Source organism: Lepisma saccharinum, chromosome 1, assembly GCF_977018435.1.
Source record: "Lepisma saccharinum chromosome 1, izLepSacc3.1, whole genome shotgun sequence".
In the NCBI taxonomy this organism is placed as follows: Eukaryota; Metazoa; Arthropoda; class Insecta; order Zygentoma; family Lepismatidae; genus Lepisma; species Lepisma saccharinum.
This window is the reverse complement of record NC_139229.1, coordinates 217970993-218233310: the sequence shown is the minus strand read 5'-3', so window position 1 is coordinate 218233310 and position 262318 is coordinate 217970993. Positions and strand designations below refer to the sequence as shown.

The window sequence follows — 262318 nt, the reverse complement described above, 5'->3', positions numbered from 1 at the left end:
TTTTTTGCTTTTTCTGCCAAACGGGTGCCACGAAAAGTATTTCACCAAGTCACAGCTTTATACTTTGTTGTTGTTCGTGTGGCAAGGGGAAAATAATTATTGAAAGGACTATGTGTGTGGCATAATTTTGACTTTAAAACGTATTTTTCTTTATTGCATTCTTACGTCACCAGAAGATCAAACATTATTGTTCTGTGAAAGAAAAATCACAGAATTTAAGTTCGAGACTTTGGGTTACATCTATAAGTGAATTTTAATGTTTTCTGTCCTTCATTTTTTACTTCCCTCGTTTCACCCCCGACCACACACAAACACTGACAGACTGGTTGCACGCTCGATTTTATATCAGTAATTTCTGGATGGGAGGAGAAGGTATTATTACTATAAATATTCGAAATTTATTTTAAATCGACCGAAATGATAGTCATTTTGTGTTTACTTGAAAAACAGGTTTAAATGTCCTCTTGTTTGAGAAATAAATAATTAAATTTTAAAAATGATAGAATTTTGAGTTTTACAGTCTTACTTGGTTTGTATTCTCTGATGAGATTTTGTTTACAACTTTTAGTATTATGAGACAAGAAAGCAAGAAAGCAGACCATATTCATGAGATGTAGCAAAATTTAACACATATATAGTAACTAAATGCTCACAATAGAAATTTCCGTATGCATGCACAAGACTGTAATTGGAGGTTTCACCTCTATTGAGGGAATTACACCAACCTATCGGTGTTGAAAATTATGCATTTATTGCTAAAAAGTTTGATCTCATCTCAAATGTGTACTTTAAAAAAAAAAACAGTGGTGTGTGCTGCTGTCTGCCACAGAGTTAAGCACATTGGATAATCTTTATTTCTTAACTCCTTTTTAAATACCTAGGTAGAATAAGGGAAAGAGACTTGGTTTGATTGATTGATTTGTTTTATTTTACTTCGCTTTTTGTGCCACTTTTGGCTAATTTCCGAAAATGGGGATGTGTGATGATATGATGAAATTGATGAATGGACACTCACAAACATCCATGCCCAGGCCAGGATTTCGAACCCAGGACCCCTGGCGTCATAGTGTGATGTGCCGAAAAAGACTTGGGACTGCCCAATCAGAAAACTAAAATTTTTACACAATGACGGAAATGCTTAAATAATATTTTGTTTTCATGATGTGGTCACAATTTAGCTGTCACTAATTTCAAAATGCGACTGCAATTTTGAGTTTGGCGCTTATCTGTTTGCCATATTTGGTGAGTATTTAATTCAGACCATTAAAACCATGATATAAATTTGCATACCTTCTTGCCACCTTTCTATGCAGCAACAGAGGCTATTCTACTTTTTTATTATTGAACTATGTTTTTTATGTTTCATGAATTTATTTAGAGAATCAATTTTATACTTCTATAGCTTAATCGTGCCTACAAACATTATAGAAGCAAAGGCCTCCTCGATGGCATAGTGGTAAAGTCGTCACCTTGCAATCGGTTGGTCCGGGTTTCGATACCCGATGAAGGTATGCAGTGGTTCGGTTTCACCTCAAACTGTATTCCTAGCCCCGATTAGACTATCTTTGCATGAGTGGGCTTAAAACAAAAGTCAAGCTCATGATGGAACAACTATAAAATAATATCAGTCTAGATCTGTATTGAAGGGTCTAACTTTGTAATATGTAATCTCTCCAACAGTGAAGTGTGACATGTCGGCAGATTTGCAAGACATTATTTCAGTAACAACACAATAAAGAAAAATACGTTCTAAACTCAAAATTATGTCACACACGTAGTCCTTTCAATAATTATTTTCTCCTTGCCACACGAGCAACAACAAAGTATAAAGCTGTGACTGTGAAATACTTTCCGTGGCACCCGTTTGGCAGAAAATAAAAAAAAACTTTCACCACACGGGAAATCGAATCTAGGATTTCAGCTTACGAAGCTGGCGTTTTACCATCATTGACACAAGCCGCAGTGCGAATAGCATGCTATTAGAGTGATTTTTCCTGAATATTGCACTGTTACCTGTCCGGTTGCAAAATTTCAATGTCCCTTCTCTCTAATTACATTACTTAGAAAGCAAAACACTTCATGGTATAGTGTCTCTAAGCTGTGCACACATTGCTCACAGACTGTAAGTTAATGTTGTGTGTGTGTATTAATGAAGACAATCAAAGACGTGCTTCTGTGCAAGTTTAGTGTTTCCAACCCCTATTAATCTTCATACTCTAGCATCTGTCAACATAGTAGATTCTGATATGTGGTGATGAATGTTATAAGTCAATTGCAGATACATAGTTATATTTTTAAACTAACTATTATACGAAGACTAATGATTTTTCAGGAAAATATGAAGACAATCATCCAGCCTGTACTGATTTTGGGAGATTTATTATCCTACTTCCGTGTTCAAATTACAAGCTAGAAAAGCAGTTTGCATACGTAAGAGAAAGTAACGAAAGTGATTCTGAAGTCACGTCATTCGGTCAGTGATAGATATTCTTAATGCCTTGGTTTGTTTATATTTTCCTGTCCGCATCTTGAACGTCAATTTGATTTATTTCTTTGTTAGTGTCGCTTTTCTTCCACATTTAGTTAATCACGACGAAGAAGATAAATGATGATATGGGAAAATTGATGAAGGGACACTTGCAAAGAACACCCACACGTAGGTCGGAATTCAAACCCGGGTCCTCTTGGTGAACGTCGAAATTGCTGTTACGTTAAGCTAAGGAAAGAGGTAATGGAACCACCATCAACTGCCCTCTACTTTCATATGAATATGAGTATTTCCCAAGCGAAGGGATGGAAGCAGTTTTTTTATATATATATATATGGGATACTGAGTATCTCGAACATATTTTCCTGAATTTTTTCCCCACATTCTTTATAAAAATCTGTGTAACAACAACCAAGATAAAATTTTTCAGGTGATGATGTACGTACATGTTTGTACTTCTTTTATTCACTTGTTATATATTGACACCAGAGCCAGCCCTACCTATGTGGGTGCGGGGCCTAGGACCTAACATGCATGGAGCCTATAAGGAAATTTTCAGATTAATTTTAAAAATCCGAGATCAAACTTTTTTCACGGAATAATCTACTAACATGTTGGTGCAAATATTATCACTTTAACTCCCTAAAATCATACATACACCCATCAAAATTGAAATTTCTTGATAAACTCTTGCTTATTCTGAAAGTCTATTCCGTAAATAATTAACAGTCATATATTACATATTTTGTGTAACTTAAAAGTAGTATGATTTATGATTTCCATTTTTACTTTCAACTGCCTTTATTGAACTTTTCTTGTCTTCTTTGATGCAAAATTTTCAATGAGCTCGTCTAGAGACGAGGAAATTCTCTTCTCAATGATAGTATTATACACTAAAATTTACAAAAACAGGTTAAAACTATAAAATCAAAACCTCCTGCCAAACATGCTGTCATAAGCTGATGATCCCATGTGAGTATAATGGCAAAGGGTAAGGACATATTTTTTGAATGGGAACAAGTTTTATCAAACTCTCTACCTCCATTCCAACCCGCAAAAACATTTACCTTGAAAGATAAACTTGACGTGGCATGGTAGTGACACATGCCTAAAATTGCCTGAATAAGGAGGTGGTTGTACCTCCAAAACGTAGCAGTTTCAAAGAAGGAGAGTCACAATATCGTAAGTAGTAACCTTTTATTTGATATTTTTATTGTGTTTTCATAATAGAAATATTTTTTAATATTTGTCAACTCTGAGTAATTCGCGCAAAACATATTATGAATAACTCTCACTACAGGGCCAGTAGGCACCACATTCAATGAACCTATACTCACTGTAGGGCCCCAGGTCCGATACAGACTGCGCTTCCTATCTCACCTTGCCTACCCATAATGCATGCCACTGGCAAATTAAGCTTTTTGGTTTGGGGTGATGCCCACTTAGTGGCGTACTTGTGATTTCATTTTGGGAAGTAGGTCTTTTGGGGTAGGCAAATTTGTATGTTATCAGTCAGCAACCTGAACTATTACCTTGCGGTTCTAAGTATGTACCTTAGAATATTGGTTCTAAATCTAACCTAGGTCATTAAATCTTATGATAACATTTAGATACAGTATATTTACATTCTAAGAAAGTCAAACTCGTACTCAAAAAGAGCTATCCAAGTAATAACACCGAAAACTTGAACAAATTTCTATTGCCAGGTTCAAACTTAATGTCCATTTAACCTACCTACAAGTTTCTTGTGAAAAAATTTGGTGAGGTTGATCAGTTTCAGAATGTGTCCTTTAACCCATAAGGCTGCAAACTTTTCGGAAGAGAAATCTTTGGTGACGACCATTAATAGACACGAATGATTTTTCAGTTGTGTTTGTTCTGTAGTTGAAAAATGGTATACTGTATGCTTTCAATTCCATTTTCGTTGAGGGGGATAAAAACATCCCTGACAGGGATAAAAATAATTTTCTTTTGCAGGGGATAAAATGTTTCATAAGGGGGGGTGTCTGCCAAGCACATCCCAGACATGCTCAATGGGATTTAAGTCCAATAAGCATGCTAGCCACTCCACATGCTTGAGGATGAGCATTATCGTTCATGAAAAGGAAATGGCCACTAATTGTACCTGTGCATGGCATGACAAGAGGTCTTGAGGATCTTTCCCCGAAATCTATGGGCTATCAAACTGCCATTTTGGATGACATGGAGGTCCGTCATCCACACCATCAGTCCAACACCACCAAATTAGGATATTTCTTGCACAAAATCAGGATTAATGCATGTTCCACGTTCCTTCTTGATTAGGATACATCGATTGTCTGGCTGGAAACTGGAAACTGAACCGCGACTCATCAGAGTGCAGCATCCGACTGCATTCAGTGTGCCTCCAATTTCGATGTTCCTCAATCCTCAGCCCAGTTTTTATGGAGTGTATGGTGTGTTGTGCTGTTATTGGAACACATACCACGTGCATAGAGGCCATCTTCACGAAAGTGATTACAATTACACCTTGTGTCCTGTTGCTATGAGAAGGGCACATTGCAGTTCCATTGCATTCTGTCATCTGCTCTGATGGGTTGATAACAAGAGGCCTGATGACGACGTTTCAGTTTCATCTAGTAAGGGAAGTGTTCCTATGAATCTGGAGAAAGAACCACACTCCACGTGTGATGTTCCCGAAATGTCTAGTTTGTCTACACTTCACTTGCTTAATTCCAACCAAAATACATTCTTGCAAATTGACTTCTCATCAAATCAAGCCACGGAACAAGATCCTGCAAAATATGCTGGTACAAAACTACCTGCCAAGCAAATACATTTTGTACTGCAATTAGAAGAGATGAACAGTTATGACTAGGGAGCTGAAGTTGATGACCTAAAAAAATATAGGTATATGACCTTTAGAATGTCCTAAAAAATGGGAAAAAATTAAGTAAAAATGCAAAAAATGACCATTAAATTTGTTAGTTTCAGGTTAAAAATTGAAATGAAAAGGAAATTAAACAAAATGCAATCTTGTTGTTTTTTTTAAAAAAAAAAGTACACCAAATGATGCCATATGCACATTCAATCAAAATATGCAACGAGGATGCAACGAGGATGTATACATGGAATGAATTGGTGTAAAATGCATTAATTTCCTGCATCTGTGCTTGTAAATTGCAATCTTGCGAGATCTATATAGGACAATGTTCACCTTGGTGAAAAGACTCAAGAATATTACCAAAATGAAAGAAGTGATAAAATATGACGAAACAATACACCGAATATAGCGAAAAATGACGGGAAAATGCCAAAAATCGGGGAAAATAACCTGAAACCTGAAAATTAGCAAAAAATGCAAAGAAATGCACTTTCATCAACTGCCGCTCCCTAGTTAAGACAATTGAATATTTTTTATTTCCCTGCAGTAAATGAAAGAATTTTTCTATGAAAGTGGTGTTCTTTAATCCTGCCTGACGAAAGTAAACAAAAATGTTTAAGGCTAACTTGCAAAAGCAAATACTGTACTTTTTTCCTACATTGTCTGTTGTTTGCTTTGCCTGCAGAGAAGTCAGTGTGGTCAACGAGTGTTCATAATGGTTGGCAAACAGGAAATGCTCTCAGTTGTATAACATCATGAAAAATCACCAGGCCACATTAACAGTCAAATTGCAAAACTACATTGGCGTTCCAATCAATGAATTGACAGGTTATTAGTAATTGTTAATAATCAGCTGATAAAACAATAACTATGAAGTTCTTAAAGTAGTAATTGATTTCATGATGGATACGGTAAACATGGTTTAAAATTACTAACTTGAAATTTTGAAATTTTCGCGTATCACAATTTAATGGTTATATCCTATTAATTTCGAAGACTCTCTGTCTCTGAACGGAGATCCAGACGCTGTACCCTTAGTGAATGAAGACAGAGTTTTTTTTTAAATTAATAGGATATAACAATTAAATTGTTCAACGTGACAATTTGAAATTTCAATATTTCACGTTAGTAATTGATTGTTCTCTATATCTATGTACCTAGATGATTGCTTTCGGAAAATAGAACTCTGTCGATGGTAAACTGATAAATTTATTTAGAACATTTGCAAATCCTAATTGAGATGCTCGTGTATATTTAGAAGAAAATGAAAAAGCAAGACAGACAAAAGTCAAGATCGAATATTAGCAAGAAAGAAGCTACTGCAGTGCTCATACGCTATGTGGAAGGTGATAATATGAGAAGAGAGAAACCAGAAGAACCCCTCATGTGGAGGTAGAAGGAGTTCCAATCTCAAATTAAAGTTACACACATTTTTTGAGGAAATTGATATCGATGTAAACTACATGGTTGGACAAAGTATGGATGGTGCTGGGAATATGCATGGTAATTAGAATGGTCTTAAAATGCTTATCGAAAGGGATTACAAGTCAGCATTATATGTTTGTTGCTTGTAGTGGAAAGTCCATTGAATGTTGTAAACACATGAGACTTGTTCGGAATTCTAGAACATTTCTATGTCTTTATGTCTGGTCGCAGGTGTCATCGTATGTACATTGAAGTTCAAACAGGAAAAAGACCACGTCTCAAAAGAGTTCAGGCAACGAGGTAGATCAGCAAAGAACAAGCCATTGGAATGCTAATCATCTGCTTCAGTGACGCTAGAAAATTTAGCTGATGAAGAAGATATGGATGAACTCCAGTCCGAAGGCCAGCAAAGTTTCTGTTAAATCACCTTTACGATTACACTGTGTTAGCAACTATTGAAATTGCCTATGCCAGTTTTCAGGTTTTGGAGTGTATAACAAAATACATGCACGGTGTAATTGTAGATTATGGCATTGTTTCTGGACTTATCTGTGATGTCATGAGAAAACTGAACGAAATGAGATCTGATGAAGGGTAAGAAAATATGAAATTGAGCATTGAAAAATTTTCTATTTCCTTGGGAAATGACTGAATGAAGTAATAATGTGTTCCAAGAAAGATGAGGTTTTTTGATGAATCTGGAGTAGATGAATGCATCATTGATCGTCTGCATAGTATAAAGTTGGAAATCTTCTTCAAAGACTTAGATTCTATACTTATCCAACTGGAAGACAGATTCCCTGATTACACGCTTAAACTTTGCTTGCAAATTTCCAAAAATAGACTTCGTTCTTCGGTGAATGATTTGTGGTTGTCAAAAATATGTTAGTGTTGAGTTATAAACTTGGCATTACTATGCCCTTGGAGAAAGATAAAATTATTGATGACTTTGATAAAACATCTCATGCGAGAATGAAATTACTTTCAAAACAGTAGAGGAGAGATTTTGTTTGCCGTCATTATGGAGGGCTTTCGTTGTACTATGAAGTTCCTAATCTGAAGAAATTTTGGAACAACAACTGCGAAAAAACTACTAATATTATCCATGCCCTTAAATCTATTTTGAAGTACAAGTAACAACTATGTCCAAACAAGTCTTAAATACTGCTGTTCTAAAATAAGTCTGGATTCACAGTTAATTGAAATGATGTATTACACGTCAAACTATTTTACTCCCCAATTGTGACTCGATTCTCCACATTTTAGCTAGCAATTTAACCCACGTCAATGTTTTCTTAAAATTCTATCTATTCTGATAACCAAACTGAAGCACTTTTAAGGAGGTAATTATTGAAGAACCACAAACAGGCCAGTTGAATAAAGAAAAGACACGGGCAGCTTAAGGAGTTGGCAAACTGGGCAATTGAATGCCCAGGTTGTCCTGGTTTTCTACCAGATTTCTCCACCTTCATTAGCGCCAAACCTTTTAATTTTGATTTCATAAGTGTGGCTAATTTTATCTTTTTTGTTTGAGTTTATTTTTAAATCAAATTTTTGCACAGAAAGCCTAATAAGGACTGGACCTACAGTTTGAGGTGGGAACTGAACCGGGTGCATAGCTATTTGTTTTAAATAGAATTGAATTTATTGTTGGCAAATTTTTAATTGAAGTTACTTCTGCAAAACATAAGTAGGCTATATTGTAAATCGTGTAGCTATTTAACCTAAGAGATCACTGTTATTTGAACATCATTAGGTAGATATTAAATAAACACATACCTACAACATAACTTGTTCTTTAAAAGTAACACTCAACGTATTTTAAAAATAATGCTATTTTTTCTCATCATTAATATTGTAAATATATAACATGGTCATTTTTTTTTATTGGAGAAAGGTAGAAAGTAGGAGGACCAGAGTAGAAAGCTGTGGGATGGGGTAAGGTGGAAAGTAAGTCTACGGAGGGCACCAAAAATCCACCTTGCCTGGGTGGAAATTTTGCCTTGAGCCACCTCTGATCTAGAGCTCTAATCCTGGAAAGTGAGAATGTTGAGCTGATGGTGGTGTAAGAATCCATGTGGTTTGCAACTACCGGCATTAAAATCAATCTCTACTTTTGACCTAAAAACCTTGTTTACCTGCTTTTGCACACCATTCCATGCTCTATTGAATGGGGTATTTGTAAGTTTACCAATAAAACTTCTGTCGTACCTGAGAGCCTTTTTATTAGTTCTTGGAATAAAGTATTCATGTGGTGAAAGGTTCAGAAAATTTCTAATTTGGACTTAGGATGATTAAGACATACTTTGGCCAAAAATTGCATAATTGTTTCTAAAATTTTGGTATTTTTCACACAGTGAAGTCAATATTTTAAATCAAAAATGTACATACAAATATTTAAAATGAAAAATTATTTATTCACAAGATTTTGGATTGTAAATTTGATGTAAACACAAAATTCTCAGAATCAATTTATACACATCAATGTTTTCTCTATCAAATCTTAACTTCTAGTATTAATAAATAGTCAGATGTAGTGCACAGATTCTTACCATCACTTAAAAATTTCCACCCAACTGAACAAAGTAACACATTCTGCTGTTGTTGGCTCTTCTCCATCTTTTGTCTTCTATCACATGGCTTTTGTCACCACTTGGAACCTTGTTCTCAAACATCCACCGGTAGTAGCAGCTTCAGTGGCCAAATACCACTCCACCTGAAAATATAGACAATTAATTAGTACTTGAAAAAATGTCCTCTGGTTATAATTTATAGAACTAACAACAGTTCCTTTAACATGAAAGGGTAATAAATCTCAAGGTATGTAAACAGGTGACTGCAATGACTGTTCCATTAAAAGAAACTGCATATTGTGAAATTTAAATACCTGATATTTTTATATGCATCTCAAATAATGATATTGTGATTGAGGCAAATTAAGAGCAGGGGCATAATATGAAATATAATGTATACAGAGTGGTTAGCACAATGTGCTACAAAGCCAGGGGTCCCAGGCTCAAATCCTGACCCAGGCATGGGTGTATTTTTTGTCAGTACCCTATCAATTTCATCATCATAATGACTTCTCGTCATCGGAATTAGCCAAAAGTGGTAGAGAAATTACGCTAAATAATAAATCAACTCAAATTTTTTTAAAAAACTTCAATTTACATTGGGTGCTGTTTGCTACCATAGAAACAAGTTACTTTTCCTAATGCCTTGATAGTACTTAGTTTCGGCACTATAACTGCTTAAAACTCAACAAATAATAGCATTAACCTAAATTCCAGGCATGCAGTAAGGTTGCCGCAAGTGTCCACTGTTAACAGAGAAGACCTGAAAATAACTTTACTCAGCAAAAGCCAGAAGAGTAATGATGCCTTCAAGGTTCAAAGAAATCACAAGGTTTGGCAAAGTTTGTATCAAACCCAGTTTGTGCTCAGGCAGTCTAATGTAGCCACGGTGGCTCAGTTGGTAACGCGTCCGACTACCATGCTAAAGATCCTGAGTTTGAGCACCGGCCGGTTCAAAGCTGGGAACTTTTCTAATGTTGGAAGCGACCCGACCGCCCACCCAGCATCAAATGACATGGGTACCATCAGGGATGTGATGCTGATAACATCACCCCCACTCACAACCGGATCAAGAAAGTGTGGGGTGTTACCCCCACACCCCTTATACGCCTTCATGGCGTGGTGTTAAGCACAGTGGAGCATTTTACCTTTTTTAATTTTTTTTTACCAGTCTAATCAGGATAGGAACTTGAGTTTGAAGCGGAACCTGAAACACTGCAATGTAATAAAACATTAAAATGCTGACCAAGGCAAACTTTTATAGTATAAAAAATATACATAAAAACATAATGTTTCCACAGGGTCTTCTTCAGACGAATATTCACAATAAATGTATTCACACATTTTTTTTTTTTGTTTATTAACATGGAAACAAGGCTTAACAGTGTTACCACTGCAATGTGTACCTACCAGGAATCGAAGGGTAAGAAGACTGTAAATGTAAATCCAATAAATAACTTTATTTCACTAAGAGGTTTCATCCCATATGATGGGACACAGGCCTGTAGCCAGGCAGGGTCCAGGGAGAAGATATTATTTTGTTCACAACTTGGTGAAAGATAATTCACAGAACTTGAACAGCAACTGTTACATTCGTTCATCTTGTTTATGAGCTGAAGTCTAAGTAGCTACAAGTATTCAGATCATTTAGACTTTGTAAGTTCTTTCATAGGGGAGCTTCTTTATATGTACCTTCACTGTCCCTATTGCGACCTTCCATTTAGACAGAAATCTGTGACTGTCATCATGTAAATTCCTTTCTCATCATCAGCATCAAAGGTCAACAGCTCCCAAGTATTGGGAATGAAGGGCAGTTTCATTGCTTCGGCCAAGGGTAGAATGTACTGTGATTGAATATTGTTCATTTTTTGTGTGATATATATATCTGTATCATCTAAAGTAGTATGGAGTGTGTAAGGGGTGATTTCAGTATCAGTCAATTAACATTTCAAGAGATGTTTTAAAAGATGCAGAAGAATGTAGTATTTGTATGATATTTATAAATTTTATATAACTTAATGCCCCCCCCCCCCACAATTTAGCTTCATATAATGCAGTTCATTTTTTAAAAAATTGACTTGGTTTACAAAGCCGCCCCTGATAACCCATGAGCCCCCCTGGAGATCAATTCTAGCTACGGGCCTGATGGGACATACACCAATAGCTAATGTACCCTTACATTAATATCAATTGCTTTATTTAATATAAAGCGACACTCACAATTCACAGGACTTTGTGGTTGCTGAAGGTGTTTGAGGAACAAGGTAGTAGATGAATTTGTTTTTAAGTCCACTTTACGCACAGAAAGTCTGATTGAGACTGGACCTACAGTTTAAAGTAGGATCCGAACCACTGTGCCATGTGCCTCCACCAGGTATCGAAACTGGGACCAAGGCAACAAACAAGGTAGTAGACATATTATGTTTGTTCATCTATTTTTATCACCATCTGTCATTTATTTTGTGATGATTTAATATTAAATTCAAGATTTCAGGTAAATATGAGACTACACATATACAGTTGAACATTTTTATGATGAACAGTACAGAAACTGCATTTTTCCACTGAATTTTTCTGAAACTCTCGTATTTTGTTTAAATTAATACTACATTTGTAGTCTTAGTCTTCGTTTCTCAGTGGAGGCACATTACACAGGCTTCGGATTACACTTTAAACTCTGGGCCTGTCCTGATTAGCCTATCAGAGTTCAAACACTTTTCCAAACATTTTCTTCGAATGTCAGAAATGTCAGTATTCTTCTAGCTCTTTTATCCATGTTAACAATATGACAACCCTGCTCAAGCCCCTGGGTGTTTGGCCAATGTCGTTTTTGTTGCCCTGTCACTCATATGAATCTGTGTACAGCCAGATGCTCATGTGCACAAGGGTATAAGGTTTGGTACAAGAAGTATTGGATTTTTTATTATTTTACGTCACTTCTACTTCTTTAAGATAATTGCAACAACCAGGAAGGATGATTATTTGATAAACAGATATATGAAGACTCACATAGAACATAAATGTCCAGGTCACAAACACACACCAGACAGTGATGAAGAAAAAAGTTAATATTTGGCAGAATATAAAGCCAGAAATAAGTCAAAATTAAGATAAATTTTATGAATATTTCTTTTTTTCTTCAGGCAACTGAACAGCATATAATCAATGTTCCACTGTACCTGATTCGAATTAAATGAATCACACTGAGCATGTATTAATACATATTTGATCATTTTGAAAAAAAAATGTTGAAAGCATGTGTCGGAGAACAAATGGCAAACGTATAGAAAGCACCACGAATGAAAAGTTAAAATACAGTCCCTTAAACTTAAGAACAAAACAATATCAAATGCTACTAGAAACACAAATGAAGGAATCCCACCCAAAATACTGAGAAAGATGGGAGTAAAATTTAAAAGTTGTGTCAACTATCCATCCTCTTCATGTGTCCATACCATGTCATCTGTGCCTGATTTATCCTGTCCTGAAGCTTCACCACATCCATTGTCTGTCAGATCTCCTCATTCCCTATTCTACCCCTTCTAGTCTTCCCCAATATACTCCTTAAAAATTTCATCTCCACTGCCTGCATCTTTCTTTTGTCTCTCTGTCATTGTCCAAGTCTCTGCTTCATGCATAATTGTTGGCATGTAGTATGTGTTATATATTGTCTCCTTGTGTCTCATAGGTATATCCCTGTTCCATATCAATCTTCGAACACTTCGATAAAATCCAATATGCATTTGTCCTCTTCTGTTTACCTCCTTGTCTATTCTTCCACATCTCTTAATTATGCTTCCTGGATATTTGAAACTCTCCACTACCCTCAACTCTTCCAGGTCAACCTTTATTCTTGGTACATTTCTGGCTCTGGTTCTTGTTATTAGCACCTCACTCTTTTCTACACTGAATTTCATTCCTGCTCTTCTGATTTCCTCATTCCAACTAACAAGCTCTCTCTCTCTGTACTTCTTCTTCACTGTTTCCCCATATCACTAAGTCATCAACAAACAAAATCTCTCCTCTATTCATTCTCGCATGAGATGTTTTATCAAAGTCATCAATAATTTTATCTTTCTCCAAGGACATAGTAATGCCAAGTTTATAACTCAACACTAACATATTTTTGACAACCACAAATCATTCACCGAAGAACGAAGTCTATTTTTGGAAATTTGCAGGCAAAGTTTAAGCGTGTAATCAGGGAATCTGTCTTCCAGTTGGATAAGTATAGAATCTAAGTCTTTGAAGAAGATTTCCAACTTTATACTATGCAGAGGATCGATGATACATTCATCTACTCCAGATTCATCAAAAAACCTCATCTTTCTTGGAACACATTTATTACTTCATTCAGTCATTCCCAAGGAAGTAGAAAATTTTTCAATGCTCAATTTCATATTTTCTTACCCTTCATCAGATCTCATTTCGTTCAGTTTTCTCATGACATCACAGATAAGTCCAGAAACAATGCCATAATCTACAATTACACCGTGCATGTATTTTGTTATACACTCCAAAACCTGAAAACTGGCATAAGCAATTTCAATAGTTGCTAACACAGTGTAATCATAAAGGTGATTTAACAGAAACTTTGCTGGCCTTCGGATTGGAGTTCATCCATATCTTCTTCATCAGCTAAATTTTCTAGCGTCACTGAAGCAGATGATTAGCATTCCAATGGCTTGTTCTTTGCTGATCTACCTCGTTGCCTGAACTCTTTTGAGACGTGGTCTTTTTCCTGTTTGAACTTCAATGTACATACGATGACACCTGCGACCAGACATAAAGACATAGAAATGTTCTAGAATTCCGAACAAGTCTCATGTGTTTACAACATTCAATGGACTTTCCACTACAAGCAACAAACATATAATGCTGACTTGTAATCCCTTTCGATAAGCATTTTAAGACCATTCTAATTACCATGCATATTCCCAGCACCATCCATACTTTGTCCAACCATGTAGTTTACATCGATATCAATTTCCTCAAAAAATGTGTGTAACTTTAATTTGAGATTGGAACTCCTTCTACCTCCACATGAGGGGTTCTTCTGGTTTCTCTCTTCTCATATTATCACCTTCCACATAGCGTATGAGCACTGCAGTAGCTTCTTTCTTGCTAATATTCGATCTTGACTTTTGTCTGTCTTGCTTTTTCATTTTCTTCTAAATATACACGAGCATCTCAATTAGGATTTGCAAATGTTCTAAATAAATTTATCAGTTTACCATCGACAGAGTTCTATTTTCTGAAAGCAATCATCTAGGTACATAGATATAGAGAACAATCAATTACTAACGTGAAATTTTGAAATTTCAAATTGTCACGTTGAACAATTTAATTGTTATATCCTATTAATTTTGAAAAAAAACTCTGTCTTCATTCACTAAGGGTACAGCATCTGGATCTCCGCTCAAAGACAGAGAGTCTTCGAAATTAATAGGTTATAACCATTAAATTGTGCAACGCGGAAATTTGAAATTTCAAGTTAGTAATTTTAAACCATGTTTACCGCATCCATCATGAAATCAATTACTACTTTAAGAACTTCATAGTTATTGTTTTATCAGCTGATTATTAACAATTACTAATAACCTGTCAATTCATTGATTGGAACACCAATGTAGTTTTGCAATTTGACTGTTAATGTGGCCTGGTGATTTTTCATGATGTTATACAACTGAGAGCATTTCCTGTTTGCCAACCATTATGAACACTCGTTGACCACACTGACTTCTCTGCAGGCAAAGCAAACAACAGACAATGTAGGAAAAAAGTACAGTATTTGCTTTTGCAAGTTAGCCTTAAACATTTTTGTTTACTTTCGTCAGGCAGGGTCTTCTTTTTTCTGACATCTTGGGACACGATGTCCATTAAATATACACAATATTACACTTCATCTAGAACCCAAAGAAGGTAATTTGAAAGTGCATTTATTTTTGTATTTTTTTTTCTAATTTTCAGGTTTTAGGTCATTTTCCCCAATTTTTGGCATTATCCCGTCATTTTTTGCTATATTCGGTGTATTGTTTTGTCATATTTTATCACTTCTTTCATTTTGGTAATATTCTTGAGTCTTTTCACCAAGGTGAACATTGTCCTATATAGATCTCGCAAGATTGCAATTTACAAGCACAGATGCGAGAAATTAATACATTTTACACCAATTCATTCCATGTATACAACTTTTTCATTAAATTGGTTAAAAATTATTCAGTTGTTTCCACTGGAAATCCTCGTTGCATATTTTGATTGAATGTGCATGTGGTATCTTTTGGTGCCCTTTTTTTTAAAGAAAAAAAAACAAACAAGATTGCATTTTGTTTAATTTCCTTTTCATTTCAATTTTTAACCTGAAACTAACAAATTTAATGGTCATTTTTTGCATTTTTACTTAATTTTTTCCCATTTTTTAGGACATTCTATAGGTCATATACCTATATTTTTTTAGGTCATCAACTTCAGCTCCCTAGTCATAACTGTTCATCTCTTCTAATTGCAGTACAAAATGTATTTGCTTGGCAGGTAGTCTTGTACCAGCATATTTTGCAGGATCTTGTTCCATGGCTTGATTTGATGAGAAGTCAATTTGCAAGAATGTATTTTGGTTGGAATTAAGCAAGTGAAGTGTAGACAAACTAGACATTTCGGGAACATCACACGTGGAGTGTGGTTCTTTCTCCAGATTCATAGGAACACTTCCCTTACTAGATGAAACTGAAACGTCGTCATCAGGCCTCTTGTTATCAACCCATCAGAGCAGATGACAGAATGCAATGGAACTGCAATGTGCCCTTCTCATAGCAACAGGACACAAGGTGTAATTTCAAAGCATGTGCAATCACTTTCGTGAAGATGGCCTCTATGCACGTGGTATGTTTTCCAATAACAGCACAACACACCATACACTCCATAAAAACTGGGCTGAGGATTGAGGAACATCGAAATTGGAGGCACACTGAATGCAGTCGGATGCTGCACTCTGATGAGTCGCGGTTCAGTTTCCAGTTTCCAGCCAGACAATCGATGTATCCTAATCAAGAAGGAACGTAAAACATGCATTAATCCTGATTTTGTGCAAGAAATATCCTAATTTGGTGGTGTTCGACTGATGGTGTGGATGGCGGATCTCCATGTCATCCAAAATGGCAGTTTGATAGCCCATAGATTTCGGGGAAAGATCCTCAAGACATCTTGTCATGCCATGCGCATGTACAATTGGTGGCCATTTCCTTTTCATGAACGATAATGCTCATCCTCAAGCATGTGGAGTGGCTAGCATGCTTATTGGACTTAAATCCCATTGAGCATGTCTGGGATGTGCTTGGCAGACACCCCCCCCTTATGAAACATTTTATCCTCTGCAAAAGAAAATTATTTTTATCCCTGTCAGGGATGTTTTTATCCCCCTCAATGAAAATGGAATTGAAAGCATACAGTATACCATTTTTCAACTACAGAACAAACACAACTGAAAAATCATTCTTGTCTATTAATGGTCGTCACCAAAGATTTCTCTTCCGAAAAGTATGCAGCCTTATGGGTTAAAGGACACATTCTGAAACTGATCAACCTCACCAAATTTTTTCACAAGAAACTTGTAGGTAGGTTAAATGGACATTAAGTTTGAACCTGGCAATAGAAATTTGTTCAAGTTTTCGGTGTTATTACTTGGATAGCTCTTTTTGAGTACGAGTTTGACTTTCTTAGAATGTAAATATACTGTATCTAAATGTTATCATAAGATTTAATGACCTAGGTTAGATTTAGAACCAATATTCTAAGGTACATACTTAGAACCGCAAGGTAATAGTTCAGGTTGCTGACTGATAACATACAAATTTGCCTACCCCAAAAGACCTACTTCCCAAAATGAAATCACAAGTACGCCACTAAGTGGGCATCACCCCAAACCAAAAAGCTTAATTTACCAGTGGCATGCATTATGGGTAGGCAAGGTGAGATAGGAAGCGCAGTCTGTATCGGACCTGGGGCCCTACAGTGAGTATAGGTTCATTGAATGTGGTGCCTACTGGCCCTGTAGTGAGAGTTATTCATAATATGTTTTGCGCGAATTACTCAGAGTTGACAAATATTAAAAAATATTTCTATTATGAAAACACAATAAAAATATCAAATAAAAGGTTACTACTTACGATATTGTGACTCTCCTTCTTTGAAACTGCTACGTTTTGGAGGTACAACCACCTCCTTATTCAGGCAATTTTAGGCATGTGTCACTACCATGCCATGTCAAGTTTATCTTTCAAGGAAAAGGTTTTTGCGGGTTGGAATGGAGGTAGAGAGTTTGATAAAACTTGTTCTGATATCAGACATTTTTTTTGTCTTGTTTAATGCTTTGATAAAGATCATATACTTGGAGGGAGGGAAATCGACAGAAAACATTTTACAAACACGCCAGTCATTGAATTATTTCACCACCAAACCTAGTAAATACCCTGTAAAACCTAAAAAAAATATAAAAACCTAAAAAAAGTTTTAATTTAGGCACATAAACCTAAAATAGGTTATTTTAGGCACTATGAAACTTTGTCAGTGGTTTCGTTTTTAAATGAAACGTTGATGTAACTTGTTATTTCTTATTTATCTGCAAAGGAAAAAAATAGGTTAAAAACCTAAAATCCGAGGTCTAGTGATGACATACATATATATTTTTGGTACAGGTAGATGTTAGTTTAAAGCCTCACAACACCGTCAACATCTCTACCATCTGTGAGGGCCTCTTTTTTTCAGTTGGAAGAGGGATGCAAGGCCATTTGTACCTTACAGCCTTGCACCATATTTGCACTTGCAGAAATACTCTGTATGCATGCTGCTGAGCAGAGCCTCTTGTTGGTTGGGCAAATATGGTTGGGCAACCAGCTGACACCTGAGGCCTGGGGATGGAAATGAGGCGTGGATGGAACCCTCGAACCTATCATGACCAATGACCCTGCAGCTCCTGACTCAATCATGAAAACCATATTTTGCAAATGTACAGCTGGTTGTGGGGTACGATGCGGATGTCGTAAGGCTGGGGTAACATGCACTTCAGTCTGTGGCAATTGTGATGGAAGCTGCACGAATATCCCTCCACCAGAAGAAGAGGAGTTCAATGAAGATGTAGCCGAAGACCCAGACCAATGAGTTTCCACAAAAACAATTTGATTTTACTTAATGTTTAATATAAATATGGTGCTCGGTAATTGTCATAATTTCATTCAAATACACATTTTCTGTAAATTTACTTACGAAATGCCAATAAAGCCTTTTTTTAAAAAATGCCCATGTTTTGTCTAACCTACAACTTTGAAAGTATCCCTCCTACAAGAAAAATGAATAGGACCTTTTTTGTAGGAAATTTTGTCTACTTCAATTTTGTATGTGGATAAATTTTCCGTAGGGTTCATAGTTACGGAGATATAAGCAAAAAACGAGGAAAAGTCACCGTTAAACAGCTCCCCCACACCCTGCTCGCCCCCAACCCTCCCAAGACTTTTAGTATGTTGTACTGTAGGTGCCAACGAACAACCATACCAATTTTCAAAACTCTTGGATTTTTTTCCCTCGATATGTCTAATTTGACTAGGCTATTAAAATACAATTTTAAACCTATGTATTACTTTTTTTTAGGAGGACTGGGGGGGTCTACATCCAATGTTTTAAAACAACATCTGCAGTAAGATATGCGAGATATTTACAATTGCTAGACACCTTAGGTATTCATCTAGCATTTTTGGTCAACATGTTTGAAGATGGTGGACGACAAATCTATTCCTCTAATCTTGTGTAAAATTAAAATTTTGCTCATATTATTGTACACCGCATTTCTGTAAATTAAGAAGCGAAACTGTCAGCAGATTTGTGGTATTATTAGAATTGTCATTTTCCTTCAATCTGCATAATATAGTGAGGTGTATAGGAGAGATGAGAAGTCGAAATGGGGGCAACACATCCATTTTGTGAACACACTATCTGCAGCAAATTTAAGATTGGAAGCAGAAAAGCGCATATTGACTAGATACTTTGGATAATTGATCTGCTATTCACAGGTAGTGCAAATCCTGATGATATTTTCAAATCTTTAGTTCAACCAGAGGCGAAGATATAGTACAAGCAATGCAAGCACTGCTTGCATAATTCGAATATAATTTAATGTACTTAATGTTCTAACCGTATTTAGTTTCCATCGCACTCGATTTCGCGAAAAAATGTGGCAAGCACCAGCCTCAATGCTTGCAGCCGTTCTGCGGGAAAATAAGGCCTCCGAAGGAGTCACATGCCAAAGCGTGAAATTCTGGTGGAACCTGTCCACAAAGCTTCTACAAAAAGCTGTGCTTTCCGAGCTTGCGTGATTCCCGAAAATAGCCGAGTTCAACCGAAAGCAGAAGGATTCATCTATGGGTACGTTGCCAGCAAAAACTAGTAACAAATATTTGTCTTCATGAACACGTAAACAAGATCGCAAATATAATAATAATTGTTAGTCATAAAATAACTAAAAGAAGTTATTATCACTGTTCTAAATTCCATATATATCATATTATATTACAAATTATTTTAGATTTCGCGAAATGTAAAACGCGTAAAAAAAGTTGACATTGGGAGTTGGGGCAGTGGAATTTCTGCACCCCCGTGAAGAGTTTTCTCAGGGAGGGAGGGAAGATTGGACGGACCTTGGTCCTGCACCCTGCTTCCTGGTCGGTCCAGCTCAAATTACGCCAGAAGTGTTGACCGCTACCAGTGTTTGCAACTGCCAAATTATTTACGCAGTAATTCAAGTGAGCTCTTTCACAAATTTTACAATCAATAAATTGACTGCTTTTGAATAAAACTTGGGGTGAAAATAAAGCTATCTGAGAAAGAACTATCTACTGATATTTGTACATGGCATAGAAGTAAATCGTATACATTCTGCATATTATGAGCACAAGAATATGTTTTAATGATTGATTGATTGATTTGTTGTTTTAAGTCCACTTTATGCACAGTAAGGCTAATCGGGACTGGACCTACAGTTTAAAATGGTATCTGAAACACTTGTGCCTCCACCGGGTATCGAACCCGGCAGCGGCGTATACTCTGGGTCATCTAGGTAATCGCAGATGACCCGGCTGTATTTCTTTTTTTTAATATATATATATATATATATATATATATATATATATATATACATTTCCTCGCAATATTCTTCCAAACCAATTTCGATGCATACATTTCCTTGCTTCCAGCGCGCGAATACTTCCAATCGTTTGCCACCGAATGTCCGGGAACCTTTCTCCAGCCGGTGGAATGACTTCAGGGAATCTCACCCTGACGTCATTCCTCCCGCTTTCCTTACAACCCTTGGCGAGGAGGGAGGAGAAAGGAAAGAGGGGGAGGAAACACTGCTTTTCAGGCGCGGTGATTCCGTGCCCAGGGTAAGCTCCTTCTTGTGAGAGTCCACCGGTCGCACTCTCAACCTTGAGAGCCTTTACCGTTCCCTCCGCTCAACTAGGGAAAACATACCCGGTAGAGTGCGAAGAACAGGAAAACTGAATAACATGGGCAAACCAATTCTACGCTAATTTTCACTTTACATTTGCTTCTGTCTTGCTGATTTCTGTTACTTGAACATAAATTTATCAAAAGGGAAAAGCTTAAATATTGAAGATGAAGCAAACTGAATTAAAATTCAAGGCTTAAGCAATTAAAGCACCTATTTGCTGACTCCCCCCATCCTTGTATTTACAAAAATAGTGATTGTTTCTCCTCTCTAATCTTCAAAAGCAGCGAGAATACTTATCTCACGGAACTGAATATTTTTTTAAAGGGAAACCCCCCTCCCCGAAATCCTACAAATATCTAATTTAAAAAGTGTATAGTGGTAATTCATTTTACTTCATTAGCAGGATTAAACACTTTGCTTAATACGTTCTAATAATCTGAGATTCATCTTCAGGACTTCTAACCCCACTGTTTCAAATTTATGTGGCGGCTGATAATAAGGGATGATCCTCATTCCGAATTAAAATTCTGACTCTGACCTGCAATGATTCGAACTTTTAAAAACCTGTCAATTCGAGCTCGGAAAGGGATTTTTTTTTATTATTCATAGGGAATTTCATTCTGAGCCAGGAACACAACAACAGAAGTTTGGCGCGTGAAACTGAATGCGTGTAGTCGTTGGCTTCGTGCTGTGCTTCGTGTTTATTATTTATTTAGGTGTTAGTGTTTGTCGTGATAGTGCTGTGTTAAAGGGTAATGGATGTGATACAAGATTTGCTGGTGAAACCTTTTGGAACAAGATCTTTTCAGGAGAAGTTGCAAATTGTTAATACAGGTAGGCCAGTGTCATCGGTTGAACTTATTTCTACACACAAAGACAAAATCGGGAATATGTGAGGCATTTTCGCAAGCAAATTATGACAAAACACCATGGTTGACAGGAAGTATAAGTGTTAATAAGCTTTGCATTTTTGTTCGCCGTGCTTACTTTTCGGGGCTGAAAAGAATGTATGGACGCGTGACTGTAATCTTTGCAACACTTGTGCCAAACATGAAAAATCCAAAAGTCACATAACTTCCTTTGTTAAGCTGCAATCTTTCGCCCAGACACGTATTGACGTGCAACTGGACAAACAGCGTGCTTTGGATGTAGTACAGCACAAGTAATCGGGTCCTGGAGTAAGTTGAATTTTGCACTTAAATTAATATTGCGGGTTTTTATTTCACTAGTGCACGTCTTTCATTTTTATATTTCACAGGCTGTTTTTTTATAGCTTTATAATACTGTCTTGTTTTATTATTTGAAATTCTACGCGTATAGTAAACTGCAATAACGAGAATTAATTGATTGTGATCGTAGCAATAAGACAAACATTCCGACACAATATTCCTAAATCCAATATGGAGCGTGACATAAATTGCACGGAAACTTTTGGAGTTTGAGGATCAAAAGGTCGGAGATTACCCACTCGTTAGAACCAGCATACGCCACTGGAACCCGGAACCCCTTGATTACAAGGCGACGACACTACCACTGCACCATCGGGGAGGCCTGAATATGTTTTAAGTTCTATTATTATGATGCAAGTGGTGTTTCCAGGGTCTTTTTACGGTCCCCATTTTGTCATCTTTTCCTTCCTTTGACGTTTTTTCTTAGATATACTGGGCCAAAAGGGGGTTATGTCTACCATCCACCCCCCCCCCCTTCACCCCGGGCACACCATTGAATGACACTTTATTACTTAAATATTAATGTACATACTCATTCTGCTGAAATGATTCTGATTCCTCCGCGTAATTTTTATCTCCAAACTGATATATCTTTCCTTTATGACGGATAAAATTAAGGAAATAGGTTGGTATCACTTTCTGTTGTTTCAGAGATTTTCAAAGTGATCTTGTGTGGATGCTTGCATTTGCAGTTGTGGAAAAGTGCGTGGGATAGTGTGAGTGTTTGTTGCTTCGTGTTTTGTGCTGTGAATTTATCAGAATGAACGCGTATTTAGGAACGGTTGATGTGAAGTGCGGGTGTATTATTGAGCAATTGAAAATTGCTTCGTTTAGCTCGAGAGAGATAAGTGTTAAAATGAAAATCGTGGAAGGGGGTCGACCAACACCAAGAGTTTGAAATTTATTGTGGTGAGTACATCGTCTATGCATGTGTTTCTTTGCTTTGAAATGAATTTTTTATTGTTTGTGTTTAACTTTTTATTTAGTGTTTAAGTTACTCCAATGCGGTTTTTAGGGTGCCCAAAAATACTAAATTACATCATGCAGCATAAAATAAACAAATGATTCCCATTTTTTTTTATCTAAATCGGTTTGGTCACCGTTTGACCATATTAAATAATAATGAACAAATAAAGGTACTAATAAGTAAGTAAGAAATTCCGTCTCCCTTTAGTCGTATGCGGAAAGTTCGCATATGCAAAACGTTTAATATCATATGAATAACGTTACCTGGATTTTTTTAAAAAAGTAAATGTGACGTTTGCGGATCATATGGTTTATTTTTAGTACAGTCACTTTATTACGATATTTTGACAAATCCAGCGACTGGGTAAATGAGGCTATAAACCTTGAATCTTTCCCCTCGGCATGTCGTTGTACTACATGTTTTGTTGTACTGAAACATTGCTTGCCTCCTTCGTAAGACTACGCTTCGCTACTGAGTTCAACTATATTTATGGAGCATAAGAAAATAAAACTAACAGTAATTTTAGAGCATTATTTGCATAATGCATTATTTGTATAGTTTATTAGAAGTGGGAGCAAAGTCGTAAACGTTTTGAGTTTTAAGGCACCAAATGAGCTAAAAGTTTTTAATAAGAACTTTTTCATAAAATGCATGACACTGGAGGAATAAAAGGTCAAAGAAGGTAAAGTCAATAACTTTGAAACCATGATAGCTGCAGCAATAATAAAATGTTTAAGTCGTGAATCCAAAAAGGTTTGTTTTGAGTCATGTAAATACTAAATACTTTCGATTGATGATTTGGTATTGCATCGACTAATATTGGCCAAAGCATTTCAAGATGGTGGTGTGAAATATTGATTTTTCGTACATTTCAAATTCTGATATTTTCAAATCTATCTAACCCACATTTTCAGATGTTGAGACGTGTGTCTTAAGTGGAATTTTAGGGAACTTAAGTGTGAGTTTGGTCATGAAAGCTTTCATGTTGGTGGGCGAAGGGTCAAAATAGAGCTGGAAATCACGAAAGTTTTGACAACACCAATTAAAAGGTCTTAAAATGAGACCTTTTGATTTTAAATTTCATGGCAGCCTAACTCTTTGAAAGGCTTATCTGGAAATTAGTAAGGCTATTAAGTATGGGTGAACTTATGACCTACCGTAAGACAAATATAAACAAACTTGAGGCTCTTGACGTTAGTGTCAGGGGCATATCCAGAAATAAAATTTGGAGGGGGTCCAACCAGGGGTGCCCTTCCCCAAGGTCAATGGCACCCCCCTCCCCCAATTATGCCAATAGCCCCATAAAGTATTTAATTATGACAGCGTGTCTACTACTATGCTATTACTGACAAGCTTTACTGAACACTTCACTTGATTTCTAATTTATCTAGATGCTGGAGAGATTTTTTTGGCAGGAGAATTTCAAATGATGACAAAACATGAATATTGAAAAATCTGTTTGTCAGATTAGCTACTTATTGAGTCTTCGGCAGAAGGAATGAAAACATTCCTGTGGAAATATTCCTCTACAATAGTACGAGGGGATGGTTATCTCGTTTGTTTCAAAATTGAATGTCTGTTGACACCTTTCAGAAGCAGTTTGCAATATTAGAGTTTAATTTGCAATATAAACTCTTCATCTGAAATCTCCAGAAGTATCTGAAACTGTTCTGTGACATCTCATGCATAAGAGCAGAGGTTAAATCATAATGAGGGCTCTCTAAATACTTTGACAACTGCATAGTAAAACTGAAAAGCATTTCACAGATAAATAGTGTAATTAAAGAAGTCACCTTTTCAACTGCGGCTAGAAGATCACTTGCTTGTGATGATTCACTCGGACAGCTCCACATAACTATTAAGGTTAAAGAAATTTAACAAAAACGCAAATTTAATCATGTTATTCTAGAAATTGTGTTTTGCACACTGACAATTTTTCTTTTTTCTTTACTGTTTGGTACATAATGCAATACATTGTTTTTAGTACTTCACCATTACATGTATTATTATAAAATACAAAACACAAACTTCACCTACTGTACCAAAACAGTTTCTCATGGTGGAGTTAGACATGGCTGTAGCCAGGGCTAAATTTATGCCAAATGACTAATGACTGCCACATGGCACACACATTCCTTTTGGGTACTGTTGTTGTATTTGTCAATGCATGCCTTTAAATCTGCCACTCCTATTACTTGCACCATCGTAACCCTGGCCTATAATTTTTTTCATGTTTGTGACACTCTTCAAGAAGAATTGAAGTCAGATTTTCAGCTGATATCACTACCCAGCAGGACCGTAGCCAGAATTTTAATTCTTTAGGGGGTCATCCCTTATCAGAAGCTGCCATCTAAAGTTGAAAAACTGTAGGGTAAAAGCCCTGAAGATGAATTTCTCAGTACGTTACAACTTGTTATACAATAAGTCTAATTCTTCTAAGGAAGTAAAATTAATTAGCATTATACACTATTTAATTCAAATATTTGCAGGATTTCTGGGGCTTCATCCACCCAAGCCCCCTGGCTACGTTTCTGCTGTGTGAAACTTTAGTGGATGTTATTGTCAGAATTGACAAACAGTGCACACAGAGATTTTTTTCCATATCTGCTACATCAGTGTCTCATCAGGAAATATGCTGAATATTTTCAACAAGATGAAAGAAATTGGGGGGGTCTGGACAGAGTGGGCAGAAATGCAATCCCATTCCTCTCACATGTTCATTAGTGGAGTCATCTCGCATCACTACTTACTTGCACAGAGACTTGTTTTCGTTTGCCTGCTCCAGAGATACCTGGGACAGAGTGTAGTTGATGCATGGCAAAGACGTATGTAGTTCCTAAATCTACTTATCTCTGCAATATGCTTTAATTTTTTTGCTAAATTATCTCGCAACAATGCACATAAAATAACACATTTACTGTAAGGAAATTAAGCTTGTATTACTTGAAATATTATATGTACATTTGAAAAGATAATACTGCGTTACCAATAATTTGACAATAACCTGATAAAAATAAGAATGTCACCTAATAAATAACAGTCTGCATGCATAGAATACAACATATACATATTCATATTTTATATATGTATATAAAATATACATATGCAATATAATATTAATTTACAATTGTATTTTTTAACTGATAATTTGTATTTGTTTCATGAAGATGAATATATACCACATGTATTCAAAATTCTGATGCATATTTCAACTATATTAAGGGAATATATTAGAGATATTTAAATGAAATTCTGAAATTTGCATTTCATTATCATAAAATGAAATTCCCACAAATGAAAGTAAAAGGAGTAATTTACAAATATTTAAGGATATTCAGTTTCTTTTGATTAGTCTGACTGCTACAAATGAGACCTGAAAGCTATTCTCGGGTTGAGGGATCTGAAAATATAATTTTCATCCGGGCAAGGATGATTTTTGCTACCCCACACTCTGCTTCACCCTGCCACCCATGTTTCTACTCTGGTCCTCCTACTTTCCACCTTCATCCAATAAGAAATATGACCATGTTATATATTTACGATTTTAATGACAAAGAAAGTAATAGCCTTAATTTTAAAATTCTTTAAGTGTTACTGTTAAAGAACATGTTTATTGTAGCCATGTGTTTATTTAATACCTGCATAATGAATTCAAAATTATTATTATTTGGGCCTCCCCAACGGCATGGTGGTAACATTGCCTTGTATTAAAGGGGTCCTGGGTTGATACTTTGTTGGGGCACAATTGATTGGGATCCCACTTTAAAACTGTAGGTCCAGTCCCGATTAGCCTCTGGTGGGAGTGAAGCCGGCATTTGGCTGGTAGGCACTGCCCCTCACTGGCTGTTATACCAGGGGATATTTATTAATTATTTATTATTTTAATTGTCATAACATACAAAAGCAGCTATATATTTTATACACAATACTAAAAAATACATATAACAAGTAATTCCCCACATCCACAGCACATGGAGTTGGTAATGACATCTTAAATAACACCACATAAAAGCACTAATTACTTAGCTATAATACATTTCCGTGAGCTAAAAATAATGGGGAACATTCATATCAAACACAATTTTCATAAATCATACATTTTTTTTTACTATCTTACAGTTAAACAACTGAAATGATTACGAGGGCTGCTGGAAAAGTTTCTGCAATCAATATGAAAAAGGACATGTGAAATTCTGGGAATGGCTTTATTGTTTTCAAAGTATTCACCCTTAAGATCGATACACTTTTGCATATGCTCAAACCAATTTTGAAAGCATTTTTTCCACTCTGAAGCTGATACCTCAGACACCGCTGTTCGGAATGCATCAACAGCTGCTTCAGGTGACACAAATCGCTCACCATGCATCTTATTTTTCATGTGTGGTAACAAAAATAAGTCATTAGGTGATAAAGCAGGTGAGTACGGACAGTGAGTCATTAATTCGACATTTTTACTGGACAAAAAATCAAAAGTTTGGTGTGCTGAGTGGGAACAGATAGAGAGTTCAGCTTCCGTAGTGGGAGGTGGCACCATGAGGATCGTTTACCTTCATGCTTGGTTGGAAATACTCGGCGTCAGACAGCAGAGGGTGGGACGACGAGTGTAGATGAAGTAAACAAACATCCAGTCACGATGAAAGTTTTTCTTGGGCATGTTGATTTTGGAAGAAGAAAGTGTTCTTATTATGTTGTTATAGATAATTTAAATAGCTAAAGAGGGTGATAAGTAGATGATAACTTGGACCACAATCCTTCAAGTATGACCGCTGTGGGATCATTTCATGGCACTGGTATAAGTCTGTTCCAGTTTCCTACATTGTCTAATTTGGGGGTGAAGCAGAGAGAGATGAGTCTGTCTTTGGCTGTTAACAAGAATCATCAGTTGCCAGAAATCTTCACCACTGTCCCAGCTGTGGCTTTGAAGATGACCGATGTGTCTGTTCCAAAGCATTCAAATGATTCACAACCGAAGGTGAGACAACTAGAAGTTGCGAAATTGGAGGAAAGCAATTGGCTCCAGTATGCTTGCAAACTTCTGAAAAAAGATGTACTTGAAAAAGCTGATACTGTTTCCTGGTCAGCTTTTCACGCTTCCAAGAATGTATCAGAAGATCATGAAACAAGCCTTAGTCAGATGTTGCCCCTTTTCTATGAGAAGGCAGCTACGGCCTCCATGATGAACCATGGGATGAATGTCGTGCGTTGGGCTAAAGAATATGTAAACTCTGGACAGATACCCGTTTTGGCAGTTGATGCACCATTGTATGCCCTAGCCAAGTTCACACAGTGGAAGTGGCCTCATACTCATGGAGAGGAAACGTTCATAGTAATGATGGGTGGCTTGCATATTGAGATGGCGATGTGGAAAACGTTCGGTGACTACTTGGAGGGATCAGGATGGACTTGCGCATTGGCTGAAGCTGGTATTGCTTCATCAGGCACAACAGACTCTTTCCTTTCGGCCTCACATGTGACTAGAACAAAACATTCTCACCAAGTGACAGCATTGGCTTTGGAAAAACTGCAGGAGGATGCTTTCTTACTCACTGAAGGACCACACAATGATGAAACCAAGGTTTCATGGAGAAAAGCAATGGTAGAAAAGAGTCCTACATTCCAGTACTGGGACACGATTCTTAACATGGAGCTCCTGGGCATCATTTTCATCAGATCCCAGCGTGAGGGGAATTTTAATCTGTATGTGGAAAGCCTCAAGGCCCTGGCACCTTGGTTCATCGCTCTCGACCATCAGAATTATGCACGATGGATCCAAATACACATCCGAGATTTGGAGAATCTTCCACTTTCCATTCTTGAGGAGTTTGATCATCAGGGTCACTGGTAATCCACAAAACCAAGAACCGATTCTCAAGTATACCAATCGACCAAGCACACGAGCAAATTAATAAGGTCGTCAAGGGTTCAGGAGGTGCTGTTGGTCTGACCGAAAATCCTTCAGCCTTCATAAAATGGATGGTCTCAGGGCCTGAACAAGTTAGGTTATTGAAGGAGTTTCAAGATAACTACATCCCTAATCAAGACAAAAGTTATCATCATCATAAAGAGGGATTTGCCCAGTGACATTCACTGAGGAGTAGCTAGTCTAGCAGAGATAGATCAATCAATCTCACATCTCGAATTATATTCAAATCACAATATTTATTGTCTTGTTAAAGCCACAGTTCATAGGCAACACTTTCTTTTCCATGCGCTTCTCGTCCATCGGTGTGATCCGCGGGCAAAGCTGGCTGGATACCCTAGCTCGCTCTTCCACCGCCTGACCAGTTTCCAGGTAGAAACGGCCGGCCTAAGGAAAAGGGAGATTTCTACCTCCCTTGCCCCCTCGTCCCCTGCTGCAATGGTTGAAAGCCCATGCTTTCAGGTCCCCCAGTCTATCTCCTATAGGACAGATAGGGGATTGGTTTCTCATAGATTTTTTTGTAAATCCTCTAAAGAACTCAGCTCAGGGTAAAATTTTTTGCAGTACTTATGTTCTCTGTATTTACACAACCTTTTACATGTTGTACAATATGTATGTATAATATGGGATGTAGTTTTATTATTTATGAAATGGGAACGTGTTATGTGCAGACAATGATGTTATGCTTTCTTTCTTTTTTCTTTTTCAAATATGGAATATATAATGATTAAATTACAAATATCTGCTCAGGCTCTCTCTCACTCTGGTTTTAGTAGTGTTTTATTTAAATATACAGGGTGACAATTAATTAATGACCACATTTATATTGTAAGTTTTGTGGTACTAATTTGGTATTTCTTTTTCGTTTCAGGTGAATATAAAGATCGACCTTTGCAAAATTTAGTGGTGTAACATGGAAAGGTGGAGTGCACAACAGCAAGCAGCAATAGTGGAATTTTATTTCGCTTGCAATTACTCGGTGATCACTGCTCAAAGAAAGTTCCGTGCAAGGTTTGGCAGGCATGCGTGTTCTTCGAGAAAATCAATTCTGCGATATGTTGCATCCCATAGAAACAGAGGCAGTGTAACTGATGCTAAACGTACTGGTAGGCGGAGATCTGTGCGCAATGAAGAAACAATTAAAAGGGTGAGAGTTGCAATCACAAACAGCCCAAAGAAATCTGCAAGAAGGTTGTCACAAGAAGTTGGTGTCAATAGAGAAACAATGCACAAAATCCTTAAAACGATTTGCGCTTGTTTCCGTACAAACTTCAGGTATCCCATCAGTTGAAACCGACTGATTTTCAACTGTGTTCAAACTTTGCAACACAATGATTGGACTTAACACTAATCCAAATTTTGGAGAGAGGGTCATAATGACCGATGAAGCTCATTTTTACTTATCCGGTTATGTGAATAAGCAGAATGTGAGAATATGGACTGGAGAAAACCATAATGAAATCCATGAACGCCCTACACAGAGTGTAGACGTTACTGTATGGTGTGCATTATCGAGATCATGGATAATAGGCCCATATTTGTTTTGGCAACGCAAATGGTATTACTGCACCTGTTAACGGTGACCGTTACAGACAAATGTTAAGAGCATTTTTTTTTTTTCCTGCGTCAAAACCCCAATTATGAGGACATATTTTTTCAACAAGACGGTGCAACAAGCCACACTAGTCGTGAAACAATTCAATTATTGCAACATAAATTTCCCAATCATGTGATTTCGAGGTTTGGTGACTTTGAATGACCTCCTCGTTCCCCAGACTTAACTGCTCCAGATTTTTTTTATATGGGGGTACTTAAAGTCTGAAGTCTATGCCACGAAACCAAACAACTTGCTGGACTTGAAAAGAGCCATAATTAATGAAATTGACGATATCAAATGAAACAATTTCAAAAGTTATGGATCATGTGTTTGTTCGTATTCAGGAATGCATACGATTCAATGTACCTCAAGTCTGTTACTTTCAAAAAATGAGCAGTGTTTGTTATTTTCCTCTAATTTCATATATCATACTACTTACTCCTTTACTTTTGTCCCTGCAAGTTTAACACATAAAATTATACTCAAAATAAATGTGGTCATTAATTAATTGTCACGCTGTACTAATCACTTGGCCTCTAACAGTCATAAATACGGATGTATTTATTTGGGCAAGAGAGTGCACGTTCATATTGTTGTTGGTTTGGAAAATTTAACTCACTTTTCTGCCACATTTGGTTATCGTGTAAATGAGGATGAATGATGATATGATTAAATTGATGAAGGGACCTCATATGAACAATCCAGGCCAGGATTCGAACCCGTGATGAGTGCGCATTCTTGTCCTATATGTTGCAGTGAATAATGAAATAATTTGGAATGAAAAATGTATCTATGAACTCAAAAAGTCAAATGAATATCATTGAAGAAACTACAAAAAAGAGTGTTGTGTTTTGTTACCTGTTTTGTTTCTGTGCACAAAGTGTACTTAAACCACCAAATCAACCAACCGTGGGGGAGTGGTTATCACAGCATGCTACGTCACCACGAGTTCAGGGTTCGAATCCCGACCTGGGCATGGGTGTTCTTTGTGTTTGTCTCTTCATTAATGTTATCGCATCATCTTCGTAATTAACCAAATGTGACAAAAAAGCGATGCTAAGTAACAAAAATGAAATCAAATCATTGATTGATTGCTCGATTTGGTTTATTTTACTTCGCTTTTCCGCCACTTTTGGTACGATAAAATTGATGAAGGGACACACACAAAGAATACCCATGGCCAAGCTGAAATTCGAACCCAGGATCTCTGGCTTAGAGTCAAATCAAATCATTTTTTATTTTCGAATGTGGGTGGGGGTTACGTGTAATTTTTTTAGTACTCATTCATCATTTTGCAATCTTTTCCTCTTATTGACATTCTTCTCTTTTTTATGAATACTGGGCCCTAAAGGGGAGAGGGGTTTGACACACACCAGCCCCCCCTTCCCCCTTGAGCACGCCACTGACTGCTACCCCAAGTGTCGACGTCATCGCACGTCACTGGATTTGCCACACAGAAAACATTTAAGGAACACTCATTGAGTCTATATACAGTCATAAAAGACTTTGGAAATCCCTTTATGGATGACAATGATGAGTTATTGACGCTTGACACACGAAATGTTTTAGATGAAAGTGTAGTAAATACGGTGCAGACAGTTAAGAGTGTAGGCCAGGATCAGTGATTGTACTCGCTCCATTCATGAACTAATAAAAAAAATGCACTTCCTTTATTCAGAACACCTATACAAAATTTAAAGACAATACATATGAGAAACATATCATTACTTAAGACTGATGTTTCTCTGTTTTCTCAACTGTACATAGTGATGCAGCATAGGGAGAGTGACATGACTACATTCTTCAGCCATGAGAATCATAATTTTCCCCCTCCACTATCTGACGATGGAAGTCTGTGCTTCGGAAAGAAGTCAGATCTTATGAACATTCTGACCAAGGATTCCCCAAATGATCCTCTTGATTATGTTGATGTGAAACTTCTCGATGGAGCCGCTGTTGTGCATTTCCTCCCCCCAACTACCAACGTTGTCACATTTGATGATTATGCTGATCACGTATTCATTCCACACATCAATAAATAATTAGAAAGCTGCAAACAAGTTGATGTAGTGTGGGACATATACATTCCGACAAGACTCAAAGAAGCCACTAGAGAAAAGCGAGGTAAAGGTGTTAGGAGAAAGTGTGAAGGAAGGAACAAGCTCCCAATTAAGTGGACCGATTTCTTAAAAGACCCCACCAACAAACAGGAACTTTTTGCATTCCTTTCAAACAAATTGGCAAATGTTGAATGTGCCGAAAGCAAGGTACTAGGGGCGTTCAATATACAAGTTTCCCTGTGCTATAAAATATTGTATAAAGCAATGACATTAAAAAGAAGCACATGGTTGACAAGCGCCATCCTTCGTCTACAAGGAACAACAATCAATTCGTTATCAGACGTGAAGGTGCATGCGCTCAATGGCAAAAAGTAAATGCTTGTTCGGAAAACGCGGGCTTGCGTCATATGGAGTTCAGAAGCATGGATGGTGTACGCGTGTTGTGACAGGGGATGAGACATTTGTCCATCATTACACTCCCGAATTCAAGAGAACATCCATGGAGTGGAAGCACAAACAGTCTCCTTGAAGAAGAAGTTCAAGATGGATGGATCAGCTGGGAAGGTGCTTCTGACAGTTTTCTGTTATGCTAAGGGCATTCTGCTTATGGACTTTTTGGAACGAGGAAGAACAATTAATGCTGACCGTTATTGTCAAACATTGGATAAACTGAAAAACGCAATTTGATATAAGCGACCAGGTCTCCTGTCAGCTGGTGTCATTCTTCTTGACGATAATGCTCGCCACTCTCATCAGTGCAAACACAACACAAAATTGAAGAATTGGGGGTGGGAACAGCTGCCCAACCCTCCATACAGCCCCAATTTAGCACCGAGTGATTTCCATCTTTTTCCGGTGTTAAAGTCTGAATTGCAAGGTTACCGTTTCGAAACAGATGAAGAAGTGAAGCGGAATGTGAGAATAGTGCTCAATAACTAGAGCCCTGATTTTCTTGCAAAGGGTATGGACAAATTGGTGCAACGGTGGGACAAATGCCTGAATCTCAATGGGGATTATGTGGAGAAGTGAGGAAGGATCCTCCTACACATGTATGTATAGTTTTCTAATGTACCTTAAAAATATTTTTTTTTACAGCATACGGAAACTTATATATTGAACGACCCACGTAATTGTCGTCACATGTAATGCCGAAGTTATTCTCCGAGGAACTGATAGGTCCATGCCATCATGTGATCATGAGGAAGCGGACACCAGACTGATTATCCACTTACAGGATGCACCTTTGAATGGCTGTAGTAACTGTATGATGCGTACCGTTGACACGGACGTAGTGGTGATCCTCATTGGCAAGTTCCATCACCTGATGACCTTGTGTGCAGATTTGAAGATTTGTGTTGCTTTTGGCATAGGCAAAACTTTTAAACATTTACTTATATTGACATTAATGCTATCTACGAGAAGCTGGATGTAGAGAAATCCTTGGCACTCCCTGTATTCCACAGTTTCATTGGATGTGATACCACATCATCATTTTTTGGACGAGGTAAGAAATCTGCATGGGAGGCATGGAATTGTTATCCTTTACCTACATGGCACTCCACCCTTACACAGAACTTGATATTGATGATGAAAATTTTAAACTACTAGAACGCTTCACCGTGATATTGTATGATAAGAACTGTGATTTAGACAATGTGAATGAAGCCAGGAAGGAGCAGTTTTGTCAGAAGAGTAAGTCAATGGAGAAACTTCCACCAACGAAGGACGCACTACTCCAACACTCCAAGCGGGCTGTATATCAGGCAGGAGTATGGTGTACCAGTGAGCACAGTCAACAGCATGCTCCTAATCCGGAAGGCTGGGGCTGGACTCAGAAAGTAGACAGTGCATGATGGGTTCCTGTATGGAACACATTACCTATTGCTTCAAAGCCATGTACTGAATTGGTTAAATGTAATTGTAAGAGTCAAAGAGGGTGCACTGGTAGGTGTGCTTGCAAAACTGCTCGTTGGAATTGTACTGAACTGTGCAAATGTCAATGTTTGAATACGACATAAGCAATTCATATAACGGCAATCCTTCATATAATTCAACATCTTTCATATACGATTTCATAATACGATTTATTGTATTTTAATTGTATAATTATGTATTTTATGTCATTTTTCATGTATTATTTGAATTGGTTAATGGTTTGTAAACGGTAGCATATCATTAGTAATATGTGTAGTGAATACCGCATTGAAACTTCTTTCATACGATTGTATAAATTTGTTAATTTTCCAAACTGTTAATCGGTGAATAGTTTGTAATTGGTACATATATTAGTGAATAAATATATAGTCTGATACATTTAAAAATTGTGTAGTTGTATTCCCTGACCCCAAATATGTATACTTAGACACCAAGTTTGTGGTCCTAAGTGATTCAGAATCCGAGATATTGATAATATACCTATATTTCAAAATGGTCGCTATAAAATCCAAGATGGCTGACAGGAGTTGGTTCCTATCAAAAATTGAAAGCTAAGCACCTAAGTAGTACCTGAAAAAAATTTGGTGCTTTTGTCTGGTGTGTCCACATCTTCATGATAAGCTGCCCTACTATATCGTTACTCATCCCCATCTTCGTAATTAGCCAAAAAGTGGCATAAAAGCGAAGTAAAATAAAGCACATGTAAATTTTAAAAAGGAGCCTCATTCAAGCAAAATATTACCTTTGTTTCAATGTTGGTTCATTCATTCACGGAACAGTAAACAAGCATCTTCAACAAAGCCTTCGTTGCTGCCAATGTGTGTAACAATAAGCCTTCCCCCCCCCCCCTTCCCAGTCGGCTGCTTTAATCCAGTGCTCAGCCCTTCAACAAAAGCCTGGCAGTGGTTTCGCACAGTGGTATCCTCCCACGCTTTATTCAAAGTGTGTCTCGTGTTGACCCATGTCTCGTCCAAATAATAAATATGTTATTTTTTTTTTTCGCGGCGGTACCTTTTTATAGCACGGAGATACTTATGTCGCCAAAACAATATCTTCCCTCTCCAGCAACACAGACGATCGTTTCCTCCTTACTAAACTCAAAACCCAAATCATTCAACACCCGCCACACAGTTCAAGCGCTCATTGGCGGTAAATCACCCTCACTTCTTATTGCCTGTGCCAGTTTTTTTGAGGTTGGAAGTTCATTGCGAAGGTAAAACTCGTGTACTTTCTGGTGAATAAGTCGCTTGGAGAAATCATCCAACACCACCATTCTTGAACGATTTCCTTTAGCAAGGGGCCTCTTCTTGCCTGGTGTTTCCATATTACCCGTTTCAAAAAAACACTCTTCGCCGCGTAAATGGAACGTTCACTGACACCTGTCAACACCGACGTCATGCTCATCACATAACGTCCTGTCTTATCCGGATATTGTTGCGTTAAGGATGAATATACATTTAAAACAACTTGTTTAGCTTGACTTTGGAGAGCTTTCCCTCTTGAATGCTGCCTAAAATAACATTCGGGCAAAACCGCACGCTCAACAGGAGACCTCGATTCAGCCATTCTCGTTGCTGTGCAGCTCGATTAGCAATGAATCACGATAAATGTAGGGTTAAAATAGTACGGTCTGCAACACTGGTGTCATACGGATTGGTGATTCCACGCATACTGCAACCGTCTTCAAGTCCACCTCGACTCGCTCTTGAGTTAAGTATTCATTCACTGCTACCGACAGCCTAGTTGGCGATCTGCGGTACCAAGTTCATCTGCTCAGTGATTGCAACCGATCAGGTACATATCTGCTAATGTATATATTATTTTGTCTACATATTACAAATGTATTAACTGTTTCCTTGCAAGTATGCAGTTATGTCGGAATAGAACCAGTCTCAACGGAACTATATTCTGCGCACACGTTTGGATCTACATGTGTGAAAAGTTGCTGCAAAGTTGACCTGACACGCAGCTTAGTGATGCTAGAAGAATCATGTATGTCAATGTAAAGAGTATATATTTACACTACATGTAACAGCATTTTATGTAAATTTAATCTTACTGGATATAGGGAAGGGAGATATGAAAGCCATAACACCTTATGCTGAATTATATCCTGTTCCAACTATCTCTGGAGCAGGCAAATGAGAACAAGTCTTTGTGCAAGTAGTGACACGAGATGCCTGCACTAAAGAACAGTGAGAGGAACGGGATTGTGCAATAGAGGAGGGGGAGGCGACAGGAGTTACCTACTTTCCCTGCTTCACTCTTTGCACACCCGATTTCCCTCCTCCTCTGGCACTATACGTGGCCCTGCTCCACAGTTAGCTGGGACAGGGTATATTATCTTTGGATAACTTTTCCCTGCTCAGTCTTTGAAAAGTAAGGTTTTAAAAATAACTGAGTCACAGTAAGTAAATACGGAGAAACTAGTACTCACTTTTTCCACGAAACTTCTTTTTTTTTTTTTCCATAGTTGTATTAATTTCAGTGGTGACTGCCACCATCCTCATTGGAACTTGTTGCGCTGTTGCTTGGCATGTTTCTATTGTGAGTACCAGTTTCTCCGTATTTATCTGCTACTGTGTCTCTCATTTCACAAATATGAATCACAGTTACTGATAATTTTAAAAGTATCTGCATATTAATTTTATCGTTATTTTATTCTAGATAATTTGCAACTCATAGAATGCATGCTCCCTGGCTGTTTTTCCTGCCATCTAAAATTATAATAAATATAATTAAATTGTAACAAATCTCATGTGTTTAAATATGAAAATAGAAGCAAGAAATTCAAAGTAAATCCATATTCTTGTAAAAATGGCATCATGCAAAACATTTTCTCATAACAAATGTATGTATTTGTGTGTGTTGTTTGCTTGTGTTCATTTTATTTGTTATTTTTTTTTACTGTTGAAACAAAAAATTAAGTACTGTATAAAGGTAACTCTTAACTTTGTTACTCATTGCCTGAAGTATTCGAGTACCAGTTACTCATCATAACAAGTAATACAGTTGCCATTGTTCAATAAAAAGTAACTGGTCCTTGTAACTGCACTGCAAGTTACTTTCAAGTACTGCCACTGCCTTATATAAATTGAATTCTGTTAACAGTTTTAAATTCCAAACACACATGAATGAAAGGTCAGTGGAAACCAACATTTTTGCTAATATTTTGACTTTTTTTTCGGAAAGATATGGGGAAAGGTAAATCAAATAAAAAATAACACGTGTACAATTCAATCACACTAATAATTTTATTCTCCAATATGGCTCAGTCATGGAACTCTGATATGACAGAGTGTGTGTGATGTCAAGAGAGAAGGAACGCTACCATATCCCTTTTTTGAACTCTCAATATGAAAGTAATTTTTGCTTTTTCCTGCCCTCTTGTTACCACTAATATTAACAAAATAAGTTAACCAACACAGTTGAAGGGGGCAAAAAAAAAAAAAGGATGAACAATGTGATTGAGATGATGAGCGGGAAATGGCTCGAATGAAGGGACTATGTACACAAGCAAAGAACAAATAAACATCTGCCTTAAGCAACAATAAATAATGCAAAGCTTGAAGAACACACACTCTATACTAAACACTATCTAAAAATAAATATATCTGTGTATTTTTTGTGAGTTTTTCACATGAGGTACAAGCATACACTTAGGACAATAAAACTAACAATATTATAAGTATCACTCTCAAAAACAACGTGTGAAGGCACGAAGCTCTTTTCTTTCTTATCTTTAAATGTCAATGAATTCAGTTTTTATGTATAAATTTGAAACATTTAAAATATCAACTGAACAGAATACGATAAAAGAGGCTTTTTTCATACTTTTTGTTTTCTTTTAAACACTCAGGTTGTGTATAAGTTGTGATGGTTCCATAAAATACTTCTAAAATGAGATCATCTTCTCTGTCACGCTGTAGGAACGCCATGCACCTCTCAGAGTTTGGGTGGCACAGCTGTACATGGTACATACACAATTTCTTCCCTCGTCTCATGTCATGACGCACCACTAGAAAATTGTCCTGGTCTTGTCACGTCACTTATGAGTTCTTTTGAATATATAAATGTTTAACTTCCGCTATTTTTACGTGTTTTTTTTTGTGAGGGAGAAAAAACTCTATATAATATCACAACAACATGGAAAGGAATCATGCCTGAGATATTGTCCTGTTAATGAAAATGGTAATATACAATAAACCTTTTAAAAATATAGCTCTCTCTCTTTCTGTGTACACTACATACATTTGATACAGTTTTTTGTTTTTTATTCTCCATGGCTTTTCGGTGGGCTGGCGTCCTATTTTATTTTACCCACTGTGGCTGTCGCATTCTATATTCTTGTTTTGTTTTTGTAAAATGAATAAATTCAACAATAATCACAACAGAGCAACATTAACAACACGACAACAAAGTGCTACATCACAGATTGACCAGTGAGCACAATTTTGAATATACTTCTATAGTCTTCCTTTCCCCCCAAACGCAAGTTCAAAAAGTTTTAGTTCTTTTGAGTCTAAGTACACTCAATCACATGTGGTTGGGATGTCTCAATGACAGAAGGTCTTGGCTCAGGCTCACAGGGTATGTTTGCTGTTGCTGCTGGTAAACATGCAGACGAAGGATCAAACGAGTCCCGAGAATCCGTATCCCGCAGCTCTCTCTCCATGTTACCTGTTCAAGAAAAATGGAGGAACAATTTATAAATACAATAAGAACAGTTTGACACTGTGCAAAAATTCATATGTATATTTGCAGTTAATATTGGTAAGGTATATAATAAAAATGCAGTAACACCTTCCAATTTTGTCAAATTGCCCAGAATATGCAGTTTGAAGCCATACAGGCAAGATTGCATCGTGAGGCAAGATGAGAACATTAAAATAGTTTGTGTAAGATAAAGCTCACATAAAACATGAGAAATTGGCCCATTTTCTGCGAAGATGGTATGAAAAAAATTCTTAATGGACAAACCAACAAAAGCTGCCTGTGTTTGAACAACTTGTTCCCTCTTATAAACTCAGAATGAGCTTAGGCACGTAAATAAAAATAAAACAAATCCTGCTACATTAATATGTACAATACTTCATCATGATGGTGGGAATGAAGAGTTGTATTAATTTCCTGTGAACCTTGCATGAGAATGATACTTAAAAAAACATTTAATTCATAAAGCTGAATAGATTTCATTGCAATAAAAATGTTTATATCATGTGCATTCTTTATTGGTTTCCTTCGATTCTTACTGATGTGCAATTAGAGAAGAAAAACGAGAAATAAAAAGGCGATTGAGAGATAGCAAGAGAGAGAACATTTCTTTTTCAAAGATATGGGATTGTGTATGCCAATGAACATATATTGTATTACCATTTATCAGCGCTGAAGTGGAAATTGTCAGGTGAGATGTTTGCTTGAGCCTCGCAGCTCCTATAATGTTCTAACAATGAGGCAGCTGGGGGTTACCATGGCTCCTGCATCACCCTCTCTTTAAGCATTGAATTTATGCAAATGAGACTATTCTTAATTTTCGTAATTATATGAAATTACCAAAAAAAATCTATTTTGCATGTGACAGTACAAAACATGGGAATTTTGAGTGATATATTTAATAACTGTTAATCATAAAATTTCAGGAAGTGTCAATGCCAACCATTATCATCAAAGGCCAGTTCCATCTCTTTACTTTGTGTATTCATGGTGGTGCACATAGCCTTCAGCATGTTAGTGCTCATGTGTGTACATATCTACCAGTAAGTACAATATACAATAGATATAAATATAATTTATTATGGTTTAATAAATTTTAAAAGCAGTGGTCTTAATAAACAACAAATAAAGCAACAAGAAGCACTTGTAATGCAAGCCATTCAATCAACTACCATTTTTATCATGTACATCTCAAATCAGTTATCAATACATTGCACTCATGTATTTAATCCATTTTTCAAATCATGTGACCCCCTGAACAATAAAAATTGAAAATGACTCCCAAAAATCATAGAACAATGTACTTATACACAATGTTTCAGAGAGAAGTTGGTTCAATTTGTCTTCAAGTTGTATTGAAGTTTTCTGCAATCAGTATTCTGTCAACAGAGATCAACATACAATTCAAATAAGATTTTCCAGCGAAAAATGCAGGCTTGACAAGGACTCGAACCTGGGTCTCTGGTGCCATAGTATACGTAACACATGTTCTGTGTGTTCAATGAATTCAAGTAATGTTTGTTTACATTAATGACTTTTTATTGATGTGAACATATATAAGAACTATCAGAATTTTTCAATTAGCACTGTTCTGGGTGTACTGCAATAATTCCCTAGCAAAGATTTACACTTTCAATGAAAGATTTTTTTGTTTTCCGAGGAATTGTTTGTATTTTTTTTTCCTAAACAGAACAATTTTTATGAACAAATAGAATCAGACAATTCAACACGAACTTACAGACATGTCATGCCTGTGATACAAGATGTGAACTGCATAAAAATGGTAATGCTATAAAAAGATTTTTTAAAGGATCACTGGAAAACATTGTAGATGATGGAAAATTTATAGACAAGCGGAGAGTAAGCATGAGATCTTGCTAGCCAAATATTAGGATCTATGATCACAAAAGGTATCTTCCATGAAGCATATCTACAAGGGTCGTTCAAGGTTGACCGGGATTTTCGTACGTAAAAAATCGATGAATAGCCGGATCATGACGAAACGTGCGGGTGACGTAATGTATTCCTTCGCGAGTAACTAGCGCCCGGCATGACGTATTTCGCGCATGCGCAGCAGTTGCAGCGAACATGGCGGCAAGCAGTGTGTGTGTGGCTGTGAAGCAGCGGTGTGTAATGAAATTTCTCGTGAAGGAGAAAGTGAAACCAGCTGAGATTTTCAGACGATTGCAAGCACAGTATGGTGAACAAACGATGTCACGGACAAGAGTGTACGAATGGTGTGAGCAGTTTCGCGAAGGACGGGAGCTGGTGACAAATGAAGCGCATGGACACATTCGCCCGACTGCAGTCACACCAGTGAATATCGTACGTGTTGAGCAAATGATTCTTGAGAACCAGCGAGTAACAGTGCGGGATATTGCTGCCGAGGTGAATATCAGTGTCGGGAGTGTTGAGACAATCATTCACGACCACTTACGCTTCCGCAAAATCTGTGCAAGGTGGGTTCCCCGCCAGCTGACATTCGATCAGAAGTGGACACACAGGACGGTCTGTGAACAGCTTCTGAATCGGTTTCGAGCAGAAGGTTGCTATCCATCATCACGTGTGATGAAACATGGTTGCACAATTCAACCCCAGAGACCAAAAGGCGCAGCATGGAGTGGCGGCATAAAGGTTCCCCGCCACCCAAGAAAAGCAAAATGCAGCCGTCCGCTGGAAAGATCATGGCAAGTATCTTCTGGGACATGAAGGGCGTTATCCATGTAGATTTTCTGGACAAAGGGAGCACGATTAATGCCCAGTATTACTCCACATTGTTGAGTGGTGCTGTACAAAAGTCCATTCGCAAGAAGAGACCTGGGATGTTGTCTGGAAATGTCATTCTTCTCCATGACAATGTCCGCCCTCACACGGCCAATGTGACAACAACAACTCTGGCCGACATGCGCTGGGAAGTTCTGCCCCATCCCCCCTACAGTCCGGATTTAGCCCCCAGTGATTATAATTTGTTTGCACCCCTTAAAGACCATCTGGGAGGGAAGAAATTCACGACAGACGAAGCACTGCGGAGCGATGTCCTCCAGTGGCTACGACAACAACCAAGTTCTTTCTACGCCAAAGGAATTCGGGAGCTGCCAGAACGATGGCAACGGTGCCTCGGTGCGCACGGAGAATACTTTGAAAAACTGACATAGTTTGGTGTTTCTTCTGCTACCTATTTCCTCTGCAGAAATAAAAGTCCCGTTCAACCTTGAACGACCCTTGTATCTACCAGTTCTTTTATCCTGTTCCTAACTGATTTTACGACACCATTCTTGGCTGGTGAAATGCTTGTTCATTATTTGCTATGAATAAATTATTTTTGAACTGCTAACCAATATGCAATGGAACTGAGACCATATAAGCAAGAAAAATTTGAAGTGAAAAATAAGATGAGTGTAGTAACAAATAAACTGGAATCACACAAGTGCTACCATCAAAAGCAACTTTTTGCACTATAAGATTTGAAACACAGGAACATATTACAAAAGAAGGAAAAAAGCATGAACACACAACATTGATGAAACTATGACAATCACACTCAAAATAAAAGAAAAATCACAACATCTAGGCTGATTCTTTTCCAGAAAAAAAATTACCTGATGGCATCAGGAAATATTTCCTATCCTTGAGCATTTGTCTTTGGAAAAGTAGACATCCTGAAACAATTTTGGACATATAACAAAGGTGTCTTTCAAAACTTGCACAGAATGTATTTCTATAACTTTTTTAAACACTTTCCAGTCGGGAATCGGATGTGATGCGAGCAGAATAAAACACCCATTCCGGTCGCCAATCGGCTAGGATATGATCGCCGTATTTCCATTGCGTTTAAATTTATTTGCCCGAACCTTATGCGATTATTGTTGCACACACTTGGAGATAGTTCTGTTTTTCGCCAGCAGAGAGATTCTTATGCTGGTTGGGTAAAGGCTACCATTATTTTGTTGTATTTTTTGATAACGTGCACAGTGCGTGTTTATAATGATTTTTCAAAAATACAAAAAAATACATAATTTTTTCAATAAATATTGCAATGTGTAAATTGTAAAAATGTAACATCTAATTGAATTATTAGAACAGAATCTAAGCTTTCATTTGATATATAATACATTGTGATACCATTAATAGTGTATTTTTAGGATTTTTTAAAAAATGCCCTAAAACATCCATCCACAGGTAAAAGACGCGTGAAAACCGTCAGACCAGAAAGTGTTAAACAACAAATTTCTTCTTTCTTTAGTCTTGCAGTTATTTGTTTCTCAAAGAAAAATCTTATTAATTATCTATATTAGAATTTTGAAGAAGAATTTTTTTGTATGATATATTTTGTTGTTTAATGCTTTTTCATTCTTTTAAAGGAATGTCAATAAACTATTTGGTCATACAAAATATTGAAATGAATAAAACATTTTACGATTTGGTCATCTCTCTGCACTTTTCCTTACATGAATAGAAGGTTCAGTTGGTTATGTGGAAGTGACTTTAACCCTGTATGCGAGACAGAATTCTCTCATATTTTAACTTGATTATGAAAATTTGCATTTTTCAATTGTGTAATAATATCAAGCTTAGATTTCATATTATTTATATCAGATCCTAATCACATTCATATTAACATGACTTAATATGTATGTTAAATGCCTCATCTTCTGTGTTGAGCATGAATGACTGGAGTCGGATGCATTAAAAACGTACATTGCAATATAGTGCAGCCAAAGTTAAAATACTACCAATAGATAGATAGTAGTGATCTATACTAATTGCACAAATAAGATTCAAATTTATGAAATACATGGAACTAACAGGTTTTTACTATGCATTAATGTAAATTCCAGTGCCTTATTTCAACTTCCAGCAATGTTCCAACAGTAGTTACATTTTCTCATAGTTTCCTCCATTTGCCAACTTAGCTTTTTCCAACAGCTCGCTATGTGTTGGCATGCCACATAGAGTACAAATCTCTCCCTTATTCTTATTAAATAAAATACACTGTATTCGTCGTAAGGTAATGAAAATTTGAAACTCACCATTTATTCTACTGCATAAGATGTTCTGTCTCTCATCATAATCTGAGAAAAGGATAGAAATATTAAAACAATTGAACTGACATTTATTTCTGCAAACAAGTAATATCTGAAGTATTTGTAAAATAGTCCTTTTATTCCTTTCCATACCATTGTTGTATTCCATGGTATTCAATTCATGAAAGATTTTAATGTCACTTTGGACATTAAGTAATATAGAAATCAGTCCAAGTTTCAGATTCGGGAAGGAGATTAGCTGTCATAATTATCTACTGTGATTATTCAGTGTGGTATTTTAAAAATAATCCAGTGGGGGAAAAATTCCTGTTGACTTCTTATAAAGTATCAGTCAATATATGTCTTTATTGCCATGTGGCCTCTCCCTCAAAGGGGGATGCAAGCATCCAGAAAGATAAAGTTGCTACTTCTCCCCTACAAATATCACGTTTATTCTATTTGATAATTTGTCTTAATCTTGAAACAAACAGGTTCATTGCTTGAAGAAAGTAAGATGTTGAACCCCATTAGAACAACTTAGGGAAATGTTAAAATTAATCATTATTAACTTACCAACACTAATGTCAGGACCTGGGTAGTCGTAGTGGCCTGGTGGTGACCCTGCTAGTGCAAGCTCCTCCTCTATATTGTTTGGCTTACAACTTGTAGTTTTCCAGTGTGTCCTGTAACAGATAGCAACATGGTATGAAATTACACCATGAAGGGTGATGATGAAAATAACAATACTTGCAATATTCTTCATAATCGACACTATTTTCTATTTTTAAGATTTAATAATATTATGTCTACAGCTTGCAACGTTGAAACAAGAGAAGTAAGTTACTATTATTTTCTGCAATAAAAATGCAATTGTATTTTGCTTCTTTTGCATTGTAAAAGGCTGTTCTCAATTCTTTTCTAGCCACCTTCATTAAGTAATTTCCATTCATTTTCAATATTTCAAAGCATTTATGAAACCAAGTGCCTGCATAAATAAAAGGTGCAATATAGTTTTGCAATTATTTATAAAGTGAAGTATCCTCACTTGGTAGATGCAACAACTGAACATATTGCATAGCGTGCCAAAATTTAACATGAAATCATTTAGTAATAACTTCAAAGTTAATTTGACTAATGAACCTGATTTATCAAATTTTGCCACATGATTTTGATGTAGATTTGTCTTTTGCAAACCCTTATTGGATTTTATACTTGAGAATGAAGTGACATGATACAACTGGTTATTGTTCGTTCAGAGTCAACTTTATACCCAGGCTATAAACCTGCTATAAACCACTTTATGGTATCTAAACCACTGGTGCAATGTGGCCCACCAGGAATCGAACCTGGGACCCCTTGATTACAAGGTTATGGAAGCAACAACCATGCTATCAGAAAGGTGTTCAAATATATTGCCTTTTGTGCTGCTAAACATACACGAACATGTGTACGTGTGGGTGCATGCTTAACTGTGCAGCATGAATAATTGCAGAAATCACGTAGTAATACCTGAGTCCACTGGCACTAATGTACTTCTTGTTGCAACCCTGACACGTGTACGGCCTTTCATTGGTGTGAAGTCTCTTATGAAGCTTCAGGTGAACGAACTGAGTAAACTTAGCAGGGCAGAGGTCGCAGGCGTATGGCTTTTGACCCGAATGCAACCTTAGGTGAGTCTTCAGGTTGGAAGTGCTGCTGAACCTTTTCTTGCAGATGTCGCACTGATGAGGCTTCTCTCCTAAGAAACAAACTCACACCATTGTGAATTATAATTATAGAAAAAGGACTAGATTATATTTAAAAGATTAATTAATGGAAAGCAAAGACATCAAGTTACGTCCAGAAAAAAAAATACTGGTTACAGCTACACAGAATAGCCAAGAAATATTAACCTAGGGCCACAAGCCCATGTCCAACACCAATTAAATAATATCATACTGTGTTTACATGACCTTAAATACTAATATATGTTCTTGGAGAACATTTTGTCTCACCATAACATTTGTCGTAATGGAAATATAGAAACACATAGAAGATACTTGAATGGTGCTGTGTTTTAATTTGTTCTAACCCACTTACATAGTATGTAAACTGACACTCCATATGAGTTCTCCCTCCCCAGAAATAGGTGTTATTGCACACTTCATTTCATTCTAATATAACATGTGTTATCTTCCACATTATGTAAAAAGATAATGATTGTGATGTTACACCAAAAAAGTATATTCTCTGTATTTTATTAACGTTACAAATATCATACTGATATATTAATCACATATTATGAAGTAAATATACCATGTTTTGCGAGTTTTCAGAAAAAAATTGAATGCAGGACCTAAAGTTTGAGTTAATTGAATGAAGAACTTCCTTTTTGCAGGGGAAGAAAGACAAAGAAACTACTTCTGTCCCATCATTTTTTTTGGGGTGAGCATCTGTGTGTTTGTGTAGGATAGATGAAGGAAATTCCTGTGTATAGAAGTTAAAGTGAAACTTTTTTAAAATCATAAATTGCACCCAAGGGCATACATATCAGGATTCAATAGATTTTCAAGGATGTCTTAGAACAAAAGCAATTCACCTCAAACATTCAATTATAGAATATCATCTGATAAATGTCAGGAAGCATGAAAGATTTGTACAGATACAAACTGATGAGTCATATTTTTTCATCACTTTATAGCTAGAAAAGTTGGATACGAAAAAAGATGATAGGAAATGAAGAATCAATAACAAAAGCAGGCTAAAAAGAAGACAAAACTCAAATAACACATTTTGATCAACAGGAATTATGTAGTTGTTATGTATCTATGGTTGTAAACTTTTATGACCTAATATTTCAACCAATTAAAACAAAATATTCTTAAGGAAAAAAATCATTTGCTTCAATAATTAATGCACTTGCAAATTTAAAAATATTAATGGGACAGGATTCAAAAGATGGCACCATAAAATTTGGAATTCCCAGAAGAGAAATAAGAAAACCAGTTCTAGCACCAAAGAGAGAGACAGGTATAGAAGCAACGAGTCACTCTTTGAATGGTGCACTTCCTTGTTATTTAAAAACTTTAGGTCTTCTCCAGGGTAAGAGGAAATTGCAATTAAAAGGTATGTCATTACTATCACATTCGATATACTCTTGTATGTACTATATTAAATAACTATTGCAATATGCTGAACATATCACAAGTACCTGAAATTAAAGAAATAATGCTTTATATTAGAATGTATATATTTACAATATAATTTTATGGTTTCAAAATGATATAATGATAAAATGTAAACTACACTTTTCCACATACAGTAATACACATGAAATACTATTCATCTAATCACACCGACAAACTTTATAATATACTGTTCAATTTAAATTTAAATTTTCTCACTACATTACACAACTTATGTAAGTATATTTTATTTTTGCTGTTTACGTTTTTCATGTAGTGGATGAAAATATTTTTGCTGGATGTGGTGTAAGGAGTTTTTTATTGTCACATTATGTAAGTGTGTTTGATCTTGTCATTACCAAAAAACTTGTGATCTAATTTAATCTGTTTGCTTATTTAGAAATGTACTATGTTAGTCATGTTGTTTTGTAGCAATTTCCAAAAGTCTATTTGCCATCAGATTGCAAATGGATATCAATGCAATTAAGTCATATTTAACACCAGTTATGAACACTTGCTTTACTTATGGTTATTTTTTTTTTTAAATTTCTACTGTAAATGCAGTTCAGAATTTTGTGTGTAAATTCTGCGAAACAATAGTGCCAACTTCAAATACTTTTGTAGGGAAAGACTAACATAAACAATATTTTATGTGTAACAGCTACTACTCTTGAGGATTTTTGTTGGGCAGAAAGTGTCTTGCCCTCCTGAAGCCAGTGCCTATGCTCTCAAAACTAATATTGAAGTTTATAAGAGGTTAATAAAATATTGATAAGTCAAACGAGAGCTATTCCATGCCAAAATTAGATAATTCAATGAAATTATGATAATGTGGATATAAATAAAATATATAAAATCTGGAAAAATTCTAATTTTTGGACTGAAACATAACTATCTCTGGAAATTATTTTATTTTACAATTTGCATGAATCGTATTTTCATACGTGGTATGCTACGAACAATCTAAATATTACCAAGTATGCCTCTCTGTAACACTCCTAAGAACTTTCCAAATAAATAATGTTTGAATTATTTCAAGACCAATTTTACAAAAATGCACTATATCCATCACCACTTAAATACATATCATAAAAATAACAAAACAAGTTAATAGTTTCATAATGCATAGTGCTTCTATACACAATAAAACATAAAAACTATGTGGTTTTATCTCTGATAAAGTAAATATTCTAGGCAAATACAATGGCAATTATACTTTATAACTTTGAAGCTAGGCATTGTATTTTTTTTGTCACATCAGTAACATATGTTTCAATTGTTCTGCATCTATAGATGCAAACATACCAATAAATTTGAACTAATGATCTAAGTTGCAACCATGATTTATGTATAATCATATTTTCATTTCTGACTAGCTTGCATAAAATGATTGCATTTATGATAAAACCACACAATTTTTGTGAAGGAATTGTTTTCCTACAAGAAAATTGAAATTCTAATATTTAATATTAGGACAGAAATTTTATCCAATTCTTGATGATGACAAATTATTTTTTAAAAAACAATATCTTACATATTTTGCAATTTTACTGTACATGTTTGTTTTTTAGAATTTAGAATATTATTTTCTCTTGCCAATTATTGGAATGTGGATGTGGAAAAAATACAATAAAATATTTTTCTTTTCATCAAATTTTGATTGAAATTAATTCTCAGAATTAATTATTGCATTTTTCATGTATTCACACGTTATCAAGTAAAATACAGGATCATCATAAAAATTAAATGTGCAAAAAGCAAGGGTATATAATCCTAGTTGCACACATAATAAAGTTTGGGTGAAGACTCACAGATTATTTCAAAATATGTTAGTGTAAAAGAGAGCTTAAGGATATCTGACATAAAGACAAACAAGTTTTTTTGGATTCTAACCTTTCATCATCAATGAACAACATAACATGCCTGGTAAAAAAAAAGCCTGCTGAATAAACAGCATATACAAAAACAACTCACCTGTATGGACTAGATGGTGTTTCTGGAGATGAGCCAGTTGCGTAAAGCTTTTCGTACAGACATTGCACTTGAAGGGACGCTCACCAGAATGTGTTCGAAGGTGAACCTTTAAGTTCGAAAGCTGGCCAAATGTCTTGTAACACACATTGCACTCGTAATGCATCTTGCCATCTTTCTTCTTGAGCGGATAGGGCAGTGAACGATAACCTCTTGCCTGGCTGTTGGGACTGAGGGGGTTTGGTGAGAGCGAATCGGGTGGGGACGGCCTTTGCGGCAATGGATGCACATGAAATGTAGAATGTGGAGGAAGGGCATGACCATTTTGAAGTCCGATTGGTGGAGCCCTGTCATGATTAGGTGGCGGTGTGTACGTTAGAGCTTGTCCATTATGCGGAGCGACACCGTTTTGTAGTCCATGATATGAATACATGTTAAACTGTGGTGTGAATATTTGCGGAATCCCGTTCACGTAAACCAACTCTCCGTTTGATGTCGGTGGAGGGTTGTAAGGTGCAGGAGGAGGGGGGGTTGATGGTGTTGAGGGAGGTTTGTGTATGGGAGGGGCAGGAGGAGCCGTAGGAGTGGCTGGGGTAGTGTTGGAACTCGAGTCAGGGCTATGGACCGTCACTTCCGAAGCAGACACGTAACGATGAGACTTCTTGTAGGAATAAGCCATCTCCGTCGGCGATGGCGGACACTCCAAATGAGGACCATTGCTGGAGATGCTAATCGCTGACTGATTGGAATCAGACTCCTTTTCCATGCGGCGGAGCAGGATGTTTTCCAAAATACTTGGAGGGCTTCCTTGTTCCTCATAGTACTTATTGTAACCGTTTGTTTGTTCTGAGTTCTCTTCACAGAAGGATGGTTTTGAATACATCTTAAACACTTGGGGTTCCACTACAGCTGGTGGAGAAGTTCTCTCCGTTTCCTTTTCTTGGTCAGCTTTGATTTTGTAGTGATACAGGGCTTTGGAAATTTTAATTTTCACTTTCCTGTATTCATTCTTTGAATCCAGCTCTTCTTCTTGCTTGACTGGAGGCTTCTTGCTGTGAGTGTAGAAAAGATAAATACATTAAATAAGTTTACAAGAATTAATATATTATGACATACATAAAAGAAAACTCCTACATCTTCACTTCCCCCCTTCATGTCGTCGTGGCATACTGTAATGCACTGGGGACAATTTTATTCCTTTTTTTTATTTCTATAGTAATTCAAATGCAAATTTGTACCATTTGAAGAATGCATTTAGAATGTATTCAATAATTGCAAAATAAAGTCAAAGTATATCATGAGCAAGTACGTAGCACTGCTTTCATAAGATGTATGAATGATAAAAACTTATCTGACATGTTGAAAAGTTTAAAAGTTACATGTTTACACATGAAATGCAAGTTTTTCTGAATAATATTTTGCCTCCAATTTTAAGAAAATTATATTTGTTTTAAATGGTAAAATGGATTACAAGTTTAAAAAAATACCACAATTATCAATACATTAGAAGATGACTACAAGGAGGTTTTCTTCCAGACAATAAATTATCCAAATGTAATTGCACATACCTGAAATCAAGTACATAATTGTTATCACTGTCAGAATCACTGCTATCTTCAGGAGGGGTGAAAGCATCATCGTGGTAGCCGTTGCTATGGTATCCTTCATCTGATCTGACAGATCCATCTGTTGGCGTGAGTTGGTTCCCACGGGCATCGTATGGCTCCTTACTTGGAGACACGCTTGGTGATGCCATCTTCTCCTGAAGATCATTAGGTATTTCCACTGCCTGTTGTTGAACTTGTTGCCCTACAACACATAAACAAAAAATGTAAAAAAAAAAAAAAAAATACACAATTGGGCCATTCCATATTAAAGTGCCTCTGAATCTCAATTTTTAAAATTGAATGCAATGCTGAAACTTTATCCTATCTTGTGAGTGAACAACCTAAAATTGTAATTTGCATAAAAATCCAAGTGTTATACATAATTAAGTTAGAAGGTAAAGGTATTTTACATATTGTTCGTTTATTTTAATTTTTTGATTTACTTCTGTTTTGTATTGTGTCCCACCCGTGACACCAAAAAACAATTAATTTCTCCTTTAACTGTTATATTTCCCCCTCAATTCCACCAGAATATTCAAAAATTTATTACCTTCTCTCTTTGTCTTAAATTATTTATTTTTAATCATTTGAAAATACACAGAAATTAAAATAAATTTCATATTAAGTAAAGAGGCAGTGTTTCGTCTGCCCCACCCATGACACAAAACTGTTCAGTTATAGCTACAAATTTGGGAAAGTATTTTAAGAGTAGTTATGTTTAATCAGCAGTGTTAAGTTTCATATTTCATTGCACACAAACTGTAAGTAGCTGATAGTAGAATAGTTACTTTAATAATAAAAATGTAGTCCACGTGTCCCATCTGTGACAATGGAATGAACGCCCCATTTATTTTTGAAATAGTGGAATTAATAAAACAAAAGTACATATTTTTAGATACATGAAGTTTCAGTTATAGCACACATACTTAACAAGGATCATCTTGAAGCTGTAAGTGGAAGTATCCAATATAGCCATCAGAATGTTGAGATGTACATTACCGCAATCATAAAATATATAAAAACTTACGGATCCTTTGCAGCATAAGTTCTCCAGTCAGAGGATAATTGAGCCGTTCTGCAAATTCCCGACAATACCAGACCAGAAGCTCTTGGTTTGGTAGGATGGGCCTTATTGTGTAGAAATAAATATTCATCTGAAACAAAAAGTAATACAGCTTCAGTGATTTGAAATGGTCCAAAACAAACACTGGCACAACAAAATAAACGTGAGAAAGTACAAAAAACTGATTCATTTTTTTAACACTAAATAAAGTTACAATTCAAAAACTATCAGACGTTTATTTACCTTGTACTGGCAGGCAATCAGGTTTTGAGACTCTGAAGAATATGCTGGATTAACATATCTCATCCAGTTGGATTTTGATACATCATAGCCGTCGATGTAATAATACAATTCGTTGTCCTTGTATATCTAGAGAAAGAAAAGGAACACATTAATTTCCCTGTAATTAATTTTTTACTGTTAATGGTCATACAATAATGATATGAAAATTAGTGAACTGAAACAATCTCATCTTTCTATAAATTTGGCAAACATTTTCAAGCACAAAGTGTGAACTTGAGTTGAGTCTACAATTACTATGAATTGTATGACAATGTAAGCAAATGAGAGGTTAGTTTATAAATTTTAATTATTTAAAAGAATGAATGGGAAAATGTTATATTGAAAGAAACTTCATAGTTAACAAACCTAGTTTATCTAATAGAAAGAGTTCAGAAAGTCATGCAAACATGTTCTGAGGATATGATTAAATCACTTGTAAGTGTTGAATGTAGATGAACTTAGTGATTTCTCTTTAGCAATATTTTTAATTTCCCTTTCATTTGAACTTCTTTCTGTTATCTTAGGTTACATAATAATAAAATCTTTGCTCTAAGTATGTAGTTATTTATATACTAAAATCAACAAAATATTACAGCAACAACAAAGATTTGCAGACTTGGGAAATTTCTTGTACTAAGTATTTATCATGACACAGTTAATAGCATATAAAAATTCCGACATAATCAAGTAATTTTTTGTTACATGTTCTGAAAAATTTGTTTGTTTTTAATAATATACTAGTTAAGAAGGAAAATACAACACTACAGATGGATAAAAACTAGATAATATTACTCTAATGCCTAGCAAAAAAATAGCATTCAAAATGTAAGAAGTACTACAGAACTTTTTGAAATAAGCAACATCAAATATCAGCTTCTAAATCTCAGAAAAAATTGATATGTTATGATCTAATTACTAAACTAATCTAATGAAATGATACACAAGAAAAACTAGCAATTCTCTGATGAACACACAAGCATTTATACAAAAATTAGTCACAGTAGCACATTTCACAATACAACTTGTTATAGCATGCAAAACACCAGAAAGGAATGTCTTTTTCTACAAAAGAAAACAGACACACAAGAGCATCTAATAATTTCACTATGTACAAGCAAACAAACATATGGGTAGGGTCATAAAAATATTCACAAATTACAAGCAGATTAAGATGATGCCGAAAGCATACCTTTGGAGAAGCATCTGGCTCTTGCTTCACCTGCACCTATTTGTTGCATGAAAAAGAAAGAAGTGAAAGTAACAGCACAGAAGGTATCTTGTTAAAAAAAAAAGTTTGTGGAGGAAAGAAAAAGATATTGTGTAAAATGTGTTCAGTGAAGAAGATGTATAATTTGAAGAACTTAAATGTAAAATCACTAAAAACAAGTGTTTTTGCATTAAACTGTACAAATATTTACAAATTTCACATCCTTTAAGTGTCTGAAATGTTAAGAATGCAGACAATATGCTGCATACACCTTATTACATGCAACTTTTACAAGCAAAACATCGTTGGAAATATCAAATGTTTACTCTTGTGGTAGAGAGCATCAAATTACATAGCTTACCTTATTCGCATTTAATAAGAAAGTAAAATATGAATATTAATTTTGCTTTCCACTTAATACCAACATTTTATATTCATTTTGTATTTTTGTCAGATGTCCATTATACTGTGATTCAGGAAGATTTTGGAACTTAAAACTATGTTAGATATAGTAGTTTACTGGTTAGTAGATGAGGAAATATGGCCAAATTTTGTTAGAAAGGATTAATTCAGATCTTCTCCAATATAGTCATAATGTGCAACTGCCTGTGTACCAAACAGAAAAATTTTGTATCATACAAAAACATTTATATTGATATGTAGAACAAGAACGGGTAATATTATTTTGTATTTCATATGATATCATGGTGCAATTTGATAGAAATATAATGTACATTACAATTCTGAACCTCATTTTGTACAGAAAGGAGGATTACCATTTCTGAAACAAGAACTGATAGTTTGTCAACGTAGTGATTTTTTGCTTATCCTACATGTGTACATACTGATACCATTGATATAATCTACCTCGATAAAATATTGATAATATGTTACTGCCAATGATCGATTTTATTATTTCTTTTTTTTTTTCTTTCCACCGAATTTAACAAGTTCAATTAAACATTTAGTTTAGCAATTCTGGTGTAGGAATATTCACAAATTTAACAAATTGCTGGAAATACTCTCTTTACTTACCCTCCAGAAATATTTTCTGTTTGCTGTTTTGGGCACAGCATCTTTGGCGTATATTTCTCCAACCAGGGGTCCAAATCTAGTTCCTCTGGGGATATAACCAGTGCTCCATACTCCTAGCACCTGTTACAAGACAAAGAATTTAAATGAACACCTAATGAATACACATCATTACTCTTCAAGTTCAATACAATACAGTGTAAATGAAGTAATGAACTAAAAAAATGTTGTTTTTTACCTGATGGATGTGCATATATGAATGTACGAGTGTGAGGATGAATTAAGAATAAATTGCTTGTGGTATACAGGCACCTTTTTTTTCTTCATATTTCTCAAGAAGAACCACCCTGAAACCAAATTTAACTGTCCCAATCTTCGTCAAGTAATATTCAGTGAGTGTGTGTGTGTGTAATACTTGTTAATTTTTCTCAACTTTGACACGAGAACATTATGTCTTAAGAATTATTCCTAAAACATGTTTTAATGCATTGATTTTCATTTAAGTGTATAAGGTTTTCATACACTGATCTTTATGAAGTAATTTCATGTGTTCTTTTCCATTTTGGGCTGTATAAAAACTCACCAAGGGCGAGGGGAGAAACCATTCATAACTTTATTGGAATGGGAATCGGGGGTAGAGCACATTGGATTTTAACAGGCCTGAGTTTATGTATGTCGATGACTGGAGATAGCAACATATGCAATTCCAGTTATAACTTTTAGTTAAAAATATGTCGGATGGTTAGTTATATTTTTACTACATTTCAAATGTATATTTTTTATTTCATTTTGTGACCTTTCCAAAGCATTTCTCCCTCAGAGGAGACTCAGCCCCGTAACTTTCAACACGCCCCCCCCCCCACCCCCACCCCTGGATTTTGAAGCTGATGGGTTGTTGCGTAACATATATGGGTTAAGTTTGTTTCTCTAAGAAGCCCATTTTACTAGCGAGTTATTTTACCACCAATTTATTTTCTGTTATACAAAGGCCAATTCTCTTTGGTCAATTTTTTACTACAAATATAGGGTAAATTCTCCCACATTGGAAACAATGTTGACTTTCCCGTAAGAGAAGCTCTGTTTAGTACCTGGACCATATGCAACCCTGATAACACTGCTGAAGAGAACGCAGCATACTATTAGGGGGCAGTGGCGATACGACGTGTGTGTGAAATTAGTTTCAGATTTTGTTGCAGAATGTTCGAAAAGTTCATTGAAGCAGGAACCTAAAATACTATATCGGCTCGTAAAATTGTGTGCCCAATGGTCTTATACTAAGGTCCTGACACCCCCTGGGTAAAACTTTAATAGCAAGACACGAAATGGACTTCAGGCTTCACACATTGTCGTTGATTGATATGGTTTGATCAACGCTACGCTCTGGTTCTCTCCTTCCTACAGTTATGAGGAAATGCCCATCTGATGTGAGGCTGGATCGCCCTCAGAGCAGCTTGACCCAAGAGTGTTGTACGCAAATATGTAGGATTTGCACATTCAGAAATACATGCCTTACTGTCGGCCTCCGTGGCGGAGTGCTTAGCATAGCGGGCTACGACACCAGGGGTCCTGGATTCGAATCCCGCCATGGTCATGGGTGTTCTTTGTGTCAATCAATTTCATCATATCATTACTCATCCTCATCTTCGAGATTAGCCGAAAGTGGCAGAAAAGCGAAGTAAAATAAATTAAATCAATCAAAACATTTCGTACTGGCCCATTCAACTGTGCGGCGATTTAGGATAATGGCCAAACCCCTAAATCATTAGAGAATGAAAAGTCTGTGAGAAAGTTTAGGCAAGTCCGCCACTGTCCTCAAGTACGATAAATACAATTTGCTTCTACGCCAGTTAGGAGGGAAAGGCATTGAGGGTGTAGCGCAATATTAATCGGCTACTTGTCAATATCTTACACGTGCGACCCCCTTCCGAGAATGGAGAGAAAGAGGGGAAATCGATAAAAGTTTCACTCAAGGCCGAACCTATGAACTGCTCCAGAAAAAGAGTTCTTTCACTTTTCATTTTTATTTATGCTTGCAAGGTCGCGTAATCTGCCTGAAAATCAATAACTAAACGTTGTTGAGTAAGTACCTCCCTTCCATGGCCTACCCAACATGCGATCGGTTGCACGTGGCGTAATTTCATATTCTCTATCATGTTATGACAGCCTTGGAGCGAGAACGGTGCGCGTGGCCATAAAGAGTATGGAAAACATTAATTTCGACGGTACTGATACGCTGTTGGCAAGAAGAAAAAAGAAATAGGATACGATGCGAACAATGTCGGACAACAATACTTATTCGGAGATTAGAATCAAGCTGGCAAAGCGCGCTGTGGACGTCTTACTGCACAGATGCAAGGCATGATCCAATAGACAAGCACACAAAGAGGCCGGGGGGGGATAAATTAGTGAAAGAGAAGTTCATATAGTTCAACATTCTTCCATGGATAGGCAATGCCCTAACATAATGACTTACAAATCCAAGTTATATGTAAACTAACCTCTGTGTCAGATTTTGAATATTGTTTTTATCCAAAAATACCTTCGTTGTGTAGTATATATATATATATATATATATATATATATATATATATATATATATATGCCATGTATGATTTTACAAATCATGTAAACATATTAAATCGTCTCATTTTCCTTAGACTAAGTTTTATTGTACACGCATTTTTACTATATAGGGCATCAAACATGTGTTAATAATGTACTAAATGAAATATTGTACGGCTTAATTGTAACCCTATTAAGATAAATAATAGTAATAATATACGGTAAGTTTGATTTGTTAGATCTTTTTACATAACACAATATTCCCAATGGTCGAAATTTAGATAAATGGAGTAAACTATGAATGTAAAATCAATCTTACCAATCTTAAATTGCCAGTTTTTTAAATACTGACTACAAATATTTCGTACGATTTCCAATGTTGCCATTGTGTAGGCAACTGGAGAGAAAAACATGGCGACAAGACATTCTAACGGATGTCTCAACGGTACTTTCAGCTCGGACAGGAAAAAGCAACCCGATCACCGATGGATTTCTTGCGTCAGCAAAACACTTCACAGTTCAAATCAGGCCAGCAACGTTGACACAAATTACTACCACGCAACCCTTTCTCCTTCACTTCCAATTTTCGTCTCTTCCTCGCATTGTGTTGACCGCCCGGCCAACACCGTTAGCTGGAAGCGCGTTTCGAATCATTAAATCAGCTAATTAGACGAAGACGTCCGAAAAAACGTAGCATCGGCCGTCGCGGTGTTATTGTTGCGAGAGACGCCATCTGCATACAGGGGAGGTCAGGCGAAGGAAGTGCTGACCTTTCCCTCTCCAAGGTCCGTCGCCATTGTGACAATGAACTTGCCGAGGGAAACGGCCGTTCGAAAGGACGGAAGTTGTTCTGTAAGTGAAAGTTACGTCTGATGCGGTAGTTCACCGACATCAGTTTCGCTCTTCCGTTCAACTTGCTCAATCTGCTTTAAGATTCCGTCGTAAATTGATGCTTCCCTGTGCCAGCCATCTCCACACGGCCTAATTTATTACGAGTCCATCCCCTACCCACTCCAGCATGAGAATTCTGAACAAATTCCTGCCTAGAACCACATCCATTGATCCACATCACCCCAACACTCTGTTCACCCACACAAAAATTTGCAGCCACGCATTTAAAATTTAACACAAATGCCTAATATTAGTTCTAAATTGACATTTTCACTATACAAAATGTCATTACAACTCTCTCTCTCCCCTAAAAATGTCACTTTCTGGCGGAGTGGTTAGCACATAGCACTACGACACCAGGAGTGCCGGTTTGGATCCCGGTCTTGGCATGAGTGTTTGTGAGTGTCCATTCATCAATTTCATCAATTTCATCATATCATCACTCATCTACATCTTCGCGATTTGTCAAAAGTGGCAGAAAAGGGAAGTAAAATAAACCAAATCAATCATTCAAAGTTCCAGGTTCGAGTCCCGCTCTATGAATGAGTGTCTATTCATCAATTCCATTCAATCGTCATCGCCATGATGAACATAATACTTACAATGACAGAGAAATAGCGGGTCCAATTGCTTTCCACTATTTGCTTATGTCTTATTATCAATATTTCCTCGGGCGAATTTGAGTCAATGGAGACCCCCATCTTCCCCCTAGATACACTACTGGTCAGAGGAACTTTCTTTGTAACATTTCGAAGGTTTCTGCCATCAGAATGTGTCCGTGGTGCTAAATTTGAAAGAGCTTCTAGGAAGTGTATCGATCTTTCTATTTTCGCCCACACAATGAAAAAGATACCTTGGGGTTTGCATTAGAGATTAAGCGGGAGTGTATTTGCAACCACCTGGAATCGCATCACGTTCCAATTCATTACAAGGCTATTGTGCATTAAAGCTAATAACACAGGCGACGTGATTTGGAGCAATGGATTACGAATTTATTGGCACATGCAGAAGGACAGAATATAGTATACGGAAGAAAGACATCAGAAGACAACCAAAGAAAATGAAGTGGAACGCGAAGCAATGAAATATTGACAGCGTGTACCTTCTTTCGTTTTCGAGACCCTGAAGAAAAAAGGGGGAGGCGGGGCAGTGTTTTGACGTAAAACTCTAAGTCCACGAAATGACTCGGCCACTTCGATTGCAATAAAAAGTGAAGTTTCCACCAGCTCCTGGAAGCTCGCGTGACACTGCCATTCGCTTTGGATGGCTCTAGTTAGCCAACTCCGATGTTGCAGCGACGGAACCCTTCGTCGTCATCCATCGACCATTTCGCCACGATATATCAAGGGGAGAAAATTTCCATGCGAGATGAAAAACTAACAGTGGCTCTGGGTGCCACAGAGGTGAGAGACCAAGTGCAACCATGTTCTGATCTGAAGCTGATGATTTTATATCGTTTGTCCACTAATAGTGTGGAATCTTGACTTCCAGTATGATATCTCGGTCTCTGTATCACCTAAACTTGTGTGTATGCGTTTACTGAGGTCTATTTTATGCACCCAGGCACTGAAGGGTATGTTGATTGGGTGATTGATTTGGTTTATTTTATGTCGCTTTGGTCAATTTTGGCTAATCGCAACGATGAAAATGAATTTGATGACATGATGAAATTGTTGAAGAACTGTTACAGAGAATTTGAAAATAAAATCCTTAGGAAAATATTTGGATCTAAACGAAATGAGGAGACAAAGTGAGTGGAGAAAGTTACATAATTTAGAACTACACAATTTGTATTCCTGTCCAGATATTACTAGAATAATTAAATCAAGAAGACTTAGGTGGGCCGGCCATGTGGCACGAATGTGAGAGGAAGGAAGAGTTTACACGATTCTTGTTTGGAAACCTGATGGTAAGAGACCTGTAGGAAGGCCAAGACGAAGATGGAGGGATAACGTTGAAATGGACCTAAAGGAAATGGGTAAGGATGGAAAGGAATGGAATGATCTTGCCCAGGATAGGGACAGATGGAAGGCTTGTGTTGCTGCAGCCATAAACCTTCGGGTTTAAGAAGGGTAGAGAGTTAGTTACAGAGAACAACAATGCCCAGGCCGGGATTTGAACCCTGGATCCCTGGAGTCGTACCGCAGTGTGATAAGAACTTCACCACAGAGGTCGGCTAATTGCTACATGCAGAGCATAATAATAATAATAATAATAATAATAATAATAATAATAATAATAATAATAATAATATAAACGATACTTACATCGCTGAGAGCTTGCGAGGGTTTAAGCACCAGATTCCTGGGAAGAGAAGCCTCCGCCCTGTCTTGGCAGTTGGGCTCCGCGGGAAGGTCGGGAACGATGTACACCACATGCTGCTCGAACTCTTCTTCCCGGATCTCCATCAGGTCCCACGGACCGTCCTCCATTTCTTCCTGAAAGAGAAACGAACGATATGAAGTTATGCTTCTTCCGTAAGGAGCAACATGGTACCAGCATTACACCCAAGGCAACAGCCTGCATAATCGTCTAACATAGGAACATTAAAGATATGTTCAGGTAGGAATAAATGAATGGGAAAAAAGATGCAAACGGATCCTGCTCGTATCTGAAACAATATTTTGAAAATAATTAGTTTCTTATAAAATTTGTGTTTTATAAAAAATACCCTACAACCCTTAAACTATATAAAATAATCTTCAGTTGGATTTGCTAAAACACTTCCAATTATGCACGTAAATCGGAAAAGGGAGTGAAAACTTACTGAATAAATTTCTACATCTCTGGATTAATTGCGGCGATGAGAATGAACTGAAAAAACAGATAATGGGAGAAAACGACTGGTAAACGAAAATGTGAAACTTACAAAGGGACCAAAATTATTCTCTTAAGTCTTGTATTGTTATATCTCTAGGTTGAAACGAATCTTTTAACTGTAACTTCGTAAAGTCACAATTCCACCGATAGAAACTCAAAACTTGGTGGGCACACTGATACAGCGGGTTGCAATCTCTCAGGAAAATACCCGGAAGCAGGTGGCTAACGCGCTGGTATGTTTTTTTTCTTTCCTTTTTCACCTGGTGAGAAACGTTTTCGTACGCAAGCGTGAAAAGTTCTTGCAAATTGTTTCGTCCATCATGCAAGTCAACGCAAGGTTAGGAGCGTTGCGAAACTCTCTTTTGCAAGTCTGCACAACTCAAACCACCTCTCGATGCAACAATCCAGCTTACGTAACTCGGGATACTCAAACATTCAGCCAGTGATTACACTTTCGAAGTTTTAAGTGTCTTCTATACTTCAGTTTCATTATGTTTCACTTAGTTTCCAACTATGTTGATTTCCACTTACATGGAAAATTACAATTCAAATCTTATGGTGGATTCTGTTACTATCAGTATTTAACATAACACAAAAGAAACACACAATGTTATTGTTCGTTTGATGTTTCTCATACATAAGCATTGATTCATTACATTTCTCTCTCCACTGCGTAGGAATTTAGCATAATTTTTAAACCCATTCAGGTCAATATTTCGGCCATTAGAGGCGAAAGCACCTGGAGGATCTTGCTGACCCGTTGACCTAGTCATCTACTGAAAAAGGGGATGTTTTAAGTCCACTTTATGCTCAGATAGGCTAACCGGGACCACAGTTTAAAATGGAATTCGGATAACTGTGTAATGTACACGCACCGGATATCGAATTTATCCATTGATTACAAGGCTACTACGCTAGATATTACCCTATCGGGGGTACAACATTGAACAGTGGTTCGGATACTACTTTAAACTGTAATTCCCGTACCGATTAGCTTATCTGATCAAAAGCAACAAAACGAACAAAAAAACGTACAGTCGTTGTAGAAATGGTTTATCCCTATATTCTACTCAGCAGAAATGAAAGAGCAAACAATTATATATACATTTCCTAGATTCTTCTGCAGCTCTTGGACAATTTTACTTTCTAAAACTTCATCTGGCATATTTAATATAGGTCCTTGTTCAAAGAATCTATCCTTAAAAACTTCAGTTCTCTTGAAGATACGCTATTATTTTTTTAATAACTTATATTGCCTTTAACGTTGTTGTGTTTGGTGGAAAAAGATGAACCAATAAATCCGGATAGATTTACTTTACGATTGCTACCGCTTTTGAAGGAAACAGAAATAATAAAGCTTCACTTTGGAATCGCGCTGTTTTGCAAAGTCACACGCACAGCTTTCTGTCATTCAAAGAGGCTATGCCAGATTTGCCTTACAGGGAAAAGTTTCCGCACAAGGACTCCTCTCTCCAAAGTTCAGATAGTAAATCCTCTTCCAGATAGATCGATAGGGACGGCGGACGTGTCGTGGCCTCTTCACTATTTCTGGAACACCGAAACAGCGTTTTTGTGAATATCGGATAGGGTTGGGGGCGAACGGGGGTGGAGTGGGGTAGGATGATGGATCACCTTGAAATAATAGACCTTGATTCGTGACCGAGCAATTTCCTTTTCGAAAAACCATCTCGTGCTGCCAGATTGGAAGAAACTTTGCCTTCTGAAACCTCATGATCGCCAACACAGACATGTTTTCTTTTCTATCCCGACATTATATAACAGGATATTCAAAGAAGACACGATATCGTCCATGCTTCTGGTTACGCAGCAAGAATACGAATAATAAAAATATATTTGCATAACCCTTGAGCTAGGTGGAGGTATTTTCATTGTTTCCAAACTTTCTGTATGGGTGTGTTCTAATGCGGTTCATGGGTGAAGAATACTGAAATTGATATTTGTCAATATTACTAATCACTATTATTTGTCCAGGAGAGCACAACCCGTTTCCATTTGGATAGAAAGTCGCTGATCAGAAAAGATGATAGAATGCACTCTTATTGCAATACAATTTGTATTCTCTCAGAATTGATTTGACAAAGTCTGTTTTCGATTCACTTTACGCGCAACTCTACTGTGTAATACGAACCACTGAAATGTGTTCCCAATGTAAATCTATCTCTAACGTCGACTAGAATTTTAACTTTCTAGCACTTGTGGTTTGATTTTGATTTGATTTTGTGTTTTAAGTCCACTTTATGCACAGTAAGGCTAATCGGGACTGAACCTACAGTTTTAAGTGTGCCTCAACCGGGTATCGAACCCGGGATCCCTTGATTACAAGGCGACGACGTTACCACTACGCCATCGGGGAGGCCCTAGCACTTGTGGTTCCAGAGTTAATTTAATCCGAACGGACAGGCGGGTTCTTTACTTTTCGTCTTAATCGCTCTGAATCACCGATATCTCCTTGGTGTTTTTGTCAGAGCGGCAGGGACTCCATCTGGCGGATTGCACGGGAAGCATTCTCCCAAGGTCGTCCAGCATCCGAAAGGAACATCGCAAGATGATACCGTTCCTCCTCTTCCGCTCGCTCTATTTGCACGGCACTTCCGCGTGTCGCCTGCGTCACTTTCGAACTGCAACGCCACGTGAGCCAGGATGCCAGGAAGTTCTCGCCGTGCCTATTTGCGTACGACGCACATGCCGCCACGTCCGACACTTGGCCAGCCAAAGCTCCCCCCCCCCTGCCCCATCCCCCCCTTCCGTCTTCCCCAGTAAACTGTGGACGCTTTCTTTCGACAGATTTTTCTAGGAGGAAACAACGCAGAATCGAAATCGATTACTGAGACTAAACACAATTTCGTTCCCATCTGAGTCTGCAATTGTGCCAAAGTTTCTTTCAGGCCCAACTGATGCACCTGGAAGAAAAACTGGTGTCGCATCTGTGGTTTAAAGCGGGATCCGAACAACTGTATCCCGGGACCAATTAGTTACAAGTGAGCAACTTATATGTTTCGACCACCAGGGGTGCCCATCTCCCCAAGGCCAAAGGCGCAATCTCCCCCATAATTACGTCATGCGTCCCTCCCAAATTATAATATTCGTGCACTCAAACCATATAGTAATCCCCACAAAGTAAAGCTCAGGACGATAATATAATATGGTTCCTCTTTCAAAGAACTCACCCCCCCCCCGTTTTCTTGGGATAAATATAATTATTTTAGTAACCCATAATAATTACTGGATTTTATCTGCAGTGCAAATTTAACTTGTTAAAGTAAAAATTTTATGTGACGTGAAGTTAGAAATACGGATTCGATATATTTTTGTTCCAAATTATGCACCTGCTTTAAATTAAGCAGTATACCAACACTAAGCATTAAATAATGAATATCGAGACTATCGCTTATGTCTTGTAATGCACCTCCTATAGTATAAAACTTCGCATTCACCTCAGCAAAGCGCCAAAGAAACACGCATTCTGGCAACACATTATTGCGAACGAAGCGAGCAAGAAAATTTTTATATCCATCTCTTTGCAGGCTTTCAAGAATATTAATTTAATGGGGTGTCAATACTTTCTTAGGATCCCAAGATAATTAATTAGTCTTTTCCAGCTTCTCTTTTGGCACCGTTTGGGGTCTAAACGTTGTTAAATACAGCCTTCAAAATTTAATGTTCGAACTCTCTCTCCACTACAGAAATTCATTCACAACCTAAGATTTAACACTTTATCAAAAGCTTCCTATCTCCCCCTTTAAATTTAATACTCAATCCTACCACCATAATTTCCAAGCCAATTTTAGACTTAGCTACTGTTGATATTGAAGAGTGGATATTGCCTCCTCCAAAAAATTAATTCTCAGTCTCCACACAAGAATTTCGCAACAGTTTAAGACAATAGTAATACCCAAGAATTGGATACCCCCTCAATTTAATGCTCAATACCCTCTGTAACTAAAATACCCACCTTAATCTAAGACCTAGAGTTGGATACTGTCCACCCCAACGTTTAATTCGGAATCACCCCCAGAACACACGTGTAAAATAAGACCTAATATTTTGGAGGTGGATATTCCCCCCCTCCCCATTTGATAACACCCTTACACACTTTATTTTCTTCATCTAATGGATTAAATGTGGTGCATTTAAGGAGTAAAATTTTTACATATATTTTGGAAAAGTATATGAATGTTGAATTTTATATTATTTGAAGGGAAAAAAATCCCCCCAAAAAATTTCGATGGCGCGCCATAATGCCCCCCCTCCTTATGGGCACCCCTGTCGACCACAGTTCATGGACAAACAGACCATACCTTTTTTGACCTACTCGCTTTATTCACTGACACCCCTTCCTGTTCTCCCACTCACACTGAGAATCCTTGAATACATGGGATGCGGTGGATAGAAGCGAAGATGGCCCACAGGTATGGCGGACTTTGGGAACCGCGGAAATCAAACTCCAGACGTTAGTTTAGATAATGGTAGGCGAATTACCCACCGCTATTTTCATTACTTTTTTATTCTGTGTTGTTTTAAGGAATGAAACTACGTTTGTTCGAAGCGGGCATTGCCCTCGGCTTATTCATAGCATTATTTCAATTCATTATCATCACACTGTTGTTACTGTGTGTGGTGTGTGACTGCAATTACAACACCACACACGGTACGGTATGATACAGACCGAATGAAAATGGTGATGGACAATTCGTCTACTGTTTCTTTTGCTGTTGGGTGTATGGACATAAGATATCACTGTCCCTTATGGTGTGATTCGACATGGATTTGATTCCTGGAGAGAAGACTTCACAGCGAAGCATACTTGAACATGAAGAAACAGCAAGTCTCGGTCTTGAAGTCAAGAATAACCGGCGCCGAGAATCGACACGTTAACCAATCAACACCCGGCACGTATTGTCACTCATAACAAGTCATGAAATCTAGTTTCAGTTGTCGTTGCTTACAAAAAAAAATTAAAAAATTATAAAATCGAACATTTAATTAGCACCTGGCAACACTGCGCGGAACTGACCCTTCGCACTTCCGAGAATATTGTATTACGGGTGGCCTAACACAAGGCAGTGCCCTGCGTTTTGTTGCAGGTTCCCCTTTAACCAACGCCGCACGAAGCAATATGTAACAAACATGCGAGCTTGGAAGGACGAAGTCTTCTAATCAGATACTCGCCCTGCTGGCGCCAAGCGTGTGAAGGCAAAACAAATGAACTCGGGGGGAGGTAGTTATATCACCACACACGGTACAGTATGATTTGAAGTCTGTCAGACATAGAGTACACGGCAGATATTGATTTAAATATTATGCGTGCATATAAGTTGTGGTTGTGCAGAATTCAAAAATTGCCAAAAGTAAGGTGATTAGGAGCTTATTGGACCTAAATAAATTAATACTAGGAGACGGACCAACCCTATCGGTACCTTTTCGTTAGTTTACTGGTGGTCAGCAGTCCAGGTCCACTCCATTCTTCTTTTTTCCTATCCTATTCACTTAAACTCAACACTGTTACGGTGTTGGGTCAACACCAAAAAGTAGAATTTCCATTAAGCTTTATTGCATTTTTCTTACTTTACGTCCCTTCTGACGTATGCTCAAGGTCCCGGGTTCGATCCTCGGGAACTTTTCTAACGATGGAAGCGGCCCCGGCGCCCACCCAGCGTCGAATAACATGGGTACCTGGGGGAAACCCTGGGGGGTAAAGGCGGTCAGGGGCGTGATGCTGATCACATCACCCCCACTCACGACCGGATCAAGAAAGTGTGGGGCGTTACCCCCACACCCCCTATACACGCCTTCATGGCGTGGTGCTATGCACAGGGGAACACTTTACCTTTTTTTTACGTCCCTTTTCTACTACTTTTGGCATATCGCGACGATCCGGATGGAAGTGATGAAGATACACTCACAGGGATACCCATGGCATGCAAGGACTCAAACCTAGGACCCTGTACACGAATCCATCTCTCTACGTGTTCACGATCTCCGAGACGACCACTCAAAACCGTGGGACCATTACGTCACGTCACGTCCAAAGTGTAAATGAAGAAACCAGAACGATAGTAAATATTAAAGCATTGTGTTCATACGTTCTCCGCTGTGGGCTTCAACGGGAGTTCGCTATGCGGTGGAGTCCGCCTACGCGAAGGAGCTGCCCTGCGTAACACCCACAGCCCGGTCAAGAGTCCAGTCGCTGCAGCTTGCGTTAGCAGATTACACAGGAACGCTTACACCAGCATTGTATGGGTCTACTCGATAGCGTAGTGGCTAATGTTATTGCGGTGTAATCAAGGGAATCTACTTCAAACAGTAACCCGATTAGCGTATCTGAGCATCAGCTAGACTTGAAACACATTTTTTTTTTTTTTGCCAAATTTTATCTAGAAGCGCTTCTAACAATTTGCGAAGCACGGCCAAAAGAATGTAACGACAGCATTAAAAGATCAAAATCTCATTACCTGACTCCGTTTCTTGGCAGGAGATCACATTAACAGTGATGCGATTTATCTGGCTTTGGGAGCGGAGAAAATGTTACTCTTGTTTCGATACAGACAATCAGTGCCAATCACCACAGACTCAAACTCGGTTCGGTTGGACTAAGCATAGACTTCTTTTTTTTTTCCTCCTTTCTCGAAAATGTTTCTCGCGATACTGATATTTCAGCTCCTCGTTGAGCGTTCTAGATAAGTGTCAGTGTTTTCTAGGTTTGTGATTGCACGAAGCTAGTACAAACACTTTGCAGACAACAGCAGCAGCCGTACTAAGCTTCTCTCGAATGGCATAGAAGCAATTCTAAGCTGTTTCAATTTTCAGAATTTTTATTTCCGGCGTTGTTCTTCGAAACGACAGATATTTTCGGAAAAGTGTTTACTGAGACAGGCCTAAGGTTGACGGCCGCTAAAACTTCGACCTGCACTAGCAAAGTCGTTTTCGAAACACCGCTACAAAATTCTCAAAAGTATCTGTTTTTGAAGTATTTGTAGAGAATTCAAGTGAATCTTTGCGTGTTTAAATTTCGCTGATGTCTAAATATATGTTGTAGAAAATACGTTTAGGGTACCAAGAAACTATAACAGACGACTAGACAACAGCCAAGCCAAACAACACGAAGATTCACTTCAATCCTCTAGAAGAAATTGCAAACAGATACAATTTCAGAATTTGAATAACCAAAACGATTTCTCGAAAGAAGAAGAATGTCGCAGGCGTCTGTTTGGAGATCCCCAACCGTCATACAGATATGAAGGGAGAAAGTAATTATGAACTGTGCCTCTGTCTAGCGAGTGCTGCCTTATTCCGCGCGAACATCTCTCGGTCGGCAGGTGCCACGGTTGAGAGGGAGCAACTTGACCAAAATCTGAGCGTGCTTTGGTGCACTGTGAAAGCAATCGCCACGCGACACAGAAAGCAACACAATTGAATGGTGCAAACATTTCAGTGATTGCTAAGCAAGGAGGGAAAGTGCTCTGACGTCAAGTAAGGCAAAGCTGCAAGCAATCTTTTTGTTTGCCCACAAGGGACAGGAAAGATAAGACTTACTGAAAGAACTGGCATCGTGACCCGTCGACTCGAAGAGACACACTGCCGCACCGGAATGACTTCAAACAGTGAGAGTCGAGAGGATCGCGTGACAACCTTTCCCGAGCGGCTTCGATCGGTACATAGCGAATGAAAACGTCGTCCTTACCAAGACCTACGCAACTACAAATCCATTGCTCCGTTCCCCACAGGGACGCTTCGAACGCGGAAACATTACGAACTTCCAGGACGAAACATTATTCCCGACATTATAGTCTGTGAGGGGTGGAGGGAGGAGAAGTACGAGTCTTGGCACGTTTTGATTAATCCCGTAGCTCCTCCCTCCAAACTCACTGTATCTGTTGTTCTTTTTTGTTCCAAAGCGGTAAAGCTTCGGATGACCTCGCTTCAGCGAGTCTCGGAATAACACGCAGGGTTGCAATCTCGCAGCACTGAGCAGTACCCAATTCCTTGGACGTGTTTTTTGCTCAATGATCCTCCACCATTACGTACATTACGTACATTACAATACATCTGCATTTTGTTTAATGTTTATTGCCTTGGTTTTTGAATTCTTAGGCTGTAATAGGTGACCTTCTGCGAAGGAACTCTCACGTTGCACAGTCCGGTAATTGCAAGCTAACGAGGCTCTGACGTCTAGGCCCATAGCTAGTATATACTCTGTGAATTTTGTGTTCTATGTCCAAGTGCATACTAGTGATCGTCCCTTCATCCGTCTCATATAACCACAACTCATCTTCATCGTCGCGATTAGCGTAAAATAAGCTAAATACAAATTTTCCAATTGTAGTTCAAACTTATCTCTTTTTAATTCTGATTTCAATTTTTGGAACGTGAATAAACCTACCTCATTTTGGAATACATTGAAAATATACTTCGGACTCGGTAACACCGTAAAAACGGAAGCAGCATAAAACAGCACTGTTCTATCTAGCACAACAGTTGAGATCTGCAATTCTCCAGCGTGTTGCCAGTTCTCAACTCTACTAATGTTTGCGAGACAGATCTGCGTTTTGCTTAAAGTCAAAACAGGTTTACCCCTCGAAAATTAATGACAAGGCGAGTTATGAGCGATAACACAGTTTAATCACAAATATATTATGCGACAATTGACACTAAGCGGAAAGACTGAGACATGTCTCGCTTGCCCTTCGAAAAAAAAGAGACCCAATTCCTTAAAATTCGACTCGCAATATTTTCCTCTCGATCCAATCGAGAATAAGATTGTTTCATCGCAAAGCTTGCGTCACGGCTGGCGGCGGGTGACAACCAAGATCATGTTCTAGCGTCACTAAAACTCCGATCTTGGTGGATAGCTCCAGGGTTAGCAACACTGCAAGCGGAGATCGATCAGTGGCTTCAAGGTCGCTTCCTGCGCGGAGACAAACTGCGTCACAGCAAGAGCCAGAGTAGGGTAGGTCAAGGTGATACGGACGCGGCAACCGAAGAAGTATTGAGGTTCAAGGATTGATTCCGAAATGCGGATCTTCGGAGCCTTAGGAAGTGGATGGAGATTACTTTTAATCTCGAGAGTTGTGTGATGTTCCCGAACAGCGACAGGCGTTACGAATGTTCAATTTGGCATTTGAAAGAAAAAAAATCAGTACGGTGAGCATGCAGAGCCGGGGACCGTCCCGAAAATTTGTCAAATTATACTGCGCTACAATGCAATTTTTACAGTAACAAAAGTAAATTTTGGAACGCTGAATTCAAAAATGACATTGTTGTTGGGGGGGAGCTGAAACAACCCGTAAACGGTGCACCGTCTGGCCTATACGTAGGTAATGGCAATACAATAAAATTTAACGTTATTGCCCTAAATTGCTTATAATTGGATTACATAACATGTTAATCACATTTTTCATTCTTACTCGATAAGATGTTTTTTTTAAGAGATTCTTGCGAATTTCACTATATATTGAAGATAGTCTGTGAACAACATCGCGAAAGGCGTAAATTTTCTGATATGCGAGTTTTATGTGTTCCATAATATTTTTGCAGAAGTATGAAGCATTTTATGAATACAGTAGTCACAATTGATATGCATACGGACAAAGACAAGGAATGTTGTCATTTCAGTAATATTTTACGTAACAATCTTCCCGCGCACTTGTTCGAAGGTTGAAAAAAAATCTTGACTACACCCCTGCGGTGGTGGTGGTGATGGGGAGGGAATGATACCGTGAGTTTTTTGTGATTTCATGACCCCCCTCTCTCTCCCTCTCTCTCTCTCTCACACACACACCACAGAGAGAGAGAGAGAGAGAGAGAGAGATTTATATCGAGATACGATTACATACAGTGGCGCACAAAATTTTTATATGATATGATATTTATTGATATTGATACAAGCCCCTCGGCTGTGCGTATCCTACAATATTGTTACATAACTCCGCCTTAAACATACACCCCAATTATCATATATTTAGAAACATTTAGAAAAATAATATATATATGTGTGTATATGTATAAAAGGCAATGTGGTCCTCTTCTAACATTTGAGATTGTTCATTATCACTACCTTCACAACACTGCACTAAACGCCCGGCCTATGTTTGATCCACTGCTGTTCCTTACCCTTCACTTTCGCTGACTCCTTGCAGCATTTTCCTGCGCTTCCTCCAAACTGCATTTAAATATGAGCCCAGGGCTTTGATGTTTGCATTCGTTACATTACCCCTCTCCTACCTAGATACAGCCTGGATTGTCTGCTCAATGCTGTCCCTTGCACTGACCCCCCATTTGCGTTGTCTGAGGGGTGCCGACCAAACACGCTCATACAGGATGTGAGTCCTCGTCTACTCTTCGCCGCATAACGTGCAGATGACACGACCGTCCGGCCCCTTGAGTTTGTATTGCCTCCGCCCCCCTAGCAGGAACCAGGCGAATCCACTTATTTGCTGGTACGTACACGTATCAATGTATCGTGTTCTCCCCCCCCCCCATTCCACCCACACCCCTGGCGGTTGTGCGGCGGCGAGCGTTACCTTCTCCCCACATTCTGGCATGATGTCTTGCCTGCTACTGTCCACCAACCTCTCCCTTATAATTTGCAACATCCCAGTTTCGCACCTCCCGCCCCTCACATCTTCTCACAGTTCCCCCAGACCCATTCTGTAGAGGTCGTCTCTAATCCTTCTTGCCCAGTGGCGTGCGAACCCTTCCTCAATCTGAACTCACCGTTCTTTCAGTGAGTCTCCAGTCTCTTGTTCCAGCTTCACCCAGTACTTGAAGCATCTCATCTTCGCTTCGACATCCTCCCCGTGTTTGCCCTTATCCCTCAGAACGCCACACGTGCTTGCACTCGTGCAGGTTCCCAATATTTGTTTTAAAAACCGCGCTTGTATCTGATTTGCTACTCGCCCCCCTACCCTCCCCCATAATTCCGCGCCGTAAAATAGGGTTGCTTTCACCGTTGCTTCATAAATTTGCTCCAGCGATCTCACACTGACTCCAGGGACTTTCCGTTGCAGTCGCTCTACCTTGCCCAGCGCATAACAAGCTTTTCCCCTTCTTCTCTCAACGTGCTTTGTCCACTCCCCTGCCATACTCAAGGTGAAACGTTTGACCCTTTCAAGCTCCGAGTTCCCATACGCCCACCGCTCCTTTGCCGCGAAGACATAACCTTTCTTAAATACCATTATTTTAGTTTTTCTTGTGTTTACCTTCAACTTCCATGTTGTGCAATATTGTTTCAGTCTGTCCAATCCCCGCTGTAACCCCTCTACTTCGTTTGATATTAAAACGAGATCATCCGCATAGAGCAGCATTGGTATCGGTGTGCCAAATATCTCCCGGTGTTGGCACCTTCTTTTCCCACGTAGCTAGCAACGTCATTAATAAAAAGGATTACTAAGATTGATCTGCCGTCAGAATTCATTATGACTTCCTTAAAGCTAGGTCGTTACCAATTTTATGATACTTTTCGTATTATGTACAACAAAACACGCGGCCGGTCAACGTCACGCTCTGAGAAGCCAGAGGCCACAGGTTCGATCCATCTGTTCGGCATTCATCCTCATCGTCCCAATTAAATTAAGAGGTAGAAAAGCGACATAAAATAACCAAAAGAGAAAAGGGACTAAAGAAGAACATATTTGGGTTAGTCTGTTCCGTTCTTATTCCCTTTTAAGACGTGTCTCACTCGATACTTTTATACACTTATCACACTTAATATTCGCACCCTTTCAATAAATCTAGAACTTCTGGAGTAGTTTGTAGTTCTCCTCCAGAGAAATTTTGGGGTGTAAGGGGTGACCTTCCACATAGTACACCCAAATGTCAACCTCACTTCCACGTTAGTGCACCCTGGACTGAAGACTAACGAGGCTCTGGCGACTGGCCCCATGGCCAGTATAATTTTGTTTGTATTGTGATGTTCTTTTGTCCTTATGTGTGCTGGGTGCCCGTTTACAGCCTCAGCTTTTAACAGAAGTCAGAACATTTTAAATTTTTTAGTTATGCAACGTTAGAGTTGTTCTTTAAAATGATAAGGGGCTGGCCCCCGTATCATGTGACGGGAGCAAAATAGCCTAAGTGCTGACGCTCCCAAAATTTTAATTTCAACTCAACTCAACTCCAGAGAAATTTTAAAACCCGAAGAATGGATACAAGTACTCAGGGGGGAAAGGGGTTTCTTCATCTCTCCTATTTGCACCCTTCCTTCCTTCTTTCCGAAAGTGTATTTCCGGCGGAAGAAACGCACATTGTGCTCAGGAAAATATTTAACTGCCATCATTCCTAGCATTAAAAAGATCTACCCTGTGCATTACACCGCACCATGAAGACACACACAGTAGAGTGTGGAGATAGATTGATTTATTGATTTAGTGTTTTAAGTCCACTTTATGCACAGTAAGGCTAATCGGGACTGGACCTACAGTTTAAAGTGGGATCCGAACCACTTACGCCTCCACTGGGTATCGAACCCGGGACCCCTTGATTACAAGGTGACGACGCTACCACTGCGCCATCGGGGAGGCCAAGTGTGGAGGTAGAGTCCTACACATTCTCAACGGATATGATGTTATGAGCACCATGCTCCAGCAGCCTTTACCCTTCTGGCTTCCCTAGGCAACCCACTAGTGAGAAGCTTGTTGAACCCCAGAGCCGCTTATGCAGGGAAATTATCGGAAAAGTTCTCAGCAGAGATAACTTATCTCGGAAATCGAACCCGAGTCTTTCGCGTGACAGACACCTGCAGACCGGCCTACCGCGTTACGGCGAGAAGCAGAGTGGGGTAGGTCAAGGTGATGCGGTTCAAGGACTGGTTGGAAGCGAGGTTGTAAAAACCTTTACATGAATTTTGCATTTTAAAAAAAGGAAATTTAGGAAAATTCATGTTTGACAGTAAGAATCAATCAATTCGTCCAGTATATTCTAATGAAAAATTTGCTAATAAATGGGAAATAAATGCAGCTTGTGCTGCCACCACACGCCCAAATTGCGCAACAGTGCAAAGCAAGCAAACGTGGGATAATTCGCCATCGGCCTCTGTCTGGTGGCGTTGGGTATTGACATATCGACGAACAAGACATCATGCAACTCCAACTCGTGTCTCGCTATGCCCCTTCCCCTCCCTTCCATGGACATGCTCACGTTTATCAACATGCACAGAAATAAAATATACATGAAAGTGCAAGCTTTGTGCTGCTCATGCCAGTTCTTTTCAATTCTAGTGTGTTATTTGAAGATATTTTAAAAGCATGTTAACGACAATGCATGAACAAAGAGAAAGATTGGCACAAATATTTTAGCACACGGTAGAAAACTTGTACAGAGGTCTAGAATTTGCAAACTAGTTAAAAAGATGTGCAAAATTAACCAATAATATTGTTATTATTCCCATTTACTTAAGAAAACGGAACACAGACTAAAATATTACAGAACTATATATAAATTCCTTATTGAAAACTTTAAGCTTGCTAATAGCTCAATAAAAACACACGATTTCGCAGAAAGAACTCGAATGAAAATGTTGACGTTTACTCGTTGTATTTGTAAGAAACAAGGAAAACAAATCTTGTGGAGATCTTGCTCCCTGGGCACCATTCTCTTGCATCGATCTCGATAACACAAATACTATGCGTATCAAAATGTCCTCAATATCGACACACACACGTGTGTCTGTGTATCGATACTGATGACATTCTGCTATACACAGTCTATGTGCGCTTACATGGAACGAAAGCCATACGAATGTGAGAACATCACTTGAACTGCAATTTGGCAACACAACCTCTCAAATATACGAGGTGTGTGGTTTAGGAGAGTGGAGTGGCAAGTCCTCAACTTTGCGACCATGATAACTGCATTTTATGTAGAGGTTTCAGGCTGAAATTCATGTAGAATAGAATAGAATTTATTTCCAGTATGAGCCTTTACAGCTATACATACCATACAAGTGAAAAATTTTCGTGTACTTTCCCTACACCCTTCCTACTTTTTTAGTCTGCTTCCACCTTCACCACTGCTTGGGAGTTCACAAACACTATTTCATTTGAAATCTTTCCCTATACTTGCCTTGTTACTTGAGTGGTTCCTAAATTTTCTCAAATTTATTTATTAATTCGTTTATTTAGTACCCCTCCCCCCTTTCATACATGTTCGCTATCCCCACTGAGCTTCTTTGATCTCATTACCCAGGCGTAGTGTAGGAAAGTTCCCAGATTCCTTATTTGCGCCTCCCCCCCCCCTCTCGGTCTCTCCCTCCTAATAACGCTTGTCATTATATTCTCAATGTTATCTTCATTCATTTCCCTGATATATTTTTGTCTTGCCTCCCTTGCTTCTTTGCACTGGAGGAGAATGTCTTCGCCGCATAGTGGGCATTCTACGCTCCCGTCCTCCCGTTTAAGTCTAACTTGTGCCCATCCCCCCAGTCTGAACCAGGCCAATCCTGACCTTTCTTTTGCCCCACACAAATCTACGTAGTTCCTCCTTCCCCATTCTCGATCCGTATCCACTATTTTCGCCGATGTTAAGGATATTTTTGCTTCGCATTCTGCCAAAATTTTCTGTTTGGTAATATCTTCCAGCCTGACACGTATGGCCCCTAGCATCTGTATATCAATTCTCCCCTCTATTCCCTCTTCCCACATCCATCCCAAATGAATACCTCGGGTGGCTGACCTAGTACTGCATTTGAGCGAAATTAGTGTGTCAAAATAACGGAAGAAAAATCGATTTTTGACTATTTTGCGGAGCTTCAAATCCTGCTGATATGTTTAAATCTCTGTGTAGACTACATTTTCAGAGATTGGGAAAAGTAATTTTCAGTAACTTTAGGGCATCTATTAGGCTAGTTCGGCAATGAAACTTTAAAATATAATTTGTTGGTAAGTGTATAGGTATATTGATCTTAAATTTTCATAGCTCAGGCATTATTTGTCAACGAAATCAGTCAAGGTGTTTCAATACCTTGACAAAGGTTTGAAAAACACGCTTTTGAGAGGTTGATGAGCAGAAAAGATATTAACAATTGCAAACATTCGCAAACGTAGAATCCAACATGTACTCACCTGCCTCATGGTTTTAGAGATGACCTGCCGTAACTAACTGTTCCATTTTAGCAGCTCGGTGATGACCCGACTGCTCACTTCTCACCTTCTACCTGAAAGAACGAGAAAGACCATTGTATTTCTATGCTTTATCCAAAGTACGATACAATATGAACACCTTTCGAACATCTTAGGTAGTTTGGAAGCAGCGTGGTATGATACACGTTACTCATTTCAAAATACACAGAAATAATGGAAGTATTTACGCTAGTAGTGTGAGCAATACATACTGATCCGAGTGATCAAAAAATATGTTCACACTTGATTTAAAATTTGACAAGAATGTGTGGTTTTACTTTTAGCCCACCATGTATAAACATTGCTAAAGACAGAATTAAATAACTAAAGAATATATGAGCCACGTTTAATAAAACTTGTCCAAAAACTATTGAAAGTCTGTGTGGGGGAGGGGATTTTACCGATAGTGTCGTGTTGCTATAACTTGAACACAGTAATCATATAAACAAAATCTATTATGTGGATTCTTTCATTACAAGAACGTTGAAGAATGTTAGGTGTATTGAGGAAGGCGTTCCTGAAGACAGGGAAGAGACGGTGAAGATGTATAATTGACAACGAAGAAAGTAGATTCTTTGTGTCTATACAGGGTGCTCGGAAATTCCCCTTACAAACTTCTAGGGCAAGTAGAGGGGACCGAGTAGACAATATTTGGAATAGGAACCCTTGTCGGGAAACGTACAGTTTCCGTGCTACAACCATGACAATGTGTCGGATGTGCCTGTGTTGGTATGCAACCGGGTAGGCAGTACATGACGTCAGAAGATCACCTGATGGCACGTGACGTCTACAAATTGTTGCGTTCCACTGTCGACACAGGTGTTGATCATTGAATACAGTAGTACGTTTCTTTTTTGTTCCCTTGGCTTTGTTATCAAATAAATTTGTTTGTATTATGGACTGAGTCACACGTCATTCACTTCTGTACCTTACGTAACACCTCATTTGACATGGTTGTAATAAATGATTACACTTTAGGTCATCAGCTGATCTTCTGACGTCATGTACTGCCTACCCGATTGCATACCAACACAGGCACATCCGACACATTGTCATGGTTGTAGCACGGAAACTGTACGTTTCCGGACATGGGTTCCTATTCCAAATATTGTCTACTCGGTCCCCTCTACTTGCCCTAGAAGTTTGTAAGGGGAATTTCCGAGCACCCTGTATATGTGATTCAAACTTACGAAATATTCGATGTACTGTTCTGAGATACGGAAACTGCATTCTTAAGATAATTGTGAGCAACTTCGTGGCTAGCACATTTGATGTAACGCAACACATAATTAAGTATTACAGACCTCTATACTTGTTTAACTACTACTATGACAAAACAACAAAGAAACATTAACAGCAAAAGGAGTATTTCGTTACAGGTGTTATTTTGCACACTTTTGACAGTGTATATAGAAACTACCAAAGTTTTTGGTACTTCTTAAAGTCCACTTTATGCACAGATAGGCTAATCGAGGATGGAACTACAGTTTGAAGTAGGATCCAACCCACTATGAGCTTCTACCGGTGATCGAACCCGACACCCTTTGATAGCAAGGCGACAGCGCATCCAATGACCATTGCAAGAGAATGGGGTGATACCAATTACAGTAAATATAATTTTCATTTATGCTCATTCTTATTTCCATTGACTTTTTCCGATCGTAACAGGATCATGCTAATTGAAGAAATCACGTCATCTAACTGCTTTAGGTAGGGCTTTATTTTTTGATGGAAGTTACTTGTGCAGAGTATTCAAGTGTCTGTAGATTCACCGTTAACTGAGTAACGTGTAGCAACGCCTCGGTTCCAAGTCATTTCGGTAGCTTTAATTGCGGAAGGCGAAAAGAACTGTGAGAAACAATGTAAGACTCTCACATTAGGCTACATCCTGGAGGGTACGGTCAGAAAGATGGATGCAAAAGTACATTCCGGAATCAAAGCAGTCATTATGTGTAGGTGTAGTGTAGGGTGCGATATTTTTTTGTTTTACTTTCCATCGCCTTTTCCCATTTGCACATAAAGGAGAATTGGGCCGCTAAATTTAATGCCTAATAAGCTAAATAACTAATTTCATGGATTAATCAAAGGGAATGTAGCAGCAACACAAGGTCTCCTAGTGCAAATCAAGTTTACATGTAACAATTCTATTTCTATCTTAACCGACATAGTGCTCCATCTAATTGTATATAGTTTAATTATTATCACATTCAGTGGCGGCGATTAGGGGGGGCAGCTACCCCCTTTTTTGCCATCTTTCCCCTCACTATGGCTTCTTAATGCTAAACCTTGTCTACCAAGAGAAGGTAAACTGTTCTTGGCCCCTAGTTTTGGCACCCAATCGCCGCCTGTGATCACATTTCATGAATCAACACAGTATACGTATGAAGTAAGTGATGGCGTGACTAGGTAGGAGTTGGCGGGTTCCCCCTCCCTTTCTGCCTAAATTTCCTTTAAAAAAAACGTACGCCGAATGCGAATGAAGATAGCAAAATATAGCATTCTCTGCTAAGAAAGACTAGGCTTAGCACCTCACTTTCCGGTACTTTCGTCAGAGAGCCCCCCTTAAATGAAGCGGCTCGGTAAAGTTTTGTTTTAAATACATTTTATGCACAGTGGCTAACCGAAACTGGATCTACAATTTAAAGCGGTGCTCTGAACCGCTGAATGCGTTCACATTTGAAACCGAATCTGGGACCACTTAATTGTCTGGAGATAACGTTGTCACAAAAGGATAGCGACTCCAACCTTTGTTTTTAAAGTTCACTTGGTGTACAAAGGGTAAGAGTCAGGCCAGGATGTATCTCCGCAGCTAAGAATATTGCGAGGCCCCTATACAGTGTGTTTATGTATGTATGCACGACAGGGAAATTGATCATGTCGCCAGATGAAAGTATTTCCAGATATTTCATTGTTCATCTGATGTATGGGCATAAGCGACAATCGCATTTTTTTAGTGTTTGCTTTTCGAAATTTAAACCGTGCGTTAAGTGTTACAGTCAGCGACATGAAACTTATTTATTTACTCAGAGTTTCAGATACAGTCTTATTTGGCCATTTTACACTGAAACAACATAAAGTAGAAACAAATAATAACAAAAGATAAAAAACAATAACAAGATGGGATAGATTTACATGTTCTTCGTCAGTAATATACAAAAGTTACGTTCTGGAAGGAATATATCTACATTCAGGGGAAGTTTGTTGTACATTTCTGGGAGCCTGTAAAACAAGGAGCGTTGTAGAAGGGATAGCCTAGTGGTTGGGTTGTGGAAGAGTTGCAGGTTGCGCGTTAGCTTTTGGGGTACCCTAAGTGAGAATTCACTGATTAGGAGATCTGTTCTGATTTTGCCATTTATTATTTTGTATAAAAATTTCATGTCAGCTAGATCACGACGAAAGGATGGAGCGTGAATATTCAGAGCAGCCATGGTGTCTGATTTGGATACATGTCGAAAGGAAGGTATTCTATGGCGAACAATTGCAAGAAAGAAACTGAGAACAGAATCTATTCTGGTGAGATTGGTTTTTGAGGCCATTGCCCAAATTGGGGAACAGTATTCAAGGATGGGCGAGATGAAAGATTTAAAGAATAAAGCAAGAGATGATGGGTTTTGAATTTCGCTAAATCTGTATAGAAGACCGAGAAGGCGCATGGCTTTTTTAGTGGTAGCGATAATATGATAATTAAAAGTGAGTTTTTCATCCATGATAATACCTAGGTCCTTTTGGGTGGAAACGTTTTGGATTGGTTTGTTTTCAATAGTATAAGTAGACACCACTTTGTTCTTTTTTAGGGAATAAGTAAGGAAAGAGCATTTCTGAGGGTTTAGTTCTAAATTCCACTGACGACACCACTTAACAAGTTCTGTGAGAGCATTTTGAAGAATCATCATGTCATGATGCGATGAGATCTCCTTAAAGAGTTTACAATCATCCGTAAACAAAAGTATATTGATAGGGAGGGAGGACAGTTTTTCAGGGAGGTCATCCATGTACAGAAGGAATAGGAGCGGCCCTAAGACACTCCCCTGGGGAACTCCAGACAAAACGGGAAGAAAGTTAGAAGAGGTACCTGAAAGAACAACACGTTGTTCACGCTCATGGAGGTAGTCCTGGAGTAAAGAGAGAAATTTGCCATGGATGTTAAATCTGGATGATAATTTATGAAGGAGAAATTTATGATTAATTTTGTCAAAGGCTTTCGAAATGTCCAAATATATAGTGTCAAGTTGGGAGTTATTATCAATAGCTCTGGCAGCATGCGAAAGTAAGACGGAAAGATTTGTTAGGCAAGAGCTGCCTGGAAGAAAACCATGTTGTGCTGTGTTGATATATGGTGACGTAAACTGAAGTAACCTGTTTTTGATGATTTTTTCACAAATAATTGATAGTGGCGATAGAAGCGAGATTGGTCTATAGGATTTTACACATTTTTTATCTCCAGTTTTGTGAATGGGCACAATGTTGGCCCGTTTGAAGTTTTTAGGAAACACACCCTTAGAGAAACATTTGTTGAGTAAGGCAGACAGAGGAAGAGCCAAGGAGTTGGCAGTTTTACGTAGGAATATTGTGGGGATTTCATCTGGACCTAGGGACCGGTGGAGGGGCAATGAAGCGAGAAGGTATTTTACTTCCTCGGGGGATGTTTTGATTGAAGATAGTGTGTGAGGACAGACAGCATTTAAGTGGGGGAGAGGGTCGGAAAGTGAGGGAGGTGAGAAGTTCTGATGAAAAAAAACATTAAAAAGTTCGGCTCTTTCTTCTCCACTAGCAATATCAGTATTATGAACAATTTCTTTAGGTATAACTGGGCTTTGTTTTCTTGAATTTAGTAAAGTGAAGAATCTCTTAGGGTTTGTAGTACATTCGGTTGTTATGTTATTTATATGTTCACTATATTTTTTATTTATATGTTCACTATATTTAGCTGAAAATTTTAAAATACCCAAGTAAAATGTTAGCATTTTCTCTATTTTCCTTAGATATAAAGCAGTGCGAAAGTTTTTCGATTCAGATAAGCGACGATTTAAGATTTTTGACCATATAGCCTACCTACATTCCAATATCTCATTTTAAGTTTAATTTTGCAGCCTTTTTCAAAACTTCCCTTCCTACCATAGGAGCCTTTGAAGATGGAGATCCGGAATACAAATCTTGCCAAGACCCCTAAATCTGGACCTGTTACCAGGGTTTGCATCTACCGTAATGCTAAACCACCCAAAATTGTTGAACTTGAGCGTGATTCTACGACATCCAAATAATTGCATATCTAATACGTATTTAATGTTATGACCAAGTTCATTGCAGTTCAACGCAGAAAGTGCCTTGCTCCCCTTAAAGTTGGCACCTATGCCAGTCTTCATTGTCACGACATGCAGTAAACACTCCTTGGGCAAATATATGAATGACTGATTGTTGGCGATTGTTGTCGTAGAGTTTCGTTTCCCTAGCTTCAATTGGTTCACTGGCGTTCTTGCACTATTTATCAGGGCTGTTAAAGGTCCAGGAATCCATAAATTCTAATGGGTTCTATTTGGTTCCGTAACAGGACTCGAACCTATCTTTCTCGCACAATGTAAATTCGGTCCAAGTTGAGTATTGCTTCATCAATACGAAACTTGGACCGTATTTAAATTGATCCGGAAAATAGGTTCCTAGGTCTAATTGAAATACTTTAAACATAAAAAGGCTCTTTACGGTCCAGAAACCATTTACGCTTGCTGATTTTCTCTCCTGGACCGGAATTGAATTTATTTAAAATTCCTGGACCTTTAATAACCCTGGCATTTATTTCGTGAACCCTGCGCCCGTCACTTGGGATCCAGCTTGTTGGGTAAGTATCCTGCAATGTTTTGCGTTTTAAATCGATCAACAAGCAAGGGGTGGGGTGGGGTGGGGGAGAGTGCGTCACGTTCCAAGGTCATTGCTTCAAACAGAACCTAGCACAAAGCGTCGCTGATTAGGGTCTCTTACGGAATATCACTGTGGAATGGCGAACGTTAAGGAAAAAGCGAAAAGCAAACCTTCATTTTCCGGCCGGCAACAGAGCTTGGCCAATCATACAGCTTCCTGTATCATCAACAAAAATTACAGCGGCAGAAGTCGCCCACTAAAGAAAGAAAACGAGACAACTTAAACAACAACAACTGCCGCCTCCTGGTTATCGATCATGAGAGAGCGCGTGGCGTAATGGACACACCGAGACCTTGCGGACGTCTCGAGCAAAAATAAAAGAGGCGGGACATTTCCACTTTATGCTACAAATACAACGAAAGTCGAGCGAGAGACATGCATCAGTGTCGTTCCGGAAGCGAGGTCGATATCAAATTGCCGACCAATTCCAGACGAAATTTTATTGCCCTGTTTACATCCCGTTTCACCTTCTGGTGATTATCTGTTCCTGGTAACATCGACGTGTCTATTCCTTGGCGGAAATAACACAGCCGAAATAATTGTGGAACTTTGGAGATATTTGAGTTTAGTGAAATGTGACCCGAGATGTAATCACTGTAAGCCTACAAATGTACTCGCCGATTCTTACGCATTACTATGCAGTAATGAATCCAGGGGAAAATCACCCCCGGAAATTAACCCCCCAGAAAATTTCAGTCATCTGGCAGAGCATTAAGAGATTAAGAAATTGGCAACTATGTTTACTTTGGATTTATTTCATTCAGTGTCATTTAACATAGAATGTACTTTTTCGTAGTAATAAGCACAGATTCAGTCGTTTTTAAAATTAAAAGTCAAAATAATGAACGAATTTAAATTATCGACCGTTTTGGTAACTGCCTAATTAAGAAATATTATGGCTCAGGATATGCTTCAAGCTTGTATGATGTGTCAACTGAAGGGACGAGAATCCAACAGAAAGTTTCATTGATGATGCCAAAGATAGCCTAGATGCCTTAGTTTAGGTGATTTCCGGATAGGCTTCCGAGCTTTCGAGAGCTAACGTCACTCTCATCTTCAGGGATTGAAGCTGATCAATCAATCATCATTCCCTGAAGATGAGAGTGACGTTAGCTCTCGAAAGCTCGGAAGCCTATCCGGAAATCACCTGGTTGATATCCCGAGAAAACCTCTTCATTAGTATTATAAGTTGATGCCTATTATATCCTTCCCCCACCGTGAAGTTTGATGTCCCCCCGGAGGAAAGCAGCCGGATTCAACAGTGTTACCATGTATGATAGCGAGACGAGACAAGAAAGTTTGAAAATTGAGACAAGGACAAGACCATGTATACTTCGAAACTTGTTGAGACGATGGTGTAGTGGCAAATGCTGTTGTCTTTCCAGTGTAGACACATTGTAGTGGTTGAGAACCCACCTCAAGCTCTCGCTGAACATAAAGTAGGCAAAACAAACTTTTTACTTGTCGAGTCGGTACCGAGAATTTCTACTAAATCAAGACAGCATTTACATGAGACTTATCCAGACATAATATACTTTGCATTTTTTGTTGTTGACAAATTTGCACCAATTACATTGAGACGAGGCCAAGAACAGGACAGGTTTCCTCATTCACGAGAAGCAAGTCTCGTTTCGTCACCATCCCGATGTGATTTTTCACAACAATTTAGAATTTCATGATTCAGAACCAAATATCACTTACGTAATTTCTTAATTTTTAAGAGTCCATAGTTTAAAAAAAATAATAAAAAAATTGTCCGTTCATTAATTAGGTGGTTGTAGCCCTCCATTGGGTATGCCTTTGCTAAGAATACCAATTCTGGCTTGTCGAACCTACTTATGTAAGCTTATCAAGGCATGATTACGACCGTAAGTAATTTACCAACTGACAATAGAAAGTATGTTAGGTAGGTCAAGATTAGTTAAGATTAATATCTGTTTTTGTGATATGATGTGTATAAAAGCGGAGCTTGTGTTTCACTTTTGTGCAAGGCGACAAATGTTTTAGAAATCCAGCTTTAGTGATATAGTACTAGCGTTTTAAAGACTACATTACTGCATTGGAGTGGTGGTATATTTGCGATCTTATTTCGGACATTGCTTTTCTCCCCTTTTCCATGCCTTGAGGGCCTCGCTCCTTGCGCCCCTAAATACATCACTGATGTATTGGATCTTTATTGGACCTGTTTTGAAAATCAGCGTTGGGCTCGCAATGAGCACTAATGAATAACAATATTCCTCAACGGTCTTATTGACCGATGATACTAACGCGAAAGAACAAGTAAGCATGTTGTTCTCAAACGCTCACTTGATTGATTGATTGATTGATGGGTACGTCAGCCCATAGGCTATTTGTGCCCACCACACATTATGGGGATAAGCCCCTTGACTAAATTAACATTGAGAACAGGATTCTAATAAGAAAAGAAATTATGTCTGTTAAAAATTTTCTCATTCAATTTCTAAATCGAATTCTGTCATAGATTTCCTACGAAGTAAAACTATATTGTCTCCGAGGACAAAATCTCCAGACACTAGCTAAAAGCTGAGGCTGTAAATGAGTACTCATCACACGTACTGGGCAACACGACTGCACACAGGCTGCTAGTCCAAAGTCCAGTCGGCAGAGCCTCGTTGTCCTACAAGACTGCAGTTACCGGGGTGTAATGCGTGTGAATTTTATCATCAAACCTCGTACATGAAGGAAAACTAAAACAGTATTGAAACAATATTTCACTGTATAGGAGCTACCTATCTGAAACATAAATGTATGGTAACTAGTTCGGTCTACTTACGTAACAGCTTCGTTCAACAAAATCACTATTCACTGGTTTAACAACAATAATCCCGTAAGATCCTCTTTTTTTACTGGTGTTACGTTACAACAATAAACCTTCAAGAAGCAACACGTCTGCAACAATCAACGTGCAATTTATTTTTGCTCGATGAATGATCAGTTCTCTGTGAAGCTGAGCTGATAACACGTTATCTATCAAGCCCTTGAAATTGTGCCATGGAAAGATAGGTCAGTTATGGTCAATTCAAGTTCATATCTCCCTCCCCTCCAGAATCCAACAGCGTGTTTATCAGTCTGTTTTTTTGATAAGAACGCTATCGCTGCCGATTTTAGGGAAAGGAGGTGAGACAGGATTCAAGGTCTTTGGGTTTCGCGCGTGTAAAAATATACTGGAGTGAACTTAGTACATTGCGGATCTGTAGAAAGATGTTCGGGTGCGAGCACGCCAAGCATGTGGCACGTGGAACAGATGACTAAGCCAGTGCATTTCCATACAACTAACGAACAAACATGGCTCGGAATAGACAGCCTCTTGTCGAATGATCACCGGATACAACCGTAGAGAAAAGGTGGGCGTAGAAGTCTGTCGATCCCAATTTCGTATCGACGGTTGGGATTCAGATCAAGAATATGTCAAGCCATACTTCTACTCTCCTCTCTGTCATTGCTAAGTAATCTCGTCACTTTCACTATTTCATTTGTCTTTCTCAAGCTCTCTTCCTCTGTTTCACTCTTTCCTTCATTATTTCTTCTCTTCTTCTCTATCTTCCTCTGTTTTCACTCTTTCCTTCTTAATTTCTTCCTCTCTCTTTTCCTGTTTTCACTTTTCTTCTCTATTTTTTCCTCTGTTTCACTCTTTCCTTCATTTTTTCTTCTCTTCTTCTCTCTCTCTCTTCCTCTGTTTTCACTCTTTCCTTCATAATTTCTTCTCTCTCTCTTTTCCTGTTTTCACTTTTCTTCTCTATTTTTCCTCTGTTTCACTCTTTCCTTCATTATTTCTTCTCTTCTTCTCTCTCTTCCTCTGTTTTCACTATTTCCTTCATAATTTCTTCTCTCTCTCTTTTCCTGTTTTCACTTTCCTTCTTTATTTTTCATTTCTTCTCTCTCTTTTCCTGTTTTCACCGTTTCATTCATATTCTTCTTTTCTTCTCTCTCTCTCCCTTTTCCTCTGTTTTCACTCTTTCCTTCATTATTTCTTCTCTCTCTCTTCCTCTGATTCCGTATCCCTTCCTTTCCTTCTAACTCTTTCGTCTTCTCTTCCTGTATGATTTATTTTCTCTTCCTTTCTTTTCATACTCCTCTTTCCTATTTGTTTCTCTATTAATTTCGCTCAATTTCTGTCTATCTGGCTTCAAAATGAATTATACTGAAACTTTCTCTTGAGGGTATTGGGTGCACATCTATTTCTAAGCCTCTCGAATCTTCTAAACTTGTTTCAGAGGCCGTGTTCGAAAGGTGCAAGACCGTACTTGAAGCGAGCATCCTCCGAGTATGGTCTTGGAGTGCGGTCTTCAAGTCGTGGACTGGAAGTGTTGTCTTTCGAATTACACTTCGACTGCAGCGCCAAATACGATCACTAGATAAAACTGAGTACTCGTTGTTTTCCTCGCGTTTTAAACACTTATTTTTCACCATAGAAATCACATAGCATTTTCAAATGTTCGTACACATACATTTCCACACATTAGAAGAACTATAACCAACAACATGATGGCCATAACGTATATCTACCTGTGTCGCTGGCTTTCTACCTCCACGATTTTAAATAAATGAACAACGAGTGCGGAAACCACGTGACCTAGTCACCAACCATCTGTACTGCAAGCTGTGCACTTGCGTACTTCTGTTCTTGGCGCTTTCGAACCGTACTAGGTGACGTCACTTCCGCCAAGACCATACTTCAAGTTTGTACTTTGTACCTTTCGGACAGAGCCTTAGTATGGCGATAAAAGCTCCCTTCTTCTCGTTCAACCCCCGGGATACGAATATCCTACTCATTCTCAGTCAGTATTTGAAGGGTTGAAACCACGCTCAGCAGTGTCTTTTTTTACTTAGTTGGTCTTCTTTTCCTGCTTTCCTTAGTCCCTTATTCGTACCCAGTGCTCTATACAGTCCCAGTACATACGTAGCATTGGCATAGGAAAACATCGTTGCCTTGATTTAGGTTTAGCGTGGAGGGCGGGGAAATTTTGTAAGAGGATAGGATACCTCCTTTTTATTAGTCAGTAGAATATTGTACCAATTTTTTTTCTCCAAGTTGTGCCAAAAGGGAAAGTTAAACTCACCACCCCACCCCTTACCCGGGATACATAAAGGTATTTAGGTCTACGGTTGGCTATTGTTGCTAGTCAAATCGATCGGCTGTCTCTCTGGGTCACTCCCCATATTTGCTTTTGAAACAGGTTTTTCAATTCCATGTATTCGCAGTTAGGACATGGAAATTATTCTCACTTTATTTGTTCGCAATTAATACACAACCCTGAAAATGGTTGTTCAAAGTCCAGGAATTTTAAATAAATTCAATTCCGGTCCAGGAAAGAACATCAGCAAGCGTAAATAGGTTCCGGACCGTAAAGAATCTTTTTATCTGTAAAGTATTCCAATGCGGTGCAGAAACCTCGTTTCCGGATCAATTTAAATCCGGTCCAGGAACATTTTTCCGGATCAATTTAAGTACGGTCCAGGAACCTATTTTCAATAAAATAATACGCAATTTGTACCGAATTTAAATTGTGCGAGAAAAAACGTTCCGGTCCTGTTGCGTAATCCAATAGAAACCATTAGAATTTATGTGTTCCTGGACCTTTAACAACCGCGCCTGAAACCACCCCGGAAATTGAACCCGACTCTCCGCGTGGCAGAGAAGTAACAATTTAACTTCTTAGGTTTGTTGGTCTCGGGATTCCAAGTGCCCTCCGTTTTTCATCATTTTCTCAGTGAAACGAATAAAGTAACAATCGACAGAAATCAAAACAGATATAGGCTTTCAATCCCTGAAGATGAGAGTGACGTCAGCTCTCGAACGCTCGGAAGCCTATCCGAAAATTACCTGCCGGTTGATTGCCCGAAAAGACTCTTCAGATATAGGCTATTTGATATGGACAATAAATTCGGACAAACTGGCGTTGCTACAGTTGCTCTCTTGAGAAATCGGCGATATCGAATCTTACGTAATGGCGTGCGGATCAGTGTTGCCAACCTCAAGTTACGTCAAAACTGCACACACGTGTCGACGAACGGACAGTATATTGCCTCCTGAACCATATAGTATTTGTATTTTCGACTTTCTAGTTCGTGTGTGTGAGTATATGTGGCATTCACCTAGGCATTGTCGAATCTGAACCCACAGGAAATAAAGCTGTGATGTGAGCTTAAATATCAATCAAATGCAATTTATAACAGAAACCATTTCCGATGTATAGTTCAATTTTACAGGGTAGCCAACTGAAAAAGTTAGCGAGAGAAGTAAGTATTTTACGGGACACTCTGTATTCGAAGCCTTTTTCTCTGTCGGTTTAGTTTAGTGTGCAGGCTACGTAGTTTTAATAACATTTCTATTAATTTAATATTTTCATTATTGATACCTTTGGAAGTTGGAGAGATTCTGGCGTTCTTTACAGCAACAGGAGAATCAGAACTTTCGTCATTACAATTCATTATTGGTAGAGCATTGCTTATTCTCTCCAGGTTCGTACTTTGAGTATAAGTCTGAACTGTGTACATAATATGAAATTACCGAGCATGTACGCCGTGGACCAACGAGTTTAGATGTTGGTAGAGTGGCCGAAGCAGTTGCCAGAGTGAAGCGAATGGAAACTCTGACCAGCAGAATAAATAGGCAAAAGAGCCAAATCGTCACGAAAATTCGTACCAAAAAAGTTTATTTACGTTTTTTTTATCATCTCTAATCGGATTTCAAATAATTGGCGTAAACACAAAACTTCCACCTTCAAGTCCTTCGTTATTACAAGGATAGGAAGTGGAACAAACTGTCTACACCACTAACATTACTTGCCATCATAATTTTTAGAAAAAACTAATGAACTTTAGTTTTTTCTTAAAATTATGATGGCAAGTAATGTTAGTAGTGTATTATGGGGGGATAATAGCCCCCCCAAATGACTTATTACATATCTTTGCTGCACGGTATACATACTAATCAATTCATATGTATTATTCTAACATTGTATTATCTTTTGCATTATCTTTATTGTATTATCATGATCATTATGTGTTTTCTCCTCTCTGTCTTTGTTTTATTAATTCATTGCATCTGTGACAAGGGTTCATTCTAAGAACAGCCCATGAAGCCATTCTTTTCTATTCTAGTTACTTCGTTTTTCCATGTAATTGGCGTATTGCAGCAGCCAATGGAGCGTCGAAGAGATATACTTGCAGCTGCACAAACCGACAGCGCCTGCACTCTTTCTCCTTCTAGCAGAAATACGTAGGTAGCTTTTAACTTGGTTGAACAAAATACGATCTATATGAAGCTTTTCGCCACTCTAAGGAGGACTCGATAGTCGTTATTGAGAATCTTATAGTTGGCAACGCTGGCGGGGATTTATAACGCGCACAAGTACATTCAGATAATCCCTGTACGCTTATCACTGCCGTTACTTTTAACAGAATCATCTTGTTTATTTATGCCACGCGCAGAGCAAAGAGGGCGTCAGGGGGGGGGAGGGGGCTGCGTGCATGACCTGTCGTAATTCGTAATGAAATGGAGTAGGGGAAAATAGAAACTTTCACTAGATAAAGCTGATCCTTTCTCCTGAGCCGTGAACCTAGACCTTATGAAACCCTGTTAGAAGATAAAGATAAAGATGTGTAAGCGAAGTTCGAATGAAATCAGCGGAAGACTATATTGTGACATAGTCTTGGGAGTCTGCAAATATGAACTGGCGTACTAAGTTTTTTACATAAATAAACCAAATAAAGACTTGCTTCGAAAGTCGATCACCATTTTTCCAGAAATTTCCAACCTTACGCAAATTAATTACAAAAGAAGAGTTTCCAGACAGTGAAGAAAAATTCAACTCATTAAAAAATTAAACGCGGCAATGAATTTTGTATCGGACAGCCAATATTTTCAGACAAAACATTTTTTTTCTAACATTTCCAACGGTTTAGGACTTTACCTTGAAGTACAAACGCCACCGTTAAAATAAAATGCAACAACCTCGAGTTGGGTACAGTAGAAGACTTAAATCGACTTTAGGACGTTTATAGAAATAGCGGCCAAAAAAAAAAAACTCTCTGCCCAAGTGACTCGAGACGCCTCGACCAATGAACACGAGAGAGGGAACGGAATTGCGTGGAAGGGGAAAAGCTACCAGCCCTTGCAGCAGTGTATACCCAGTCGCTTTCTCCCTTTCCCTTCCCTTCCCTTATGCGTGGCCTCGCTCCAAAGATTCCCGGGATAGAGTTGTTTAAAATTTCCGGCTCCCAGTAAAGGAGGGGTACTCCAGACTGGATACAGTATGGCCGTCTTCTTGCTTTACCAGTCATAAACCTCGCTTCGGCCAATCTGTCCTCTCGCAATTGAACCAAGAAGGCCGGGATGAGCAGAGGCATTCCAAAAGATAGCCCAATGCTGGTAAACTACTGCGGCTGTTAGGTTTGGCCAGTGGCGTATACTGGGTACAGAATCTGGGCTATCTCACTATATCATAACGTTCGAATGGACAAAAAAATTGATTGTGGCGAGGGAGGTGGGTCTTGTTCATTTTTAGGGATTTTGAAATATTGTGAAATATTTATGTAGGCCTAGACACGAGAATAAAATATATAACAAACTTCGTAGCTTGTATATTTTTTTTTTTTTTGGAGTATCTGAGTCCTACATGTCTTCACGATTTGAAGCTTGGAGCCTCCTCGTTGGCGTAGTGGCAACGTTGTCGCCTTGAAGCAAAGGAGTCTCAGGTTCGATACCCGGTGGAGACACATAGTGGTTCGGATCCCACATTAAACTATAGGTTTAGTGCTCTCTCTGTGCACAAAGTGGACTAAAAACAAAAATTCAACAACGATATGAACCTTATCCTCATACGTAAGCCGAGTAAATTGCTGGATAATTATGTCATTCATTTAGTTCACTACACAACACAGCACATATCATTCACAAAAATATATCCACGCACTCACTCCCCACACTATTCAGCGACCAGCTTTGAAAGGAAAAAGTTCCGCGCACCAAGGAAATGAACCCAACGCGAATACGCTGGTCTAGTGAACGTCACTTCCGGCGCCGTTGCCATAGCAACAGTATACCTGGCAATATACAACGCGTTGTCCGTACTTTCCCCATGCAGTGAGTATTGGAAGCGGACCGCAAGGGATACCTTTTGTTTTTAGTGACAGGGTTTTTCAACGAAAATGGTAATATGTATCTTACACCATTGTAAAGATTAGATTCAGAAGAATATGTACATAAAATACAGGTTGCTTACAGGTGACGAGTTAAAGATAGAATGGAAGAACAAAAGCAGGCACTTTCCATGAAAGTGACCGGCAACTTACGATTTCTTCGGTTTCCGCTACACAGGCTTGTTGACGGGAAAATAAACGTAAGTCGCATGGTTCTTTGTCTGTGGTCAGATATGTCTTATTGCTATGCGTATGATTACAATCATTGTGCACATTAGGCATATTTCGTGCCTTTGTACTAATGGGTATTCAAAAAGTACAATGCATTTTCTCGATCGGAAGAATACATATGTGTAGTACATAGTCTAAGACGTCGAAAGAAATTCTTGTAGGGGTAGGCAGGCCATTTACATATTTTAATAGTAGTAGTAGTAATATTGGGAGTGTCTAAAGCGATTTCAGTCAATAGCCGGAACAGCAGCCACAAATGAACAGGGACGAGTATTGCTACTACTAACATCAACAACAACAATACATGCATATGAAGATAACAATGGTTTATTATTATTGATTGGTTGATTTGGTGTTTTAAGTCCAGTTTATGTACAGCAAGGCTAATCGGGACTGGACCTACAGTTTAAATTGTAATCCGAACCACTATGTGTCTCCACCGTATTATTATTATTATTATTGCATCCAAAGTAAATGTGTAAACTCAAGGTGTATCACGTCTGTTATTTTAGGAAATTAGGTTCGCATTTACATCTTAAACGAATGGCACTTTCCAAAATATATTATGTTCTTGAATTTCCAGAAATTCTGGTTAATCGTAACTCGTAAATAAGCGATTTCTAACCGAAAATATTTTACTCCCAATTATAGATTATGAGGAATTGAGATAATACGAAATAAATCTTTCCCGCTTCTTGGAAATTCACCCCTTTTTCGAGTTATGCATATCGCTGTGTGCATTAAGGACTATTGAACGAAAGATTGAACATGTGATAAATGCAGTGGCGTAAATAACACCCCCGCTGTGCGCGGGTGGGGGGCGCACGAGCTTCGGGGCGCAGTAAGAATAATAAACTAAGAAAGACCGATAGTTCACTTTCGGCGTTAAAATATATTTTCAACCGAACAAACTATATTTTATGCCCCTAACTGCAAACAACATAAAATGCTAATCACAAGTAGAAAGTGGATTACCAGATTAGAAAACAAAACTTCATTAGCTGAATGGTTTACGTAGCCGAAAGGTAGACGACAGGCAAGAGAACACACTGGCAACGCTAATTTTCACCCTACTTACAATTTTTACCAAACGGAAAAGATAAGTTTTAAAAAAAATCTTCCTCGACGAAATGATTTTCCAAGTTAAAATTCATCAAAAATTACTTGAGAAGCACAATGTCAGGAGTGAGAGCGATCGAGCTCGAAAACTAGCAAACAAGAATTTGCTTCCATGAAAAAATGCAGAGGACTGCTAATGATCATTTGACAATATCGTAAATTTTGTAATAACAGTCTGTTTTCATATATAATTTTTTACAGCTTCTCTGTTGTCTTAACCTTTCGTATCAGTTTTTACATTGATTCAAATTACATGTATGCATTTTCATGTTTTCATATACCAAATGTCAATGTGGGCGTGAATTAATATTTTAGAAAAGAAATATATTTGTATATTTTTAGACGAGCATGGGGGCACAACTGAAAGTTGCACGGGGTGGGGGGGGGGCCGCAGAGCATGTTAGTTACGCTACTGGATACATTCCTGGCGCCTGGAGCCTACTGATCGACCTGAAGGTGTTTTCAGCTTGGCAGCCCATTATTAATTACAACAAATTGTTTTCATTCTAATATTTTTGCATAAAAGAACATGATAAAGTGATAAGTTGAAATAATAACAAGATAATGATGGACCCTTTTGTCCTCGTAATAGGCTCGTAACAAATGAATAGAGGCTACATTGGTTATGTAAAATATTTAATCTGGTTCACGTAAATATAAAGAAAGCAGTGGCGGCGATTGGGTTCCAAAACCGGGGGGGGGGGGGGAGCAAGGTGTCAAAACTGGGAGGTAAAGACAGTATATTTCCCTTTGTAGGTAAGATATAACATAGTGCGGGGGCAAAAGTGGGCGATAAAGTGGGGGAATTGCCCCCTCGCCCCCCCTAATTGCCGCCACTGAAAGAAAGATAATAAACATCTCTTCGCACATACACAAAGCTATTGCAAAATTTTCGAAGAAGTGCTAGTCACAACACGTGCGACATCTATGTATCGCTTTCCTTAACATCATATTCTTTCCCTCATGCTTGCTTGCACCCTTCCTTCGACGACGCCTTCTTATCTTGTGTATCTGAAACTACGAAAGTGGTTCTCCTTACATGCTAACCCTCCCTTCTTCATTGTTTCCGGATCATCTTTCCAAAACCTCAGCAAAGCTCTATAGCCAACTCCATGTTACCGACCTTAGCAACGACCGTAGCAACCGGTTGTTTATTGCCAATATGGCCGCACCCATGCGCGGGACCAGCAGACGCCTTGACCAGCGTATTCACTTGAACTACAGAACAAAAGCACCTGGTAGCCGGCGCTGTCCTTTGTCAGTTCGGTTATTTTTAGGTGCAGTCATAAGCATAAATCATAAACGGACAGCCAACGAACTCCCCAACTTCACCTCACCCCCGCATCTACTCTGGTTGTTTGAAGAGGTCAGCGGCCTCTCCCTTTTGTCCTAATTGTCTGCAAGTGGTGTGCTTGGCCCAGAGAGGAAATTTCTTTGTCACAAGCAACCAGTTTCCCTAGGGGTTCGCAACACTGACGGAATTCATGCTAGAAGACTCCTTCCGCGTTCAAAGAAGCGGGCAAGATTGCCAACCCGTAAGAAATTAGTGTAACAACTTCTAAGAAATAAGTGTGCCAACTCCCGAAACGCCACCATCTTCAAATTAAAATGAACAATTTCATGCACATTTTCCGATGGATTTTTCTGCTCTTCTGAGCCTGGGCTTCGCAGATAGCCTAGATAGCCTAGAATATACGCCTCTGGTTTGGCAATGCAGCACATTGCAAAATTAAATCGTTTCCGTGGTAACGAAGCTTCCTTGATTGGGTCGAGGGCGAACACAACCTTTTTCACCCTCCTACAAAAGTAACTTCACTGGCAGCTGGGAACTCTCGTCACTGTGTTTTGCTTAAGCAGGGCTTGAAACGTGACACATTAGATGTCCTGTTGTTGTCCGGTACCAGCCGGATCACGTGGAAGGTGAGAATATAATCTGGTACGAAGAGTTTTGAAATTGCATAGTTACAGTTTAAATATAGTGAAAAAAGAGCAGGCCCTGGAGACAATACAAGCACACAGTTGCAAATTTTCAACTTGTAATAAAATAAAAAAAACGAAACTTAATTGTTGAATTGACGTTATAATTGGATTATGGTATGAAAGCACGAGGCCATTGATTTTCACAACAATGGAGAGCGAATAAAAGAACGCGCTCTCGCCAGCATTAACACGCCCGTCTACACCGAAGCAAAGCAACATGAAAAAATTAGACACTTTTCAGGTTCAAACAAGCACAGCAATTTCCCGTTTGTTCCATTACATTTAGTTTACCACAACTGTAGCTGTCGACTCTGGAACACAGAATCAGTTGAATCCCTGCTGAGAACAATTGCCAACCACAGTGGGCTTTAGGATTTGGGACTTTATGTTGCCAGTGAATTATCCTACATGTAATTTCCTTCCTTCTGTATAACTATTGAAAAAGGTACATGTGAAATTGTGTAGAAATGTTGAGCAATAAAAAGTATAATCAGAACAAAGATAATATGTATGTTTTTAGATAGTGTATATGTATTGTCAGCTTTCAAGTTGAATAAAACCTTCAGCAGTATGCTATTTTTAGACAACGATACTATTTCATCTCATTCGCGCGTAGATAGCGCCACCTCGGTGGCCGAGCGCGTTGAGTGGTCGACTCACGAATTTGTCACCGAAGATTGCGGATTCGAGTCTCGACCTGGCCTTGGGTGTTCAAGGGTCCCTTCACCAGTTCCTCCTTGTGTGTAGCCAAACAGAGAAGCGACGCACAAGAAAAATACGAAGTACAAAAATACAGTAACGATTGGTGTTTCAAATCCACCTTATGCACAGTAAGACTAATCGGGACTGGACCTACAGTTTAAAGTGGGATCGGAACCACTATGTGCCTCCACCAGGTATAGAATCCGGGACTCCTTGATTTTAAGGCAACGACGCTACCACTGCGCCAGCGGGGAGGCCCAATACAGTAACGAGAACACTTGGCTAAACCACCTTAACGAAGTCAAGCAGCTAAATTTAAAACGAATAAGAAATCGTTTTTTTTCTGATTATTGAAGAGGAGTTGACTTCGCTGAAGTTCATATCATTTTACGGATTTGGTTTAGAAAAGTTAAAAAATGACGTGTTGACGCGCTTGAAAGTGAATGCGCCACGTGAGGATTTTTCCCAAGGTCGGGACCACATGATTGACACGTGTGCTCTTCGAGTTATCTTATGTCGTCATAATCTTCTCTCAGTGATAAAGGAATTATTCAGATTCTAGTGTCAAGCTAATGAAACGATCGCTTATGAAGGAAGAAAGGAAAATTGATGCAAAATCAATCATTTAGTAATAAATGCCAGTTATTTCCTTGCACAAAAGTGAGGGGTACAAAGTTCCGACACCCTTCTTGGCCTAGCTTCGTTAGTATAAATGCGGGGCTATATCAATCGAAGATCGTGTAAAATTCATTTGACAGTCTGTGGCCCTTAAAAGGGCAGCTGCGCTACGTAAGTGTTTACTTTCTGCATTGGCGTTTTCACGAACGGGGCAAATACACGACAAATACAATGAAATGTTCTGGTTCCTCCAGTTGAAAGACAGAATTTCAAATTACCGGTAGAATGTTCACAGGACTTCACGGAATTTCCGCTGTGGCGCTGTAATCGGAATACGGTCAGCACTTCCCGATTTTTCGCTGAAATACGAAGCACATCTCCTGTGTGCGCAAAATAATACGGTAATTCGATCCATGTACAGTCACGGACAATAAAAATTGGACACCTAGATCCTGAAATACTCGCTTCCCTGCAAGGCGTTATGTGTGTTGTCTAACTCTACAGGAATAAGTGGATTTAATGGCAATTTCAATGGCAACTTCTAACACCACCGTAGATCGAGGCAACACACAATATCGCCTTGCAGAGACTAGAGTATTTCAGGATCTAGGTATCCCACTTTTATTGCCGGTGACTGTACAACAAAAAGCCGCGGTTCTTCAAGAAAATGAAAATATAAAATTCATTTCCCTTCCATCTTGCTAAGAACCCAGTGATGACGCACTTTCGGCTGCTTTGCGTAGGCACACGCACCGTATATAACCACCACTAACGTTACGCCCTTCACATTGCAGGCAATAAATAGATCTCAAATAAGAGAAGAAGGAGGAGGGGGCCAAAAGTGGGGCACTTAAAAAGCCAGGTAACCTCGAGAGGGAAATTCTCTTTAGAGCAGCTTCCTCGAGTGCCAGCGCCCCGATATTGTGGGCTCGCTTAGCAAGGTTGTCCGTAGGAGAGTCCTTGGAGGCGAAAACGCACCTGCTAATTATAACTCTCCAAAACTCTCTGCTTGCTTCTTCCTTCTCTACGCGTAAAATACGATAAACATTCAATTTCGCTCGAGGTTCTCCACTGTCAACTAGAAGAAGTTCGTACGTTAGAAATGAACAAAGCGTACTGTAATGGCAATGGATTGATAAATTCACTTCACAAAGCCAATAATAATGAAAACTATGGCTCAGATTGTCAGGTAAATATATTTTCTGCATGTAAATAAGAGCTCGCAAATTTTGATCATGATAACTAGAACCTAAATACCGATTTTTATTACCCATAAAATACATGTCTCTTAATATTCGATTATACCGGCAATAAAAAAGGGACACCTAGATCCCTACATGGAGTTATGTGTGTTGCCTAACTCCTCGGCGACGACCGAACTTCCTATTCAAAAGTTGCTATTGAATTTAGCTTATCGCCGTGGAGTTATGCAACACACACAACGCATTGCAGGGAAGCTGTATTTCAGGATCTAGGTGTCTCGTTTTTATTGCTGGTGATTTTACATAAAACACAGATTTTGTCGAAAAAATTCCATGTAAATTTTATAATTCTAATTCAGCACTCAAAATTAAGTCAATAAATCACAGTTAAGAAACTCCAAAAATGTAGAAGTTTCCAAAGCAACTCTCCTACAAATATGAGGTGTGGCAATAAAGTTTCCGGACTCATGCTGTAACTCTTTTATTGAAAAAAATCAGACAATCGAAATGTTGTACCCTTCAATGTAGTCCCCTCCTCGATCCCTACTCCGCTCCACGCGGATCTTCCACTGTTAAAAGCAGTGTTGCAGGTCATTTTCTGATATGCTGTTCAAGAGTTGCGTCGCTTTGGCTGTCACCACATCCACAGACTCGAACCGGGTTCCTTTTAGTGCGGACTTGACTTTTGGGAAGAGAAAAAGTCGCACGGGGCTAGGTCCGGCGAGTACGGTGGATATATAACACTGGAATGTTGTGTTTTACCAGAAACTTCTTCACAGATAGCGCGTTGTGAATTACCACGGTGTCCTGATGAAGAATCCATGAGCCATTCTTCCACATGTCTGATCTCCTTCTTCTCACCCGTTCACGAAGGGTACTCAAAATATTCTTAAAATACAACTGATTGACAGTCTGACTTTCAGGCACCCAAGTAACGACCAATTTTAGCGACCTTGTCCATACTGACTTGAGTTTTCGATGGGCATGGGCAAGGGCGGACTGATCGTGGATCGTCCCCGACGCCTTCTCTACCCTCTTTAAACTTCGAAAACTACTCGAAAACTCGTGTGCGAAATAAACACTGATCCCCACAAATCTCTTTCAACTAATTGTAAGTTTCCGTCGCGGATTTCCCAAGTTTTGTGACATTAACATGTTGTTCCACTTTCGAACTTAACATGATTCCGACGGAGCTCAGATGCACAGTCCGCTTCTAACAAATGCTACAGCCAGACTGCTCCACGCATGAGCGTAAAAGCTTGTGCACAGGCAGAGGATAGTCCACAGGTCAGTATCCTACCCAGCTCTTTGTTATCGACGTGACCTAAAATGCATTTGAAAATCAATCCGGAAATTTGATTGCCACCTCGTACGTTCCACATGTTGAAAAATTTAGTAAGCGTAGACGATACTTGATTGTTATACGCGTATGTAAACATGTCAATATGTGCAAAATAATTTTCAAATGATCCCAAGTATTTGTCAGTTTTAGTATTTTTTTTTTATATTTTCATCACATAAAAGAAAAATATTTTCCACACTTTTTTTAAACACCTAATAATCCACCCTTAATAGTAACAATAGCAACTATATTCCCTGGTATATAAGCCCATTGAGAACTGAGATAGCGGCGGCACCCATCAAACGGTTGGTCACGTCGCAGCTTTGTAATCAAGAGGTCCCGGTTTCGATACGCGGTGGAGGCACATTAAACAGTGCTTCGGATTCCACTTCAAAGTGTAGGTCCAGTCCCGATTAACCTTTCTGTGCGTAAAGTGAACTTATAAGAAACTCAAACAAACAAACTCAAAGATAAAATAAATTATTATTCTGTATTTTATCCTTGAATCTTCTTATACACGTCACATATATATGGCCAACACAAGTAAGACTTCGGTCCTGTGGTGAACAAAGGAATGAATATGAATCAGTAGGCTATTTATAGATTTCTACCTTACTATTTCCATAGTTTTTATCACAGTGTTTCAGTATTTGTTTTAAGTTCAATTTATGCACAGAAAGGCTAATCGGGACTGGACCTACAGTTTAAAATGGGATCCAAACTATTGAGTGCTTCCACTGGGTATCAAACTCGGTTCCCCTTAATTACAAAGCGACGACGTTACCACTACGGGGAAGTCCTTTTCGTCGCCGTGTATTAACATGCAACCATACAGATATAATTTCATTTAATCGAATTTTCATGCATACTAACGGTGTTGTTCTGATGGTTAAATTTTCGTTAGACTTTTTATTTAATATTAAAAAATAAAGTAGCCTGGTACCTTTCTTAGAGAAAATATAAACTTCAGAGAAGAGTTATGTGAATTCTGTTTCGAAGTGGGGGGAGGAGAGAATGGGAAATTTAATAGGGACCTATATTGTTTATTGGATGCCGAGATATTTTATGGTCACTCCAATGTCAACCTGTCTTTCGCATGAGAGTACATTCTAAAAACTGCATTCTTGAAGGCAAACGAGGCTCTGGCGCCTAGACCCACATCCACTATAATGGTCAGTGGCGTTTTGTGTTCTGTGTCCGTCCAGTGTGTTTGCGATTGGCCCTTCACCATTTCATCTAATCACCATTCATCTTCTTCGTCGCGATTAGCCTAAAGTTGCTGAAAAGTGAAGTAAAACGAACACTCTTGTTCCTTTCCCTGAAGAAGTTTCATCCAATCGTTTTGACGTCCCTTTTTGTCGGAGCCAAGGATTACCACGTTACCAATCTCCATGTGCGGTAGAGTTGTGTGGTTATTTTTTATATTACGTGATATCGGAAAAAAATAAAAGATAATGTCCTACCTTTGCCAAAGTTTATTGTTATTTTAACATTAAAAATACTCACAGCGATATAATACCACTTTTGTCACTTACACAATTTGAAAACTATAGAACTTAGTCTTTTAAAAGAGTCTTTTTCCACAAATTTTGCAATTTCATTCAAACTTCGTTCTTTCTAATCGCAACAGGTTGTCATGACAACTCATTATGTAACAGACTAGATCTTTCTAGAAATTTCTTCAAAGGCGGAAATGGCTTCAGCTTCCGGTGTTGAAGTTCTAGTATCTTCGACAACTTCTTTTCATCGCAAAAAGCTAAAAACTATAAATTCAACAATACTAACAATAACATTGAAACAAATAAATAAAACGTATCCATGTTAAAAATGAACAAGGTGTAACATCGTTCTCGATCTACTCTTTAAATTCTTGTCTACTGGGGGAAAAGAAACAACATGTTACCGATTGTCCGGAGCTGAGGTTTGGAATCAGAGGGGGGAATTTTAAGGGGGGGGGGCAAGGTTGACATAAACAATATTTTAAAAATGCAAATATATGTAATATCTGTCCATCTACGTGAATTTTGGGGGCAGAAAGTGCCTTGCCCCCTGAAGTCGGCGCCTATGTTTGGAATATTAGAACGGGGAAAATAACACGGACGAATACTGTTTCGACCGCATATGCAGATACATCTGGCATATTTTTGATGAGCGATCCAGCTCTTGGCGTGCTCCCAGACAGGTAAAAGGGTAAAAGCGAGCGTCATCCCACTGACCCTCGAGAGTTCCAACCCCGAATTAACACACGACCGTGGCATTCCGCGCGAAATACGTAGCATCGACTGGCCACTCAGCGAAGAGGCAAAAAAAAAAAAAAAACAGTTTCTCTCCGTTGGACGCGGTCCAAGACGACAGAATTAACCATCAAGGATGACTTTCTTCTCTCTCCCCTCTACCTTGACAATAAATTTGCCTTGTGCGTAAGAGCCACGCACGCAAAAAACAGCGTAGACTCGCACGTTGTGCACTTAAAAATACTTACAATTTTTTCTCCATAGCGTTCGTGGATTGCTCGTCATATCAAGATGAAAGGAGACTCGTGTTATAATTTTATTCTCTCTCACGATCTTGTTTCAAATTACGCCTCTCTTTCTGGCAGAATACTTCCGGTGAAGACTGTCTGGATGTAATCTCATTTGTGCTCATTTGCATATTGGGCAAGATGAATTGTTTTATCCCTTAGATTTACAGAAAGTTCATTTTTTTGTTTCTATAAGTAACTAACTCTCTAGCCTTCTTAAATTCGAAGGTTTATGGTTGCAGCAACACAAGCCTTCCATCTGTCTCTATCCTGGGCAAGATCAATCCAATAGAATGTATGTTACATGAAGAAATATATGAATGCATTTGTACGTTTCTGCTTAACCTAATGCCCTCGCTTTACGATCGAGGGGTCCATTTCTCGTTCCTGTGTTAACACAACATAGTAAGAGCAAACAGTGGTAGACTTCAACCTGGAAATTTGGATAACAGCAATGATGGGACTCGATGCTCTGATCACAGGCTTCCCAACTTAACGCAGCTTTGCCCCTTGGGGGGGGGGGGGATGTTGCTCTGCAGGGTAATGCATATGAGTAGTACATTCTTAACGGAACTCCCAAGAATTATGCGCGTGATGACGCTAACAGGAGTTTCGCTATGTGAATCTAGCTTTAAAACGAACCATTACGGAATTGCATTGAGAAAATGTTGTCTTGGCACTGGAATAATAATAGCCCCGCCCCTTCTAGTTGGCTGCACTTTTTTGACTCTCTCTGCACTCATGTCTAGTTGGTTACACGGTGCAACACCGACTCTTCTGCTTCGTTGATTTGGTGCCAAGTAGTGTATTTGGTATCTAAACCGTTTTCACTACGTTCTGGAGCGGTGTAATTTGTGGTGTATGGTCACGTGGTGCGTGCTAACTAATCAAATGCACGTTTATAGCAGCAGACAGGCATTTGTTGAATCTTCTAAACTTGGACCCCGTTCATCGTTTACTTGGTTGATCTTAATTTCCTTGCACCACATTTAGTGTCAAAAAGTGCAGTGAACTAGACGGGGCTATTGTGAATACCGAATTTTGGAACCCTTTGTGTCACTTTTGTACCACTTTTTGGCTATTCGCAGCGATAAGAATGATGGAGGCTTGGACTTTCGCAGGATTTTTTTTCCATGGAGGGAATCAAGAGATCTTGATCCAGAGATTTGCGGGATAGAGTATACCAAAGAAAGGTATCCATACCCAGGAAAGGAACGTAACCTGGGACATTTGGTGGCATTGTTGAGTCGACCACTCATCGCGCTCGGTTCATTTATCTCTTTCTGTGTATGTACAGTCATAAGTAATAAAAATGGGACCTCTAGATCCTAAAATCCTCGCTTCCCTGCAAGGCGTTTTGTGTGTTGCCTAACTCTCCGGCAGTGGCAGAAATTTACATTGAAAATTTCCTATTAAAATCAACTCACCATTGTGGGGTTAGGCAACACACATAACGCCTTGCAGGGAAGCGAGGATTTTAGGATCTAGAGGTCCCATTTTTATTGCCGGTGACTGTACACAATATTGAAAATGATGTAATAATGATGACTTTATAAAACATTAAGATGCAAAATAATTTATATGTGGTAACGTTCTGTATGGTTATATATCGCATATGACATAATAAGCAGTGTTCCTGTACATATTATGAAAGGAGAGGAGACGGTAATCGTCGCAATTGCAAGGATGAATGGAAGCATTTAACTTCCTCCTAGGAAGTGGCTCGGTTTCTGGCTGGACCCCTTCTCCTCGAGCGACTTGGCAGTTTGCTCTTAGCCCAATGGCATTGACTCACTTGGAACAGTGTCCCAAGGTTGCCGCACTCCTGCGTTGCCAAATTTCGCGTCTCCTTGTGGCAAAAAAGAGATACCCCGAGATTCTGGCGAAGCTCAGCTTCGGACAAACTTGGGAATGGGACGAAATAGGAGAATCAACATTTTTTCAAGCATCCCTCGCAGACATTCACAACCCTTGCAATTCCTCACATCCCTACAAAATTTCCCAGAAATTGCTCCCCTCGAAGAATGTGTAGCTTTGATCGATTGATTCGCTCTTTTGCCACTTTCGGCTAATCGCGAAGATGAGGATGAGTGATGAAGTGAAATGGCTTAAGAGACACTCACAAATAACATCAAAGCCGGGATTCGAATCCGGGACCCCTGGCAAGAACGTCTAGTACATATCATCACTTGCTAGAGAAGAGCACACTGTAGACGATTTTTTCCCAAAAACTTCGCATTTTTTAAACTTATTATAATTGATCATGATCACATACGACAGAAGTTCTTAGTTATGATGCAAAGTAATTTAATATTTTTAAAACATCTGTATAATATTTTTATGCACCATCAATTTTGTATTACACTCTACTCTATTCGGTTTATATACATGTAAACATGTAAATTTTGAAATGTAGTAATATACTTAGAACATATTTCACTATACACTGTAAAATAGAAAGACACTGAAGTCTCTCGTCTCGTGAGTTCGCAGGACTTTCTCGTTCTCGTCCGATTTGTAAACACCTGTCCCGTTCTCGTGTCGATCTTGTCTCGTTTTCGTCGTACAAACAACATACATAAAGTGTCACCGTATAAACTTTCACAGCGTATAGCGATCATTAAGGGAAAAAACTTTTCTTAAAGAAATTTTCTGTTTGGCGGCTCGATTAGACGCTACGAACCCTAAAATAACGGCATTTTATCCCAAATGTATGCAACCAGAGTTGTCACTAATTAATTAGCTACGCAATTACGAGAAGCAACATATGTAGTCTATTTATAAATATAGCGGTACCGCCCTACTTCAAGAGCGCAGACTCCTGTTGTGTGCAACATAATACATAAACAAATATTGGCCTCGCACTCGTGACGAAATCGATACGAGACTGTTTTCCAGTATCCAATAGCTCGAGTGTCGAGAAACCGAAATTTAAACACATGTTTTGCTTATGTCTATCCTTCATCCTTGATGCCTACTCGTCACCTACACCACAATAGAGGAGTCCGTTGCTACGGCAACGAATAACTGTCCCACCTCAACGTAAGGCAGGTTATCTCCGCGAGCGGTAACACTTTTTTCCACTACGTTATGTCACAAAAGCATTACAATGAAAAAAAAAATCAGTACATACATTCCGTATAAAAAATACTCCTTGTAAACATGCATTATCTTCGTACGATGTATGCAATAAAGTAAGAAACAAACTAGAAAAGTTACTATAAATATGAAAACAATAATCCACACACCACTAAAATTTTGACAAAGACCCAAATTTTGGTAATTTTGGGCCTAAATTTGCCCTTACACCGCTCTAAGTACGAACCTACACACCCACCCGATGGAAAATTCGGGATAAATCCCTAACACAATACATATGCACAGGAGTGCAGTATCCATAATGCACACACACACATTCCTTGATAAAATGTGACACAGTATTTCCCACTGATATACTAATTTATTTTATATGACCATACCTGATCGTAATCTATAAAGTACAGGGTTTTTTTTCCGCTGACACTTTCCAAAACTCTCTCCATCCAATAATGGAGATTATGTATAATTTCATTCTTCACACAATAATCTAAATGATACAATGGGGGCCTTTTGAGAAGGGAATATGTGTTTTCGAATCCCAATTTCTTCAAAGGAATAAAACATTATGAAGAGAGATCGGTAAACTCACAAATTGTATCTCCAACCTAATTGATGACGTCATCAGTTTAAAGTCTTGACGGAGCATCAGTGTCCTACAGAAAGGGAACATTTGGATGCGTATGTGTTCGTGACTGTACAAACACCTAGTACTCAATGCATCCTCATTTACATTTCAATCAATGTCTACAGACAGATCACATACATTTAGCCAAAAAATGTTGGTTGGTTGGTTGATTTGGGGTTTTAAGTCCACTTTATGCACAGTAAAGCTAATTGGGACTGGACCTACAGTAGGATAAGAACCACTGTGCAATGTACCTCTACCGGGAATCGAACCCAGGACCCCTTGATTACAAGGCGAAAGCGTAACCATTCGAGGCCAATCATGAATTAATGCATATGACAATACATATTTCTATACAAAATGATAACAAAGTGCTAACCCTGATAATCGGGGTTGCTTCACATCTCGTTATTCCATGCACATCCATATATAGGTCACGACTTTAAATCTCGCCAGCCGTCCATGCTTTGGACTTGCTGCACGAGCATAATAAGGCTTCGTTAGTGGGAATGGGATGACAGGGAACATGCAGAGCGAACCTACCTCAAAGCAGAACAATCCGACTGTATCGGTGCATCACGTGGACCACTCGGATGATCGCCAGTAACCTCCGCGGGACACGAAATCACTTGCACTGAGAAGACCGAGCAGAGAGCGACCGTCGCGCCACCAAGGGACCGGAAAGTGAAAGTGGAGGAGCGGGTCCTCCCGAACTCGCCGTTAAAATAAGCAACACGTGGAGGCCGGCCGAAGAGGAAGGATGTCTTTTTCGGATCCTGTGCGATGCTGCGGCCAGAGAAAGAGAGAGACAGAGACGAGATGAGTCGCGGAGAATTTCCCCCTCCCGCTCTCGTCGTCTCGGCAGAGAGCGAGTTGAAGGCCGCCGGTATTATTGATCGGGTCGCCATGGCAACGGCCACCGTCACATGTCCGCCGAGATCAACAGTTGGAAATAAAATCACCTGACGTCACGGCAAACTAACCTATCCTAACGCGGGGCGCACGGACCAAGGCCACGTGACGCGTGTTGAGAGATTATGTAGCGGTGGATGGGGAGGAAAACTTCGGCGGAACTGCACCCGAGAGGGCCCTTGGTTACAGAATTGGGTTTGGGTAGGGGAAGACCCTGATAAAAGGAGCAGATAAGATACAAAGCAATATCTGACGCCAGGAAAGATAAGAGGGTAGACGGGTTTAGGTGGAAAATGTTGAGGTAGGTTTTGTAAGTCACTGTTTTCGAATTTGCTGCTCTCACTCCATAAGACTATTATGTCACAGGACGAGTGTGGGAGGGGGAGCCTTATCGATCCTTTAATGAAACCTTTGATCACGCCGGTGAAAAGGAGAGCGGGGAATGAACAATACGTTTGAAAAATTAAGCTCGAAACCGGCTACCAAGGATTAATCAATTTACTTGTAACTAAGTGACTGTAAACAAGTCATTTTTTTTACTCAGCCCCTTACGCTGAATGATCGGATGCTAACAAAACCTTATTGCCTATATCAATAATTGTGTTGACCTTTATCTAACAAGAGTCCCGCATCATGGTTCGACTTTACTAGGGGAAAGTGGAACAACTTTTATTATTTCGGCCAATGTATCGGACTGGTGGTCACCCAAAATCATGAGGAAATTGGGGAACTGCAAATGAGTAGCGTAACTTTGTCATGAAAACCTATAACCAAGGCCGCCCGCATGATTTTTCTCAGGGGGCAGCAGTGCTTAAAGTGGGGGGGGGAGAGGTGGGATGATGCTTTCCCCTAGTTAAAAGAATTCTCATATAGCATTCCATCACTAGGATAATTTTCATAGGCACTTAATCTGCTGTCTTTTATGGCACCACTCCTTCATATTTTCACTCATATTTTTAAAATTCATGAAAAATATGAGTTATATGAAGTATTGGGGAAGAGAGTGAACCCCTTGGCCCCTCTGCGGGCGCCCTTGCCTACAACACCATACGTCACCCCGTAACTGGTTAGATGATCCCCAAGTTGGCAGGTGGGTGTAAGGCCGGCAGTCGGTAGCTGTTGCGCCATGGGTTAATTTATTAATCGAGAAAACAAGACACATTCGCGCGGGCGATGAGGCGTGGGAGTTACTTTAGATCGCTCCGAGTTCAATGTTGAGAGCTTCCGACCACTGTTTACAGATGGCTTTAAGGCACACTCAGCCCCTTGTCAAAAGAACTCTTGCGATCAATACTGTGGTTCGGATCATATTTTAGATACTTTACTGATAAATAAGCACAAGACACTAACGTCATCAGAGAATTCCTACATTTTTTGCCATCTTTCAGAGGCATTGAAAAGATCTTGCTTTGGAAATTCTATCTAAAATCCACAGTTAATGAGATTATGGAATGCAGATTTTTTAGGTATCGACTACAAGCAATAATAAAGTACTGCTTCTAATTGTTTTTGAGCTACGTCCTTGTTAGTAGGGTACGGATTTGACTTTTTTTTAGCTTTGTGTTAAAATCTACATTTAATGTTTGACAATTATTTCATTCAATAAATGACATCGTTCACAGGTGTCATGTTACTCATATCTGCTCCTGTTGTGATGGTTGGTTGATTAGTTGGTGCTGTGGCAACGATACCTGCCGTAAATTTAGAGCTTTTCATCTGAAATTTTTATAGCTGCCAGATGCCTTCTAGGGACTGAACTGGTATTAAATTTAAACGAAATTGATCCACATATTTCAAGATGGCGGAGAAAACACTGATATTCCCTCTGTTACACTCGCTATACCGTGCTCAGGCACGTATCTAGAAATATGTTTCGGGGGGTCCGAACCAAGTGTCTCAGGAGTAGTAGTAGTAGTAGTAGTAGTAGTAGTAGTAGTAATGTTTAATTTAAAATAATTATATTAAATCAAATTAATACTAATTACAATACATAAATTAATATTATATTATTATTACACGAATAGGTAAAAGACTGTGTAAGAATAGAGATATAACAGCGCATATTCATTACGTAGCTTACCTGTAGTTAAGATCGGAATAATTTACATAAAGACAAGTGACCTGGCAATGAAATTAATGTCAAGTAGATGAATAATTGAATATTTATGGAATTACAAAAATGGTGTTACATGTAGTTTGAGAAAGTAAGTTTCTGATTAATATTTTATGTATATTATTTTGAGTAGTAGTGTACATAAATCTTCTTTGTGATGTCATTCAAAGCCATATGATCCCAATATAATCCTTGCCTTCTAAAAAGTTCAGAGGATATTAATAACCATCCATTATGCAACAAATGCTAATATTTTCATTACTTAATTTTAGTACTTGGTAAGTCCTTCGGGGGGTCCGGACCCCTGGACCCCCATAAATACGTTCTTCCTGTCCTTCAAAGTCGTATGATCCCAATATAATCCGCGTCTTCCAATAAGTTCAGAGGAAATTATACAACAAATGCTAAACGAGTATATTTTCATTATTTAATTTTCGTACTTAATAAGTCTTTGGGGGGGAATCCGGACCCCCTAAATACGTCCTTCCTGTTTTCCAAAGCCGTATGATCCCAATATAATCTTTGTTTTCCGATAAGTTCAGAGGAAATTATACAACAAAAATCTAAACGAATATATTTTTCATTACTTAATTTAAGTACTTGATAAGTCTTTCGGGGGGGGGGGGTCCGGACCCCTGGACCCACCCACCCCTAAATACGTTGGAGCAGAGAAGCTTTACCTAGTCCGATACAGGCTAGATTGCACAAAATTTCTCCTGCTAAGGACAGCCAACAAAAACAAGAAAGTGAATAATACAGCATGGTCGAGGCAAAGGAAGGAGATCAGGTTACGTAGACAGCAAGCTACTTTGTGACACACACACACACACAAAGAAAACGGTAAAATATAAGTGATTTTGCAGAAAAATTCACAAATTTAACTGTTAATCGGACCCAGGACAAATGAGAAAACAAGAATGGTTCAACTAAAGAAATATCTTCAATCTGATTTGGAATATACTTAATTCGACATAATACACTATTCATTTTTTTTCATTCATTGTTTTCTGCCTAATTGGCAGGTTTTTCACTGCAATCTCCAGCTTTCCCTGTTCTCTGCCTTACGCTTCGTAATAGCATACGACCCAGTTAATTTAATATCATCCATAAGCTGATATCTCTTTCTTCCACGGACTTTTCTTCCTTCAACCATTCCCTCCAAGGCATCTCTTAGCAGGCAGTTTCTTCTTAGACAGTGTCCTAACCAGTTTCTTTTCCTCTTCTTGATGGTCTCCAGTATAGATCTTTTTTCACCAACTCTTTTCAGTACGGCTTCGTTTCTTACCTTGTCCGTCCATTTTACACGCTCCATTTTTCGCCATGTCCACATTTCAAAAGCTTCGAGTCGTTTCTCTTCATTTCTTCTCAACGTCCAGGTTTCTGCACCATATAGTGCTACACTCCACACAAAACATTTCACTAATCTCTTCCTTAGACCTATGTCCATGGGTCCACAAAAAAACATTTTTTCTTCTATTGAAAGCTTCTTTTGCTATTGCGATTCTCATTTTCACTTCTTGGTTGCAGCTCATGTCACTGCTTATAGTGCATCCGAGGTACTTGAAGCTATCCACTTGCTGGATTCTTTCACTGTTTGCTCTCACATTAATATTCCTTGGTTTCCGTCCTATAACCATTGCCTTTGTCTTCTTTACATTAATCTTCATCCCATACTGCTCACAGCTGCTGTTTAACTCTTCTAACATACTATTTATGGTTATTTCATCCTCAGCGAATAATGCCATGTCATCAGCAAATCTTATGCAGTTTATTCTTCTTCCTCCTAATTTGACACCTCCTGTGCCCTGGAAACAAGTTTTCACTATATCTTCTAAATAAATATTAAACAAAGTAGGCGATAGGCAGCATCCTTGTCGTACTCCTCTTCCAATTTCACAGCCTTCTGTCATTTCGTCTCCTGTTCTCACTTTAACTCGTTGATTCATGTATAAGTTGCTTAGAAGTCTTCTCTCTTTCCAATCTACACCAATTTTCTTCAGAATTTCTAAAAGTTTAACCCAATTCACTCTATCAAAGGCTTTCTCCAGGTCTACAAATACTACAAACACCTCCTTTCCTTTCTCTAAATATCTTTCCCCAATGGTCCTCAGTAAACCAATTGCATCCCTTGTACCTCTTCCTTTCCTGAAACCAAACTGTTCTCCCTCTAACTCGCCACTGACCTTCGAGTATAGGCGTCTGTTCAGAATTCTTAGAATAATTTTTGCCGAGTGAGATATCAAACTGATTGTCCTGTACTCAGAACATTTTCTGGCATTGCTTTTCTTCTGCAGAGGTACCAAAACAGTCTCCGTGAAATCTTGTGGCCAATCCCCTTTCTCATAGATTTCATTGCATAAGTGCAGTATTTCTCTTTTTCCATCTCCCAGGCATTTGATAAGTTCAACAGGAATTTCATCAGTGCCCGTTGCTTTCCCATTCCTCATTTCTTTGAGTGCTTGCTCAAATTCTATATTAGCCTGTCAATTGTGATCAGTTTCAAATTCATCATTAATTAAAGACTGGTAGAAAAATGTATTAAGGCAAAGAACCTCAAATTATCCATCACAAAAAATGGAAAATGCATGAGAAAACATATTTACAATGAAAAGAGTATGTGTTAGAATATTTCTTACGAATAATCGTGCAAAGTTTATGTTTAAAATTTTGGATTGTGGTAAGTTGTATTAAAACCAAATGTTCATTTGGCAATTGCGGATGCCTTTTCGGCGCCCCCCCCCCAAAACTAAGAAAAAGCTACATTTCTCCTAATCTAACCTTTCATTGAAATATAAGCCGGAATCAGTACTCTGACATATTCCTCTACCAAGTAAAATAAATCCATTCATTCATTCGTATTTAAAATGACAAAATAAAAAAAATAAAAAAAAATAATCAAAATTTATGTGTGTATTTATTTATATCACACCAAGTGTTCACAATAACGAAAGATCGGTTTTTCGTCGATCATTTTTTTTTTAAACCTATAGACCGATTTTGGTTCAATGCTGTACCTTACCAAATTCCAAAAGCATCTAGTTGCTGTAAAAACTCAGTTCAAAAACTCTACTTTTACGACAGTTATTGTGGTCACAAAATTCGCAGGTTTCATTATCAATTTGTAGCTCACGTCACGATCTAGGACTCCCCTCCTCTTTAGCTACTTCTTGAGCTAAAAAAAATGTCTTCTATGAAGAGATATCCAGCTTTCAAAAATGAAAAAGAGAAGACGCGGAAGCCTGTTTCCTTCACATCTTCATCTCCAAGACTTTAGGCCCAGATCTAATCGCCCATGAGTTAAATTTCGTGATAAAACTGTTAACCATATTTGTCGCTTAGCTATATTGTAGATTCGTATCCAGCAGATCTAGTTATTTCAGGAAACCATCTTCCAAAAATAGCATAAATAAGTTCTTAGGAATTCTTATTTCATGAAGTGATTACGAAAGAAAGGGGGATAGGGAAGAGAGAGAGAGAGAGAGAGAGGGGGGGGTGGCAGTGCGGTATTTACATCAATTTACACATATATTTTAAACATTATAATTTATTACATATATTTTATGTATACATGCGACATGAAACTTCTTGCTGTGCATTTCATTTGAATTATTGTTTATTTTACGTCGTATATATGTCAGTTTGGATAATCGCGACGATGAGGATAAATGATGATTAGATGAAATTTATGAGCGGTCACTTACAAAGAAAACCCATGCCTAGGCCGGTACTCGAACCCGAGAACTGTGTATTTGTATTCTGCGCATGTTGAAATGCGTTGAGTATCCAATAAATAAATGAGAATAGGTTTGTGATAACGTTAGGAAGTATGTTGTTGGAATTGCAGCCAGTAAACTGTGGGGAAAACTGACAAAACCAGTGAAGTATTTATGACTTTAATTAACCCTGGGCTTCAGTGTATGGGTCCCCCGTTCGAAAATTTAGCATTTATTCATAACAAATGGATAGTTGGTCTTCTTCAAAAAGTGAGTTAACTCGGCAAATTTTCCTTTTCCTATTCACCTCTAAAATACGCACCAGCGGCAATAACACGACAAAGAATTCCTTTGTGGAAAGGGAAAAAATTGGCGCCACATCTCATAAAGCACTATTACAGTGTCGGCCGCCCAGACAGAGCACGACCAATCACAATCATCCTTGGAAACCAGCCTCTCACCTCCCAACCTATCATCGTACTGTATACACTCCTGCAACCGCATTATTCATATTGATCAGCAAAGCGTATGGAAATATTCAACCAGCTCCGTTCCCAGGAAGAAGAAAAAAACAATATGTCGCCAACTATACTGCAACTGCGCACATGGATCTGTTTCAATTGCATAACGACTCCTTCCCCCCGCACGCGAACCACTACCTGGAGACGAGCGGTGTGCGAGCAAACATCGGTTGCCATGGCTACTTTCTGAACTGCCTCGAGTCAATATTGGCAACATAGCTAACGCTGCTTCAACGCCATATATTCAGTTGAAACAATAACAATTTGCATTTTCTTACTTTGTATTATATGGGGATGAACGATGATAAGATGTAACTGATGAAGGGACACACACACAAACGCACACAGACACACCCCTTTCAGACAGTGATTCTGAACCGGAACCTTTGCTGATGAGATCAGCCAGAGAAAATGAGTGAGGTGGGTATTTTCTTCGGGAGTGGTCATATTTAATATGACACTGATTCCGAACATAGCATGCATATTTGGACTAGAGAAGCATTTTTCGAGTTTTCTTGCCTTTTTGTGGAGGCGGTAACGGGAGCAGACAGGTCTACAAGGCGGCGTTCGCCCCCATTACCTCCTCCGCCGAAGTGGCTGGAGTTTGATGATGATTCGAAATTTCACCAACTTGACGATAGAACTAAATATAATTCATATTCCACACAAGGGAGTTCTTGGTTGCAATCATTTGTTTATTCTGGCTGTGAACTATGATTCAGCTTCATAGACAAGGAAAGTGGATTATGTTGTGCTGTGTTGCCAATGCAGTTTATATTTTACCCATTATTCATACCCAAGACTGAAATGCAAGTTGTTTTTATCTTTTCACATTTGCACATCGCCAAAATCGCCACAATATCACTTTCTATACTGTAACACTAGCGGCCTCCTTCTCTATGAGAAATTTCAAAATGAATTTACGTTGTGTTGGACCAGGCCCGCACCCAGGGGAGGGGCCATAGGGGCCATCATGTCACCCCCCCTCGAACCCTGAAATATTTAAATGTGAACCTATAAAAAACTATGAAAATAACATCGCCGATTTTTCAAATTTGTAAAAATTTCAATTTCGTTCTTGCATAAATGAATGTCTTTCTTTTGTAGAAGTCTCCAGCCTGCAATATTGGGTAGTTTTAGTTTTATAATCATTGATGCAAGGCTACCAGACGCCATTCATCAATTTAGTCAGGACCGTGTGTTACTTTTAATCCCTGTCCCGACATTTTCGAACTGCAGTCGTGATGCGAAAATGACTCATTATTTTTTCTTTTGTTAACTCACATTTAGACATACATGTTCTTTATTGTAATAATAATTGCTAATACGCAACATTTAATTTATGAATATATTATTTTCTAAGACATAGAATTATCGTGACTTTTCAATGGCGCTCGCATAAGAAAATGAAGGAAATTTGAAAACATTGTTAATTTGCGGAACGCAGAGCTATTTGAACTATTTTGTAATCTCTCTCTCTCTCTCTCTCTATATATATATATATATATATTAATATATATATATATATATATATATATATTAATATATATATATATATATATATATATATAAATAAATAACCCTCTATACCTAAACCCTCTTGCCCAGCATCTCTACCATGATGCATTCACTGGATATTCGCTGTTACGTGGGATCTTACCGTGAATGCAGTAGGACCCAGATGATAGAGCAAGAGGGTTTAGGTTTAGGTCCCCCCACAATCACCCTATTCAACCCCTAGCTAGTGGCGTGGAAGGACACAAGGGATGTTGAGTGCTGCCCAACTCACCTCTCGGTCAGTCAGTCTGGTGTTGATATCCTGGTTCGGCTTCGTGCTGTGATGCCCACAATATGCAGGGTGTTTCCGGGCTGATGATACAAACTTTCAGGAATGATGGAGAAGGGCACATATATCAATTTGAGATAAGGAACCCTGGTCCGGAAACGACTTAGTCGAAAGTTATAAGCGAAAATCGGTGGATGAAGATGTAATACTTTCATTACCTGCACAAGTTTCACGAGCTGCTACATTCACAACAGTTGTTCAAAGTAGTGTCCCCCAGCTTCGCTGCAGGCATAACATCGTCGCACAAAGTCCTGGCGTACCCGCTGGAACAACAACGGGGTCGTTCCAACAATGTTACAGACAGCGAGAATTCTTGCCATGAGATCCTCTTCAGTCTACTACAGGTGCCAGAACTTTGTGCGACGCCACTTTGAACATCTGTTATGAATGTAGCAGCTCGTGAAACTTGTGCAGGTAATGAAAGTATTACATCTTCATCCACCGATTTTCGCTTATAACTTTCGACTAAGTCGTTTCCGGATCAGGGTTCCTTATCTCAAATTAATACATGTGCCCTTCTCCATCATTCCTGAAAGTTTGTATCATCAGCCGGAAACACCCTGTGTATGTATATATCTATATATATATCTATCTATCTATCTATATATATATATATATATACATATATATATATATATATATATATACACACACACACACACATACATACATACATACATACATACATACATACATACATACATACATACATACATACACACACATACATACATATAATTTCGGGTCTGGCCCCTCCCTCAAAACAATTCTGGGTACGGGCCTGTGTTGGATACTTTGATCTACAACGTTGCGATATCATTCGAAACAAAAGTCTTTTTTCAAAAGTTTCTTTCTCAACATGAAGATCCCGTTTAGAGTTAATAAGAATAGCATAGTACATAGATATTAGGATTGCAGCTGTAGTAAGGAAACAACAATTTGAAACAAACATACACACACACACACACGCACAAGTAGACAGACACAGAGAGAGGGGGAGAAGAGCTTACTCCAGGCTGAAATATTCGTTACACAACCCGTCTCCTCCTCCACTAGTCCATAAAATCTTCTAATAATCCAAAATCGTATTAATAGATTCTACCATTATGTAGGGAGAAGTTTTAATTACCAGAAGATAATAGAATATTTAGCACTCATTACTACAATCAGACAAATTTTTACTCTTATTGGTTCCCAGCATCCCTTTTAGGGAGATTTCACACCAAAGTGGCAAGTGACACGAGTCACTTGAGGATTTCACCAATTGAACACAGGGTTGTGCGGCCTGTCATGCAGCAACTGTGTGGAATGTTGCTCTTGATTGGTTCGTTCATAAGCGACATGTGTCGCTTGTCCTTTCAGTCTGATACCTTTCTTAAACATCTAGAATATATTCTACAACATAAAATGTAACATTTATTCTAGACGAGAATTATTTAGATATGGGTTTGGTAAGGTAAAAACCAAAACGGTAGTATGAAATAAGTGTTAAAAGTAACAAAAAAAGGAGAAAGAAGACAGCATATTTCTTCTCGAGTCATCTATTTCCAAGGGTTATGAAATGTGTGACAAGTTGCAATTTTTCGAAAGGGCTTCGATTTCAAATATCGAAATGAAATTAAATATTTGAACTATATTTTTTAAATACAATGTAATCATTACGTGACTTTCAATATATAAAAGAGAAAGAGCATTGAATTATTCTTAACTACAGATTAGATCGCGAGTAGTTTTGCAATTAAAACTTTAGAATGTTCCCCTACATTTACTCAAAAATAATTACACAATTGAAAAAAAATAGTTCCACTTTATATTCCAACAATTATAGTCATCCTGAGTATTACAAGAAAAAACCTCAAAAACTTAGTATAAGATAGGGTCCACATATGCCATGCGTGTAAGGAAGTGCATTATATCAATTGATACTACTATAGAAAATATGAAATGATACACAGGGTGTCACTAAAACATGTAATCGGAAGTATTAACTAATCAGCAATTCGGTTACCTGTTCTTGAGTCACCCTGTATAATGACAGTATATTTACAGATGGCGGTCACGAGTATGCATACGCAATTGGCTATTCATTGGTGTTCAAAATTAAAGGACACGTTGCAAGGGACAGCAGTCACTGCGCTGTGAGGAAATGAACAAAATGAATTTAAGTCATTTAAACACATTACAAGGTTTGGTCAGTTCTGAAAGATATAACGTCCACTCTATCAAAAGAACTGATCGGATCTCTTGGAAAGTTATACAAGCTGAGACCCATCACAGGCAGCTTCATTTGGATTAATGTCTGGGGAACATGGTGGCCACCATGTTGTGGAAATCGCGTCAAGATTAATTCAAGGCGATCGTTCTTAATGAATGCGTGCAGCGACTTATCCCTTCTTTAGTCGATTATCCTTAACTTTTGAACAATTGCAAAACGAGCATAAACGAGGTACGTACCAGGTGAGGGCGTATCAAGAGGAATCTGGTCAGTAGATGTAGCTACTTCTGCGACCTTTTGAAGAAATTGCAATATATGCTCGTCTGCTGTGCGTTGCCTGGATTAGTAATCTGAAAAGAAATTAACAAGACGTAAGTATCTCCAATACGAAAGTGTCCCTAATTTTTTTACATTGTAAAATTTCATACAACAAACACATGAAATGATTCTTTTGACTTCTTCGTATTTTTTAACAACACAGGCTGAAAATCATATCGAGACATTATTTATTTGCGTACGAAATTAGGCGGACGTCAGAATTAGTTTGTTGTCATATCGATGCTGGGAGACATCTGTGTCAATAGGTTTTCGGAAGATCAGGAATGACAATGGTATGCGCCTGGACCAGTGAACAATGCATAGTGATTCGAAATCGGCGATTCGTGGCTATTGTTCGCTTTGCCTTTCTAATTACGTGGCACCTACACATTTTCGCCTACCCACCTAGTTTCGTGGAGGCTGGTATACCAGATGCTCCAGAAATAATTGAGGGGTTACAGAAATTTATTGCAAGTTAATTATTGAACTTACGTTAATGAAACCAGTCCTAAACTATCGAGGGACGCAAACAATTTGTGCGTGTATCTTTTGTTAAGCTGAGCGTTCGCTTTCCTGCCGCTAGGCGACACTCAAATCACCCACATCACTCACAATGTTCTGTTCAATGATTTGGTCCCCAAGATTACCGGACCTTACACCGTGTGACTTATTTTTGTGGGGTTTCATCAAAGACAGGGTATACGTATTCATCACACCGATACCGCGTGATATCGCAGCCCCAAGGGAGCGTATCATCGCAGCGATAGACACTATCGACAGACAGGCCCATGTCGATGCGAGTGTGTCAAAAAGTAGACAATTGTGTTGATGTGTGCCGTGTCACTCGTGTGCACACATTGAAAATTTGCAGGTGTCAAAGAAAAAAAACTGTTTGTGTTCCTCGTTCGTTCTGGACTGGTTTCGTTAACATAAGTTCAATAATTTACTTGCAATAAATTTTTGTAACCCCTCAATTGTTTCTGAAACACCCGGTATTAAAAGCATCAATGGCCTGCCAGGAAGTTTTTCGCCGAACGGGGCGTGGTTTGTAGTGTCGAAATCCACTGCAGCTGTTCAATACTGCTTAATATTTAAATATTAATACCGGCAGTAGGAGGAGCCTTAAAACAAGAAAACATTCAAGCCGAAAACAAAAAAGCTTGCAATAAATTTTTCTTTAGTTCAAGCTACCTCTCGAACCTTTGAAGGAAGAGATTTTTTGAGAATGTACATTTCCACTTTGACATGAAAAACGTTTTAAATCCATTCATTTTACGGATAATGACACAAACGTGAAATGTGCAAAATATCTCTGCGATATTTGTTTTGGTTCTCGAGAAACACGTCATCAAACACCGCTGAAATTCACCTCCTACGTCACCGATTTAAAAACGTCCCCTGCACAGACGTCCCCTGCACTGTGAAAGTTTATACTGATAAGCCTTTGCATACGTTGTTAATTCTATATTTTTCGAGACTTGGGACGAGAACGAGAATTGGCCTCCGAAATCGAGACGGATGTTTATAAATCGAGATGAGACTGTCAATGAGACATTTACAAATAAACACGAGACAGACATTTACAACTCTCAACGAGATTGAGACCAAGGCTGCCATGTCTCGTCTCGATAGGATCCTTAGTGCTGAGGTTGTGAACCAACCAATTAATGCGTTCGGGTTAAATAGATGAGGCGGCTTTTTTCGCAGTACAAAATTCAAAATATATCGTACCATTTCAGTATGGGATATAATGTTATACACATGGGCATAAGGCGGGGTTTAACTTTTGGTATGATTAGGGTTCCTTTATTTCGTAAGCTTGTTGGGGAGCAGGAGGTAAGGAGGTGCTGGACCCGACAAAGTTGTGAGTAGGTAGTCACGAAGTCACGCTACTTAGAATTGATACTTTTCTGTTCATCTTGTGTCACTTCGTTCTTAAAAAACAAATTTCTTTAAGATGACTCGAGGGGGAAAATACTGATTTGACAGTCCCAATGTAGTTTCTTATCACAGACATTCCGAAACTATCAGGAAATTGCAGACTTTTTATCTGCAGTCCCATCTGGTGTGTGGAATTACGTAATTTCCTTCCCATTCGTATCCCGTCCTATACGTCTCTAATTTAAGAGAATGAAATAAGTCCGAAGAAATTTTTATGAACAAGCTGATCGAACAGGCAATCTGGTAATTTTATACTGAACCAAAAAGGTTAAATACGCCCATGGTTATACACATTATTTCCTTGTAATAATTATACATAAAGTAAGTATTGATATGTACTGTGCAACTGATCTAATCTTCTCAGTGCATTTTCTCTCATCTGCACAAAAATATTTGATCATAATTTGCGCAACACAAATGAAAGACAAACTGAAATTGTTTTATGGAAAGGAAAGTAATAGGCTTTATAAATAAAGTGAAGAATGTGAAAATTCTTATTTTGCGTTATATAGGTTACGGTAAATTTCGATAAATATAAGTTTAAAATACATTTTTGCAAGTTTGATCAGCAACCAATTTTACAAGCAATATTTTTCGCATGGCTTGAGAACACGCACGCAGCAGAACCCTTTCATTTATCTTGAACGTGAGCAACAGGGATATTTCATAGAAGAATAATCATTACAAAGCATAGCTTTCCTTTCCACTATCGCTCCTTCTTCCATAATTTAAATCTGTACAGATTTGTAAAACTGCTGCACGTGTTCGCTACCCCCAGTGTAGGCTACCCCCAGTAAACGCTCGAAGCAGACGACAAACGATAAACTGAACGCAAAGAAACGCGAGAACTTGCAGGGGTCATTTTTCCAGGGTGTAGTTTTTAAAATTGTTGTAAAAAAATTAAGTCCACTTAGAGTGGTCACAATAAAGTTCAAAATCGCATCTCTTCGACTCGCGAAATCCGATTGTATGCAACGACAATTAAATTTTGTACACTTTGTACTTTTTTTAAAAATACATATTAAAATGTATATTTGAGCCGTACTCAAAATCACAATTTTACAAGTGATTTCCTGTAAGGTTAACATTTTACACTGAATTTGCCACAAATAAACTTTTTCAGGTGCAAGAGGAGCACGAATCACTTGGCGCTAAGTCTGGGCTGTACAGGAGATGATCAAATTGTTCTCAGTCAAATCTCACGACGAGGTCTTGCGTTTGGACTAGTTTGCGGTAGGGTATTGTTATGCATAGTGTCGCAATAGCATCCGTGGCTTTTCAAAGGGGATCACGCATGCGCACAGTCGTGACCACAGCGCTACAGTAACTATATTTGAATGTTATGCACAGACGGTAGCATTCAATGGTGAGAGGAGACAGAAACAGATGCTTCGTTCTGAGAAGTTCTGCAAAAATGCTGGAAATTACATGAGAGGGTAATTGGAAGCATGCAGAATCCATGGCCAATAAAATGATTTCATAATGATTTTTCGTTTATTTTTATAGCCAATCGGAAGTAGTTTTTTCGCTACGCTTTTTACTTTCAATCAGTCATCAAATAACATCTAAATGGAAAAGACTAGTGTTTGAACCTGATATGTGTCTAACTGCATTTATTCTACACTTGAATGATTTAATCCAATTCCATTATTATAACTTATGCTCCAAAAATAGGTCCATACATTAAGTATTATAATGTGATCTTTTGGGATATTAACTCTATAATAAAACATATGATGATTTAAAGATAAGCTTAAAGTGCTATTTTTTTAAAGCAAAGGTATACACTCTGATAAGCACAGGTTCATCATTAAGAAACAAAATTATAAAATTACACTATATTTTAAACAACACAAATCATACAGGAACAAACCCAAACACACATACAGGAGAATTTATATATACAATACACAAAATATAATAGGATCTGTTCTGAATATTTACACAATTTATTGTAATTTCATATATTTTTAATGAACAATTTTATCGTCATGATTAAAGAAAAGAGATGTAAAAGGACAGAAATTAACATAAAAACAAGAAAAGGAAGTAATACATAATGTATGTCTGTTATATTAAATTAGAGAGCCGCAATGGTCTAGTAGGTAGGGTGTCTGACTGCCACGCGGGATACCCGGGTTGGGTGATCTAAGCTTGAAAATTGTCCGGCCTTGTCCCAGCATAAAGCCGCTCTGGGGATCACCCAGCCTCAAATCAATGGTTAGCTGGAAGCAACCCTGGGGGGTAAAGGTGTCTTCATGGTACGGTGCTATGTACAGGGGAAACTTTACATTTTACCTTTTGTTATATTAACAGCATTAAGTTACTTTGTTTTGAAGACGAGTATGTTATACCTAGGTAAATCAATATTAAGAACGTATTTCTTATAACTGGTGGTTATTTTCAAAGACATGGTTTCGATACTTTCTCTCTGCTACTTGAGAGGATATACCTTTCAGTTCTGATCAGTCCAGTGAAAGAAAGATAGAAGTGTCTTCCCCCACCCAGTACTTTCCGCTCCCGCTTCATTAATCCCGGTCGACATGTCCTTTGGAGCATTGCATGTAGGTCGATCCTCATGACAAGGGCAGGTGCATCGCAGCAAAATCCATCGCAAGAGCAAGTTGAAGGCAAGGGAGAATCTTGGTATTGTTTATTACGCCTTAACCAGTTTGTGACCAACCAGGAAACAGACTACACCGCTGGAACATGATGCTCAAATGCATGAATGTGGCAGCTGGCTCGCAGCTTGCATATGTTCAAAGAAAAATTGAACACATTTTAACCTCATTCCGTTTCCTTTATTGTGCCCAATAATATATTTATAAAGATCATTTTGCTTTTACAGTGTGTTTTAAAAGTCCTGCAGGATTCTTAAAACCTATAACTTTTAAAGAAATAGGTATATTACAACGAAATATTGTTTGTTACACAGAGAAAACTTTAAAATGAATGTTAAATGTTTGATGTAGTTTGTTCATCGCCAGATCTCCAGCTGGTCACCATTCACGTCCAAAACACTCTTGCAATCTTCGTTTGAATCAGAGAATTGAGTTCTGACGATGCTCGTCCCGAATGTTGTGAATCACATCACGTATCTTGAACACACACTGAGCTTTTTCCTGCATCTTGGGATCACGTGATCGCGTGATCATCTGCACACACCTCATTCAGTAATGTGGGCAGAACGTACTTATAAATTTTTCTCTGTGTAAAAAAAAAAACATTTCGTTGTAATAAACCTATTACTTTAAAGTTATAGCTTTTTAGAATCCTGCAGCACTTTTAAAACACTCTGTATTTTCTCTTTGGTTCCAACTTAAGAATATTGTTGTTACTAATTTCGCCTCATGTTACATGTGCAGTCCATCAAAGTCCGGCTGATGCAATTCCGGAATTTTCTCATGGACTGGTCCAAAATTTACCAGTTGCTCAGATTACATTTTGTCAAATGCATGTAAACAAAGTGAAATTCCCCATCCAAAACTCCAACAGATTTTCAGAAAGATGGAACACCGTCCCATTATGACCTACTTGTGCGATTATGGATGCAAACAGTGGTTCGTTCATCGCAAATACATTACTATAAAACTTTGTTATTTAACGTCGCTTTCCTACACTTCTGGCTAATCGCAACGATGAGGTTGGGTGAAGATTTGATGAAATTGAGGAAAGAACACTCATACCAAGGCCGGGGTTGAAAGGTGGAGAGGGATCCTAAATCGGCTACTGACATCATAAGCCCCGCATTTCAAAAGTCCAGAATTTATGGGTTGTCGAGACCGTGCTTTTCCCCTACTTTAGCAAGTGATGACGTCACTTAAAATTCCCAATACTCTAGTACATTTAGACAACATTAGAATAATTGCAGAATACGCATTATGTGAAACTACATAACTTCTCTTTTGAGACCAAGTTGTACAACTAAACAAGCAAACTACTCATACGAGGTGCTATTAAACACGTATCACCATACATTTTGATGTATTAACCACGTAGATTATGTCTTGTTACTGGAGTGATGCTTTACTTTCTTCTTGGCTAAAACTGTTAAAAGAGTTTAAAATAGATCTGTAAAATTAAATGCAGAATCATGCCACATGAAAAATTGATCAGAAAAAGACAAGATTTGTGGATAAAATGAACATATACAATGTTCACCCTTCCGTCATAGTCTTCATAACGGGTTTGTCTCACTCTTTGACAACCCTAAGTCCGAAGATTTACTGCTACAGAAGTGTAGCTTTTCTAAAACTCAGAATCGATGCATGTGTTGGTATGTACATAAATCGAGGTAGAAAAACAGCACTTCCCTATTGTTCTCAAGAATTTGGAGATGTCCCAACGTGTCATTCACAACCATAATTCTGGTCTCCCCGATGGAGCAGTGGTAGCATTGTCGGCTTGTAATCAAGGGGTCCCGGGTTCGATACCCAGTGGAGGCACATAGTGGTTCGGATCCCACTTTAAACTGTAGGTCCAGTCCCGATTTCCCTTACTGTGCATAAAGTGAACGTAAAACAAATCAACCAACGAACAACCATATTTCTAGCCGGTCTTCTTGGCGGAGTGGTCAGCACAGCGCGCTACGATGCCAGTGGACTCGGGTTCGAATCTAGGCCTGGTCATGGGTGTTGTTTGTGAGTCCCTTTCTCATCTTCGCGATTAGCCAAAAGTTGCAGAAATGCGTAGTTAAATAAACTCAATCAATAAGAAAACATATTTCTAGTTTATATAATTTTAATTAATGAATTATACTCACCCGTTACTTAGTTGAACTGGGAACGCTGCACGGCCTCTGGATTCTGGAATGAAAAATAAAAAAAGTATGAAACCTTTTGCAATGAAAGAGTAACGATTGCAATGTTTTAAAAATACAGACAGTGGCACAAATATAAAACACGTACTATAACTTCAAGGTTTCCTGTTTGTATGTTTGTGATTATCTTTTCATCCTTTTCATCTCTTAGGACCTTTCGTTCTCATCTGTGCGATTAGCCTAAAGTGGCAGAAAAGGGAAGTAAGTATGTCAATCAACATTGAGGTTTACATGCTTGGATAGAAACAGGTAACCTGGACGAAAGTCGGGCGCTCTGTATTCATTCTTCGCCGTGACATACAAGCAACCAAATATACTTAAGTGTTGGGCGCGGATGCATAAATGCTAGGATAAATATCCAAGAAATTCCACTTTGCTTAGCCATGAATAAAATGAAAGAATATGTGTTTCTTATTTTACGTAGCTTTTCTGCCTCTGTGGCTGATAGCGACGATGAGGATGAATGATAAATTTGATAAGATCGTGAAGGGGCACACAGAAAGACACACCAATGCTGAGGCTGGGACTCGACCCGAAGTCGGAATCTTAGGTGGAGAGATAACGATAGTCGCTATCTCAATTCTTTTGTTTTTAGTGCATTTACGGATGTTTTTGACTAAATCTTTCAAAAATTGTGTTGAAAAAGTAGAGGGCATTAGAGAACACACTTCTGCCCAAACGGTAAGTTTCTAGATTCGACGCTATGGGCTGTTAATGTGCTACCACTGAAAAACTCCCGTATGGCGACCGAGTTTCAATGATGGAATTGTCTTGTAACTTTGGGTATGTTGTTCAGAGATAGGACACAACCACCAATTTTCAGCTTGTTATTTCAATTTTCTTTACTCTGGTTCATTCTTCCTATACTCAGTCGACTACTCAACGCGCTAGTCCTCCGAGGTGGTTAAATGAAATAAGGGAATGAGTACGTATACACAGCATATTTGATACGAAGGTTAAAGTTTATACCATTGAGTGTATTGCGTGTTTATTTCTTATTCTTCGTAAAGATGGAACATATTACTATAAGATTTTGAATATTAAGCTTAGCGGTTGATTGAACCTTAGCTATGAAAGAATAATACTGAAAATGAGTAAAATATTGAAGACGTTTAGAGTAAAAACAAATTCTTTTCTGTGTTGAACCGAATAAGAAGCCCCTACGTCACACGACAATGTAGACAGCCGGTAGGCTACATGTCCTTTGCTCCTGGAAGGAGCCATCATTGGCCATCATTCTTGGTTCGACTGCAGGAAACGGCAACTGCGAAAATTAAAGCCTTTCATCGGTTGCCAAGAAAGCGGTTGCCACGGCAACGAGCCGAAGAAGCGGTTGTTTACAAGGCAGCACTCGGAGGAGATCGTACGCATCACGGCGGCGGACGGAAACTGGTCGCCATGGAAACCACTGGATGAGAAGCTGCTGCGGAATTTCGAAGTGATGCGTTTCTGAAATGTATTTGAGATTTGGGACCGTTGCATTCATATTAATAAAATAATATATAAATTGTAAAATCCTTTGGGTTGTAATTACTTCATATCTTCCTTACTTTCAAGTTACTTTTTGTGGATACTACCGGGACGATACCGACGCCATCGAGATCGGAACGTGACTGTAAAATCAGCACGTCACTTACTGTACGAAAGTATAGAATGTTTCCGATTTTAATAAATTTGAAATTAAAATTTCACTCAAATCAAAATTGCTTTCGTATACGACTTACTCATGCCATAGAGGCGCTGTTGTGTGTTTCTAGATACACCAAACGCCGCGGTGCGAAGCGCTTCGTTTCTCGGGTGACGTGTTGTCAGGGAATTGAGTTCAGTGACTTCCTACACTGGAACCCGCTACTTCTTCATTTCACGTAGCTACCCAATTGTCCTCCCGGTGAACACTGAAACATTTTCGAACTCCCGTCGGAGATCGAACCTGGGGACCCTTGATTACAAGGCGACAGCACTATCGGAGAGGCCGTGAACTAATAATGAACTCCAAGAGCTAGATAATAGGCCAACGTAAAGGTGTTGATAAGTTCTGTCGGTCCATGAGATAGAATCATTCATTAACTGTATCTCACGAAATACATCAGCTAGCGGCACATATTTTGGAAAGATAACTTAGGGCGACATGGAACACTTACTTTTCTCCGCTAATTTGTCAAAAGCAGCGATGGTCTCATGGAGACCACTGTGCTCTGAACCTTTTTACATAATTACGTGATCGAAGTGATCCTCACAATAATGAGTACCGTATTTCACTATCGACATATCCGTAGGTATGGGAGATCCGTATTAATGGTTACAAATATTTCGCCAAGACAGGCTTGCGAAGGGTACCCGGTTTATATTTTACTGCTTTTCGTTTCAGTCTCTTTGTTTCTCCAATGCGGTGCTAAGGCGTATACATATAGATGCCGGTGTCTTCAGAGTAACGCTTAATTCCAAACAATTGCGCAACCGACGACGGGACCACGGCCCCAACTTGTTGCGAATCAAAAAGTAAAATGCTCAATTTTATGATAATTGTACAAGGGAATGAATAGGGCTACCTTCGTGTTGGATGGGCTTGACAACACGATTCGACTTCTACAACGAAACGAAGATAAATCTGTAGCTGCAGCACCAGCTGAATAATCGCGATATTCTCCATGATGAATTGCGAACTGAGCAAGCATCGGGCACATTATTGTGGCGTTAACGGTGGCATACGGTCCGACTACTTTAGTCACCACCATCGAGGCTAGTGCGCTTGCGCTAACTGGACGAGTCCATTGGCAAAATAGGGGTGGCGGATGCAAGTGGAACGCAGACGATGAAACAGGTTTTGCGTTAGTGGGAATCATGGACGCAAGTGCTCATGCGCTAACTGGACGAGTCCAGTGGCAAAATAGGGGTGACACCTGCAAGTGGTACGCAGAAGGGAGAGTAGGTTCTGGGTTAGTGGGAAGAATGGATGCAAGTGCGCATGCGCTAACTGGACAGGTCCAGTGGACAAATATGGGCAGCGGCTGCAAGTGGAACGCAAACGGAGAAACAAGTTCGCGAAAAGTCGTCTGCTCCTGACAAAAAACTGAAGTTTCGAGCCTAACATATAGCGAATAATATTAAACAGCTGAACGCGTACAACGAAATATTCACCTGGAACCTGCCACGTACTTTCGCGCAGGACTTCTACCTACACTCCCTTTTGAGTTTAGAATCGTCCACTCAAACTAGGCACGTTTTTCACTGCCAGACAGTACATTAAAAAGGACAATTTTCAAAATCAGTGTTATTTTAAGTCCACTTTATGCTCAGTTAGACCTACAGTATATAGTGGGATCTCAGCTACTGTGCAATGTGCCGGAAGTCGAATCTCTTGTTTACAGGGTGACAGTCTTAAGCCAGTCTCACACGACAGTAGTTTCGTTCTCACTTCGCCATCGACTTCTAGCTTCGTTACTTAACGATCGTGTGAGAGCTTTCTCTTATTCAGATCCCGACAGAATTAGAAACCGTCTCTAAACCATCGTTCATACCATAGAACTACCAATCAGAATTGAGGAGCACACTGGCCAGATGAAGTAGAAGAAGAAGGGCGATAGATGTTCGACTGTTTATTCAAGGCAGCTTAAAGAAGAAATAGATTCGACTAATGCAAATGATCGGGGCGAATATTTTATTTGTTGAGTGAAGAGTCTACTACTTATTAATGTTTTAAATAAATAGTTCGTATGTCTAAATTTCCTACTGTGATTCTGTTATTTTGCTTTTACAACCGACGCGAATACTATTTTGAAGTAAACAGTAGACACTGTACAGCCACATACGTATGTACTATTTTGTTTGTTGGCCTGTAACAAATAGACTGTACTGTGTGTAGCACCACAGTAATTTAATCTGCTAGTGTTGTAATGATATATAAGTTAAAATTGTAATTAGCTCTTCATGGACTTCAAAGTAAATTTTACAATAAGTATTTTAGGAGCAAGGAAGTGTCAATGAAATGTAAATATAATATGGTAACTTAATGTAAACACAACAATTTTCGCACTTCGAATGTTGTGAAGTTTATGTAATTTAATTGATTAGTTCGTATTGGGGGATATATTTCAAAACCGTATGAGAAGGGTTTCTTTAGAATATACAACTTTATCGTAATATACGGGTAATGCAACTTTATGCTGTGTGTCCGTAAAGTGATATATCAACTTGAAATAACATATGTTATATATTCACATTCACTGCCAAGGGTACATGTTCTACATTTTTCAACAGTGTCAATGTTATTCTCTAATTCTTTTAAAAGAAAACATTATTTTCCCAAATCTTCAGCAGTTATTAGCATCTAAACTTGCGAAGTGGTATGCCGTGTTTGTGCAGTCGCCATTTTTAAAGATGCGATTTTAAGGATCGTGTGAGACCCCTTTTGCTGCCTTCGCGAACTGAAGACGTAAAATATCTTATGGTAGTTTCGAGTCGGAGGTGGGTAGGGAAATGAGGACCTATTTAACCACCGTGTGAGACTGGCTTTACCATTATCTCATCGAAGAGGCCCTCCGATGATAGTAGTAGTACTAGTGTGATGGCCGCTATTTTGAAGCGCACAACACACTCAACACCGACAAAATAAATTATTTTCAGTTTTTAACAATTTTGATTCTTCATAGATTACATACATATACATTACATACATATACATTGTATACATAAATACACCAGCTGCAGTTCCAGAGGTGACAATTCCGAATGCCACCGCAGCTAAGAAAAGAATGACAATGCTTTAGGATTAAAAGTACACGAAAGTGAAGCACATCACCTTGTTTCTATTAGAATTCTTGTCCATTTCCATATGTCACATACACAGCTTTACGTTTAAACTGAACACAAGTTAATCGTTTACACCACGTTGCAATCTTATCAAACGGCGTCTACCTCAACTTTAAGCAGGTTTTCTAAAACACGTTTCATTCCTGTTTCACGTCTGTGACAACTCAACTCATGACATACACGTTCGAAAACTTGACCTGACACAACATACATACATTCCAACTGCATGCGACAACTAATGTCAAGACTGATTACGTTACAACGAAAATAATAGGAAAAAAGGAGATTCTGGTATGAATTTTACAATAAAATAAAAGTGCTTATTTTCCAAGAACAAGAATTAATTTGAATTAGTTTGAATTTGAACGCCTTCGGAGCGCTCTTAAAACAAATTGATGAAGTAAGTTTTGGAAATAAAATCCTCGTCTTTCTGAGATGTGTTTAAAATAAATAATGATAAACTTTGACAATTTTAGATGCCGCATCGAAGTCTTTGAAATGTGAGAACTGGTAAAATGGGCATTAAAAACAAAATAAATTGAAATAAATTGTGAAATTATATGTAGGGCCTTGCTTATTTGAGGATCATTAAATATGAGTGAGAACATGTAAAAATTATTTTAAAAAATAGCATGGAGAGTAAGTATTGGGGTTTGTACCTACACTTTTAGATGCACCACTTAAATATGTCTCGGCCGAGAATCGAACCCGGGACAGTTTTGTTGGGGAGAAACATGTATGTGATGGTAAAATAGCTTGAAATTACAAACGAAATTAAAAGGAATGATTAAAGATGATATTCTTCTGGGAAGTTTGTGTTGCTGAGGAACAATCACAACAGATATGTTTGAAAAACAGTTGAAATCTTGGTAAAATTACACCAATGAAAGCTTTCAACGTACGCGCTAAACACCATTTGCATCAAATGAGCTGAAAAGATAGATGCAAGTACACAAAGTCCAGAAAAAAGAAACACTACAGAATTGACATAAAGCAGAATGTCAAAACGCCAATACGAATTGATTACAGATATCGACCTATTCGTCGTACCCGGAAGAGCAAAACATACAAACACACATGCACATAGATACCGCAGCATAGCGCTCGATTGGGTTTGCGTCTCGCGTGATAAATTAGCTGTTTCAAACCCCAATCGAACGAACGCTTGCGATACCATCAGAACAGACAAGAAAATAAGGAAGCAGTTAAAATAAAAATGGTCTGAACGACACTCACGGCAGCGTGAACGAAAAGTGCCGACCTAGGACAAAATTATGGATCCACGCAAGCCCAGCCTTGACCTACCTCAACGGCGGCAGCCAACAACAAGCTAATTCCGTTCCAAACAGAATGCGCCGAGAGCCGATTCAGGTAGGGGCGTTCCGTATCCAAGCAACTGCCCGGTACCTTCGCTGCATCTCGTGTCTCGGCGTCAATAGTACTCGCCCACACGTACCGGAGCTACCTGAACGGAGGAGGGGGGTGAGAAAGACCTCCCTCCACGCCAAGTGGAGAAGTTGGTCTGCATGGAGATTTACGACACGGATTTAAAGTTCCTCCTAACAAACCGAATATTCGAAATGCAAAATAATAGGAGTAACTTCTACAGGAACATTTGGCCCTGGGGAAGGATCTGACACGCGCATACACATACACACATACAAATATCGTGTAGTCCCAAAATTTTCAGATGGTGTACGGTAAGTTTCAGAAATGTTTAAGCGGAGAGCATCTTTTCAATAACATTGGATCATATATTTCCATTAAAATGGATGAAATCAATTAACTCCACAACAAATTGTCACTCATGTTAGAATACTAGACACCCATGAATAACATAAAAGTGGCATATTACAATTGTCGCGTTTAACAAAAGGAGTGTTTATTGTCGTCAATTGTTGCGGGAAAGAGAAACAAGAATATTGTCCAGACTTCACACGAGGCCTTACTCGGTACTTCGAAATCTATAGTCATGACCAGTTTTGATGACAAAAATCAGATCTCATATTACTCGACACCTGTACAAAGAGACCAACTAAGCTAGCAAATCTCTGCTAAAAATAACTGTATATTATGCTCATTTAATCAAAACTATTGTAGCTGTAAAAATATAGCAATAGAATGCTGACATCCATCATGTATTGATTCCCTTTCCCCCTCTAAACATTATGTTGCCGATCTTTCTAAACCACAGGTATTTGACCATAATAAGCTCACTGGAGTAATGGTCACATTACATAAGTAAATACGATTTATATACTACGTACCGAAGGTAGAATGTATACGCATTATAGCAGAGGGTATACGCTAACGAATAAGGTAAACCAGTAGGTATACGGTGTTTACCTCCGTATAACCTCACCTACTCCAAAGGCAGGAAGACAGAAAAAGTAGTGAGACAAAACTAAGAGCTGGGAAAAAGTTATGGAGGCAGAAATTGGAGAGAAGGAGAAACGTAAACGCAGAAAGGGAAAATAAAAGATAGAGATGATGCACAAAGGAAAAAGAAGCGGAAAAGTAGAGGGACAAAAGGGAAGAGAAGGAAAGTTAGAGAGGCAGAGATTAAAAGAGGTAGAGTAGTAGAAAGGGAAAAGGGCGAGGTAGAGAGAAGAAGTAGGAAAACATATGGAGGCATAGAAGGAAGCGATGGCGAAGTTTGGAGAGGCAGAATATGGTCAAAAAGAGAGAGATGCTGAAAGTAAAAAGAAGAGGAAATGTTGAGAGAGAGAGACAGAAAGGGTAGAGAGGCGGAGATGAAAAGCGGGGTCAGAGTGGGGAATGTCCGCGCGCACGATCAGAGCACTGCAAGCAATATATGCGAGGGTAGAATTCGGAGTAACATGCGAATGAAACCAAGTCTCGGCACTGCAGCCTTCGCTCAGGGGACTTAAACAAGGATGCATACTATCACCAGTGCTATTCTCACTGTTCATAGATTGGGTAGCGCATGAAATTAAAATGGACCAGGATTCTACCCCATGTATAGGAGCGCAAAGTATACCAGTCCTTATGTATGCAGACGACATAGTCATCTTGTCCGAGAGAATAGAGGGTCTTCAAAGGGGCGTAGATAGCATAGCATATATGAGGGGTGCATCAAATATAAAATGAATGTAAACATTAAAAAAAACAAAAATCATTGCTTTCAAAAATGGCTACATTTAGCAGACAGGAGACATGGACATACGGGGGGGAATCTAATCGAGCGGGTTAAAAACTTCACATACGTAGGGGCAACACTCTCCATGACAGGGAGCTGGACACACCACATAAGAGCAAGAGAAACTAAAACAAAATTTGCAATAGAACAAGTCATAAGGACAATAAATAAGGCAACTCAAATGCCTTTCCCGGTCATTCAAAACCTCTATTCATCAATAATATTATGTACATTAAACTATGGAGTAGAACTGTGGGGGTTAAGGGGGGACAACACAATAATTGGCTTACAAACAGAATTTTATAAGAGAGTAATGGGCGTAAACAGAGGCACGGTCAACTGTGGGATCCTCAAGGAATTGGGCCTGAACAGAGACACGGTACAAGCACGGATGAGGGTTGTAAAATATTGGATGCGATTATCACAAGAGGGCCAAACTACGCTGAGGGGACAATGTTTGGAAATACAGACAAGGGAGGAAAACGTTTACAGCTGGGGTCTGGAAGTGAAAAATCTCTTACATAATAGCGGAATGGGTTGGGTATGGGAAGAGGGAGGAAAGGGGGGGGGCATCCCAACATAAAATCAAATCAGAGACAGGTTACTCGACATAGACAGACAAGAAATAATAGCAGATTGCCAAACAAAGACCTCAATCAGGGAACAGCTAACTCATCTTCAGCATATGTCTTTAAGACACAATTAAAACATTTTTTATTGGGCACAACTAGTTAGCACATTATATTTTAGTGATAAATTGAATACAGTTAAGCGCAGAAAAACACTGAAAACCCTTATTCACCTTAATATTTCAAATCCCTGACTACTGTCATGAATATCTGATTGTGTGTGTGTGTGTGTATGTGTGTGTTTTGTTGTATGCTCGTGAGTATAGGTTAGGTTTTTATTCCCGTATGTATTTTTTTCTTATCATTTTTTCTGTAATTTGTTTCTTTGTAATTTTATATTTCTCTTTTTATATTTTAATATTTACCTTTCTATGTAATGGTTTAAATGTTGTTGTAAACATGGTTAAGTGGTAGAAAAGGCTACAAAGCCTTAACTTCGCCATGATAAACAAGACGCAATAAATAAATAAATAAATAAATAAAAGAATGGGGGAAAGCGAAATATATCCAGGTTGTGGGAAACAATGAGAGGGGCGCGCTGGCATGGTTCAGATTAGGGGGATGGAAACAACTAAGAAAGAGAAGAGAAACGAAGCAGGGAAAACGATATGTTCTTTGTGCGATGGGGAGGAGAGAGACGAGCATATCCTACTGAACTGCCCTTCTTAGGGCATGACTTGGGATGTAATTCAGTACCATTAACTTGAAAGTATAGACCTAGGTAGTGGTTTGTGGTTCACCAATGGCGTGCTGGTAACGTTTACGTCGCTTTTTTACACTTTTAGCTAATTGTGACGATGGGGATGAATGGTGATAAGAGGAAGGACGACGGGACAATCACAAACACGTGTGGACAGGGCAAAACACAAGTTCCACCGAGGATTATAATGGCTGTAGTTCCAAGTGCCAGAGCCTTAATGGTCTGCAAGACTCTGCAGTTGCCAGGGAAGTGACGTTAACTTTGGGTGCCTCATTAGAAGGTCACTCCCGTGCAAGATGAGTCAATAGTGTGGCAACCAGAGGTGCCCACAGGGGGGTATTATGGCCAGGTTGCGCCATCGAGATTATTTAATCCATTAGCTGAAGAAAATAAAGTGTTTAAAGGTATTATCTAAGGTGGGGGGAGCCAACTTTTTCATATTAGGCCTTAATTGACATGTGGGTTCTGGGAGGGATTCTGAATTAAATTTTTGGGCGAACAGTATCCAGCTCTAGGTCTATGATTATGGCGGGTATTTTAGTTAGAGGGGGATTGAGCATTAAATTTGTGGAATATCGAATTCTTGTGTATTGCTATTGTCTTAGACTGTTGCGGAAATTCTGGTGTGAAGACTGAAAATTAATTTTTTGGAGGAGATAATATTCACTCTTCAATATCAAAAGTAAGTCTAAAATTGATTGACTATTAAATTTAAAGGGGGAGATATGAAGCTCTTGATAAAGTGTTAAATCTTAGATTGTCAAGGGATTTTTGTAGAGAAGAGAGAGTTCGAACATTAAATTTTGGAGACTGTATTTAGCGATCCACACGCTTTTGACCCCGAACGTGCCAAAGGAGAAGCTGGAAAAGACTAAGAAAGTATTAACATGTTATTAAATTAATATTTTTCAAAGCCTGCAAAGAAATGGATGTAATAATTTTCTTGCTCGCTTTGCTCGCAATAATGAGTTCGTAGGATGCGTGCTTGGAGCTTTAATGAGGTGAATGTGAGGTTTTAAAACTATGGCTGGATTACAAGATAACCGATATTCTCGATTATGATGAACGATTTTAGGGGGGATCTTGAGTGATGGGCCCCCTGTTATCGTAATTAAATCGTGCGGATTGCTATATGGTTTGAGGGCGCGAATGATATGATTTTTGGGGGGACGCATGACATGATTTTTGGGGGATGCGCCATTGGCCTTGGGGGGGATGGGCACCCCTGGTGACAACAGCTCATCACCCTAATTATGCAGCTAACTTTTGAGTTTAAACTTTTATAGATTACTTCAATTGTCTGGTCTATTATTCCAACGTAGTGAAATCTGTCAACGTACTGCAGGATAGTGGGCGTATCCAATTCTAAATTGGGCGTTATTGAGCTGTTCATGGAGAACTTATCCAGATTTAGATTCGAACAAAATAGACATCTAAACCTGTTTCAATGTAGTAGGATTTAAACTACCCTAGCCAAACTTAGAAAAAGGTTTTGCTAATGTACTGCAAAAGTGAATGATATGCATGTATGGAAACGACGTAGGATACCAAACAGAACTCGAAATAATTTCTTTTTTAATTCCGTGCATTGAACTACGAGGATGGATCTATAATTAAGGAAAAAAGGCCCATAAAATGTGGATAATCTTTGCCTATGTATGTATATTGCAGAGGCCGAGTTGGGTACAATCGTAGTCACCGAGCGTAATTTTCACACCTGACAACGACTCACGACCAAACAATAGCCACGTTTTACAACGTAGCGGCACAAGCCAGTTTTTGATAGGCCGGTCGCTTAGGTGTGAAATCTCCCTTAGACTGCTATTAATATGGACTAGATATTTGAACAGAGCTGGATCAATTTACAGTGCATGTGTACGAGTCTCTTGATGTTGAAAAATGCATAAGGTGTCATTTAAGGGCATACATGCAATATTTTTGAGCGATTAGGTGACTTCCTTGGATTTATACATGTTACCGCGTCTTCTTATGCACTATGTAGTTCCACCACCTTACATAATATCATACTTATACATACTTAAATGTCACTGGGATTCTTTTGGTAGCATTCAAGTATGTTTTGAACATGCGATTGGTGGAGGCACAAGAATGGAAACGCATTGTTTTATTGCTGTACAACACCAAATGAGATGCATTGCTTTTATCGGCGCTTCTCTGATTCGAGATCAATTATGTACTTGTAATTGTATCCAAGGGCAATGTTCCTTCTTTCCGCTATCACAGGCTCTGCATTGTTTGTTGGATAATTATCCAAGTTGTAATTTGTGCCACTTGTCTGCCTTTCTAGGCTAATCGCGATGCTGTAGATGGACGAGGAAGCAATAAATACAGGAGAACATAGTGTGACATCCAAAGACAACCCATGGCTTCGCAGAGCGTTATGTTAACCACTTCACTATACAGTTCATCAGGTATTCGATAAATGAACCTCCCCTATGGCGTACTGATAGAGTCGTCGCCTTGTAATCAAGGGGTCCCGAGTTCGATAAAGGGTATCTACGACGCCATGGATCCCGGGTTCGAATCTCGAGGTACATTGGAAGAAACCGCATCCAGCCTCCGTGGTGGAATGGTCAACGTAACACACTACGAAGACAGAGATCTCAGGTTCGAATCACGGTCAAGGAATCGGGCATCAAATTTATCAGTTCATCATTCATCCACCTCTCACGATTAACCGAAGAAGAAGGAAAAGCGATATAGAAAGAACGAACAAAAGAAAAATCCTTGACAATTCGAATCATATTTGCTTGAGCCGATTTTCAATATTGGTTTACTCTGAATACAATAAGGAGGCCGGAAGCTGCGTACATGTTCTGCTTCGTCACATGGTTAATGTCTAATACCAGCTTATGCCGATTGCCCTATCAGACTTGAATCTGCTGACCTTCGGACTGAAGGTCAGGAAAAAACAAGGCACAATCGATGTCAACAGCTCTTCCTTTCTTGCAGTGTTGGCAGCACTTTTAGCATAATATCCCCAACTGCTACTTACGTAACCCAATGATTTAACGCTATCGCGGTTAGTTAGAGTCATCAGCAGTGGGGACCCAAATTTTAGAAGAAAAAAAAAACTTCAATTCTTGTAAATATGGAAAGAAATGTACCAATAATAGAAAAAAAGATGCGACTACCTTAATGAATGAAGCATTACTGCTTCCTTTCTAAAAGTAGCAGAACATAGGTAAGTGAAGGCATGTTGGGCCCAACACCGACTCATAATTCACTTTCAGACATTAATTAATCAACCAGTAAGGTATCAACCAATCAGAGAATATGAAGTACAAGCTATAATGCCATGTCAAATCGGTCATACTTTGCATACAGAACTTCTACACTCCTGTTCAGAAAAGGTGGCACATTTTCCAACTGTTCAGCCCTGTAAAGTGTGCCACTTTATGTGAACAGGAGTGTACAAATCCCTACATCTCTACACTCTTGATTGCAATGCAATTCCTAAAAGTAGCGGAATTTGGTAGAAATTTTGAGAAAAAGATTTCAAGTAGTAAATGCGTGGTAAATATTTCTGAATTTATGCTTCAAACATCTGTAGCTTATATTTTATGTTCGTAAATAGTGCCGTAAGCTCGTGTTAATGTTACTGGCACGAAAAACGATAAATTGATAGGATTGGATTAGAAAGTAAATGAATCCTACCAGGCAGATATTGAACGTTAAATAGTTAATTACACATAGTGCTTAATTTGTTAATATGAAATCACAATAAAAGTTCAACCTTATCTAAGTGAAAATTATACATAAACATTTTGCATTCTGCTAAGTACATAGCCTAGCTATTGCCTATTTTAGGATCGCCAGATGTTTGGGCTTGGCTACTGTTGATGGCTTCGCGGAGAATGAATGAATGAATGAAGTTTAAATTCTACACATTATCATCTAAAGAATTCTATAGAACTTCCGTTCCAAAAAAACACCACATTTGGTGATTTGGCTCTACGGTTGGCAATTCTGTCAGTTTCACTCGCACTTCGCGCAAGGAAAATTAAGCGCGCTGGGAGGCAATCGCTACGTTGCGACTTCACGCAGAGCGCATAATGAGGGAAGCAGTATGCAACCTCCACAACATAGACTCGTTAGAAATTTCGCAACTCCTAGTATATTTATTGCTGCTATTTAACTCACGTACAGCTATCGTTGGATTAATCACGTCAAGAATACGAGAGATATACTGAAGGGAGGAGGAATGCTTGAACTAAACATCATTCTGGGATTTGGCCCGAAAATATGTCAACCTCGCGCCGACCTCCGTGGCGAGTGGTTAGCACAGCGTGCTATGACACCAGGGGCACCGGATTCGAATCCCGGCTTGGGCATAGGTGTTCTTTGTGAGTGTTTCTTCATCAATTTCATCACTGTAAGATGGCGCCGAGTGGTCAGTCGTGCGGATTATGCTCCAAGCCATTTGATAGTAGGCAGAATGCTTTGCAATGTTGTGCGTGTTCTAAGCGATTTCACGTGAGAGACTGTTTAAACTTTGGTAAGATTGGGTATGAAGAATTTATGAAAACTGGCGTGTCAACTTATAAATGTGAGAAGTGTCTGAGGAGTCGTAACGAAAACACTCCTCTAACACCGTCAAGCTCAAATGATGGTCAATTCTCGTGATGATGATCTTGAAGTGTTTGGTGATCACTGCGATAACTGTGACTCTGACAAAAAGAGTGGAAACGTAAGCATCGTGAGAAGGTGGTTAAGTGTACGAGCTGTTGTTCTTCTCTTAGATTTGTTGGTAAAAGTGGTTGGTGTCATGGACGACCTGATGAGTGAAGTTCGTTCTTTGAAGGCTGAAGTGATAGTGCTAAAAGATGAATGTGCCACAATAAATCAGATTGTGAAGCTTAATTCTAATTCTTACGCTAGTAAAGTTAAGCAAGATACTCCTGCACAGGAGTTAGTAAATAGCGATGTGATTCCATCTCACAGTGTTGCCCCAGTTTCTTCTATGCACCCGGCAACCCTGAATGGTAGCAACCAGCCGACAACTTCCAGTGTTGACGTAAGGCGAATTTCTACCGAGAACAAGAAGATTAGAATTATTAATGGTACTAAATCACCTCACCAAGACACACAGAGAGTTAATTATAATAATCAAAGGACTAAGAACAATTTGAACCTGAAGGTAAACAAAGGGGCTCCTAAGTGCAAGGCGCTTTTCGTTACCAGATTCCATTAAGATCTTACGACGGATGAATTAAAAACCTTTATACGCAAACAAACCAAAGTGAATGTAGTGCGCTGTGAAAAACTAAAACCTAAGCAGAATAGTTTCTTTCTATATATCTGTATTGGAGAGTGAGTTTGATGAGATGAACAATCCGGACGTATGACCTGACGGGGTTTACTTCACCATATTTTACGGAAGATTAGCCGAGGACAGAATTTTTGGACGTGGTGAAACAGATCAACCTGTAAAAGATTATTTATCATCATCTTCAAGAGATTAAATAACAAACCGAAGACAGTTTTTTAACTATTCCTCTTTTCTTTCTTGCTATCTGTATTTGTAGGTGGGAGAACAGCCACAGGCTGAACCTCGCCCTTTAATATAGAAAATTTGAATTTGAATTTGAATCAACATGTTATCTATTTATTACCAAAACGTACGTCGTCTTAACACGAAAGAGTTTATGTGTGAAGAGAATATTGTCATTAACAACATTGACATTTATGCCTTAACAGAAACTTGGATGAAAACTGGTAGGGATTATTTTGTCAACTTGGAGGGACATTATAATCTGTTAAGGAAAGACCTCTCCTCAGAAACCTCAACCAAGTCCTCTGCTGGTGGTTGCTGTCTTATTTTTAAGTATTCTATACAATATGAGGTAATTGATATTAACTATTATGGAGTTGAGTGTTTATGGGTGAGGATATTCACAGATAATAAGACTTCAATAATTTTAGGCATTCATTACTTCCCTCCTGATATGAAAAATGATATTTTTGTTGAATATTTGGATGTGGTTGTTAATAGATTTTGGAATTCTGATGATAAGATTGTGATTTTGGGAGATTTTAATGTTGGTGAAATTGATTGGTCACTTTACAAACCAGATATAGTTCTAAAAGTTCCAAAGTTATTGAAATGTGTGATCTCCTTAATTTTAATCAATACAATATTCCTTACTATGCATCTAACTAATTGTCTGCACTTGATTTAGCTTTAAGCAATTTTGATGAAATTATTTTTAATACTGGTGTTGTACCTGTAAGTAAGGTTGATGTATTCCATCCACCTTTTGCTTTAGATGTCAGCTTTTCAGCATGTGAGACTAATGCAGATCTGCCCTTAAATGAGTCATGTGATTTTAAAAGATGTAACTTTCTTCAACTTTATAATGATATAAAGGATGGTATTGATTCCATTAATCTGTCATCTGAATTAAATGAAATTGTAGAGTCTCTTCGTAGTGTGGTACAATCTGTGGGTAATAATACACCTAAGAAGAAATGTTTTCCTCAGCAGTCACCATGGATAACTCGCAAAATTAAACGTTTGCTCAATAAGAAGAAAAAATGATATAATAAGTTCAAGTCTACCAACAAGTTATCCTGATATCTGAGATACGTGTCCCTAAGAAAGAAGGTTAAATTCGAAATTAGGCAAGCTAAGAAAAATTACTTTAATTATCTAAACTGTTGTTATTACTCTGACAGAAATATGTTTTGGAAAAATATTAGTTCTAAGAGATATGAGGTTCCTTATGTTCTGGGTCTCAATGGTGAAAAGCTTGAAGAAAATGTAATTGCTGATGCTTTCTGCCAATATTTTAGTACTAATTTTCTAAAACCTGCCAATGCTTCTGTAGAACCATGTGAATGGCATCATTTACCATTAGTGCCACCTAACATTATTGACAATGATATTATGAAAGTTTTCAAGAAACTTAAACTTAAATAGTCTTTGCACCACTATTAAGCCACATATATAATAAAGCGCTAAAGACAGGGATTTTTCCCAAACTGTGGAAAGAGAGTAAGATTGTACCTATTCCAAAGAGCAAGGGTAATTACAGTATTTGTAATTTTAGACCAATCTCAATCTTAATATTTTTAGCAACATATTTGAACAGTTATTTTTTTAATTCTTTGTCTTTTAACATGAAACGTATTTTAAGTTCATCTCAGCATGGTTTTGTTTCTGGAAGATCTCCGAATACTAATTTATCAATACTGCTCTCAGACCTTAGTCAGTCTTTTGATGTAATCTACTTAGATCTCTCGAAAGCTTTTGACAGTGTCAACCATTCAATTCTATTAACTAAACTGGCAAACTTTGGGTGTGCTCCTTTGTACTGTTCCTGGTTTAAGAGTTTCTTGTCTCAGCGAACTTTCAGAGTAAAATTTAAGTCTAGTTTCTCCATACCTGGTAATGTGTCAAGAGGTGTTCCTCAAGGGTCGCCCTTAGGGCCCTTACTATTCAATATATTTTTGAATGATATTGAATACGTTATAAAACATGTAAAATATGTTGCATACGCCGACGACATTAAAATATATTTAGAAATTGATAATAATATTTCTCATGAAATACTTCAGGATGATATTAACTGAGTGTATGATTGGGTTAATGCAAACCAATTGACCATAAATTCATTAAAATCATTTATGCTAACATTCTCTAGGAAAGAAAACTTCAATTTTTTAAATTATTTTATCAGTAATAATATCATCAAACATGTGAAATCCATGAAAGATCTGGGCATTATTTTGGACAGACGCTTAAAATTTGAAGACTATAGGCCTCCCCGATGGCGCAGTGGTTGCGTCGTCGCCTTGTAATCAAGGGGTCCCGGGTTCGATACCCGGTGGAGGCACATAGTGGTTCGGATTCCACTTTAAACTGTAGGTCCAGTCCCGATTAGCCTTACAGTGCATAAAGTGGACTTAAAACACCAAATCAATCAATCAATCAATCAATTGAAGACTATAATAATCACATCAGAAATAAAGCAAGAAAGCAATGCACCTTTATTATAAAAAAATGAGTTGTTCAAATAACTTACAATTTCTAATTTTAATGTTTACAACTTTTGTCAGACCTATAGTGGAATACAATATTCCGATTTGGTATTACGCATGTAGTGCTAAGATGAAACAATCAATAGAAAAAAATACAAAACAGATTTATCACATTTATATATTACAAATTCAAGCTATTCAAATATTATTATGAGTATGATAACCTTATCCAATACTGTGGTTTTGGATACCTTGTAACATGTAGCCTTGTAACATGTAATACTGCTGTATTAAGGCTGAAAAGCTATTCTCGGCAGTTTAAAAACACTTTTAAATAAAAAATAAAATAAAAATAAATACCATCACTTCTCCCCGTCGTCGCGAATAACCAGAAAGGCGATGCTAAATAACAATAATCAAATAATAAAGAAAAATTCAAACTTGCTAAACTGTTAGCTAATATTTCAACGTGTAAGACTATTTTTGTATTTTATCTTTTTGTATTTTCCTTGTGCGAGCTGTACGCTGTACGCACTACATAAATTTTACTTTACACACACTTTCTCTTTCCTTACAGTCATGTATTAATATTGTACCCTACTTACGCTAATATCCAGATACTCTTACAAGGCAGGCCATCCAAGTGTAAAATTATTCAAACTTGCAATATTTTGTTTTGTAAAGCACCTCACAAAATTGTCACACACGCACACAGGCGCGGGCGTCTGAAGAGGTTCATGATCCTACACAATTTCGTTAATGACTTCCTACACACCGAACTAACTGGATCGATCAATCGATTTGGTTTATTTTACTTCGCTTTTCTGCCACTTTTGGCTATTCGCGAAGATGAGGATGGGTGATGATGCGATGAAATTGATGAAGGACACTCATAAAGAACATTCATGCCCACGTCGGGATTCGAACCCAGGACCTCTGGTGTCCTAGCTCGATGTGCTAACACGGAGGTTGGCTCACCGATCTGGAAATACATGAAATCAACGTTGATGATGCACTTTGGTGTATCAAGTGTCACGGTGTTAAATGTCTAATTTTGGTTTCTCTCAAATAACCGTGTATGGTCGTCTCATTTGATTCATTTTGGTGCATCACACGGAACAGCAACTGATAAAAGCAAACACTGCATTTCTGTGTATTTCGACACACAAAATTTTTAATGTGTTTCTGCGGTCAACATACTTGCGTCAGTTGACACATTTTGGGTTCTGTGTGTGTAAGTCGATATATGGTGGCGCTGAACCTGAGGTTGTACCAGTTAAGGTAAGTCAAGAATTTCTCTTATTTCAAAAAAGATTCTATGAAATTCAAAGTGTCTGAGACAAAAATGTTTTCAATTATATTCTCAATTCTGAAAATTACTCCTATTTAAAAATCCTTCTAGAACAGGGGTCTTCAACCCATGGGCCGCCGGCCAGAGGTGACCCGCAGAGGCCTTTGCAGTGGCCCGTGCCGTTTGAAAAATCCAGTACTTAACATAAAAACCGGATTAAGTAAATGGTAGATGGCAGCATCTTACAGTCCTCAATACCGTAGTGTAGCTTCGTGGCCCGTGAGCGTCACTGAAATTGTTAAAGTGGCCTGCACGGTATCGTGGTAGCGTAACTCTCTCTTCTATCAGAGGCATCTACGGAACAGCGAAGCAGATCACATCACATGAATTCTTTAGAAACAATTTTTAAAAATCTTATTTTCTGCATTTGGAATATCAGAGCGGCTTTTTGAAACGAGAGATATTTTAGAAAAACTATTTACTGATACAAGACAAACGTGCAGAGCCACCTTCATATTCCTTAGTTCTTCTAAGAGGCTAACGTAATATTTTTAAAGGAAAGGAAACGTAACATACAAAACATTACACTGCCAAAAGTATGCAAACCTCTATCATGTATTCTATATTTCATAATGCGTTAATTAATTTTGCCACTTCCGTTGCATTCCTATCCTCAAGCTACAATGGATTTTAACTGAATGTTGTCATTTAAAAATCACGGCCATATGTGGAACTCGTTGAAAGTAATCAATAAAATGAAATTAGTAGTGTTTCAGGGGAAGCCCACAGAATTTTAATTTGGTAATTAGGTAATTTTATTATAGACACACTAACGAGAAAATACGTAACTGGATAGATTGACAGGAAATACCTCGTTATTATCGCGAGTGCGTCAACACGGTGGTTTTGTGCTTCATATGCTCCATGTCCAGTCTAGCCATCGACTTTATAACTGCCATAATCAAAGCAGTAAATAAGCAATCACAAGAACTGGATTTTCCATTATGCATGATGACATATAGAACTAATGTCCATCAGTGCTTGATGCTTTTATTATTGTTTGAGACAAACAATTCACTTCTTTGTGTCACCTAATGACAAGAAGAATGCTACCTTATTTATAATATAAATTATTTTCAACCTTAGAACTGTCGTACTTTATTACCAATTTTTACCTCAAATGTCATTAATATGTTGTTACCAGAGGGCGTAGTTATGGTGGAAGTGGAATATTCATTTCAGCAATGAAAAGTAAAAAGTAGGCCAAGAAAAACAACAACTTTCAAAAGAAGAAACAAATATTGTAATTGTAACTTTGTTGTTAGTCCTATTCCATATATGATAGATACTCTTACATCATTACTAGCAATTAATATTGAGTCTGATCCTAATATCTTATAATCTTAATAATGCAAGACTGTGCCACCAAAATCACTTGAAACATTTTTTTATCGCAATTATGCTAAAATATAAAATTGATAATCTCTTCTGCGATGGTTAAATTTATTCGATTTATGTCATCTGCTTAAGGGCAGGAAAAACAGTTTCCAGACACAAGGATCCTGAACTGATCCTCCCCCACCGATCTTTCCGGGCGACGAGCTGGGGAAAGAGAGGTCTGTGGGCTGGATGGTCGTAGGAGGAGGAAAAAACTTCGCATTACACTTATGGGAGTATTATTTTAGTTGTTCTTTTGGGAATATCAAACTTCTGATGGCATAGAAAACATATGAACGGAAAGAGAACAGGCTCAAGATTTAATTTCCGGCTTGAAAAGTTGAAATACTCATTTGATTAGGCGTAATTTGAAGTTGGAAGTTGCCTAATATATTGCATCCTGTAAATACTTATTTTATTCATCATATTTTCCACGGATCGTATCTGGCTTAATAATCAACTTAAAAACCGCTTCCACTTCCAACACGGAGTGTATTCATGCTCTCTTTTGCCTCTGTCGTTCTTTTTTTTCAGTAGCTGTTCACATTTTGACGTTATTGAAATAAATGTGCCCCTTGTGCAAAACTGTCCCTCGTAGCCTTGTTAGTAAATGTTTCAAGAAATATCTTCGAAGTTCCAGATGATATTTTTATTTTTGCTTATTCATTTATTTACCCAAACGAAGCCACATACATCACATAGTAAATAAAATAAATAAAAATTCGATTTAATTAAGTAAAAATAATACAACATACAAAAAGTAACAGAAAAATCTACAATGGCAGCATTTGTCAAATTCTGATGACAGACATATAAGACTGAGGTTCAGATAAGCGTACGCAGTACTTGCTGGTAGGACATTTATTGCGTGAAGAGCCCACAAAAAAAAAAAAAAAATCTTTTTGAATTTCTAGTTTTGTCTCTTTGGCATAGGAAAGGATTGTATTGCGTGCCGTGAGCATGAGCACGTGCAAGCGGACTTCCCGAAGGAGAGAGCTCCGTTGACAATTTTGTTTCAATAATTCAAATCCCTCAGCAAGCGGCGCCGAAAGGGAGACTCCAAGTCCAGAAAGAGCACGTGATGAAATTTTGATAGGATACCTGTTTAAGGCCGCGTTGGTGATTAGGCTAGCGAAAGCAAAGTGGTTTTCGAAAATTCCTTTCATTTCAAGAAACTGCTACGATATTCCAAATTGTGAAAAATTATACGAGGGCTGCTGGAAAAGTTTCTGCAATCAATATGAAAAAAGACATGTAAACTTCTGGAAATGGCTTTATTGTTTTTCAAAGTATTCACCCTAAGATCGATACACTTTTGCATATGCTCAAACCAATTTTGAAAGCATTTTTTTCCACTCTGAATCTGATACCTCAGAATCCGCTGTTCGGAATGCGTCAACAGCTGCTTCAGGCGACCGAAATCGCTCACCACACATCTTATTTTTCATGTGTGGGAACAAAAAGAAGTCATTAGATGATAAATCAGGTGAGTACGGACAATGAGTCATTAATTTGACATTTTTACTGGACAAAAAATCAACAGTTTGGAATGCTGAGTGGAAACTGGCGTTGTCGTGGTGAAGAATAATGCAACGATTTGGGTTTGTTTTACGCAAACAAATTGTTGTATACCACTCAGCATTTATAGTCCTTCGATCTTCTAAAGCTATTGTTGCCACATGTCTGGTATAACTGAAGAAACAAGAAATCATTTGCTTGGAGCACTCCTCGAACGAACAACTTTTGTTAGGTTTCGACTCACTTTGAAACACCCAAACAGTGGATTGCTGTTTAGTTTCGGGTTCGTATGAATAGATCCACGTTTCGTCCCCTGTAACGATGTAGTACACTAAATTTGACTTGCCTCGGTTGATTTTTTTTAGCATTTCTTTACACCAATTTACACGAGCCTGTTTTTGAGATTTGGTCAAGTTGTGTGGGATCCAACGGCTTGAAAGTTTCCGTACGTTCAGATGACCATGCAAAATCGTATGTATTCCTTTCATGTCAATGTTCAAGGATGCCTGAATCTTACGGTATGTTACATGCCGATCTCTCTCAATCATTTCATGCACAGCATCAACATTATTGGCAACAACAGACATGGATGGATGACCTTTACGAAATTCATCACTGAGAAATGTGCGACCACACGGAATCCGGAAAACCAATTGTACACAGTCCTATTGGATGGTGCTTCATCCCCAAAAGCCAAATGAAGTAGTCCGATGCATTGTTTCGGTGTGAAACTACATTTGAAATCATAACAAATCATTTCCCGAAAGTGTTGAAGAGAAATTTCCATTTCTCACACGAAACTACTACTTCAAACTGCTGTGAAAAATAAACGAATAGGCTTAAACAAACAATCAAAGATAATTTATACATAAAAAAGGTCTATTCTTCCGATCTTTATAATAGTGGAACACTAGCGCCACTGTTGGTTGTAGTTTGCAGAAACTTTTCCAGCACCCCTCGTATATGTTTAGAATCTCTTTTTGGAAATTCAAGCGGATCTTCGTGTGGTTTGCTTTGCTCGTAATTGCCTAGATATTTGATAGAAAGTAGGTTTAAGGTGAGGAGGGACAATTTCGCACCAGGCATGCATTTATTTAAATATCGTCGGAATTGGCACTGCTACTAAAGAAAATCCACGCATAATTTGAAAGTATGAATTTCTCCCTATGTTGCAAGTGGAAGCGGTTTTTAAAGTTGATTATTAAGCTAGATACCATGTTTGAAAAATGTGATGAATACGTACTTACAGAATCCCATGTATTCCTTATGGAGAGACAACTTCAAATTGAAGTTACGGTTAAAAAATGGGAGTTTCGACTATTTCTATCCATCTGCAATGGATCCTTTACCCGATCATATATTTTTTTCCGCCATCGGAAGTTTGATATCTCCAAGAAAACGAGTAAAATAATTCTCCTCTAAGCGTAATGTATTTCTCCTTGCCTCCTACAGCCATCCTGGCAGTGTTGCCAAACCTGATGTGCATAAAAGAGCTACATTTCACCAAGAGCTAAATATGACTTTCAAGGATCTAGATTAACGAAGGCTGCATAAACTGTCTCCTAGGGTAATTTAGGTGGCAGAGGGATGGGGGCGCTGCTATTACCGTTATCTTTAAAGTGATGGAAATGTATTCTTAGTTTTCACCGCCTAGATTTGGCGGCATTACCCATCTTAATAATTTTATGATGTTCATATGAAATCGAAAATAAAGGATTCCCGGATAATAATATTGACATCTTCACCTTAAGCCACAGCTCTATATATAAAAATATCTGGGGAGGAAAGACGCACCGTATATATGAATATCACGTCACGTGCAAAATGTACACTCATGGCAAAGGTTGGTCCTTATGGGCCGGAGCCAGTGGTGGCATCATGGTGGGGTAGAGGGCGGGTGCCACAGTTCACAGTAACGAGTGCACGAAAGAGCCAGATCTGGTTCCAAAAGAGCGAAGTTGGCAACAATGATCGACAGCTGTCCCAGCGAGAAAGACCTAGGGGAAACAACAAACCACACGAAGACTCATTTGAATTCTCTAGAAGGAATTCTAAGCTGATGTAATTTTTCACAATTTGGATAGTGAGACAGACCTAAAGAGACAATCTTAGTGAGACCTAAAGTCCAAATTAGTGTGTATTGTGTGTTCATTTGCCGTTCAATGCTATTCAGGTACAACCTCTCGCATGAGGATTAATCGCTAAGCGAGTATGAATGATGAAAAGTACTAACGCAACTCAATGGACGTCTGAAGGTCCCAGGTTAAGATCCCCAGTTCCTAAGGAAACGATACGGTATTATCCTTGTTTTTATGCAACCAGAATTTTATTTTGGCGAAGCGGGTTGCAGTATCATTAGGATGAGAAAGTGGACGATAGATGTTTTCCTGCTAACAAGGCAATCGGAATGCAATATTCCTTTTAAAAAATGTTTGGCAATATGCTATATGTCATGAACTGAATTCTCAACAGTTTTATTTGGCAGAGAAGCAGGTGGGGTTGTGAAAAGAGCAAGAATTTTATATAACATCTTCAAATGTGGGAGTATAGATGAATAGAAAATAGTTTCAAGACGATGAAAGAATATTATGGTGAAAGGAAGAAGACATCTAGCAAATGCAATATGGGTTATATGGTACGGCATGACGGACTACAACATTCCAAAACTGAATTTGATCAGAATAGAACGTGGCAGACGTAAAGGAAAACGATGGGAAATATCACAGAGATCGAGAAGGACTTCCACTACTGAATAAATATAATGAAACGAAATGGATGAACTTTGGAGTTCAAATAAAATCACATAATGATATTAGATAAGTGATTCTCAACTTTCGTGGAATCTGGTAAATTATTTTTTTTTAAAAGTCGATCCCAACAATTGTACTCATAAATACCTTTCTACTTTTTAAAATTTTATACATTAGGCTAATTAATATGTACCCCAGAAATAAAATATTAATAAATATATAAATTATGTCATGATTACTGTGTGACAATGGGTGTTCTTTGTGCGTGTCTCTTCATCCATTTCATGATATCATCACTCATCATTAACTTCGCGATTAGTCAAAAGTTACAGGAAAGCGAAGTAAAATAAACCAAATCAATCAATCATAAATAGTATCAGTTCGACTATGTCTAGGCTTGTTGACAAATATGAAATTTGGTTGAAATTTGTTGACAATGACTGGGTCTGATAGAATCTTTTCGTTTCCTCTGGCCAATGTCATTAAATTTCTTTGGTAAGTGCCACTTTCCGTTCGCATGTTGCATTTCGGACAACGAAAAATTCCAATTAATCATAATATTTTCACTTCAAAATATGACAGTAAAATTAATGCCCAAGATTTTCCATGAAAGTTTCGGCCACAGACTTTGAATCGTGGGGGTGGAAGTCTGCAGTCATCGTTAGGTGACACGTGGTCAGCGTGTCGAGTCCCATAGCCGCAGTTTTCTGGCTTTTGAGACTCGTGACTCTTCATATTGCTTTCAAGTAGGTCCCTAATTACCCTCACAATGCTGGATTAACACAGAAGTTTTGTAGCTTCCACCGGGGATCGAACCCGAGATCGCTCGCACCAAAAGCGAGAGTGCTAATCATTTGACTACGCAGGAGCTCTTAACTTCAAGACACAACTGCCTGAATAACGACTAAAAGATGGAAGCATATTCAAAGAAATGAGTGGATCATTTTCCTTTGATAGTCTTAAGCTTTAAACAAATAAATTCAAAGAAATTAAATAACTTGACGTAATTTTTTTGTGCATAGTATTTATGGACTTAGTACCGCTATCAATAATTTAGCTTGCATTTGCTCGACTTGTTTTCTAAACTTCACTATGAAAGGATTCCTGAATGCAACGAAAATCAAATATTTGACCAGGATACATAGCGAAACTCACTGCAACGTTTAGGAACTCTAACAATTTATTTTACGGCACTAACACAAACAAATCATGCCAAAAATAAGTCTTTTTCGTGAAGTCACATTACAGTGGTTCAGATCATAGACCTGATTAACCTCTCCAAGCATAATGGGAACTTAAAACTAACACTGACAAACACTTTTAACACATCCAAAACCTTAATGTGTTTCTGTAGTGCTACGGAGAATCAACGATAGCACAATAACATACAACCCCTTTGTTTTAATAATAACTGATCTTGAAATACCTATTAGTTCGTTAGCTACTTATTACTTTTTCTGATTTCTTTGTGACGCATATTAAATTTTATGCTCCAGAAGCCTGGTAGAAAAGACTCAAAGCAGGATGGAATCCCAACAAATTATGGCAGTGTCTATGGCACCTCCTGCAGTAGTCTCATTGACAATATGGCTATTTTTAAGGCATGCTGAGTGCAAGAATTGCCCGGAGGGATGCTCGGTTCGAACATGAGCGTGAAGCGACCTAACACTTGCCTTCCACGTTGCCGTAGACCAAATTTAACATGGAGTTCAAACTATGAATTTTGCCAACAATAAACCCCAGAAAAACGAAACACAATAACAAAGGCTTGAGGATTAGTGTTGCCCACGGGAAGAAACGGGACAGGCTTTTAAAAATTCGAGACGAGACGAGATTGATCATGTGTCCCTTTGACAAACGAATATTTTCGAGACGAGACAGCATTTCACAGCATTTCCACGAGGCCAAAGTCTCGTCTCGTGGGCAACACTATTGAGGATAAAATATATGGCTTGCAACAGAGAAGAGTTTTTCGAAATTGCTCTCGTTATGATGAATCTCATCTCACTGACGTACCAACTTCCGGAAGGAAAAAAATTGCCTATTTAAAACTCCTCGAACATAATTCATTAGAATTTTAGCGTGGTTTGTAGTTGCTGACGAGTGAACTTGTAGGTGCCTACGCTCTATTCACAGGCGGAGTCATGCGAGAAATTTTGTGTGCGACCTCAAAGGTGGAAGAAATATTTTCAGTTGCGCTACATTTATTTAGATGTCATCATGGCTGCTGATCACCCCTCTCTTTATTATTCCATTTCTTTCTTTATCTCTCTCCATCCTTTTTCTCTTTCTTCTTTCTTTCCAAATCTATCCCCTCCTCTCTCTGTATTTTTTGTTTTGTTTCTCTACCTCTCGCCTTCTCTAACACTATCTCTCTCTCTTTCCCTTAACTCTATCCCTCTCTCATTCTCTAACCCTCTTTCTATCCCTTTCTTTCTATTTCTCTCTTCTTCTATCGTGTCCTCTCTCTCTCTCTCTATCTCAATTACTTTCTCTCCATCTTTCCATTTCTCTCTCTCTCTCTCTCTCTCTCTCTCTCTCTCTCTCTCTCTCCATCCCTTGCTCTCTATCACTTACTCTCTCTCCCTCTCGCTCTACCCCTTTTTTATCTTTATCTCTATCGCATGCTTTCTTACTATTTCTGTTTTCCTTTTTGTTCTTAAATATATCCTTCTCATAGTGTTTTCCCGACCTTCTAGCTCTACCATAAAACTGCTAGTTTTTGGTATTTAAACAGTTTTCAATTGGGGACGAATGTAGTCTAATGTCAATTCACGGCACCTATAAGCCTTCCATTCCCACCTAATGGCGACGCCTCTTAGTGTATTACAAATAATTAGACAACAAGAAAATCGATTCACGAAAAGATCTTAATTGATTCTAAACAGATGCATTCTTTTAGAATTATGAATATTACCTTCATTGTTACGTCAAACTCACGGTTCATCCCAGCCTTAATTAATTTTTGCAGTGACAAAGTTAAAGTTTCAGATTCAATGTCGGTTTCAATTTTCGAGAGCTGACACAGAGATTGTGACGCGCAATAAAGAAATACTGGTAAAAAAATTAGCAGAAATATAGCAACTCGACCAGGACTCGAACCAGGGTCATCTGAGCTAAAACAGAGGAAGGTAAATATCAAGTAAACAAAGAGCTGCTTCGATATGTCACTTGGTAGGGCAATTACACGGTGTGCCATATCGAAGTTCGAGTCCTGATCTAGCTTTTTTTTTTCCTACAATTTTTACAGAGTACACATCCTGTGTGTGCCAAATGCCGTGTAAAAAAATACTGGTATTGGCGTTAGGTTGAAACCGTTCTCCATAGTCGTGCATGCTCTACTGTTTTTATTTTTGATGTTTTCAGTCGCTTTTCTGCTCCTTGTGTCTATAATCGGAGGCTGTATTGTGACGAGATGAAATTGATGAAGAAATATTAATGTCAAAACGGGAAGTCGAGCGGATCCTTCAATAGGGAGAACGTGAAACGATCGCTGAACAGGCTCGACCACCGAGGAGACCCTATATTCTATATTGCACTGAACGTTTGAGGCCGCAGTGAGTTTTAGTCTGTGCCGAAAATTAATATCCTTTCGATTGATTGATTGAGGTGGTGTTTTAAGTTCACTTTATGCACATTAAGGCTAATTGGGACTGGGCCTACAGTTTAAAGTGGGATCCGAACCACTATGTGCCTCCACCGGGAAAATATCCTTTCGAAATTAACAGTATGATGTTTCAAAGTATTAGAAAACAAATATTCCACGACTCCCCCACCAATAGTTAGTTAAACCATCGGATTTATAGTAAAAATCACAGATCTGTCGTTGGTTCGATTCCCACCAGCTGAAAAAACAATTGTTCACCTGAAGACGAGAGAAGAGGCCCTTTCTCCAAAAGTAGTATAGTTTAACGCATTAGACAATGGATAATGTCCAATAACATTGCATGCCATTCAGTGAATCATAGTGTGGTTTGCGTTCGCAGTTGTCTGGATATCTTTGATAGAAAAAATTCAGCCACGGAACATCATATATATTGAGACAACAGCAAAAGCAAACCACGCGATAACCATTTGAATGCTCTAAAAGGAATTCTTGACAGCTGAAATCTTTCAGAATTTCCAATATCATGGCGGTTTCTCGAAAGAAGATCAATTTTCATAAATCGTTTTGCTGATGCAGACAAAGGGTCTAGAGCGACCTTAACACTGATGCAGTGCTCTGTATGAAGACCTTGACACTTATCTCACGGAAGGCGGTTGCAGACTGCGATAACGGCTCTTACTCCGTGAGGTCACGCTGAAATGAAAACTTCCCTCCATTCAGTACCGTTAGCTCATTTTCTCTCTTATGCAACGTGTTGCCTGTCCTTCAGATCATATATTATTCAAATTGCAACGAACGTAAAAGGCGTGCAGGGTTTGAAATCAAAAGCTTTGAGGAAGTCATATTATGAACAGAAAAGAGAATATATTCTTGTCAACAAAAACATACCTTCTGTGACCTATTTCTTGAGTTTTCCACACATCGTATATTACAAAATTCACTTAGTGTCTTTCCCCGATGGCGTAGTCGTAACGTCGTCACCTTGTAATCAAGGAGGTCCGGGTTCGATACCCGGTGGAGGCACCTAGTGGTTCGGATTGCACTATTAAATTGTAGATCCAGTCCGGAGTAGCCTATCTGTTCATAAAGTGGACTTAGAACTCAAAAGTGGACTCAACTCGACTCGGTGCCTTTCTATAAATTACTAAGTTTGGTGGCGCATCGCCCCACAGAGAAACAAATGTTTGTTTCAAATAAGTAAACAATAACTGCTAATCATCACACATTTATTCGAATAACAAAAAAATAACGATTAACTAGCAAATTTATTTTAGAAATTCTGACAAAATCTGATCATTTGTTTACAATTATCACAAAAAGTTTAAAATTCAAATTTAGTGGTGTGGTTGCCAAAAAAACGCAACCCATGATTAAACTCAAGGAAAGAAGTATTTTTCTGAACGGGCTTTCAAAAGGCTTTTTACTGGATAGCGCGTGGTTGGCGCATCGTGTCCATAGCCACTGATTTGTGGCTTCCTATACCGGAGACCGAAAACTATTAAGTTTCCGAAATAGTTCATATAATACTTAGTCAACAAAGAAGTTTCGGGGTTAAAACCGGGAATGGAACGCAGGACCACTCGCAACTAGGGTGGCATCTTTATGTTTTCCTTGTTTTCGAGGTTTGCTTACTGCCTGCGTTTTTTTTCCTAGCCGTAGACAGGCCGTGGAATTTCACACAACTGTATGTACGACTATGCATTGGTGGAAATCCAGCGCTACAAGCGTTTTGAAAGGCCATTTGAAATGTCGTAGATAGTTTCAATTTTTCAGAAATATTTCGGCTCCGAACTCTTTGGCAGATTATTCCTTTCATTTCCTGATACCTTTAGGAGGGAGGAGAGGTTGGCATTGACCCCCAAATCTCACCTGTGATTGTCATTTTCTATTTTGTTTCTATCATTAAAGAAAACAGTTTACATTTTGAGTATCATAACACAGAGAACAAGTTAAGCACTTTGGTTTTGTGTGTAAAGTTTTATCGTGACAAATCAGTATTGGTTTTAGTTTCGAATCCACTTTTATAGCAACTTCCAGGAATTTCATGATGATGATTCTGATGTTGATTATAATAATAATAATAACAACAACGATGATAATAGTAATAATAATAGTAATAGTAATTAATAATGATGCTTTCATTTGATCAATAACTCATAGAGACCACTGAGGAAACTTCTCAAGTTCTATTGTTTTTCTTTTCTCGAAGTGCATTCGGGGTGTATGGGGTGATCCTTTCTAGGGACACGCAAATATCAACCTCGCTTTCACGTAGTACAACTTAGACTGCATTTGGCAGACTAGCGAGGCCCTTGCGTTTGGATTCACAGGCAGTATAATTCTCTGTAGGGTTTATGTTGTGTCGTCCATATACATTTGTGATTGTGTCTTCATCCATCTCATTTTCTCACCATTCATCCTCATCTTCGCGATTAGCAAAAAGTGGCAGAGGAGCGAAGTAAAATAAATCAAATCAATCAATCTAAGTGCATTCAAGGCACAGTGTACGAAACGAATATTGAAAAATCGAATTTGTTGTCACTACCAAATTCCAGTGGTTCATATACCATATTAAAACACGGGGCCTCCCCAGTGGCGCAGTGGTAGCGTCGTCACCTTGTAATCAAGGGGTCCCGGGTTCGATACCCGGTGGAGGCACATAGTGGTTCGGATACCACTTTAAACTCTAGGTCCAGTCCCGACTAGCCTTACTGTGCATAAAGTGGACTTAAAACACCAACTCAATCAATCAACTCAATCCATTTAAAACTGCAGGCCGAGCATCGATGCGCCTCTCTCTACATAGAGTGCGACATTAAACGTAACTTTGTATAGTGTTGTCAGTTGTGTTTTATCCTACAACTTATGCAACCAGTCTCTTTCTTTGGTAATGCCGGTTGCTTGTCATTGAAGGATAATATCCAGCATTAAACCGTTTCATCTCGATTGATTGATTTGGTGTTTTAAGTCCATTTTATGCACAGTAAGGCTAATCGGTACTGGACCTACAGCTTAAAGTAGGATCCGAACTACTATGTGCCTCCACCGGGTATCGAACCCGGGACCCCTTGATTACAAGGCGACGACGCTACCACTGCGCCATCGGGAGGCCACGTTTCGTCTCGAGGGAGTTGTTATGAAAGTCGTTATCAATACTGTATCTGCATGCAAGCTCATTTATGATGCCTTACTCAGACCTAAATAGCTTGCAAACTGTTCGAGCCGTTTTATAAATTGCTGTACTATTTATAACCTCCACACTTTTCTTATTTCGTTGTAGAATCGATTCGAAGCTATTTTTTTTCTAGGTCGCGTTAAAAGACGTTTACCAGGACTAAATGTGTTTGTTTGTGTGTGTGTGCGTACGGAGAAAGTAATAATGGGCTTGTTCAGAAGTGATTATTTTATGGAACACATTACAAGCTACCACCTCCTTCCGTCACCTCAACAGAGGGAGGGGAAAAGCCTACCTATGACTACAGTGCTGCTTCAATCAATTCTATGTCTCAGAGTTTCAAAAACAAAAAGAAATAGAGTATAAAGCACAATTGCTTTGAGAGTGAAGAGGAAATTAGTACGTCGAAAACGATTATTTTTAAGTACCTCATGCGCAGTTCGGTTAATCGGGACTGGACCTAAAATTCAAAGTGGATCCGAACTATTTTGGCGTGTACCCCATCGAGATCGAACTTGGGACCTTTTGAATACAAGCCGACACCGTTATTAGCTATATGGAAAATACAAATAAATGTGTGAAAGGGGAAAATTGCAAGATAATCGAACAAACAATGACAACCACCGTGAGTTACAAAACGCGTGCGAGGATACAAATGTATAAAACAAATTAGGAAAAGTGGCGAGCAAAAAAGGGGATAAAATGAACAATTTATGAAGTGAAGATACAAATTCCCAAGTGGAAAACTCCCTTCATGTAGGCCCACCTTGCGTGAATGTAATTTTATCATCATGCTAATCTTTAGCTCACCCTTCGTATCACTGGTGTTTCTTGCTCAACAATATTAACGTGTCGAGTTCTTTATTTATTAGTTTTTCGGTTTCATCCCAAGATGCAATGAGGTGACCTTTTTGGAAAGTCAACCTCTATTCACGTAGCAGGAAATGCACTCCTGAGGCTCCATCTGCTGGACCCACAGCCAGTATAATCCTCTGTGGGGTTGTGTGTTGTCCTGTCTATTGACCGTGTATGTGCTGAGTGTAATTTACAGCCTCAGTTTTTATCAATGGCGTAGTGATATTAGTTTTTAGATTTGTTTAACTTGTTGTTGAATGGGGTACTTACTTTTGTGTTCTGCTGCTTTTTTTGTTTGATTTAATTTGATTTATTTTACTTCACTTTTCTGCCACTTTCGGCTAATCGCCAAGATGAGGATGAATGGGGATAAGATGAAATGAATAAATGAACAATCATAGACACAAATGGACAGCACACAACACGAGCCCCACAGACGATTATACTCACTCTGGGTCCAGACACCAAAGCCTCGTTAGTCTGCGAAATGCAGTCCAGGGTGTGCTACGTGGAAGGGTGTCTCTAGAAAGGGTTATTCTCTTACATCACGTTTTAATTTCTTCTTGATAAGGAGTTCACCTCCAAAATGTTTGCTCTTTTAATTGGCTGTCTTTCTGATTTCTAAGGGGCTCATGTCCCTGTATTAAGACACGTGGAAGTAGAAATGCAAAAGTTGTAGACAAATGTGTATATATAGTATAGGCTACGCGTAGGAAGCGATTTGCAGCATAAACACAAAGAAATAAATTAAAATAAAAAGTTTGGAGAATTTGGACTTCTGAAGGTCTACACGTCTAAATATAGACCGACTTACTGTGCAAAATTATTATTACAAAGCAACGGAGGTGGTTGTGTGATTAATTATTATATCGGTATGTGTAATGTGGAAATGTTTTGTTCGAATGATCATATAGTTTATTTCATTATGGGAAGCTTCTGCTTGTGTGAATGCTCTCCCTTTTGGCACTCTGAACAAACTGAAAATCCGCTTCACAATCATTGGATGTTAAAGTACTTTTCCGCCGCGGAGTCATAAGTTTAGAATGTTGTATCTTATAGTTTTAGATTGAGGCAAAGCTGAGACCATCCCTGACTAGCAGCATGCTGAAAGCCCAATGCAAAGAAGCAAATAAACACAGCAAATTGAGATAGTACTTACAAAACAACAAGAAACCAATCGGAAGAAACGATCTCACCACGGCACAGAACATTCAGCACACACACATCACACACTCACCGACACTTAGCGTTGAAAAATATCAAAAGAATCAAGCACACTCGCGAATCGAGGTTTGGTAAGTTTCTGAACGATACGCGCCAATTCCAAGGTTGGCGAAGTAAGAGCACACCCTTCAGGAGACAAAAAAGTGCATCGGCGGCAGAGTCTTACTGGACGACCAGTTTCTCTGCATCCCTCAGGACGTTGCACACACACACAAGCACGCAATCATAAAGCACATTTACAACAATTGCCCGTGATCTTGCACCATGGCCCAGAAAGAAAAAGCCTTGTACGCGTGGTATATTGCATAACGCACTTCTTTTTTTTTCCTTTTTTTAACGGGTTCGTGCGAGCAGGAAGCGATGGAGACCTTGGGATGAAGGTAAGAGTTTCTCGTCGCCCGGTAGGAATAATCGGTTACATCTTTTTCCAAAAGTGATCTAACCCTGCTAACGTAACACTGCTTAGGATTCCGCAATTCGCACTCTCCCACTGTCCTTCGCATCGTGGACAAGGCAAACGGACTGGCACGTGGTTGCCCTGTCCGATCAGCTTGCCTCGATAACACTTGTTTATTGCTGAAGGTCAGCTTTGGCATTAGGAGCAACTTTTTTCCTTTTTTAAAGCCCGTCTCGTTATTACCTTGGCCTTCTCTCGATTCCGGATTAGTTATCCACTATTGCGTCACACATCTCGCTCATTGTTGTAGCTGGAGCAATCGACGTCTAATTTGTAATATCGCGAAATGTGTGACAATCAGGGAACGGATGCATGTACAGTCATGTTCAAAAAATCTGTCGCATGGATTTTTTCTAAGTCCAACGTCTTACGAAATTATGTTGGTAGCTCTGAAACAAGGAAGTGTTGTGAAATATACGATCCTCCAATCAGAGTGAAGTTCGATTCGGAGGAGCAGGAGGCGTGACTCACGGTCTTGTCCACAGGAAGTTCAACCAATGCAGCATTTCCAAATATGAGATAACGTCCCCATTGGTTAAGTATTGTTTCAATAATGCGAATCGGCAGAAAGATTGAGCAAAAGTTTACTTTGTCGTTTTAATTGCCTTTAATCGTTTCAAATTAGTATTAAATTGTCCCAATTATAGTTCACGAACTTAATATAATGTATTCATGTATGTGTTTGACAATCATATATCACTCATTAGAACCATTTTCACATTGTTTTCACTACGTGAGATGACATTTCATTTACATTTACGATAAAATAGTGGTTTGGGTGTAATAACAGTTTTCATTAATTAATTAGAGATGCATTTTTATTTGTTGAGTTAATGATTAGGTTAATTCGTTATTTTTCGCGAAAAGAGGGAACCACAGCTGAAAGAAAATACACAACTTGTATTATTGAGGTCAAGAGTTCGTTTCAACATTAATTTTTGCACACATAGGCTAATCACGACTCGGGATACATTTAAATTGGAATCTGAAACATTATGCGACCTGACTGGAACTCGGAAAAGGACACACTGATTACAAGACGTCGATACATTACCACTTGGTCTGGCGAACGCCAATAATAATGAGGGGTTGTGAGAGTGGGAGAGGGGTGACGGAAAGTAGAAAATAAATAGTATTTTTGGGGGTATTTAATGTTATATTTATACACATACAAACCTAAGAAAATATTTATTTGTGTGGGGGTGGGGAAGGGGGAAAAGAGAGGGACAGAAAGATATTGGGAGAGACGGGACGAAGAGGTGATTGTGGAAAATGTTTTATTTGACGTTCAGTAATAAAAAACAATCAAATCAATGATGATTATCTTATAAATACCATATTTAATGTAATTTTTTTTAAAAATGGGGGCGGGGAGCTGTTTGTTTTACATTCAGTGCAGGATAACAAGTGGAGACACATAGCGGTTCGTATTTCACTTTAAACTGTAGGTCCAGGCCCCATTAGCCTATCTGTGTATAACGTGGGTTTAGAATTCAGTAGAAAATAACGTCGATCTAGTATTTTGGATTTTAGATGCGTTGAGACCACTAAAATTTCCAATTCTTATAATAAGAAACCTGTCCTCATATTACCATTTTGAAAGAGAGAGAGTTAATTGTATAATCTTTCGTTGTTAGTTTCAAAGAAGAGTAATTCAAATAGTAACAATGGGAACGAATAAAGCTTACGAAAAGTTTTTGCCACCGTGGGGATTTGAACCTACGACCATTGGAGTGCCAACCCAGTGCGATAACCACTATCCCACGAGTTCGTTCCTTCTTACGGCATGATTATGAGTTAAGACCAATTCGTTCAATATGCATTAGAAATATAATCCCCACCCGCCTTTTTATAAACAACACACCCAAACGCTCCTTTGTAGCAAATGAAATAAAGGTGGTATGAATGTCACCAAACATTTGAGCAAAATCTACTATATTTACGACGCAATCGTTTTACATGGAGAGGCTACAGCTTCGAAAATTGAGGTTGTGACGTGGCTTCTTGTAGTGGTAGGGTAGATATTCGTATGGCAAGGTTCCAGCGTGCACTAGCCAGTAATTTCCGAGAAAAAAACTTCAATTTTTCTTATGATGGTAAAGTGGTTCGGTGATAGGCTATCAGTATTATACGCCGAAGATTATAGGTTTGACTTCTGTTCAATTACCCCTATTATTATTATATATAGCAACTAAGTATTGTATTTAATTAATAATTTAATGAAATAAAAATTTTATATATTTTTTTAAAAAATAACACTCCTTTCTAATGATTTTTCAATGTTATTTTTGAAAATAATTTTTCAGAATATGTTTTTGAATTTCTCATTATTTTACTAGGATTTGCATAAAATGATCCATGTGTCATATTCGAAGAAATGTCATGTACAGCGAAAGTTATACATTTCTATTTTAGGGAAAATTATCAAGAAACAAAACAAATAAATACTATTGACATCCTTTTGTGAATAGTATTTATTTTACAGTATTTTTTGTTCGCCATGCATAGTTGTATTCTTGTAAAAAGCATGAAAAACAATATATTCTCTACATTTCGCAAAGAAAATAATATACGAATTTTCGTAATAAGTAAAATGCAATAAATAATTTTTCGGTTTAATAAGAAATAAAAATCGCTGAGTTAACCGAACGGTGAATCGAACACAGAATTTTACAACTCATAAAATGCCTTGTAGCCTTTGCAATGAAGTGATGTAGATTCAAGTAATAAGATTTCATGCAAAATCGCACGTTATAAGATTGTTCAAATATATTAAATCAATGTGTCCATAAGTTATTATACTGTCCGCCATTTGGCACATCTCGTTACAAAATCTCAGCATATCACCATTCACTAGTTAATCGAATTGAATATTGATTCACTTCACAGTTCAATGTTCAACAATAGTTTCGACTCATATCACGTGAGATGTAAACTCAATTCAATTCTCTCATTGTATGTAACTTGTATGTTGAGCTCATGTAGAAATATCAATTATGAGCTCTAAGCTAAATTTGACGCTACAATCGCTTGATCAACTCTTGCGTCTCGCTGCCAGACATTCTACGTTCCTGTTTGCTCCAGGTCGCTTCTGCATTTCATTATCATTGTTTTTACCTCTGTTTCATTCTCATCGTCGTTATAAACCTACGTAATTTCTACTGTTTACAGTAGACAGAATCGACTGTTATCAATTGTAGTACTCTACTGTGTCTCTCGGAAATCTACTCAAAATCAATGATTTCCTACTGAACACTTTCAGTAGGCCTAATGTGTAATTACAGTTGAGGAACTACAAGTGAAATATTCTCTTCAGTACTACATGTAATATTGCATGTAGTGTGTTTGAATTTGAATTCAAAATTTTGGGTGCGTCAGCACTTAGGCTATTTTGCACCTGTCACTTTATACGGGGCCCAGCCCCTTACCAGAACTAAAATAACATAACTATAACGTCTTGTTGTAACTAAAATATTAAAATATTCTGAATTCGGTTAAAGGCTGAGGCTGTAAAGAGGCACTCAGCACCCACAAGGACCAAACACAGGACAACCCAGAAAATTATACTGGCCATGGGGCCAGTCGCCAGAACTTCGTTCGTCTGCAAACTGAAGTCCCGGGTGTACTACGTGGAAGCAACAATTGGGTGTACATACTTCGTGGAAGGTCATCCCTTACACCCTTGTAGTGTGTTTAGCTCAGCATGTTAGCTGTAAATATAACTTATTATTCCTCCTCACTAACAATTTGTTTTTATATCTATTTAAAATTTAAACCAACCTCACTTCCATGTAGTACACCCTGAACTGCATTTTGCAGACTAACGAGGCTCTGGTGACTGGACCTACTGTTAGTATAATCTTTGTAGGACTGTGTGTGTGTTGTCCTTGTTTGTGCTGACTGTCTGTCGCTTTACAGGCTCAGCTTTTAACCCAGGTAAGGATATTTTAGTTTTCAGACACGCTTTTATTTTTGTCATGATAAGGGGCTGGACCCCGTATAACGTGATGGGCGTAAAATACCCTAAGTTTTCAGGCACACAAATTGTAATTCAAATTTAAAAAATCTAATAGATGTTTCAAAACACCTATTGATCTACTGAAACCAGTACAGTAGAGAAACTGCGAGTGAAATTAATTTATTCAGAATAGTGTATAATATGTTAAGTTTAATATTTTGGCTGTAAATATTAATTTCATATCCCCTTATTATTTTTTGTATTGATATCTTTTTGAAAATCTAAACACAGTAGATGTTTCAAAACACCTATTGATCTACTGAAAACAGTAGACAAAAGTTTCACTGGAGTAGGTAGAAAAGAGTCATGAAATAATACCCAAAGAAGTCAACCATTATGAATTAATGTTACATACTTTTTTTATTTCACTTTCCAAAACCTAGGAGCTCGAAATAATACATGGCATGCGATTTACTAGACAGTCTGCTTTTCTGTGATTGATTCGTCGTGCCCAGTCGGGGATTACTACCGTTCAAGGTAAAAGGGGAAGGGGAAGAAATCCACCACAGTACCATGACGTATGAAGTAACATGTTCACAGGCATTCAATACAACTGATGAGGGTTCACCTGACCTTGGAAGTGTAGGAAACACGTTTCACGCTGGTTTCCAGAATGCTGTGGCTAATCTGGAACTAACGGTGGAATAAGAAATAGTTTGTAACATTTAACAATGACATTTCGCATTTACAAAATATGAGATATGTAGACTTCGATTTATTTATTATAGTAGACGGTAGAGAATTACTTACCACGAAAGTCAAGTCCTAAATTGCAGACATCAAAATCTACTCCAGGTTGTAAAATACATTTGTGATAGACAGCAGACAGGTTAATAAGGTTTACAAGATTGCTAACGACTCTTAAGACAAACTTTCAACGAAGGTTATTGAGTGAGAAAATGGGAAATTGTTAAAAATAGCGGCCTAGTTGAGTGAAGATCAAAGGTTCGAATCTCTTATAGAACCGGCTATTTTTTACACTAATTTTTGGTGCGTAACATATTTAATGTATTGTCGACATTTATAAGAAACAAAATATGAAAACTCTCCTTCTCGGTAACGTTGCGGTCTAAGACTCTGTGCTTTGGACTCCGACTGCAGCGGGACGGCATGGATTCGAGTCGTCCTGGGTTCTCGACCTGTTATCTGTATAGGACCGGTGGCAACCCACCATCGTGAGGAAATTGGGGAGCTACGAGTGACTGGTGTAAAAAGGTTTCAGATATCTTCTATAATGGCTGAGGGTTCGACGTGCTGACCAACGTCACCTCGTTGCCCGTTGAAGATAACTCTGGGTAGGATTGTGGAAGGAAGACTGGCAGTCGGGAGATAGCCCAAGGCCCTTCGAGGTTTTAAAATATGAAAACTATTCCTTCCGTAAATCTAATTTCTCGTTGTCACGTGAGATTTCTTTTAAATAAGACTCCTACAATACTAATTAGTTCCTAACTAGGATAATGAGATGGACAGAGAGATATTAAATTATGAGTTCACTGTTTAAAAAATTAGCATTAACACAATTTTATATTCACATACCTCTTTACAAATTCCTGAGCACGTCACTACAAATGAACCAATCTAGTGCACACTAGAGCCTTGGCTTATCGATACCTATGGGGTATCCTACAATTACAGTCAAACCACAACCTCAATTTTCGAAGCTGTAGCCTCTCCATGTAAAACGATTGCGTCGTAAATATAGTAGATTTTGCTCAAATGTTTGGTGACATTCATACCACCTTTATTTCATTTGCTACAAAGGAGCGTTTGGGTGTGTTGTTTATAAAAAGGCGGGTGGGGATTATATTTCTAATGCATATTGAACGAATTGGTCTTAACTCATAATCATGCCGTAAGAAGGAACGAACTCGTGGGATAGTGGTTATCGCACTGGGTTGTCACTCCAATGGTCGTAGGTTCAAATCCCCACGGTGGCAAAAACTTTTCGTAAGCTTTATTCGTTCCCATTGTTACTATTTGAATTACTCTTCTTTGAAACTAACAACGAAAGATTATACAATTAACTCTCTCTCTTTCAAAATGGTAATATGAGGACAGGTTTCTTATTATAAGAATTGGAAATTTTAGTGGTCTCAACGCATCTAAAATCCAAAATACTAGATCGACGTTATTTTCTACTGAATTCTAAACCCACGTTATACACAGATAGGCTAATGGGGCCTGGACCTACAGTTTAAAGTGAAATACGAACCGCTATGTGTCTCCACTTGTTATCCTGCACTGAATGTAAAACAAACAGCTCCCCGCCCCCATTTTTAAAAAAAATTACATTAAATATGGTATTTATAAGATAATCATCATTGATTTGATTGTTTTTTATTACTGAACGTCAAATAAAACATTTTCCACAATCACCTCTTCGTCCCGTCTCTCCCAATATCTTTCTGTCCCTCTCTTTTCCCCCTTCCCCACCCCCACACAAATAAATATTTTCTTAGGTTTGTATGTGTATAAATATAACATTAAATACCCCCAAAAATACTATTTATTTTCTACTTTCCGTCACCCCTCTCCCACTCTCACAACCCCTCATTATTATTGGCGTTCGCCAGACCAAGTGGTAATGTATCGACGTCTTGTAATCAGTGTGTCCTTTTCCGAGTTCCAGTCAGGTCGCATAATGTTTCAGATTCCAATTTAAATGTATCCCGAGTCGTGATTAGCCTATGTGTGCAAAAATTAATGTTGAAACGAACTCTTGACCTCAATAATACAAGTTGTGTATTTTCTTTCAGCTGTGGTTCCCTCTTTTCGCGAAAAATAACGAATTAACCTAATCATTAACTCAACAAATAAAAATGCATCTCTAATTAATTAATGAAAACTGTTATTACACCCAAACCACTATTTTATCGTAAATGTAAATGAAATGTCATCTCACGTAGTGAAAACAATGTGAAAATGGTTCTAATGAGTGATATATGATTGTCAAACACATACATGAATACATTATATTAAGTTCGTGAACTATAATTGGGACAATTTAATACTAATTTGAAACGATTAAAGGCAATTAAAACGACAAAGTAAACTTTTGCTCAATCTTTCTGCCGATTCGCATTATTGAAACAATATTTAACCAATGGGGACGTTATCTTATATTTGGAAATGCTGCATTGGTTGAACTTCCTGTGGACAAGACCGTGAGTCACGCCTCCTGCTCCTCCGAATCGAACTTCACTCTGATTGGAGGATCGTATATTTCACAACACTTCCTTGTTTCAGAGCTACCAACATAATTTCGTAAGACGTTGGACTTAGAAAAAATCCATGCGACAGATTTTTTGAACATGACTGTACCAAAAAGGGTGAGATATGTTAATACCGTATTTCTTGCAAAAGAGTGGCGTGCGACCATTATGTGAAGCTCTTTTTTTAAATGTGCCTGTATTACCGGTATTTAAAAAAATCCTTTATTGCTAGATAAACTGTCTTTGGTGCACGGAATAGTTGTTATTTATGTGTTAAAATTGAATAGTCCAAATCGACACATATCATTTATTCGTAAGAGTTTAGCGAACATTTTTCCTGTTTGAAAAAAAATAACACATTGGTTGTGTTTGATTTGCGCATTATAGTCCCAATATTACACTTAAGAAAATTTACTACAGGGTTGCGAAATACGGATTTACAAATTTAATTTTCTGTTTCTGAAGATTCTGTGCACTATCATTGGATTCGTTATTTGAAAAGTAAAGTAAAAAAGTAAAGTGCTCCCCTGTGCTTCGCAGCACGCCATGAAGGCGTGTAGGGAGTGTGGAGTTAGGGCTCCACACTTTCTTGATCACGGCCGAAGGTGATGCTCTACAAGCATCCAAGTCATCTTACCTTGAAACTGAACATCTAAATCCTCCTCTGGTTGGGAACCCACTGAAAAAATAAGAAAGGCAATTAGCGATTTTCATACAGACAACACTATCATTAGACTATTATCCATTCATTCTCTGTCAATTTCGACAGTCATCCAAGTCTTGGCATCAGAAAAACTAGAAGCCTGGGTTCGAATTCCAGATGATGAACATTGGAACTCAAGTTTTGCATAGGAAAACTCAAACATAGTTTATTCTGAAATTGAATCCAAGATTGGTAACGATGCAGTACTTTTAAGGACAAATCTATCTATATAGCCAGTCAGTCAGTTACATCCCGTATATTCCTCTCTGTTTCAGAAAAAAAAATCTTATAATCATCAACAAAATTATGTTGTAGTGCAAAATGACGTTAATTCTCTCGATTAATTGAATCTGAGTTTCACATCGTGTAATTAATGGGCACATATGTGTTGTTGGTGTGTGTGTTAGGTCTTTGTGCTAAATAACATTTCAGAAAAATCAATTTCCTGTGGCTAGTTACACGCACTTATGGTCGTGACTGTACTTTCAAATGTCAAACCTCAAACTACCTAACACCACGATTTTCTTTATTGCACTTTAAACTGTAGGTTCGGTTAACCTGTGAATTAACTGTAGGTTATCGTAACTGAACACTTCCCCATTATTTTCTCCATAATTTAAGTTTGGATAGCCTAGTCTAACATAGTTGCAGTATCAGTTATTCATTTCAAATAGTTACTATTTACATTTTCTGTTTCTATATAAAAAAAAGTCGTTACTTCCAAGCATTAGAGATAGGTTAGTGTGAATTTAAAGATCATCTAAAATCTAATTTAGTACAGTCACGAACGTATGTGTGTTGTTACGATCCCATGTAAAGTGAATGGGATTGTTAAAACCCAGAATTGTCTACGACTATACATACATAAATATTATTCTCGAGATGAGAGGTACATTGAATTGTCAAAAAAAGCATGAAAATTTGTGAACAAATCAGTATTAACGATGAGTCATTTTCGATAATATAATTTTGATGACCTCTTATGTAAATATGTGCTCTAAAATACATGGTTCTCACTCAGCAAGTTAATACATGCCTCGTTTAGGTGACTCATTAGTCATTATACTATATTTTGGCATCACAAACGAAATACCTGGCAGTTTTCTTCAGTTCATGTAAATACGATATAAGAGGCATCTGTTTATTATTACGGGTGGCGTGTTCTGAGTTGATATCCAATTTTACAATTAAATCGATTGTGTAAGCTGCGTAGAAAATCTTTGCTTTATCCAAGATCCGAACTCACGATTGCGTTAATTCATAAATAATGAACTTCTGTCAGATAATTACATACGGTTTCGATGTTTGAAGTCCTCAAACCATCAACGAGGCTGACAGATATTGCATGCCACTTGTCGAGCCCTGTTGCAGGATCCGTTTCTGCTATAGCTTTGCGTGCATGGAGGATAGAATTGATTCTTGTTGGTTAAAAGTCTATGCATCAATAATGTATTCTGCAACTCTAACTTCCGGGACACTCTTGGCGACCGAGAAGAAATAAGGAATTGGGGATTTAGCGCAAGTCTTGATCAGTTGAGAAAACACGCATGTTCTGGCTCCGAAATGGGTTTTATCCAGAGTTGTATTATAATAAAATTAAGTTCAAAATTACATAAAATAAATATCTGTAAAACCAATTATACCTAGTTGGAACTACGTGTTTCTCGATATTATACGAATATAATTTTGCACTGATGGCTGCTTTTTGTAATTAAAAATCAGTACATTACAATATTATCTTTGATCGTATAAGTTGTTTTTTTTTTAGTTATTTCAACTATTACCAAAGAAAGAAATGTGAGAAATGTTTGTCAGTTTTGCTACTAATACAATTTGTTTTGATTTGATTTGTATTATTTAGTATAGCGATGATGATGAGTGATATTATGATGATATTGACGAAGGAACATTCACCGGGATTCGAACCCAGGACCCCTGGCTTCGTAGCGAGCTGTGGAAACCAGGGAGATTGGCTGAAAAATGTTTATGTCCCCCCCCCCCTTCGAGAAACCTCGACAACATTTCAAATTTTGAAATGTTACATTTGATTAGAATTCCTTCTAGAGTATTCAAGTCAATCTTCGTGTGGTTTGCTTTCGCTGTTGTCTGTATATCTGAAATAGTTTTGTAGTACCTTAATCTTATTTTCTATCATGGATATCTACACAACAGGGGGAGTAAACCTCATGAACATTCACTTGAATGCTTCATATAGATTTTTAAACAGATATAACATTTCAAAATCTGGAATGTCGAAATGGTTTTCCGACAGGAAAGGAATCTTCAAAAACGACTTTCATCCCGCGGGCCTATCCGGTGGCGTAGTGGTAACGTCGTCTCCTTGTAATCAAAGGGTTTCGGGTTCGATACCTGGTGGAGGCACATAGTGGTTCGGATCCCACTTTAAGCTGTAGGTCCAATCAAAATTAGCTTATATGTGAATAAAGTCGACTTAATATTAAAAAACTCCAACCCAACATCTAGCTACATAACTTAGCAGAAAATACCAAGTAAAAAAATATTTTCATATGTTCTACCGAATTTTTCAACAGCTGAAGTATATCCTTGCTTTTCTTAAGCTTTTATACACTTTATCTTCATTACATTTTCTATGCATTCTTTATATTTACGCCTCTATGTATTAAATTAAAAGTATTATTTAAAACTCCCGTAACTATAAGTTAACCAGGTCTTGAAGTGGTTTTATTTTATTTTTAGCATTTTATCTGGAGTATAAGGTTCTAAGAAACTTTGATTCTTATTCCAAATACGAGACCTCACCAACTGGAGTAAAGATATCTAGGTTAGTCAATTTGTAATTGATATCGCGCCATTTATCTTTGAGGGTTCACAATCGATTCTGGTTTGTGCAGAAGAGAGATCTGTTCAAAGCCATATTTCTTGTTTGGCACACGGTGTCTCGTATTTTCTTTTTCCTCTTAAGTCTCCGAAATACTTCGGTGCTTTTTAATTCTTACAATAATTGTCTCCCTTTCTATTTTAGTATTACGAGGTCATTCTGAATCCTTTTCACCTTATGCACGGTTACCGTTCAATTTGCAAAAACAAATTCCAGGACTTTTTCAGGTTTTCGAGGTACATTTTAATAACTTTCCAGAACATTATATTATGATTAGATGCATTCATATTTCGTTTTTGACGAAAACACGAAATGTGAAGTAACATATTGTAATATTAATTTTTCATGTTTCTGAAAGGTGTGAGGTGCATTTTCGTACCCTGTTTTGTCACGAAATGATACGAAATGTACTGCAAAATGCGAAATAGGCTCTTAAACACGAAATTTAGAGTTTATTTACCGACGCGACACTTTCTGAAGTTTGAACTATCCTGTGAGTTACGCAATTCACGGAAAAAATAGATTAATTCTGCTGTAAATATTTGAAAATCAAAAGTGGAACCCTTTATGCAGGAAGAAACTTAATACTCTGGTAACTACATACTGTAAATGTGCTATTAGAAGGGTTATGTTTATTTTGTGTAATAAGTGCAGTTTTCAAATCAAACTTAGGATTATATTCGCAATTTTAAAACCAAAATGTCATTTCATATACCGCTTTTGATCCGATTTTTCACCGCTATAACACCGAAATCTTATTTTATTTGCAGCTTTTGAACCCGAAATTGAATCAGTTTTTGTACCGAAATGTTTCTTTCTTATTTACTAAAATATGTCATATGCCAAAAGTATCAGAAAAGGGACGTAACATGACCTAATTCAAATCACATACGTAAGTGCTATGTCTTCAACTTCCCATGTTATTGAAACGAATGATGAAGAATAAATATATATAAAAAAAACATTCTTATGTGCCCTCTTCCCTAAGAAAACAATGGAAGAAAAAGTACAATCTCTTCACATGTCTTTTTATGCTGGAAATCAAATTAAAGCATTTAATTTCTCTGACTCTCCCAGATTTTGAGCATTCTTACAAATGACCTGTCTTTTTCATGACATTTTCTCTCCTTAGCTGACTTCCCTGAGCCTGACTTTCTAAGTCAGTGGAAATTCTATTACTTGAAACAGTGCCTGTTCAAGGATCCACAGGATATCGATTGGCAGTGGCCATGGAACTGATTGAACAATTTAAACATGTTTTTTTTTATTTCTTTAATTGTCGTACAATGAACGGTTACATTCTCACAGTAGACTGAGATTCGAGCTACGGTAAACCGCTTTAGAGAATCAGGAAGCATAACTGATACACTTGATATGAAAACTTTTCCTTATCTATGCACAGTTACCAACACATCTGTTGCTTCATTTCGTTCAAAATAAAAAAGATTGTTTGTTATGCAACACCCGGCAGGAAGGCCGTGCTTCTAATTTATGACTAGCTTGTGTTTGTAGCATAATGTTTCATAATATTGCAGCAGGGAGGTTGTAATCAGCATATGTTAACACACACGCAACAATTTCTCCTATTGATTTTTTCTTGCAAGAGAATAACGCGAAGCAAGCGTGGTTGGTCCCCCTCCTAGCAAGGCAATTAAGATGCAAACGGCATTTGCTTGATATTTTAATGGCGGCCCAAGGTAAACAACAATGCGAAAGAAAGGAGGAAAAGCGCAAGGTGAAAGTGAAAATCAAGTTGAAGGTCAGGAGCTGTTGTCTGTCTTCTGGTAGTTGTGGGAATCCAACGCCGAGCTCTTGTGAAAAACGCCACAAGGTTAGCCCGAATTCTTAAGTAAGCTCGGTCGCTTTTGCAAGCTTATTCGATATTGCAGCCATGTGCTGTGGTAAAGGTCACGCGATAGTTGACCTTCGGAGGCCGGTTACAGGTGCTCTTGCCCTGCCACGGTAGCTGCACGGCATCAGTGTTGTCAGGCCTACGATGCGTTCGCAACATTGCATGTTTCCTTACTTGATCATTTCGCTTTCAGGTTCCTGTGTGACCATAATGCAATGCAGGTCCAACTAGCGAATATAGCTTCAGTGATCTAGTCGGTAGGGAGTCTGCCACTAGGGAGACCCGGGTGGGTCATATCAGGTTGGAATTTTTTCGGCCTTGTTCACGCATAAAGCGGCTCCGGGGCTCATCCAACCTCAAATCAATGGGTACCTGGGACAACCCTGGGGGGTAAAGGCAGCCGGAGCGTGGAGTTGATGACATCACCTCCTCCAAAATGGCCGAGATCGAGATTAGGTGGGGCCCTACCCCCAATGTGCCTTCATGGCATGGTGCTATATCCGAGGGGAACTTTACTTTTATCTTCGTAAGTGTTGGTCAACCAAAGTAGCTCTGAATCACACTCAGCAGAATAATAATTGAATTTCATTGTATTGTATTTTTCTTAATATTTGGTCGCTTTAAGCGAGTCGCATGTAAATGTCTCTTTTTTCGTGTATGAAACAGATAGGACTCGAAGCCAGACTCTTCGGTGCTGAGATTGTGAGTTGCCACTAAAATGAACCATCCTAACGTTACTCACAACGTGCAAGGATACTCCACAACTGATCCACTGTTCCCTTATATGTTGTTCCGAATACTAGTTCTCTCCTGCGAGATAAATAACATCTATTTACTGTTATAATCAGCCTCGAGAAATTTTACACCGAAGAGATGTAAAAGAAAAAGTAATATTTTTCCTACTTTTTTTTTTTTGGCAAGCAATTCTATTCTTGAGTATCATCCTTTCCTATACTAAGATCCTTCTCACGACAAACTTTTCGAAAATTCATCTCTTTGAGAAGATACTGAAAAAAGAAATACTGGGGAAAATGTCTGCTTACTTCCTGTTAGAGATATATCGCCTTCGCCATATATTGCTTTTCACCTTGTAACAGGCTTGAAGTAGCTACCACTAAATTATTATTACTATCTAGATAGTAATCTACATTAAGATTCTGCCGAGAGAATGCGTTTTAGGGTTTCAACCCTCCCCCCAACAAATATATTAGTAATAATAGTACTAAAATAAAGTCTGAAAAATTAGCTTTTTTGTATCACAATATTTACAATTCTCATTTTCTTGGTTGTAGATGAAGAAGAAGAGTTGTGTAAATAGCAGACTGCCTTGTGTTGTATTTTTATCTTTTTTTCGCTATAATGCCTCTTTAGGCTAATCATACGATGAAGATGAATGGGATTCGATGAAATTGACAAAGGGACATTCGCAAGGACACGCTCTTGCCATGACTTGAATCTGAGATCATGAGTCTAGAATTCAACACACTCGGTCACAAAGGGACGCTGCAATATTTTGTAATGAAAACTTCCCTAAACGTTAAAGCCACTCAAGTAATGAGAATGTAACTTGGAAAATCCACAGTTCTCTTGGGTAATAACTTAAGAACTGATTTTGCCCTGCAAGTGATGGAGAAATTGTCAACGCAATTCTAAAGTTTTTACAAACCACTACGTGAACTTAGAATTGAACAATTTTCAATCAACACTTTAGACACTTCTTTGGAAATCAGCTTAGAGAGAAACCTGGCGAGATACACAGAAAATCAAGTGCATCATATCTATCGATGCACCAAAAATGCATCCATTAATGCACTAAAGTGTGTTTTATGGCCTCTGCGAAGAATCAGATTCACAATATGATGAATTTTTGTGTATCGTAAAGGTGACACAAATGATGCAAGTGAGTATATCTTTCTATCGAGATGCATTTTAATGCATAAGTTAATGCGTTTTATGCACCTCTCTGCATCTTTCTCGATGATGCACTTAAACATTTGATCTGAGCTACAGACGTTATATACGTATTTTTGTTGTTCAGATGATGCATTTACTTTCCTGTGTCTCTTTCCTATAGAGATAGCATAACGCGATTACAACACGCACGAAAACGTACTACAGAAGAAATTATTCTCTTCATTCCTTCGACAGGTTGATATTTGAAGGAGTCATCCCCCCCCCCCAGGCCCGTAACCAGGGGGGCAAGGGGGCAATGCCCTCCCCCTCGAGCCATGAAATATTTTGATGCAAACATACAAAAAAAACATGGATAATTATTTTAATGAGTTTGCAAGAATTTAGATTTTCTTCTTTTATAAATGAATAGGTTGTCTCTGGAGAGAGGCAGACTCCAGAAGTCTGCAATCTACTATATTTAGTAATTTTAGTTTTATAACCATTAATGCGAAGCTACTAAATATTCCAATTTGGTCGGGACAGTTCACCACATTAACTCCCTCTTTTGACTTTTTTCGAACTGCAGTCTTGATGAGAAAATGTCCTCTTTTTGTGGTTAATTCACATTCAGACATGTTCTTCATTATAAGGATAATTCCATAGCGTTGGTGGTCCCATTCAAGGTATGAATGCACATGGCGGAAGGGGGATCTCCAATCTTCCCACCAACGATCTTGTTCTATTAAAATTTTCCGAGGGTAAGAGTTTGTGTTATAACAACAAAGATAAGCAATTAGTTCGGACTTCAAACATACTTTACTAAGAATAACACCATAAACAAGTACAAAGAAGAAATAACAAAGAATGATGTCAGCCTGTGTGTGTTGCATACATCTCTTGTTCTTTCTCTTTCTCCCCCCCCCCCTCTCTCTCTCTATCTCTCTCTCTCTCTTTAGGGTTGGTAACAGCATGAGGTAAAAACGTACTTCTACAGTCATAGATAAGATTTTAAAATTATATCAAATTGGGCTAGTAAGAAATGGAGCTGTAGCTGCGAAGGTGGTTTGTCATTGTCACCCCAGGCAACTGGAACATAGAAATTACACCGACCTGTAATTTCTCCCCCATTTCTCACCTCCTTTCGTCGGGAATAAAACATAGCATTTACATGTTAATTTAATAGGAAACTAATGTCTTTAAAGTGTCTCATTTTTGTCCCTCTACCTAGTTAGCTTTAATTTGCAATCGATTTTGCAGATGTGAACAATAATACACAGTGCTTCAATGAAGATGGTGTGGGATGCACAATCGACTGCCCTTTTATTTTAATGCTAAGTTCTCTTTTCATCGAATTCAACGGAAAAGAATAGGTACATAAAATTTCTACAATGTCTAAGTATGCAGGCTACATCTAGGTAGAGGAGGGTGCAAATTCGGTGCAGGGGGTGTGAAAATCATTCTCGTCCTGGGCGCTGAAATCTCTAGCTACAACTCTGATAAGGAAATATTTCCTTTCGAGAGACCATTAATAGATTTACACCATTATGAAAACATAACACAATAAACGTATGAAAATTTAATTATCATTTTAATAAAAAGCAATAATTAAATAATATCTAACACTTATTAAAAACATTTCAGTTATCTTCTAATTTCTTGACATTTTGAACCAGTCGTTAAAAGAATTAATTTGCTAGTTTATAAATGTAGCAAATTAATTTGTTTATATATGTTTATAAATATAAATATATATAAATTAATTAATTAATCAATTAATGATATTAATTAATTAATAATTGACATATATTTCATGATATATATATATATATATATATATATATATATATATATATATATATATATATATATATATAAACCAAGGTATCGGGTTTACTCCTCCCCCAAAAACAAATCCTGCGTACGGGTCTGTTCCCCACTATGGTATCTGCACCCATTTGCGGGTGTGACGAAACTATATGTACAATTTATATAATATCCTGATGCTTCAGGAGCAATTACTAGAGTCAACCTCCCAAGAAATTTTTGAAATGTTACACCGATTAGTAACTTCATGCTCTGTTTCAGAATCAGAAGAATTTTTTTCAGCGCTGAGTAATATTGTTCTTAATGCATAACTGCCGTATATTGCTGCAATAATAATACACACATTATATATATATATATAAAAAGGTAAAGTGTTCCCCTGTGCATAGCACCACGCCATGAAGGCGTATAGGGGGTGTGGGGGTAACGCCCCACACTTTCTTGATCCGGTCGTGAGTGGGGGTGATGTGATCAGCATCACGCCTCTGACCGCCTTTACCCCCCAGGGTTTCCCCCAGGTACCCATGTTATTCGACGCTGGGTAGGCGCCGGGGCCGCTTTCACCGTTAGAAAAGTTCCCGGATTTGAACCGGCCGGGGATCGAACCCGGGACCTTGAGCATGGTAGTCAGACGCGTTACCGACTGAGCCACCGCGGCCACACACACACACACACACACACACACACACATATATATATATATATATATATATATATATATATATATATATATATATATATATATATATATATATATATATATATAAATAATAGGCCTATCAATATTATTATCATTATGATTTGTTTCGAAGATTCTCCCTGTTCAAACCCAACCTGAATTTTTTCTGGGTATGCCCCTGTGTTCGAGAAGCAACGGACATTTAAAAAAAAATGTTGCAGAAATGGCCAGCCGAGATCTGCAAATTGTTGTTTCCGAGATGATGCAAGCATTTAAACGTGGGCACGAGATCGAGAATCGATCATCGAGATCCGCCTTTCTTGGTATTACATCAGAAATATTTGCTGATCAAACAACGTAGATGAAGTGTGGTAGCATTGCAAATATACGTAAATTCTGGAGTGTTTTCCTTCGTCGGTGTTAACAAGGTTTGTTTTTTCTGGGATGGGAAGCAACGAAACTGGAATAAGCACTCGTGGATAGCTGGCAAAGGAATGGGTGAGAAATCGCTCTCAACTGAACTATCAAGCCAGGTACAGAGACAATTTTATACATGTAAAACAGAGGCAGAGAAAAATCATGGGAAATCAGAGCTACATCGGTACTCATTTGGCAGAGCAATGGTACAGTATGCCAGAGACCCGGTTTCGAGTCCTGGTCGAGCCTGTATTTTTCACTGAAATTTCTACGTAAAAGAGACTAGTATTCCCAAATAAACCTACAAAACGTCATTGAAAGAAACATTTACATGTGTATTTCTAATTACACTGTAAAATGTTAAATTGTAGACCGTTATCGTTTTCAAAGCACTAATGATCACTACCTAATTAACAATTCAGTCATTCATCTTTTTCTGCCTTAATATACAGGGTTTTTTTTCCATTTCAACGTCATTTCTTTCCGACCTTGCGCCTTATGCTTCATGTTAGTGTATGATCCATCTAATTTAATAATCAGCTATGTTCTTCTTCCACGGAACCTTTCACCGTTAACCATTCCTTACCGTGTGTCTTTTAAGAAGCAGTTCCTTCTTAACCCGTGTCGCAGCCAATTCCATTTTCATTTCTTAACCACTTCCCACAATGCTGTTCTTTCACAAGCTTTATCGCACACAGTTTTACTTCTTACTTTGTCGGTCCATTCCACACACTCCATTCTTCGCCATTGTATCTATTCCTCACTTCTTTGTAGCGTTGAGGTTTCTACACCATGCCACGCTACACTCCACACAAACTTACTTGTTTATTCAACGATCCACGAAACAGTCTTTCTAAAGGCTTCTTTTGCCATTGCTTTTTTCACTTGGACTTCCTGACTACAGCTCATGTCATGCTTATGATGCATTCCAGGTGTCTGAAGCTTTCAACTTGTTCAATACTTTGGGCTCAAATTCTGACGCTAATTTTCCTTGGTTTATCCCCAATAACCATTGACTTTGACTTGTACCTCTTCCTTATTCTGGAAACAGTCTTCACTAAATCTTCTAAGTACGTGTTTTATGTAGATTAATGTAGGTGATAGACAGCATCAATGTTGTTCTCCTCTCCCAATTTACTTCCCTTTATGATAACTCATGATTAATTCGATAGGGACTTTATCCACTTCTGTTGCCTTTCCATTCTTAATTTCCCTCAGTGCTTGCTCGAATTCTTACTTCAGGTTGGAAAGTCCTTTCTCATCATGAGCTGTATCTTCATTTTCTCTAGGTAGCGTTTTCGGACGATTCCCTTAGTCAGTTTTCTTCTTCTGTTTTGATTTCACCTTTACCATCTTCTATCATCCGCAACGCATTCCATTTCTTCTTTGCAAAGTCCATACAGTTTGCTTCGCAATGCATCGAATCATACCTTCTCCTTTTTTCTACCATATCAATTACTTAATATTTCTGCTTCATCCACTTTTATTTTGCTTTCTCTTAGTAGCTGTTTATTTAGTTTCTTGTTTGTAGATTTGTCGCTCTTCTTCAATGTTTACATTCTTTCATTTTATTCATTTCTTCATGTTCAAAGCATATTTTCTGCAAACAAATAACCCGTGACGCAACAGCTCGTGAGCGCCAGGGCCTAACTACCAACTGCTCGCCTCACTGCCACGTCTCAGCAGAGGTGGGCTATCATCAACCAGTCACGGTGTGTGTGTCGTTTTTTAACGTTTCCGTGACCGTATTACGCTACACATTCCTGGCTCCCCAATTTCTTCACGATGGTGGGTGGCCATTGGTCCTATACACTGGCCGCTTCCCCCTAGGAGACTGGAACCAGCGCTCGTCCCGTAGCCAGAGCCCAAAGCCTGATGCCTTATATACCGCCGCATATTTTCTGTAGTTCATGGTCTTTAGTATTCTCCCTTTCTCTATTCCATATTATTTATTCTGCTGCCTTTGTACATCCCAAACCTTATGACTACTCTCATCTCTGTCTTTTAAATTAGTGACTTTCTCTTTGAAATTTTCTTCAAATTTCTGTCTTTCTTCCACTTCCTTAAGTTTCTCCATGTTAAGATTCGTAGCCTGGTCCATACTTATCGTCTTCAAACGAACGTTTATTGAAATAATAGAATTCTGAGTTCTTTGTGTTAAATATTACTTTTTCTGCTTCGTTTTAAAACTGCGAATTTGTACATGTTTATAGAAGGTAATTTGAACTATATGTAAATTCTCAGAACCATTACGTGCAATTATTTCGCTTGAAACATGTTCTAGCTTCACTAATATTTAGTGAATTTTATGATTCAGGTCAGCTAGTGTTTATTCTTCTTTCCATTCTCTCTCCCTGTCTCTCTCTCACAAAATTATCAATGTAATTGAATATGTTAAACTAACATTTCTGTTTACTTTTCCATGATACACTCATCGTAGCGTAGGAACACAAGAAGATAAAAAATTAATAAATGGAAAACTGGAGCATGGAAAATGAAATTTATATGCATCATAATTTGTATTCTACTACGCACCTTTTAGATTCCCAGGCTACAATGTTGTATTCGCAGTTGGCGCTTCTCATTACTATACCTCGATCGTACATCCAACATGACCAGTTTTTTATACGGTATTTGCCAAGTCTAACAAGGGTATCAAGATCTTTTGCTGTTCTTTTCGTTTTACTGTCGCTAAAACAGAAAACAACAGGATTCTACGCGTTCACCACCAAGGGCTGTTGCGTCATCGAATTAAGTTTAGTTTAGTCTTCAAACATACAATCTATCTTACTGAGTCTCAGATCAAATAGCTAGTCTCGAACTACTATAAAAATTGTAGGACGGGAAACTTGAATTTAAAGCAGATACAAATTACACAACATAGAAAGTCTACCATTTTGAAAAATTTCCCTCAAATGCAAATCAGAATTAGCACTCCAACGTATCAAATTGTCATAAAACGTTTCAACTAATTTTCTCTCAATTTCAGTGAAGGTGCTAGACTTTTTGTTGTGGATGAGCCACCGAGGCATAGTCAAGATTTGGGTGGGCCACATCTTCAAAGATAGCCTATATAAAAATGTATATGTATGTGTGTATGTGTGTATGTATGTTTGTTCCGGCATAACTCTCGAACGCCTGGAGCGAATTCCACCAAACTTGGTACACATATCACTTGCAATCTGGAAAGAAATACTGTTGGGGTAAGACACCTCTGGCACTCTTGGGGGAGGGGGTGGGAAGGGGTGACATGTAAAAATAATCGAAAACGACCAATGTTAGTGTCGAATCCATAGTTTTCGGGGTCGCTAAGATGAATAGTGACACTCTTGGGGCCGCCCCTGAAAGAATGAGCAGCATTGGGAAAATCCCGTATTTGCCGGCGTATAAGAGGACCCCCCTTTTTGGATACATTTTTGAGGAAAAAGTTTTATCACTTAATATTATAATTAACGTACAGTATTTCAAAAAGAAATTAATTTGTGCGTCTACTTTAAAAAAAATAATTTGCTTAATCTAACTAGGGAAGAACACATTTTTAATCTTCTTCGCCACACACCGCAAGAAAATTTTCGAACTTAGAGCAGAGAAAATTTCCAGAAATGGAGGTAATCAAAAACTGTGTATCACACCTATTTTTAAAAGGAAAAAGTGCGTCTAACACGTCGGCAGATATGGTAATTTTCTCGTCCGTCAACTTAAAACTATTGCACAGATTCCCTGCAATTCAATACAGAACCAATCTGCTCTTAAGTTACGTAGCTACCATAAACTCTTCATCTCAGTTAATCTAGTCAAAATGCGCCGGCCCTCCTACCTGCCCTCCTGAATACTCATTATATTCTCATATTTCTCCACAATAATAAATGATATCTCAGATGATGCTCGAAGATTCCTTACGCTACAAATGTAATCAGTGCTCTGAAAATATCAAAATGGGCAAAGTATTTCTGAGAACAAACCGAACGACATATCTCTATATTCGTGTCTTACACTTAAGTATTTGTGCATGTCACGTGCTCTCAGGTTCATGTTCCATCATGAGAGAAAGTACTGTAAAAATGCGAGGGTGAGATTGGCCTAGTAGGAATGAATTCCAACATTCACTTTATTTCGCACTTGTACGTTTGCAAGCAATTGTCCTTGTTCAAGTAAATACTAGTGGCAGTTGTGTCATCTTAGTATGCGATCTTAGTTGTAATTTCTTTTGCTGCAAAATAAATCACATCAATCAATCTAAACTATTTTAGTAGTAGAATATAACAGGACTGCACAAAGAATCACACAGGAACAAAAATAACTGAATCAGCCGTCGAAAACATGACCAAAAACTTAATAAACCACACTAGCTGAGTTCAAGAAGGGTTATATATAGACCCCGGATTTTTATGTAATATCAAAGTACAAAATATATAACAATACTTAATAAAATATGTATTATGCATTTTTTTATTTGAACATATTCAACATAATTTTAAGAACATCAGTTGTTCAAATTAAATTTGAATAAAATTTATAAACTCAAAAAAGCACAGCAACGTGTGTATATATATATATATATATATTTAAGAAACCAATTTTGTCAACTATTAATTACTTTGCACATCGCAAATTATTGTAGAATATGTAAATGTAGGGGCAGGTTTAAGAAGAATTAATGCATGCAGAACTTACTTATGATTTGTTACAGAGTGAACCGCTAGCTACATAACTACTTTTGTACTTTCTGTACAAGTGAACATATTGTGTAACTCGCTACGTACAGGAAAGTAGCTTTCTTGTCCATCGATGCCAAGTTTCTAGGTGCTTTACCTAAATCTAAAAGCGAAACGAAAATACGTAACCACAGAGGGTGGAGAAGAAACCCCAGCATCTTTCGATAAATAACAGTTCCCGTTCGTTTGTTTTTTTCTTTTTATTCTTCAGCCTCTCTGTCGACTTGGCAGTTAATTTTAGGTAACCGTAGCATTATGCATCTCATTGATTAGAAAATATGACATCACATGAGCTATACATTTTCTTCATGTTTCTGAGTTCGAAAGGATCAAGATAGGAAAAAAATGCCGAAATATGTTGTTTTGTGTAACGTAAATGAGCAAATATGTAAAATATGTAGTACCCTGGCAAATATGCAAAAATATGTAACATAAAACTTATGCAAAATCATGCGAGTTATATACTTTGTAATTCGTTGACATTTTCCTGTTCAAGGTATGTACATAGAAAGGAATACAAATCCGGGCTCTGTTATATCCTTCTCAATAAATTAAACAGCATCTCAAAAAGGTACAGATTTAGGATGAATAGGTTGAAGAATAGTTATCGGTCTAAATAAGTAACCCAAAGCTCCGTGAACCAATCGCCGTCAGAGCAAAGTGAAAAAAATGGTTCATCCATTTCATTATTTCCATTTACTTGTTTCAATATTTTGTCATTCTTGTGCCCTATTTCTACCTCTCCTTCATTTCATGACATTCCTGATATCTCGGGTGTTCGGGAAAAAGCACTTAGTCAAAATACGAAATTTGCAGCAGGCAGTTATTTATGTTTATTATTTTAATAGGAAACTTACAGGCAGAATATACATGTTGGATCATCATTGCTAAGAATCCTTACACATGCCCAATATAAAATTGTACTTAAAATATTTTATTTTATTGATTCAGTGTGACAATGAAAGCAAGAGAAAATCGCACTTTGTGACTTTAGTGCTTTTCCTGATCACCCTAGATACATCTTCATTCGTGATTACTTCCCCTCTTCTTGATCATTTCTTTCCCTGTTTTCCTTCCCGTTTTATTCTTTATTCCCTCCCTCGGTCTAGTTTCTACACTTCATACTTTCATTACTTTCTCTCTCTCTCTTCGACTCTCTTACTTCTATGTATCCTTTCTTCTCCTTTTCTTTCTCTCAATCATTTATTATTTCTCTTCTCTTTCCTTTCTCTGAATCTGGCTTCTTGGCTCCTCTTCTCTGTTGTTTCTTTCAGGTATTATTTTATCTTTCCTCTTATTTCTTCTGATGCAATTAACATAACGTCAATATAGTATTTCTTTCAATTTCAATCCTCCTTGAAAAATAATATTATACCGTTAACATTTATCGGTCTGCCTTTGAATTTACAAGATCAAGACGCAACGATTTTGTTCTTGAGCGCATGCTCATTCTCTGCTTTGGCTCAAATGAGAAATAAACATGGTGTCGGTTACCGCTGGGTATATTAAATTAATACTCACTCATACACATGAATTTCACAGTTATTTTTTTAATATTAGTTACCAAATCTTAGTCTCCAAAAGAATTCTTTGAATACTTTATTTACACCATATTTCTTTGTACTAACTGCGATGGTGCAAAAACGATGATCATGAAATGATTAAAGAAGATTGACTGAATTGTTGTTTTAAGTCCACTTTATGCACTGAGAGGCTAATCTGATCTGGACCTACAGTTTAAAATGGAATCCGATCCACTGTGACATGTGCCTCCAACGGGGTACGAACCCCTTGATTACAAGACGACGACGTTATCACTATGCCATCCGGGAGGCCCAGATTAAAGAAGAGTGCATTTGAAAGCTAAAACCTCTGGTTTCGCATTCCCATAATTGGAAGGAAGCCCCCATGGCCTTCTCTAAAGATAGAGCCAAAGCAGTTTGCGACAAGGAGACAATGAAATGTTTTGGCAAGGAGAAAGGGTCGCGGATTTGAAATGGCGACCTTCTGGATAGGAATCCATCCGCAAATGTTACCTTCTCCAGCTAATCCGTGCTAGTTCACAACACACAAGAACCCGTTGAACCTATGTAGGCACCCTGTCCGAGCACATAAGGAAACACTTTCGTTTGTTTGTCTTTTTTGGAGGTATTTGGCGCCAATTCAGAACCGAAAGTGTCCGTACCAAAAAAAAAGTCCGTTACATAACACGTGGCAACACTGCTAAGAATCCCGTTACGACGGCGGATCGACCTTGCGCAATTTCAGGGTTGCCCAAACACGAAAAGGAAAAGGGCGCCAAAATTGGCTTCCGAAAAACACAAGACGAGGAAGCATAAATAATAATCATGAGAATCCCGTCGTTATGTTCCAGTGACGTTCCGAGATAAACCGTTATGCGATCTTATTTTATCAAGATTTCGCAACGCTGAAGGTGAGGTGAGAAAAAACGGGAAATAAAGGGTTGCGTAATGGCGGGAAGCAGCTTTCGGCAGCGCCGAGCGGGTTGGAGTTCATGCGGAAGGTCAAATCGAAAGAAGAAGGATTCAAGACATCTGCTCCTGCATAACAGGCATATGAGAACAGGTTCTTGGCGAATTCGAGCTAAATTTATCGTCAAACCGTAATCGTTTCCGTGTTTTCAGTCTTCTTCCTTGCATGGCAGAATTTCTGCACCGCTTCTTTCCTCTAGTGCAGTTAACTTGCCTTTCTGAGAAACGTAGAACCGAAAATTTATTGGCATCTACCCATAACTGTTGACGGGAAACATAAAGTGACGTAAACATCACGTTCAAAGGACGCGCCGGGGGGGGGGGGGAGGGTGCTTGCGCACACCTAATTTTGTTCAGCACCCCTTTTTCAAAACATATTATCAACCGAGAACACTTTTAACTCTTACAGTGTCACATTGCGTTTAAACTTATTAAAACCATGTCGCCATATGGAGCGAGGCGTTGAAGTGAGACTGCTGTTTTGTACACAACAGGCAAGCGATTGGCCCTACTCTGAAAAAGACGCCGTATTTTCTTTAAGGGGTAGTACAAAGACTGTTATCCTTGTTTACTCGGCATTGTTGTTAAGAATGGTTTCTTCTCTCTTTTTTTTTTTTTAGCAGGTCCGATTGTGTTTTCAATAATTATCTAGAATTTATTATGAGTTGTTTAGGGTTTCTTTGTTAAGCATTGTTGATAGAAGCCTCTCTCACGTGACGCGTGTGCTTTACATTTTAATACATTTCAATACGATCGTAATTTGTGTTATGTTTACACTGTGTGACCACTTTCTTATAGTTTAAGACGCAATATATATCATTAGTTTGCCTTGAACAAGCATCGTTCGCTTCAATTTACAAAACGTTGTTCTTGTCAAAGCTAGCAAAAATGAAGCAAGTCACAAGTAGCCTTCTGTTTGATTAGCATTCTCATAGATGCCTGTTAAAAGTTGTTTCCTTTATTTTCCAAGATCGCACCCCCTAGGTCAGCGGTTCTCAAATCTTTTTCTCACCCCTTAGTCGTAACTAAACACCATAGATTTTATCCGAATAGTGGGTTTTGGGGATTTTCTTTTTGTCTGCCTGATTAATGGGTGTTGTTTAGTGTTGCCTTGCCCACGGGACGAGACGGGACAGGCTTTTAAAAATTCGAGACGAGACGAGATTGACCATGTGTCATAAGACAAACTAATATTTTCGAGACGTGACAGCATTTCCACGAGACTCCACGAGACGAGACAGGCCAAAGTCTCGTCTCGTGGGCAACACTAGCGTTGTTTATATGTTGGAGGCGTGTATCTGCAATAGAACAAAGTGGAAATATGGTAATCAAATAACACTAGGGAACAAATTTCAACTTTTTTCTGTATCCTGGATGAAATACGTGTTCTTTACTAATTTCGGTGCTGGGAATTCAGAGAGAGCCTCAAAATGTGTATTTCACGTCACATTTCCGAGATGTACATGGTGTCCCAAAAGTCACGAAACCGAGACTGATAGATTCGAGCGAAGGACATGTAATGCAGGTTAATATAAGTTGCACAAGATAAAAGCCAGACAGTGAACAAACAACATATTTAATTGAAACTGGACTTACGTTCGGAATATTCATGTACAATGAATCAAGATACAGAAAGACTATACACAGAATACATCTGCTTACGGTTTATCTTTTCAGCGTATTTGTTGAAGAAAATGAAGATGTTGAGAATTATTTCATGCGTTTTGATCGACTCTGTCTCGCCCAGAATGTGGCAAATGAAAGATGGTTACATGTGCCGCTGAACTTTCAGGATTTGGCGAAGCCTCTAATTCCATCCAATCTACACAGATTATTATTGGGCTTGATTACGGCTCCTTGCCATCACGTATGCTTATGACCGTATCTATCTGGTGAGCGGCGAATCTCGGTAGACCTTCTCGGAGACTAGTGAGGACTCTTCCCTTCAGCAGACGTAACGAGTCCGAAGGAAAGAAAAACATGGATAAAAGATATGGAGTCGCTTGCAATAATTTTTTATGTGTGTCAATGGTCTCAATGGGTATTTTTCAATGGGTATTTATCAAACTGATAAAAGAACTATACATTTTTATGCATTGTATGGACAATAGCTATAAAAAGGTAAAGTTCCCCGTGCATACAGTACCGTGCAATGAAGGCATATTAGGGGATGTGGGAGTAATTCTGTGCATTACAGACAATTTATGGTGTTAATTATGCCATAATTATAAAAATATATGTCTTTTTCTTTTTTTAAAAAAATACCAAGTATACTGGCAACATTGGTCGTGCCAGAGCCTAGTACCAGGTGCGCCGACATCGGGCGATGTTTTTCAATTAAATTCCAGATGAAATAAAATATTTGAAATTTATCGTGCAAAAAAGTAACCTATCTATCTTTTATATTTGAAAGAGCCTTCCTGGTCACGAGAAATGTTTAATTCCACTATGAGGGATAGCAATTTAGGAATTGGGAATCCCTCACAATGTGGTACCGACTTCAATGCGAAGGGCACATCGGCTATACATGCTATTATTCTTCGAGAAATAGCCAAGCATTACAGTTCAACAAAAATAATAATCTGCCATGTAGTCCCTTGGTTCAGGTCATATAAATAAGTACATCAAAAGGCACTGAATAAATACCATTCAACCATTCTCTTAGTGTTACAGCACAACCATGACATAATGATTTGGCACGCAAACAGTTTGCAGTGTTGCCAGATTACAAGAAAAGCGGAATTCAGCGGTGCATACATTAACCATATTATACCAAATATGACGTCACGCGTATCTCGAAAATGGTACGTGAGGGAGAAAAATTAGTGGCAAATCCGAAATCAGCATACCGAGATTAGTTAAGAACACATATTCGCTAACAGGATGCAAAATGGCTGTTTCCTAGTGTAATTATTAGAATCTTACCTTTATTATTTTATCGGGCATTCCTACGTTTACAATCTTTATGATTAGTTACAAAAATCAAAATGTGAAACATACGTATGCCAATAAGTATGCGAAAAACTTTTCACATATCTTCCCAGAGTTATTGAAAAAAAAAGTCAAGAAAAAAATGAAGTTTGCAAACAAACTGTGAAGCACAATTCGGAATAGTTGATCGTGTACCTCCTTCAAGTCGTTCATGTACCCCTCGGGGTACGCGTACCACAGTTTGAGAACCACTGCCCTAGATGATTAATCCTGGAGCGCCGATGATCACGTTACAAAAATCCTTTATGTAAACATATTCGTACAGTACAAAACGTTGCTCTTAGATAATTTTAAAAAAAGAGTTTTTGTTGCTTCATTGTATTTCTTTTGGCGATATTCCTTGTGAAATTCTGAACAAATTTTATTCAATGCGTTTAGACAGTTACTATTTTCCAACTTGTAAGACTATTATTGTTAACAAGCTGATTGCCCGGGTATTTATTTATCCCGATCTTCTATTAGACAGGAAAATAATGAATTCTAACTATAGTGTAAAATTAACTTGGAGTTGAACGGCATTGGGAGTGTCACTATTCATCTTAGCAACCCCGACAACTAAGGATTCCACACTAATATCGGTTGTTTTCGATTATTTTTACATGTCATTCAACAACTTTTTAAAAAAGACTAAGACGTGAAGTTTTCGTTTCATTTTCCCCTAAAATTCGACGTTATTTTTTACTCATATTCGGTGTTATTTTTCGCGGTTTACGACAAAGTTTGGTGTTATTAATTTAAAATCGGTGTTACTTTTCCAAGCGTTTTTACTGTTCATTGTATGTTTACGATTTTTCACATTGCTTTAGTTCTGTAAATTGAGAAATTTTTGTTCTAATGCGAACAAAAATTAATTTAAGGCTTATATATTCTTGAGTAATGACCAAATTCCCTCTCCGAGCTCAAAACACCGTTTTGTGTACACACAAATCCACACCCCCTAACCCCCTCTCCTGCAACACAGCAGGTGTTCCTCTCTGAAAATGTTCCCGTTCCTACGAAAGTTTCCTCTTCGGAACATCCCCGCAACGAATTTCAAGACAAGTTCAAACCACTGTCAGTCATGTCTATGTCAAACTTCATTAAATGAAGCATCACAATCTATTTTGATTCACCAGCTAGACTAGAAGTGATAGATCTCGTAGAACTTCAGAACTTCATTGCCTCCCGGCGTTTTTCGCGTTTAAGTGCAAAATTAAGTGTTCTTCTTCAAGAAAGAAAACTAGCATAATTCGCGTTATTTCGCCATTCCGAAACACCCAAAACTTGCCTCATTAACTTACCTAAATACATTTTAAACACTTTATGTTGTTTTCCTCAACTTTTCGGTGTTATCTACTAATATGGTAATAACGAAATATTTTATACTGTACCTCGCCCCTAGTGTTGCCCACGAGACGAGACTTTGGCCTGTCTCGTCTCGTGGAAATGATGTCTCGTCTCGAAAATATTCGTTTGTCTCGGGACACATGATCAATCTCGTCTCGTCTCGAATTTTTAAAAGCCTGTCCCGTCTCGTCCCGTGGGCAACACTACTCGCCCCTACCTAGAACGCATCCACTGTTACAATTCAAGCTCCCTCCGAATACAAAATATGCGTACGTTAGTGTCGGTGAATTTCCACCTTAAATATGTATATTTGGAGGAAGGTGCATGGTAGCAACTTCAAAGCTTGTTATGTTATGTGAAAGGTACTGCATATATGGCTCGTATTGTGCCAATCACACACACACGCTTGGCGCGTTTCTTTCTTTCTATTTTTTTGTCTAAAGTAATCGAAGATTTCAAGGATTGATGAAGTTAAATATTCCTCATTACCTCAAATTCTATGTGAAAAAAATATTTAAAAAAAACTATTTGCTTGAACCATGGAGAACAAAATACTAGAAATCAGCCGAAGGAAACATATTGCCCTAACGAAAAGTACATTACTGTCCTTAACCAATCAGAACTTTTTGTATTAGTCATGAATAAGAACTCGGTATCTTGAGTATAGCTCAGCTATTTTCTTTCTCAAATTTACACACCAGTATACAAAAAAAAAAAAATTATTTCCTTCCCTTAATAGGAAAGGTGTTAAAACGAAAATCGCAAAGTTTTTCCTACCTCAAACAAAGACACTTTATGTCTTCGCTGTTAAGTTATTTTTTAATGGGAGAACGGTTAAAGTCAAACAATGCCACTCGACCCCCTGCAGCCAAATAGAGTCGCGATTCTCTATTTTTTTCGCCCTCCAAGCAGCTGCGTCTAAGAAAGATAACAATTTGATCTCATCTGCAATTTAAATCGGGAGGCCGTTTCGCCGTCTGTGGTGTTGCTTGTGTCTTGGCAAGTGGCGCCTCTTCTGAATGATTGCGTGTCGGTAAGTGGAGAGCTGCCCCCCCCCCCCCGAAAATTTTCAGGAAAGAAGGGCAGACCACTTGAAGGCGGCCACCACCTGCTCCAAAACGGTGTCCAAGGTGCACTTCCGGAATGTCAGGTGGGATGCCTGGTTTTCTGAGTTTGGAAACCAACCCGGAATTAGTAAAACTTCCTTCCGATGGGATGAGTGGACGGACAGGACTTTCTTTGGTTCACCTATAGGGCCATGGCTCCAACACCTTTGATTGAATCCACTCAGATATATATATGCATACATAGTCCTCTGCAGTTTAGAAACTTCTGTGAAAATGCAGGCTCGAGCAGTCTCTACATAGTACATCTCCTGTGTGTACGTAATCTTCATGATTTTACATCTCTACTCTGGGAGGAACCAGGCAACGTCGACGTCTACAGTGTTTCAAAGGCAACATCACTTACAGAGACGATTCCGCACAGATAAAACAACGGCAGCGAAAAATCAGGAGAAGCCAGGCCGGATCAGTGGCTCAGTTGGTGGGTCCTAGGTTCGAATCCCGGCTAGTACATGGATGTTTATGTTTATCCAAATCAGAAGAACAGAGACTTTAGTAAACATTAATACATATGAAAACTGAGAAAAAGAGAATAACAGGGGATGCTACTGCTTAAGGGGTTTTACTTTTTTTTAAAAAAATAAAAATTAAGTTGGTAGAGCAATGGCACGGTATCCAACTCCTGTGTGTGTCAAATCTACATCCTCTGCTGTTCCATGTGAATTACATGCCAGCTCATTAATTCTGATCTCTCACTTATTATATCCTCATTATTAGTCCACAAGGCAAAAGAGTGATGGCAAATAATAAATATGCATTACCATTGCGCAAAACACTATTATATTGCGCTAAGAACTGTGTTCACCTGAAGACATGGTGCTCTCGAAACATAGTGTTGAAATACGCAATCCAGACAATGAACAATTGCCACTAACATTCACACAAAGAAAGAGTGAGCAGTTGGGTAAAACACATAGTTTTTCGTAACGTCAAAAAAAGTTTCAAATCTTTAACGCCGGCAGAATTACTACATATTCAGTCCGATGTGTTGTATTAAAAACAACAAGTTGTAAAGCAGTTAACTAAATGTTATCTTTGCTGCGCTATGCCATGTACAGTTGCGGAGACTTCCTTGTTGTAACAATCGCGTCGACTTTCAATAGCCAATACAAATCAGGACTGTCAGTGACTATACAATGAATCTTACAGTCGAATTTTATTTTTCACTGGGACAACGGAACGCAACAGGTGTACCGACTGGTGTTGATTGATTGATTGATTGATTTGTTCTACTTTACTTCGCTTTTCTGCCACTTCTGACTAATTGCAGTAATTGTTGATACTTGTGAATTCTTGATTCTTTTAGAAGTATAGCTGTGACAAAAATAAACATATATAATTCAGTATAAACTTAGAGAAAACCGAATCAAAACTCACTAATTGATAGTAAACTCAGTGTCATTTTTTGCACTTTTTCGCATTGTCAAATATGCGTACTAGCGGGGCAAGGTGCCGAAACTAGGGGGGCAAAGACAGTATATTTCCCTTTGTAGATAAGATTTAGCACAGTGCGGGGGCAAGTGTGGCGTTAAGTGGGGGCGGGGGGCAATTACCTCCCTTGCCTCCCTAATCGCCGCCACTGTTTACTATCAATTTTTAGATATTTCACTGAATGAGAAAAACGCGAAATGCAACCGACGACACACGTTCTCACCACTCTGCAGTTGAACAACTGATCTAAGGATGCGTGAAAACTATATCAACATGCTTCTTATACCTAAACTTCTTGGATAGATTAGCTGCCACACAACAATACCAACATCACTTTCTTTTCTTTTTTTATCTATCTGTATTGGTAGAAACTATCAACTGTTGTTTCCAATGCAGCTTCACAGATTTGATCAAAACTTTGCTGCTTAAAATCGACTTCCCTCCTCCATTCTTTTATCTGTTACAGCCACCGCCGGTTCATTTGAAGCTGTTATAATGCTTTTATAGCTGTGTAATTATGTACAAGATTTTTCATGTATTTGATGTTCTTATGAACGTACAATACAATATACAGGGTGTCGCAAAACTCTTTCAACAACGCTTGGGTGCTGGTAGATATCATAAAAACAAGTAACTTTTCCCTATAAAGTTTACCTCGAAAGCGCTTAGTTTCTGCGCTATAAGCGCTTAAAATCTATCCTGTACGTATGCAACCCAACACAGCAAACGCTTGCTCTGACATAACTACCAGGGGCGCGTGGCAGGGTTGCCACTAGCGTTCCTCGTTAAGAGAGACGACTTGAAAACAACAACCTGGGAGTCTTGCCTGAGCAAAATCCAAAACATTAATGATACTTGCGATGTTGTAAGAAGCATTGACAGTATTTATAAACTGACCAAGACAAATAATGGGCAGACTGAAATTCAAGATTACGTACTCATTCTAAAATATCTCCATAATTGATCGATTGATTTGGTTTATTTTAATTTGCTTTTCTGCCACCTTTGGCTAATCGCGAAGATGAAGATGATAGCTATGATGAAATAACAAATGACACCATTGTCTAGGCCAGGATTTAAACCCGAGACACCTGGCGACTTAGCGATCTCTGCTAACAACATCACCACGGAGTGTTTCGTATATCATGCAATATCAACAATTGCAAGGGACACGTGAGATAGGCGAAATCCACGAACGAACAAATGTAAATAATGCGTAAATGTGCAATACGAGTGCCCTTTACAGTTCAGCGCTTGACATAAGTATGCATTTCTTGGCTTTGGTTTTTAATAAGCACTCGTTTTAATGTGTGAATTTTGTTCATGTCTAAACGACGTTTTTCATTAAATTGAAAGTCGGCGTCTGTGGTGGAGTGGTTAGAACATCGCGCTACGATCCCAGGAGTCTTGGATTCGAATCCCGGCTTGGGTATGAATGTTTGTGAGTGTCCATTCATCAATTTCATCATATCATCACTCATCCCCATCTTCGCAAATTATCCAAAAGTGGCACAAAAAGTGAAGTAAAATAAACTCAATCAATCAATCAATGAATCATATACTCCGTGGTGATGTTGTTAGCAGAGATCGCTAAGTCGCCAGGTGTCTCGAGTTTAAATCCTGGCCTAGACAATGGTGTCATTTGTTATTTCATCATAGCTATCATCTTCATCTTCGCGATTAGCCAAAGGTGGCAGAAAAGCAAATTAAAATAAACCAAATCAATCGATCAATTATGGAGATATTTTAGAATGAGTACGTAATCTTGAATTTCAGTCTGCCCATTATTTGTCTTGGTCAGTTTATAAATACTGTCAATGCTTCTTACAACATCGCAAGTATCATTAATGTTTTGGATTTTGCTCAGGCAAGACTCCCAGGTTGTTGTTTTCAAGTCGTCTCTCTTAACGAGGAACGCTAGTGGCAACCCTGCCACGCGCCCCTGGTAGTTATGTCAGAGCAAGCGTTTGCTGTGTTGGGTTGCATACGTACAGGATAGATTTTAAGCGCTTATAGCGCAGAAACTAAGCGCTTTCGAGGTAAACTTTATAGGGAAAAGTTACTTGTTTTTATGATATCTAACAGCACCCAAGCGTTGTTGAAAGAGTTTTGCGACACCCTGTATTTACTAACTATCGTTTTATAGATGTGACAAATGAAATAAAAGTAGGCCTATTTATTGAAAATTCATGAGATATGGTCAAATATGCTGGAAAATAATTTTTCATATGTACTATATTTTTTCTGCTCTCCGGAAGGGCCGCCCGGAGCCCACCTTATATACCGCCCCCGCTGACGTGGGATCTAAGGGGTTGTTAGTTACGTCACTAGTTCTGTAAGATTAACGGGTAGCGTCCAAGAACCCTCTTTCTTTAAATTTAATTATTCTGCCGCTTGTAAGCCTAATTCCAGAGTAGGCCTATGTCTGTAGTTTACATGGATGTGCAGGTGGTTAGGAACTGTACAAAAAGTTGACAAAATCAGATGAAAATTAAATACAGTATATTCTTCCTGACCTGCACGTACTTATTAATATTATTATTTTGGTATGCATTCTGTGAACCAATTTGTTATTTCGTCTAGATAGACCTAGACAAAACGATGTGTGTTTCTTTCTTTTCCGAGAAACCTGTCCCATATTCGATAGTCCACGTTTTCCTTTACCTATTTATTGTAAATAGCATCTTGTATACCGCCGTAGTGGATATACAAATATCATTTCAAGTAAATGTGAAGCCACCTTGTAATCAAGGGGTCCGGGGTTAAACACCAACTCAATCAAATCAAGGTGAAGCTTATAATAGGGAGGATTACATAATAGATTAGTGGTGTTACATGTAAGCAACAAAAATTACCTCATGAAATGGAATTGCCTCATTACATTCGAATAAGTGGCGACACCACTAATGAAGTTATGCCCAATAGGCAACCAGGAAGAAACTTAAACGGTCGATACGGAACTTGTAACGCTGTTACAAAGTTTGTGAATGTTGAAAAATAATAAATGGCCTATGAAGTAAGAATGTTTCCTCGGGGATTTGCAAAGTATAACAAAGTTGCATACGTGGGTACCATTGATTCAAAAGTGTAATAGTTCCTCATAAACTTTCAAACGTGATGCAAACGGGTGCTTCTTCAAGGGGTATGTTATGTATGTTATTTTTTGTCATGTTTTTTGCATTATCTTCCTTCCTACGAAGCGCCCAACTGTCCGATTCTTCTGTGGTCACTTTTTCATACGCCTTCCGATGGCCCATTCAGCTAATTTTTGCATCTTAGCTACCTTCCCAAGCTTATTATTTCTATTCAATTCGTTTTTCTTCGTCAGTTCTCTTTGATACCCCGTCGTCTCATTCTTAAGGAGGTATTCTGCATAGGGGATTTGCCACTAGGCTATCCTAGGTAGCCTAGATGTCGCAAATCAAGGGGGCACAAAAAGAAACGAGACTCTGGAGCGGCAGAAGTGACAAGGACCATCGACTTTCAAGAATTTTTAAAGGATTTACACTTGACTGAAGCAAAGTATGAAATGAATTCGGCTGGTGACTATTTAACATTTAACAGTGATCTTCCCAAATCTTGACATTGCTTTGTGCCTATTGCCTTTGTTCTTGTCTATTTCTAATAAAAGAGCCTCAATGGCCCAATCGGTCGTCGAGATCCGTGGCAAAGTGCGGGCTACGACGCCTGAATCGTGGGTAAGATATGTATGTTTGCGTTTGTCCTTGTGAAAACTGAAGATTAAAAATGAGTAATGGAAAGTAATTAAAGTGAAAGTAATGCATGAAAGAAGGTTCTTAAAAACTCGGTATGGCGTCTGACTGTCATGCAGGAGACCCTGGTTCTATTTCCGAGGTGGATGATATCAAGACGGATTTTTTCCAGTTCTGGCTCGGGGTTCACTTGAGGGACAACCCTGGGGGTAAAGGCGGCCAGAGCGTGGTTGAGGTTGTTAGAGTGCGCGTCAAATCTCCTGCATATGGCCTTGAACTGCTGAACAGCACCAGCGAATCGCAGACGTGCGGCGTTGCCTAGTTCAGAACCTGTTTCACCTCGCTACTAAATCGTGTACCTGGCGCTCGGATATAAATATATTATTTCAAGTATCAGTAGTTCAACAGATGGAAAGATAATGAATTTGCGAGTATGTACGAAAAACAAGCGTGATTGTAGCTTATACCGTTCCCTCTGTAGAAGCAATGTTATTATAAACGTATTTGCATTGTATCGTTTTTGTTCTCCCTTCGTTCCTGTTGCATTCCGAAACTTTCCGATTAGCGAAGGGAACAGGGCAGGTTCGTTTCCAGTGATGGTAGAAGAAGAAATTGACGAAGAGGATACCGTCACTGTTCGTTTTTCCCACGTCTTTAGTGTGTGTGTGCAGCATGTCGTTGAGTAAACCAAGTGGTAGTGATAGCGAGAGAAGAGAGAACAATACAGTGTTGTACGAAGCCAGACACGACAGGTGATTTTTCAGGTGTACAATTTTTTTTAAAAAAAAATGTTCGAGTGAAGAAGAGATCAGTAAAATTGACTTTAAGAAGTGCCAGGCTCTAACAGCTCAAGCGTGTGGTGTGAATCAAGCTACCGTTTCTCGGATATGTTCGGGGGCAAAACAATGTGGATCGGGGCCTGCTCAAATGTTTCAATCACCTAGAAAGCACATTAACGTACCAAAAAAGAACGACAAACTTACATAACTTTGAAAAAGACGTAGTTCGTAGAACCGTCTTTGAAATTTACGATTGTGGAGAATTTTCTACTGCCAAAAAGATAACGTACTCTTTACGGGACAAAATATCTTACAAAGGCTATACAACTTCCACCTTGAGAATATTGAAACAATTATGCAGTCCCTCTGGCATAATCAGGTATGTTTTTTTCTCCCATTAAGTTTATTATATGTTATATTATCTAATGTTCCGTGCTCTCCGTGACAAGGCGTTTCGCTCAACCACGCTGTCTCTTTTCCGTGTGAGATTTCGACATGGCACCGCTGCAGTGCGCTGCTATTGGCTATCGCCATATGCAGGAGATTTGACGCGCACTATAATCTGTGGGGCCCTACCTTAAACCTCCCCCCACCCCCATATGCCTTCGCGGTATGTTGAATGTGTAAGGATAGGGGTTAGCCTTACCTTTTACGTACTTATAATATTTCGTTACACTATAATATCATCAGTTTAACTACATACCAAAAACTTATCTTGCCAGTATAAACAGAGGCAGTACTACAGAAGGATATCAAAGAATTCTCTTTGGGTGGGCAAAAGGATGGACAAAATATAACGCAAGGACACAGCCATTCTGTATATTGAATGTGAATATGTGTCCTTAACTAATTGCGGTATGTTGATTTCTAATTTAAGCTCTTGAGTGGCCGAAATGTTGTCGACCTCAGTGGCTGTTGCTGAGTGTGTGACGTCAGGGTCCCGGCTTCGAATCCCAGTGTTTGTTCTTAATGAGAAAATTGAGAATTGAGTAAAAGTGATACATATGAAAGTTGAGAAAGACAATGACGGGGGAAACTACCGCTTAGGGAGGTTCCTTTATTTGAAATATATATATATATATATATATATATATATATATATATATATATATATATATATGGTTACGGTACTCACCTTGGATGGGTGCAGTACGGGGTTCGATCCCCGGTGGGAGCTCCATAATACAAAAAAATGTAGTGGTTTTTCAAAAGTGGAAGAACTTTCAAAAACAACATTGCTCTAGCATTCCGCAGGCCAAAGTTCGACCGCGATCTTACGTACACAATTTTGATTGGAATATATTCAAAATGAGATTGCAATATATCTGATATGTATATAATGCCAGTCATCCCTGGTTCCCAAATGGATATTGCCGGAACCCGTGGCGGAGTGGTTAGCACATTGCGCTACGACGCCAGGGGTCTCGGGTTCGAATCCCGGCCTGGGCATGGATGTTTGTGAGTGTCCATTAATCAATTTCATCATATCATCCATCACGCATCGCCATCTTTGCAATAGCCAAAGTGGCACAAGAAGCGATGGAAAATAAAGCAAATCAATCAATCAGCCAAATGACCGCTAGAAATTGTGACCATCTTTCTATACTTTACACGTGTAAAATTTTTAATTTTGATATGCTCTAAACTCAGTCCCGCATTTTCCCTAATTATTAGCTTCGAGGCGCACCTGAAGTTTTTCCCGGCTAATACAGATATGAAGTCAATTGGCTTTCTGTCCAACTGTTCGTCGACGAACTAGCTAACCTAATACCCAACTAATGGCATTTCATTAAGCTGAATAAAATTAACAAATACAAATACATCTGTTAGTTAGTTAGTGTTTTAAGTCCACTTTATGCACAGTAAGGCTAATTGGGATTGGACCTACAGTTTAAAGTGGGATCCGAACCACTATGATTCTCCACCGGGTATCGAACCCGGGACCCCTTGACTATAAGGCGACGACGCTACCACTGCGTCATCGGGGAGACAAACACATCTGTAAAACAAATGAAGCTCTATTTCCGTTTATTAGCCACTCCCTTGTAGTCCTGCTCTTTCAGGTGGGAGTGTACGGTTCAATTAATGAAAACTACTTTTGTACAGTATCACAATCTTACTATGTATTCGTCAGTTTTGCAAGCTCTTGCACAACTGTCAAACTATTGACTTATACACGTACATAAATATCAAAATTGAACAATCATCTAGAAAGATTCAGAAATAGAATTTTTTAAACTTTGCTGCTTTTCAAGAGCAATTCCCATGTTCACTGGATCTACTTGGTTTGAGTTTGGTTTGAGTTGCTGTTTTAAGTCCACTTTATGCACAGTAAGGCTAATCGGGACTGGACCTACAGTTTAAAGTGGGATCCGAACCACTTGTGTCTCCACCGGGTATCGAACCCGGGACCCCTTGATTACAAGGCAATGACGCTACCACTGCGCCATGGGGGAGGCCCTACACTGGATCTACTGTCCAAGTTATTATGAAGATAATATAAAGAAAGAAAATATCGGCACGAAGAGTAATGTAGAAAAGGAAACAGAAAAGTATTTTCCCATTCGCCGGTAAATGCTCCCACCCTAATTAAAATTATGTTAACTTTGCAACAAGAAATATTATGCTTGCGAAAATGTTTAATAAAAATTAGTGTTGTTTGGTTATACAATTGTACAATTTAACTACATATTTCACGATACTTTGTAATATTTGGTTTCACTTAAAATATCAGGACCTACAAACAAACATCTAAAATCGCTTCGTAAACAGGATTTTTGGGAAGGCAGCAGTTTTTCATCATAGAATAAGCATGCGCTAACACGGACCCAGATTATAGAACATTCATTGTAGAATGAAACACTTTGTCTGCAAATGCTGCACTAGTTACACGCCCAAGCTCCAGGGCACTAAGGCTACAAGGTCGACCTTCGCAAACCGATGCTCTTTTTGTCTTTCCCCACTCCTTTGTTTTTTCTAAGTCTCCGTCCAACACGCGCCTTGGCTTTCATTCTCCATACTCCCTATTCCTTGAAGCAAACAGATCAGAGTGCCAACAAGTGTCTCTAGAGAATTCAAGAGGTGGATTACAACACGTAAAAACTGTTTAGCGTTACGTAAATACATACAAATTAATGAAAAGGTTCTACTTTGTCATCGAATAGAGGTATAAAACCAAAATGTCTCTTGGCTGTAAAAAAATTAGCTAGTTCATTCATCCAGTGAGGGACGGGCAAGTCGAGAATAATTACATCGTATGAATCATGGGTGTGTCGTGAGGAATGAGGGTCGGGAAATCAACTACCCCACGCAATACAATTGAAACAGTAGTGTTAATAAGAAAGCATTCTTTTATATCCCAATTTTTAAATTGCAAAGTTCTCTATTTCTTGCCCTTAAAAATGAGAGTCTAGTTCCGTCAACAACTGACTGCACAGTGTTGCAGCGGAGTGTTTATTAAATGAAGAAGGACAAAACGTTCACCAACTTTCATTACTTCTTCACTACTTGCATTAGTAACGTTTTAGTGAAATTATAAAGGTGTCTGTAATGTTACTTGTAATGTTACCCTGGTAAAACATGCACTACAAAGAACAGATATGTACTTATGTAAACGGTTTAAAGTCCTTATATTATGACAAAGAAAAGGCAACTGTACGGTGTAGCTTTTGGAAGTAAAGATAACTGTAACACATTACATTCTCCAAGCGACTTACCCAACTCTACTCTCGTACAAAGAAATTGAAATCTAATTTGGTATTACTCTGCAAATAACAGAGTGAGAAAATTATCATCACACATTTCAAGTTTTTGCAAATCGCTAAATAGATACTGAATTGGACACTTTTCAACGCACACTTTAGGTATTTCTTTAGCATCTCACCTTGTAGAGAAATTTGGTGTCAGAAGAAATCCCTTTCTCCATTCATCCAACACGTTGCGACACAACTGCAGGGTATAAATATATAACTCGAAGGTATCCACATGCAGCTCATGTCAACAGGATAATGTGTAACCCCACTCTTATATAATAAGTTGAAAAACTCCTGTAAATATTTTTTTATCTTTTATTTACATTTTTATTCAATCATACATGTGATGTTTTATTTCTGTCTTTGCAAATTATGAATCAGTGCTCTATGTGACTCTACTTTTCTCAGCAATATAATAGTATGAGACCACTCCTAAATGTTTTTCTCACACTCCCCTAGCATGAACTTTGCATTTTTCAAGTCTTCCTATTCATCAAATTATACATTTGTAACATCTCTCAATCCACCACATTTTAAGTTTCTGTCTCTAGTAATTACTAAGATAATCGATAGGCATAGATTGCTGGCAAGGCAATCGAGATTATTTATCTTACGCGAGACTGGTATTATCCTGTAAAACCTATTTCAGTTCACCAAATTTCATATTTGTAGCTTGAGTAGTTTCAACATATCGGTGTCGACAATCGGATGAGTGATTTAGCTGAGTCATATACTACTCAGATCTAGTGTTGCCCATGAGACGAGACTTTGGTCTGTCTCGTCTCGTGGAGTCTCATGGAAATGCTGTCTCGATTTTTAAAAGCCTGTCCCGTCTCGTCCCGTGGGCAACACTACTCAGATCGTTCGATATTTCGATAGAATGTAAGGCGAGTTAAACAACATAACTAACTAACTAACTAACTCTCTAACCTTCTTGAACCCGAAGGTTCATGGCTGCAGCAACACAGACCTTCCATCTGTCCCTATCTTGAGCAAGATCTATATACTCTTTTCCATCCCTACCAATTTCCTTTAGATCCATCTCAACATTATCCCTCCATCTTCGTCTTGGTCTTCCTACTGACCTCTCTTACCACCAGGTTTCCCAACAAGAATCCTGTAAACTCCTCTTTCCTCTCTCATTCGTGTCACGTGGCCTGTCCACCTAAGTCTTCTTGATTTAATCATTCTAATAATATCTGGACATGAATACAAATAACGTACTTCTAAATTATGTAACCTTCTTCACTCACCTGTTTCCTCATCCCTTTTAGCCCCAAATATTTTCCTAAGGATCTTATTTTCAAATACTCTCAATTTATGTTCCTCTTTCAATGTTAGGACCAAGTTTCGCATACATATAATATTACATGCAAAATTACGGTTTTGTATATTTTAACTTTTAGTTTCTTAGATATTAAACGAGACGACAAAAGTTTATGAAGAGAAAAGTAACATGCACTTCCTGAATACTAATAACAACATGCATAATAATTATGTGAACTAACCTGAGTATGTTGTTAGATGTGATAAAAATAAACATATACAGTGTGTCTCAAAAGTCACTATGCCAGCTCCCGTGGTGGAGTGGTTACGTACGTACGTCGTACTTTGCGTTACGACGCCAGGGGTCCCGGGTTCAAATCCCGGCTTGAGCATGGATGTTTGTGAGTGTCCATACATCAATTTCATCATATGATCACTAATCCCCATCTTCGCAAATTAGCTAAAAGTGGGACAAAATCTAAGTAAAATAAAACAAATCAATCAAAGTCACTATCTATTTTTCTGGCATTACAAGTTTCCTTTTAATGCTATGGGTAAATTTGTGTATTTACAAAACGTTCATTAATTTGTGTTGAATTTTGTGCAATTGTTAAATTTTCCATCTATGACCCATATCACTCACTTATGAAGAAAGTGCAAGAAGGGTGCATTTAATGAACAAACTTTTGTTCAGTGATGAAGCGACCTGTGGAAAGATTAATTGAAATAATTGTCGTATCTGTGCGGACGAGAAACCAACAATTTTTCTTGAATGGAATCGAGACACAACGAAAGTGAATCGATTTGATCTCTGTATAAGCACTGATGTGGAGCACTAAATCTTTGCGGCATGTACGTACTTTGAAATAAATATTTTTTCTTTGGATGCCTTAAACCTGTTTTTCGTAATTCCAATTATTTTTCGAAAATAGATAGTGGGTTTTGTGACATCCTGTTATAATGCAACATAAACAGAAAAAACTGAATAAATTTATTAGATTCCCAGATATCAGGTACAGGACTCAAGATCGGATATTGAATACAGAGTTCGGGATTCAGGTAACATAAAAGTTGATATACTTGGTAAGCATTTTCAACAGCCACCAGATTTTTGCCTTTGAAGCTCTGGCAGTTTCTGGGATCGAAAGTTCAGACGGACGGTCTCCGGAAGGGGAATTTTTCAGCTCTTCTGATTAGTGCAATGAAAAGTATAATTGTAAGTGTGAACTCACATCTATTGGCACTCGTACTTCGAAGACTTGACAGATATTCAGCGTAGACGATATTCCGTAATAGTACCTGTAATGCGTTGTTACTATTTTGTTTGCAATTTACCCAATTCTGAATTGACAGAAAGGTCGTACTTTGAATGGATTGTACACCAGCACTGAAATTTCCTCCACATCATACCACCTGTTCGATAGAAGAATGCAATTTGATACGACTCGTGCTGTACCAAAGAGAAACTTTTCTGTGGGCTTGCTATGCACCGTATATAGATAGATCAAAACTATCAGCCGTCGAATTATATTAACCCTCTCCTCCTCATATAAACACTAAACTAATTACTTTCTGTGGCGTAATAGCCCTTGGTGAAATGGCATTTATCTCGACTAGACGTTGTCTGCTTATGAATCCCTCTCTTTTTTTATATATATTTTTTTTAGATGACAGTCCTTTACTATAGCTTTTAAGTAGCTCCCAATTGTCCTCAACATGCTGTGTCAACACGGACGTTTTGTGGAGCTCGTCCCCCCCCCCTCCCCGAGTCCTTGGATCAACAAAGGCGAGAGCACTAAACATGCGATAAAGAAGCTCCAACCACAAACATACATACATACATATTAACACACACACACATCTGTGGCGACGATTAGGGAGACCGTGGGAGGGCAATTGTCCCCCGTCCCACTATTTCCCACTTTTGCCCCCGCACTTTGCTAAACCTTATCTACCAAGGGAAAGTAAACTGTCCTTTGCCCTCGAGTTTTGACACTTTGCCCCCACCCCTTCGGTTTTGGAACCCAATCGCCGCCACTGACACACATACACACACCGGGAGCATATATTCTAGGCTTGAGGCTAGCTAGGCTATCAGCGAAGCTTCAAACCCAAAGACTAAATTGCAGAAATAAACCGATTGAAAAATGTGCATAAAATTAACTAATCAAACTATTAAAATTACTCTAACAACCCATCACGCAAAATTTTAATTTTCGTATTGTTTTCGCTAGGTAGACAATTTTGTATCAGTAATCCTGTTGTTTTTTAATATATATATATTGGCATTTTTACAAGTGAAACATGGGCCCCTTATATTATTACTGCGTCTCATTGATGTTTCCATGTCTATGAACATGGTAAACATAAACAATAATAACTTTTGTTGTCGTTATTATTATTATTATTATTATAATTATGTGAATGCCGATTTCAATTTTATAAATGAGATAATAAAAGGACACAATCTCTCATCACTTTCAAAATAACAAAATATATGGGTTTCTTAAATTCCAACACTACAGTATGTGAAAGATAACCTCCACTGAGCATTGAATACATTTTCGACATAATTTGTATTTTTCTTGTTTTCTATCGCTTTCCTTCCTTTTTAGCTAATCGCGCCGATGATAGTGGCTACATGAAACTGGTGAAGGAACAGGTCTCAAGCTCTTGTTCACAGAAGGGGGGGGGGACAGCCCCTGTCTAATATTATTTTATATATACGTATATGAAATCATGACTGCACCACTAGCCCTACAAGCCACCAAGGGAGTGCATATGCGAATGAATATTTTACCCTCGATAAAATTATGTGCTAATATAAGTTACGAAGCAAATTACGGAAGCATTCGTAATCTACAAATTCGCATAACCTTCTGCCAGGTTGCGCATTTTCGTAAGATAACTTCAAGGTCATCTTGTTTCTTTGATACATGTGTGAAAGTGCGTGTATTACTAGTTTAAAAAAAGAACAAAAAGCTACACCCGAGCACGTGATATTCTATATATTTACGATTCAAGGCCACTGGGTTCTACCTGCTGGCCTTGTAAGCAGTTGTCTGGAGGAGGGAGGCAACTTTCGTTCATTCTGTTCCTGCACTCTATGCGCTTTACTACTTCCACCATTTCGCTAACTCCCCCCCCCCTCCCTCAGACGTTTCAGCTGCGAGAAACGTGTGCAGATCTAGGCACATGCGATTGCTTACGATTGGTCTTTAGAATTGAGATGCCATGACAACTGAGCTAATTTTGTATAGTCACCGACACTTCTGGGTTATAACAATTCCATTAACTTTCAATGGAATCGTTACAACCCAGAAGTGTCCATGACTGTACGTACCTTATAATCCTTCTAATGAGGGCTTGAAAATTTATGAAACGTTATCTTTTTTCTTTCGAGAAGATACTAAACGTATAGCAGTCTGTCCACTCCAGACAGAACCAGACATTTTCATTTTTATTTTGCACTTTTAACCGTTTTGGGTTATTGATCATTTTCAGTATTTTTGGATTTTTTTTTTTAAACAAGTGTCGGTCTCGTTCGAGACTTTTGTTTGAAAAATTTAAAGCAAATTCACTTTACTATGCGAGTTTTTCGGATAAAAGTCAAATCATTAGTGCCATTTGTGAGAATGTGCTGAAGCTGCATATATATCCAGGATAACATTAAGTTTTGTCGAGGATTCGTAGCGTCGAAGCGAGGAGTGAAACCAAAAACAAGATATTAAGGAAAGTATTTTGCAATGAAGATAACAAATATAGCAAAATTTAACAAAATTTTGTTTGCAGTTACCAAAGAAGCCGAACCCTTTTTTTATTCATTCAAACAAATCTTTTCTCCCGTGCATCAATTTACCCCTTTATGCCTAAGGCCTGTCGAATTCACAATGAGAATATTATCATTAAGTATACTTGATGTTTCTACTTTGAATCGCATAGTTTCTCCTATGAGGTATCTGCTTTCGAGAAGAGATTTTACGCATTGATACAACCGACAGTATTATTGCCTTAGAATTACTCCAAATGAGAAATCGACTTTCCATGTTCTGATTTCTAGGCAAGGAGCATGTCTGTTAAAGAATGAGAAACTCTTTGATTTCCTTGTGATGTTCGATCTCAATCTGATTTTTGAATTCTATGCAATTTTCAAATTGTAAAAGCGAATGAGCTGATAAAGATGTTAGGAATCCAAGTTCTATGTATGCATTAAGGAAAGGATTAATTCTGAATTTTGGTTTTAAGTCCATTTTATGCATATATAAGCTAATGAGGGCTGGACCTAAAGTGGGATCCGAGCCACTGTGCAAGTGCATATCCATCCATTGATTACAAGGCTAGGACGGAATTAAGAAAAGCTTTCAGTAACTTATTTATCTATTTTCGAAGTAAGGAAGGGACATTATCATTCTCATATGTAATTTGATATCATATTTAAACCATTATGTATACAATGAACGGAAACTTCAGTGGAGTAAAGTAAAAATGGATGATCGCGGTGATTATGAATACCTCCTCTTTAAATTGCTATACAGTCAACCATGTTGTAGAACTAGGAGGAAACCAAGAGGAAACTAAACTGAAATTTTGAATTCTTTAAAATTACATTCCATTAAGATCCTTCCTGAACTTTTCCTGCTCGTCAATTGTTTTTTCCTCCTCTTGACAGCTACCCAACCCGAAGGCAGAAACACTATAAGGAGGTCAGATGCTCAACTCTGCGGTACAGTGTGTTCGCATTATTTGACCTGGTTTGGAATTTCACCGCTAGGTGGCTTTGCAAAGCGACCATCATAAGCAAGGGACCAAAATACACGGTCGGTCACTCACCGGCTTTCCACACTTCCAGCGAATCGTCGACCGAACGGAGCTCGGTGATTGGTCAGTTAGTAGGTAGCCGCATTTTCACTTCGTTTGTGTCAGCGCCATCTCTTGGCGACACAGCAAAGCTAGTACTGATGCTGAGGATACTTAAGAAAATTAGTACTTTGGCTCTGTCGCGTACTAAGAGATACGTTGTGAGTGAAAACGAGGCATTGACACGTTAATTAATGTTATAAAAATACTCCTTCCTCAGTAAGTAGGAGAGCTTTCTTTTTCTAAAGGCCATGTGATCTCTAACCTAACTAATACATAACAATTAAAATTGCACATATTGCGTGCCTTTAATGATATTTACAGGCCTCCCCGATGGCGCAGTGGTAGCGTAGTGCCTGGTAATCAAGGGATCCCGGGCTCGATACCTGGTGGAGGCACATAGTGGTTCGGATTCCACTTTAAACTGTAGGTCCAGTCCCGATTAGCCTTACTGTGTATAAATTGGACTTAAAACAGCAAATTAATCAATCAATCATGATGTTTACTTCAAGCTCATCTTGATATTTTCCTACCCAATGTTTTCTTTTTCTTTCTGGAGGTTCCTTACTCAACATTAGTCCAATACCTGCAGAAATATAATTTGTTTCTCTTGTTTTCCAGCTGACCTGGGTGCCGAAGTGGTTAGCTTTGCGCGCTACGACGCCAATGGTTCCGGATTCAAATCCCGCCCTGGTCATTAGTGTTCCTTGTTAGTATCCCTTCATCAATTTCATCATATTATCACTCATCCTCATCTTTGCGATTAGCCAAAAGTGGCAAACGAAATGAAATCAAATTAAAAAAATTATTATTTTCCTACACACACATGCATCTCTCTACTTGAACATTGTTGAAAGATTAACACTATTGTGTGATTTTACTTATTCAGATATTTCTTCATCTCATGGAGGACATCTCTTTCGTTTCCAATGCAGATATAAATCAATTGTTGTGAATCACAACATGTTTTTAATATACGAGTATATTAAAAAATAATTCTACATAGCGTTATTATTTCCTGCTACGAGCTTATATAGGGTACATGTGTCAGTGTGTATGTTCATTCCCCCATATTAAATATGTTCTCTCTCGGTAACCTTCTGGAAATGCACTCAGGTAATACACCCTCATTTTTGCAGGCAAACGAGGGTCCGGCGCCTGGACCCACAGCCAGGATAATAATCTGAGAGAGTTTGTTTTCTGTGCCCGGTTCATATGTGTGTGTGTGTAACTGTCCCTTCATCCATGTACGTAATATAATTACCCTCCATTCTTAACGTCGCGATTAGCCGAAATCGGCACAAAAACGACGTTAAAAAATCCAATCAATCAATCCGTGAGATCCACTATGTTTTTCCATTTTTTTTATTCGACACTTTTTCTTGACATATCAATACTACATTTAAGGATTTTTCTACGGTGATTATTAAAAATGGGTTGCACACAAGAAATAATTTCTTTCTTCGCGGAATATTTAATTTGGCTTTAGATTTCTCAACTAATGTAGAAACCGATGTGGGCGAGTGTGCCTACTTATTAGAGTTGCTGAACTCAGCATCAAAGGAAATCTGTTTCTTATTTTCTTATTGGCAGTTACAACTGAGTTTTGCCCGTGACAGTACAAGCTGCCTTGCTGTGTAGTTGAAAGACATAAAGACTAATAGATTAGATAAATTGTCAATCTCTACACACACACACACACACACACACACCACACACACACACACACACACACACACAACACACACACATGCGTACGCATACACGTTATGTACAGCAAAAAAAGGAGATAGAAAAGAATCAGAGATAACACAAAGCAGTAAAGGAAAATTATAAAAATATCTCGATAACAAAGCGAGCTTTGACAAGGCAGAAAAAAGAAGGCCAAGGAAAGGTATTGTGTTTTCTACAATATATTAATTTTTCCAGGATTAGTGGCTTTTGGAGTCGCCTACGTGTTGCTATGACCCCCCCTTATGAGTCTGCAATTGCCCAAGGACAGAAAGTGGGTAGATGGACGGAAAGGAACAAAATCATCTATTGCCTTCCTACCGTACCGAAGGCTCAGAAGCAGTAACCAATTATATACTCTCCGAGAAGACACCTGTCGCGATCAAAGAAAAGTTTCAACGCAATTATGGTTTTGCATTCTTTTTTCTTCTTTGTTATTGTCGTCTGCAGAGTCCAAGTTACCAAGAATTTAATTATTTTTAGGTACACGATGTTCGCATGAACGAGGGTCGAGGTACTTTTTAACTTTAGGGACATCTTCCGATTCTGAAATTTCTTTTACTATGCTTACCGCTGGACGATTCATTCCCGATTCATACCTTCCCAAATCAGGAAGTATGGAAATTCCAATGAAAAGAGTGACATGTCAGGAACCGGTCTGTAATAAACGAAGGACACCTTACTAATTGCATCGGGGGAGGATGAATTGGCGTTCGAAATAGTTTACATTACGCCCCCACCTATGTGTGCATGTTACGCACACCTAGCCTAACTAAACCTAACCTACAAGCAAAATGTCTGCAATATACTGAAAATATATTACAGAAAAAATGAAACTTCCCTAAAGCACACCACTTTTTCTGCAAATGGATATATATCTATGTACGTAGTATTTCAGCGTAACGTGAAATAACGATAAGAACCTCTCAAAAACCGGTCCTGACCTCTCCTCCTTCACTTCCGAAGCAGCGATTCCTGAGTTGGGAACATTCCACGTGAAAATATCGGTTCCTGAATTGGGACGTGTTGAGTTGGGACATCACCGGACATTTGGCCTCCGTCATCAAAGTTATTTTCGAAAATTCATCTCCTTTCTAAAAATCGATAATACTCCAAATTCTAAAAAAAAGTACATTTTTTTAGAATTTCTTGTAGAGTATTCACCGCTAGGTTTGCTTTCAGCTATTGGTGTTGTCTAGATATGAGTGATAGTTCCGTAGTACGCTAAGCATATGTAGACAACAGCGAAATCAAACCACACGAAAATTCACCTTGTGCTCTAGAAAGAATTCGAAGCACATGTGATGTTTCAGACTTTGTAGGACCATAGCAGTGTTTCTGAAGGAGGGAGGCCAAAGTTCAAGTGGTGAGTTGAGTTGGTGAAACAGCAATGCTGCAAGTGATCAAAAAAAAATGTCTTGGATACTGACTAAGAAGCTACCTGCTAAAAGACAAACTAGAATAAATGGTTAAAGGGTTAAGGAGCAGAAAAGAGGATTAAATGAAGTGGATCATAAACTTACATGCAAATGTCACCGCTTATCCTTGTCTCCGCGATTAGCCAAAAGTGGAAGAAAGCGAAGTAAAATAAATTAAATCGATCATACAATTTTGACGTTGCATTCTCGGGTTTAGAAGCCAACATTCGTTCCATGACTAACCCCACACGATCCGTTTCGGCATGACCAACACGGCATCAAGCGGGGATTAACGCACGAAATCACCAAATTGTTCTACGAGGAACTAAAAAGAAGCCTCGTTTGTAAGAATTTACAATAAATTCCTCGAAACACATTACTTTTGAAAAAGTCTTTGATTAGGAGTGGATACGAGCACAATATCCTACGGACAAATAATGAACAGACTAGAAATTAGGCAGTAGGAAGGTATCGGAGTGAAATAAAAGCATTATGTCACAAAAAGTTGTTTTATTCTCAAAACTGTTCTTTCTTCTAAAGAAAATTGCAAACAAATACGAAATTAGGCCTGACTGACGTAAGGTTAAACAGAAGAGAAGTGTGGAGAGTTGACCTGTAGAATTTTCTAGTTACGTGTTCATTATTGTTGTTGCCGAAGAAGAGAGCGGAGGGGAGGGAATAAAGACTGCAAGACATTCCTCTCACACAACACTAAATGGAGGAGAGAGAGAGAAGGGAAAAAATGAAGAGCGGTCGAAAAATAATGCCGCACTTGGCAGTGGCAATGACCGCAATGTATGTCAGTAGGAACAAGTCTCTGGGTCTGGGTCATGAGGCGGGACCATTGCGTCACAATCCCAAGTGCATCACGGGAGGAAGAGCGAGCGAATCACGTGTGCGGTTAGGTTACATGCGAAGGCGTTGCGTCACTTACGCCTGCGAGCGAGGCGGTTGTCTGCAGCACGGGCGGTGCGGACTGCGGAAGTACAGCGAGTACTTCTTCCTCTGCTCTTTGCTGGTGCGGATATAAAATGGCTGACAGCAGTAATTCCCAGTATAAATTTTTAGAAAGCTTGGTGCAACTAAATGAAATATATAATATGGAACTGAAAGAGCTAATTTATGGCCAGGTCATTGTTAGATATGTAAAATCAAAAAGAATACGCTAGTTTGGGCATATTGAAAGAAAGGCTGAGGATTGGATTCCAAAATGAATACAGCAGGGACTGTTCTACTACAGTCCGCTACGATTCTCCAGACCCTCCAGACCAACGATACGGTGGATGGAAGATGTAATGGCACATTTATAACAGATAGAGATTAGGAACTAGAGATGGAAAGCAAGAAAAGAGAAGACTGGAAGCTGGTGGTGGAAGAGGCCGTAGGGTCAGAGGAAATAGAGAAAGGAAATATTAACGAGAAAAATACAATTCAAAGAAGAATAAAACTTGAGAAAAACATATTCTAGCAAGATAGGGAATGACTTTATTAATCCATAACATGCAAGGGAAAACGCATAAAAATTCGTAAAAAAATGGGAAAATATTGAAATATCATGAAAAACTAAATAAAAACGAAGCACATTTTAGAAAGGTAAAGCAGACGAGAACAACTAAATCTGTGGGGGAAAAACTAGAAAGGAGACTAACTTGAAAGAAACATAAAAAAAATCAAACCCGAAAAAAAAGAGAATAGTAGTGAGAACAGTAAAGTTATAATTGTATTTTCCTAAGCTTCATTGTAATATCAAATATTGTATATCCAATTAATAAAGTGACTAATTCAAGTCCATGTATATGGTGATATTTCTTTAATGAACTAAAAGAATTAAATTCATAAAATAATTATTTGTATTTATGTACGTACAATTAACCTGGAGATTCATCAACTGTAGTGACAAGGATTCTTATGCCGAAAGTAATAGTTATTAAGACGAGAAGTGCATGTCCTACAATATATCTGTTTCACAATTTGCTAGTGCTTCTAGCATTCGATTTAAACATGAATATTGCGAAATTTCAACCCTATCCAATATACAGACCGTTACCTCGGTGCCAAGGCGCACGCCTAAGAAAATCTCTCGACACCTATATAAGCCTGTTGAAAATGTATGAAAACTTTACCAATCACATTTCAAAGCTGCATGATAACTATAGTTTATTGCACTAGTATAGTATCAACCTAAATTCATCAGTTAACGTTATTTGCGCTTTGCAATGTGTTTTATCATGACACTCAGTCTTTCTTCTACGCTAGGCCTAAGAATTTGATCGATGTTCATAAAACACCTGCACAATTTCTGCTGGGTGAGGTAATGCTTTTGGCGGGTTTCTTAGAAAATGATTTTGTCTCGTTCTTAGTAATTTTTTTAACTTAATCTCCTGATTGCGGTTTCTTTCTTTCCAAATTTAAATAACTGCCTTCTACCTTATTAATGTGTTATTTGTTTCTAATTCTGTTCCATTTGAGTTTTCTACAGTACTTTCTAATATATCTTTCACTAAACCGTCGTCACCTAAAGACATGTCTTGTTCATATGTTCAAAAGTATTGTTTCCTTTAAACTTCTTTTCTTTCCTATTATGAGTATTATTTCTTATTAGTTATCTTAACTCTCCACTTAAATTCCAACATTCATATCCATAGCCTTTCTTTAATCCGTAGTGGTCGGTTCCGCTAGTACGTACCTTGCTATGCTTCTCCTAAGCATCATGTGGATTTAGTGAACAACTATTTTCTACTAAAAGTCTTATTTTATATCTTTTGCGTTTTCCATCTTGTATTTTTTTCATTCATGTTTGACTAATTGTGACGACGAGGATGAGTACGTAGACTTGAAGGGACACTCACAAAGAGTCGAAACCAGAACTCGAACCTATAATCTTCTGTGGTCATCTCGGTCATTGAGGCGGTTACTTTTCTCTTCACGTGTCCACTTTGCTACTATATGTTGCAATTGCATACTCATTCACTTGCATTTTATATTTCCTTTTTTAAAATTACAAATCCAACGAGAAATGATGCAGATCCTGTGGTTTTTGTTGGCCAGTTTTTATTGTGTTCAGTGCCCTTTGTGCAGCCTGTTTTTGTCATTGACATGGAGGTATTACTTTACAGATAAATAGTGCATCTCCACAAGATTAATTTCAATAGACACGTTCTTTTCAGAGCATGGTCTTATATATTTTGATGTTAATACAGACTTTGACATGTCAAGTGCAAATAGTCTAGGCGTTGACGCACAATTAATTTAAATGTAAACTATTTTCTTATTTCTCTCGCCATCTATTCTCATCATTATTATCTTCTAACTTATTTTCAATCTTTGCTATCTCTATATTCTGCCAAATAGCATCAATTATTCTTCATTGAATCATATAGCAAGCTTGACAGCCAATAGTATTCTTCTACATACACAAAATGGAGCAAGTGCATGATAGACAATTTGTGCTTTAGTTCAAACCAGTGTGCTCGAGCATTTCATATTGTTAGTGTTGATTTTTCATTCACGAATAGATCCTTCATCATCACCTTAAGCATCCAATGCACTTTATTGCTCTGGAGACCAATTGTCAATCTTTTGCAATTCACACAATGAAAGGCCGTTTAGAAATCCAAATGAACTGAGATGGCTATTGCCAAACAGCAGCTCGCCATCTTAATTCCCACATTGAAACGAAGAAGACAAGTGCAATTAGGCCTTTCTTTTAAGTCGATATGCAACATAAAGCAACGGCTTGTATGCTATGCGAGAAGAGCATACGCAATGAACTCAGCCGTGTGGCTCAAATGCAACATACCTGCTGACCTGATGAGCGCGCTAACGGGAAAAAGCGCATAGGAGGAAAACTGGGCCGCGTGCACACTGCATCGCCTGCACGCGTGTTCACCGAGGTCGTTGAACTCTCCATTTGCTCCTTTCTTTTGTCTCGTTCGATGACGCAGGCTGTGAATCTGGACACCATAACGAAGTGTTTGTGGGTCAAGGGGATGGGAGGAGGAGAGATACCTCAGCAACCATGAAACTTCATTGGGCCTCGGCTTTCGGGGGGACTCTGTGTAAGTCCCTCTCCAGGTTTCCGGCGAGCGCAAGCCAATGCGGAACTGCTTGGCGGATTTATGTAATCCACAAATGCAGCATTCTATGCACTCTTCGGGGATATTTTGAAACGAGGAATGTGTAGATTCCAAAATGTGGGACAGCTTTGCCAATCTTCTGACACAACCGAAAGAAAGTTAACGTCTTTGGGTCAGTTCAATGTGTTCCATGGCGTTAAGTAGCATTTCAATACTACTGTCTTTCCTCTATTTCTTTTTACACTATATCTTCTGTACTTCCTTCCTTCCTTGTCGTAATTTGTAACTTCCTCGTTCTCTTTTAACTATCAGATTTCTACGTTACTCTTTGTCCTTGTTCTTTTCTTTCCCCTTTTTTGAACTCCTTTGTTGAGCTTTCTCCTCAGCTCAAGTGGTACTATACAATTCCTTCGTCTTTCATTTATTCATCAGCCTCTTGCTCTCTCTTCTAAACTCCCTTTTCACACCGTTTTATCAACTCAAGTCAATTTATGTCATGACCGTGTTCTTTAGTATTTAATTTTTCCTTTTCCTTTCATATTATATTAATTACCCACTTAAGCTTGTTCACGGATAGTGGCATCTCCTACATTTGCATCACTGTGTTCAAATTTATGTCCTACGCGTAGTACACCCTAAACTGCATTTTGCAGACTAACGAGGCTCTGGCGCTTAGACTTACACCCGTTTGATCCTCTGCGGGATCTGCGTTATGTGATGCATCAATCTCTTCACCATTCATCCACACTGAGTGAGTACGGTACATAGACAATTTAAATTCATTGAGATTAGGTTAAACTAAAGTTACGTCAGTATAATGGCAGGTTTAAATTCTGTTAAGGTTAGTCAGGAAAGAAAAGACCCAATTGTAAATTAAGAGCGTGACATTTTGGCCTTTTCCCATCAGAGGCCACTTGGAAGGAGAAGAAACTTATTGTGTGCTTGTGAGAATTTGAAGGAATTTCTTCTCACTGAAAAATTGTATAAATTATTTTATGAGGGAACGAGTAGAAATATGCAATGGAACTTACAAGTATTGTGATTGTGTCTGATCTGTAAAAAATGTCATTTCCAAGGGTAAAAGGAAAAATGCATTGTTCACCTAGTGGCATGTAAAGTTCGGTTAAGCGTGTGGTGGTCTAAAATCAGGGCCTTTAAATTTGAATCGTACGTGAGATGTGATTCGTGTGAAGGCTTTCTTTTCGCATCTTTCGCATTATATATATTTAGAGCTCAATAATAAGTGCATTTTACCCTTTATATTTTGCAGAAGGAATAACTATGGTCTTGATACTAAATTTCATGCTACATTTTTGACAATATCAGGATATAAAACTGAACACCAAAAAAATTCTACACTATATCAAAGATAAAATGCTTAGTAAAAAACTGTAAAAAATTATATCAAATGGATTCTCTCCGTTAACAGATGAATTTATGAATATGGGAAAATCCTGTATCAAGTCAGCAATGCACAGCGACATATAATGTAGCTTGGAAAAAAATTTGGCTAATATTTTCTTATGGATTACAGCATTATCTACCCGTTCTTAATTTTTTCTTTCGTCCTACCTGTTTCTAAAACTCTCTTTCTCTATTGTACCTATGATTTTCACTACGTTCGAGTATCTGGTTGTTTGTACCATTTTCCACGAGTATAGAAGTGTCTGATTTTCAGAGAATTCGAGAGTCCATTCCTCCATTCCTACAATTTTGCCTCATTCTAGTTGGACTTGTGGGTTATCCTGAACTCGAATTATTTGATTGATTAGTTTATTAAACGTCGACCCCCGCAGTGGATGGTTATCACAGCGCGCTATGACGCCAGGGGTCCCGAGTTCAAATCCCAACCTGGGAATGAGTGTACTTTGTGAATGTCCCTCTATCAATTACATCGTATCATCACTCATTCTCATTGTTGCGATTAGAGAAAAGTGGTAGAAAAGTGAAGGTAAATAACAAAAATAGAATGAAGTTTTTTAACGTCACATTTCTGCCACTTTTGGCTAATCGTGACTATGGGGATGAATGGTGAGAAGATGTGGATGAAGAGACAATCGCAAACAACACATATGGACGACAGAGCACAAACCCTACACAGGATTAGCCCGACCCTGTGTCCGAGTGGTTAGCACATCGCGCTGCGACGCCAAGGGTCCCGGGTTCGAATGCCGGTCGGGCTTGGTTGTTTGTGAATGTCCATTCATTAATTTCATCATTTCATCACTCATCCCCATCTTCGCAAATTAGCCAAGAGGCACAAAACGCGAAGTAAAATAAACTAAATCAATCAATCAAACCTACACAGGATTACATTGGCCGTGAGTTTAGGAGACAGAATTTTCCATCGGGGGGGAGGGGAGTGTAAGTTCGTATTTAAGGGACTGTAAGTGTAAATTTAAAGCAAAAGCACCATAAAATGTGAAAAATTTCAAGGGGTTGTTGAGGAAATGAGGGGGAGGGTGGATATATCACTGACTACGCGGAAGTGATGTCCTGTACTCGACAATGTTCCACTATTTTCCATCGTGCACTTTATGTGACCCAATAAGAGCTTCAACAATTAAAATAAAACTCAAAACAAGCTATTGGCAACTTCTGCACCAGCATACATAAAAACCATCTTACATAGGATGTAAGAGAAAAATACTAATGATTCCTCTGCATTCCACAATCTCTGATTGTTCCTACAATTCTTCTCGGACTGGTTGGGACTATATTTTGCTAGTATTCCATATTGTTTGGTCGTTCTTTGGATATTCCTTTCGTTTAGTTGCACCTATGAATATTCTGCATTCCACAGTCTGTGGTTGTTCCTACGATTTTTCTTCGGTCTAGATGTACCCAACGTATCTTGGCCTTACTATGTTTTACTCCTTCTATGAAAATGTCCAGCATTTCCTATGGCATTGGACAGTTCTTCCGTTTTGTATCGGAACAAAGGAAATATTCACGTGTGTCAATCACTGGTATAGCCCCACTCCTACGCAGGCTTTACAGGAACGACTGACCTACGTTGGCCAGTTCCCCAATGTTCATCCACGTTTTTTGCAGTACAACAACAAAAAATGGCATCGTACAGTAAATGCGACTTCCCCTCCAGGGAAAAAAAGGGGGGATGTGTGTCAGTGGTGGTTTGTAGATGGCGCTGTAGTGCTTCCAGGCAATCCGCCTCCTCGACAACAACTCCCCTCCCCTCCTTCCAGCACGCACCAGCCGCTTCCCAAGTTCTTTGCCGATCGGGTGACTGTGTCGGTCAATGAACCCAACTGTTCCACTTGCCAAGGGCCGCTATAACGGTGCTTCGTAAACCGGAAAGAGCTTCGATCAACCAACACGGTTGCGTTGTGTTGCGTACGGACGATCGCTAAACCCGATAAGTTGCCAATGCATAGGAGCAAAGAAAAGGACCAAATAGTACAAAAAAGAGGAAGACCCAGATGAAATAACAGAACAGCGATAAGGGGTTTTGCTTTTTTGTTGTTGCTCTTTTGTCCGCATGCAAGCGTACACAAAGAAAAGGAAGAAAAGACAGTAATGTTTTTCATTGTCTGCCCTATGACCTTCTGGGATCTGTAGCACCAAAGCTGCAACCATTACCTAATCTGACACTATTTTTTTGTCAAATCTCTTATCGTTTCCTCCAGTGGTGGCGTCAAAACCTACCGGAAGTGAGTGAATGGAATGTACTTCCGGTTGGTGCACGTCGAAATCAACCATCAAATAACCTCAAGATGCAGTTTCGGCTGCAAGGTGTTCTACCAGAATGTACCCTGTAACCTGCTGCCGTAGCGGTCTTTGTATTCCCCAAACACTTTAACGGCCGACCAATCTAGACACGGAATCCGCTCGCCGAGAGGTCAATGACCGGCCTAACGTCTGTTGCCTACTTCTGCGAAAATCGGGTTGTTACAGGTTTAGAAGCCCTGAATAGCAATGAGCCAGCTGCATTGTCAACAAAGTTATTTACTTCATCCAATCTTAACCATATCACACTAATGTTCATTGTATATATTATCAAGAAGCATCGCTTAGGTCTATATAGAAATTCTGGGTGTATTTCTATTTGTTTCCCTCAACATTTTCGCTAGGTATTTAACTTGTCTCAACAAATACCTTTCAGAAAAAAATAGCTCGTTTCGGAAAACTAATACGTATTTCTAAAAAAAAAAAAAAAAAAAAAAAAAAAAAAAAAAAAAAAAAAAAAAAAAAAAAAAAACTGCAATAGTATAAAATGCCTTCTAGAGCATTCAAGTGCATCTTAGTGTGATTTCTTTAGCTAACATACTGTAATGCCTTTGTGAGGACTGGGGCCTGTTGTCCATCCACCGATACCTAAACAACAGCGAATGAAAATCTCACGAGCTTCCCTCCAATTCTCCAGAAGAAATTCTGAACAGATGAAAATTTCCGAAAAACCCTTTACTGAAACAAGTCAAGGGTTCTGCGAAAGCCATCTTTAAAAGCATAATTTCCATATTTTTCTAAAAACGTTTCTCGTCTTGAAGAACCAATCTGTTTCGAAAAACATATCTGTTCAGAATTCCTTGCAAGTAATTTAGAGGAATCTTCTTATTGATCGCATTTGCCATTCTAATAATTTCCAAACCCATTTTCCACTAGACATAAACTAAATATCAGAATTTTGAGAATCGGTGTGACTTCTTTCTAAGTGAGGAACATTTTCGCAATAAATTCCACAGATCGATGGTCCAGTATGCCTTCAAGGATGGACAAGAGAAACTAATTGCACAAAGTATTATATTTTTCTCTATTGGGAGTAAACTTCTCAGTACGAGATGTACTGAGATGTCATCTTTCTCTCCTTGCCGGGCAGTATAAGTAAATAGTTTATTTATAAAATAAAAATATCATGCAGATCCACTTACCTTTCTAGGAGGTTCAGGCAACAGGCAGGACGAGACCATAACCCTGCGAGAAATAAGACAAGTTGTAAGGTCAAATGAAAGTTACAAACGAAATTGTTAAATCAATGTTAGTTACTTAACAACCTAATATACACGAGTGTATGCGTATATGTGCGATTTCAAATGTTGAGCTTCGGTGTAATTTCATCCATGCTGGACTGCAGAAAGAGGAGAAGCCCTCACAAGTGTCTAGAAGAGGCAGAAAGGTGACGTAGAATAACATAAATATCAATCAAAGCTATTCGCTTCCTGCCTGGGATTTTATTTGAGTGTCATGAACAGGTTTACTTGCAATATATTCTTACAGTACGCTGAAGAATAATAATAATAGCACTACACTATAAATATTACATTTTCCCTTGCATTAATATACTTTACAGTGAAATTACAACACATATTCCACACATTCCAAAAATATAAACCTTTAAAATCATTTAATTCGAATTGTAGATAAAATCGATCATAAACCATGTCCGTAGTGAATTGTAAAGTTGCAGTATGTTAAAAATCGCTACGATGAAAATGAATGATAATAGATGAAATTGATGAAGGGGTATTCACACAGAACACCCATACCCAGGCCGGGATTCGAACTCGGGATCACTTAAAGTGGCAGGCCACCGATCCGGAACATTAAAAAAAGTAAGAGAATAATAATAACATAACATTTAGAAGCTGCCTTACCAGATCTAATTATTAACCTGATCGTTAAAAACATGAACTTTTAGAACACATGAGTGGAAATTATATTTAACAGATGCTTTAATAATATTTCTATTCCAAGTTTTGTATTTAAGCGTCCAAATCAACCAGACACTTCACGAAAATCACTAAAGAACATATCATTGCCCTATTATTAAAATACATATAAATTTCCTCGTTCTGTAGAAAAACATTTAACCTATGTTGTTGTTTTTTAAATCAGAATTTATAGTTTTTTACAAAATGATGTGAAAAGGAGAAAACAATTATAAAACATCAAAATAAATAATCCAATGTGACAAACATGATCACGGTAGCACACAAGTCAGTTGACACTAAAATCATGCATTTTTGTCAACGGACTTATGGGTCACCCTGTATAGTGAAGATGCTCTGCTCTCAGATTTCGAGATCAAAATGAATCTCTAGAATTCTATGCAGGTAATGAATTGGTACCAGGAGTACAAGGAAAGGTGGGATCATTACTTCCATGCCACGATTTTCCGTATTTCATTGCTGGAGTAGTGAAGTGCAATAACTCGGCATGTGCTAATAGTTTTCTTTGACCCAGAAAATGTAAAGTTTTGGTTAGTTCTTTATCCAGTTCAAAACATTACCGCAATTATATGGTTCCATACAGATTACATCGTTGTACTATCAAATACATACAAAAAGTATCCAGCCACCTCAGTGGCAGAGTGCAGAGTGTTCGACTCATCATATCATCATATGAGGTTCGTGTTCCAGCCTGGGCATTGGTGTTGTTCCATTCTGTCTGTTCAATTTCGACTAATCATCATTCTATTTCAACGTCGCGGTTAGCCTAAGAGAAAGAAAGTCGACGTAAAGTAAGAAAATTACAAAAAATATATGACTGAAGCGAAAATTAGAGCACGATGAAAAGTTTCCACGTCCAGCCAGACGCGAGGATCCGAAACTGCTCCTCCCCACCGACCTATTCCCTAGGCGAGCTGGGGAAAGAGAAGTCTGTGCTCTGGATGGTTGTAGGAGGGGAGAAAACAGCATTACGCTGTTGGGAATATCAGCGGTAATATCAAACTTCCGATGGCGTAGAAAAACACATCACCAGGAACAGGACAGGTTGAAGAATTTGTTTGTGTTAGAAAAGTCGAAACTTCCAATTGAACAACTTGAAGTTGTTTGTTCATAAGGAATATATGGGATCATTATTATTATTATTTTTAATTATTATTATTATTATTTTTTTTACAGTTACTCTTCGCTTTACGGGAATAATCCTTGGCCTTTCAAATGAGAGAGAGAGTATATCTCTCACCAAAAAGCATGCTGTTTACCAACGCCAGAACACAAAACCTTCCTGCCGCCCTCTAGTTTCGCCTGCGTATAAAGCTATATCTTGAGAACTCTGGTAGACCAGTTGATATGGAGTTCGACTGTCGCGCAGGAGGCCCGTGTTAGAATTTCGCGCTGGGTGACCTCAGGTGGAATATTTCCGGCAATGTCCTTGCAAAAGAGGTTACGAGGTTCACCCAAATCCTAATCATAAAGCAGCAATCATAAAGGGTAGAGATGGCCGAAGCGTGGTGCTGATCACACCAAATTCGCATATAACCAAGGTTGTAAATGTAATAAATGTTACTACTTTTATTTTCACCTATAAAAAGGAGACGGTACGGCGTATCATTGCGTACCGGCAGAAAAAAGAAACCCTATATCACATCAAGTAAAACTGTCTAGTGTTTTTTCTGACCTGAGGTTCTTAATTATCCTGATTACAAAAACCATCAAGGGTGAACAGGTAAAATATTTCTCTTCAAAAGCATAACTTTGTGGATGTTAATTAAAATGATAAACATTCTATTAGAAGTGTTCTGTGGCCAAAAGACACCAAACAAGGATTAATAAAGCTTATTCTGACAGCCTACTGTACATTCAAGGGTTTGCATTCACATGATTGAATGCAATTTTCGAACTTGTTTCTTTTAGTTGCGTGTTTTATGCCTCATCCAGATAAAACTAATGTGGCATTGAGGTAGAAAAAATAGATTAATGTACCACAGAATCGTCTATCACGCGCACTGAATTAAAACACAGAAACTATTGAATGAGTTGTGAGTTATTTACAGTCTACTTTATGCACAGATAGGTTAATCTATCTACTATTAACCTACAGTTAAAAAGTGCGATATCGAACCAGGGACTCCTTGGTTACGAGGTGACCATAGGGGAGGCCTATGAATGAGGATTGGTGTCATGCTTCCGAGGCGCAAATAAGGAATCTTGGAACTTTCCTACACTCTGACTGGGCAAAGAGAGCAAATAAGCTCAGTGGGGATAGCGAACATGCGTGAAGGGGGAGGGAGGTTACTAAATAAATAAATACATAAATAAATGTGAGAAAATTTAGGAATCACTCAGGTAACAGTCCAAGTGTAGTGAAAGAGTTGAAATGAAATAGTGTTAGTGAACTCCCAAGCAGTGTGAATGTGGAAGTAGACTGAGAGGAGGAAGAGTGTAGGAAAATTGTACTAAAATTTTTCATCCTTGTATGGTATGTACAGTAGTAAAGGCTCATACTTGAAATAAATTCTATTCTATTCTATTCTACAAGTAAGATTACCTAATAATATTTTATACGTCGTTCATCTATGGACCTAGTGTCGCTAAAACCACGTTCCCCTTGAGAACAAAGGCTGTCGTGCCCAAGGCTTCACGTGGTTGTCTGTTGGAATCCAAAAGGCTCCTCTCGAGTCAGCAGATGCCTTCACGTCCTGCAGCATTCTTCAAAACGGGATCCTCTCCGAAACAGAACGCCCCGGGCGTTCTAAACCCGTGAACGGTAGTTTGTTCTTCAATCATTTTCTTTTTTTCTGTTTCTTCTTTTTTGCGTGGGATGATAGGAAATGCTTGTTATAGTGTTTCCTATATTTCCCCCCAGCCGTCCATCTTGCTGGAAGATTACCACAAATTGGGTACCACCAGGTATAATCGCTATAGCTCCTTGTCTCAGGTGATGCCTGAAAGAACTGGAAACTTGAGACCAGTGGGCGAATTAACAGGGGGGTGCTGGGGATTTATTCCCACCCACCAAAGAATTTATCCCTTGCAAAAGAATTTTATTTTTATCCCTGCTACGGATGTTTCATCCCCCTCGAAGAAAATAGAATTGAAGGTTGCGTACTAATTGCGAACAGTGCCTGAATCGTCCTAGAACATGAAACTGAGAAATACTTCCACGTCCTAATCCCGGATTCGATCCCCGGCCGATTCAAATCCGGGAACTTTTCTAACGTTGGAAGCGGCCCCGGCGCCCACCCAGCGTCGAATGACATGGGTACCTGGGGGAAATCCTGGGGGGGGGGGGTAAAGGCGGTCGGGGGCTTGATGCTGATCACATCACCCCCACTCACGACCGGATCAACAAAGTGTGGGGCGTTACCCCCACACCCCCTATACGCCTTCATGGCGTGACGCTAAGCACAGGGGAGCACTTTACCTTTTTTTTTACCTTTTTAATTGCGAATACATAGAACTGAAAACCTGTTTTTAAAAACAGGTAAGGGTAAGACACGAGAATTCTGGTCTTTGCCAGCACCAAAGGAAGAGAGACTTTAAAGACCCAAACACATTTTTTTTTTTTTTTTTTTTTTGATGAAACGTTCAAAAGCTGTGCTAGCCAGTTTTCTTGGATGTATACCATACATGCAGACTTGGGAAGTACGAATTTAGAAGCAAATGTTGTACCTCTAGTCTTTGCGCTTCCACCAGACAAGAGGAAAGATATTTATTTACGATTGTTTCGATGAATCTTGAGGGAAATAACAGAATGGAACCCTGAAACGGTGAATATTGTCTTCGAGGCTGCTGCTATTTCTGCTTTAAAAGAGGTTTTAAACAAGATTAACATTCACGGTTGTTTTTTCCACTTTACACAAAGTCTTTGGAGGCACGTTTAAGAAATTCGCATGACTACATCTTACAATGAAGATGAAGAAATAACAAGGAGCATCCGTATTTGAGCGTCTTTAGCTTTTCTAAACCTAGAAGATCTTGATGAATGATGGCTTCATATTTGCGAGCAAGCTCCTCGTAATGAAAAACCTTGTGAAGTTCTTCGACTATTTTGTGGATCGGTGGCTCGAAAACCCCTTACTGCCAAAAGATATGTGAAACTGTTTCAACAGGAGGCACCGGACAAATAATGCAGTGGAGGGATTGAATCATAAAATCAACAGCGAGCTTGGTAGGCCACATCCAAGAGTGGCAAAGCTCATTAAATGCTTAGAGGCTGAGGCAGAGAAGTCAAATGATATAATTATGAGAATGAAATTGAATCTGGAAGGTGTGAAGAGAAAATATATGTTTTGTTGGACGAGAGGATAGGAGGAAGCACCGACAAATACAAGGAGACTGGTGATCCCTATTTTTTTAAGAACAATAGCATATGTTTTGAAATTAGACTAGGTAACGTCGTAACATTCGCCACATTATTAATTGACAAAGTCATTAATTGTATTATTAATTGAATAAACTCTTTTTGTACAATATATATAATACTTCGACGAAGGCTTTAATCATGTCAGATTTTATGTTACAACTGACATGTTTCAATTTGAGGTGCAACTTTTACACCACCATTGACCCACAGGCCACTGACCAGTCTCAAGTCTGGCACTGAGTTTCATTTAATAGTTAAAAGGACTCAGAAAATTCATAGAAAGTTGTAGGTCACAAGGCACAAAAATGTGTTCGGAATTAGGACGAACCCCTTCGAGTGTATTCCTGTTCAGGCAGGAAGTGTTCGCAATTTGGACTGTTTGCAATTAGGACGACACCAGAATTGAAAGTATATAGTATACAATTTCTTAACTTTGAAACAAGCACAATTAAAAAATCATTCCTGTCCATTACTGGTCTAGTCATCAAAGATTTCCCTGCCGAAAATGCACCCATGTGGTTTAAAGGAGGACACCAATCTGAAATTCATAACCTCATCGATCCGAGACAACAGCAGGCTCTTTTCCACTTTTGTTTCCATGCCATAGTGCTGATATTTTGCAAACAGTGTTCACAAGAAACCTGTAGGTTGGTTAGATGGACGTTAGGTTTGAACTTGTCAACAGAAATTTGGTCAATTTTTCGGTGCTAGTAGTTCGATATCTCTTCTTGTGTATGCGTTTTGGTTTTCTTTAAATGTAAATATACTGTTTCTAAATTACGTGTAAATGTTCTAATAAGATTTAATGGCCTAGGTTAGAACCACTGTTCTAAAGTACTTAGAACCGCAACGGAATACTTTAGTTTTTTGACCGATAACTAGACGTCGGACTTTAGGTTGGTCACCTATTTTTTCCTTTGCAGGTATGGAAGAAATAATACGTCATGTCAGCGTTTCGTTAAAAATGCAACAACTGATGAGGTTTTATAGTGCCTAAAAAAACAATTTTGCTTGTTAAAACCTATTTTAGGTTTAAGCGCCTAAACCAAGCCTTTTTTTAGGTTTTTTATATATTGTTAAAGGTTTTGCAGGATTTTTATGTCACACAGAGGCATTTTCTTTGTTTTGTCACGAAAAAAAATTCAATGACGAACGTGTTTGAAACGTACTCTCTGTTGATTTCCCTTCCTCCAAGTCCATGGTGATTTTTCAAAGAAAAATGTATGGTGCCATTGTTACCTGTACAATCCAAAGTGGTCTGATCTGCGTCGACTTGCTCACTTTCGCATCACTTCGGTGCTTTGTGGCATTCACGCCTTGCAAACTAACATTTCAGCATTGAAGTTTGCACCACTGACTATGTTTCTCCTGAAAGATTATTCTCACAGATAAAATTGCGGAGTTTGACTGTGGATAACATGATAAAAGATTTTTGCCTAACTATGCAGCGAAGAGTGGATTTTAGTAGCAAATGTCCAATGGTAAGTTCTGCAATCGCTGTAGGGTTAGGCAATACACATAACATTATGCAAGATAGTGCTTATTTCAGGATATAGGTGTCCCATTTTCATTGCCTGTCACTATACCTGATCAGCATTTTCAGGAATTTTGAACAATTTTAAGTTTTTTCTTAACATACTTCAGGATTTTTCGAGCCTAACTTAAGATTTTTAGGACCTATTTTAGGGTTTTTACAACCTATTTTAGGGTTTTTAACCTATTTTAGGATTTTAAGAGCCTGTTTTAGGAACCTAAAGCACAGTTTTTAGAACCTAAAAATCCGAGGTATACTGATAAAATATACAAATTTGCATATCCAAAGAACCTACCTCCCAATATGAAATCACAAGTACGCCACTGAGAGGGCATCAACCCCAAAGCAAAAGGCTTAATTCGCACAGCGCTTGAGACTTACACACTTACCGCCAACCTAGGCGGTATACACAACAATAAACTTTTGGAATACTTTTCAGAAACTAATTTGCATTGCGTTTGAACACATTAGAAGCACAGGCGTCCGGAAGGGACATTACACATTTCACAGATATAATTTCATTTTAGTCATTGCAATTTGTGTTAATTATTAGAATGACGTAGCAGGACGGACTATACTTTCTTGTATACGTTGGTTTACTTTTCGAACATCTTAAAATAGATCAGCGACATCTCCCACCCACCTTTCTAAAATCGATTCTGTCCTCTCCTTTTACCCTAGTTATAGTGCGTTTACAGAGTTTCTTCCACAAGCAATCTGTCAAAAACTCTTTCCTTGCTCTTTCTAAACTTACAGTCTCCCTATCGGCGCCATTAGTTCAGCGATTTGAATTATTAACACAAAATTGTCAATGGAAAAACTCTCTACTCCGGGTAACCCCTTTTCGTGCATATGCGCACAACACGCACCTCTTCTATGCTGACGACAAAAGACTAGAAACTCAGCAAAACTTTTCTATAGACCTCCTAGCAAATGTGTTCATCTTTCCTTCGGTACGTGTGTTTCGGTGAACCATAATAACATGGCATTCATCTTGAATATATTTATACCAGGCATTTATCTAGAATTAAATTTCGAGGGAGGGTTCAGAACCAAGTGTCTCACATGTAATACCCTCCCCGATGGCGCAGTGGTAGCGTCGTTTCCTTGTAATCAAGGGGTCCCAAGTTCGATACCCGATTAAGGCACATAGTAGTTCGGATCCAATTTTAAACTGTAAGTCCAGTCCCGATTAGCCTTACTGTGCATAAAGTGAACTTAAAACACCAAGTCAACCAACCAACCAATCTCACATGTAATAATAATAATAATAATAATAATTAAATAATAAAGTAACAATAATAACGTTTATAATCATAGATTAATAAGATATAAAAAGGCATGCATTCTTTATCTGCTTATGTGTACTTAAGATATCTAACATTTGTATAACAGCAGCTATCCTACAAGAAAATAAATATTTTTCTTATTTAATTCTGGGCTTGGTTAGTCTTTCGAGGGGGAGTCTGGACTTCCTTGGCCCTCCCCTTAAATACGCCCTTGTTCTATACATTTGTATATGCTGGGTTACATTAGGTTTGCTTCTATTGAATGAAGGTTCCTGTGAATCCTGACTTCTTTGAATACGTAAGTAAGCCTTCCCGATGGCACAGTGGTAGCGACTCCTCGCCTTGTAATCAAGGGGTCCCGGGTTCGATACCCGGTGGGAGCACATAGTAGACTGTAGGTCCAGTCCCGATTAGTCTTACTGTGCATAAAGTGGACTTAAAACACCACATGAATGCAATCCAATTGAATAGGTAAGTAGAGAAAAGCAAGAGAAGTGACCATAATAGAAATACTGAAGTCTCGAACTCCCTATTCTTATTATTTCTAAAGCAACTAATCTTTCTTCAGAGAAGCTAGCCTACACACGGAAAACAGTGCATCGAATATAATTTATGCACTTCGACTGCATCAATTGATACAACTGACTGTACCGACTTTCAGGATTCATTCATCGTTGACCGAAAGTTCTGATGCGTTGCATTTTTAATCCATCAAGACAGAAAAAGAACGAAGAGTTAGGACGAATCAAAAGAGACATTAAAATTATTATATTTTTTTTTGCTTGAAGCAAAATTGAATTTATTTTCTTGTATTTGGCCTTTCGTTGCATAATTAGTTCAAATAATCACTTTATTTTCCATGCATCGTTCTGCTATTTTTTTGTAACACTTACTAATGATTTGAAGCCGGTCCCCGTGGCGGAGTGCTTAGTACATCGCGCTACGACGCCAAGGGTCCCGGGTTCGAATCCCGGCCTGAGCATGGATGTTTGTAAGTGTCTATTCATCCATATCATCACTCATCCCCATCTTCGCAAATTAGCCAAAAGTGGCACAAAAAGCGAAGTAAAATCAAGCAAATCAATCAATCACTAATGATTTGAAAAAGTTGGCTACAACATCAAATTCAAAATTAGTAACATTTAGTGCGTGGTGTAATATGTAGCATTATCCTGAAACCAAGACACAACAATTAGCTTTTAATAATTCTAAAAAACTTAGTTTTGATTTTATTTTTGTTACTTCCCGACGCTTTCTTTCCACTTTTGGCTAATCGTGAAGATGAGGATGATGATATTGATGAAGGGACAGTCACAAGGAACACCCATATGTAGGGTGGGATTCGAACCCGGGACCCCTGGCGTCGTAGCGCTCTGTACACTCTGCCACGGAGATCGGCATAACTTAGTTTTGTTTGCAAGTTTTTTTAAAATATACGATAATATATTTTAGTGATTGGAGTAATATGATATATAAAATATTTATGTAAATACGATGCATTTTGGTGCATGTGCAACATCTGAAATTTCAAAGAGATCCCCACCTACTATTTGCAGAGGCTAGGTACAGATAAAAAGGAAGTTGAGGGAGGTTTGTCAGCTTGTAGCTAATGGACGAGAGGACACTGCATTTCCCGTATGAACTTCCATGGCACAAATTCTCCTTGACAACCTTTGTTATCTACACCCACAAAAAAGCTTCCGTGGCAACCGCTGTCATAGTAACATCTAGCATTCCCTAGCAACTGCCCTAGGAGGACTTGCAAACATTCCTCTCGACGACTTACGACCGATTAGGTTAATTACAGTTGGTTGCGAGTTTCTGCAGTTCATCGAGAGAAAATCAAATCCAAACACGGCAATGCACTCAGCTGCAACAAACAAGAGAGAATACAAACGTTGGAAAAATATTTTAAAAATACATCCATCCTCCCACGGTGACATCTCGACTCGATCTTGGCAATAGTTGGTGGTGTGGGTGGCAGCACCACGCTCTGGTCTATGCAGTCTTTTTCGTGCAGCTACCTGCAATGCAAGTTCTACCGTGGCCCACACACAACCGAACTCCTCATGTCAGATTTGATTCTTCCGGATAACAAGGCTGTCTGTTCGAGCGGTTCTCAAGACCATGCAGCCTCTTATGTTGAAGAGTACCGTGCTCAATGCAGGCCACTTCTTAACCAGGTCTGTCGTTTTCATTCTTCTTCAGCCTCTCTTCTATATTACTTGAACTTTTATTTCCATGCTATTACAACAGTCAACATAGCTTGATGTAATAATTGAATATTTTGAAGTACTAAAATAAGAATATTTCAATTGAAATTTAAGGTGTACATTTTCATGTGCTGGACCAATCAGATGTCTTCTTTCCATTGATCGCGAAACATGTATGGTATACAACAATTATTAAAGTTATTTTCACACCTAATCATTACATTATCGGTGTAAGCCTGGGTATGATTTAAGATTTCCCTGTCATTTCAGCATCACGTTTCATTGGGCTTATTTTGAGTTGAATACGCACTGTTTCTGCAACAAATAGCTTTTAACGCGAGACATAGCATTTCCAAACTAATTTCTAAATTAGGTGCATTACCTAACTTGAGGCCGCAACCTTGTTTTACTTCTTTGAAGTTACGGACACAGAGACAGAGAGAGAGAGAGAGAGAGAGAGAGAGAGAGAGAGAGAGAGAGAGAGAGAGAGAGAGAGAGTTTCCATCCTATGCCATGAAAGTTCTATTCTTTTCAAGCTCTAACATAAGACCTATAGCCAAGAAGAGTTATCCGTATCCATGAGCATCTGCTTTTATAAAATTTTCTAACATTCTGGAAACTAGTTTTATAATCTCTGAACTCCCGCGTTTCATTCCCTGTGGAGGCATATAGTGGTTCGGATTCCACTTTAAACTGTAGTTCCAGTCCTGATTAGCCTTACTGCCCATAAAGTGAACTAAAACACCAAATCAATCAATCAATCTAATATCTGAATAACAAAACATTCAACAAGTACGCCTATCTGACGGCCATTTTGTAGGTTAGCACCGGTTGACTGCGTAGTGTTTCATTATTAGTACCATTGTAGATATTCTAAATACATACACAAAAAAACTGATTTAAAAAAAAAGTTTGGTTAAGATTTTGGTAACTATATAAAAATTGGTAGCCTAAATTTAAACACTCATTTGTTTGATGTCCATTTAAACAAATGCTTGGTTACCACAAACTATTTTTTGATGATTACAAACGAACAATTTTCTGCGTACTCAAGCACGTAAAAAAAATCTTACCAGTATCAATACTAATCATTTTGATTGATCTATCTTAGTAACTTTGAGAGAGATAATTTGTTCTATCGATATTTGAAGGCCTCAACGACCAAGAGAACAAATGTTTTCAACACTTTATCATAACGAACTTAGTAACTATATAAGACCAAATTACACTCGCATACTAATAATACCGTCGTATTTCGGTCTCAGTCTCGTATAGAATTAGCTATTCTTATTTTATGTGTTATTTCACGTTATCGTTTAGATTTTGGCTAAATTGTCTAGAAGACAAGCTGATTATAATTCGATTTCAGGATAATCAAAATGGACGAATGACATGTCTTGGGTTCAGATGACAACAGTTTGAAACAGATGACAAATTAAGGTCAATTATCGCGAATGAGATGCTTGTTCCTTTGTATCATGTTAAACTTCACAGAAGCGGCAAAATGGTAGCTTATTTTAAATCGATCTTGGGCCATTTTCAACAACGACTCTTGTGTTCTAAGTTCTAAATGTATTTAGTCTCCTCCCAGATCATTCAAAGGCCTACGTGTCTAGACAAGAGTGAATCCAATTCCCACGAAGACTCTTCTGAATGTTCTGATACGGTTATCTTCAACCCGTGGTCTATTAGCATTCCAATAAAGGATTATTATTAACATTTTTCAAGTGTATTTCACAATGCGTTTGTTGATTTGATGTCTGTGCATCTGTTTAGCATTTCTTTCCTTTTGGGAATTATCGGCAAGTGCATCCAATGTAAACAGTATATTAGAAGATACGGGTTTGAACTAATTTCAACTCAAGAATTTGAGAATAGCATATTTGTAAACCCGATTTCGTGATAACAGATGCTTGTAAAAAAAGGAAACACTTTAAAATATGGCGTTTCTTGCATTTGGGGCCACTATTTCCATACTACATTTTTAAAAATTAGTTAAGACATTACAGAATACTTTAGAACTTGAGTTGGATGCACGTGGGAACACAGAAAAGTGAAGGATATAATTTCACTAGACTAGGCAAGAACTCCGAAATGATGTGGAGTTATTTCTCTCGTTATTGAATGTGAAAGGAATATCTTCCTGTTGCCATGTGTTGAGGCCACACTGAGAACCTTAGGCCTACACCAGCAAATCGTTCTCGAAAATTCCTCTTATTTTAAAAATCGCTCGGACATTCCAAAATCTGAAACATTACATCTGTTTAGAATTCATTCTAAAGCATTCAAATCAATTTTCGTGTAGCTTTACTTGCTGTTTGTTAGATGTGATAAAAAAAATAGGCTTAGGGCCGGTTGTATAAACATCACTAACTGGAGATCAGATTTGATCTACGATCCGGTAGTGAACTAAGTTCAAGCTTCTATCATGTCGTATAAAGCTAACTGTCGATTTGTCGATCTTAGATCAAATCCTGATCTTGGGTCAAAGAAATACGTGCAATTAAACAATGTTACAATATGCCCTTGCAGTCATTTAAGGCAAATTTCAAGAAAAAAAATACATGATATTTCAAACAGTAAATAACAATGACACACGATATATGGAAAGAAAGAAAAATGGAAGAAATATTTATCATTGTTAACCTCGTTGTGCATGATTCTTCTTTATTATTATGGAAACAGGATTTTATGAATTGATACTCCCGTCTTCCCGCATACGTTCACTTGCAACACATTTTAGAAGCAAATATTCGTTAGTACAGCCATGTTACAACAGCTGAACTACGGTCAATGTCTGCTGATCGGAGAAAAATCGCGGATCAACTTTGATCCCAGATCGCAGGGACTGAATCTCAGTTCAACTTTTATACAACACAAAATCAGAGTTCAGCGTAACTGCAGATCAATTTTACTGGCTAATCGAGGATCAACTGTTTTATACAATCGGGCATTAGGGTGCCACGAAAATCACAGATATCTAGAACACTGCGAAAGCAAACCACACGAAGATTGACTTGCATGCTCTGGAAGGAATTCTAAACAGATATAATGTTTCAAAATTTGGAATATCGTAGCGGTTCTTCTAGAGAAACTTTCGACAACGACTTACTCCAGGAGAAACTGTAAACATTTAGAATTTTCGAAAATAACAGTGCGGTTCATCGATACAAGAGGCAGGAAAGGTCCTCAGGAGTTCTTGTATTTCACTCTCGCTTTCGGTAACCACAAAATGTGGTTGGAATCTGGTTGAAAAGGTCAACCCCTCGTCCCCAGGTGCTTCGAGGGGGTTGGAAGAGAAAAACAGAAAAGCACCAATTCAAAGAGCCCCGGAAAAGACATCAGACAACAAAAAAAGAAGTAGAGGGTGGAAGAACCCTAGGTCAGCTTCCACCACCTAGAAGAGGGGAGAAACACAAAAAATGAAAAGAAGCCAATAAAAGAAGCCGGGCTGCCTGGTCGACAATGGCGACCCTCCCAAAAGGTCTCCAGCGAGAGATGCCTTCGGGGAAGAAACTGTAAACAAACTTATATCCTCTTTCTTGTTTCCTTCCCTTCCTTGCACCGAAACTGAAACCAATTTGGTACAGTTTCAGTTGATTTAGCAGATGACGGCAAAAGTACAAGCGACGAGAAACAAAGGAAGAACGGTGAAGCTTACACCTCCACGTGGTGTACCGTTATCGGGCGGTTCGGCATACCGAGGTTCCGTGTACCGTTACCACCGCCCAGGCCATTCACATCGCTTTCCTTCCTCCTTCAGAGTCATTCGTCTGCGAACCCCCACAAAAGATACGGGATAACACCTTCGCAGCAGTCTGGTAGGTCGAGGGAAATCTATTTCACCGCGGAGGGAAATTACGAACGGACTTGACGCACAGAGAGGAGAAAATAAACTCTCTGGAAACAGTTTCACCATGTCTACGCTACTAAATCTGAAGACATGCAACCTAGAAGAAATGAAGCTCCAAATAAAGGTTTTTCTTCTATATTTTTGGTTCGAAATACGAAGAGGAACTAGGATAATAAAATGGTAAAATCTTGTGTGGTGGTGGAAGAATGTTTTTGTAGTATGCAAAATTAACGAGGCTTTCGGGAGAACTTTTCAGAGGTGACGTAAAAATTTGTGCGGGTGTTAGAGGCGTAAGGATAAATGCAACGACACATTCTTTCTGACACATACTTCCCACTTGGTTGTTCAATAGTATTAGATGGTAGATGCTCGTACGTGAAAGGAAATACTTTAAAATATGGCGTTTCTTGTAATTGTACTTCCACATTTCCACTTTAAAAATTAGTTAAAACATTACATTAGAAGGAGTTCCATGGTGTGAATTCTATTCCTTTTCTTATTATTCTCTTGTATTATATACTTTTCAGATACGCAGATAATTTCCTTGTAAATGATGGGTTCACAATGAGAAGGAAAGAAAAATTCAGAATTACAAACTAACGGAATGCATTAAGTCATGCATCGATAGATTTCTTAAAGAAAAAAATAAGCAATTTGTTGCAGAATTTGGAAAACGTAAAGGTAAAATTACAGGTTGGAAATTAACGAAATTGAGAAATATGAAACTAATATAAGAACAGATACAGCAAGAGACTGAGTATGCCATAGTGGCATGACTTAGATATGAAAATAAGGGCTACGCAGGGAACAGAAATTGTTAAGTATATAAGTATTTGGATGTTAGTAATATTATTGGATTGATTGTTTTGGTTTATTTTACTTTGCTTTTCTTCCACTTTTGGCTAAACACGAAGATGAGGGTGATGATGATACGTTGAAAGTGATGAAGGGACACTTACAAAGAAAACCCATGCCCAGGCCGTGAATCGAACAAGGGACCCTTGACGTCGTAGCACGCTTTGCTAACCACTTCGCACGGAGGTTGGCTGACATGATTGGAGATAAGAAAATGGGGCTACGCAGGGAACAGAAATTGTTAAAAAGAAAACAACAACAATTAAACTTTATGGAAAAGACTAGCAAATAGTAAACTGTAAAGAAATGGGTGTACGAATCGTGGACATGAAACAGTGATAAAGGCTTTTGAGATGTGAGAATCAATAATAATTTTCGAAATGAAAAGGATGCAGGTAATATTGAGAATAATAATTTCTGAAGAAATTATATTTTAAGTAGTGGTTGTTCGCTGAGTGCACCATTTGTTTTTATTATATTCCTTGGAGTTTTCAATCTAAAGCTGAGGAACTTTTTGCAGACAGGAGGGAATTTTTTTTGTCTTGGAAGGGAAATTTTGAAATATAAATCTGCCAACACTGACAGGTGGAAACCCCCGCTATTTCGGGCGGAAGAAGGAAAGTGTTTTCTGCCCAAATATATAACACCCACTGGGACCTTTTCTTTTATTTACCGTTAGAGCTGTCCTTTTATATTTATTCTGGCCTTTGCGCCACGGAGGGGAGATCGGATATCTGGGAACAGCTTTTGAACACGTCACATGTCCCAACCTTTCATTATATGTTCTGGGAAGAATGTTGATTCGGGACGAGCACTGGTGTGCGACAATCGTGACTTGGGAGTCAAAAATGCGACAGGTTTTTGTCCTCGTCGAAGATTTCTCGGGGCAAATATAAAATGCAGGGAACGTCCTTTTTTATATGTTTTGATCTGCTAGATCGGTTTTTGGTGATATCTGTTGACCTCTTTCTACCTCGATCTCGCTATCGAAGTTCGAGAGTTCAAGTACCAGTGAGAAAGTGGATGTTTATTATTTGCCCCTATCGTCAATGTTGTACAATCATCCAACCTCATCTTCGCAATTACGTTATTTTCTGTCCGTTGTAAAAACTATGTCAATGTAAACACGTGGCTTTTAAGACATCCTATTGGTCGTTCCAATGGCAGTTGGGAAGTATTCTTGCGCGTATAAATATAGTGCATGTGATGAAGTGAACGTTCAAGCTGCTATATTGATTACACAGGCCTGCGAAATTGAAGTTGTTGAAAAATACAAGAGACGTGTACGCTGAGTTTTATGTTATTGGGTGTGCTGATTTCGAAAATGACCTCCATTTTTTCCCATCACGTCAGGATTTTTTGTACAATTGATATCGATATTTTTGCTAAAATCCTATGTAAAAAGGAATTTTCGCGAACAATTTTGCATGCACTATCTGGCAACAGTGGTTTTGATCCATTTAAATCTATGTAAAATTGATGCTTGGTGATGCAAATTGATTTATTAGCAATTGATTTTATTTTGTATAGGTTTAAATGGAAGAAAACCACTGTTGCCAGATGCACGAGCCACCTCTGGTCGAGAGAAAAACACAAAGTTCCCTTGCGTTTACACTTTTAACATCCCATTATGGTGAAGTTTCTAGAAAAAAAGCACCAACGTATTATGTTCATTTGTGTTTATTAAGGTAACGTCATAAAATAGACGATTGACCACGAGGATCAATATATGTGTGTACATCAACGTTTGACACAAATTGTAAACTGAACAAACAACAAAACCAAACACAAACAAAGTTTATATTTACGTACGTACCCTTTTGCCTTTGAAACTTCTTTTTGACGTTCTTCTTTTATGTGCAATCTCAGGCTTCTCTCGTGTTAACATCCAACAGTAGTCGGCGAGCATGTTATTGTCCCATTGTCCTTGATATTTGCACTCCATATCTTTAATATCTTGGTGAAACCTTTTACCCTGTTCTTCGCTGACTGCTCCTAAATTTTCGGGGAAATAGTCCACATGTGAGTGAAGGAAATGTAGTTTGATACTCATGGAGCAACCCAACGCTTGAAATTTGTCCAGCATATTCATAACAATTGCTTTATAGTCAGGATCCTTGTAATTCCCCAGAAATTTACTGACCACATCTTTGAAGGCAACCCAAGCTTCTTTCTCCGTTGTTGTCATGCTAGTCTCAAAGTCTTTATCCTTCATGATCTTGCGGATATCTGGACCAACAAAGATTCCCTCTGTCAACTTGATTGCGGATAAACCTGGAAACTTTTTGCACAGGTATTTGAAACAATCGCCATCTTTTGGAATAGAATGGACAAATTGCTTCATTACACCTAATTTGATATGCAACGGGGGTAACAATACTTTTTTGGGTCGACTAAGCTGTTCCGAATCATATTCTTGGTGCCTGGTTCAAGATTTTGTCTTTTAGCCATTCTTTCTTGACCCAATGTTGCGTCTTTGCACGGCTGTCCCACTCACAAATGAAACATGGGAACTTTGTATATCGGTCTTGTTGACCAAGAAGCTTGGAGATAAGTTTCAAATCACCGCAAATGGTCCAACCTTGGTCGGCATATTTTATTTTGTTGAGGACGAGAGCCAGGTTTCCATAGCGTTCTTTTAAATGTACCGGGTGTGCAACTGGTACAGATGCATACTGGCTTCCGTGATGAAGAAGGACAGCTTTCAGGCTCCTTGTCGATGAATCTATAAACAGCCTCCATTCATCTTTATCGTAGGTGATATTAAATTTGCTCATCAATCCGGGAACATCAGAACAATAGACCAGGTTCTCCGCTTTCTCAAAGTACTGAACAAAGTCCTTTTCTCGATTCCTGTACCAATAAAACGTTGTTCCTTTGGCCAATAAATGTTTTTCTTTCAATCTGGAGCCCAACAATTCAGCTGCCTCTTTCGAAAGGCCCAGATCTCTAGTCAGATCATTAAGTTCAACCTGAGAGAAGGGCTGAGGTGAATCGCCTCCAGAGGGCTTATATTCGGTATCGGAGCCTTGGCCGTCTGGATGTTCCGAGTCTGAAGACTCTGAAGAGATGACTGGTAATTCAGTTGGAGGCAAAGGCACTGGCACATCAGGTCCATGAGGAACGTGGCGTATGGCCGATAGAATGTTCTCAGGATAAGAGATTAGCTTGTGATTTTTTCGGTTATACCCACGGACATGGCAGGCACAAAAGCAACAATCATCACAGTGGTTTCTCGGCTCCCTCCATGTCATAGGAATTCCAAAGCGTAAAGCAGTCTTCTTTCCGTTGAGCCATAAGCGTAGATCATTGAAACACTGCACACACACTAATATGAGGAGCCCACGATTTGTCCTGGTCTCAGAGTTTCATGCCAAAATACGCAAGATAAAGTTTTCTTACATAGTTTGTAATGGTCAGGCAGGGAGGAAAGCTATTCCACGCCAAAACAACATATTTATGGTAAATATTCGTACAAATTTACGTACAATTACATTGTTAAAGAAAACGTGACGTGATAGACATCTTTCTTTATTTTTTTTAACTCAGCACGACAAAATACATAAAGTTCACCTATCACTTCCCTTGTATTTTTTTCATCGCAGGCCTGTGTTATTGATGTTTTGCGACTTTACACTACGAAAATATACAGCTAGCAACCAATACATTGACATCAATGCAAAATAACGCGTTGAAAAGGAACTACTTCGTTCTTACAGTGGATGGTGAATGCAGACATTGTTTTCCAAAATACACTCCTCTTTATTTTTAATCTTAAAAGGTAATAAAAAAAACAATTTTAAAAAAGTAAAGTTCTCCGTGCATATAGCACCTTGCCATGAAGGCACCCCCAGGTAGGGCATCACACATTTTCGATCTAGGCCATTTTGGTGGTTATGTGATCAGCACCACGCTCCGGTCGCCTTTACCCCCCCCCCCCCAAGTACCCATTGAGCCCCAGACCCGTTTTATGCGGGAACGAGGCCAGAAAATTTTCGACTTTAGATCACCCACCCCGGAATCGAAGCCAGATCTTCCGTGTGGCAGTCAGGCGCCCTACCGACCGACTACACCACTACGACTCCCAATTTAAATCACGTTATGTGAAGAGTAGTGTACAAGTGGATTGTGTGTCTATCTGCTCTTGTCCTCTATTGATGCTAATTTTTAATTTTGTGTGACGTTTGGCAAAGTTTAAGTCCACTTTATAATCAGATGAGCTAATCGCACGCTTTAGGCTCCGGCTACGGGACGCACGCTGGTTCGAGTCTCCTAGGGAAGTGTAACAACTTTTCTCCTGAGATTTCGGTCTCTGTATGGGACCGGTGGCCGCCCACCATCGTGAGGGAATTGGGGAGCTACGGATGAGTAGCGTAATCCGGCCACGCACACCTACAACGACTGGGAGTTCGTCGTGCTGACTACTCGTCACCCCGTAATTGATTGGATGATCTCCTACCTCTGTTGAGGTATGTGGGAGTGAGGCCGGCAGTCGGTAGGTATCCTGGCCCCTCACGGGCTATTTACGACTGTCGAGAATTTAAAGTGACTATACAAAGACAAACAGTTGATGTTTTCGTATTTCGCTATGTGGTTCCATGGTAGGTTGTTCCAATTCCAAAAATGAAAATTTATGTGAGGTTACGCAATATAACCTTGTTCATCAAAATCCCCTTTACCCAACTGTCAAAGATCTTCTTTGGCTGAAGCGAATAAAAATCAAGTTTCAAAGTTTGTTTGAAGTCCACTTATACTCAGATAAGCTAATCGGGACGGCGCCTACACTTTGAAGTGGTATTCGAACCACTACGCAAGATGCCTCCACCGGGTACCAAATCCAGGACCCCTTGATTACAAGGGCACAGCATTACCATTACCCCGAATAAACGATATTAGAAAATATGAAATTACTATATTTCAGGTTGGAAATCTGAAACAGTAAGAAAAGCAGTAGTGCCAGATACTCAGTCTCTGGCGTATCGAGTAGCAATCTCCCTGTCCAAAGATATACTACTACTAATACTGGGTGAGTCTTTTAAAAGAGGCCCCGTGGAAAATGCGCTCCTTGCATGTAGGCAACCTTGGTACACCGAAGAGAACAGTCCAGGATATCGGTGCCAAGCATATTCGACAACATGACATGACATGATATGACATATCCTGGACTGTTCTCTGCCCCACTCTTCTCTTCGGTGTACCAGGGTTGCCTACAAGCAAGGAGCACATTTTCCACGGGGCCTCTTTTAAAAGACTCACCCAGTACTTTTATTAGTGTATAATATAATTGTTATTATAACCACTACTATTACATTAAGATATATATATCAAAGGACCTCCCGATAGCGTAGTGCAACCTCGATACCCCTGGAGACACACATAGTGGTTCGGATGCCACTTTAAACTGTAGGTCCAGTCCCGATTAGTATTTCCGTGCTTATAGCGGACTTAAAAACGAAATCAAAGAAGCAAACAAATTTACACCAACGATTTGACTCTTCCATCGGCCATCTTCTTCGCTGTGTCGTGCAGAGTGTCGTAATCGTCGACGCCCACCCTGACCGTCCAAGATGAAACCCATCCATCACGAAACCGGGAGATTCGAAGACTAGCCCAACAACAAATCCCATAGGGGAGCAAGAGATACCTGTACTCTTGTATGCGGACGATATAGTCATCATGTCGGAGACAATAGAGGGGCTACAAAGGGGACTAAATAGCATATACGAGCGGTGCCAAAAATACAAAATGACAGTTAACATTAAAAAAACTAAAATCATGGCTTTCAAAAATGGGTATACTTTCAGCAAACAAGAAAAATGGAATTACGGGGGGGAAGTAATTGAGCCTGTCAAGCGTTTCACGTACTTAGGAGTAACATTATCTATGACTGGAAGTTGGACGCAACATATACAGACACGAAAAAGCAAAGCAAAGCTCGCAATAGACCAAGTAATACGTACCATAAGTAAAGTACCGCAAATGCCGTTCTCAGTGATTCAGGGTTTGTACAAGTCAATAATAACAGGAACTTTGAACTATGGGGTTGAGCTGTGGGGGGCAAGAGGGGGGAGCACAGTCGCAAGCATTCAAACAGAATACTACAAAAAAGTGTTGTGTGTAAGTAGAAGTACTGCCAATTGTGGGGTACTTAAAGAATTAGGTCTAAGCAAAGAGACAGTACAAGCTAGGATGAGAACTTTAAAGTATTGGCTTCAGCTAGCAAGGGAGGGTAACACGACACTTAAGGGTAAATGTCTGATAATGCAAGTAAGAGAAGAAAATACACGGAACTGGGCGAGGGATATAAAAAACATGTTGAACTTTATGGGGATGGGGTGGGTTTGGGAAGCAGGAGGGAGGGTAGATACATCAGTTGAAAATCAGATTAGAGGGAGACTTATGGACATAGACAGGCAAGAAACACTAGCCGACTGTCAGACGAAGACTTCACTAAGAGATCATTTGAAATCAAGGGATTGGGGGAAAGCAAGATACATAAACTTGGTAGGCAAAAAAGAAAGGGGAGGGATAGCATGGTTCAGACTGGGGGGTTGGAAACAAGTAAAAATTAAGAATGAAGCAGGGGAAACTATATGCTCTTTGTGCGGGGAGGGAGAGACGGGCGAGCATCTGCTCTCTGCCTGCCCCTCTACGCGTGATTTACGAGACAAGTGGGTTGAGAACGTAACAGAGAGGGAAATAATGGAAGTGGTAGAAGACAGAAGAGGAATCATAAGTGAGATAGTGCAACGAGTGGGGAGATATTTGTGGGAAGTGAGGGAGCGACGAGGAAAGGCGTTAGCGGTCAGCGATAAGAACGAAGAAACCGCACAAAGTGAACCGAGCGTGTAATACGTGTACTGTGGGTCTAGCAGTGTGCAATGTATATGTGTTTTGTTTTGTTCTGTTCTGTTTTGTTTTCCACATTATTCAACAAAGTAATTCAAATTCAAGTAAGTCTCCAGACAGGAGGCCGAATGAACCGGACACACAACTTTATTTGCATGTGCAATATTTCGATTGTTAAAATATACTAATTATGTTTAATTTTTTCTTTTGTATCTGATCAACTGCTAAGAGTTATTTGTATACTAACGTAAAGAAGGTACAATATTAATACACGACTTTGAGGGAAGAGAAAGTGTGTGTAATGTAAAATTAATGTAGTGCGTACAGCGTACAGCTCGCACAAGGAAAATGTAAATAAATACAAATACAAAAAAAAAAAAATCCCATCAGCGCGTCTTTCCGGGAGTCCCGTTCGGAACGACTCGCTTTGTTCCGCGAGACTCACACGGAAGCCTCGGGCTGTAACGGGACTCCTCCACTTCCACCCAAGGTCGGCCAGTCGCAGAGGCAGCCGTACGCTACGGTTGCCAACCCGTGAATAATTGTGCCAGATGTGGGCAAGTTGATCCAGTTTACCGAAGAGGCCGTCGGCATCGGATTTTTCCAAACGCCATTACACGCAATCAAATTTAATAATTTGTTTCTTCTCCTTAGTCAAGTGACAGCCAGTGGCGGCGATTGGGTTCCAAAACTGGGGAAGGGAGTAGGGGGGGGGACAAGGACAGTTTACTTTTCATGGTAGATAAGGTTTAGCATAGTGCGGGGGCAAAAGTGGCATAATGTGGGCGGGGCATTGCCACCCACGCCTCCCCAATCGCCGCCACAAGTGGCAACTATAAATTTGATCTAAGGTGCTTCTACAATAATTGTGTACTTTTTATAAATATATAGTTTTGTAATTCGATTGTGCAAAACAGCCTTTTGAGGGCGAAGGCCTGCTAAGAGAATTTTCATCGGGAGACGTGTGCCCAGCGCATTTTCCTTTCCAGTAGTCTCCCAATTGTCTTCAAGATGCTGGACCAACTCCGACATACACACAGGAAGTTGAAGTGGGGAGCGCTAACCTATTGACTACATATTTCTAGATTTGCTGTTATAATTGTGGTATTTCAACGAGTTTTCCATTTTACACGTAACAAATTCTTATTTTCTTAAATCTCATTTGTCAACTTCCATTACGAAAATCTGTACTTTTATCTCCATTTTTTGTATTTTGCTGTCTGTTCGTGTAAGAACATATGCACGTATAGACCAATCACGCCTGCAACCAGCTCAGCCGTGTTCAAAGCTGGAGCACTTGGTCGGAAATAAGAGTGAAGTTATAATAATCTTTGTTATTACTTCTACGTCACTGGTCTGACTCTCTAAGTTAATCGCGACGACGAGAATGAAGGAACAAATAAGAAAAAAAACATATCGATTGGTTTTGGGCTAGGCTTCTCTGCAGCAGGACTCCAACCTACTTGGGATATTGTAACATTCCAGAGACTTGGAAGGGACATTGTGTGTTGTGTATTGGTAGTAGTCCGAATTCCACTTTAAACTAATACCTCTGTGAACTATATTGGATTATGCAGAGGCGTGGCGAGGGGTGGACGACCGCCAGGAGCCTCGCGTTCCATGCGACTGATAAAAATGTAATAAATAGAAATGAGAATAATAGATGGAAAAGGTTAATTTTTGTGAGCAATAAAACTACAACGTTCTGTTTTCCTCCGGCTCAAATTTCTAGTTAAACATTAAAAGTTGAATGAACATGTTTAGTACTATAAGAACATTTCAGACAAAATACAACAAAATGAGATTCACAATTATTATCTGAGTCTTGAAATTCAAAATGAACTAACTGCTTAGCTACAATTAAAAATGCCAAAAGACAAAATTACTATATATATATATATATATATATATATATATATATATATATATATATATATATATATATATATATATTAAGTCAAATTAGATTAATACTTTGCTATATTATCATTTTAATATTTGTTGATTTGAAGCCGGGTGCAGAGAAGCCGAAAAAGCAGAGGAATACATTTTTATGGTGAGTAAAATATCATTTTAATCTGTAATCTTTATTATTATTATTTTTATATTTTTATATTACTTTTGTTGACGTATGCCTTAAGATTTTGTATTGATTGCCATGACACTTCAAATTTAAGGAACGGATAGGGGCCTCAAATTCTAATCTAGCCCAGGGCCACGCGATATGTTGCTACGCTACATACATACTATGTCTACTGTATAGAACACGCAGGGTCATCTTCGTAGTGGTAACAACGTCGTCTTGTGGTGAGGAGGGACCCACACTCGATACCCGGTGGACACACATATTGGTTCGGATCCCCCTTTAAACTGTAGGTTCAGTCCCAATTAGCCTATCTGTGCATAAAGTAAACTTTGACATACAGAACACAATAGACGCATAAAAGCAGTGGCGTAGGAACTAGGGCACAGGTATATTGCAACAGCTCTTTAATTTTTGGAAGAGGTATCCTCTGTAAAAGACTGTCCGTAGGATTATCTTATAGGATTAAGCTAAGGAAGGCATATTTTTCCACAGCGCCTGCCTCCTCTCTCCCACAACACTTCTTGAACTTTATATTCTGGAATTTCTGCATCGAAATTATTAGTCCTCTATAAAAATTAAAGCAACATTACATGTCACTGACATTAGCTTTCTAGAAGGGTGAGGGGAGAGCCACGTGCCGTTGTCGTTCCATCCAGTGGCCTGCCAAAGATGTCCTCAGTAAGTATATACTTAATTTAAGTAATTGTGCATTCCGATCGCAAATTACGGATCGCAAGGGGTGAGAGATTTTGCAATGGATAGAAAAGTTTCCCATGTTTAATATTTTGCAACCAAACCCGGTTCTGCGTACCTTAATAACAACACTACACCATAATAGCCTAAATATGATGACTGCAATAACAACATTCTCTGATCTTTGTGGGTTTTGGGTTACTAATTAACACACACAAAAAAACAACTTTGTGTCACTGAAAGACAACCAAAAATAGTTCAACGCAACATAAATCAACCTAATCTGTCTCGAAAGAGACCTGTCGATACATGGAAAACTAGCAAATTTGAAGATCTAAAAAAAAATCTACAATTGCAAATATACATAGTACAGGCTAGTTTCATTAGGGTGAAACAATACAACAGTTAACGATCCATGCATTTTTAATGCTGCGATATCTCCGAAACCATTCAAGACTATAAGAATTAAATTTGGCCAATTGAAGGAATCGTAAAATATCTACTTGATGCGATATCTATCTTACTAATTGGACCGTTGAAATGCTTGCTCTAGTCAACAATCGAAGTTAATTGATACAAATCTATTTCTCAAAATCTCCTAAATCGGAAAGGAAACTACGAATAACATTTTGTGTAATGAAATCGGATTCAAATGCTTATTAATTGTGATAACCTGTAAATTATCCTCATTAGTTGCTACATTAAAAGATTCTATAATGAATCAGTGGCACGTCAAACTAAAAATTACAGTCGCATTTTATATCTTATGGATACAATAGTTATAACTCTGTATATTGAAACACGATTCCGCGTCCGACATCCAGGCCAGACACCCGTGTTCGATTCCCAGAGTAGATATTCTTACGTGGGAAGTTTTTAGACCATGTTCCTTCATGACTCTGGAGTTGTCCAGCCTCTCATAAAATAGGTAGGTACCTGGGGGAGCGTGCTGCTGATAACATCACCTTCACAATGGCTAGGCTAGGTGGCTTGTTTCAATGTTCAAGGGAAGGCCTTTTTTTCTTATTTAAGGAACATGATACCATGGCTTAATTAATTGGGTATTAACTTCTTGAGTCCCATCGCCATTCTAATCTGCTTTGCCCTGAAGGTTAATACTCTTCCAATGCATCTGGATTAGTGGCGTGCCCAAGGTGAGGTTAGTGCGCACCTTGGCCAAGGATTTATAAAATATAAAACGTCAAAGGCAGTAAAAGATGGTAAAATGAGGGCTGACTAGTAAACAAAAAAGTATACGAAATCCTCCCCCCCCCCATCTTTTCCAAAATCCTGGGCACGCCACTGACAGTATTGGGTTGACCTATCATCTCTAAGGTTGTAAACAAAATCCACATTTGCAGACGTTCCTTGGTTTCTGGCTGTACATTTAATATTTCTACTCTCTTCATAACAACCAGATATTCTTACGTCTTGAAAGGATCCTCGCCTCCCCGATAGCGCAGTGGTAGCGTCGTCATCTTGTAATCAAGATGTCCCGGGTTCGATACCCGGTGGAGGCACACAGTGGTTCGGATCCCACTTTAAACTGTAGGTCCAGTCCCGATTAGCCTTACTGGGCATAAAGTCAACTTAAAACATCAAATCAATTGAAAGGGTTTTCATTTTTCAACTTTATCCGTGAACCCAGTATAAGATATGGATGTTGTCTCTTGATTTATTTGTTAGTTCATTTCATCGTCGAGCGGTAGAAAATATTTAAATGACGTGCAAATTCTGGCTCTTTTAAGACACACCAGGAAACGTGAGAGTTGGAGACACTGAACCGACGTGGTAACTAACAACACCATAAGCAGCGAACGAGTCAACCCATGGCACTTGAAAGCGTGTAATTATTCGAAGCAAGTTGGCACTTATCACAAAGACTGCGGCAAGATGCTTGCTCAACGCTCCTTAAACGAAACAGCAACTCATCCAACCAAATATGCAATGGAGAAGAAGCGACCAAAAACAAAAAAAAAATCAACTTTACATTCCTTCATCGTGTTCCGCAAGAAGACGGGGGGGGGGGGGGGCTAGCGCTGCCGTTCCGCCTCAACTACTCCTGGTTATTTGGTTAGTCATTTACAACTTCCGTCTTTCGCTGAGGAGCCCAATATTTATGGTTAGTTCGTCGCAAGAAAGGGGCAAACCTGTATGATTGTTTCATACTCTACGTTGCATTTTTTAACCGTTTGGCTAATTTTGTGTCGCTAATTTACCTCTCTAGATTAATCGCGACGATGACGGGACAAGTCGGTCCCCATGGCGGAGTGGTTGGCACATCGCGCTACGACGCCGGGGCCCCGGGTTCGAATCCCGGCCTGGATGTTTGCGAGTGTCCATTCATCAATTGCATCGTCATCAGTCATCCCCATCTTCGCAAATTAGCCAAAAGTGGTCCAAAAGGCGAAGTAAAATAAAGGAAATCAAACAATCAATCGATCGATGATGGAGCAAATACAGTGACATAGCCATATCCCATTAAGGATTCAATCCTGAGACTGGTTCTAACATAACCAACCACTTCAGGATGGAAACTATCTGAAGTAATCCAAAAACCAACTAAATTAGCACTAGAAGATGAAGTTTGGCAAGATGCAGTAGAGAAAGAAGAACAAAAAGTACACTTTGTTCCGGGAATCTCCGGAGCAAGCGAAAGAAAACAAGTTTGTGCGCAAGTATGACTCGAGAGGGCTCGACCAATGAACGAGTAAGAGGGGAAAACGCAGCTGAAGCTACCATAGCAGAGCACACAGTTTTGCTCTGCCCACTCGCTTCCTCCCTTTTTCTGCCATTATGCGCCGTCTTGCTCCACAGATCCCCGACACAGAGTGTAGGAGAAAGGAAATGGATGGCGCTTACGGTGGAGGCAACAAAAATCTGGAAATACGATTCAGTAAAAATGATATACACACTGTCGAAATGAAAGAAGCAGAGAAGGTACCGAAACACGGGAATATATCGTGGAAAGAAATGCTTCCCCCACAGTATTAAGGTTCTATGGGGGAAGTATTTTTTCCATGACTGTACACCAAAAGAGAAGTACGTTAAAGATACATATTAAAGATATGCACGTTAAATTGGTTAACGCTCTAGCGCCTGGTGCGAGCATTCCTGGGTATATCCCCAGTGGATGTCTCAAAATGTCCGTGTTAACAAAAAGCAGAAGGCCAGTCAAATGCAAGCACTACAAGAACTGAATAATTGACTTTAGATTTGCATAAATTGATTTTTAGCCTATCCAAGCCTATAAAATTTTATTACGGAGGGTAAAGTAGGCAAACAGGGCAAAAGCCGAGTAAACGTCAGTGAAAAGACCGAGGTCAATGAAAATATGCGTAGATGTTTTAACGGAATCAGCTTCATACTCTGAGACAACCACTAGACAAGTTTATGAACACAAGTCATGGCTGTCGGGATAGATTAAAGTAGTGTGAACCAAACTCGGACATATGTAAACTAGTACCTCAGAAAAAGAATCCGACTCACGTAAAGTAAGTTTCAAAAGTTATCATTCATACATATTTAATTATTCTTGCATATTTATTTTTGCTTTTCAAATTTGCCCACAATAATTTCTCTGTTGTTATGTCCTTCTAATTATCAATTTTCTACTTTCTTGTTTGTTCCATTTGGTTTCCTTCCTATTTCATCAAATTCTACAATTTCTAATCAGGTTTTATTTTTTTTACTTGTTATTTTCGATATTATTTATAACTTTAAAAACATTACCTTGCTTTCAACACAAACGTATAAGAGTTTTCAAATTTTACCTGGAGGAGGGTCAGTGCCCATTCCCAATTAGCACCTGAGCGCAAATCATACGTCAATTACAACACGAACAAACATACGGAACGGTTTTAAAACGGAGCAAGTTAGGTGAATGTTCCTAAGAAGACTAAGTCCAGTTTCCAGGAGTGTAAAGCACCAACCATCTTTACGTTTACCTGGCTCCATCATTTTCATAACTTCGATTCACTTATGTTTGTGGATGTACAGTCACGGACACTGCCGGCTTGTAACGATTCCATTGAAAGTCAATGTATTCATTACAATCCGGCAGTGTCCGTGACTACATCTAATTACTTAAACTTGGAAGATTTTTCAACTTAAGATTGTGGATCAGTCAGAAATATACTTGTACAGTTACTAGCCATAGAACATTGATGTCTTCATATTTTGAGACAGCAAATTTTCTTAGTTTCGTGATTACGTAAGTCTGTTAAACCAGTCGTTCTCAAACTTTTTGTTTCACGGTGCCCTTACTGTATCCAGTCAGAATGTAAGCCTATCTAGCACTTGCAACGCCCAGTTAGTGTGGTTAGGTAACTTCCCTCAAGTTAAAAACATTTTACATGTAAAAAGTAGTAAAACCATATGTAGTCTTACATGTAAGTGTCATTTCGGCGAACATATTGGAACATTTCGCGGCGCATACGTTGGTTAAACTACTGATAATATGTAGACAAGAGCTAAAGAAATCCGCACGTAGATTCATGTTGAATGCTCTAGAAGAAATTCTGAGCAGATATAATTTTTCGAATTTTGGAATATCATAGTGGTTTTTCGAAAGGGCAGAAAAATTTGATAAAACCTGACCTCGCGTCGGCCAAAGGTTCAATCTAATACGTGTTGTGTTGTGTTGCACCAATTTTGGTGGCAACCTATAGTACCATATTTTTTAGAGTGTACTTTCGGAGCATTCATAACAAATTCTATAATATTATCTCAAGTCAATTGGGCCAAATTTCAAGCAACGAATTTCGCCCTTCCTGCTTCAACAATCCCAATAAGTTCAGTTTCCATGAAAACAGATCATTCGAGGATGTAATAAAAACCCTCAGCGTGCAATGAACTTAAATAATTCTGTTCTCCGGTGTAAGAATAGCACACGGCGACGATGCCATCACGAGCAAATTCCGTATGCAAAACCAGAGGGCAATGATTCCAAGACATATATATTAGGGAAGGGGGCGCTGCATTAAGCGACACTCAAACCAACAAGCATAACAAAGCAGACACAACATGCTTATCTCGAAGGAATGACCGTCGAGTTAAAAGGCATTGTTTATAGTTGAGCGAAAACCGGAAAAACGAGGAAGTGGCCACAAGTCAATAAACCAAAGCAATGCCGGACTTTGGCATTATCTGAGGTGTCCCTGTGTTTCCTGATAATGTGCGGTCGAAAGTGAATACATCCTATTTCGATTATTTCTTTTTTCGGTTTCATTTGTAACGGAGTTCCTTGTACCGTATACTGTCCTTTGGCAGATATTTACCTGTGAAGATACTTGGGAAGTTCAAAATACGTGGAACTCAGCTGTGTTCGAAATTAGCTGTTTCAATTCACAAAATGCCACTATTCTTTTTAATTTCGCGGCTGACTCAGTCCATCGCATAACCAATTTTGGCGACTATGCAATTTTGACCCTTGTAATGGACGCAAAATCTTTTGAATCTTGAGTTTTTGATAATAAAACAGTGAGGAAATATTTAGAGTTTACATCTAATAAAGATGAAACACGGGAGTGAGGAATTGATTGATTGAGTGTGTTTTAAGTTCCCCTTATACACAGTAAGGCTAATCAGGATTGGACCTACAGTTTAATGTGGGATCCGAACCACTATGCACGTCCACCCAATATCGAACCCGGGACCCCTTGATTACAAGACGACGACGCTACCACTGCGCTATCGGGAGGCCCTGATGGAGAAGGTTATATATTAATCCCCTGAGAGCATATTGGTAACGTCGTCGCCTTGTAATCAAGGGGTCCAGGGTTCGATATCCGGTGAAGGCACATGACATAGTGGTTCGGATCCCACTTTAAGCTGTAGGTCCAGGCCCGATTAGCCTCTACGTGCATAAAGTGGACTTAAAACTACAAATCTAATCTAATATTCATCCCCTGATATTCTTAGAATAAGTAAATCAAGAAGATTTCGGTGGGCAGGTCATACAGCACGCACGGAAGAGGATAGACAAGTTTATATGGTAAGAGACCTGTGGAAGGCCAAGACGAAGATGGAATGACAAAATTTAGATGTATCTGAAGAACACTGATAAGGATGGTCAACGGTGGATTGATCTTGCCCAAGATAGGGACAAGTGGAATACATGCGTTAGTTCGACAACACGCCTTCGGGTTTAGAAATATTATGTAGCTCGTTAGTTTTCTTGAATCTTTCAAACCAAAGGAGTGGGCGTTTGATGTTCTCAGATGATAAATGAGTCATTTCCTTTACAATTTGTTGGTTTGTTTTATTTTACTTTGTTCTTCTGCTACTTTTGACTAACACGCAGATGAGTATGGATGGTGGTAGGACAAACACAAATGGACAAGAGCCGACTTTGGTGGCGGAGTGGTTAGCACAGCGCGTTACGACCCAGGGGTTCTGAGTTCGAATCCGTGCCTGGGCATGGGTATTCTTTTCGACTTTCCCTTCATCATCACTCATCCTCATCTTCGCGATTAGCCGAAAGTGGAAGAAAAGCGAAGTAATAAACCCAATCAATCAAGAAGCGGACAGGACAACACAGTCTCAGAGGATTTATATTGGCTGTGGATCCATGCGCTAGAGCCTCGTTAGTCCCCAAGAATTCAGTGCAAGATGTAGTACGTGGAACAGAGGTTGACATTGATTGATTTGATTTGATTGATTTGGTGGTTTTTAAGTTCACTTTATGCACAGTAAGGCTAATCGGGACTGGACCTACAGTTTGAAGTAGGATCCAAACCACTGTGCCACGTGCCTCCACCGGGTATCGAACCCGGGACCTCTTGAAGAGAGATTGACATTTGGTTCTTCAGAAAGAGTCATCCCTTACACGTTACACCCCAGAATGATTTGTACACAGAGAAAGAACGACGAGAGACAAACAGAACCGAGATAGAAGGGAAGAGAGGATGAGAGAGAAGGAGAGAAAGGAGCCAGAAAAACATAGGAAGAAGAGACAGAGAAACAGGAAAATAAAGACAGAAGAAGAAAAAAATAAAATAGGAAAGGATAGAAAGAAAGAATCTTAGTAGTTGCAGAGCCCATCTGAATATATTTTGTCACTCATTGAATCCAAGTAAAGGACATTTTATAGCACCATTCCTGGCCAGGGGTTTGAAACATGGATAAAGGACTTCCTTAACGCTTGTTCCCTCATAATTGTGAATATCGTATGGTGTCCTAATATTTGAACCAGAAGTAGTGAAGAAAACATTCAAAATGGTCAGCGGGAGAGGATGTGAAACAAGAATGATAGGATTAATTTATTACATTATAGGAAGTGTTCGTGATATTCGTTAAAGGAACCTTTTACGTGTCTATTCATAACCTGGTGAGTGAACGAGGAACATGTTAATAATCATTATTGCTATGGATGCAAGCAGAAAAATCTAAAGAAGATTATTAAAAAGCAACTTAGAAACATTTGATCCTTGTTTTGTAGAACCGTTCAGGATTGCTCAGAAATTGCTTATCTAAAACATGGCCAAACTACCACACTACTACTACTAGTGAGAAGTCTTGTCTCATTTTGAGCAGCAAGAAAATAGTATTATTTAGTTACTTGTTTGCTTATGGTACCCATAAATATTGCAAAAAATTCTGACTTAGCAGGACATGCAGTTCCCTGGAATTCTGGCAGCTGGCAGAATTCTATAACCTAATGAGTTTTTTTTCATCTCTCTCATTGCCTTTTCTTTCTTGTACAGACGTTACTGAGTCAAAGTAAAGTCTACTCTTTATTCTAATCAACTGCTCAAAGGTAATATTTTTTGAAGAAGAACAAATTCTCGTCATTGAGATTCAATTTTCAATTTCCCTGTGTATATGGAATAACTCTTGAAGGTAGAAAAAGTTAATTTCATCCGATTCCATAGTTTATATATCTCTAAAGCCTAATCTCTAATTATGATGCCAAAGCGGGGAAAAATAAAACTTATTTTTATGTATAAACAACAGCCTCGGTGGTCTACTAGGTGTCGACCTCTGAGAGGTTAGCACAGCGCGCTACGACGCAATGTTTGAATCCCGGTCAGGACATGGATGTTTGAGTTCGTCTGTCCAGAATCAAAAAGAGTCTTGAGATTAATGGATATGAGTACGATTTGTGGGGTAAACTGCCGCTTAGCGCTTAGGTGTGGCTCATCTAAGGTCGGAATTTTTCCGGCCTTGTCCCCTCACCCAGCCTCGAATCAATGGATAACTGTGGGCTACCATGGGGCGTAAAGGTGGCCGGAGCGTGGTGCTGATCACATCTAAAATGGCCCAGCTCGGGAATGTGTGGGGGCCTGCTCCCACACCTCCTAAATGTGCCTTCATGGCACTGTACTATATGCACTTTGAACGTTATTATTTTTTTTTTACCTTACACAAAAAGCGTTCATGATGTTTGAATAACTTACTTCATACGTCGTCTCTCAGAATGCTTCCAGTGTATAGCCTCCGTGCGCAAAAACAGCGCCTTCCTAAGGAAATCCCAAAATATCTGTCTGCAAATCGAGGGAAGAAGTGGACACAAAACTAACGCCTTTAGGGCCCTTCTTACAAACTCTGTGCTGAAATGACGGAATCGTCCACCGTGCAATAAATTCTTCACCTTCCCTTTTTACCTGCCAAGTTTTAACAACTCCTTCCTCCTCCTGAATGACTGCGACCTTGCATATAATGTCCTGCATGGTTTGTTCCTAAGGTCTTTGCCTACCTGCCTAACATTCACAGGTCAAAGACCCCTCGCTTTGTGTGCCATTTATATCTGGGCAGCAAATGCTCCTCCGAGGATTAGCCTCGGTTTTCGCGACAGGCTGCAGGTTGTTCACCCTTCGAGGCGTCCTAATTCCTAAGCTATAGCGCCCACATTTGCGAGAGGGGTGAAGCGTGTCCAGGAGCCAGTGGCATGCTCTGATTTCGCTGTCAATGCATTTCAATATGCGATGTACGAGTAATGGTATTTGTAGGAGGTAAGAGTGATTTTGTTCCTTCTGGTTGGTAAACATTTAGGCTCTGGAGGTATGCTACACAAAAATATCAATGTGCTTACAAAAAAGTTACTTGAATTTTTATCGCACAAGAATTTTTTCAACTAGTACACAAACTGTAACAGCCATAGTTTGGAAAATTACTTGAAGATTTTGAAGTAACCAACAGAAATGTTCCCTATAATCATAATGTATTATACCCAGGGTGATATTTGAAAAAAATCGGGGTGAGATTCCAGTAACTACTCCTGAATCCGTACATAAATTATATATACATATATAGTAGTTCTCCAAAGCGACAGAAATTATCAATCATTCCCTCTCATCCCGATCCCGATGCCGTTCTTTGTGTATCTATCTATATATACGTGTGTGTGTATTTCATTCACGACTTATCCTACTAGTCAATGAATAAGGGCCGACCTCCATAGCGAAGTGGTTATCGGAATACGATACGACGCGAGAAGTTCCGGGTTCGAATCCAAGCCTGGGCATGGGTGTTCTTTACGAGTGTCTCTTCATGACTGTCACTTTATCATTACTCATCCTAATCGTCGTGATTTTCAAAAATGGCAGAAAAGGTGACGCTAAATAACAAAAATCAAATCAAAAGAATAAGGATATTTCTTGCTACGTACGTAACTCACGAAGTAATAATGAGGTAGTTTCACACAGACCAATAGCATGAATAAGTTATGTTTGGTTATTGCCAAAGGAGGTAGGTTAGGAATGGTTAAATCAGTTTTATTTTTTCGGCGATGGATGAAGTATAAATAACGAAAACCACGGGACTGCAATGATTAAAATTCTTTGAGTATTCTAGTAGAACATATTATACTCACTCTAGGAACAGGATGACATGAACAATGAAAACTCAAACCCAATGAAATGTAGACGAGTAACAGGATGTTATTGCATTAATTTATTATTATTGCTAAACTTTTAGTAATGATTCCGACAATAGCAATTCAAGCCAGAGGTCCCAGGTTCCAATCCTGGCCTGGGCGTCTGTGTGTTCCTTCATCAATTTCATCAAACACCAATCATCCTAATCTTCGCGATTAGCCAAAAATGGCAGAAAAACGAAGTAAAATAAACCAAATCAATCAATAGTAATCCAAGTGGTGATTCCAGAATTCAAAGATGTAAATCTATAACTAGATGGAAAATGTGTGGAGTCTGAATTTCACAGACCCCTAAGTGATTTTGTAGAAAAATGATACTGAGTTACTATGTTTCATGTGATTTTGCGGGCACGTCAACCAAAATCAAGTAATACGTTGATTCATGATGAACGCAGTGTCCAGGTCAATGAGCTGAATTTCGCTGACTCATCCTTACATCACTGGGAACAAAAAAGGCGCAAGAAAGGCAACAGTCTTCCAAACAAGTTGGAGATATTTATGCTTGTACGAGTCGGTGTGATCACAGTTGGAGGAAAGGGCGATCTTAAGCACAGTTTTTGGTACAGTTTCTGTTAGCCCCTGTACAAAAATAAACTTCAGGATAATACTGGGTAAAAACTCACTGAAACAAATGACACAAAGCAAATCACAAATATAAACAGACACAAATACACTTTCTAATTTAATGTTTCTTATCATCGATAAGGCAATCCCACGTTCAAGAGGAAATGATGATATGAGTGGTAGCCTTATGGAAAGTCAATGAAGATGAACAGGAAAATTCGATTGCATTACGTAACATAAAATAGTTCTACCTCTAAGTAAATAGCAAAGAATGTGTTCAATTAAGAGCTGATATGTGTTGCAACTAGACACAGTTGTGATCTCGCATATTTTAACATTAGAAAATGGACATCCACAAATATCTCGATCAGAAATTCAGACATGTTAACTAAGGAGGCACTAACCTAATACAATTGACCTCACCGATAGCTTTGTGGTTGGTAACGTCGTCGTCTTGTAATCAAGGGGTCCCGGGTTCGATATCCGGTGAAGGAACATAATGGTTTGTGTCCCACTTTAAACTGTAGTTCCAGTCCAGATTAGCCTTTTGTGTATAAAGCGGACTTAAGAAACAAACTCAAACACTTAAACACAATTGTGTATGTACTGTACAGTCCGGAGAAAAAAATTGCTTATGGTAGACTCGCACTGAAATTCCTACAACTTGCACTCTATTCTGAAAAAAATAACCTTGCAACTTTTTTGGTACCATTATCTAGCTCTACTGGCAAGAAAGAAATATAAATTACAGTAACTTTACAGTATAACGGCAATTTTCTCTTCACTGAATAAGCCACGTTTATATTGTTAAAAAAGTAATCGTTTATCAAACGTTTAACTATAAGCCATAAAATAGCATGTTAGCCTAATGCAGAATTTTAACGATTATTATCGATGGACATATCAGGATATCAACAAATCATTGCTTGAATATACTCTCCAAAATAAGTGCCCGCGCTGATGAGGAAAGCTATTGGCTAACATCTTCTGAATGTTAACAGCACTTGCTTTCAATTCTAATGGCATAATTGTTGTCATTCCTTGGTGAGGCGGGGATAGCAAAAACCTTTTCACTTGCGATGACTCTACCACACCTTGATGGTGTCCATGTATTCAACAATAAGATGACTCCTCCAACGTGTAATGAATAACCCTTCAGCCGCAATCAGCTATTTCATCATCCGAATGTTTTCAAATCCCTCCAGTTCCAGCGTCACTGCCAGAAAATAGATGCATCGCTAACTGAACGAACCGCTTATCACTGGTACTGTTAACTAGACTGTCGCAACCTTTCTTCGTTTCTTCAACGTTTTACTTTCGTCTTGCTGTTGTTTGTACGGAGCAGGAGGACCCCCCGTTGCTCAAAGCGGCCGCAATTTCAGGCACAGAGGCAGATTAACCACGAAAAATGCAAAGCAGGAAATGAAACTGCAAAGAGTTAATTCTACAGCGGCAAAAGCATTGATTCAGGCGCGGCCCACATTCTTCGCTCATTGCACAACCTGGCAGCGTCCGGACATTGAACTTCAAAGCTCTCGTGGCCTACCTAACGGTGATCCTGGTTCCGCGAGAGCTTCTATCCACACATTCGCTTAGCCTTTTGTGTACATCGCGTTTTCCGAAATACACGAGTGAACAGACAATTTTCCTTAAAGTAGGTACCACTGTTTTGGTACAATTAACTATTAAATGCATGAATAATGTCACCCATAATGGATACCAAGGGAGATCTTGTAGAACGGAAAAAACCTGTTGTGAGAACTAACGGTGAGAGGCTGAAGATGGGATGGGATTGCTCAACAAAGCTATTTTCAAGATTGGTCTGTATAATATTGCCCCGGCATGATTTCTAAAGTAAATATGCCAGCTTGATTTTGAGTGGCAAGGTAAGTATTCACAATGGTGAATTTTCGCTGCCAAAACGTTTTTTTTTTTGTTTTTTTAAAGTTAGTAATAGGCTCATATAGACTTCGGGACTGGACCTGCAGTTTAAAGTGCGACCCGACCCACTGTGCAATGTGCTTCAACCTGGGATCGAACCTGGTAACCATTGATTACCAGGCGACAGTGTTACTATTACGCAGAAGAGTAATTTGGGGGCCTAACTTTGGGAGGCAGAACATGAACCTCAGGTTTCAGAGGAACAAAAAATACCCTTAACTTTTAATAAGAATGAACATTTCTGGGGAGAGGCAAGTGCCCCCTTACCCACGCCAAGTGATAATACTTCCTCTTGATTAGTAGTTATATATTTTTCACTTATTTCGATTGTTCTTTCCAGCCACTCTTTCCCTTCCGTCTGTACAACAAGATCCACAAATGGCCAAGCCTTTCTGTAGGCCAAACGATATGAAGACAGTTCCTGGGTTCGAACCCAGAAAAAGACGTGGTTATTTGTTGTAGTCGTTCCGTTAATTCATTGCTCAAATTCACTGTTCACTTCTTAAGAAGGCTAAAATGCTAGGGAAAATACTACACCTCTCCAATACGCATATATGAATATCATACCTTGGCTAAAGGCCCCGTGGCGAAGGGTCGACCTTCGTGGCGGAGTGGCTAGCACAGCGCGCTACGAAGCCAGGGGTCCCGGGTTCGAATCCCGGCCTGGGCATGGATGTTTGTGAGTGTCCCATTCATTAATTTCATCGTGTTATCACTAATCCCCATCTTTGCAAATTAGACAAAGTAAAATAAATAAATCAATCATACCATGGCTTAATTATTAATTGCCTTCACTGACGGCAAAGGCCTTCTCTTTAAAGCAGCCGTAAAAATAATAATGTTTGGCTAGACTTGAAGAACAATTGACCTTCAGCGGATCAATTACAATTATTGTGGGCGTAATGCAAAGAACAGCGGCAATGCAGAAAGTTATAGTGTTGCCATTATAACATCTTGAAGACACCACACACACACGAAAAACAGCGGAATTGCAACATCACAAAAATGAAAATCACATAAAAAATCAGGTACTTACATTGACTTTAAAATATCCAACAGATCCTGAGAGCGCCTGTTCTATCCCCTCGTTAAAATCCTTTCCCGGAAACATAAATCCTCACCGCACAGATGTGAAACTTTAGTCAAAGAATACTTTTCTTCCACAATCCACACACTCAATCCAAAGGAACACAACAATTATATCATTAGTTGCCAACAATTACTCCAAACACCAATCAACACCAGTTGTTCACTGTCTCACTGTCAACATCCACACTATAAAAAAACACACCGAGGGAAATGTCACGGTCATTCACTCCAACACTGTGCTGTCACTGTTAGCGATGCACCACGTGCAGCCACACACTGTCCCTATCAGCCTCGCAGCGGAGCACTATCCATACCGGAACACCGACAGAATCCAAGTGTGGAGCCTTCGCCTGCCTCAACCATCAGCTTCAGGGTCGCGGCATGCTCGTAGGCTCGCCAGCCAGCCGCTGCGTTGACGATCCGGCACCGACCGCGACCTCTGGCGGAGAGGCGAGTTTAGGTTCAAGTTCTAGGGCAGCAGCAGAAGGCGACTTTGAAGCTCCATCGAGCGCGGTGCTCTCAAACCTCACGGTTTTACCCTAGGACAGCAAATTTTGCTTTTGGAAATGTGGAATCTCAGGAGTGCTGCTTGTGGAACGTTTTCTTGACACTTGAATTCTCGTTTTGCCTCTTCAGAATTGAAGTTGCAATGACTCTACCAATGCCAGGGCCAAATGCACCAATAGATGCCTTGGACTCGTCATCCAGATCTTTCTCGGCCCTCAAATGATATTGGGGCAACTTACCAGAAGATTCTCTGTGTTACTTTCTCTCCCCCTCTTTTCTTCTACAGGAAATCTCCTTCGTTCTTTGAATGCAACAACTCAACCACTTCCTGATATTGCTTACCTCATCAAATGTAAATCTCCCAACCAGGGTGCGAAATCTTTGAAGACTGTTTGGGGAAGGAAGATCTAAATCTACATACACACAAATATTATTACATGATATACAAATAATATTATTAAACATAAGATAAATTATTAAATACATATAAAGGAATTCATTTATTATTTTTATATGTATAAGTAGGTACGAGGTCAATAAATTACATTGCTGGAATAGTTTTATTATGTATAAGTTTTTGTTTAGTTTTTGTTTTATATACATAGTTATAAATCAACTAGATTTCATAGTTATATTTGTCTTTCAGTCTTGTTTTACTTTAATTATGCACATATTGTTATTGATGTAGATCTGTTAATGATCTCTTGAAAGAGAGAGAGAGAGAGAGAGAGAGAGAGAAAGAGAAAGAATTCAACACTCACAACAACAATACTTCGTGTGTGTATTGATACTATCCTTTGTAAAGAATATTTGAAGTTAAAACTTATCTTTTGTTGTTAGAACAAAAAACTCTCGAAATTTTTGGTGGGGGGATTTTGAGGCCAAAATTGTTGGGGGGGAAATCCCCGTCAGCCCCAGGATTTCGCACCCTGCTCCCAACAGCGTTTCATTGTAAACAACCATACAGCAAAAATAATTGTTCCAGAAGTGAATTGAATGCAACTTGCAAATGGACAACCTCTAAAGATTACCAAATACCAAGAATACAATTACATATTTTAAAATAACAAATATTAACACTACCTTCGGAGATGACATTGAACTAGGTCTAGGTAAGAGCCAATGTTGTCGTCTTGTAATCAAGGGGAGGCACATTGTAAAGTAGTCTGCATCCCACCTTAAACTGTAGGCCCGGTTCCGATTAGTCTATCTCTGCAAAGTGGATTTGAAATAAACTTTGCTAAACTTAAGGGGAGGCCTAAGTACCTAAGAATACATCGACGGAATATTAAAACTTCTCACATAACAATATTAAAAGAGAATTAAATTTGACCAAATGTGCGATAGAACAACAAACAAAAAGCTTACTACAAATATTATTTACAACCATTTGTCAAACAAAATATAAAAAGTCTGAAATTAACATTAACCCGTATTAAATTACGAAATGAGGACTAAAAGTGGTAAACGTTGTAAGTGCCAAAAGCAAAAGTGTTGGCATACCTCATCGTTCAGCACATCAGCCCGTACGAACGTTCACACTAGTGCCTTTTTACACGCCCTTTGAACTACTTAGAGGGCTACCAGCCTCTTTTCACGTTTACCACATTATAAAGCATGGCACATTTCACAGTTTAACGTGGAAAACAGTGTTTGAATTATTGTGGCACTTACAGCGTTTACCAATTTTAGTCCTCAAATCATTACTATTGAAGTTTACTATAAAATGACCATATTCTTGATTATATACATATGTATGTGTGTGTGTGTGTGTGTGTGTGTGTGTGTGTGTGTGTGTGTGTGTGTGTGTGTGTTTGTGTGTAATGTATAGTGGCGAACATGAAAGGATTTAACATGCTGCGTAACTCGTAAGAGAAAATAGTGGTAAATATTAATATTTTGAACAATTGTTTCGGTCTATTCTATGCAGAAATACGCTAATCAGGACTGGATCTACAAATCAAAGATGTTTCCGAACCACTGTGAAATTTATTTTTACTATGGATCAAACCAGGGACCCCTTTTCTACAAGGCGAAATTAAATGTGAAACATGGAAGCTAACTGTAACAATTAGCATATCTGTTCGCAATGTCGAAATTCCAAATCGTGGAACGTAATTCTACAACTACGTACACTCAAACGTACCGTATCTCTCTATCAGTGTATATTGACGAAAAAGGTATATTCATAAAATTTTAACCTCATTGTGAAGTACGGTACGCTTGACACCAAACTACTATTGCTACTAGTAGAAGTAGTTATTTCTATTCCCATTGACCAATAGAAAACATTGTCGACCTCCGTGGTATAGTGGTTATCACAGTGCGCTACATGCCAACCTGGGCACCCGTGTTCTTCGTGCGTGTCCTTTTATCAATTTCGTCATATCATCGCTCAACCTCACCCCGCAATTAGCCAAATGTGTTAGGAAAGAGACGTAAAACAACCTAATTCAACCAATCAGAGAAAACATTAATTCAAAATAATGTTGGGATTCATTGAAATAATTACAAATAAGGACACTGTAAACCATGATATTCTCTTGAAGAAATTAGCATTTTGTAACTTCTCCTCTTCCCTCGTAGATTTAATGTGTTCCTATCTCAAAAACAGAAAACAATACGTAAATTATCAAGGTTGCTGCTCCGATGAATTTGTAGCTGGCTCAGGCGTACCTCAAGGTTCTAATCTTGGTCCCTTGTTGTATTTAATATTAATTAATGACCTACCAAAACAGCTTAGAAATTCCGAGAAACTCTTATTCGCTGACGATTTAAAATTCTATAGGAGCATCCACAATGAAGAAGATTCCATTAAATTACAAGAGGATATCGAAAATCTCAACGCATGGTGTAAAGCAAATAAAGTTAATCTAAACCATAAGAAATGCAGGGCCGTAACATTTACCCGATTGAAATCCCCAATACACTATAACTACGAAATAGCAAACACACAAATAGACCGGGCAAACTCAATAACAGATCTTGGTGTAGTGTTCGATGATAAATTATCGTTTCAGTTACATATCACAAAGACTGTTAACGACGCGCATAGAAAACTGGAGTTCATTATGAGAACTGCAAAAGAATTCAATGAAAATAAAACGTTGTTATCATTATTTAACCTATATGTTAGGCCCAAATTAGAATACGCATCTATAGTGTGGAGTCCACAAACCAGTAAACAAATAGATCTTATTGAAAAAGTTCAAAATAAGTTCACCCGCTATATAGTTTTTAGGATAGATGGTGCATATCCAAAGATGACACCTTATAACGAATTACTAATTAAATTACACATTACCTCCCTTTCAAACAGAAGAACCATACATCAGCTCCTTTTTCTTTTCAAACTTCTTAACGACAAATTAGATTCTTCCTCTCTCCTTTCAAAAATAACTTTCTATGTCCCCCATCCAAAGTTGCGATCAAGAAAACAACTCTTTGCAATTTCCCGCACCCGTACAAAATCCGCAGAAATGGCTCCCCTGCGAAGAATGTGTAGCTTGTATAATGAATGGTTAGAGAGGGTCATACACTTGGACATATTTGCTAAATTTTCTGAGTATAAACGCTATTTAATGGACAACATTCTTGCTTAATTTTTTATTATTTTTTATTATTATTATTATTACTATTATTATTTTTACCTTCTTTATGTGTATATATATATACCCATACATATATGAATGTAATTGTGTAAGGTTTGATTAATTTCTTATCCACGGTAATGTTTAAGGACGATATATATAACCTCTGTATATATTTTTTTTATATCTGAAATATGTATAAATATTATTTTGATGTGTATAAATCCTATGTAAGACATTTACTGTGCACTGTAAAAGGGCAGATGCCTGTTGTGCGCAGGATAATAAATAAATAAATAAATAAAATAACGAAGATTATTAGTAACCAATTGTACTATTTTTGTAAAAATACATAGAAATTTAAAATATATAACTATGAATATATAAAATGTTCATAAATATTATTTTTATGTTTTTATAATATTTCAGATAAGTTTATGTTCATTACAATCATTTTTAAAAGTTAGATGATACTGGGAAGCTAATCAAATTTTAAATGTATATTTATAGTTCGCCTTTTTGTGAGGCTCAATCACGCAGTGTTATGTTATTGAGACATTATGTTTACACTGAAACAAGCTTCAATTATCTTCTAATTTCCCTGCAATCTTGATATTTTTCGTAGAATTTTTTTTCTCCCTTTGAACCTAATAATTCTGCCTCAATTTTTTGCACCGAGAAAAATTTACCCACATGTGGCAACGCTCCACGGAACAGGTACGTACGTACAAAAGGCGTTAATATGCCTTACGTATTTTGGATCGTTACCAGATCATGGAGTGCCTTGAGAATCCCTCCACAGCAGGAAGACCAATTAGCAAAGGTGGCTTACAATGTGCAACAGCTGTTGGACTCCAATTCTACGTAATTACTAGGCAGACGGGAGAACAGCAAATTGTCTCTCGGTAGCTTTGTTCGCAATGTTTCTTCCCATGGCCCAAACATAAGATGTTCCCTTTGGACACGATGTTCCACCTTTAATGGTTTCCTACGTTCGTAGTAAAATTTGCGTTTTAGCGTCTGTTACGACTTGCACACGTCCGTGGGTTTCCCTTTGCAACACGGTGCTGCGTCCGAAAAGTCAACCATGGAAATGTTAATCCACACGTGCACACATATACGGGCCCAGTTTCAGCCGTATTATTTTAGCATCATACATTTCTGTCCATTGGACACGGAAGAGTTGAGGGTAGTGGAGAGTTTTAAATATCTATGAAGCATAATCGAGAGAAGTGGAAGAATAGACGAGGGGCTAAACAGAGGAGGACAAATCGGTGATGGACTCTATCGAAGTGTCCGAAGATTAATATGGAACAGGGATGTCGCTATGAAATGCAAGAAGGTAATATGTAACACATACTAGGCACCAACAATTATGTACGGAGCAGAGATTTGGACAATGACAGAGGTAAAGGAAAGATGTAGGCAGTGGAGGGATAGAATAAGGAATGAGGAGATCCGACAGACATTGGGGGGTGGTGAAGCCTCAGGACAGAATAGAACAGGCACAGATGAGATGGTTCGAACACATGAAGAGGGTGGGTGCAGAAAGACTGCCATATACAATGCACAAGGAGTGGGAATAAGGTAAAAAGGGAGACCAAGATGTCGGTGAAAATAGCAGATAGCGGAGAGTGTTTGGAGAAGAGGAGGAGGTTGCAACACTGTGGAAAAAGAGGAATGGTGCAAGACCAGAAGAAAAGGAGAAGCTTGATTTCTATACCGACCCAGCCAAAGGCATGGAAACGGCAAATGATGATGATGATGATGACATTTCTCTCAAGTCCAAGCGGCTCTTGAAACCCTCTCAGCGTCCTATCAAATGGTTATTAGGATATGAACCTGAAGCGGGATGATAATCCCACCACCTTCATATATGACAGAGACATGAGAATGTGTGGAGTCAACACTTTCATGAAAAGATCCGAAATCGGTCAACTTTACTTGCTTTAAAACATTTTTACTGAACATATATGAGCAAATGGAAAGGGGCATTTTACAGTTTAAACAATCTGTCCAACCTTCAGTGTAACTCTGCCGCCTGTGTTCGAGGAGTCCTGTGTTAGATTCCGGTGGAGGCATATAGTGCTTTGGATCTTATTTTAAACTGTAGGTCAAGCGCAGATCAGCCTATCCGTGCATAAGTGGAGTTAAAGAAACATTTTTTTCTTTCATTTACGGCGCTAAAAACAGGGGAATATACATTTACCTTTCATTCAGCTTTCATTGAAGTATTTCAAAATAATTTTATACATAATTCTAATTCTCTGTTGAATGCAACACACATGGAGTGGAGCCCCTCTTTTAATGGTTGCCATAAATATCCGCTCTTGCAAAATTCCTAGGCATACACATACTTCATGGCTGTATTTAGAGGGGGGTTAGGGTTCAACCCCCCCCCCCCCGAAACTTCTGGCATGTTGGATTAATGGAAGTTCAGAAACCAAAATTTGTAACACATTTTCAAAACTTTATTCGCAGTTTTACAAAAATACAACAGGGAGACAATCCTGGAATGATCGAGCTAGAATTTTCAAACATTTTGAATTCTGAAATTTGAGTGAAACTGATTAAATTCTCAGAATCAAAGCCCCCTGCGACCCCTTCGTTTTCACTTCTGCTGTTCTCCCAGTGTTCCTGGACCAGACTGAAAATTCCCTTGTGATTGTCCCAAAATTACCGTTCCAACTTTTAAATTCCCCCTTTATAAAAGTTCAAACCTAGGATATCCAGCTTCGTAGCGCGTTACATTCACCCAGCGGTTCGATATAGTACATGCATTTAATCTATATGCGGTCCTATAAAACACATACTTGCATAGTGCATAGTGGTTGTATACAAAACGTTTGTTAGTTTTAATGTTAATAACAAGGATATAACGGAAATAAAGTCCAGTTAGTTAGTATTCCATCAAAATAACCAAAGAAAAACGCCGTTAGATTGAAAAATTGAGGTTACGATACAGGCACCAGGTTATGTTTTACCATTTAATCCAAAGAATAACTGGTTTCACAGTTTTCAAAATTCCAAAAATTCAATTTTATGTGAATGGTCAAACAATATAAACTTTATAACTAAAATTTCTCTCTTACTTTTAAATCTTTTTCTTGAGGTACCTAAAATTTAATGACAAAATATAATACCTGCGCTTTCAGTACACACAGCATGAAACGTAAAATAAATAAATAACAGCAGTTGTGCTGCATATTCACAATTCACACTTCTGATGGATAGAGTAGAAAAGTCTCCTCAAGGATATAAGGACAACAATAACAATAATAATAATAATACGTTTGGAATTATTTAGTTTATGAAATATAAAAATTATTATTATTATTATTATATTAATAATTATTATTGTAATTATTGCTATTATTCAAATTTCTTGCGACGCCCAGGGTAACAATTATGAGTGAACCCCACACGAAAATTTTTCCTCTCTACGGCCATGACATACTCACACAAGTTGGAGTTCATTGGACAGCTGGGGGACAGAACATGAACCTAAAGTCCCAGGAGGCTAACAAAAATGAACACACAATCACACTGTCATACACAAAGTTTTACTCAGAATAATACAAACATTATTAAAAGTACTAGTTATGTAATTGCACTAGGATGCATTCAAGTGTTGGACATTAAGTGTTGCAGACTCTTTTTTGATCATTGGTGACAAATCGTTATTAAGTTTTTCTGGACAATTGGTTAATAGTTGCAAACATAATATTCTAATTACTAATATTCGCAGCAATAAAAACAAAAATATCAGAGATTTATATAAAGGTGTAAATGAATTTAGAAAGGGGTGGCAACCTAAAGTAAACTTGATGAACTAGCTGACCCAAGCGATATTCTAAATAGATGGAAGAACTACTTTAATGACCTTTTAAATGTTCATGTAGGAGATAAATCAAAAGTAAATCAGAACCTTTAGTTCCAGAACCTAACTTGACTGAAGTTAAAGATACTATGAAAAGACTAAAGAATAACAAAGCACCTGGCATTGATTTAATACCAGCTGAGTTAATTAAATATGGTGGAAATTCATTAATATGTCAAATTCATAAATTAATTTGTTTAATATGGAATAAAGAAGAAATCCCTCAACAGTGGAAAGAATCCATAATTGTTCCTGTTTTTAAAAAAGGTGATAAAATGAACTGCAATAATTACCGTGGAATTACTCTACTCTCAACAACATATAAAATATTATCTAACATTCTTTTAACAAGACTAACCCCATATGCTAATGAAATTATAGGTGATTATCAATGTGGATTTAAACGTAACAGATCAACTACAGATCAAATTTTTCACATCAGACAGACACTTGAGAGAAAGTGGGAATATAATCAAAATGTCCATCAGCTATTCATTGATTTCAAAAAAGCATATGATTCAGTCAAAAGAGATAAATTATATAATATATTAGTAGAGTTTGGAATACCTAAGAAGCTTGTTAGTATGATAAAAATATGCACCAGTGAAACAGAAAGTAAAATTCGTGTGGATATTAATGTGTCTGACAAATTTAGAATTCATGATGGGTTAAAACAAGGAGATGCATTATCTCCATTGCTCTTTAATTTTGCCTTAGAATATGCTGTTAGGAAGGTAAAAGAAACTAACGAAGGACTAAAAGTAAATGGTGTGACTCAGTTGTTAGCATATGCAGATGATGTAGACTTATTAGGGGATGATATAAATACAATTAAGAATAATGCTAAAATATTTTTCAAAACTGCTAAAGAGATGGGTTTGGAAGTTAACAAAGAGAAAACTAAATATATGCTTACAGGTCGAAACCAAGTGTTAGGTAATAATCAAAATCTAATTATTGATAACAACTCGTTTCAACCAGTTTCCAAATTCAAACACTTAGGAGTAATATTAACAAGTGAAAATTATATTAAAGAGGAAATAAAAAGTAGGCTTAATTCAGGAAATGCATGTTACTTCTCTCTTCATAAACTTTTGTCTTCTCGTTTAATATCTAAGAAACTAAAAGTTAAAATATACAAAACAGTAATTTTGCCTGTAGTATTATATGGGTGTGAAACTTGGTCCCTTACATAGAAAGAGGAACACAAATTGAGAGTATTTGAAAATAAGATCCTTAGGAAAATATTTGGACCTAAAAGGGATGAGGAGACAGGTGAGTGGAGAAGGTTACATAATTTAGAACTACATAATTTGTATTCATGTCCAGATATTATTAGAATAATTAAATCAAGAAGACTTAGGTGGACAGGCCATGTGGCACGAATGGGAGAGGAAAGAGGAGTTTACAGGATTCTTGTTGGGAAACCTGATGGTAAGAGATCTGTAGGAAGGCCAAGAAGAAGATGGAGGGACAACGTTGAGATGGGCCTAAAGGAAATCGGTAGGGATGGAAAAGAGTATATAGATCTTGCTCAAGATAGGGACAGATGGAAGGCCTGTGTTGCTGCAGCCATGGACCTTCTGGTTTAAGAAGGCTAGAGAGTTAGTTAGTTAGTTAGTTAGTTAATATTCGCAGCAATATTATCTTCCTCTACGAATGCCTGCCCACTATTTTTTTACAATTCCAAACAAGTTAATTTTATTAGCTAAGGAATTACTAAGGGATTTGGAACTAGCCTCCATAGCAAAGAGGTTAGCGTAGCATGCT

At 38.4% G+C, this 262318-nt stretch overlaps 1 protein-coding gene across 6 annotated transcripts; it reads right to left on the bottom strand.

Moving 5' to 3' along the window:
• Positions 1 to 37781: 37781 nt before the first annotated feature.
• Blimp-1 (PR domain zinc finger protein 1) lies at positions 37782 to 252901 on the bottom strand. Of its 6 annotated transcripts, XM_083112127.1 has the most exons (18): positions 252519 to 252901; positions 214568 to 214610; positions 164417 to 164458; positions 122877 to 122919; positions 116095 to 116205; positions 75962 to 76053; positions 60335 to 60505; positions 54618 to 54737; positions 53565 to 53600; positions 52337 to 52462; positions 52058 to 52184; positions 50992 to 51232; positions 49427 to 50475; positions 45798 to 46026; positions 44862 to 44971; positions 44295 to 44336; positions 42864 to 42923; positions 37782 to 39231 (listed from the first exon to the last, which is right to left on the bottom strand). In XM_083112127.1, the coding sequence occupies exons 6-18, from the start codon at positions 75968 to 75970 to the stop codon at positions 39074 to 39076; spliced, it is 2478 nt and encodes an 825-aa protein (XP_082968253.1). In that variant the 5' UTR covers positions 75971 to 76053; positions 116095 to 116205; positions 122877 to 122919; positions 164417 to 164458; positions 214568 to 214610; positions 252519 to 252901; the 3' UTR covers positions 37782 to 39073. The 6 variants fall into 6 exon arrangements, with proteins under 6 accessions (XP_082968253.1, XP_082968255.1, XP_082968254.1 ...); XM_083112129.1 differs by lacking the exons at positions 116095 to 116205; positions 122877 to 122919; positions 164417 to 164458; positions 214568 to 214610; positions 252519 to 252901 and adding an exon at positions 105079 to 105226; XM_083112128.1 differs by lacking the exons at positions 116095 to 116205; positions 122877 to 122919; positions 164417 to 164458; positions 214568 to 214610; positions 252519 to 252901 and adding an exon at positions 84726 to 84855.
• Between the last annotated feature and the right edge of the window lie 9417 nt (positions 252902 to 262318).

Bases quoted from the DNA above. Each gene is read 5' to 3' on its own strand.
- Blimp-1 (XM_083112126.1), bottom strand. The intron at 52,185-52,336 runs GTAAATAAACGT...TTTTTGTTTCAG, and splicing joins TGATTGCCTGCCAGTACAAG to ATGAATATTTATTTCTACAC. The intron at 44,972-45,797 runs GTATTACTACGT...TATCTGTTACAG, and splicing joins ATTAGTGCCAGTGGACTCAG to GACACACTGGAAAACTACAA.